The sequence below is a fragment of the Ptychodera flava genome, chromosome 2 (genome assembly GCF_041260155.1).
Source record: "Ptychodera flava strain L36383 chromosome 2, AS_Pfla_20210202, whole genome shotgun sequence".
Classification (NCBI taxonomy): domain Eukaryota; kingdom Metazoa; phylum Hemichordata; class Enteropneusta; family Ptychoderidae; genus Ptychodera; species Ptychodera flava.
Genome location: NC_091929.1, coordinates 20,614,196 through 20,902,553, shown reverse-complemented (window position 1 = coordinate 20,902,553; position 288,358 = coordinate 20,614,196). Strand labels below are relative to the sequence as shown.

General features: G+C 37.4%; 8 protein-coding genes across 14 annotated transcripts in view; 7 read left to right on the top strand and 1 right to left on the bottom strand.

The window, feature by feature from the left end:
* The first annotated feature begins 2,116 nt into the window (after positions 1 to 2,116).
* LOC139116720 (tyrosine kinase receptor Cad96Ca-like) lies at positions 2,117 to 20,403 on the top strand. The gene is made up of 12 exons (XM_070679330.1): positions 2,117 to 2,162; positions 4,828 to 5,629; positions 8,179 to 8,351; positions 12,284 to 12,340; positions 13,352 to 13,523; positions 14,558 to 14,671; positions 15,699 to 15,877; positions 16,332 to 16,451; positions 16,829 to 16,937; positions 17,460 to 17,559; positions 18,190 to 18,289; positions 19,307 to 20,403. Exons 2-12 carry the CDS (start codon positions 5,233 to 5,235, stop codon positions 19,382 to 19,384), a joined length of 1,599 nt encoding a protein of 532 aa, XP_070535431.1. The 5' UTR covers positions 2,117 to 2,162; positions 4,828 to 5,232; the 3' UTR covers positions 19,385 to 20,403.
* Positions 20,404 to 46,822: 26,419 nt separating this feature from the next.
* LOC139116648 (receptor-type tyrosine-protein phosphatase beta-like) lies at positions 46,823 to 89,558 on the top strand. The gene is made up of 9 exons (XM_070679246.1): positions 46,823 to 47,347; positions 69,285 to 69,531; positions 72,517 to 72,789; positions 79,539 to 79,808; positions 80,085 to 80,354; positions 85,443 to 85,712; positions 85,823 to 86,092; positions 88,533 to 88,801; positions 89,294 to 89,558. The coding sequence occupies exons 1-8, from the start codon at positions 47,285 to 47,287 to the stop codon at positions 88,745 to 88,747; spliced, it is 1,878 nt and encodes a 625-aa protein (XP_070535347.1). The 5' UTR covers positions 46,823 to 47,284; the 3' UTR covers positions 88,748 to 88,801; positions 89,294 to 89,558.
* Positions 89,559 to 93,973: 4,415 nt separating this feature from the next.
* On the top strand, positions 93,974 to 98,599 carry LOC139149356 (uncharacterized). The gene is made up of 4 exons (XM_070721081.1): positions 93,974 to 94,007; positions 95,463 to 95,732; positions 95,844 to 96,113; positions 98,547 to 98,599. Exons 1-4 carry the CDS (start codon positions 93,974 to 93,976, stop codon positions 98,597 to 98,599), a joined length of 627 nt encoding a protein of 208 aa, XP_070577182.1.
* A 7,621-nt stretch (positions 98,600 to 106,220) lies between these two features.
* Positions 106,221 to 153,986, top strand: LOC139149346 (receptor-type tyrosine-protein phosphatase beta-like). Its single transcript, XM_070721068.1, has 13 exons — positions 106,221 to 106,287; positions 108,554 to 108,823; positions 108,935 to 109,204; positions 111,638 to 111,907; positions 112,019 to 112,288; positions 112,400 to 112,459; positions 115,098 to 115,367; positions 115,478 to 115,747; positions 115,859 to 116,128; positions 117,098 to 117,367; positions 117,620 to 117,889; positions 147,270 to 147,545; positions 153,793 to 153,986. The coding sequence occupies exons 1-13, from the start codon at positions 106,221 to 106,223 to the stop codon at positions 153,984 to 153,986; spliced, it is 3,027 nt and encodes a 1,008-aa protein (XP_070577169.1).
* On the top strand, positions 153,927 to 199,292 carry LOC139116695 (receptor-type tyrosine-protein phosphatase beta-like). Of its 2 annotated transcripts, XM_070679290.1 has the most exons (6): positions 153,927 to 154,091; positions 170,239 to 170,539; positions 170,979 to 171,278; positions 197,502 to 197,800; positions 198,387 to 198,686; positions 199,114 to 199,292. In XM_070679290.1, the coding sequence occupies exons 1-4, from the start codon at positions 154,065 to 154,067 to the stop codon at positions 197,693 to 197,695; spliced, it is 822 nt and encodes a 273-aa protein (XP_070535391.1). In that variant the 5' UTR covers positions 153,927 to 154,064; the 3' UTR covers positions 197,696 to 197,800; positions 198,387 to 198,686; positions 199,114 to 199,292. The 2 variants fall into 2 exon arrangements, with proteins under 2 accessions (XP_070535391.1, XP_070535399.1); XM_070679298.1 differs by lacking the exons at positions 153,927 to 154,091; positions 198,387 to 198,686; positions 199,114 to 199,292 and adding exons at positions 164,824 to 165,002; positions 171,719 to 172,017 and having other exon boundaries at positions 197,502 to 197,679.
* Positions 155,097 to 162,202, bottom strand: LOC139116709 (uncharacterized). 2 transcript variants are annotated; one of them, XM_070679319.1, is made up of 7 exons: positions 161,659 to 161,793; positions 158,825 to 158,922; positions 158,263 to 158,410; positions 158,015 to 158,140; positions 157,464 to 157,583; positions 157,207 to 157,290; positions 155,097 to 155,647 (listed from the first exon to the last, which is right to left on the bottom strand). In XM_070679319.1, the coding sequence occupies exons 2-7, from the start codon at positions 158,850 to 158,852 to the stop codon at positions 155,455 to 155,457; spliced, it is 699 nt and encodes a 232-aa protein (XP_070535420.1). In that variant the 5' UTR covers positions 158,853 to 158,922; positions 161,659 to 161,793; the 3' UTR covers positions 155,097 to 155,454. The 2 variants fall into 2 exon arrangements, with proteins under 2 accessions (XP_070535420.1, XP_070535410.1); XM_070679309.1 differs by lacking the exon at positions 158,825 to 158,922 and having other exon boundaries at positions 161,659 to 162,202.
* A 22,388-nt stretch (positions 199,293 to 221,680) lies between the features above and the next one.
* On the top strand, positions 221,681 to 262,015 carry LOC139116662 (receptor-type tyrosine-protein phosphatase beta-like). Of its 5 annotated transcripts, XM_070679269.1 has the most exons (20): positions 221,681 to 221,967; positions 226,642 to 226,928; positions 233,837 to 234,106; positions 234,868 to 235,138; positions 235,883 to 236,182; positions 236,877 to 237,029; positions 238,526 to 238,657; positions 239,093 to 239,213; positions 239,933 to 240,000; positions 240,590 to 240,716; positions 241,088 to 241,182; positions 241,655 to 241,736; positions 241,973 to 242,063; positions 242,893 to 242,969; positions 243,544 to 243,678; positions 244,248 to 244,370; positions 246,095 to 246,243; positions 250,235 to 250,370; positions 254,090 to 254,249; positions 257,811 to 262,015. In XM_070679269.1, exons 11-20 carry the CDS (start codon positions 241,100 to 241,102, stop codon positions 257,834 to 257,836), a joined length of 1,062 nt encoding a protein of 353 aa, XP_070535370.1. In that variant the 5' UTR covers positions 221,681 to 221,967; positions 226,642 to 226,928; positions 233,837 to 234,106; positions 234,868 to 235,138; positions 235,883 to 236,182; positions 236,877 to 237,029; positions 238,526 to 238,657; positions 239,093 to 239,213; positions 239,933 to 240,000; positions 240,590 to 240,716; positions 241,088 to 241,099; the 3' UTR covers positions 257,837 to 262,015. The 5 variants fall into 5 exon arrangements, with proteins under 5 accessions (XP_070535370.1, XP_070535364.1, XP_070535349.1 ...); XM_070679263.1 differs by lacking the exons at positions 221,681 to 221,967; positions 226,642 to 226,928; positions 233,837 to 234,106; ... (1 more) ...; positions 235,883 to 236,182; positions 236,877 to 237,029 and adding an exon at positions 256,251 to 256,312; XM_070679248.1 differs by lacking the exons at positions 221,681 to 221,967; positions 226,642 to 226,928; positions 233,837 to 234,106; ... (4 more) ...; positions 239,093 to 239,213; positions 239,933 to 240,000 and adding exons at positions 255,497 to 255,631; positions 256,251 to 256,312 and having other exon boundaries at positions 240,591 to 240,716.
* A 22,632-nt stretch (positions 262,016 to 284,647) lies between these two features.
* The window catches only part of LOC139147430 (tyrosine-protein phosphatase 10D-like), a 20,832-nt gene continuing 17,121 nt past the window's right edge, over positions 284,648 to 288,358 (top strand). Inside the window, exons 1-2 of the mRNA XM_070718539.1 lie at positions 284,648 to 284,961; positions 285,556 to 285,673. The gene's annotated coding sequence lies outside the window, so the exon portion shown is untranslated. The remainder of the gene's footprint in view (positions 284,962 to 285,555; positions 285,674 to 288,358) is intronic.

Below are 288,358 nucleotides of genomic sequence, written 5' to 3'. Positions count from 1 at the left end.
AAACATTCATTTTTCCGGGACGCTTACTTATCGACTCAAACAGAAGGATGTCCTTTCATCGCCCAATGACGGGGGAAAGAAGAGAAAAATCCCAAACTACATGTGATAGTCACGTGACAAAACCTGTTAATGTCATAAAAACCTCACATTTCCGGACAATAAAAAAAATCCAGATATGAACTCCCAAAAGAGATTTCGTTTTGAAATACCAGTACTCCATTTCTTATGTCACCGGATAATAAATAATAATTATTGTACAATTGGAAAAGAGAAGCAGGCATTGTGCGCAAGCGCACATCTGTCCTAACTGCATCGTCATAATCGATTTTAAAAATCGATACGTCAGAACCAAAGAATTTATTGTTACTGTAAATTATGCAAGTCATATATAGACAGCAACAAGAAAAATATTAATACTTAGCATTTATGGGGCAACTGCTGTGAGAGAACGGTGGAGCAAATTATGGTTGCTTCAGAAAACAAACAAACAAACAAAGCCAAACTATGAAAAGGTTGCAGACTGTTTAACTGACCACATCGATGGCTTTTTGCGATATTTTCGTCAATAATGTTTGATTTCAGAAGAAGTTTGAACTTCGTAATACGTTGAAAAAGTGGTCGACACAAAACGTGAATCTCAAACCCGCCTCCACTAATAAGATAACGAATAAACAAGACATTACTCTTGATAATTCCCTGAAAGATATGCTAATGAGCCTCACAACTTGCCAATCAGGGTGAGCGTTACTGCGAGGTGTTATTTGCCGCTGTACTGCAACGTGAAGCGAGTCGGTGATCAAAAATGAGATGTCATGCAATTTTTTCGTGGTCCATAACTTGACGTATTTTATCCTCGAATCAACATGCTTCATCTCCCCTCACTTTTTCAGTTTTAAGTCTGGCGAACTTGCCGTCAGCAGCAAAGCCAGGAATTTTCAAAGAGCCACTTTTCGTATTTTGACCATCCTCTCCCAAGATCTTGATCTCTGGAAGTCCTGCATTCCTAATATCATATTATATATCCATCGAAAATTTTGTTTTCGTTGTCGTCGATATTTTCAAAAGTATTTTGAGACATTGAAAGCACAAAAAACAAGCGACTTTGTTATGTCCACACACAGACAAAAACTTTGTCTGTGGTCTACAAATTTAAAGTGGTCTATAGTTTGTCACTTTGTGATTGGTTTCTGCAACAGTTTATTGGTGAATACAACTCACTAAGCGATCTCGGTAAAACCGATAAACGTGACGAGAGTAAGATTACACTGTGGCCCGTCCCTTTATTTCCTTCTTTTACATTTGGATATATAATTATATAGGCATCTACAGTTACAAAACATAGGTACTTTAAAGGTCAGGATCTTTTTATAGCAATATGTAGCTGACGCTCGGGGCAATGAATAGATCTCGTCGACAAGGAAGTAAGTTACATAATTAAATAATAACACACGCCAGCAAGGGCAAGACACGATTTGTTGCCCGCCAAGGGATGGTGCTCATGACGGTAATATTGATGATGCCCGAGCCGAAGGCGAGGGTATCATCAATATTACCGTCATGAGCACCAGCCCGAGGGCAGGCAACAAATCGTGATCTTGCCCTTGCTGGCGTGTGTTATTAATTTTATTACACCGAACAAACACTGTTGTTTTCGAAACTTTGCTTAGAATGCAGTCGATCGAGACTCTCCACAGTGAAGCGTTCTATTTGTTGCTCGATCGTAATGCTACATGAAGTTGAAGGTCAACTTAAATTAACATCTATAAAAACAAAGACAGTGTTGTTAAAGCTTTTCTCGTTTAATCATTAATGTACTAAATGTCCTCTACTTCAGGTCCAGCTAATTTCTTGTACCTTTTCAAAAGCCATTGCTTTCAGAAAACCAAGCAAAGTACGCGATGATGTGGTACGCGCAGAAAGGACGCGCGGTATTCCAGAACGTGGTAGCGGGCTATATCACTGCACGCGACAGGGCTATATCAGCGCACGCGACAGGGCTATATCACCTAAGCCATGTTCTATCACTTTTTGTTCTATTTCACGTGAGTGAGGCTCAGCCAATCATAGTAGCTGAATAATAAGTGAGGTGTAATAATAGAGTTTCATATCCTCCCCGGGCTCACAAACCAGGTGAATCGAGTTCTGTGCTTTTCACTTCCAAGGTGAGTTTTTCACACTTTTATGTCATTTTAGTCTCGATTCGCGAATGTTTGTCGTTCAGTATTGTTCAACTCCGTCGCCATAAATGTGATAATTTCAAACAAATCATCTTTCGCTGCCCTGCTTTCATTGGAGCGGTGGTACGTCTCGAGCAAGCTTCGTGGTTCGCACAAATTTTTGACTTCACAGCGTAAGGTCCGGGGCCTTCTATCAGAGTATATCTATAGTAAGACACTGTACTAATAATGACGTAATACAAGAATATATTTCCTAACACAAATGTTACTTCAGCATAGACGCCTCATGGGTCACCACAGTAAGATTCATGAACTCAGAAGCCGTTGGCTGAACCCTGAACGCTGTTTACGGAAGGAAATATGCACCATATATAAGCTACATATTTATTTCTGAAGAATAATAAAATTAAGGTCATGTTTGAAACTAGAAATAGTGTGATTATATATCAGTGGTGTTGATAGTAGACCTGGAAGCGAATATTGCTCTGTACTTCCTGATAAAATGGACACTAGATTCATTGAAACAGAACGAATGACCATACCCTATAATAACGCCAACCTTTAATAGCAAAGTACAGCGATTTACTACCGTCAGGGACGGTGACCAGACCATATTTTGTTCTGGGCGAAAGGCGCAGTATTGTCCCAGAGTTCTCAATGGTCAACCGAGTCATGGTGTGTATGTATGTGAGCGTACAGCCTGACGGTAGCATTCCAACCACCCAGTCTACTTTGTGTTGTACCGGGGTATATGTTAGATTGAAAGATCCAAGGACGCTCTCTATGCTCCCACCTAAGAGGGGTAGGGGTAGGGTGGGGGCGAGAGAGCGTACTCGAGCAACGCATCTTTCAGTCTAGGTATATGTACAAGACGTGGATTCATATTGTTTCTATTGTCACTCCTTCGTCATCGAGATATGCTGCTGCCTGCAAGAACATAGACTTTGTACTAGTCTACCAATAAAACTCTATTTGAATGCGATGTAGTGGCGTTATAGCAAGATTTACAGCTGAAAATTATCCCACCTGCCGCGTTCACTCCACGCATGCGCAGATTGCACGCTTCTATACAACTCCGTGATGACACTATACAACCATATTGCGGTCACATAGGTCAAAACGTGTCACAGAAAAAGTAGCACTAATGCGTCATAAATTGCTAAGCTTGCTTTATTTTGTGACTTTATTTTACAAAAGCGCCGACTTGAACCAAGTCTAGGAGGAACATAAACATAAAACAAACGAAAAAACGAATGTACTACTATCAAATTCCTAAAATATTGTTGATAACCGCATCATGATATTCTCATAGAAAACTTTTCTTTTAGGAATATTCTTCATCTTTTTCCTCGGTCGATAGAAGGTGAAATCATGCTAATTTTTCAGACGTCATGATAGTCATGGCAAAGGATAGACTATTGATCCTTTGGACGGCACCGTGGTGAGGATGCTTGCGTGCATTTCGTTCTATTTCAAAAAATTGACACGAAGTATGATGTCCGGATTCTGCGCGATATGCTCACTACTCCCCGAAATGAATTTGCACACTTTTCTGTGAGACGAACCTTATGTGCAACATACCTATAAAAAGGAAGCCATTAGAAAGGTTAATTCGAGATATTTTGTATAACAATAACCATGCACTGAACATACTACTCAAGAAGTCCAAGGACCACATCTTGCTCCTCAAAATTTCAACTCACATGCCATCCCGTATCTTGTACCGGTTTAGTACACAGAAACACGATTGAACTAATTTTGGGATAATTGAATAGTGAAGTAATGTCGACTTAATCTGCAAATGTAAGCTCATCTGCTTTTCTTTTTAAGTTACACATTTGTGTTTTGTGAGTAATTTGTAATATTGCAACATTTGCACTAACTCATAAGAGAACTTTGAACAATGTAAAGATCCAGTTCTCCCAAATTAGATTCAACCGTGTTACATTAAATGTGACGATATGCATTATTGGACACTGGAAGACTTTTGACAAATCAGTAACCTTGGAAACATATGGTGAAAACATGGCGATTTCTTTTCATAATCATGTGTATGAAAGGGGACAAAATCAGTGTTTCCTCGCGGAGCGTTTTTTTGTCTGACCGATTTGAATAGATGTATTCTTTAGACTCTTGAACCTGAACTCCCATCAGACAAACCTCTGTTTCAATGTCATCGACCAATGAAAAGGGTAAACGGAAAAAGTCGCATTTATTTGAAAAAAAAAATGACCGTTAATCAAAGTTTCAATTTTAATGTATTTCTACTTTCTGCGTAAGAAATATTAAATTGCGGAAACCTCTCCAAGTTTCAGCTGAAGACGCCAGGATAGCGAGACAAACAATCAACAGGTTTGTTACTGATTACTGAGATGAACTAGTTGTCTGAGGTGTTCAATACATTTGCGCATGTCATTGAGCGGTATACCATCGCTCATCGTAAGTGTGCAAAGTGTAAAAACAAGTTGTCCGCTGTATGCAGACTATGCGTGTGGGTCGGCACGCAAGCAGTATCGTGAAATTTGGCATCGTTGCTTTGTTAATTTAGGGGCAGGTCTCTTCGCCAATAACAATTTCCGTCATCTTTTCTCAAGAGGCGGAAACACTGATTACTCATGACCAAATATAAATATCGATTTTTATCTTGCAGGATAAGGTAGTCCATACGACTGAAACGCCTGGGGTGGAGCCGGTGAGCTCGACGCACGAAACAACCTCGCAGTTTGAAACTACCTCCGATATACTAAGAACCTCTGCGGGACAGACCGATATACCAAGCACCTCTACGGGACAGGTAGTAACACTGCCTCCCTCGTCAACAAGAAGAGAGGGTTTGGAATCAACGCCTCATCAAACGACAACGTTCATAGCTAGCAGTTCGCAAAGTGTTCCGGTTTCCGAAAGAACTTCGCGTGCACAGACGACAGGGTCATCCACTGTCGGGGCCACGACGACCGCAACGCCCACAACACCAGACATAACCACCGTGCCGTCGACTGAACTCAAAACACACCAACCGTCGACTACTTTGAGTACAACTTCACCAACGACGAAAATGACGACTGAAGAAAGCGCATCAACAACAGAACATGAAACAACGGAAACACTTGAAAGATCGACCACTGAAGGACATATTTTAACTTCCTTGTTGATAAAGACGACACAAGACAGGACTACTCAACGGGAAACCACAACTCAACCTGCCATCCGAACATCGCCGAGTCCAACCACTTCAAAACTCGCTGAAACAACAGGTGCAGAGTCGACAACCCGAAAGATTACGACACCAACCGACAAGTTGCAGACGACGAGAGGGCGGACTACAACGGATGAGCAGAGGAGCACTGCACTGCCGACGAAACTGAATACGAATACCTCGACGCAATACTACACGACAATAGACAGAACACAACAAAGCTCAACTACTTCTTCTTTAGGCGGACCTGGCCCAGGTACTGTTCTCAATTTTTGTCTGTCGAAGCGTGAAATGGCATGCACATGATTACGTGTAGGACGTTCTAATTGCTCGGTTAAGCTGTATTTTTTGGTTGCGAGCGTTAGTACTGGTACGTGACACCACGGTTGTGGAGTGACCGTGGTGACACGTACACGAGTACTTACGTATAATTCTTGTGGGTTTTATGATGCCTTGTATCATGTTGTTGTTTATTGTTGCTTTATCGTAATATGCGCGTATTCTCTCAAGGCGGTTGGCTGCGTATATATATTATCAAAATTAGTCGTTGCACCTGTTTCCAAAACGCCGAACCTGCTTGAAGATCAATTATTTATTTATATATTTTGCATCGAAAAATATTTTGCATTGAGAAACAATTATTAATAATTATCAATTATACCTAGTGACATCTATTAGAATTCAAGGGGGGACATTAGCTATCTTTTTATACTTTTTTCGTCTTTTAGTATGTGTAATTTTTTTATTCATATTCCTAAACGATGTGGAAATACAAAGTATTGCAATGTAATGTATTGCAGTATCGCAATAATATTATTTTGACAATTGAATTCTGGTCCGGACTAGAATACATTATCAACAATAAGACCGGGCATTGTACACCTAAAGACTGCATTTACAAGGAGAACATTACACATTAAGGAGTAAAACGAGAAACTTATTTTACAAAGGAACCAAAGTACAAATTGAACTCGCCGGTCATATGACAACTCTACATAAAAAGAAACAAGATTAATTTGATTTTAGTACTTACAATGCGACAAAGTAAACAAGATTTAGAGTAAATTCAAGATTTGCTTTCGGTTGTACTCAATATGCCATTATATCACTTCCCCATATTGATTCTGTTAAATGCAAAGTACATTGGAATCTCATTAACAGCTTTGGCTGTCATGATACGTGCTTTAAACGTCAACTTTTAATTTACTTTCTACTTTTACCTTAGAGTTCTGTTAGCTACTACTTTCAATACTTTTTTTAATATTTTGTCCTGTTTCGTTAAAACGGGGATTTCAGCCATTTTGAATGTCAAATATCGGTAAACCTAGGGTAATTTGTTTCTCTAGTACCAAAATTTGCGTGGTGACCCCCGATTTTTATTCTTGATTTTGAAAGAGTGCGGTTGAAAGATTCCTTGAGTCGGAAAGTCTGAACAAAAGTTTAAATCTTTCACTTTTGAGGCGCATAATACATTAAAACATGTCAAAATGCCCAGTGTTCAACTTCTCGATGCAAAATTCATATATGTATTTAATCTCAAAAGTTGTCTAGAATGCATTTCTCAACGATGATGTCGTACTCTGATATATATTGGATTGCGTTGGCAAGGCTTACACTTATCGCTATACTGTTCAATTCTTCGGAGAAAGAATGAGAAATACCATTTGAATTAAAAAAAATGAAAGTTATGAAAAGGTAAAGCGTTTGTCCTTGCAATACAATCGATTGTAGCCTTGGTGATTTCTGGTCATGTTGCTAAATTCGCGCGGATGCCGCTAAGTACTCAGAAACGTTCATGCATTGAAAACTTGTACCCACAAGCAATGGTGTACAGCTTTTTCCCTGGGTTGTAAGGAATGCATTGGTTTGAACGTCCACATTTCGCTTCCCGAGAATGAAGGAGCAGTTTCATGCTTATAAAACGTTTTTATGATTATTCGCTGAGAATAGGCCAATGAAAACCAGTAAATAAGGTCTGAAACTGTAGATACTGGAGGTCAACTTTAGCAACATACACAGCAGAAGAATGTTTCAACACAGTTCTTCATGGTTTCAGCAGGTCTGCCAATATGTATCAGTTCATGAACAATGACAGCAAATGACCCCATAAGCTGTTTCAGCTACTGCCACCACTCCTACACATAATAGGTACACTGCATACAAATAGGTTAGAGATCATAGAAGCTCTGCACACAGATGTGTAGACTGTTTCAGTTAAAACCACCACTCCCGTACATTTGCAGGATTTCCACTTTTTCTTACCTCATTTGCATATTTTTTACACTGACATGTTCATTTGAACAACGTCACATCTCAACCCCTGGGTCTACCTGTACACCAAATACTAAGATGGTAGGTGTGGCGGTTTGGGAGCTTTTGCGTGGGACGGACATACATACATACATACATACATACATACATACATACATACATACATACATACATACATACATACATACATACATACATACATACATACATACATACAGACAGACAGACATACAGACAGACAGATAGACAGACAGAAAGACAGACAGACAGACAGACAGACAGACAGACAGACAGACACGCCACCGACTCATCATATAAGCTCTTTTTGGTATTTATATACATACCAAATATGAGCTAAAAATACTTGAGTTTCTGGAAACACGCGTCAAAAAATCAGGTATTAGGTATATGGGTTTTAAATATCTACTTTGTGACCAATACAGTTAAATTTAGAGAATTTAATAGAAAGTTTTAGAAAATGTAAAAAAATATAATCGATAATCACATCTATATTAATATTGTATTCAAATACAGAGTCGGATTCGAACATTGCGCTGATTGTGACTGTCTCCCTGCTCGGTGTCGCCGTGGTTGTTATTATAATTCTTGGAGTGCTGTACTTCCGTCGACGTCACACGGACGCTGGGGGCGTTGTTGATGCTGAAGTTGGCAGCAACGAGGTATTAACCATCGAGAATCTTGGACTGGTTAGTGTACAGAAGGGATGAAACCCGACATCTCAAGTTTTGCTCAAAAGTTAAAAAAAATATATGTGCATAATTCAATGTATTAAACGCATAGCTTTGCCTCTGAGAGAAAGCATCATCGGCCCAAGTTCTCATTCACCAAAATGTCAACACAAAATGGAGACACTTCCGGTCATGGCAGAACATACTAAGTAAATTGAAATCTGACATCTCAAGTTTTGCTCAATAGTTCAGAAATTAGATATGCATAATTCGATGTATTAAACCCAAAGCTTTACCTTTAGGAGAAAGCATCATCGGCCCAAGTTCCTATCCACCACAGAAACAAAACAAAATGGCGACACTTCTGGTCAGGACAAAATATACTAAGCATAATATATAAAATAATAAAGAAACCCGACATCTGAAGCTTTGCTCAAAAGTTAAAAAATTAAAATATGCAGCATTCGATGTATTTAAGACACAGCTTTACCTTTAATGTAAAGCGTCATTAGCCCAAGTTCCCATTGACAACAAAGACAAGACAAAATGGCGGCACTTCCGGTCATGGCAAAGCATACCAAGCTCAGAGAAGAAGTCCTTGTACGTTTTGCAGACAATCATGACGCTCCCTCTGGAATTTTCTGAAATTTACATTTTCAAAAAGTAATATTTTATCAATTTAGATCAACCAGCAAGATAGACCTTGCAATATGCTTCTTGATGGCCGAAGCTCAAATGTGTGTTGTGTTGACAAATGAATTGGGCCAAAATACTTATTTATTTCACAGTCTTTCCACGTGTGTACAGGCACTATGTTTATGTGCACCATTTCAAAAGTTGGCCGAAAGGTGAAATCGTGTATGGTTACTCCGCCAACTCGAACTCTACAAATGCTTGAATACGAAATGCTATTTTCACGAAAATTCATATTCCTCATAGCTAAGTCAATACTGGCACTGAGTTAAATTGCATCATAAATTTGTACTGGCTCCTCTGTGTCAGGTAAACTTCAGTCCATTAAACCATCATTGGTAAAACTGCTGACTCAACATTTGTCTTTTTCCCACTAAGTTATGCTTGCTATGTTTTGGCATCAAGCACTGCGACCTCGATGTTTTATTGTGCTTTTGATCGCTTTTTCAAAATATAACGCAACTCCCCTCAAGCCAAAGTAATATAGCTAAAGTTTACTTGCGCATGCAGAACTAATTAACATACCATAAAAGGTGTGCAACCGCAATCTTGCCATTACGATGCAGCATGTTACATACATATTAATTAATAAAGTACTAAGAAATACCTGACTTGTCGATTTCCCTGTTAGCGTTTGGGTTTTCTTTGCACAACTTAACATTCCAAAAGAACTTTCGCGAATATATTTCAGCAAGCAAACGTACATACCTCTTCCTTTAAAATTAAATTTATTTCTATAATACAATAAGAGGACTCTTATCGCTGCGAAACGTGTTTTTAGTCAAATAGTCGTTTACATGCTAAAAAGACTGCGTCAAAGCACTTCGAGATGTCTCAAAAGATTTGAGTCTGCCATGAGTGACGAGGTGACCCACTTTGATTATGACAAAAGAAATTGCATACATAAACTTGCTTATGCCAAACATTAAGTAAATTTAACCCTTTTACCACCGTGGTTTGAACCAATCTCATTGTTTATGGTGAAGTTGGCCCTCTAAAGATGGAAATCACGGTTAAAGGGTTAAATATAATTTACTGTTTCTTATCGAGTTTCATGCCATCTCTATAACTATAAAGACACAAGATAGAAGATGCACATGCAGAATATTGTTATGTGCTTTCTAACTTGTACCAGTCGATACTTAAGCAATAAAGCACACCCAGCGACGGTATACCACGAAATTTTGACCAGTTGACGACATATATGCACGAGCGATAGCGAGTGCATATATGAAGTGAACTGGTCAAAATCTCGTGGTATACCGTCGCTGGGTGTGATTTATTGCTATTATATCATAACAGTATATTGAAATTCTGGCGTGGAGCATCATAAACGGATTTTTGCTCAAGCTGAGAGCTCTCGCGTATGCCAGCCGTGGTATATCGCCAATATACCACGGTTCTTTTCGCGTCTCGACCAATCAGATCGCTATATTAGCACCATCAATATACTGGTATGATATAATACTCGTTATTTCATACCAGTATATTGATGGAGCAAATACTGCGATCTGATTGGAAGATACGTGAAAATAACCGTGCCATAATCCTGACATAGCATGGTTGGAACACGCGTGAGCTCTCAGCTGGAGAAAATTCCTTTTTCAACGTTTCACGCCAGAATTTCAATATACTGTTGTGATATAATAGCAATAAACCATCCCAACAACGGGTATACCTCTCGCTTTTGACAAGTTCACGTCCCCATTATACACTCGCTATTGTTCGTACATATATGTCGTGAACTTGTCAAAATCTCGTGGTATACCGTCGCTCGGTATGGTTTATGTTTTAATTATTAGTTAATTATTATTAGTTCCAGTTGGTTAATTACTATTTATGTTTATGTATGTATGTTCTATGTATTAACTATGCTCTCGCGTGCACGCATACCGACCTACGGACCCCCTTTTCCTAGCTAGAAATTATGCGCACAGACAGCTAGATCTTGGTGGTTGGTCTTGACAAAATATATTCAATCAGCAATTTAGCAAATTGAATTTTTATGGGAATGTGCATGACTGTGAAACCATGGCAACAAGTTATATGTGCAAACCTATTCATGAAACGTGAATTTTTACAAGGAAAAAATGAATTTATTCGTTCTTATCACATTTAGGGCCTAACAAGACATAATTGCTTGTGCCTTACCTACCGGGCTATTTATCCACCTACGTATCCATACATACATATGTTGATACATATGTTGAAACGTAAATAGATACATAGGTAGATTACTACATAGATAGATAGATAGATAGATAAGATAGATAGATAGATAGATAGATACATAGATACATAGATACATAGATACATACATAGATACATAGATACATACATACATAGATACATACATACATACATACATACATACATACATACATACATACATACATACATACATACATACATACATACATACATACATACATACATACATACATACATACATACATACATAAAAATAAAAGAAGTATTGGTATATGATAACTTGTGATTATCATAATCTATAAATTTATTCAGATGTTCTAATACACTAGGTTATTCCTTGATCTTTCAGCGTGGATTACCCAGGGTGTCATCCATGCATGACAAATTCTCTACCAAACGGTAGAAATTATAATATGCGCACACAGACAGCTAGATCTTGGTGGTTGGTCTTGACAAAATATATTCAATCAGCAATTTAGAAAAATGAATTGTTATAGGAAAGTGCATGACTGTGAAACCATGGCAACAAGTTATAGTGCAAACCAATTCGTGAAACATGTGAATTTTTACAAGGAGAAAATGAATTTATTCGTTCTTATCACATTTAGGGCCTAACAAGCCATAATTGTGCCTTACCTACCAGGCCATTTATCCACCTACTTATCCATACATACATATGTTGATACATATGTTGAAACGTAAATAGATACATAGGTAGATTACTACATAGATAGATAGATAGATAGATAGATAGATAGATAGATAGATAGATAGATAGATAGATAGATAGATACATAGATACATAGATACATAGATACATACATACATACATACAGATACATTCATACATACATACATACATACATACATACATACATACATACATACATACATACATACATACATACATACATACATACATACATACATACATACATACACCACATAAAAATAAAGAAGTATTGGTATATGATAACTTGTGATTATCATAATCTACAAATTTATTCAGATGTTCTAATACACTAGGTTATTCCTTGATCTTTCAGCGTGGATTACCCAGGGTGTCATCCATGCATGACAAATTCTCTACCAAACGAGATGGGGTAAATAGATAAATCAATTCGAACCTAATCAGTGCGCATGCGTTTTGATAAAATGATTTACTAACCCTGTATACGAAATATTTACCTCGTGTGCAAAGTGTACCCTCTTTTTGTTTTGTGTGCTTGTGGAGTTCGGTCTTTTTGTATTTTCTACTTTATAAGTCTTGTGTTTGTGTTGTTTGTTTTAATTCGACAGTGCTGCTGCGTAACATAGTTTAAATTCCCACGTTAATGTTATGCACCTGTCAACAAGAAATACATAAATAATCAAAAGTAGTAAAATGTCTAAGTACCACTTATATTTTTATTTATCCTACATAATTCTGTAAGGTAGAATGCGCCTCTTGTACAGATATTCGGACCCTCAAACGTTTACAATACTCTTTTGGTCTACCACTTGAGGGGAGTCACTTTGAAGCCTAAACGATTAATAAAGTTTTCACAAGCATATTTTTGTGAAAATCGGGAATTGCCTTTCCCCCATAGAGTTAACACAGGATGGCGGCCATTTTGAATTTCACGTGTCGATAGATTTTGGGTAATTTGTTTATCTAGACCCCAGATTTTTATTCCTTATTTCGAAAGGAACGGGTTAAAGTTCCCTCACTGCAAATTTGAGCAAAAATAAAAGTCTTTAAATTAAGAGGCGCTAACTACCTTAAAATATAATCATAATAGCCTTTACTAATCGATAACAATAGGCGAGGTAAGTCTATAACCCTCCACTAATCATTTAACGTCCTCGATAACACCCTTGCTTTTACAGTGTAATTCTTTATCTAATTTTATAATATAAAGAACTTTTCGAATTAATGGCTAGATTGAGCACGAGGCATGCTTGTTTATACTGATAATAATAACTACTAAAGGTAAATAATGCATTTGACAGTTAATAATATCCCAAGATATATATATATAACTCTTCACCAACAACCTGAGATATGCATAATTATAGTTTAATAACTCGTTTAAAACACAGAGATACAAGTCTGATCACTCAATATTTTACAGACTGTGAAACAAGTTGATGATCTGAAGAGACGGAGTATGCACTTCAACAGAGGAAATCTTGCTCTGGGAGATGTGATTGGCAAAGGCAGCTACACCCAGGTGATGTCGGGACAGGCCTGGAAAGTGATCGATGATCAATCGATATCTAAAGTAGCCATCAAGATGCTTCGAGGTAACGTAAATTAATTTTTGCCATTATTTACCCGCCACACTGTACGCTGTTTCCTATTAGGCTCTGTCAGTACAGTGCCTCAAAAAGGTTGACACCATATGTTTGTTATGTTTCAAAATGGACATAGGCTCGGAAATACAGCATTGTAGTGCTGCTTATTGGAGAGAGAGAGAGAGAGAGAGAGAGAGAGAGAGAGAGAGAGAGAGAGAGAGAGAGAGAGAGAGAGAGAGAGAGAGAGAGAGCATTATATTGATATTTAACGGCGGCAAGTATATATTGTAGCATATGATAAAAACTGTACCTGTATATTATTTCCGAAATCGAATCGATTGTTCAAAGATATAACATGAATGCGATAGCTAATTGAGCGCTAGTGGTGTGCACTGCCGAATCATTTTACCGATTTTGAGAAATTCGGGAAAAATTCTAAACAAGTAACGGTAAAAGTTGCGATTTAGACGACAAACTCTTGACTTTTCCTTTCACAAGCTTAGCTAGCAGGCCTAACGTAAACTCACCCGTTTCCAGTAATGTTAACCCTCTTCAGATATACAGTCAAATTAATGCAGTTGCCATCGTGTGCATATATACCATAAAGATATTATTAACTCCTTAGTTTGCCAATCGCAGGATATGTTCAACAATTTATTGACCTCAGTGCCAAAGAACCACGTGTATTGTGAAAGGGGTTTGTTTTTTTTTAACAAAAGAGGAAGTTTCAGTTACACATAAAAGCAATTCGTCTCCGAGATTTATTGTTCAAACGGTTCAAAAATAACATGTGGTTGTAATAGTCTATAGAGTATTTCACGAGCTTTAAGTAAACACTGTAAGACACTCTTTGTACTTTGAAAGGCATAAAAGTAACTGGTGATAAAAGAGGTATGTATCGGCAGTCAAACAACAGCACTGCGTTTTTACATCTGGGGTAGTCGGATCTGATTTTGGAATAGCGCCCTCCCATGTTTACAGCTTGTACTGGTGAATTTTATGTTTATTTATTTATTTCTTTGTTTTAACTTTGTCACATGCAGACGACGCCAGAGAGGTTGATAAAGCAAGGCTTCTATCGGAGCTGGAAACCATGCGCAAACTGTTAGATCCACCCTGTAATATCATATCGTTACTTGGTCACTGTCAGGACGAAGGTAGGTACCAATAACTTTTGATGATTCTTTTACATTTTTTTGTTTAATATGTCAATTCTTGTTCTATTCCGCAAAGCATGTTGAGATACAAAGTATTTAACTTGTAGCTTGTGGACTGCATAGGCTGCATTGAGATTGTTGACAAGTGAATTCTGATCTGGACCATTATTCAAATGTAAACAGTAATAGTGCAGTTTACACGTACACACGCTGTGTTGACAAGCTAAATAATGGGTAAGGCGAGTAGAACCAATACTTGCTGTTCACATGTGAACCAAAAATAGTGAAAAAAATCATCAATCTTTAATGATTTAGATTTAATGCCGCCAAACCTGTCTCCGTAAAGTTTCAGCAGAAAGAGGGAACATAAAATTGTTAGTATTGCAGATTTATGACCTGTGCATAGTGAAATACTTGGTATTGCTTCCTTATTGCTTCACGCGTTGAATACTGGACGTTCAGTAGAAACAAGGTTACTCTCGATGCGACTTTTCGAGTAGAAATTGCACAGTATACGCAGAAAATACCCTAGCAACCACATTACTCTCATATATGCTGAGTCTTACACCTGCCCTGCACCTGTTTGATGTTGATCAAGGGGGCCAGGAACTTGATTGAAAAAAACTGAAATATGATAAAAATATTCTATGACCCTATTAAATCTTAAGTGTATCTCTACCACGAAGTGACAAAAACATCAATGTTCAACTGATACAATTCATACATGCATATTCCTATGCTCTTATAATTGTCAAGATCGACCCCCATTTCGAGATAAAAACGACGAAACGCAATCATCATGATACATTTGAACAAAGATATTTAAGTTCGATAGACCCCCGTGAAGTGCGCAAAGTATTTTTCTCCATCATTAATTGGTAGCTAAAAGTAAAGATACTTTACATTTCCTTTCAAAAAGATTGCTTTTTCGACTCCTCTTCTTGTGTAAAATATGTAAAAATGTTAGAAATGCCGTTTCCTATTTAAATTCCACGTTATTCATTTTTGTTTTCTTCATCGGCGAAAGATCCCATCTATATCATTTACGAGTTTGCCGAACAGGGAAACCTCCAATCGTATCTGCGGGAAGTAAAAGAGGAGTATTTCGGCGACGACACGCAGGGCGACAGTTCCAAATATTCTGAAATTTTACTCAGGTTTTGTGAAGAAATAGGTCAAGGACTTGCCTACCTACACTCCATGAATGTAAGTAGACATAATCCATGTTATGAACATAGTCAGACAGGGAAATGTTCTTGTTGCAATCTGCATACCTGCAAAAGAATATAAAGAAACCGGCAAAGCATTACAACACAATTGCCGCTAAACATGCACTGACATGTTAGTGTGTACTGCATTGAAGCTAAGCCCTGAACGAATACATACATACATACATACATACATACATACATACATACATACATACATACATACATACATACATACATACATACGTACGTACGTACGTACATACATACATACATACATACATACATACATACATACGTACATACATACATACATACATACATACATACATACATACATACATACATACATACATACAACAAAAATACAGAATAAATACAATAAATGCATTACACCTATTAGTAATCTTTCGCAATTGTCTATTTGCTTCATTTCAACTTGACCTTGACAGGTAGTTCACGGTGACCTTTGCAGTCTTAGTATTCACGTAACTGATGATTTAGTCATAAAATTATCAGATATAGGAAAACAACCAACAAATAGGTCTGGAAAATCTAGCACTTTTGGCAAGGTAAGCAGCCGTTCAATATTCTCATTATTTTTGTTAAAATTCATATTTTTTCATCACGTCTCTCCAAATGCACTGCAATGTACATTGTTGCTGTTGACAAATTAATTCTGGTCAGTACTGAAGTTGACTTGTCACTTGTCAGTTGTGACGCTGGACACGAACAGACTGTGTTGAAACGATAGACATTGGTATTTCGACGAGATTTTATGGAAAGGAACAAAAACAAGAAAATGCATTTTACAAACAAAACAAAACAAAACAAAGGAGGCAATTTCATACAAGATACAGCTAATGAGGCATTAATATAAACATTGTTACAGTTTATACCAGGATTGCAGTGACAATCTAAACACTTTCCCTATAATCGTGTTCCACAGAGGAGTTTAGCAATTCGCTGGATGGCACCCGAAGCCCACAGAGGAGAAGGAAATTATAAATCAGACATCTGGGCATATGCAGTGGTCATGTGGGAGTTGGTCACACTGGGTAAGTCGGTTAAAATTATACTGGTCTTTTATGGACAAATGTTATTAAGGTAGAACGCGCCTCGGGGACAGATATTCGGACTCTCAAACTTTTACAATTCATTTCTGATATACCACTTGTGGGGGTTCATTTTAAAGCTCTTGGTGTAAGAAAACGTTTCACTTGCTTAATTTTTCGAAAATCGAAAATTTTATTTTTCTCCATAGAGGTAACACATGAATGGCGGCCAGTTTGAAATTTAAATATCGATAAATCTTGGGTTATTTGTTTCCCTAGTGCCAAAATTTGCACGGTGACCCCCCTATTTTTATTCTTGATTTTGAAAGAGAATGGTTGAAAGATTCCTTGAGGAAAGATTGAGCAAAAGTTTAAAGTCTCGTACTTTCGAGGCGCCTACTACCTTAACATGTTATCAGCTAACTTACCTATAAATATTTGGTACCAATATAACCTCTTTGGCCATCCTTGTGACACCATGTTGACCTAAGTTTACAACTAACTGTTTGCCTGTTCCGCTTTCAGGGGCTACTCCGTATTTCCAGATGGCCTGGGGCGAAGAAGTCAAAAACTACGTGAAAGAAGGCGGAAGATTAGAAAAACCGGAACATTGCAGTCAAGAATTGTAAGTCAACGGTGCAAATATCCGACCATAGATTTTCTTGGCGCCATTTTGTCGTTTGCAGCACAACTTAATGATGGAATATAGGTCACTTCCTGTGTTGCTTTCTGAGATGAATTTAGTGATGCCGTTATCATGTCGAAAGATTATTTTTCTGGTATATTTCAAGATTTCTCTATTTATCAAATACTCAATGACATATATATGTAATTCGGTGCCCTAACAACTTGCATGGTATCCAGACTTCCTGAAAATAAAATCTGACATTTGATAAAATTGTTGATGACAAAATAAGATAACATATCTTGCGTCACTGAATCTACATAAATGCAATAAATCAAGAGAAAACGTAGGTTATACGCACGTTCACACATATCAACACACTGTATGTTGTTTCCTATTTGCTGTATTTGGTTTTTGTTTAAATACCAGTGCCCCAAAAGGTTGATACGATATGTTTGTTTTATCTCAAATGAAATGTAGGCTCGACAATACGGTATTGTAGTACTGCTCATTGTTAGGAAATAGCGGAGAGAGAGAGAGAGAGAGAGAGAGAGAGAGAGAGAGAGAGAGAGAGAGAGCTCAATTCACTTTTTAACCAATAACAAACACTTTCTCTTGTGATTACCGCAGTTACAATACGATGTCAAAATGCTGGGCTGACGATTTCAAACAGAGGCCGATAGCAAAGGCAGTTGTCAAAAAGATACAGCAGTTTAATGGAAGCGAATTGGTAAGTCTTGTTGTGTTTGTATTGTAACGATTTATTTACCCAACCGTGAATATGTCATTATAACCCATCTTGAAATGAAAAACTGGGGAGAATATGTAAAATAATTGATTGACGATCCATTGATGGACTAAGTCCCGTAGAATTTCACTTCAGATTACACAAGGTCAATGCTTCTTTTCTTCATAATGGATGTTACACTGTTTAAGAAAGTCACCTCAGTAATTCGGCATCCTTGGAGCCGACATAAAATCTTGTCATATGGGGGCGTCCTTTGCGTCTGCGTTTCTACATCTTTTCTCTTTCCTCCATTCATGTAAAGGGAGTTGAAGTCGTCACATTACCGGATTATTTCCCTTCAAATCAAGATTTTTGTTTAAACCTGAAGTTTATCGATAACATCCGCTCAAAGAACTTCCTTTTACAATTAATCCGCGAGGCGGATAGTCCAAGCACGTTTTTGAAAGTAAAATTCGTTCCTCCTGAACGCGAAATGTAATGTCTGGATAATTGTAAATGCGTATATAAACTGTAAGAACGAAGAAGTGTTCTGAAAAAGCAACCATTGAGTGTCAAACATAAAAAGAAAAAAAATATCAATAATATAATATTATGACAAGAATTCCTTCAAGGCGCACCCTTTCCCTTCAAGTCTTACAAGGCTTGAAGACTTAGCACCATACATTTCCATCATGATTATAATTGTATGAAGTACAATGTATTCATCCATAAAGACAATAATCATTTCAGTTGTATTACATAGCAATGAAATGTGACCTAAATAATCCCACCTATAGAACTGAATTCTCTCCGTTCCTAACTGGTTATGTCACATGGGATTAGATACAGTAAATAACATCTTTTGTCGCATAATTTGTAAATAATTGTAAAATTATGTATAGGCTCCTGACAAAGTTGATGTCCAGGACGCCCTCTACGTCCAGTATTGAACCCACTGTCTCTTCTTGCTGACAGATAAAATCCACATCCAACACGTATTTTTGCCCTTTGACCTTGCAGGATCACATCAATATGGCTGAATTCGATGCAAACCGTTACCAGGTTTTAAAATCACCGTCGAAGGAAGAGAAATTTTAAATTTGAGTGGTCGACGCGACGCCACCAGTCATTTTGAGGAAACTTAGCTTCAGCTAAATGGAACCACCCCTGGATGCAAATCACCATGGAAACTTACGAAGCGCTGTTGCCATGCGGTAATGATGCAAGAAGGAGAGCATGCGTTTCTACAGGGGAATGTTGATCCATGGGAACTTGTACTGTCAATCAATATTTCAGGAATTTGAATTGCAAATAACCCACTGACGTCAAATTCTTTATTTAATACTTCAATGTTTAAATAAGTTATCCTGAGAAATCTGACTAATAAGGCAATACTCCGAATACTACATTTCGAAAATAACATTTCACCTCAAAACACTGTGTTATAAACTGTTTTTCGTCGAATTTTCGAGAACTCTGTATATATAAATATATATGATATATATCCATTTTAAGGAATACAACTTTCAGCATTACGAATGTGAAATAAGTATTTTACCACAAATACGCCATGTTCACGTTTTAATCGGATATTGGACGTCGTGCTCCAAATGCAAATATATAAACCTAAGTAATAGTGCCAAAGTGAGTTCATGAGGCTTAAGTTACGAAATATCAATGACATTGAACGTGATTATTTATTCCTGATTTGCTTGATAAATGGAATAGAAATATCCTCATTATTTTATGTGAATATCTCCAGCAATCGTGTGTTGTCAGCGAAACGTCGGGAATCTACTCCATGTATTTTATGTTTTGAACTTTGTGCCATTTGTCGCCATTTATCAGGATGCGCGGTCCAAGCAATGATATCTTATCATCGGAATATTACATTCCCACGATTATACGTGTATGCACAGACAGTTAACAATCTTGATATCTGTCTGAGTTCCCTCATACTCCAGGAAGTTGCATATTGGTATTGTGCAAAAATTATCAGAAATTATCAAAATTTACAGCTTTAACTCTTTCAGAATGTGACACACCCTTTGCTATTAAGGCAACCAAGAGACTTTAAGGGCTGACTTGGTCAATAAATCATATTATTTGAGATAACATTATTGCTCGAATGCATATCATCTATGTTAACCTGTAACCTCGACTGCGACGGGCCTTTACATACATACATACATACATACATACATACATACATACATACATACATACATACATACATACATACATACATACATACATACATACATACATACATACATACATACATACATACATACATACATACATACATACATACATACATACTACATACATACATACATACATACATAACACACACACATACATACATACATACATACATACACATACATACATACACAGATACATACATAGATACATAGATACATAGATACATACATAGATACACACATACATACATACATACATACATACATACATACATACATACATACATACATACATACATACATACATACATACATACATACATACATGCAACAACAAACTCAACAGGGCTGCAAGAGTATCAAAGGAACAATAGCTGACACTTGTAACGATATTTTCATCAGTCTCTTTTCCCTGTAAATCAATTTCATGTTTTCGATTGTGTCCCTATGTGCATTTATAAACCGTGTTGACAATTTGAACACGAGACATTTTATGATCATTCCCTTTGTAGGAGAACCTGACATTGCATTGTACAAGCAATAGTCACTGCAAATGAAGCTCCACACATATTTCCTTTTGAGATTAGTTACAATTTTGACGTGCACCCTTAACTACAATCTAATGGTCGGGCCCTAAATGTGTGCAGACGTATAAGTATTATGAGACACAGTAGTGAACAGACCATGATATTGTTTTGTGACAGATTGTCAAATCTCTTCTGTTTATTTAACCTTTTTCAACCGGGAAATGAATAAATGTTTCCCATTGTTCATCGGTTGAAGAAATGGACTCATAATTGTCCACAAGAACGCGGAAATAAGGTCATCACATGATAAACTTTAAACAAATAGACAAAATTCGCACGTATTTCCCCATAGATTAAATATAGCGGAATATTATATGTTTGAACTCTTGCTCAGGAAAATGAAGAGTTTTAGAATGACTAAAAACACATTATATACACACTTATGTGTACATGTGTATGTTCGCGTGTATGTGTGTATGTATGTATGTATGTATGTATGTATGTATGTATGTATGTATGTATGTATGTATGTACGTATGTATGTATGCATGTATTTTTGTATGTATGTATGTATGTATGTATGTATGTGTGTGTGTGTATGTATGTATGTATGTATGTATGTATGTGTGTATGTGTGTATGTGTGTATGTATGTATGTGTGTATGTATGTATGTATGTATGTATGTATGTATGTATGTATGTATGTATGTATGTATGTATGTATGTGTGTATGTATGTATGTATGTATGTATGTATGTATGTATGTATGTATGTATGTATGTATGTATGTATGTCCTACAGTTCTACAAAACATAGAGCCTCACGCAGACGAACCTTCATGATCGCTCTCGTTGTGCGAAAATCAGAGCTATACTTCAACTATATACTTAACAGTATATCACCTTATATGCACGTATTTTGGATCCAAAGTGGGCACTTTTGTATCAGACACTTTCTTCCCGTGAAAACACACCTGCGATTTTGTGTGCCTTCCAAGCTCTATAATGCCCTTAAGGCCTGGTTTGTAAAAGGAAAGCTTTCCTATACTTGAAAGGGCCGACTCTCTAGAGCGCTGTTAACTTGGGCTCAATTGCGGCGCCAGGGGGACACTGAAAGGCAAAGTCTTGTGTTTGCCTCACCTACAAAATGAATTGTTCGCATTCATAATTGGGTTAGTGTAGGCTACAGTTTTAACAACGGGAGTATAGTTCGTTTGTTGCTTTTCAAGTCTTTACAGGTTTTTTTTTCCAGACAGTGCGTTAATTTATATGGCTCCTCTCACCTGCAAAATGTTTTAGGAACCAGATTCATCCGAAAATAGTGGACATATGCTGTATAAATACATGAAATACACAAACTGGGTCGTTTGTCATCAGAATGTAGCATGATGGTACAACAGTACAGCATTTTACGTATTTTAATTTGATATCACTACGGAGTGCAAACCATTTAGGTCATCAGGATTGACGTCAACTGGATTCTGAACTCGGACATCTGACAATATTGGATAGTAGCCATGGCAATGAATGACAGATATCACCATGCCCATGCAGTACAAGTGTTATGCACACAACTCGTCCGCACAGTTTAAAGTTCAGATGTTGACCTTGGGTCTCCGCCTTCATCTACAAATTCTCTCCACACGCAGACTTTATTTCTGACAAAATGTCTGAGATACTTTGTGAGAATTCCGCTCCAAAATCACTGCGAGGGGCCACGACAATCTTATGACGTCAACGGACTTTTGTGCCGTTGTGGCCTCCTAATTTCGCTTCGAAGGGGCTCGAGCTCGGCTCTTCGGAGGGAATGGTCAATTAAAAAAAACACGGAGGGGGGGGGGAACCTGCTAAGGAAAAACTGTTATATTTTACCGCCGTGATTCTTTCCCAAAATGTAAAGGAATGAACAATTGTTTACGTTCTTGATATTTCAAAGCTTGCGATGTCATAACTTATAATCGCCATAACATCAGCAGAAACGATGCAGTACCCTGTAATACATGTTGTTGTAAATATGCCTTACGGGAAAATTATTGTAATTTTGATAATAGTTTCGTTATTTTTCTTCTATAAAACTGGTCAATTTTCTGCTTCATCTTCCCCTCCGTTTCCCCTAAGGTATGTTGAAATACAGAGTATTTGCCTTACAAATACAATGCTGTACTGTGTACCGTAAGCAGTGTCATTGTTGACAAATAATTACAAGTCCGGACTAACATTTAGTCATCAACAATAATATCAGACTTTTCACACGTACAGGCTGTCATGGAAAGTTGAACAGACGTCAGCATGATACGATTTTTAGAGTAGGACAAGAAGCTGTAATTTTACAAACATAGCAAAATAATGGGAAATAAATCAAAAGCTACCGCTTATTCAGCTGTAACAACATTCCCAGGCGCCCAGACGATTAGTTACCTGCAGGGAACCACATACCACGTACAACATCACAACCAGTGCCTGCGTTACAATTTGGCGGAATTCTCAACCTGTTGAAAACAAAACAATATCCGCTACTGTCACAGTTAAAATGTGAATTTTTACCGACATTAGCACGATAGTCATTGATTAAGGAGATAGTTGTGTTGTACGAGGGGATATTAATTTCACACTATGAACGTCCGAAACGTCCGTTGCCTTGGTATGGCGCTGTTTTGAAAGGTAAAAACACGTTCTTTTGTGATTGTAGTGTTAAGGGAGCGTTCAGTTTTTACGGCCTGGGGGGGGGGCGGCAAAATCTTGTCGCCGGTGTTCAAAAAAATATAGACCCCCCCTGCATTTTTTGTGAAAAAATGATGACCCCCCTTTGTCAGAAGAAAAAAATTGATGACCCCCCCCCCCCTGATAAATAACCACAACCCATATGTCAAATTTACCCGCATGGTTTGGATTTGAACTCTGGTACGCGGCGCACTTTATTCGATGCCAGTGCACAAACTTCTCAGCCACATCCATTGAAATGTCTGTTAATTAGGACGACTGTAAGGCAATTTTTAACTTCATTTCCATAGACAACTCATGTCCATGGACATTGTATAAAGTAAACTTTATGGGAGTGGTTCGCCAAAGGCAGCCCTCCGGTTAAGAGGGTCATGGGCCATTATGTAAAGTCAACTTTATTCTAGTGGGCCACCAAAGGTGGCACGCCGGTAAAGAGGGTCGATCATGGCTATTGCATAAAGTAGACTTTACTGGACAGGGCCGCTGAAGGCGCGCGGCCATTACCATTATTCAGTGCGTGATCCCAGGGGTCCCTCAAAAATGTTTCTAATACAAGCCGCGGCTTCAATTGGGAATTTTACGGTAAGATTGCCGTGGGTATTACATAAAGTCAATTTATTGTAGTGGGCCGCCGGAGGCGGCCCGCCGGTAAAGAGGGTCAATCATGGCCATTGCATGAAGTAAACCTAATTGGAGTGGGCCCCAAGGCGTCTGCCCGTTAAGAGGGTCATGGGTAATACATAATGTATATTTATTGTAGTGGGCCGCCGAAGGCGGCCCGCCGGTAAAGAGGGTCGATCATGGCCATGGCATAAAGTGAACTTTATGTTGGTATTATGTTTTTGAAAATGTGGTGACCCCCCCTTTCCTACCAGTGAAAAAGCGATGACCCCCCCCCCCTTTGCGGATTCCAAAATTATGATGACCCCCCCCCCTGGATTTTGCCGCCCCCCCCGTAAAAACTGAACGGACTTAATTAAGTATATTTTCAAACAAGAATTGAAAAATCACGGCAAGCTGTTTGTGTAAGTAGTCCCAACGGATGAATCACACACCATGAGTCCACCTGTCCTATATTTAGATCAATGACGTCATGTTGTCAGACTTATTTTGGTTGATATTTGCTATTCGAGGGCATCATGCAGACAGCGAGTATATCAAAACAATTCCTACATTGCTAGATCACTGTAAACAACACCGATAACTGCATTTCCGCAAATTATTTCTTACTTACGGTATCAAGCTGTGACATATTTTGCTAGGACCGATGAAACGATAAATTGCCAAACAGGAATCAGAAGCGTCCTCGAGTTTCGGGCAATCATGGATGGTGCCGTATACATGAATATTGACAATGAGTTCCCCAAAGCCCTTATGTCTGTTACGATTAGTCCAAGGGCAGTTCTTAAGTTTCAGCTTCAATATAGTGACAATTATCCATATTAAAATCCTGTGCTAACCAAACCACACCACAAATGAAGTTGTGATTTTGGAATGTCGGCTGTTGCCAATATTCGTAGCCACAAAGCCTTGCGCCGTAAATAGTTGGTTAAATACCTAGGGACGGTCTTAGCTACTTCAGGAAGTAGGCGACAAACATCTACTGTCTGTCACACCTTTGACCTAGTGTCAGATGTTATCAGATAGCTAGATGTATGTAACCAACAATGACAATACAGTATTAACTCGGGCCGAAAATCTAAACTGCGCACCTATACAGGTTTCAAGAGCTTATTAAAACCGGAAAATATCTCTCATTAAAATTTTAATCTATCAGAAAATATACTCAGGCCTTCGCTCAGTTTCGACGTTAAACAACGCCAATTGGCAATAGAAAGGAAGACATCGCAATGCTGGTTTACAGTAATAGTTAGCGTTTGTACATTCTGTATTTTAAGAGAAGTGGAAGAGGAATATCATTTTCTTATAATCTCTCCTTTTAAAAGAGTTAAGACAAGAATACCTTTCATCCTACTTCCAGGCTGAGGGGGGGGGGGGGGGGGGGTCATGTAAAGTTTTACAGTTGATCTAAACAACCTGATGTATTAATTAACGTAAATTTTCACGATGCATTTTTCCAAAAGAAGTCACCGTTTGTAGAATAACATGCCTTCCGCGCAATGTCTAACTTAAAACACTTTTCTATTGAGAATTGCCTTGTGTATAGGCCGGAGGCATTGCAACGCAGTACATATAACCCGGTCATTGGCTGGTCTATCTAATTTATATTCATATCATTCGAAGGAGACATAAGCAAACAAACACAACTTCTGTTTATCAACTCTCCCAACTTGCAAATCAAACACGTTACCAAACGCATATTATTTATAATTAAATTATAGCTTTGTCAATACCAGTGAATTTTGTGACTTCATGCACTCAGATTATATATATTACTGATGATGTATCCAATTATCCAGCATTGTGGCCCAGATGTTTTCTACATCTATAAATTCACTGGCCTCGCCAAAACTATAAAATAATAGCAATAATGTACTCCCTCCCGGCCAATAATGGACTCAAGCAAACTTTGCACTCCATAATTTACTCTGCTTTGCCTCGTACATTATGTCACGGAAAGTTTGTTTCAGTGGTCCAGTATTACAAAATAAGATATGTAAAAGCGCCATTTACTGAATGGTTGTCGAGACAACTGTCTGTCCAAAATGAAATTGAAAGAAATAGATAAAAGACTCTATAAAAGAATTTTAAGTGACTGAATTTTGTACGGACTAGCATTCATTCTTATCAGATCACAAATGTTTCCCCTAAATAGTTTTGTGTTGTTTGTTTTTACAAATACAATCTGTGTCTTCCTCTATTGGCGATTAAATACCAATTAGCACAGAAGTAAAATCTAAAAATGCCTCTCATAAACCAATCGGCCATTTGCATATCAACAACTCGTCGCTCGGTGGCATTGTTGCAAAGTGTGACATAACAACGAAGTATATGATGACGTCACGAAGCACTATGCATCTGTGTATTTTCAACGACTTTTTCACGCCTTTTTCTTGCACTCAGATACAGACATCTTCACGGCTTAAATATGATATCGCCATTTGCATGCAAGTCTGACAGTCTTAATATTTCAGTCTCATCACGACTGGATACGATTGGAACTAATTTGGGATAATTGTATTTTCATATTTTTTTAAATTTCTCAAAAGTGTTCAGTGCAAGATGGTTGAATGTTGCAATGATACAAATTACTCAAAAAACAAGTGTGCAACGTAAAAACAAAAGCATATGAGATTACATTTGTAGATTAAATCGGCATTACTTCACCATCCAATTATCCCAACTTAGTTCCAATCGTGTTCGAGCGTCATTCCGAGCAGTGGCCTCAGTTCCACTGGTAAGGAGTCGTCGATCATACAAGCTGACGTAGTTCCTTAATTTTGGTGTCGCCCCTCCCTTCTCCCCCTCAAAACGAAACCCCTTAATGCGAAATTGTCATCAGGAAAACTGTGTTGTATCACAGTCCCTCTATCCAGAGGGACTGTGTTGTATATAATATATGGAGAATATCAACCTGTCTTCAACCCTCACATTGTGCAAAATCTTCACATAAACGTTTACATTTTGTCAACGTTCGAAGTTCTCTATAGCGCTCTATCAGAGTTAAAAATTTGCTGGCGAAATTTGTGTCCCGCATTTTTCTCGACGAACGCGAAGTTACTGCGTCGGAGCCGTATATATAGTCACACTTAGTTGACACGAAATTATTTTCAGTACGTCATCTTTTATGATCCAGGTCCTCTGAAGCAAGTCAATATTCTTTGTATTCAACGCACTTTCAGAAACAGGACAAATGAAAAAATGAAATTGTTTCATGGTTCATAAACATCGGAAAATATTATTAAAAAATCACAGCTATTGTCCCCATGACTTAAGTACTTGTCGTTTCTCATGTTCATGTCTGTGAACATTTTGTCAAGACAAGTAGATGTGAACACGCGTGTAATACACGCGTGCAGTCATCCGTCCGTTCGCACATTTGAAACCCGTAATTGCTGAACGTGTTGTGTGTGCCGAGGAGTGGAACGACGCTGCCGTCTGCAGTGCTCTCAAAATTAAACATATACTTTACAGCATGAATACTCAGCGCACTTAAAACCCATTCAAGGTTCAATTTACTAAAACCGCAGTGCCGTTTATGGTTAAATTACCCCTGCCAATTTCTGTGACTGGTGTAACATTACAGACGTCGCGTCCACCACACCACATTCCCGACGTGAACACGCAGACCATGTTGACCTTTGACCTTCAACGCCGCTGAGTTGATGATAGCCTTCTCATCGGCGTGACTTTCTCAGAAGGTCGGTGTAAGATTACAGTAGAGCGCCGTCGTCGTTCAAAGGAATTTCGTTCAGCTTGAGTAACCTACACAAACATTGTATACATGCAAAAACATAGATACATAGATTCATAGATATATAGATAAGTACATACATACGTACATGCATGCATATGTATAGGATAAAGCCCGAGTACGAGGGCTCTTCTGGTATATAAAGACCAACCCAACGATAAAATGTCGAGGCCGCAGGCCGAGACATTTATCGTAGGGTTGGACTTTATATACCAGAAGAGCCCGAGTATGAGGGTTTTATCCGACTTAAAAACTATCGCCCCTAACTGATATATTTTCGTTTTCAATGTGTTTACGTCAACCGTCCTCTTTGTCAATGTAACATGTTTAGGATATGAATAAAACTTTTATTTGTGAAATAGCCTTCCAATGTAATAGAACATCCTATAAATGCCCTAGGGCACATTATATAAATGCCCTAGGGTACAGATTTTGTATTGCAGCTGGTTTCCGCTGTGTTACCAATATTTGAATATTAAAACGTACCAGATGTCTACAGAATATGACATGTTCACTTTTGATTGGACAGTACTTTACTACCGCGCTGTCATTCGTTTCTGGAATTTGGTGACCAAGGCTTTACGAGTAGATAAAACACCCTGAATTGAGCACTCTGATTGGTCAATCAACAGTAGATAGTTACATACATATATACATACATACATACATACATACATACATACATACATACATAAGCTTTACAATACAATCGCTCAGTTTAAGATCATGTCAAATTTGCCTTTCCTTAAACTGCATCACCTCTCTGATAATCTTTAGGCCCTATAGCTTTAATCGAGTAATTTATTTTTCCGGGACTTGTTGATTGAAATCGCTTGCTTTTAATATTTAAATCTGTAGACAGCAATACAGAATATTATTGCCGCCTGTTGCCCGGAAAAATATAATATAACCGAAAAAAGTATAATATAATAGAAATAAGATATACTAATCACAGACTCAGTCATTACATTTTATTGGGCTAGCAATTGGAACATGGCTGTCTTTGTTGACTACAGTACAATTCAGTTATTGTGGCACGTATTCATTGGAAAGGGCAAAAGTGAAGCTGTTCTCTTTTCATTAAGTGAGAATGAAAAGGGATGTGAAAAGCAGAAGTCGATTTGATGATGTGTCATTTGTTCTGGGTACATTGTTGACAGTGATTGATCCAAGCTGCCATCAAATGCAATATTTGAATTACGTCAGTTTGCACTTACACACAATACCGCCTATAATATCGAATTCACGATCCAGGCCATCGTACCATCATCCACTGAGTAATCTGGGAGTGCGTCACGACTCCCATCACCCATCAGTAAACCCTCCCTCTATTGACGGTTGACCACCGCGAACGGAGTAATCCGGTTATATGATGTTGTTGTTTATGTTGTTATTTATGTCGTTATCGGGTAATACAATTTAAGAACACAAATATTTTCTTTTCAGTTGTTGATTCATTCGTATAACTTAATCATGCCAATGTCTATACGAATCCGTTGTGTGTATACAGGAAAGAATGGCCATCGACGCAGTTCTCTAACTTCCAGGCACCTCAAAGCCTTGCAAGCTAGCTCTATAATTATTATTTTCTTTTACAATTATTTACAAAGTTAACGGTACAAATGAATCAACAAAAAGGGAACACTTTTGTTCTTCAATTTTATTACCCAACAACAACAACAACAACAACAGCAACAACAACAACAACAGCGACAACAACAACAACAAAACAACAACAACAACAACAACAACAACAACAACAATCTGCAATGTCCAATGTTATTATTCTAGCCTGGTCGGGTCTAGAATTCATTTTGTCAACTCATTTTGTCAACGATAGCGTTGTATTGACCAATGTATACTGTGTATTTCAACACAACGTATGGAGAAGTACTCAATCCAATGCAAATATCATCAAAGTTATAGCCATTACTCCTCTAACCACCCTTCCAGAGTTCAAGTGAAGATCTTTCATACACGCTATCGCTGACGGAGTCCATTTCCAGCTCCACGGGATTGTCACCAGCGACAACCTTACATACATAGCTTCGAATGTATTACACGTATGAAATGAGAGTCCGTGACTGGAATGAGTTTATCTGAGCGTTCAGAGGCCTTAGGGCGACTATGTAGGGTCACGCACGAAAATATTTAGGGCTCGAACAATAGTTACATTGGCTTTTTTATGACTGTGAGTATCTGGTGCGTGGAAAGGGCCCATAATTTACAGATGTATTTAACTGTTTAAAGTGAATTGATGTGTTTGAGGTCAAGGGTCACTGCTCTGAGTGCGACCAACCAAGGAATTCTCCGCAATGGAAGATATCTATTTCACAGTGTATGAAGTGTCTTGACGTTAGAACTTAAAAGCATGAATCGGATTCTATGGACTGCAATCGCCAAAGAAAGTGTGATCATGTTTAGTGAATCGCGAAGGAATAGACTGTAATAATTACTTTGGCAAAGGTAATGTTTTGTTCCGAATGAAAAGAAAAATCACTGAACGATGATTTTGATGAACTGCCCATTGTTGCTGACTCAAGCATCTGTAAGCTTCGATCTCGCATGTGATAATTATACGCGGATCGGGAACACTGTCTCCCAATCGAATGGTCCAGTACTACGATCGAAAGACCATAGCCATTGGAAAGTCCCAACTTAATTTGGATCTTTTGTTCTTTCCGGGTGTGGACCGTTTGACCTTCAGCGACGACTGACCTCAAACCAGCGGCAGACAGGTCATGAATACAATTATACGTGTGGTTATTATTACACTACACTACACTATAGTATCAAGTCTCCTCGCAACATAAACTTACAAGCCCCAGTTACAAGCGTTCTGGATCGATCTATCTATCTATCTATCTATCTATCTATCTATCTATCTATCTATCTATCTATCTATCTATCTATCTATCTATCTATCTATCTATCTATCTCTGTTTGTCTGTCTATCACACTCTCTGCGAACATCTATTGCCGAGTGAACGCTCTCGAAAAACATTAAATCATTATATATGGATACCGTCCACAGGCTGTTTTAATTTATGTCTACAGCGGTCAAGATCACTTCACCGAGCTGGCAAAAGTCTCCTAAACTGTGTTTTATCACTTTTTTCGACATTCCATGTGACTTAGTCAATTGACAGAAATGTGAGGTGTACAATACTATACTATACTATACTATACTATACTATACTATACTATACTATACTATACTATACTATACTATACTATACTATACTATACTATACTATACTATATCATTACACCCTCAATTTCATTTGATTGTCGTGATTAGCTTATATTTAGTCACGTGGCACACTCAGGCTAGCGCTCATATCGGTAATATTGATGATACTCTCACAATCGGCTCAACTCAACCAACATGAACACCATTTCTGGGCAGGCCGGCAACAAATCGTTATCTTGCCCTTGTTATTTTGTGTTAGACTAACAAAACCTAAGCGATATATGCTGGAACGCAAAGTGATATCACAACCCTTGACGGAACATAACACTGATGTATTACGATAATGACACCTTCAAGGAGTGTGATATTTGTAAATGACACTTGTATATGACCATGCTCTATACTGACAAAATACACCCCCTACAGCTCCTATATGAAACTAATGCTTGAAGTAACATCTATCTGTGAAATTGAGGCCATCGTACAAAATCAACTTTCATCCAATGCAATTCCTTTCTCAGTTACGCGACCAAATTGTGTAACATCCTTCGAATTAGAATCAAAAGAAACATTCGCGAGTTCCTTTGACAAAGTTTTCAAGATAATCTTAGCATAGACAACATGAGTACCTGTTAATGGATCGTACTGAAAGATAGCAATTCATATGTGAACGATTGAAATTGTACCAAAACCAAGTCGCATCACACCAACTCTTCCTACACCGATTCGCACTAAAACCAACTTATACCAAAACAACCTCGTGTGAAAACCTCTTCGCCCAAAAATCACCCCTCCAAAAAGGTCACTTTGCCCAAAGCTGTCGTCAAAAACCAGTAGAGCTGAAAATAATCCGCTAAGCTCGCAAATATTTCATCAAGTATCTATCCCACGACCAAAGCCTTGAAAGTAAACACATTCTGAGAATCTGGCGTCAAGAAAGGCAGCGCTTCAGCTTCTATTGCAGCTTCCACAGTGTCAAGACGGCGTTATGAACGTCGACACTGTCGCCACTCCTTGGGTTACGATTGCACATGTACATTCGGTTTCGCTGGCTGCCGTTTATGTTTTCTAGGGGAGCTTCGAGGTAGCCAATATGTCTTGACACAGTAAGACGTCTGAACTATTACACGGTGACCCATGGTGATTTTTATACGAGGCGGTACTTTGAACGAGTAGGTTTTGTTGTGAAGTGGTTTTGGGGCGACATTGCGTGGGGCGACCTGGTTTTGGTGCGAAGTGTCTTGACCCACACTATTGTTGGTCAAGTCTACCTGCCCCCGTAGGCTGACTCCACCTGATTGTCTCCTAATAATCGATTTTGGGAGACAGGAACGCGGAAACCTCGACTCACATTTTTATAATTCAGTAACGCGCTTGTCTCCGCTGGTATATACACTTCCAACCTATTTCGCTGTGTATGTGCGTGTTACAATGTGACATGGCTAATTTCCTGCTCGGAGGACTAAAGAAATGTTATTTTAGCTAAAATCCTTTTTTGTCGAATTAAATTACATCTGTCGTTTCGCTGATTTTAAGATGCCGTTAATTTATACCATTCCCTCTATTTACCATTGTTCCATGTCTTTTTAGGCAAATAAAATCCTGGGGAAGTTGCAATGAAGAAATGAAAAGCTAAAAAATCCCGCAGGTTATTCTCACTGTACAGGAAGTTATATTGTTCATTTCTAGTGCTCCAAAATTTTGTGAAAATCCCCATAACTATATTTACATTTTTTTACATTGTACAAACCTGGAGTTGACAGATCCTTTCACGGCTTCGCTTAGCAACCGTATTTCAAAGTTAAGCGGTTTTCCCGAAATTGTAAACCTTTGTGGCTTTTTATTGAGTTTTTGATCACAACTTCCCGCATACCACTGAAATTTTCGTTCGGTTTAATTCATATAACAAACTTAACAGCACGACGTGCAACTGAACTTTTTCATCAGTATCAAAAATTATTTTTTCACTTCGCCTTCTTGGTGTCTTCTAAAAGAAAGGTATGGAGGAACCATGCGAAAAGTAAATGTATAGAAGAGCAACTGACATGAAGTCCTTTGCACATGACTTGTCTGTAAATATTGAACCACGCACCTCTGCGCGCTTGCAACCTTTCCTGTTCTCTGATTACCTTTGACATTTTGTCTTCTGCTTGTCAAACCGCCCTTTCACTACTCCCCTCAACTTTATGCCTTACTTCCTCATTTTATCCAACACCTGGAGCGCAGTAAGGCCACAGTCGCCAGTTTTCTAAAACTACACTGTGCGCCTGCGCGCCTGAGAAGGCGTATGTACGCACGTCTGGGCGCATAGGCGTACAGCGGAATTTTAAAAAACTGGCGACTGTGGTAAGGGACTGGTCAGTTTCTTCGGCGGGGGGGGGGGCGGTGGATTCATGGGGGGGGGGGTCACCCTGTTTTTGACTTTGGTGATAGGGGGGTCACCATGTTTTTGAAATGCCCAATAGGGGGGGTCAGTGTGTTTTTGAATTTCGACACAGGCTCATCATTGCCTAAAATGCATCGTGTCAGCCACAAATTTCATCCATCCAGTTGCATTTTTCGGCGCGCCCTTCGGGCGCATAACTTTAATAATCAGACATATTTTTCAGCACGCCCAACTTTAACATATCAGGCATACATATATCAGAGATATATGTATGTTCAATATTTTTCAGCGTGCTCTTCAAGCGCATTACTTTAATATATCAGACATTTTTCAGCACACCCTTCCTTATATCAGAGATATCAGGATGTTTCATATTTTTCTCCGCGCCCTTCGGGCGCCATACTTTAATAAATCAGAGATATATGCCAGAGATACGCTAAGTGAAAGTGTACTATTATGAAATCTGCATTTCATATGAAAAGCACGACAAATTCCTGATACTTTTCTGTTCTCTCTATGAGAATTCAGTATGAGAAAGCAACATGCACAAATATCAATGTTACAAGAAAAGGTCATCTCAGACTCTGCACACATCAGATTTGGCTAAAATGCCTCTCTATTGTTCCTCAGGAGATTTAATTGGATGGCTGGCAAGTCTTAACACCCATCAAAGTTTTTGATTTACTGCTTTTTCCTGTTTGATATTAATGATTGACATCCATTTCTGTACAACAGTTCAGGACATGTGGTTAAGCATAGAAAGTGTGAAATACATTCACAGCTCATTCAAAATGTACTGTATTCAAACTTTAAGATTGACACTTTGAAATTCCTATCTTACAACTGACATGCCAACAATTTCATTAAACACAGATTGACTTAAAATATAAATGTATGTAAAATATAACATATATATTTACATACATATATATATGTATATATATATATATATATATATATATATATATATATATATATATATATATATATATATATATATATTACAGTATTATTACATATTACAGTTGTCGCGTGCAGGGGGGGGGGTCACCCTGTTTTCAATATTTGGAATAGGGGGGTCACCCTGTTTTCAAAATTTGAATAGGGGGGTCAGCCACTTTTTGACGTCGGCAAAAAATAATCCACCGCGCCCCCCCAGGCCGAAAAACTGACCAGTCCCTAAGACCCACGGTTACGTGTGGTTCGCTACATAGCTGCCGCCACATACCACGCTGCGGCCGCTATGTATCGAAGCACACGTAACCGTGCTTTGAGACATTGCTGTTGCCAGAAGACAGCTATGATAAATTACAGTTCAAATTCTGACAAAACCTACATAGCAATCCTTCATTTTAGAATATGTATTATCCTATTGTCCGAATCATACGTCTTTCCTTCATAGTCAAATGATTCCATGGGTTAACTTTAATGACTGAATTACTTCCTTGACGTCGTTAGTTTCTTTACAGTATGTCTAATTTGTTGTCATATCTTTGTTCAATTTCCTATGTATGAGCAATTCAATGGAATGATAGCGAGGGCTTCATTACGTAACCATGTCCTGCTCAGCTCATGCGCAATATCAGCATATCCTGTTCTTAGATTTGTCTGATAAATGACGAAGACGAGACGCAAGGCCACCATTGTCAAATATAAACAGCGATAAATAAACAATAAATGAATGAACAAACCAACAAACAAACAAATAAACAAATGAATAACTAGATACATGTATATAAATAAATAGATACATAAATGAATGTGTTACATTTCGGGGAAAATGTGTTGAATGTACATGTGAAAGTATGTTACAGTTTTCTTAAAGTAAATGGCTGATATTTTCAGCTGTTGTTAGATGTCTTGTTTTCTTTCAGTTGATATTTTTAGAAAGGGGAAAGATCAGCACAAAACAGAAGAGGAAGTGTGGAAACCACAGTGTAGTTTTGAACGTGCAATATTTCAGTGTAATGACCTTTGACCTTCCATTTCGTCATCGTCTGCTCAGTATTGAAAAAAGTGTGCAGGACGTCGCAGGTGGTGTAGGTGAGTAGTGGCTAAGTATACGTAGATAATTTCTGCACTTTTAAACTACATATATTTACTTAATTGTATCCCCAAATAGCTGAAATGAACCCATGGGTAAGAAAGTACTTGCTTCTTATTCAGATAAAGCCTGAATTTTTATTTTTGTTACACCATCGACCAGGATACACAAGCGTGTGTATCGATGAGTGATCGTCACACAAGATTATCATGAATTATATCTGTACGCTTAGACAAGACATGCGCGTATACATTTAAAGTAAGGCGCGACAAATACAAAGTAATAAGGGAGACAGCTAAAGTTACAATTACTAGTAAATTGAAAGAGCAGTCCACTAGTACTCGAACCTGTTCTTAAAGCTCTCTTTTGAAGTACCTTACTGAATTTATGTAGTGGAATGTGCAGTGTTGTATTAACATTGTTTCCTTTCATTCAATATGATCCTTAGGAGTAGCCATTTATTGCATAATTAAATCAAAGTATATCCTGAAATCGTCAATGCGAAGGGCTATATCCATGGGCCATAAACCTAGGAGTTTGTGCTAAAGGAATGATTCCGTGGAATATATTTTCACATGTTCATTTTAATTTTTTAATTTTTTTCAAACTCAACTCTGAGAAATAGGTACCTAGTGATATTCTATGGCATAATAAACATATGCTTGGAAACACAGGTTGAGCGTCTGACAAATAAACGCTGTGAATCAAACACTGGGAAAATTTCCATTTAAAAATGATTTTTTCGTGGAAAGAGGCAGGCCATAGAAATGCGACTCAGATTCAATTTTAAAAAGTCCCGGCTGTCACTCACTGATTCGTTATACCCCGTAGTAATTTGCTTGTTCCAATATCTATTTAGTGACGTATGTTGTATTAAGGTAGTATGCACCTCGAAAGTGAAAGACTTAAACTTTTACTCTAACTTTCCTCAAGGGATCTTTCAATCATTCTCTATCAAAATCAAGAATAAAATAGGGGTCACCGTGCAAATTTTGGTACTAGAGAAACAAATTACCCAAGATTTACCGATATTAGAAATTCAAAATGGCCGCCATCCCTGTGTTAACTCTATGGAGAAAAATAAAAATTTTTGAATTTCGAAAAACTAAGCCGGTGAAAAGTTTTCTTTCATCAAGAGCTTTAAAATGAACCCCCACATGTGGTATATCAGAAGAGAATTGTAAAAGTTTGAGAGTCCGAATGTCTGTCCCCGAGGTGCGTTCTACCTTAAGTAATAATCAATGGTTTGGTTATGATGTGGTTAGTGAAGGATTTTTTTTTACAATAGCTCTGCAAAAAGCTTCCTCGATAACATATGTTATACTTGCTTTTATCATGAAGGTAGGTTAGGAGAGACTACCTCCTTGCTTTTATAGATAATATGCTATATTCTAACTTCAGAAATAGGGCACCTAACACTTTTGATAAATTTGAACTATTAAAAGATCAAATTCTCCAAAATTAGTTCCAATCCTGTTTATATATATATATATATATATATATATATATATATATATATATATATATATATATATATATATATATATATATATATATATATATATATTATATATCAGTGTTCGCGGTGACTTTTTTCTCCTCGCGTACGGCATACGCATTAGTCTGCTAAAATTGCGTAATGGCTGTATTTGAGTGCGTAATTTCACTTCCGCACTCGATTGATGGAAAAAAAACTGACTACAAAATACAATGTGCCAATCAATAAACCTAAACTACATATTCGGATTGTACGATGTAAGATTATTTTCATGAAAACAGTTTAACGAACAACTTGAACAACTGGGCATTGTTTCAAACATGCTGAAACGTAACAGCACAGGGTATTTTTTGGTAACCGGTGCATCATCATCACGGCTCACGGCTTCACTGTGGCACTGATCCCCTGTTGTTGTATCGGGACAATATGTCATGGATTCTGACACAATATGTCATGGATTCCGACATGGGTTCAACTTCACTGCACTTCTCCGTGTTCTCCATGTTGGGTTGCCCGGTAGTGTCTTTCGAATGACCCTCTGAATCATTTTTTTCACGGACTCGTAGAGCAAAGTTGAAAGAAAATAGAGTTGTCTGCTTCGACGCCATGCGGCATGTGTGCTTTGATCAAATTTGGGGACAGAAAGAGGCGATGAGAGTGCACAGTTGGCATTTAATTTGTTGCAACATTTCTGTCAATCACTCACTTTGTGTCAAAAGTTTCAGAACTATCGTTCGCTTGAAAATTAGCAACGTATTTACAGGCACAGCTGACATGATAACGTGCCTTTGAACTACGATGCCGATTTTTCAGACCACGCCCAGAGAATCCGAAACTTTCCACACAAAATGAGTGATTGACAGAAATGTGTTGCAACAAATTTAATGTCAAGCGGGCACTCTTCTCGTCTGGTTGTCGCCTAAGCTCAGTCGTGGGGAAACATTTTACTGTTATCCTTTGCGTATAGAAAACGCATAACAATGGAAAAAATGCGTACAGGGTCAATTTCAATGCGTAAATACGCATGATTTTTGCGTAAACGCGAACTCTGTATATATATATATATATATATATATATATATATATATATATATATATATATATATATATATATATATATATATACACGAAAATGGTTTGCTTGTCAATGCAGGCAAAGTATAGGGCTCAATGCATTTCTGCAGGGTGGTAATACTGAGAATCTACAAGTTCCTAGATTCTCAGTATATATATATATATATATATATATATATATATATATATTATATATATATATATATATATATATATATATATATATATATAATGCATTATAATATACATATAAATATTAGTGTTTCGGGGCGGTTTTGAGTACAGGGAAGTAAAACGACTGTCCATTTTCGAATTCCACGAAAATTATTGAAGGGCGTGCAGGTATCCACTTGTCACGTAACATGTTTTGTAATACAGAAAACTAGAGAATCACAACATTTTTTAATGTTTTCGTTCCCTACTGTTAGTTCCCGTTGCTTTGTTAATCAATTGTGGTATGTTACGTCACAATTCATTGAAAGGGTTACACGGAACTTCTTACGCTGCTTTTCCCAGAATTTCAGAATTTTTCCTGCGCAATTTACCAGCCATTCTACTATATGGTGTAACATATGAATTGTAGTTTCATTATATCTTTTCACACCAGGTTCTCTCTCTCTCTCTCTCTCTCTCTCTCTCTCTCTCTCTCTCTCCCCCCGAATGGTCTTGTTGAAAACCTCCCTACGTTCCTTCGTGCACTTATTCCCTCCCTTAATACAATCGACATCGTGTCTGGAAGTTTAGATTTCGCATCGTCGACATTTACAAAGACAAAATCGCTCTTTTCAATTTATTGTGGTTATTTTGGTAATTTTTCCTTCTTGTGCATAAACTTTCCCTTAGCAAACTTTCAACCTTTTTGCTTTCGAAAAAAAAAAAATCGGAGGTCACCGTGCAAAGTTAGGTTCCAGATAGACTAATTCCTTATTTCTTGATATTAGCCAATCAAAATGATCGCCATCCCTGTGTTACCTCTATGGGGAAAAAGAAATTAATTTCAAAAGACTAAGACGATGAAAATGTTTCTTACTCTAAGAGCTTGTAAAGCGGTAGACTAGGAAAGTATTGAAGGAAATTAGAGTCCGAATATCTGTGCCTGACAATTTAACCATGATTCAGTCACGTCAGTGGAATAGCATGAGTATATTTGTTCATATGGAACAAAATAGCCGAACTAATGATGACTTTGCTCCTTTTGTAGGTCGAGATCAAATTTCGATCATCTGAGCGTGAAAGTACTTGTAGATATTTTCAAAGGTTTCTGCTATACTTCTCGAAATCCTCAGCGGATCTGATTAACTGTAGCACTTTGGCTTCTGGTAGAGAGGATGAAATATAATAATGACATTCACTTTCAATGTTTTGTTCTCCTTCATAAGGCCAAAGTAATTAAATTCTTTGTTTTGCGTCCACTCTAAATGGGAAAAGGTATGCGTCTAAGCGGCTGAAAAACACACACAAGAAAATTAACACAATGTAATTTGATTGCAGCAAATAAAAAATTGTAACAAAATTTTAGTTCAGAAAAGCAAAGCGGTTATGTCCTAAAATTTCCTATTCAAATACACTGTGTGTGTTTTTCATGAAAACCTTAAAACCTAGGCGGGTAGGGACGCACAAAGAATTTACTTACTTTGGCCTAATTAGCTCCAATGTCATAGGTCAGGGGTCACAGTTTTAATTTAGCATGTCGACATTGTAATGTGACGTGTGATGTTGATGTATGTCAGTGATTTTACTACCGCGACGCCATGTATGGTCTCCTAGTCTATATTCAATCCTTGCAACCAAACAGAGACACATATGCATATGGCACCGTGACCAGCTGACTGTAATCTAAATTTAGAAGATGCGCGGGAAGTAAGAAGGCATGATATTCCTTTCCAGTCTGGTACTGAAGTCTCCGATTATCCTTAATAGGTATTTACAGATCAGATACGTGATGGATATTAGAAGGAATTCTATTTTTACGGCCTATAGATAAGCAGATTCCCATATGCTTTCCATATGCACTGGAAATTTGCACAGCTGGTCTTTGTAGCTGAACGCAATGCACAGTCATATTTTCCAAAAAAAGCAGACGTAAATTTAAACTTTAGCATTTAATAATAATTTTATGTTATGTCATGTTATGTTATGTCATATTTATTTATTGAAGTGTCATATGTGGACTTGGCAGCTTGGTTGCCACACCCAGCCCCAAGGGATTACAGAATACCAAAACAGTAAATAAAGTACATAGTTACAAATAGCTCGAATGCAATTTAAGTATATGAAGCTTCTCATCTCATTAAAAAGCATGATAGACATATGGGATGCCTATTGGGATGGCATCTTTCTCATATGAAATTTCAGTTATTCCTCAATAGACAAGGGGTCTCAGCCCATATCTTTATTTATAGTGTATAGGGGAAAATTTTGGACGCCAAGGAAATATCTAATCGCTGTTTTGAATTGACTCACATTTTGAAGAAAACGGTAGCCCCAAATTGCAGAACAGTAATCTCAAATTGGAGTAATACAAGAGTGAAACAGAGTTGTATAAATTTACATGTTATATCTAAAATCCTTAAACTTGTGTATCGTAGAAATAACTGATCCCAAAGCTCTACCTGCAGCATTTGCTAGCGTTTCCAGCAGTCACTTCAAAATTTAAAAACTGATCCAAAACTAAACCCAAATATTTATACTGAGAAACTACATCAAGATTTGTGCCTTCAGATTGAAAAAAACGAAGTCTGTTTTCATTTGTTCCATATTTACGTTCTTTTTTCCTGTAAATCTTTCCAGAGACTGGAAAGTTCACTCGACCAAAATGGTTTAGACATTTTACGTTTTCTAGAACAAGTAGGATATCTCGGTAATCAAGTTTCAAGTCCATTTCATGAAAGATACGCTGACAGAGAAAATTATACATATTATCAACGACATAATTATTGGTTTTGTTGCATCCATGATTTTAATTATGGCATTCCTACACAAATCAGAATCCAGAAAATTTGGTGGGATGCTTGGAATATTGTACTTTCTTTGTCTTGCTTCACTAGTAGAATCAGACATATTTGAAGACGATTTATACATGCAAGTCTCACATGTTGAAAACACAATATAAAGAATAGAATGATCTGGGGCAGCACGATCACTTAAAAGTTCATGCAAATTAAAACAGTCAATTAACTGAGATACTGGTAGCACTTTAAATTCCTTACAATACTAAATATTGTTGTGCGGTAGAATAAAATAGTCAACTACCGCTTTACCTCCATGAGAAATTGAAGTAAAATTATCATTGGCAGGAGTAATCCTACCATTCACAATACAAATTTTGATGTCTTTCAAAAACTCAATAAGGCTTTCTCCATGTTTGTTGACAGTATTGTCGATACAACATCTTTCACCAATATTATCAATACCTTGTATATAATCATAATGAACCAACTCTCAGACTGGCCAGTTAGATCACCACAAAGAGTAACATTATCAACATCGGAATTTATGTAGAGCTGACAAATTAAATGACTAGAGAAAGAAGTTGAATCTCTACCCCAAGTAGAATTCTCAGGCGACAAATAACAAGTAAACACCAAAAAAGCTATAATCTGTAAACTTGTTGACAAATTTGAGACTGAGTATACAATCGGTATATATAATAATGGGTTCTTATATAGCGCACACATATCCGCAAGCTGTACTCAAGGCCCTTTACAACCCCTAGTCACTGGACCTAATATGATACCACTCAACTCCCTGGGGAGCAACAATAGCTCACATGCTGACATGTGAAGCCAATCAGCACAGCAGAGCTAAACGCACACATTACTGCCACTGTCCTACCAGGTACCCATCACTCCTGGATGAGGAATAAAGTGCCTTGCTCAAGGACACAACACCATAGTCATGCCGGGGCTCGAACTAACCATCCTGTGACCGTGCATCCACTGCTCTAGCCACTGGCCTATGATGCCTCCCCATTTCGTGATTGCCAGGTCAATTCAGCAACATTAACATGAGTTTTTAGTGTTGCATTGCTTAATTATGCTTTAAAAATGCTCTCACAGTCCACCTCGACACCTACAAAAGTGGAAAAGATCAACATGACATATTTAGGTGACTTTTAAGCGTTATCTCGTCTCGAAACAAAATCTGGTGAACCCAGAAAGGCTCTTATTCGAATTCCATTTCACGCTGACTAAAGTTCCCGGTGAACAGCTTTGATAATCGATGCGAGATAAGGAAATGTACGTCCTGAAATGACTTTAACATGCAACATACTGCCCGCCTAGATAATGGAGAGAGCATCGTACAGAGATTAAGTTCCGCACACTGTGTCATTCAAAGTGACTCAAATTACTGAAGGATCCTGTTGGAAGTGACGATCAAATAATGCGCCTCGGAAACATATTTTCGGACAGTAACTCTAGACTAAATTTCTCTAAACAATTTGTTTCTGGTCTACCCCTAATGGGGACTCATTTTGAAGTCCTTGGAATAAGTAAAGTTTTCATCTACTTAGTTTGTGAAAGTACAAAATTCCCCATAGAAACATAGGGATGGCGGCCATTTTTAATTCCAAGTATCGGTATATGTTAAGTGATCGATTTGTTTCTCTAGTAGTGGTACCAAAATTTTCACAGTGACCCCTAATTTTTATTCTTGATTTGTTTAGAGAATGGTTGAACGGTTCATTGAGGGAAGATTGAGTAAAAGTTTAAGTCTTTCACTTTCGAAGCCCGTACTGCCTTAACGTCGGTTGTCTGTGTGAGACTTAACTATAACTCTGACCTTAAACCTTAACCTAACTTAGGGTAGAGGAAATAAATGACAAAGATTGCCATTTTTCCTGCAATACTATTTATTGTAGATACATGTAGCTGGAAGCAGGTAAAGCAATGTCTTCTCTTTGAGATACATCGCATAGGAAATACATCTCACACTTTGATTTTATGTGACTATAATTCGATACTGACAAATTTACATCTTCAAAGAAGTGGCGAGTCAATTAAGAGTAGGACAGTATCATTTTCATGAAGCGTCTTTCTGAAATATTTCCAACACAAATGGTTTTCAGAATTGATGTTTGAAGACACGAGTGGTATGCTGATTGGTGAAGAAGACGCACAATGATATATTTCTGAAAAGACAGTCACAGAAACTGCTGAGTCAGCATTTTGCATTTTTTTTTTGCAAAGAAATGAATAATCTTGACATTTTACGTTGAAACCATGGAGCCCCATGTTGAAACCAAGCATGAAACCACCATAGTTTGAATGTACTTCCAATATGGCCTCTCTGACCGAAATTTCAAGTATTATGGCGACATTTTTATGGCATGTTTTTGTTGTACTTCTGCCTGTAAGTTGATGGGATTTAAGCTGATCTTACAAGACCCATTGGTAACGTCTGATAACAACCTGATCAATACAAAATACAGACCTACCAAAAAAAGTCGCATAGTTTGGACTGATGTGCAGTGTCTCGAAAGCTGTTATCCGATTGGGTGGCTGAATCTTACCGTTATAATTGAATGATACAAAATAGACTCCCTAAGCTGCTGTGAATAGTGACAATCGACCAATCAGATATAACCTTCCGAGCACGCTGCACATGAGCAGTATAGTTTACAAAGTGCAATATAGTTTTTTTGCGAATGGATTCTAGTTCAGACTGACTTAGTGAGTAGAACAAGAAGGTGTAGTTTACAAACAGAACGGAATTACAGGAAAACATTTCAAATTTACTGCTTGTGAAGCTAAATCAAAATTCTGCAATGAATCAATCGGAATACCGCTAAAACTTAGGATGTATATGGAAAGGGTTTTGGCGGAAGACCATGATTGAGATCCTTTCTTTCTGTATTCTTTCATTGGCATTTTAAACTCTGTCTGTCAGTTTGTCTGGCATGTCCAAGGACTTCCTTTCAAAACAGTTTCCGTGGACTCGTGGACCCATTTGATATGCCGGAAGAACCAGATAGAGAGGAAAATAGATATTTCCTTGTTCGAATTTCTCTGTGATCAGTTTTCACGTTAAGTTTGACCCATAAGGCCATAATGTATTCTAATTTCCATGGTGAATAAAACATTCCCCAGGCTGATGACACTAAACAATGCTAAAGGTTTTCACACGCATAACGTGTTTATCAATTCTGGCAGTACAATTAAGGATAATTCACTGTGAGTCAGCAAAGACATTAACTTAACGTCTACCAAAAATAACCTAAAACATATTAAACATAGAGATCTAGATCTCTCAGAGGAAAACTTAGAATAGCAAGTGATATAAAAGGGGTGGGGGCAGTCGTCGGAACTCTACTGATAAGGTTGCGAGGGACCCCTACGACCGATGTAAACACTGTATCTAGGGTACGTTGGCGACTGATGAAAGTTAAAACATGTTGACTGACAATGAATATCGTAAAATTTAATGTTGCAGCTATATTTACGTATGCATCTAGATATCATGCATTTAATACATTATTTGTAAACAAGAAAGTCGCACATGCGCCGTTCCGAAGACTTTCTCCCTTTAAAATAAGCAGTTTCGATCAAGTATTCAAGGCGCGTAAATAGTATCAAACGGATGTTTAGTTTAAAACACCTTGGCCTATCGAAGGTTCTTGTGATAGGCACACTGTACACTGACTGTATACAGAATTCTGAAAGGAGGGATTCTGTCACAGGCATTAAAACTTTCCCAATTGGTTTGAAATTGTTTTTCTGTTGTATTATTAGGCCCCACCGCCAAATATTTCATTAGCGTTTGGTTTTTGCGCGCTCATGTGACATTTTAGGAACAAGTGAACGAAATTACTCAATACCGGAGAGAGAGAGAGAGAGAGAGAGAGAGAGAGAGAGAGAGAGAGAGAGAGAGAGAGAGAGAGAGAGAGAGAGAGAGAGAGAGAGAGAGAGAGCAAGCACCTGGATAAGATATGGTCATTAAGGGAGTTCGCGCTTCGAAAATGGAAGATTTAAACTATTGCTCAAACTATCCTCCAGCAAACTTTCAACTATCGGCTTTTGAAATAAAAAAAAAAGAAAATCAGGGGTCATCGTGCAAATGTTGGTATCAGAAAAAACAAATTATCAATATTTGAATTCAAAATAGCCGCCATCCCTGTGACATCTGTATGGGATAGAATAAATTTCCCGAATTTCACAAACAATTATTCACTTCATAAGTTATTAAGTCATAATTAATTACTTACTTCATAAGTTTCAAAATCAGCCAGAAGTGGTAGGCCAAAGTAATATTTTAAATGTTTGAGTCCAAATTTCTGTCCCCGAGGCCCATTCTAATGTACAACCTGTATGAAATACTAAAACGTTTTATGTCAGCGCCAATTTTCAATAGAATTATATAACAATACTTGACTGAGTAAATAAATCAGTGTCAGTAAAAAGGAATCGCCTGCCCGCCTCCCGGGGACAGGAAAAATTGTTGGCCGGGCAGATAACAAGTTAACTGTCAATTACTTGCCTGACAACTTGACGGGTGGAAATAATTGCCGATTTTTGTGCTATTGGAGAGACCAAGTTATTATCAACAAGGCAGGCACTATTATTTCTCAGACAGTCAAATCGTCAAAGTTACCTGCCTGGATGTCAGTTTGTTTGTTTGTACCTTCTTTCCTACACTGGTTTTCGTGTATGCGACCATGCAATTTGCTATCTTTGAGCCTGTCGGCAATAAAATCGAATTTATAGATTATCCCCCGTTAATTGTGTAATCTGGTCGCTTATCAAAAACGGGCAGAACAGAACTCTGGTTAAAAAAACACAACCACAGTGAAACAAACTATTATACAAAGAAAAGGTTGGGAAGTACAGTATTAAATATTCATTGTTCCAAAATAAAATGGCGAAAAGTCATTAAATAACTGTTTAGAGAAGTGCATGTTACGAATTTGTTTGTTTTGACGGTCTGCTAATATATATGTCTAAATTTGAACTATTAAGTGCAAACGTTAAACAGACCTATTCGTTCACAAATTAGCTTTTATCTACTGAAAATCGTTATTTCACGATATGTTGATTCACTGAAGCATAGAGTAATGGCTCGTTTGTTCATGACTCGAGTGCAATGATCGGTGATGTAGGCCTATGCTCATCGAAAGTAAGGTCATAGACGAATTTATGCTTTTTTTATCTCGAATCGAAAACGTGTTTTTGTCTGCACCCGTATCACCTCCAACCTGTTTCTCCCTATTTTTGAGTGGCCGCGCGCTGAGATAATTTAACATCCAGCGGGGCTAAATTACCTTATAAAGTTTGCCAAACGTCTTGATAATAACTTCAATAATTCTGGAGGCCTACAATGTGTTGCACAAGCTAAGTTTGAACATAGATGCCTGGCAAAACAGCTTTCGTATTTTCGATTTCTGGTTCCAGTAGGTTAGAAGGGATAAGTGAATACATAGCCATACTGTCGATCGTTCGTGATAGCTAATCTTCTTATGTAATTATATCCGTGGTACCAATTTTAATTTTTTACTATTAAACTCATCTCATGTTACAGGGCCTCTGATTGGTTCATCGTTATCTTCAGGTCACAGGATTACAGGTGTGTAAGACGTTGTCATTGTGCCCGCCTAGCTTGAGACAGAAATAACTTGTCACGTGACTACCAGGAAGTACTCTCCCAAAATTACATTGAAGAGAGTGAGCTTGCGGGCAACGCTTGTTTCGTCGGCCACCCTGTTTTTGCCCGAAGTTGTTTATTTTTCCGTTCGCTTTTGGACCAAGATGAGCGTTCTCTGACGTGAAGACGATCCGGAATAGATAGAAGTAGCTGTCACGTCAAACATTTACGCGTAGTTTTGATTTCTGCAGATTACAAGTTTGCCAAGCCGAGACCAACGTTGCGGAGCCCCAGCGTACTGCACGCCGCCGCTGCAGCACTGTACACAGTGCGGAAACCAACGCTAGCTACCGTTCTACGCTCCAAACGTCCTTCTTTGACATTGACATCAACAGCCATGTATTTCTCTCAGAAATACAGAACCATGTCCACTCACCATGTCCTGCTGATCCTTACAGTGGTAAGTACGTTCAATTGTCAAGCCGACGCCCTAGTAATAGCACCACTGCTTGTCATGTATCAAACAATGTAGTGCTGGGCAGCGCCATCTTGAACTTTGAACCGAATTTATTACAATACGTTTTGTCGTCTGTCTCAAGACTAAGAGCTCAGGCGTCATTAGACTACCTTTAAGACCGGCAAATTTCAGGGGATGCGAAAGAGTAGCATCTTTGCATAAAAACAAAATGAGCTATATTCCGTAAAGGGTTACGATCTCGCTTCTACCTCCATGCGATTTACTGTGTGATTCAATCAATGTTTACATTTTCGACGCTGTCACAGCCTACTCACTTCCAGTTCTTAACCGGAGCTATGACCGTGTCGCTTTGCTGTTCCGTGGAACTGTCCTCGGCAAAGCGGATGGCCCCGGTCAACCACGCTGAATTAGGTTTTATGTCTGGTCCGTTTGTAAAGACAATATTTCATATGTTTGCGCACATTCTCCGTACAACACAGCGATCCAGTCTTGGGTACACTCCAAGCGGAACCATATTTTGCTGGGATTTTGCTTTAGGGATGGACCATTAGACCTTGGGAGGGGGGGTGGTCACAATGAAATTGTGAAAATTTTTTTTTTACTATTGTAAATTTCTGAAATTTTTTTTTTCCAATTGAGATTAGCTGTGCAATTTTTTTTTTTCAGAGTAAATTTTCAGATTTATAATTTTTTTTTAGTTTGTCGCTGTCTGAAGATAAAGAGGGCAAAGATGTGGTGCCAAGCACCATAAGCGGCCATGCAAGCGGTCAAGGGGGGGATCAGGAGAGGGGTGTCCCCCTGCTGCTATTGGAGCTTTTGAAAAATAGAGATTAAAATGGTGTTATTTGGTGGCACTTGGGGAGTATTTTTGCGGGGGGAGGTCAGGAGGGGGTGTCCCCCTCCTGCTGTTGGAGCTTTTGAAAAATGGAGATTAAAATGGTGTTATTTGGTGGCACTTGGGGAGTATTTTTGTGGGGGGTGGTGTCCCCCTCCTGCCGTTGGAGCTTTTGAAAAATAGAGATTAAAATGGTGTTATTTGGTGGCACTTGGGGAGTATTTTTGCAGGGGGAGGTCAGGAGGGGGGTGTCCCCCCTCCTGCTGTTGGAGCTTTTGAAAAATAGAGATAAAAATGGTGTTATTTGGTGGCACTATGGGAGCATTTTTTTCGGATTACACATCTTCCTCTGAAACATGGTCTTCTTGCTCCTCAGTAGCTTCCTATAGTTTTGAAAATTGACTATTTTGGCTTCCTGGCTTCCCTTTCTACTGAGTGGTGAAATGCCTACATTCACCCCACCAAACATGCATATCTCATGATTTACAATTGATTTTGACAAGCTGAGAAGCTAAAATAAGCTAAATAATATAGTTAAATTTGCATATTTGTGTTTTAGAGCAATTGTTGCCCTTTTTTGATCAAAACATCTATTTCTCTGTAGCAGCATGTCCAAATTGATTGGATGTGTATAGATGTGTTGAAATTTCAATATTTGTCTTTTTAGGGCAATTTATGCCAAAAAATGGTCAAAAAATCTGTATTCTCTGAAAGGGCTTGTCCAATTTCTTTGAAATTTGCTACACAAAAACGATTATTCATGCAGATTTATTCAGTATTTGCTATCGAGAAACTTTCAAAGTTCAACCCTTTTGTGTGTTTTTGTGTTGGAATTTGTTGGATAGATGGCATTCTACGTAGTGTATTGTTGAATGTTAAAACGTATGTTGCTGTTGTTTTTTGATGCTGTCTTTTGAGAAAAAAGAATTGAAAATGCCTTTTTAAAGCAAAATAATACATAATGACTTGATATGTTGTTTTATCATTATTGACGTGTTTCTACTTGTTCACCCATTCTTGCATTCATCATTGCAATAAAATGCTGTGAAAAAAATGAAACTGATGTGGCCTGCATCTGTTTACCTTGATCTTAAAAGGCAAATACAACTATCGTCTTGACAACCATACCATAGTTTCAATGTTTTACCTTGTGTACCTGCTTGGTTTGTACGCAGGAAACAAGTAGAAAACAGGCTCTATAATTTCATAATTTTCAAGTGATCAGAATACAAAAGTCCTGAAAAGATAAGATAATCACAACTTCCAGTATAAGGGATACAGTCACTCTAAATGTATAAATTAAAATTAAAAATGTGCCTGGAGGATGTACTAAAAAATACAGAAAGTTGCTTCCTGTCGGTAAAATCTAAAAAAAATTCAAAATTTTAGAGACTTTTGCAGATTTTTTTTTTTACGCCTTTGTCTTCTTGTTTATTTTTTTTTATTTTGCAAACTAGTTTGAAGATTTTTTTTTTCCTAACTTTTTGCTCTGAAAATTTTTTTTTTCTGTTTTTGACCACCCCCCCTCCCAAGATCTAATGGTCCGTCCCTTACACTACAGAACATCAGTCACTGTCATATTACTGTTTTTAATGTTGACATTTTCAATTTATCACTGTCATCAGCAAATATGATCTATTACACCACTTGTTTTTATTGGGAACTTCTTGCTCTATTTTTTAGTCATTTTGCCAAAAAGTGTGCTGGGAACGGTTATTCGTTACACTGCGATACAAGCTTTGTCCCTCCAATCCTACGCTCCACCGACTATGATTTTATACCGAAAGGTTGTTGTGATCTGTAGGCAATGGAGGTACAAACGATGTGCGTAGCCCAACCCAAACCATGGTCACTCCTTTAGTCACATTATAGCGGAGTGACCGTGACCCAATACAACACGGCCAGGTCGTGAGTGCTGCGGTTCAAGCATTGTACTTTATGTGTGTGCGTACATGAATGTACCTCCTCCATGGTTCAAACTTCTGTGAATATTAAACTGTCCATGGTCGCAGGCACAAGTGAGCTGTATCTGTATTCACTGTCCACAGTGTTTAGGACGTACTTGTAGTGAACACAGATATAGTTCTTGTGTTCTGCCAGTTTCTTTGCGTCTCAATGAGTACATGTATAAACTGAGAAAGTTCAGTACACCCTGTCATAACAACAGAGCCAGCTAAGTATTCATGTACAAGTCCTGTCCATTGAATTTAGTGCATTCAATGAAGAGAAGCCATTCTATATTTCCTTATATGATCCGCGTCTTGTTGGAAAACATATTTAGCATTGCTCAGCAATTTCACAGGTGTGACAATGCAATTTATATCTGTGGGCAGAAACTCAGACAGCTTTGCACAAAACATGCAGTCCGCTACAATCTTTGACCAGTTCCTGTTTTGTGAAAAATATGACTGGATATTTGTAAAGGAGAACCATTTTTTCTAAAATTCAAGTATTCATGAAGTTTAAGTGGTTGCCCACATATGCAATAGGAATTTGATCATTTTATGAAATTATGGTGGTTCACGTTAAGACTGGTCAATGAATTACTCTGATAATGTATATTTAGTTTGATATTAAAAGACTGGTACACATATTGTGTAGGAAAAGTGATGAGTGCTATTTCAAGTCCAATGGACCTTAAGATGGTAAATGTACACTATGCCACTTTAGGGGGGGGGGGGTGTCGGAACTGTGCGTGTGCGACTTTCCTGTGTACAAACAATGTACATGTATTTCATGCACGATAATCAATGTGCATCGTGTCAACATAGCTGCAAAATTTAAATTTCCAGGTGTACATTATGACAAACATGGACACACACCCATTTATTTTTCCATCAATCGCAAACATTGTTGGTATGGGTCCCATATGACCTTTGAGTGCACTTCCCCCTCCTTTTAAGTTCTGTGTGTCAATTGACTTACTTTCAGTGAAAGAAGGAATTACCTCCATGTTTCAACTAAATGGGCAACTTAACAGGTGTGACTTGTAAAGTATTAGAAGTGAAAACAGCATTAAATTTAAAAGAACAATAACCACTAGTGTTTTGACAATATTTTAATAAGTTTTTGTTCTATAAAACAAGAACGAGTTTTGATTCTTTTTCCTGCCGTATGCATGGAATACAGAGGCAAGCTTTGCCCCAAACACATTTGTACAGTACAGCACTGTATCTTGTACATGTATTGTCAACAAACATATTCTAACCCAGGGTAAAAATTCAGTTATCAACATATAACATTGGACACACACCCATAGTTGTGGGCACACAGTCCATGTAGCCGACAATGAGATGCAAATGATATGCGGTCAAGGTCTCCTCAACTAACTTTCAGCTGGTTCTTCACTTTCTACTATTTTTTTAGTATTTTTTACAAAGGCACAGACTTATTCTACCTGCAACTTAAAACTGATAGTGATTTTGTACGCATTCTTTACTATTTTTCATAGTTTTTGGTAGCCGGTAACACACACTTCGTGTTCGTGTCGGCTACATGGACGATCTGCTTGTTGTTAGTTCAAACACAACATTTCGGCATAATTCTGGGAGTAGAACAAGAAACCAGAATCTTCAAACAAAATGTAAAAATAATGAAAAGATGCATGAAAGGTGCAGTAACGGCTAATGGAGATGACCAGTGTTCCTCACTGCTACGGTGAAAATACAATGGGAAATGTTCGGCCAATTTCCTGGTTCCTTTCATGTTACTATTGTTAGGGAACAATGTGTCTAGGGGACGGATATTTGGACAAACTTTTCGAGTAGTTTGCTGGTCTCCTGCTAGTGTAAAGTCATTTTGAAGCTGGCAGAGCTACATGTATTCAACTTGAAGCTTTTATCTTTTTTGAAATTCAAATTTTCTTTTTCCTCGTATCTACATGTAGTCTACACAGGGAATACATGTAGTGGCCATTTTGAATTTACAACATGTGGCAAAAATTTTGGTAATCTTTCTCTAGTACTAAAATTTGCATGGTGACTCTTGATTTGTATTCTTGAATCTACAAAAAAGAATGGGTTGAAGATAACTTTGGAAATTTTGATCAAACATTTTGGACGTTCAACATTGAGGTGAATACCACCTGTACAGTGAAAGAATGTCATGTTCTGTAGCTACTACTCTGAAGTGTGTAAAACAAAATTTATTAGACTGTAGATTAGCTTGGGACGCTGTCCCATAAAAAGTATTTCTTGTGTTTAATAAAGTAATCTGAACTTCCGTTTCGGTCTACTAAAGTGAATCGGCTTTGTACTAATTATCAACTTCTGTTCAAGCTTTATAGTTAGTTAGATAGACTTGAGTCTTCACACCATTGCCTGATCATTGCGTGTAGGCTTGCCTTACAATGGGTAACAGAGTTATTAAGTTGGAATTGATTTCATCTGAAAATGAATTAGCGTTCAATTATTTTCCAACAACTTGTTGTATTTCCTACATATTGTCATGTACTGCTGAAAATGCACACATGTGTTCACAATAGCAATTTACTTTAATCAGCTGCTTCCTGCCAGACAGTATCACTTCTGTGTCTGCTAATTCAGTAAAAAGTTGTATTGAGCCAAAACCATGCATTTTCACCCACTTGGCTTAGTATGACATAGCAGCTTTAGTCTGTAACAGTTATGTTTTCAGTGTCCATGTTTTCAGGGGCCTTCAGCTGTTCAATTTTTTGTTAAAATGCACCATATGCTATATGTTATGTTTCATTAGTTTTAACCAACATGACCTGATGGGTGACATATGAACTTGGCAGGATAAGAGTTAAAATACTTCAACAGTGAAACTGATAGAAATATTTTGATTGGTTGTTACCTGTAAAATAAAAGTGTACCTGATGTTCATTGGTAGTTTTTGGTTGCCTGTTGCTAGCTACATTCTGAGTGTGAGTGATTCGTAATTGCAATTTGAAAAAAAAAATAATTACCGTATGGCTTACAATTTTTGAGTCACCATGAGCATACCGGTACATGTAAATATATTTTTACAGTTGCCTCAGCCTGTATGCATTCAATCAAATATTAATTAATTGGGTATTTTTCCAGGTCTTCCATTACACTAATTAAAGCACATGAAATAATTACAGTGAATTTCAAAATAGCTTGGAATTACAACGTACTTGGGTGATATGAAAAATCTTTCTGATGAAGAAAATAACACCACCTGCATTCACTGTAAACATTCTCATTTGATAGAGTTTGCAACAATTTATCCCAATACGACATTCACTGTGCCACAGTCAACATGATCGTCAACATGATCGTCAGTGTTGCCATGCTCACACTGAAAAAATTCACCAGTACACTGACTGCTTCACATTCTTACATTTCCTTTATTACATTTAACGTCTGTGAAACTGTACAGAATGCTGACGATAGGTTTTTTCGGTGCAGTGTGTACGGGTTGGTACAACAATTGGTGTTTCCTACACTGAACGATTTCTGTGAGTTAGAACAGTGGACGTTGTATTGGGTTAAATTGTTGCAATATCTGTGAAAGGAGAACTTACATTATGAATACAGTCGGCTTTATTTTCTATCACCAGAAATGTTTTTCAAATCACCCAAGGGCGTTGTAATTCCAAGCTATTTTGAAATTCACTGTAAGCCCGTGAAATGCCATTTTTGCCGAGTCACACGGTAAAATCATGCTCTAGACACAACTTATTTTTTCAAAGGTGTACTTCCTGGTGATATTTAAATAATGAATTCACTGTCTTCTTTTGAAGTCCAGTGATTCAGGTGAAAAGACTGTTGCATGGTTCAGTAGCATTGGCTTTTCCACCATTTGTGTGAGTTCTATCATTGTGTAGTGTCAGTTTCCAAAACTTGAACCTGTGAAAGGAAATGGAGATATCAATGTTATGTTAAATTTTTGCTGATCTACATGTGCTCACGCACACACAGAAAGAAGACACACCTTATAGTTAGAATTTGCTTATTACGTCATTCTCTACAAACAGTGCTGAGAGATACACCATAGGTGAAGTCCAAAGATCAATTTCATGCACTTGTGAAATAGATAAAAACCTTGGTATAGGAATGAATGTCTCAAAATATTTAGTGACCCCTGAAAGGTGTGCCTGCTAAATTTAAATTTGAATTCTATCTGCCAATTCAGGATTTTCTTGTCGTTTCTGGGAGTCAGCCCTCCATCAACACACACTGGTAGATATAAAATGATTACAATTTCCCTGGTTCAGAAAGAACAGTACTGAGTTAAGCAGTGTGTCAAATTTCCACAGATGACACTTCGACATACATTGCAACTTTTGTCTTCTCAGTACTTTTCTTCCATTAATAATGGGATCATTACAAATTTCTCTCAATATTTTATATGTTATTCAACTAATCAAGTATAATCTTCTCAGCTATAGTGTTGAAATATTTGATCGATGGTTGTTTTGTCAACTTGCAGTGGCAGTCTCAATAAATACCTGTCTGAGTAAGAGTAGCCGACACATGTAATTTATTTCCTTTCCATGCAAGCGGCTGAAGCTCACAATTACAATACTTAATGTAGTGTGAACTGATGCCTAAAGTGTGATAAACTTTCTGATAAAACTAGTGGATTTGAGAAGTCTCAAGTTCAATTCCTTACTGGTATATTTTGTTAATATCTGAATATTTATAATATTTTTGACATATCAAAATCACTTACTATTTATAGTTGTTATAGACTTTGATCCCATATTTCTGGAGATGTCATCGGAAGAAAAAGATGTGTGATAAATTTTCACAACTGAGTAAAAGCAAGCTAGGATATGTATTTACAGTTTATACTATTTTGTCACGCCATAAATGACATTTTCGGTCAGGGTTTCCTGTTATGTACATGTACCATGTAGTTTGACCACACCTACTATATCCACATGTACAATTGCCTGTACTGGGAAACAGAGAAATCCACATGTTTTCTTGATTTAAATTATCAATATTGATGTCTGAACTCTGAGCTCAGTGATCTTCTCTAAAAAGTATCTTTTTAAACTTTAATGTCATTGGGAAATGCTTTGTCATCCATCAAGATTACATTGGTATGCATAATCACTGATACTCTATACATTTTTATCTCTGGGATTTTGATCCAGAAGTTCTGAATTTACAAAGGTTTTATTAATTTACTTAATGGTTAACCCAATACCTACATGTATTATACGAGTATAACGTTTAGATACATGGACAGTATTATAGACTTTATTTAAACTCGATAGGCTGTTTAGGCAAAGGCTCTTCTCACACAGTGTTGAAATGCAACAAAAGATATTTGGTTCCTCTGTGAGTACAAGTAAACACTTTATTCTATTCCCAAAGCATGTTGAAATACACAGTATTCAGCTTGTCAATTAGCCTGTACATGTTTGCATTGTTATTGTTGGCAAGAGAATTCTGGTCTTGACTTTAGTTCAAATGTCAACAAAAACAACTTGACATGTAGCAATGTGGTCTTGACTTACTAATAGTGGTTGTTTCAACATGCTTTGGGGAGTAGAGCAAGAACCTGCTAGAAAAAATTATCAAAAGTTACAGCCACTCTGACCGGAGTCTACCGTCTGCCAGTGCCGTAAGAAATCTGGAGTTAACTCTTTGAGTAGCAAAGTCAATTTTTGTCACCCTTATGAAATATACTCTTGTAAAGTTTTTTTCCCAGATTTTTGCCAAAATTTTGATAAAAAACTGTACCAAATGAAATATGTCTATTTGGTCCAAAATTATCAAGAAAAGTTCAGAAAAATTCGCAAAAACTGGTAAAATGTTGTACTAAAATTTTGGTGGGAAAAAATTATTACTGCACTCAAGGAGTTACCACCTGTATGTACAGAGCATCATCACAAACTATTGGCATCTTTACTGATAGCTCAGCTGTTATATTGAAAAAAGTACATGTAGCTCTGCCCAAGGGAACTGTGCTTTGCTGTACTGTAGCTTGTTTTTTGCCAAGCACTGTAAATCATGGGACAAAATGTAGGGCTTGCTCACAAACTAGAATGGTACACTTGGGTGCCTGTTGTTAAGATTTGGGCCCACCCTGGTTACCTGGACAAATCTTCAGTGAGTCATATTAAAGGTTGAATAACTACATACATGTATGTGTCTATGTGTGGACACTGTGGTGTCATGTTCTTCTGCTTTGTATTTACATTATATGAACACTTCATTTCTGAAAGGCGTCGAGTGCAATGAAACTTGAAGGCTTAGACCAGCATAGGTCAAACGTCATGGAATGCCACTTCTGTCTTCCTTTGTGTATAAGGATCAGGGCAGCTGTAAATCAAGATAAGAAATAGAGGTTCATGTACATCAATAGACCACACTGTAATCTGTATGAGGTAATACAATATTGTGAAAATTAACCCTTTTCCTGCCAGACAGTAATAACTGTATTCCTTCCCCATCTGCCAAGTCAGTAAAAAGCGGTATTGAGCCAAAACATGACGTACTTTCACCCACTTGGCTTGGTATGTTATAGCATCTTTTGTCCCAAAAAAATCAACTTTACAGTATTATGTTTTCAACAGCCTTAAAATGTACAGTATTATGTTAAAATACATCATATGGAATACGTTGTGTTTCATTAATTTTAACCATCTTGACCTGGTGGTGAAATATGGACTTGGCAGGAAAAGGGTTAAGTTGCCGTGTATAAATACATGTAGATAAATTATTGAGGGAGATAATTTTGTACATAAACATATTTGTAGTTTGTATGGACAAAAAAATCAGAAAGAGTGCTGGTACAATATTGTAGTTTTCAAAAGAATAGAAAAAAATTATGGATACATGTATTATGTAGCTGAGTGTCATCATATATTTGTACATTATGTTTTAGTGTACCTGGCCCTACCAATGCCACTACATGTACGTATTTTGTACAGTTTACCTTATTTTAGAGGGCCATAGCTTCAATTTTTGATGATTGTTTAAAATCTATTTTTGTTTTATTATTCATCAGTTGCAAGTGCTTGTGTTACTCCTCAAAGCATGTTGAAATAACTGCAATTTAGCTTGTCAACACGGCGTCTATGTGTGAAATACACTGTTATTGTGTATGTTTGAATTCTAGTCTTGACCAGAATTAATTTGTTAACAATAATCTTTGGTGTCTACAAATACAAAGTAGAACAAAAAAGTTCAGTTGACATTAAAAATAGTGAAAAAATCATCAAAAGTTATAGCTACAGTACTGGCCCTTTTATGCTCAACATAATTTTATTTTAAGAAGCAGAAAACTGAGGAAGAATATATGTTGGAATAGGATTAGATCCAGTCCTGAGGTATTTCAAGTTGAAATAATCCACAGATTTACATGTAATTGCTCAGAACTCCTATAAATGTGCAATTTGGATTGTTAATATGAAATTGGGAGATTTTTTGAAAGAGCAGAAGTGAACTGCACAGTAAAGGGAGAGAGGAACAATATCTACAGTAAAATTACCTCTTTAGTCTTTATTGTGTTAATGGCATATCGCTTAAAGCTGTTTCCTCATTTCAAATATCAGTTTAGTGACCCGGTACAGAATGACCACGACAGTTTTTGTAAGGTACTATTAATGAAATAGATGTTGGCTGTCACAAAATGAATTTCAAAGCCATTATCTGCCTATACTGATAAAACTTGTCAACTTCACAATACTGCTGATTTATTACGCACTGAGTGAATTGTAGAATTTACTTGTGAATTCAACCTGCAATCAACCAGAGAAAAGACTGCTGTCAGTGTCAGACTTACCGCTTGACAGATTTTTAGCTCAATCATAGTGATTGAAAGACTTGGGCCAATCTATTTAAGGTACAAAATAGTATTGCGCTTAGAAAGTGAAAGACTTAAGGGATAGAGCTGTCGAAACAGTGCTCAAAGGTCGTATGGGATCCATCCATGTATCACTGTACGCGGTATGCAAGGTACATGTTACATTGGTGATTGAGCATGTCTGTCATAATCTATATCTGTAATAATTTAAATGTTGCAGCTACAATGATGATGAGATGCATAGTAGAATCGTGCAATGAAGTACATTGTTTGTAAATAAAAAAACTTGCACAGGCGCAGTTCCGACGACTGTGCCCCTTTAAACTTTGCTTTTGCCAAAACTTCGGTCAGTGAAGCTATCAACAATTTGCTTATCAACAAAGTGTAGAAACAGAAACAAATTACCTGACATTTACATGTACTGACACTTGAAATTCAAAATGGCCACCATCCCTGTGTTAGCTCTATGGGGACAATTAAAATGTTTAAATTTTGAAAAACAGAGATTATGGAAGTGTTTCTCACACCAAGAGCTGTAAAATGAGCCCTCACAAGTGGTAGATCAGAAAAGAATTGTAAAAATTTGAGAGTCCAAATAAGGCTGTCAACATCAATAACAACAAATGTGCCAGCTTCTAATTTGGATTTGGCAGTGAAAGCCCCAATAGCTGTGAATTTTATGCATTATTTCCATGATTTCACTACTCGCTGATTTAGACCATGCCTACACTTTTTTACAGGCTGTGAATAATGTATGGGTTGCCGCACTCATAAAATGGTGCCCCCATGGAAAAGTACAAAATACACAGTATTTCCTACACACACATATTGTGATCAAACCAGAAACAAGCATAATGCCATTTACTAGAACGCACAACACACGATGGCCAACATTTTGTTGCTGTAATCTTTATTTTCTCTGTCTGATGATTAGTTTTTGAAAATGGTGGGAAATCTAAAATGATATTCAAGCATGTGAATTTACATGCCACTTTTGACACTTATGACACTTTACTTTAATGGGTCTTATTCAAAGAAGACTCTTGGAAAGCTGAGGATGTCTTGAGATCGGATTATTACATATTCGCAGCTATTGGGGCTTGAACCGAAAAATGAAAATCTGATGGTGTTTGGACTAAAAAATTTTCATAGCGATGACAAATTCATGCAAATACAGCTGTATTATGATCTCAGCTCTTTAAATGGGTATTTTTGTACTCTACTGTTTTAAGTTTCACTTCTTTCTCAAAATTGACCTGTATTACTTCCGAATGAAGAAAACATTTCATGTGTTCATATAAGATAATCTATAGCTAATATACATGTACATGTATTTGCTTCAAAATGCCTCCACCCATATCAAATTACTTGGTAAAAATTAAACGTACATCTAGTCTTTCACAACAAAAACATGTTGTATGTTCCTGTTTTTCTTTATTCATGGTACTGTATCACTATCACATTATTTAAATACCCAGAAGTTCCTGGTTAAAAATACGTCAATGTCCTATTTACACATGTAAGTGAAACTATAGCATTTGTACTTGCGCATCCACCAATAGAATTTTTACCCGTTTCTGACCATGCTTTTACCATTTTAGTATATCAGTGTTCTCCACAGCTTGGGAAAACAGAGGAACAGCCAATTTACATATTAATGCATAATTTGCATATTTTTTATTGTGAAAATTGATTCTTTTGTACAGTTATAAACACATGAACAGATTGCTCCAAAAACAGAGAGATGGCCCACCCCAAAAAATCTCCTTGGGGAGAACTCTGGTATTGTATATGTGCAAAATTTTAACTTTTCAACAACTGAACGCACAATACAAATCAAAATCCATGGTAGACTGATTGAGATTCAATATATGAGTGTAGCCTATTCTTTAACTGTTACCTGCACTAGTAACACATGTTTCTTCCCACTTTATCACTGTGTGAATTACCTGTGCCACCCCTAATGTGGGGATGACATAATATTTTCCTGCTTCTGTAAAGATAAAAACTTCAAACATGCATTTCATACTGTCACATGATGTTGTATACATTTCAAAGTCACAAACTCAACCAATGCAGAAGCCCTGTCTGGTCTAGACCTTTACAGAGCTTTTGTTTAAATATGTAGAAGAAACTTGTATTTGAGTGGCTTTGTTTTTGCAATGCTATCAAAAGTAATAACATATATAAAAACTAATGATGGTTCAAAATTGAAATTTGAATGGTGTGTTCCACACAGACTACGACTCGAGAGGGTTTTATGAGATCAATGAAGAAAATGGTGGCCATTATAAAATTCATTTCAACACTCCAACCTTGTGAACTTTGAAATGTTGTTGATTTATTAACATATCAAGTAGTTTGTTGGGTAAAATACAAGGATATAAATTATGAATTCAACTAAATCTGTAAAGATAGCGGTGTGTCCACCTTTGTACTGGTACATGTATGTTGTGTGTAGTATTCACCTTTGACTCCTTCACATAGAAAAATGACATTTTTAAATTTCCTTTCTTACACTCTGTCTGCTTTCAGACCATTTATTGGTGAGTTGCTGTCTTTGTATATTTAGTTGTGTTGACAAATAAGATTTATCCGTGAAAAAATGATTGGTCTTGCCAGCTGGTAGTTATATACTATGGTATCTACAAAGCTTACTTCAAATATATAGGAATTCCACTCAAAATCTCTCTGTAACCATGCAGTCAGAAAACTGACTGCTTCCTGAAACCTCAGGGTGAAAATGTGTGTAGCTCAATTGTTATCTGATTGAAGAGCTTGCACAAACTATTTCAAGTGGCTGTCAATATTTATGCAATATTTCCAGGGTATTGATGGTTAGGGTCCAATTTAGCCATAAACAATTAGATTTTCTTGTTCAGAATAAAAACAATAGTCTCGAGACTAAAAAACAAATTTATTGAAACCTGAAATAAATATCAGAGCCAGGAATTTGGAGAATCTTTTCTACTCATAGTTATTCATAGCAAAAGCCTAGTTTTAAGTTTTCCTTGACAATACATGTATATAATTGAAATTTTAAACTTTTCTTGTTTTTTGTGTGAATTATATTATTTTGAATTATATCATTTTGGTGTGAATTAGTCATTTTATGTAAATTTACTGTATTTGGTATGTTAAGTAAGCATCCATTAAAATACATGCATAAGTTTGGTATGTTAAACATTTTTTTCAGTGTCAAATAAATAAAGTAAAATCTACCTCACGTTAGAAATACCTTGTAGGCTTTTTTTAAATTCTATGGAATCTTGTTTTTCTATAGAATTCTATAGAAAATGGTGCCAAAACTATATAAATTTCTGTAGAACTTTACAGATGTCTACATTATATCTATAAGCTATAGAAGTCTATAGAATTCTGTAGTCTTTTTTATAATGGTTATACTAGTCAGAGAGAATGCGTGTGTGTACTCAGTGTTGAAGAAAAAACTATACAGTTACTAAGTCATAAGTAGAAAAGAAATGTCATCTCCATGAAGGTGGGGCTTGACATGTACCATACTGACCCCCCATGTGCAGAGCAGTGTGCATGATAAATAAGTCAACTTGTAAATCAATGAAAACGAATGAGGAGCATGTATATGTACATGTAGGTATGTGAAATTGTGCAAGGATGAGATTTGTTACGGGACTGTCTCTTTTGTTATATCTTTAAGGTAAAACACGCCTCAGGGGCAGAAATTCAGCTTCTTCTACATATTTAAACAAAATTCAGGCCTTCAGATTTTATCAATTCTTTTCTGATCTACCACTTTAAAGCTCTTGGTGAAGAAAAGTTTTCACCATCTTAGTTTTTTAAAAAGGAAAATTTTATTTTTCCCCATAGAGTTAACACAGGGATAGCAGCCATTTTGAATTTCAAATATCAGTAAATCTTGGATAATTTGTCTCTCTAGTACCAAATTTTGCATGGTGATCCCTGATTTTTATTCTTGATTTGGTTAGAGAATGGTTGAAAGTTTCATTGAGGAAAGTTTGAGCAAAAGTTTTAAGTCTTTCACTCTTGAGGCACATAACCTTATTAGGTGTACTTGTACCTTTTGAAGTTGTAGCATGGTTCATAGTGCAGCTGTTTTTACGATCTTCTAAGTGCTCAATGCAAATTTAGGCAAACTCTTTGAACTTGTACATGATCCGTGATGTTGTATACACTATGTATGGTATGGTGACCTTTGACATAAAATGACTGGACTTTCAGATTGAACTGTTTCTCAGTCGTAGTGTTTGTGTGGACATAATACAAACAAAAATATAACTCAATTAACATACACAGCTACATTGCATTTTTATGGAAACCTGTAACCTTACAGTACTATATTTTGATGGTGACCTTCATGTTATGTGTAATACTGTATTAGGAGCACATAGGATGTTGTGCACAAATATATGTAATTCAATTAAATTGTATTATACAAGTAATACTTCCACAATACATGCTGTGCCTTCATGTAAACTGCATATCCTGCTACATTTTAATAAATACAATATGGTCTCACCTAATTTGCATTCAAATTTGCATAATATTGAAATAATTTGCTTAAAATGACTAAAAAGATTAGAGCTTATCATTATATAATTACATATATAATGTACTGTACTGGATGATTGCTGTTTGTACATGAACATTTCATTGACACTGTTCAAGGGTAATACATACAACGTTAAATTGCACACTAAATTTAAGCCATTGAAAACCATGATGTAATTGAAATGTATGTTATCACATGTACCGGTCATACAATGTAGTAGATTTTATTTACCAAAATTCAGCTTCCTGTCATAAGGATTCTTTCACAATAAATATACAAAAATAATGTACATGTACTGAGTATCGGTATACTGGTATTCCTGACTAGTTAATTGACAGAAAATATAAATTTACATGTAAATGTAGGGTACATTGGAAGACAGGCATTTACTGTTTAATAAAAACAATTTAAGAGTGGTAGGTTGATGTTACCTGTAGTTTTGAGCTTACATGATACATGTATTTACACATATATTGTGCATGGACAGACTAAAATTTACAACAATACAGTACTCTGCACACAGACATTTCCTGTATATGTTCAACTTTGATGAAAGTATCAGCACTTGCATGTACATTCATGTATTCTGAAGTTTGGTCTGCGAGTTTATTTTGCATATATCAGTGATGAAAGGACTGTCATTGTGGTTGCATCACTGTACACATTAGGGTGATCTCTTTCCCTTGGAATTTATAAATGGATTGTTACTCAGCAATTTAGCTCAGCCAAAACAATGCAACATGTACAACGTATGTGGATATATACATGTACAGACCTCCGCATGTACCTTTCATGTCTATGTACAAAATGTAGGTGCATCAGGGCAACAAGTTCATAAATGACATTTTTATTGAAATCACTTTTGAAAATTTATCATTAAAATTTAACTGTTTTCTTTGAGTAAAATTCACATGATATAAACTTACTTCATGTAAGACCATTCTTTAATATTCATCGGAACACACATTCTAAAAATATTCAATTTCTGTAACCTCTTTACTGCATATCCCACAATATAGTTGCTGTACCAAACATACTGTACCGTGAACACAGGATAGGGGGCACTCAAGATATATGTATACATGTACATGTACATATGTTTATAATGATTCATTGTGAAGCCAGAAATTTCTGGAATTCAAGGTAGTCTAAATGTTAATCCTCTGAGTGCCCAAAGTTAATTTTTGTACATGTAGCCTTTATAAAATATAGCCCAAGCAAATTTTTTTCAGATTTTTACCGAAATTTTGATAAAAACCTGTAGCCAATGAAATATGATGTCCATTTTCTCCAAAATTATTAAAAGACTTATAGAAAAATTCATAAAATTGGTAAAAATGTTGGTGAGAAAAAGTATGGCACTCTAAAGGGTTAATGCATCTGCCAAATATGGAAAGTTGGAGATACGACCTCTGTACAAAGTAAATGTCTCTACGGTAGCGTCATGCCTACAGGAGTTTTCCCATCAAATTTATATTTGTGACTGGTTTAGCATGATTGCACAATTGTTTTGTTTAGCTAGTATGCGACATTAGAATTACAAATGAGTTGTTTTTTGCTTGAGTAATAATTTATGAATTGATAATACCAGCTGATTGTTGGCACAGTCCTTGATATGCAACTTGTTTTAATTGTTAATACATTACCTTCAATGATAACTACATGTACAATGTTGTTCATACATGTTCAACCCTGATCACTGTGAACAGGTCCAATACCTTTGAAATCAATGATTTTCGGCCAAACCATGGTGGTGAATGGTTTAACCCATGACCTGCATCTTTTGTGCATTTTTTAGATTTTACTTTCAAACTAAAGTGGATACATGTGAACATTCATGGAAATATGGATACTGAATTGTTTTTACATAAATACATGTATTGTTAAATATATACTTGAACTGCATACAAGTTTGATCAAGATTAATGATAAATGGGTACCCCACTCTAATTGCAACCTTCATTTGCTGGTAAATAAAATGTGGATATGTACCGATTATATCATTTCCACATAGCCATGTCAGCCTCACATCAACGTGCTGTCATTGGAACATTTGAACACACGGAATGGAATGACGCCTGTTTTTATGTTTTTAGTGAAAGGGCCATATGTCCATATAAAGGTATAAGATCATGGTAACTGTATCTTTTTAGCTCCGCTGTCAGCAAGGCAGAGCTTATCAAATAAGTTGATTTTCCGTCGTCGTCGTCCGTCGTCCGTCGTCGTCCGTCAACAATTGCCCTCTCCTCTGAAACCGCACGTCCAATTGCTTTGAAATTTTATATGCAGTTCACTTGGGGCGACCTTACTTCAGTTTATTCAAATGGTGGTGAAATTTGCATATTTGTATTTTTAAGGCAATTTTTGTCGTTTTTGGTAAAAAATCTTCTTCTCTGAAACCGCTCGTTCGATTGCTTTGAAATTTGATATGCAGTTTGCTTAGGGTGACTTCAGTCAGATTTATTCAAATCGTGGTGAAATTTGCATATTTGTATTTTTAAGGCAATTTTTGTCGTTTTTGGTAAAAAATCTTCTTCTCTGAAACCGCTCGTTCTATTGCTTTGAAATTTGATATGCAGTTTGCTTAGGGTGACTTCAGTCAGATTTATTCAAATCGTGGTGAAATTTGCATATTTGTATTTTTAAGGCAATTTTTGTCGTTTTTGGTAAAAAATCTTCTTCTCTGAAACCGCTCGTTCGATTGCTTTGAAATTTGATATGCAGTTTGCTTAGGGTGACTTCAGTCAGATTTATTCAAATCGTGGTGAAATTTGCATATTTTTAAGGCAATTTTTGTCATTTTTGGTAAAAAAATCTTTAAAAATCTTCTTCAAAACAACCAGTCAGATAGCTTTGATATTTGGTACATATGTCCCTAGGGATGATCTATATCAGATTTGTTCAAATTGTGCAGAAATATGCAAATTTGCATTTTTAAGGCAATTTTTGCCATTTTTGGTCAAAAATGTATTTCTCAAAAAGTACTGGTCTGATAGTTTTGAAATTTGGTATACAGGTTTCTATAGATGTATAAAGTAATATATTGAATTTCTGTGAAATCTGTAATTTTGTATTTTTGGGGCAATTTTTTCCATTTTTGGTCAAAAAATGTGTATTTCCAAAATTACTCATCTGATAGCTTTGAAATTTGGTATACAGGTTTCCATAGATGAACTAAATGATATTTATTGAAATAATGATGAAATCTGCAATTTTGAATTTTTGGGGCAATTTTTCCCATTTTTGGTCGAAAAATGCGTTTCTCAAAAAGTATTGGTCTAACAGCTTTGAAATTTGGTATACAGGTTTCTATAGATGAAATAAATTTGATCTTTTGAAATTATGATGAAATCTGCAATTTTTATTTTTGGGGGCAATTGTTGCCATTTTTGGTCAGAAAATTTTATTCTCAAAAAATACTCATCAGATAGCTTTGGTTGACATGTTCTTACTAGGGAAGATCCGATGTGATATACTCAAAGTATGATGAAATCTTCAATTGTGTATTTTTGCAGCTTATTTTAGCCACTTTTTTTCTGGCCACTGCATTGAGCTATCAATGATTTCCACCTTCTTCATCAACATGTGTCAAAATATTTATTCTCTACATAAAAATAGCGGAGCTATATCGGCGCTAGGTCGCTTGTTAATTTTACAAATCTGGCAAGAATGCTGTATTTGCTTTTCATAAAGTCACCATTCCTATTGTTCCCCATAAAAAAGTCTGAAACTAGTCAGAAGTACTGATGTAATGTGAAATTTTAAAAAATGCCAAAAAGAGGCCAGTGTTGCACTAAGATTGAAAACACATTTACATGTAAGTCGTAAGGAGTGATTGACTGGTAAGATACATGTAACTGTACCTGTAATGTATACTTCTAGCTTTTTTTTGAAAAAGAGAAATTAATTCCAACAATTTGCAAATAGAATAAATCTACATACATGTAACTGTGAATGTGTCAAGCGATTGAACAAAATTACAAAGCAACTTGTCTGAAAAAAAAAATCAGTTATTTAACCAAAAAGAAGAGAAAGAGCATACTCCTAGCTTCATGGGGAGAATGTATAGAGCGCCCTCTAGTGACAGACGTACACTCCTGTTCGTTTAATTTTATAGGATGAAACAAAAACTGTTTTCAAATGTCAGCTACTGTACATACAAGACGAGAGATCTAAACAATCAACATTACTGGTATTACTGATAAGTGCAATTTTTATATTTCAAGAATGATCACCAATTCTCAGGCTCTTACAGTATTGGGACATGTAAGCATTGAGTGGGTTGCTCTGATATGTTCATGAATCAAATTTATTGAAATTTATGGTGTTGTCCTTCCATTCAACTGCATTTAGTGGTGTTATTATAAACTTTTATCCCTTTGAGAAAAATTATGATATTCAGGGATAGAAATACTTTTTTATTTCTTGGATAGTTTGCCACCGGAAATGAAATCTGGTGGCAATTATGAAAAATCTGGTGGCAGTTTAACACATTATGTGATCGGTATAATACAACATTTTGTCATTGCCCCATACTCATTCTAATTTATAAATTCTTGAAAATATGGTGAGTACACGTCACAAAAAGTCAACCCATACTGCATGCCTCGAAAAAAAATTTCAAACTTACTAACCGTGGGACACGTGAATTTCATTTTTACTTGCCCGAGAGGAAAAAGTACTTGCCCTAAATTTCTAATAACTGTACCAGTAATTTGTAACAGAGAGCAAGAGTTTGGCCATATGAAGTGAATTCAAAGAGGGAAAAAACAGATTCAAACAAGAACTACATCTTGTTAAAATGAAGGACTATTACCAAATCTGAAATGTCCCAGAAGAAATGTGAGAATACTTTAGTCTTTTCTGTAGATTTTGGCCATTTAGAAAACATCTTTGAATTTGGAATTTTTCCACAACCTAGTCCAAATTAAAATCTTTGCATAAGAGTAATAAGATTGTGTGATTTACAATGTGCATGGCTGGCTGCTGCTCTTTATTATCAAGCTGAGATCACAAACAACTGCTCTGCTAGTGTTTATCTGCCAATGCATATGCACATGTACATCTGCAACTCTTTTACCTGTTTACATGTTTGCTCACTGAGCACAGCAGTCTTTCAAAGTTTATTGATGAATGTATTCGTCAAGAGAGCAGATTCAAGTTTCGTTTTCGTTACTCTTCAGTGCAGATTTGTTTTCTGTAAGTGAGAGCCGATCCCTAAAAACCAAGGTCACGTAATTTGAAACTGTCTGCATCTCACGCACTACGTAGCTGCAATATGTGGCCTCCTTGGTCGACTTAGCTGTGGGTCCATAGCTGTGGTGTTTTCGGACGGTATTCCTGCCTTTTACGGGCTGGTTTTGACTTTTGTGGTGGCGGGCTTAAAATCTTAAAAAGTCAAAACCAGCCCGTAAAAGGCAGGAATCCCGTCCGAAAACACCACAGCTATGGACCCACAGCTATGGTCGACTGAGCCTGTCTCGACTACGATGTAAACTTGTACTTTTTCATCTGGGTGTTGATTTACGTTGAACAGTAAGCATTGCCGAGATCTATGGCTTTGAATAAGTTTACATCCATTTACAAAGCACATGGTGCAATTACACTATCGCGTGAAGCCGATCGACTGTCATTCAACTCATACGCTTGCACAAAGAGAATGGCAACCACTGTCAAGAGCATACCACTTTACGGCACACATACAAAACAGTGAGTTCACTCCGTGTCGTCGGAGAGAACATGTCGCAAACTCTATTTTTACGACTTTTTGTGTTTTACGCGAACGATTATTTTGCGATGTCGGGCGGATTTTCAAGGGTTTTCAGAAAACACTTCTGAGAGTTGAAGTACTTACAATGATTGTAGACGTGTACAGACCTAATGAAATACGTTTCAAGCTTGAATTGTCCAGAGCTTAGTTAATTCAACCGCTGGTGGACTTGCCCGTCGGACGGGAAGCATATTGATTTTAATTGCCCGACCGCAAAATTCACTAGCAACGGGCGTCGGGCGATAGGAATTTTTGAGCCTGTACTGGCTAATGAATTGCAAGTATTTATTATTATTTAATTCACGCATGCTACACTTTGGCTTTGTTTTCAAAATGTCACAACATGCTTTTATCTTGTGCCCTATGACTGCATTATGCGGCTATCACAGAGAACAACAACATGTCAAGTGTACAAAAGCTGCTGTCATCGATATGGAGATTAGCCAATCACAAGTTTCGATTCACGCTATGTTTTCATTCATGCCAAAATGTCGCAATTAGTTTGGGTTTTTTTTACTAATGAGTTTTTTTCCGCCGTCCGACAACGCGTGTTCCTTCAGTGTTCCTTCATTCAAGCCGTAGGATCGATGACATGATGACCCAAAATTAGTGGCAGAAAATACCACCAGAAAAAAATTTTGGTGGCAGATTGACAGTTTTTGGTGGCAAATGCCACCATTGCCACCGATTATTTCGAACACTGATATTAATAGACAGGACAGTAGAATGAGAATGAAACTTTGACAATTCTGCAAGTTTTAAATAGAAGTAATGTACGTGTAATTTATGAAATTTATTAAATACAAATGTAGTTTTTGTATTAAAAACACTCAAGTCCTCACGCATGGTAGAAAGGGATGTTTATTGCTAAAAACCTGATGTTTTGGCTGTTCACAGACTAACTTCTACATACTACAAATGTACTCTGTAAAATTAACAGTATGTACATGTATGGTACATGTATGTGCTTTGTTAATTTACTTTATGTCTGCATCTTTTTTTGCTGCTCAAACAGGCTGCATTGCTTTGTGGACAAAGTTCAGCAAGTTCAACAGGAACACCAGCTTCGCCTTCAGAGGCCGCGACATCTGATGTCATGACAACAACTGATGAAGCAACAACGGATGCCACAACACCAGTAGACACAACACCAGTAGACACAACACCTGTAGACACAACACCAGTAGACACAACAACTGATTTACCAACCACTGCTGCCCCCACGGAAGCCGGAAGTACTTTACCTCCATTTGAAGCACCAAGTAGGTCATATACATGTACATTATGTAGCACACAGAGTCATTTCATTTTCATATCAATTTGTCGCCGAATTTCCAGTTTATGTACTTCAGTGTAGTACAGTACTGTACCAGTGTGTTTCTGTTTTGGTACTTAAAGGTTGCAGCTGGTAAGTGGTAGTTCTTCCGTTTGTATACTGATACTACATGTGTATGTACTTGTACTGCCATACAGTATAACTCAGACAGAACGTGTATATTGCCATATGTCTGATCATCTGACCATGTGCTAATTACTTTCTTTTTGTCATAACGTTGATTCTCTCTCACGGAAATTTCTAGTAGTTGAGTGCATAGTATTTGGTATTGTATTGTGCATGGTTGTATCAGTGGCAGTAATCCTGGCAACTCTTGTTAGGGGCCGTGGATAATTAAAACACGTGCACGGCAAATGCAACTTCTGTGTTTAGGGGGAGGGGGTTTGGCTGTACCGTATTTCGATTACCGTGCGCAAAAAATTGCACAACAAGTTTTCCTATTGCAACATCTTGCCACACATTTTCTGTATCGCAAAATATCGCTCTACATTGTCTTGCATGTACCAGGCCAGTACGACAAAGGTGCTATGCCAGCATTCTTATTTGACATACATGTGAATCAGTGCACGAGTAAAATAACGAAACAATCATTTTGGACACACTGTTTCATTTCATTCTATTGGTTGCATCATTGTTGAGTTGGCACTGAACAGAGATTGATTTTAGAGGGGGTATGTTTGGGGGAAGGTCGGTCGGTAGCGTATGTGTGATTTCATAGCGACGTAATCACCGATTGTTGGATGCAGATACAGAATGAGGCTTGGTTGAATTTTCGCACTTCCAAACTTTCGTTTAGAGGAGGGGTGGGGGGGAGGGGGTTGAAGACAAACGCGCTTAGTTTTGTTTACCGTGCGCATGTGTTAATTATCCACGGCCCCTTACCATATACTCGTTACATATGTACAGAACCAAATGGCAAGGCCAAATAAAAAATCTTGTTTTTGGTAACCCAATTTACTGTAGAAAAACCCACTGACCCTGGACATTTTTTTCACATTTCAACAAAATTTTTAGTAAATTCTCTAATATTTACAATATTTTATGGGTCTCAGTCAACAAAAATAAAAAGAATAAAGTTCCTCCAACCTATCCCAAATTTTGGCTTGCATGTACCGGAAAACACATAATATTTTTAATTCTACCCAATCAAAAGAGCACTTTTAAATCATTCTAAAAACAGTGCTCCTGGAAGAGTGTGAACATTGGCTAACATTACAGCTAAATATCATATTGCATAATTTGCATGAAATTAATATGTATGCATGTGTCTTCAAAGAGAAATTTGAAAGTGGTCTTTGCAGTCACACCACACACGTGTATTACAAGTTCGTCATCTAAAGTCTGTTTCATAATATTGGCTTGATCTGCTGACAACCAAAAACCCACATTCACAGTCTAAAATAGGAAGTACCCATAAAAGTGGAATGACCACTGACAGATTCAAATGATATCCTGTTTTGTTAGTGCATTTTCATTTAAATCAAAGAACCAATAATGCAAACTTTTTATGGTTTTTTCATTATTTTTATTTTGTATATTAATTGCAACTGTTTAGCTTGTCAACTTAGCATATGTGTAAAATGCGTGGTTATTGTCTACATTTGAATTCTAGTCCGGACCAGAAATCAAATGTAAACAATGAGACACATATTGGCTTAGTTGACAAGCTGAACACTGAGTACATGTATATCAACATGCTTTGGGGAGTAACACAATGAGTTGTGGTTGACATTCAAAACAAAATAGCTGAAAATTAAAAGAAGTTAGCATTACTAGCCCTTTAATGATTTACAACTTGTAAATTGAACATGTTTATCTTTAGATTATTGAAAAGTACCCTTATTTTGTTGATATATTAAAGTTTGTAGTATGGATTGACTCATCAACTCTTGAAATAAACAGTTTCTTGGCTATTTTGACCTTGTTTCAGGTTAGGAAACATAGCATTTACAGTCTCTAGAGGTTGGCGATAGGCAGGACCATTGTAGTTGTGCCGATGCATGACAGCATATTCACACATACAAATGCTGCTGATCATAGTCTGTATAAAGACAACATGAAAGGACAACTCAGCAATATCAAATTTTCTGGATACTGTGAATGCAAACAATTTTAGTGTTCAAATCTTTGATGCAGAGAAAAAGACAACCTGCAACATGTAGATAATCTTACTAGTTGTTTCTGTAAAATGACTGATTCATAATGTAAAAAAATTATTAGATGTACGGTACATCTACTGTATCTAGTGCCTTTTATGATCAAGCTTGATATTGTTGAATGGGTGCGATTGATCAAAGATACAACGTACCTTCCAATATATTGAATGGCTGAAATGAATCACAGTTTCTCAAATAAGCATTTGTGATATTTAGAGTGTTGATAGAAACTGAATGGATAAAAAATTTAAAATAGCATAAAACTTGTAAAAGACAGTTTGAACTTCAGATTTATTGGATGTTATGTTAGTCAAACTATGGTACCGTATACCACATTCAATCTAGTACTTGTGAACTGCAGCTCTTGGGTTAAGTTGGATTAATTTATTAAGATGGTAATTCTAATACAAGTGGTGTTTATAAAGTTTAAGAAATTTGTCAGTATAGTCTTTTGATTGGAAAGAGTATGTGGCTGAACATGTATAATTATTGAATTTTGTGATATCATGTCGAAACAGTGGGACATTTTGCCTCCCGTGTATCATGATCTTCTACCACTTTGTCATCTTGATTCACAATTCTACATGTATACTGTGTGGTTTCTGATTGTATTCTCTGCTGTATGTGTCTGTACCTGCTGACTACATTGTACCTGTTTTTGTTCATTCTTCTTGGAAACCATGCATATGTAGAGTATATCTTGTACCACTTTCGTTTCAATGATTTTCGTGATGTCTTGTGCTCTTTTTTTGCAGCAAATGTGACGATTGATGACTACGACACAACAACTATTACAGTTGGTTGGGAACATGATCATGTCAGTACTAGCCACTATACGATTAATGCCACGTGTAATGCAGCTAATCCTGGTTCTACATGTGTGGATGGTGCAGAAAGAGTGGACAACACAGAGTCTTCAGGGACAGTTGGTGATCTTACACCCGGAGCTCTGTATGACATTGTTGTGGTAGCATATACTGGTCCTGATGATCCTGGAAGTGCTTCAGATTCCGAAACACAGAGAACAAGTAAGAAGCAATATTAATTGGTATCAATTTGTATCAGTTGCTTTCTTGTTTCTTTTTATTTGCAGCATAAGGTACATGTAACTTATGTTCACATGCATCATTAAATGAAACAATACCTTATGAATTGCTCTGTGATGGGATCATAACTTTTATCAAACACCAACTCATGTGTGCAGTGTAATTGTCTACATAGACATAGATATTTGAACCCATAGGGATCGATGTACATGTACATAAGTAGACACATCTGGTACATGTACTTGGGTGACCTAAACAGTAAAGATACAGTGAATATGTTCCTTCACACATATATTTTGAGTGTAGGAAATAGGACAACTACTGTACCTATTTACATCCATGTGGGACTTATTTGCATGTATTTTGGGTGTTAATAGTACTATTTTTAACTTAACCATGCACAGATATGTATATATTGTAAGCAGGTATCTCATAACAGTTTCTCATCATCCACTCAGGAGAAGTGTTATGTGCTTGTAGTTTAGATATGCCACGTTCAGAGTAATTTTAGAAGAAGTAAATTGTATTTCTTGTCCATATCAAGAGGGGGCGCTCTTTAACATGCTGAATAGAGGGCGCTCTTGGACATTTTTTACCCACTGGGATGTATATGTACATGTACATGTATACATGATGTGATATCAATAAACCAGAATTTTTTCACACAGTGATAATGCAGGTCATATGTGTGTGCTCATGTACATTTTCAAGTCTTGAAGAAATCATGAACTAACAATTCATAATCACTGTCAAGTGTACATTTGCTTTGTACTTGTTATGTATCTAGTTACAGGTGGACTCAAAATGGAAGGGTTCGCTGTTGTCCAAGATACTTAATAACTCTGTGTTTTCCTTTGGAAGGCAGCAACAGAAACACATTATCATGTAATCAGTAATGTTCTTGTTGTTGTTGCTATTAATGCCGCTTATATTTTATTTCCAGCTGCAGTTTCCATATACCGTATATCACAACATGTTACATGCAATGTTAACGTCCAAAAGTGTCAATTCTGATATACAATTTTGTGTTTCATATTCATGGAAACAAAAGTGTACAACATTACTGTTTTGTAGTAATCTCTGTATACCTGTGTGTAAGTAGTGTTGGCAGATGATTGTTACAATGTTTAAATGTCACTAACAATATTATTTTTGTACTGTTTACATGCGAATGTAACCAGGTGTCAGTGTACTGGATGTCAACATAGATGTCAACAACTGTGGATGTCAATAGTTATTTACCAGATTAACAAACGTTTCTGTGTATCTGTATGATGTTTTATCTTTAACTAAACTTAACAGTACCACACTAATTTTTTGTGATTTTGTTATTGTTACTAATCTTTACTCTAACACGATGTGTCTATTACAGGTATGCATGCACATGTTGTTTTGTTTTGTTTTGTCAGTCAGGTACAGGTATTGTTGTCCTGAGTGTTACTAACAAATAACTGTAACAAGTGTACCTGTGATTAACAACATGCTCAGTAACCAAATCTTCACATGTGGATCATATGTGCCCTTGTCTCGCTGCTGCATATATCCCGGTATGTATTGTCAAACATTTTCCATATTGTGTTATATTTTTCAAGCGTTTGTATCATTTGTTTTGATTTTATCTCTGGCAAATGTTAACAGTGTGTGGTGTATGTTGGGTACAATATGTATTACCATCAGTTGCAAGAGGTGTTTATTAAAGAGGCACTCCCATTTGGTAACATTTTTAAAACACATTTTTTTAATGCCAACGGTCGATATTTGACGTGGCAACTGCGCGCAGATTGCGAGATATCGATAAAAACATGTCATTTCCCGAGCGTATTTTTCACATCCCGAAGTTTTACGATCGTTTCTGATTATGACGCGAAATCCACCGAAGGTTTGTTGTTGTGCTGATTGACGATATTCTAGGGAGTCAATAATAAGTTCGAACGACGCAATTTTACCTCCCACTGCGAAGACATATACAGCATTATGCCTTTACCACAGGTCAGTTTTTGAAAACTTCTTCTTAGCTTTGTCGTTGTCATTATTCTAAATCAGTTGTATTATATTTTTAAGCAATACCACATAAACATAAGTTTTTACGTGTTAAATATTAGCCGCCTCCGATGACTACATTTTGTCGTCTGCCACACAGTACGTGTGGTTCGCCGCGCGCGTGGTATGCGTCTATGCATACCACGCGGTGGCCGCTATGTATCAACTGCACGTAACTGGGCTAGTCACCTATGCGAATTCTGGTGGAATCAGCAAAAATTGTTTTTTGTTTTATCACCAAGTCAGTAAGACTCAGCTTTCTCCCACGGGGCATGACCGATCACCGAGGCAAGTGGTACTGTGGCGTACAGCAGCGTCAGTGTAGACTTGTACTCCATAGCTTAGTTGACAATGGCCCCAGTGCCGAACGTTCGATGTTCGGAAGCTGAATTTAGGTGGGCCACCGGAATTCAAACTTTTACTTTTTTGAAGACATGTTTTTATCGATATCTTGCGATCCGCGCGCAGTCGCCACGTCAAATATCGACCGTTGGCACTAAAAAATTGTGTTTTAAAAATGTTACCAAATGGGAGTGCCACTTTAAGGTGACAAAAATTGATTTTGGCGCTAAAAATTAGTAAAAGGATAAAAAACCAAGGACTGTACATGTATCGGTATAAATAATTGTTTATGATACATGGCAAACATGCAAAACTGAAATTGAATCATGTCAAACTCTACATTAGATAACATGCACAAGTGGAATAGATTCAGTCATCTGAAATACAATGTTATTAAGATTAAAGCAGTATCTAGTGAACTTATTCACTTTCTGAATTTGAAGTTTCAGTGGGGAAACCAAATTATTTACCTTTGGACTTACGGTACTAAACATTGGCATATACTGGTGCTTGTAGGTGGGCCTGCAGTTTTGAAATCATAACACAAAACTTTGAAGTTACAAGCAACACTTTGAAAAATCTGTTACATTTGTCAGGGATTTGTCTTGTAAACAAGACACATTTTGCTCCAAAAAAATCTTAAAAATCATCACAAAAAGATACCGAGTGAGCACTTCAAAACATTACATAGAAGATATTTGTACTCAAGAAATGACTTCTCTGTTGTATTGAGCATGCACTATAATATTTTGTTTATTAGGATAGGTCAAAGGCTTGCACAAAGTTAAAATCATGAGTTATAAAGAGTTAGGTTATGGAATGTATGCTTTGTTTTTACATTATCCCTTTCATCCATACCCTGTATAGAGTTATTGTGTCGGTATGGAGTAAAGTATGATGGTGACAGGGTTAAAAACTGCATGCCATCAAACTGTTAGAAGTTCAAGGCCACTAGAATGTCATGCTTGTAAATTTTCAATGTAGAGCAAGAGTACAATAAAAAGTAATGTATTTTGTAAACTAAACTAAAGTTCACTAAAATTAAAGTTTACTAGTATTAACAGTGAATGTTGATTTTGTACAATGTAGATGAGCTTGGCTCACATATATGCAGTTAAGTATGGTATATATAGTAATGGCATTTAACATTCAAAAAGAATAATCACAAATTGAAAGTGTATAGATGCTTTTAGTGGCAAGCTGTTAACCTACAAGTGGTATTAATGAATCAGCGTATATTTTAGGTAGTACTGTAGAATAGTGGGGCATGCGAAGTCATATTGCAATTTACCTCTTCCAGGGGTATACTTCTTTCTTGTTCATTAAAACCACCCTTAGGCAAGCAGATCATTGTACTACAAAAAGAAGATTTCACCCATTATTCCAAAGCTGCATACGTTGTTAGCTATTAAAGGCATTTGAAAGGTAATGGTGTACATGTTATGACATCATATGCTATTGTACTTGTGGATATTTGTTTGGTTGTACCGGTAGTACTAGTAATTAATTGGATTTTGTTTTACTCGGTTGCTTAATAATGATTAGTTAATTGGATCGGTTAAGCTATTAATATTTAGTTAATTGGAGTGGTGTTTTGCTTGATTCAATTAATAATGATTAGTTAATGGATGTTATTTTGCCTGATTCAGTTAACAATGTATTTCGTTAATTATGATAGTGTTTTGCTTTGTTCAATTAATAATGATTAGTTAATGGGGTGTTATTTTGCTTGATTCAGTTAACAATGTATTTAGTTAATTGGGATAGTGTTTTGCTTGGGTCAATTGATAATGACAAGTTAATGGGATCATAGGCCCTAGAGAAGCAGGGTAGGAAACAGTTCTTTTACTGGAGAGGATTGAATAAATTAAATTGTTTGCCCAGCTGTCCCCAACAAGATAACTTCCGACATGCTTTTACTGTGATAAATAATCAAACTGATGTAACATTTTGGTGTCGTGCCTGGAAACGTTCACAGTTTTCAAACAACAACATTGAAGAAGTAAGCATGCATACTTTACAGAACAAAATTGTGCATCTCATACAATTCATATTCAGATAGTTAAAGAACTGCATTGAAAAGCAGGGGAAAATTTGGAGATACACAGACTATCCCAGGATGAAAATTTCATGATACCAACTGCTGTGAAGTCAGGAACTACAGTGATTTCTGTTTTGGTGTTGTACTCAAAAAGTTTATCACTTTAGAGCAAGATACTGAATCCCTTGAAACTTTTATTTGCATCTTGTCTTGTTACTAAAAAGAGAAATACTTTAAAACCATTTGAGCTCTTCTTCCAAAAATGTTTTGTTAAAGTTTTTCTTTCAGAAACAGACTTTAGGGTTATCCCAACTATCATATTATATGAAAATGTTAATACCAACACCGCATGTAGTGTTGTCTTTAGAGATGAAGTGAATGTTATCCAGCTTTACTTAATCCCCAAGCCATTAACATCATTATTATTCCAACTTGGTTCATACTCTGCTTGTCCAAACCTCCTTTGATCCTCACCTACTGTTTCCCGTCCCATTTTCTGCAGGGTCTATGATGGCATGTTTTATAGCTTGGTTCAATTAATGATTAGTTAATGGGATGTTGTTTTGCCTGCTTCAGTAACAATAATTAAGTGGGATGTAGTTTTGCTTGGTTCAATTAATAATAGATTAGAACATCCATTGTCCTTTGGGACAATTCTCTCCTTGCCCATTGACATGGTTGACTGGGCAAGGAAGGGACAGGACGGATTGGTTGCACTACTGTGGGTGTTCAAATCTAATTTTAAGGGACACCAGCTGTAACTTTTGATAAGATAAGATTGATAAGATTTGATGAGATTTGCCTTTTCAATATCAATCATCATTTTTATTGATCCAGTAGAGTAGTACATCTCCTAAAAATCTACAAACTATAGTCTGTAAAACATGTTATTTCAGCTAGCAGATCCTTTCAGCAAATTTGGCTAAATCTGTCAATTCACAAATTTAAAGTGCAAACCTGCTGATTGCAATGAAAATTAGAAAACGCTAAAAGTATGCAGCTAATTCAAAGTGTTATACAGATTAATTGTAAGTATCATCAGTACATGTATGTACAGTGTGCAATGTCATTGTTTACCTGATTCTAGTCCTGTCTAAAATTCAGTCGTCAACAGCAATATTTGACATTATACCCATATGTTAGCTGCGTTTACAAGTTGTTAACTTGGCACTCTGACATTAGTGTTGGAGGAGAACAAAAAACTCTTGTAGAGACAGAACTAAAACAATATAAAGATATGTCAAAAGTTGCAGCTGGTGGAGCTTCAGTGAGGAAATGGAAAATTTGCCCAGAGCATCCTTAGTGACTCTGACCTCCATGTACACAACTATGCCATTTGGATATTTATTTAAGCTTACATTGATCTCCAAATTCAAGCTTATTCTTACGATTTTATCCAGTTTCTTTACCTAACTGCTACTGTTGATCCATCAGACCAACTTCATTTCAGTCCTCTCACTTGGCATTTATTGTTAATAAAGTAGTTGATAAAGTAGTAACCATTTTTGCACTGTGCAAAATTGCATAGTCTATGACTTATTTGCAATAATTTCTTAAAAAATGTATTCAGATGCTCAACCACTTCATGTCTGTCCATTGTGAATCAATATGAAGACTTTTTAACATGGATGGGTCTTGGTTACTAAGGTTGCAGCTGGGCATTTTATTTGCACCATTCAAGCTAAGAACAATCATCATTAAGTTTCTAGTCCTTCTTGACTGAAATGCACATAGAGTGTGTAATTATTGTCACTTATGGGTTCATAATCTTCATGTTATTTAGCTGATTGTTATTTTTGTTATGTTGAATGGTACATAACGGTATGTGTCATAAATACTTGTAGGCTTTTTGTTTTCATTCCATTTAAATCTTGCCAATGGTTTGAATGGAATGGAGACATAGAAGATTGAAAAAATGCTAGAGACCACATGATTTTGGAAAGAAACTTAAGTATGGATCCTTAACAATAGTATCTTTGCAAATTTCAAGACATGATTTTTCAACTGGGTGTTTGTATGACAACTTGTTGATGTACAATACTTACTTGTACAACACTAAACCTACCCTTGCTCTGTACAGCACACATTTCGTGCCTCCTGTACACTTTTCAGCATGATCCAGGGGCAACTACATTACTGGAAAATGTTTGCTTGTAGTTCTATATTTCATGATGATGTCTTTCATAATGGGTATTGTGCATTTGTCTTAAAATCCATGTGTGGTTGGTCAAACTCACTACATGTAACATATACACAATTACTTTCCTTGAAAAAGCAGTTGATAAAGTTTTTTTAAATTTTCTATCAGGACCTGAACAAGTGACAGGCCTGACCAAGGTCGCAGAAACAACAAATTCAATTAACATCTCATGGACACCTCCAAGTGACAATGTGTGGGATTCATATGAAATAATTGTGAGCCCAGAAGATGGCAGTAACAGTCCAATCCGTGTCAGTAACAGTTCAGTAACGTCCTACTCTGTCACTGGTCTAACTGCTGGAAGGTTGTACAATATTAGTGTGGTTGTTCTCAGTGGTAGTGAACGAAGTGATGAAAGCAGTGAACAAATGCGATCAAGTAAGCACCTTTTCTGAGTTTCATCTTCACCAATTATTATGATACAGGACAAAATAATATGAAGCAAATAGTTGCAACCAAGACATATATTTTGACTATACATTGAAAAGGTATTCAAAACAACCTTGTTATGAACCAGGCTCTGTACAAGTGTATATAATTGGTATTATCATTTTGAAATGACTATATAATGGTATGATGGTATGACATTTCAGCATCACAAGTGAAAAGAAAATTCATTGAGAAAAATCATGTACATTTGGAATTATCTTGCAGGACCAAATGCAGCAGTTCTTGAAATAGATGATAGCAACGTTGATAGTAGTAGTATTGCTGTTACATGGTCTGCAGTAGATGGGGACTTAGATTACTATGCTGTGTCCTGCTCTGATGGTGGTACTGCTATTCCTGCCATAATACCAAAGGGTGGAAGCCTTGCAGCCAAATGTGAAGGGTACAGTACAGCAGGAAGTGAACAAATGATTACAGTGGTTACTGTGAGTGGAACTACAAACAGCAGTGATGCAGAAAAGACAATAAATACAAGTATGTGTAATTCAAACTATCATTTTGAAATAACAAAAATGGTTTGAAATTTTAGAAGTGTTCTCATCAAAAAGATAATTTCATTTTGTACATGTGGAATTTGTCTTGTAGGACCAAATGCAGCAGTTCTTGAAATAGATGATATCAACATTGATGGTAGTAGTATTGCTGTTACATGGTCTGTAGTAGGTGGGGACTTAGATTACTATGCTGTGTCCTGCTCTGATGGTGGTACTCCTAACCCTGCCAAAGTACCAAAGAATGGAACCCTTGCAGCCAAATGTGAAGGGTACAGTACACCAGGAAGTGCACAGACTATTACAGTAGTTACTGTGAGTGGAACCTCAAACAGCACTGATGCAGAAATAACAATAAATACAAGTATGTGTACTTGGTACTATCATTTTGAAATAAATTAAAAATAATGGTGTGAAACTTTAGAAATAATATAAGGTTATTCCCAAAATACCGGGATTTATGTCCGAGTACATCATGCAGCTGAGGTATTGTCCTCAAGGCTACGCGTCTCGGACAATACCAAAGCGTACAATGTAGTGGGACATAAATCCCGTTATTTTGGGAATAACCTTATTATTATACAACTTTTTAGTCCAACTTCAAAGGGACAAAGTCGGCCATTTTTCATGAATTTTGTTTGATGCAAGATACTTCTTATATTGTTTGACATGTTGGAAGATACTTAATGAATGATTGACCATGCATATATTCACCCCAGGTTTTAGACACGATACTTGAAACTATCGTGAAAATGAATTAATGGTCATGTCTATTAATTCATTTTTGTGATGGTTTCATTTAATTTGCCTAAAACTGGGGTCAAATATACGGTATGCTTGGTCACCCATTCATTAAGTATCTTTCAACATGTCAAGCAATGTAAGAAGCATCTTGGATCAAACAAAATTCATGAAAAAATGGCCGACTTTGTCCCTTTAAAAGAAAAAAAGTTGAAATTCAGGCGGCTTTTAGATTCCTGTTGTGCACTGTACTGAGCAATTGCGAACAGACTGGGAACGGGTTGAGCATGTCCACTAAGTGTACAGAACAAAATTTCAACCCGCACTGCGCAGTGCACATGGTAGAAATTGTACGTCAGCAGCATAATTTCACTCGAATTTACGTGGTTTGGACTGACCATGATATGATTTGTGAAGTGCTGAATGCTCAAAAGTATAAATTTTTGTAAAAATGTAAAATTTTCTCTTCTTTTTCCTTTGTTGCTGTAAAGGTGTTTTGAGGTCAAAGGTCAAATAGCGTCCAATAACACCTAAAGTTATTGTACTTTGCATCAAAATTATTGTACTCTGTGTCCTCTGATACCGAAACTTCCTGTATGAAGAAACTCCATAGGTTACAGACGCAGGTGTATAATAATATCATATAAAGTATGATCTCATTTTTAGCTCCCATAGCCATATGTATATATGGCAATGGAAGCTATTCTATAGGCTAGGAAAATGTATGTATGTATGTATGTCTGTATGTCTGTATGTCTGTATGTCTGTCCGTCAACATCAAAAACTCCAAAACCGCTGTACATTTCATCTTAATATTTGGTGTGTACATGGATGATGGGCTGTAGATGAGATTTTGTTCAAATGAAGTTGTCATTGCCAAAAATATGCAAATTAAGTGAAAAAAAAAAATGTAAAACAGTCAAAATTGAAAAAACTCAATAACCACTGAGCAGATTACATGAAAAATTAGCATGTAAGTACTTTGGGCTGACATGAAATGATTGTGCGCATCTTGGGTCAGTATCTTGTACTTGCTATTTTTCATGAATTTTTTTGCAATTTTCTCCCATTTTTGGTCAAAAAATCTCCTGCTCTGAAACCACAAGTCCGATTGATTTAAAACTTGGTATGGAAGTGCATAGGAGTGACCTTTCCCAAATTTGGGCAAATCGTGGTGAAATTTGCATATTTTTAGTTTACACGTCCATATTAGTTTACACGTCCATAGACTCCCATGTATAAGGCAGATCTCCATAGACTCCCATGTATAAGGCCACAAAAATAAAAAATAAAATTAGTTTCTCATCGTATTCATATTGCAAAAAGGATGCAGTGACACAATTTTTAGTCCCCACGGATGAAGTCCAGTGAGCTTATAGATTGGGTCATGTCCGTCTGTTCGTCGATCCGTGAGTCCATCCGTTCACGCAGATATCTCGGATATTTTGACAAAATGTCATGTGACCTTGATGACCTTTGATCTCAAATATACATATTTGTCCATAACTCAGTAACCACAAGTGCTACCACCCTTCATATATGGTATGATGGGACAGCTTATGACGCCACATATTGTACCTCATTAATTATGCACATATCTAATTTTGAGCGAGCCAATAGAGCTAGAGGTCTGATTTTTGGTATATAGGGATAACTTAGCAATACAATTTTTTTGACAAAATGTCACGTGACCTTGGTGACCTTTGACCTCAAATATACATATTTGTCCATAACTCAGTAACCACAAGTGCTACACCCTTCATATATGGTATGATGGGACACCTTATGACGCCACATATTGTACCTCATTAATTATGCACATATCTAATTTTGAGCGAGCCAATAGAGCTAGAGGTCTGATTTTTGGTATATAGGGATAACTTAGCAATACAATTTTTTGACAAAACGTCACGTGACCTTGGTGACCTTTGACCTCAAATATACATATTTGTCCATAACTCAGTAACCACAAGTGCTACAGCCTTCATGTATGGTATGATGGGACACCTTATGACCCCACATATTGTACCTCATTAATTATGCGCATATCTAATTTTGAGCGAGCCAATAGAGCTAGAGGTCTGATTTTTGGTATATAGGGATACTTAGCAATACAATTTTTTTGACAAAATGTCACGTGACCTCGGTGACCTTTGACCTCAAATATACATATTTGTCCATAACTCAGTAACCATAAGTGCTACAGCCTTCATGTATGGTATGATGGGACACCTTATGACGCCACATATTGTACCTCATTACTTATGCGCATATCATAATTTTGAGCGAGCCAATAGAGCTAGAGGTCTGATTTTAATATATAGGGATAACTTAGCAATACAATTTTTTGACAAAATGTCACGTGACCTTGGTGACCTTTGACCTCAAATATACATATTTGTCCATAACTCAGTAACCACAAGTGCTACAGCCTTCATGTATGGTATGATGGGACACCTTATGACGCCACATATTGTACCTCATTAATTATGCGCATATCTAATTTTGAGCAAGCCAATAGAGCTAGAGGTCTGATTTTTGGTGTATAGGGATAACTTAGCAATACAATTTTTTTGACAAAATGTCACGTGACCTTGGTGACCTTTGACCTCAAATATACATATTTGTCCATAACTCAGTAACCACAAGTGCTACAGCCTTCATGTATGGTATGATGGGACACCTTATGACGCCACATATTGTACCTCATTACTTATGCGCATATATAATTTTGAGCGAGCCAAAAGAGCTAGAGGTCTGATTTTTGGCATATAGGCATAACTTAGCAATACAATTTTTTTGACAAAATGTCACGTGACCTCGGTGACCTTTGACCTCAAATATACATATTTGTCCATAACTCAGTAACCACAAGTGCTACAGCCTTCATGTATGGTATGATGGGACACCTTATGACGCCACATATTGTACCTCATTAATTATGCGCATATCTAATTTTGAGCGAGCCAATAGAGCTAGAGGTCTGATTTTTGGTATATAGGGATAACTTAGCAATACAATTTTTTTGACAAAATGTCACGTGACCTCGGTGACCTTTGACCTCAAATATACATATTTGTCCATAACTCAGTAACCACAAGTGCTACACCCTTCATGTATGGTATGATGGGACAGCTTATGACGCCACATATTGTACCTCATTAATTATGCGCATATCTAATGTTGAGCGAGCCAATAGAGCTAGAGGTCTGATTTTGGTATAAAGGGATAACTTAGCAAACAATTTTTTGACAAAATGTCACGTGACCTCGGTGACCTTTGACCGCAAATATACATATTTTCCATTACTCGGTAACCACAAGTGCTACACCCTTCATGTTTGGTATGATTGGACACCTTATGACGCCACATACTGTACCTCAATAATTATACGCATATCTCATTCTGAGCGAGCCAATAGAGCTGGATGTCTGGATTTTTGGTATATAGGGATAACTATAGGAGAGAAATTTTTTGACCAAATGTCATGTGACCTCGATGACCTTTTACCTAAAATATATGTTTATGTCAATAAATAAGTAACCACAAGTGCTATGTCCTTTGTATTTAGAAGGATGGGAGACCTTATGACAACACACGCTTTACCTCATTAATTATGTACACATCTAATTCTGGGCAAGCGAATAGAGCTAGAGATCTGATTTTTTGGCATATAGGGATTAATTAGCAATATAATTTTTTTTTCAAAATGTCATGTGACTTCGATGACCTTTGACCTTGATTATACATATATATGCATATTTCAGTAACCACAAGTTCTATACCCTCCAATTTTGATAGGATATTAGACCTTAAGATGTCACATCTTGTACCTCATTTATAATGCGCATATGTATTTCTTGGCTGGCCAATACTGCTAGAGGTCTGATCTTTTTTCCCGATTTAGAACCATAACTTAGACATGCCTCATGTGTTTCAAATTGGGAACAATGACATAGACCTATGTGCCCATAGATCTCAACATATACACTCCAGTGATACTTCTTAATGACCACATTTTCCTGCCCCATCAAGACTAATACTCCTATTACAAGTGGGGACTATGTCATTGTAAATGACTTGTTGAGTGAATGGTTGTATCACAGTATTAGATATATCTAATTCTGTATTTTTTCCATTTTATATTCTGAATAATTACATTAAACATATTTCACTGTCTCCAGTACATTTCATTTAAGTATTTTCACTTCATGCACTTTATCCCTTTCACACATGTTCAAATATCTGACCAGAGAACAAACACTAGAAGTCCAGGATGGGAGCTACAGTGTCATTGACGCTATTTTTACATGTCTAATTTGTCTTGCAGGACCAAATGCAGCAGTTCTTGAAATAGATGATAGCAACATTGATGGTGGTAGTATTGCTGTTACATGGTCTGAAGTAGGTGGGGAGTTAGATTATTATGCTGTGTCCTGCTCTGATGGTGGTACTGCTAACCCTGCCAAAGTACCAGAGGGTGGAACCCTTGCAGCCAAATGTGAAGGGTACAGTATAGCAGGAAGTGCACAGACTATTACAGTAGTTACTGTGAGTGGAACTACAAACAGCAGTGATGCAGAAATGACAATAAATACAAGTATGTGTAATTGGTACTATCATTTTGAAATAAAAATAATGGTATGAAATTTCAGAAGTATTATCATCAAAAATATTGTCTCATTTGTACATGTCTAATTTGTCTTGCAGGACCAAATGCTGCAGTTCTTGAAATAGATGACAGCAACGTTGATGGTACTAGTATTGCTGTTAGATGGTCTGAAGTAGATGGGGACTTAGATTATTATGCTGTGTCCTGCTCTGATGGTGGTACTGTTAACCCTGCCATAGTACAAGAGGGTGGAACCCTTGCAGCCAAATGTGAAGGGTACAGTACACCAGGAAGTGCACAGACTATTACAGTAGTTACTGTGAGTGGAACCTCAAACAGCACTGATGCAGAAATAACAATAAATACAAGTATGTGTACTTGGTACTATCATTTTGAAATAAAATTAAAAATAATGGTGTGAAACTTTAGAAATAATATAAGGTTATTCCCAAAATACCGGGATTTATGTCCGAGTACATCATGCAGCTGAGGTATTGTCCTCAAGGCTACGCGTCTCGGACAATACCAAAGCGTACAATGTAGTGGGACATAAATCCCGTTATTTTGGGAATAACCTTATTATTATACAACTTTTAGTCCAACTTCAAAGGGACAAAGTCGGCCATTTTTCATGAATTTTGTTTGATGCAAGATACTTCTTATATTGTTTGACATGTTGAAAGATACTTAATGAATGATTGACCATGCATATATTCAACCCAGGTTTTAGACACGATACATGAAACTATCGTGAAAATGAATTAATGGTCATGTCTATTAATTCATTTTCGTGATGGTTTCATTTAATTTGCCTAAAACTGGGGTCAAATATATGGTATGCTTGGTCACCCATTCATTAAGTATCTTTCAACATGTCAAGCAATGTAAGAAGCATCTTGGATCAAACAAAATTCATGAAAAAATGGCCGACTTTGTCCCTTTAAAAGAAAAAAAGTTGAAATTCAGGCGTCTTTTAGATTCCTGTTGTGCACTGTACTGAGCAATCGCGAGCAGACTGGGAACGTGTTGAGCGCGTCTGCTAAGCGCACAGAACAAAATTTCAACCCGCACTGCGCAGTGCACATGGTAGAAATTGTACGACAGCAGCATAATTTCACTCAAATTCACAGGGTTTGGACTGATCATGAATTGATTTGTGAAGTACTGAATGCTGAAAAGTATTAATTTTTGTAAAAAATCATAGACTCTCGAGAAAAATGGGACTGGCAACTGCGATAGAGAACAAAGGGTCTATGGGATTAGCAGCCTGCGATCTATCTTTGAATAATTAAGAGGTGTTAATGGGTCGGGGACGGAATGAAGCTGGACCTGATCGACTGCACAACGTCCGGTTAATAGACATGTGCATGCGGGTATACGGTAATAATGTTTTCGGATTACAAGTTATTTCGGATTACCCGCGAGTCCATTTTTAGAAATAAAAGTGTTACAACTATGTTGAGAAGAATTCGTCAAAATGGTTTTAAAGTACTTTTTACATATTGGTAGCGAGATTCGATGCAACTAGAAGTCTGCAGGGAGTCAGTATGTTGCTGTATAGTGACAAAGTTTCGAATAGAAATCCGAAACACATACCGCTGCAGTTCCAGACTTAACAGCAGTTGACATCACAGAGTTATTTACATTCCGCAATCGTCCGTGTATCTCCGAATTTTCCCTCGTTTTTACAGTTTTTTAACCGTCTGAATATTTTCTGTGCGAGGAATGCTCCATGATTCGGTAAAGTATGTATGTTAACTACTGAAATGTTGTTGTTTGAAAACTGTGAACGGCCACATTTACGAGGACAGCGTTCAGCTTTGTGTAAATGCATGTCTACCTTACCGCTTCGGACTCCATCAACCGATGGATAGTCCCGATTTATCGCGAAGTTTCTCCTGACAGCGAAAGTCAGTGTTACAAATGTATTTTTAGTACTTTGCGGATGTAACGTGTACACGATGTGTAGCTTATCCGAACTTTGGTGTTTCTTCAGGCTAAAACAGTACCAAAATGTTAGAGGTCGTGTATTTGAGCTCCGATGGAGTAGTCATTTTTTGTGTTCCCTGATTTTCGTCAAATGTTGCGTGACAGATGAAATAAAGGTCAGGTTTTCGTTTCGCAGGACTGGGGAAGTGTAAACCTGTCTAACTTGTAAATGTTTGTGTTATCGGAGATTTTTATGGTAGGGAATGTAAACTTATATTGTCGATATCTAGCAAGAGTTTTCTCTAGCGTCTATGGCTAAATGTACACTGTTTTTATCGTCTGGTTTTTTCCCGTTGGCTTCGGCTTGAATCCAAAATGTGATCTTCATCGTTACCAGAACATTCACCATGACTAGTATCAAAAAACCCTCAAAATTCTCTGTGTCATTACTCGGAACGTGCCATGCAAGAGCAAAGTGTACATATTCAGAACGTCAGTTTGATCGTTAATGAGATTCAGTGTTAAGTACGAAGTATTGTTGTCGGGGACCGCTTGGCAAATAAACTTTAATGTATTCCAAGATAGATCGCACAAAGAAACCTCAGCAGTTGCCTGTCCCGTTTTTCTCGAGAGTCTATGAAAAAATGTAAAATTTCTCTTCTTTTTCCTGTGTTGCCGTAAAGGTGTTTTTGAGGTCAAAGGTCAAATAGCGTCCAATAACACCTAAAGTTATTGTACTCTGCGTCAAAGTTATTGGACTTTGCATCTTCTGATACCGAAACTTCCTGTATGAAGAAACTCCATAGGTTACAGACGCAGGTGTATAATAATATCATATAAAGTATGATCTCATTTTTACATGTCTAATTTGTCTTGCAGGACCAAATGCTGCAGTTCTTGAAATAGATGACAGCAACATTGATGGTGGTAGTATTGCTGTTAGATGGTCTGAAGTAGATGGGGAGTTAGATTATTATGCTGTGTCCTGCTCTGATGGTGGTACTGCTAACCCTGCCAAAGTACAAGAGGGTGGAACCCTGCAGCCAAATGTGAAGGGTACAATACAGCAGGAAGTGCACAGACTATTACAGTAGTTACTGTGAGTGGAACTACAAACAGCAGTGATGCAGAAATGAATATAAATACAAGTATGTGTACTTGGTACTATCATTTTGAAATAAAAATAATGGTATGAAATTTCAGAAGTATTATCATCAAAAATATTGTCTCATTTTGTACATGTCTAATTTGTCTTGCAGGACCAAATGCTGCAGTTCTTGAAATAGATGATAGCAACATTGATGGTGGTAGTATTGCTGTTACATGGTCTGAAGTAATGGGGGACTTAGATTACTATGCTGTGTCCTGCTCTGACGGTGGTACTGCTGACCTGACCATAGTACCAAAGAATGGAACCCTTGCAGCCAAATGTGAAGGGTACAGTACAGCAGGAAGTGAACAGACTATTACAGTAGTTACTGTGAGTGGAACTACAAACAGCAGTGATGCAGAAATGACAATAAATACAAGTATGTGTAATTGGTACTATCATTTTGAAATAAAAATAACGGTATGAAATTTCAGAAGTATTATCTTCAAAAATATTGTCTCATTTTGTACATGTCTAATTTGTCTTGCAGGACCAAATGCTGCAGTTCTTGAAATAGATGACAGCAACGTTGATGGTACTAGTATTGCTGTTAGATGGTCTGAAGTAGATGGGGACTTAGATTATTATGCTGTGTCCTGCTCTGATGGTGGTACTGTTAACCCTGCCATAGTACAAGAGGGTGGAACCCTTGCAGCCAAATGTGAAGGGTACAGTACACCAGGAAGTGCACAGACTATTACAGTAGTTACTGTGAGTGGAACCTCAAACAGCACTGATGCAGAAATAACAATAAATACAAGTATGTGTACTTGGTACTATCATTTTGAAATAAAATTAAAAATAATGGTGTGAAACTTTAGAAATAATATAAGGTTATTCCAAAATACCGGGATTTATGTCCGAGTACATCATGCAGCTGAGGTATTGTCCTCAAGGCTACGCGTCTCGGACAATACCAAAGCGTACAATGTAGTGGGACATAAATCCCGTTATTTTGGGAATAACCTTATTATTATACAACTTTTAGTCCAACTTCAAAGGGACAAAGTCGGCCATTTTTCATGAATTTTGTTTGATGCAAGATACTTCTTATATTGTTTGACATGTTGAAAGATACTTAATGAATGATTGACCATGCATATATTCAACCCAGGTTTTAGACACGATACATGAAACTATCGTGAAAATGAATTAATGGTCATGTCTATTAATTCATTTTCGTGATGGTTTCATTTAATTTGCCTAAAACTGGGGTCAAATATATGGTATGCTTGGTCACCCATTCATTAAGTATCTTTCAACATGTCAAGCAATGTAAGAAGCATCTTGGATCAAACAAAATTCATGAAAAAATGGCCGACTTTGTCCCTTTAAAAGAAAAAAAGTTGAAATTCAGGCGTCTTTTAGATTCCTGTTGTGCACTGTACTGAGCAATCGCGAGCAGACTGGGAACGTGTTGAGCGCGTCTGCTAAGCGCACAGAACAAAATTTCAACCCGCACTGCGCAGTGCACATGGTAGAAATTGTACGACAGCAGCATAATTTCACTCAAATTCACAGGGTTTGGACTGATCATGAATTGATTTGTGAAGTACTGAATGCTGAAAAGTATTAATTTTTGTAAAAAATCATAGACTCTCGAGAAAAATGGGACTGGCAACTGCGATAGAGAACAAAGGGTCTATGGGATTAGCAGCCTGCGATCTATCTTTGAATAATTAAGAGGTGTTAATGGGTCGGGGACGGAATGAAGCTGGACCTGATCGACTGCACAACGTCGGTTAATAGACATGTGCATGCGGGTATACGGTAATAATGTTTTCGGATTACAAGTTATTTCGGATTACCCGCGAGTCCATTTTTAGAAATAAAAGTGTTACAACTATGTTGAGAAGAATTCGTCAAAATGGTTTTAAAGTACTTTTTACATATTGGTAGCGAGATTCGATGCAACTAGAAGTCTGCAGGGAGTCAGTATGTTGCTGTATAGTGACAAAGTTTCGAATAGAAATCCGAAACACATACCGCTGCAGTTCCAGACTTAACAGCAGTTGACATCACAGAGTTGTTTACATTCCGCAATCGTCCGTGTATCTCCGAATTTTCCCTCGTTTTTACAGTTTTTTAACCGTCTGAATATTTTCTGTGCGAGGAGTGCTCCATGATTCTGTAAAGTATGTATGTTAACTACTGAAATGTTGTTGTTTGAAAACTGTGAACGGCCACATTTACGAGGACAGCGTTCAGCTTTGTGTAAATGCATGTCTACCTTACCGCTTCTGACTCCATCAACCGATGGATAGTCCCGATTTATCGCGAAGTTTCTCCTGACAGCGAAAGTCAGTGTTACAAATGTATTTTCTAGTACTTTGCGGATGTAAACATGTGTAGCTTATCCGAACTTTGGTGTTTCTTCAGGCTAAAACAGTACCAAAATGTTAGAGGTCGTGTATTTGAGCTCCGATGGAGTAGTCATTTTTGTGTTCCCTGATTTTCGTCAAATGTTGCGTGACAGATGAAATAAAGGTCAGGTTTTCGTTTCGCAGGACTGGGGAAGTGTAAACCTGTCTAACTTGTAAATGTTTGTTGTTATCGGAGATTTTTATGGTAGGGAATGTAAACTTATATTGTCGATATCTAGCAAGAGTTTTCTGTAGCGTCTATGGCTAAATGTACACTGTTTTTATCGTCTGGTTTTTTCCCGTTGGCTTCGGCTTGAATCCAAAATGTGATCTTCATCGTTACCAGAACATTCACCATGACTAGTATCAAAAACCCTCAAAATTCTCTGTGTCATTACTCGGAACGTGCCATGCAAGAGCAAAGTGTACATATTAGAACGTCAGTTTGATCGTTAATGAGATTCAGTGTTAAGTACGAAGTATTGTTGTCGGGGACCGCTTGGCAAATAAACTTTAATGTATTCCAAGATAGATCGCACAAAGAAACCTCAGCAGTTGCCTGTCCCGTTTTTCTCGAGAGTCTATGAAAAAATGTAAAATTTTCTCTCTTTTTCCTGTGTTGCCGTAAAGGTGTTTTTGAGGTCAAAGGTCAAATAGCGTCCAATAACACCTAAAGTTATTGTACTCTGCGTCAAAGTTATTGGACTTTGCATCTTCTGATACCGAAACTTCCTGTATGAAGAAACTCCATAGGTTACAGACGCAGGTGTATAATAATATCATATAAAGTATGATCTCATTTTTACATGTCTAATTTGTCTTGCAGGACCAAATGCAGCAGTTCTTCAAATAGATGATAGCAACATTGATGGTGGTAGTATTGCTGTTACATGGTCTGAAGTAGGTGGGGAGTTAGATTATTATGCTGTGTCCTGCTCTGATGGTGGTACTGCTAACCCTGCCAAAGTACAAGAGGGTGGAACCCTTGCAGCCAAATGTGAAGGGTACAGTACAGCAGGAAGTGCACAGAATATTACAGTAGTTACTGTGAGTGGAACTACAAACAGCAGTGATGTAGATATGACTATAAATACAAGTAAGTGTACTTGTGACAATCATTTTGAAATAAAAATAATGGTATGAAATTTCAGAAGTATTATCATCAAAAATATTGTCTCATTTTGTACATGTCTAATTTGTCTTGCAGGACCAAATGCTGCAGTTCTTGAAATAGATGACAGCAACGTTGATGGTACTAGTATTGCTGTTAGATGGTCTGAAGTAGATGGGGACTTAGATTATTATGCTGTGTCCTGCTCTGATGGTGGTACTGTAACCCTGCCATAGTACAAGAGGGTGGAACCCTTGCAGCCAAATGTGAAGGGTACAATACAGCAGGAAGTGCACAGACTATTACAGTAGTTACTGTGAGTGGAACTACAAACAGCAGTGATGCAGAAATGACAATAAATACAAGTATGTGTAATTGGTACTATCATTTTGAAATAAAAATAACGGTATGAAATTTCAGAAGTATTATCTTCAAAAATATTGTCTCATTTTGTACATGTCTAATTTGTCTTGCAGGACCAAATGCTGCAGTTCTTGAAATAGATGACAGCAACGTTGATGGTACTAGTATTGCTGTTAGATGGTCTGAAGTAGATGGGGACTTAGATTATTATGCTGTGTCCTGCTCTGTTGGTGGTACTGCTAACCCTGCCATAGTACAAGAGGGTGGAACCCTTGCAGCCAAATGTGAAGGGTACAGTACACCAGGAAGTGCACAGACTATTACAGTAGTTACTGTGAGTGGAACCTCAAACAGCACTGATGCAGAAATAACAATAAATACAAGTATGTGTACTTGGTACTATCATTTTGAAATAAAATTAAAAATAATGGTGTGAAACTTTAGAAATAATATAAGGTTATTCCCAAAATACCGGGATTTATGTCCGAGTACATCATGCAGCTGAGGTATTGTCCTCAAGGCTACGCGTCTCGGACAATACCAAAGCGTACAATGTAGTGGGACATAAATCCCGTTATTTTGGGAATAACCTTATTATTATACAACTTTTTAGTCCAACTTCAAAGGGACAAAGTCGGCCATTTTTCATGAATTTTGTTTGATGCAAGATACTTCTTATATTGTTTGACATGTTGAAAGATACTTAATGAATGATTGACCATGCATATATTCAACCCAGGTTTTAGACACGATACATGAAACTATCGTGAAAATGAATTAATGGTCATGTCTATTAATTCATTTTCGTGATGGTTTCATTTAATTTGCCTAAAACTGGGGTCAAATATATGGTATGCTTGGTCACCCATTCATTAAGTATCTTTCAACATGTCAAGCAATGTAAGAAGCATCTTGGATCAAACAAAATTCATGAAAAAATGGCCGACTTTGTCCCTTTAAAAGAAAAAAAGTTGAAATTCAGGCGTCTTTTAGATTCCTGTTGTGCACTGTACTGAGCAATCGCGAGCAGACTGGGAACGTGTTGAGCGCGTCTGCTAAGCGCACAGAACAAAATTTCAACCCGCACTGCGCAGTGCACATGGTAGAAATTGTACGACAGCAGCATAATTTCACTCAAATTCACAGGGTTTGGACTGATCATGAATTGATTTGTGAAGTACTGAATGCTGAAAAGTATTAATTTTTGTAAAAAATCATAGACTCTCGAGAAAAATGGGACTGGCAACTGCGATAGAGAACAAAGGGTCTATGGGATTAGCAGCCTGCGATCTATCTTTGAATAATTAAGAGGTGTTAATGGGTCGGGGACGGAATGAAGCTGGACCTGATCGACTGCACAACGTCCGGTTAATAGACATGTGCATGCGGGTATACGGTAATAATGTTTTCGGATTACAAGTTATTTCGGATTACCCGCGAGTCCATTTTTAGAAATAAAAGTGTTACAACTATGTTGAGAAGAATTCGTCAAAATGGTTTTAAAGTACTTTTTACATATTGGTAGCGAGATTCGATGCAACTAGAAGTCTGCAGGGAGTCAGTATGTTGCTGTATAGTGACAAAGTTTCGAATAGAAATCCGAAACACATACCGCTGCAGTTCCAGACTTAACAGCAGTTGACATCACAGAGTTATTTACATTCCGCAATCGTCCGTGTATCTCCGAATTTTCCCTCGTTTTTACAGTTTTTTAAACCGTCTGAATATTTTCTGTGCGAGGAATGCTCCATGATTCGGTAAAGTATGTATGTTAACTACTGAAATGTTGTTGTTTGAAAACTGTGAACGGCCACATTTACGAGGACAGCGTTCAGCTTTGTGTAAATGCATGTCTACCTTACCGCTTCGGACTCCATCAACCGATGGATAGTCCCGATTTATCGCGAAGTTTCTCCTGACAGCGAAAGTCAGTGTTACAAATGTATTTTCTAGTACTTTGCGGATGTAAACATGTGTAGCTTATCCGAACTTTGGTGTTTCTTTAGGCTAAAACAGTACCAAAATGTTAGAGGTCGTGTATTTGAGCTCCGATGGAGTAGTCATTTTTTGTGTTCCCTGATTTTCGTCAAATGTTGCGTGACAGATGAAATAAAGGTCAGGTTTTCGTTTCGCAGGACTGGGGAAGTGTAAACCTGTCTAACTTGTAAATGTTTGTTTGTTTATCGGAGATTTTTATGGTAGGGAATGTAAACTTATATTGTCGATATCTAGCAAGAGTTTTCTGTAGCGTCTATGGCTAAATGTACACTGTTTTTATCGTCTGGTTTTTTCCCGTTGGCTTCGGCTTGAATCCAAAATGTGATCTTCATCGTTACCAGAACATTCACCATGACTAGTATCAAAAAACCCTCAAAATTCTCTGTGTCATTACTCGGAACGTGCCATGCAAGAGCAAAGTGTACATATTCAGAACGTCAGTTTGATCGTTAATGAGATTCAGTGTTAAGTACGAAGTATTGTTGTCGGGGACCGCTTGGCAAATAAACTTTAATGTATTCCAAGATAGATCGCACAAAGAAACCTCAGCAGTTGCCTGTCCCGTTTTTCTCGAGAGTCTATGAAAAAATGTAAAATTTTCTCTTCTTTTTCCTGTGTTGCCGTAAAGGTGTTTTTGAGGTCAAAGGTCAAATAGCGTCCAATAACACCTAAAGTTATTGTACTCTGCGTCAAAGTTATTGGACTTTGCATCTTCTGATACCGAAACTTCCTGTATGAAGAAACTCCATAGGTTACAGACGCAGGTGTATAATAATATCATATAAAGTATGATCTCATTTTTACATGTCTAATTTGTCTTGCAGGACCAAATGCAGCAGTTCTTGAAATAGATGATAGCAACATTGATGGTGGTAGTATTGCTGTTACATGGTCTGAAGTAGATGGGGAGTTAGATTACTATGCTGTGTCCTGCTCTGATGGTGGTACTGCTAACCCTGCCAAAGTACAAGAGGGTGGAACCCTTGCAGCCAAATGTGAAGGGTACAATACAGCAGGAAGTGCACAGACTATTACAGTAGTTACTGTGAGTGGAACTACAAACAGCAGTGATGCAGAAATGAATATAAATACAAGTATGTGTACTTGGTACTATCATTTTGAAATAAAAATAATGGTATGAAATTTCAGAAGTATTATCATCAAAAATATTGTCTCATTTTGTACATGTCTAATTTGTCTTGCAGGACCAAATGCTGCAGTTCTTGAAATAGATGACAGCAACGTTGATGGTACTAGTATTGCTGTTAGATGGTCTGAAGTAGATGGGGACTTAGATTATTATGCTGTGTCCTGCTCTGATGGTGGTACTGTTAACCCTGCCATAGTACAAGAGGGTGGAACCCTTGCAGCCAAATGTGAAGGGTACAGTACACCAGGAAGTGCACAGACTATTACAGTAGTTACTGTGAGTGGAACCTCAAACAGCACTGATGCAGAAATAACAATAAATACAAGTATGTGTACTTGGTACTATCATTTTGAAATAAAATTAAAAATAATGGTGTGAAACTTTAGAAATAATATAAGGTTATTCCCAAAATACCGGGATTTATGTCCGAGTACATCATGCAGCTGAGGTATTGTCCTCAAGGCTACGCGTCTCGGACAATACCAAAGCGTACAATGTAGTGGGACATAAATCCCGTTATTTTGGGAATAACCTTATTATTATACAACTTTTTAGTCCAACTTCAAAGGACAAAGTCGGCCATTTTTCATGAATTTTGTTTGATGCAAGATACTTCTTATATTGTTTGACATGTTGAAAGATACTTAATGAATGATTGACCATGCATATATTCAACCCAGGTTTTAGACACGATACATGAAACTATCGTGAAAATGAATTAATGGTCATGTCTATTAATTCATTTTCGTGATGGTTTCATTTAATTTGCCTAAAACTGGGGTCAAATATATGGTATGCTTGGTCACCATTCATTAAGTATCTTTCAACATGTCAAGCAATGTAAGAAGCATCTTGGATCAAACAAAATTCATGAAAAAATGGCCGACTTTGTCCCTTTAAAAGAAAAAAAGTTGAAATTCAGGCGTCTTTTAGATTCCTGTTGTGCACTGTACTGAGCAATCGCGAGCAGACTGGGAACGTGTTGAGCGCGTCTGCTAAGCGCACAGAACAAAATTTCAACCCGCACTGCGCAGTGCACATGGTAGAAATTGTACGACAGCAGCATAATTTCACTCAAATTCACAGGGTTTGGACTGATCATGAATTGATTTGTGAAGTACTGAATGCTGAAAAGTATTAATTTTGTAAAAAATCATAGACTCTCGAGAAAAAATGGGACTGGCAACTGCGATAGAGAACAAAGGGTCTATGGGATTAGCAGCCTGCGATCTATCTTTGAATAATTAAGAGGTGTTAATGGGTCGGGGACGGAATGAAGCTGGACCTGATCGACTGCACAACGTCCGGTTAATAGACATGTGCATGCGGGTATACGGTAATAATGTTTTCGGATTACAAGTTATTTCGGATTACCCGCGAGTCCATTTTTAGAAATAAAAGTGTTACAACTATGTTGAGAAGAATTCGTCAAAATGGTTTTAAAGTACTTTTTACATATTGGTAGCGAGATTCGATGCAACTAGAAGTCTGCAGGGAGTCAGTATGTTGCTGTATAGTGACAAAGTTTCGAATAGAAATCCGAAACACATACCGCTGCAGTTCCAGACTTAACAGCAGTTGACATCACAGAGTTATTTACATTCCGCAATCGTCCGTGTATCTCCGAATTTTCCCTCGTTTTTACAGTTTTTTAACCGTCTGAATATTTTCTGTGCGAGGAATGCTCCATGATTCGGTAAAGTATGTATGTTAACTACTGAAATGTTGTTGTTTGAAAACTGTGAACGGCCACATTTACGAGGACAGCGTTCAGCTTTGTGTAAATGCATGTCTACCTTACCGCTTCGGACTCCATCAACCGATGGATAGTCCCGATTTATCGCGAAGTTTCTCCTGACAGCGAAAGTCAGTGTTACAAATGTATTTTCTAGTACTTTGCGGATGTAAACATGTGTAGCTTATCTGAACTTTGGTGTTTCTTCAGGCTAAACAGTACCAAAATGTTAGAGGTCGTGTATTTGAGCTCCGATGGAGTAGTCATTTTTTGTGTTCCCTGATTTTCGTCAAATGTTGCGTGACAGATGAAATAAAGGTCAGGTTTTCGTTTCGCAGGACTGGGGAAGTGTAAACCTGTCTAACTTGTAAATGTTTGTTGTTATCGGAGATTTTTATGGTAGGGAATGTAAACTTATATTGTCGATATCTAGCAAGAGTTTTCTGTAGCGTCTATGGCTAAATGTACACTGTTTTTATCGTCTGGTTTTTTCCCGTTGGCTTCGGCTTGAATCCAAAATGTGATCTTCATCGTTACCAGAACATTCACCATGACTAGTATCAAAAAACCCTCAAAATTCTCTGTGTCATTACTCGGAACGTGCCATGCAAGAGCAAAGTGTACATATTCAGAACGTCAGTTTGATCGTTAATGAGATTCAGTGTTAAGTACGAAGTATTGTTGTCGGGGACCGCTTGGCAAATAAACTTTAATGTATTCCAAGATAGATCGCACAAAGAAACCTCAGCAGTTGCCTGTCCCGTTTTTCTCGAGAGTCTATGAAAAAATGTAAAATTTTCTCTTCTTTTTCCTGTGTTGCCGTAAAGGTGTTTTTGAGGTCAAAGGTCAAATAGCGTCCAATAACACCTAAAGTTATTGTACTCTGCGTCAAAGTTATTGGACTTTGCATCTTCTGATACCGAAACTTCCTGTATGAAGAAACTCCATAGGTTACAGACGCAGGTGTATAATAATATCATATAAAGTATGATCTCATTTTTACATGTCTAATTTGTCTTGCAGGACCAAATGCTGCAGTTCTTGAAATAGATGACAGCAACATTGAGTGGTGGTAGTATTGCTGTTACATGGTCTGCAGTAGATGGGGAGTTAGATTACTATGCTGTGTCCTGCTCTGATGGTGGTACTCCTAACCCTGCCAAAGTACAAGAGGGTGGAACCCTTGCAGCCAAATGTGAAGGGTACAATACAGCAGGAAGTGCACAGAATATTACAGTAGTTACTGTGAGTGGAACTACAAACAGCAGTGATGTAGATATGACTATAAATACAAGTAAGTGTACTTCTGACAATCATTTTGAAATAAAAATAATGGTATGAAATTTCAGAAGTATTATCATCAAAAATATTGTCTCATTTTGTACATGTCTAATTTGTCTTGCAGGACCAAATGCTGCAGTTCTTGAAATAGATGATAGCAACATTGATGGTAGTAGTATTGCTGTTACATGGTCTGAAGTAGATGGGGACTTAGATTACTATGCTGTGTCCTGCTCTGATGGTGGTACTGCTATCCCTGCCATAGTACAAGAGGGTGAACCCCGTGCAGCCAAATGTGAAGGGTACAGTACACCAGGAAGTGAACAAATGATTACAGTAGTTACTGTGAGTGGAACTACAAACAGCAGTGATGCAGAAATGACAATAAATACAAGTATGTGTAATTGGTACTATCATTTTGAAATAAAAATAACGGTATGAAATTTCAGAAGTATTATCTTCAAAAATATTGTCTCATTTTGTACATGTCTAATTTGTCTTGCAGGACCAAATGCTGCAGTTCTTGAAATAGATGACAGCAACGTTGATGGTACTAGTATTGCTGTTAGATGGTCTGAAGTAGATGGGGACTTAGATTATTATGCTGTGTCCTGCTCTGTTGGTGGTACTGCTAACCCTGCCATAGTACAAGAGGGTGGAACCCTTGCAGCCAAATGTGAAGGGTACAGTACACCAGGAAGTGCACAGACTATTACAGTAGTTACTGTGAGTGGAACCTCAAACAGCACTGATGCAGAAATAACAATAAATACAAGTATGTGTACTTGGTACTATCATTTTGAAATAAAATTAAAATAATGGTGTGAAACTTTAGAAATAATATAAGGTTATTCCCAAAATACCGGGATTTATGTCCGAGTACATCATGCAGCTGAGGTATTGTCCTCAAGGCTACGCGTCTCGGACAATACCAAAGCGTACAATGTAGTGGGACATAAATCCCGTTATTTTGGGAATAACCTTATTATTATACAACTTTTTAGTCCAACTTCAAAGGGACAAAGTCGGCCATTTTTCATGAATTTTGTTTGATGCAAGATACTTCTTATATTGTTTGACATGTTGAAAGATACTTAATGAATGATTGACCATGCATATATTCAACCCAGGTTTTAGACACGATACATGAAACTATCGTGAAAATGAATAATGGTCATGTCTATTAATTCATTTTCGTGATGGTTTCATTTAATTTGCCTAAAACTGGGGTCAAATATATGGTATGCTTGGTCACCCATTCATTAAGTATCTTTCAACATGTCAAGCAATGTAAGAAGCATCTTGGATCAAACAAAATTCATGAAAAAATGGCCGACTTTGTCCCTTTAAAAGAAAAAAAGTTGAAATTCAGGCGTCTTTTAGATTCCTGTTGTGCACTGTACTGAGCAATCGCGAGCAGACTGGGAACGTGTTGAGCGCGTCTGCTAAGCGCACAGAACAAAATTTCAACCCGCACTGCGCAGTGCACATGGTAGAAATTGTACGACAGCAGCATAATTTCACTCAAATTCACAGGGTTTGGACTGATCATGAATTGATTTGTGAAGTACTGAATGCTGAAAAGTATTAATTTTTGTAAAAAATCATAGACTCTCGAGAAAAATGGGACTGGCAACTGCGATAGAGAACAAAGGGTCTATGGGATTAGCAGCCTGCGATCTATCTTTGAATAATTAAGAGGTGTTAATGGGTCGGGGACGGAATGAAGCTGGACCTGATCGACTGCACAACGTCCGGTTAATAGACATGTGCATGCGGGTATACGGTAATAATGTTTTCGGATTACAAGTTATTTCGGATTACCCGCGAGTCCATTTTTAGAAATAAAAGTGTTACAACTATGTTGAGAAGAATTCGTCAAAATGGTTTTAAAGTACTTTTTACATATTGGTAGCGAGATTCGATGCAACTAGAAGTCTGCAGGGAGTCAGTATGTTGCTGTATAGTGACAAAGTTTCGAATAGAAATCCGAAACACATACCGCTGCAGTTCCAGACTTAACAGCAGTTGACATCACAGAGTTATTTACATTCCGCAATCGTCCGTGTATCTCCGAATTTTCCCTCGTTTTTACAGTTTTTTAACCGTCTGAATATTTTCTGTGCGAGGAATGCTCCATGATTCGGTAAAGTATGTATGTTAACTACTGAAATGTTGTTGTTTGAAAACTGTGAACGGCCACATTTACGAGGACAGCGTTCAGCTTTGTGTAAATGCATGTCTACCTTACCGCTTCGGACTCCATCAACCGATGGATAGTCCCGATTTATCGCGAAGTTTCTCCTGACAGCGAAAGTCAGTGTTACAAATGTATTTTCTAGTACTTTGCGGATGTAAACATGTGTAGCTTATCCGAACTTTGGTGTTTCTTCAGGCTAAAACAGTACCAAAATGTTAGAGGTCGTGTATTTGAGCTCCGATGGAGTAGTCATTTTTTGTGTTCCCTGATTTTCGTCAAATGTTGCGTGACAGATGAAATAAAGGTCAGGTTTTCGTTTCGCAGGACTGGGGAAGTGTAAACCTGTCTAACTTGTAAATGTTTGTTGTTATCGGAGATTTTTATGGTAGGGAATGTAAACTTATATTGTCGATATCTAGCAAGAGTTTTCTGTAGCGTCTATGGCTAAATGTACACTGTTTTTATCGTCTGGTTTTTTCCCGTTGGCTTCGGCTTGAATCCAAAATGTGATCTTCATCGTTACCAGAACATTCACCATGACTAGTATCAAAAAACCCTCAAAATTCTCTGTGTCATTACTCGGAACGTGCCATGCAAGAGCAAAGTGTACATATTCAGAACGTCAGTTTGATCGTTAATGAGATTCAGTGTTAAGTACGAAGTATTGTTGTCGGGGACCGCTTGGCAAATAAACTTTAATGTATTCCAAGATAGATCGCACAAAGAAACCTCAGGAGTTGCCTGTCCGTTTTTCTCGAGAGTCTATGAAAAAATGTAAAATTTTCTCTTCTTTTTCCTGTGTTGCCGTAAAGGTGTTTTTGAGGTCAAAGGTCAAATAGCGTCCAATAACACCTAAAGTTATTGTACTCTGCGTCAAAGTTATTGGACTTTGCATCTTCTGATACCGAAACTTCCTGTATGAAGAAACTCCATAGGTTACAGACGCAGGTGTATAATAATATCATATAAAGTATGATCTCATTTTTACATGTCTAATTTGTCTTGCAGGACCAAATGCAGCAGATCTTGAAATAGATGATAGCAACATTGATGGTGGTAGTATTGCTGTTACATGGTCTGAAGTAGGTGGGGACTTAGATTACTATGCTGTGTCCTGCTCTGATGGTGGTACTGCTAACCCTGCCAAAGTACAAGAGGGTGAAAGCCTTGCAGCTAAATGTGAAGGGTACAATACAGCAGGAAGTGCACAGAATATTACAGTAGTTACTGTGAGTGGAACTACAAACAGCAGTGACGTTGTTGAGGTGATAAATACAAGTAAGTGTACTTGTGACAATCATTTTGAAATAAAAATAATGGTATGAAATTTCAGAAGTATTATCATCAAAAATATTGTCTCATTTTGTACATTTACTATTTGTGTTGCAGGACCGAAGGCAGCAGTTCTTGAAATAGATGATGTCAATGTCACCAGTAGTAGTATTGCTGTTACATGGTCTGCAGTAGATGGAGACTTAGATTATTATGCTGTGTCCTGCTCTGATGGTGGTACTGCTAACCCTGCCAAAGTACTAGAGGGTGAAAGCCTTGCAGCCAAATGTGAAGGGTACAGTACACCAGGAAGTGCACAAATGATTACAGTAGTTACTGTGAGTGGAACTACAAACAGCACTGATGCAGAAATAACAATAAATACAAGTATGTGTACTTGGTACTATCATTTTGAAATAAAATTAAAAATAATGGTGTGAAACTTTAGAAATAATATAAGGTTATTCCCAAAATACCGGGATTTATGTCCGAGTACATCATGCAGCTGAGGTATTGTCCTCAAGGCTACGCGTCTCGGACAATACCAAAGCGTACAATGTAGTGGGACATAAATCCCGTTATTTTGGGAATAACCTTATTATTATACAACTTTTAGTCCAACTTCAAAGGACAAAGTCGGCCATTTTTCATGAATTTTGTTTGATGCAAGATACTTCTTATATTGTTTGACATGTTGAAAGATACTTAATGAATGATTGACCATGCATATATTCAACCCAGGTTTTAGACACGATACATGAAACTATCGTGAAAATGAATTAATGGTCATGTCTATTAATTCATTTTCGTGATGGTTTCATTTAATTTGCCTAAAACTGGGGTCAAATATATGGTATGCTTGGTCACCCATTCATTAAGTATCTTTCAACATGTCAAGCAATGTAAGAAGCATCTTGGATCAAACAAAATTCATGAAAAAATGGCCGACTTTGTCCCTTTAAAAGAAAAAAAGTTGAAATTCAGGCGTCTTTAGATTCCTGTTGTGCACTGTACTGAGCAATCGCGAGCAGACTGGGAACGTGTTGAGCGCGTCTGCTAAGCGCACAGAACAAAATTTCAACCCGCACTGCGCAGTGCACATGGTAGAAATTGTACGACAGCAGCATAATTTCACTCAAATTCACAGGGTTTGGACTGATCATGAATTGATTTGTGAAGTACTGAATGCTGAAAAGTATTAATTTTTGTAAAAAATCATAGACTCTCGAGAAAAATGGGACTGGCAACTGCGATAGAGAACAAAGGGTCTATGGGATTAGCAGCCTGCGATCTATCTTTGAATAATTAAGAGGTGTTAATGGGTCGGGGACGGAATGAAGCTGGACCTGATCGACTGCACAACGTCCGGTTAATAGACATGTGCATGCGGGTATACGGTAATAATGTTTTCGGATTACAAGTTATTTCGGATTACCCGCGAGTCCATTTTTAGAAATAAAAGTGTTACAACTATGTTGAGAAGAATTCGTCAAAATGGTTTTAAAGTACTTTTTACATATTGGTAGCGAGATTCGATGCAACTAGAAGTCTGCAGGGAGTCAGTATGTTGCTGTATAGTGACAAAGTTTCGAATAGAAATCCGAAACACATACCGCTGCAGTTCCAGACTTAACAGCAGTTGACATCACAGAGTTATTTACATTCCGCAATCGTCCGTGTATCTCCGAATTTTCCCTCGTTTTTACAGTTTTTTAACCGTCTGAATATTTTCTGTGCGAGGAATGCTCCATGATTCGGTAAAGTATGTATGTTAACTACTGAAATGTTGTTGTTTGAAAACTGTGAACGGCCACATTTACGAGGACAGCGTTCAGCTTTGTGTAAATGCATGTCTACCTTACCGCTTCGGACTCCATCAACCGATGGATAGTCCCGATTTATCGCGAAGTTTCTCCTGACAGCGAAAGTCAGTGTTACAAATGTATTTTCTAGTACTTTGCGGATGTAAACATGTGTAGCTTATCTGAACTTTGGTGTTTCTTCAGGCTAAACAGTACCAAAATGTTAGAGGTCGTGTATTTGAGCTCCGATGGAGTAGTCATTTTTTGTGTTCCCTGATTTTCGTCAAATGTTGCGTGACAGATGAAATAAAGGTCAGGTTTTCGTTTCGCAGGACTGGGGAAGTGTAAACCTGTCTAACTTGTAAATGTTTGTTGTTATCGGAGATTTTTATGGTAGGGAATGTAAACTTATATTGTCGATATCTAGCAAGAGTTTTCTCTAGCGTCTATGGCTAAATGTACACTGTTTTTATCGTCTGGTTTTTTCCGTTGGCTTCGGCTTGAATCCAAAATGTGATCTTCATCGTTACCAGAACATTCACCATGACTAGTATCAAAAAACCCTCAAAATTCTCTGTGTCATTACTCGGAACGTGCCATGCAAGAGCAAAGTGTACATATTAGAACGTCAGTTTGATCGTTAATGAGATTCAGTGTTAAGTACGAAGTATTGTTGTCGGGGACCGCTTGGCAAATAAACTTTAATGTATTCCAAGATAGATCGCACAAAGAAACCTCAGGAGTTGCCTGTCCCGTTTTTCTCGAGAGTCTATGAAAAAATGTAAAATTTTCTCTTCTTTTTCCTGTGTTGCCGTAAAGGTGTTTTTGAGGTCAAAGGTCAAATAGCGTCCAATAACACCTAAAGTTATTGTACTCTGCGTCAAAGTTATTGGACTTTGCATCTTCTGATACCGAAACTTCCTGTATGAAGAAACTCCATAGGTTACAGACGCAGGTGTATAATAATATCATATAAAGTATGATCTCATTTTTACATGTCTAATTTGTCTTGCAGGACCAAATGCAGCAGTTCTTGAAATAGATGATAGCAACATTGATGGTGGTAGTATTGCTGTTACATGGTCTGAAGTAGATGGGGAGTTAGATTATTATGCTGTGTCCTGCTCTGATGGTGGTACTGCTAACCCTGCCAAAGTACAAGAGGGTGGAACCCTTGCAGCCAAATGTGAAGGGTACAATACAGCAGGAAGTGCACAGAATATTACAGTAGTTACTGTGAGTGGAACTACAAACAGCAGTGATGTTGAAGTGAATATAAATACAAGTAAGTGTACTTGTGACAATCATTTTGAAATAAAAATAATGGTATGAAATTTCAGAAGTATTATCATCAAAAATATTGTCTCATTTTGTACATGTCTAATTTGTCTTGCAGGACCAAATGCTGCAGTTCTTGAAATAGATGACAGCAACGTTGATGGTACTAGATTGCTGTTAGATGGTCTGAAGTAGATGGGGACTTAGATTATTATGCTGTGTCCTGCTCTGATGGTGGTACTGTTAACCCTGCCATAGTACAAGAGGGTGGAACCCTTGCAGCCAAATGTGAAGGGTACAATACAGCAGGAAGTGCACAGACTATTACAGTAGTTACTGTGAGTGGAACTACAAACAGCAGTGATGCAGAAATGACAATAAATACAAGTATGTGTAATTGGTACTATCATTTTGAAATAAAAATAACGGTATGAAATTTCAGAAGTATTATCTTCAAAAATATTGTCTCATTTTGTACATGTCTAATTGTCTTGCAGGACCAAATGCTGCAGTTCTTGAAATAGATGACAGCAACGTTGATGGTACTAGTATTGCTGTTAGATGGTCTGAAGTAGATGGGGACTTAGATTATTATGCTGTGTCCTGCTCTGTTGGTGGTACTGCTAACCCTGCCATAGTACAAGAGGGTGGAACCCTTGCAGCCAAATGTGAAGGGTACAGTACACCAGGAAGTGCACAGACTATTACAGTAGTTACTGTGAGTGGAACCTCAAACAGCACTGATGCAGAAATAACAATAAATACAAGTATGTGTACTTGGTACTATCATTTTGAAATAAAATTAAAAATAATGGTGTGAAACTTTAGAAATAATATAAGGTTATTCCCAAAATACCGGGATTTATGTCCGAGTACATCATGCAGCTGAGGTATTGTCCTCAAGGCTACGCGTCTCGGACAATACCAAAGCGTACAATGTAGTGGGACATAAATCCCGTTATTTGGGAATAACCTTATTATTATACAACTTTTTAGTCCAACTTCAAAGGGACAAAGTCGGCCATTTTTCATGAATTTTGTTTGATGCAAGATACTTCTTATATTGTTTGACATGTTGGAAGATACTTAATGAATGATTGACCATGCATATATTCAACCCAGGTTTTAGACACGATACATGAAACTATCGTGAAAATGAATTAATGGTCATGTCTATTAATTCATTTTCGTGATGGTTTCATTTAATTTGCCTAAAACTGGGGTCAAATATATGGTATGGTTGGTCACCCATTCATTAAGTATCTTTCAACATGTCAAGCAATGTAAGAAGCATCTTGGATCAAACAAAATTCATGAAAAAATGGCCGACTTTGTCCCTTTAAAAGAAAAAAAGTTGAAATTCAGGCGTCTTTTAGATTCCTGTTGTGCACTGTACTGAGCAATCGCGAGCAGACTGGGAACGTGTTGAGCGCGTCTGCTAAGCGCACAGAACAAAATTTCAACCCGCACTGCGCAGTGCACATGGTAGAAATTGTACGACAGCAGCATAATTTCACTCAAATTCACAGGGTTTGGACTGATCATGAATTGATTTGTGAAGTACTGAATGCTGAAAAGTATTAATTTTTGTAAAAAATCATAGACTCTCGAGAAAAATGGGACTGGCAACTGCGATAGAGAACAAAGGGTGTATGGGATTAGCAGCGTGCGATCCTATCAGGAATAATTAAGAGGTGTTAATGGGTCGGGTACGGAATGAAGCTGGACCCGATTGACTGTACAACGTCCGGTTCATAGACACTGCATGCGGGTATACGGTAATAATGTTTTCGGTTCACAAGTTATTTCGGATTACCCGCGAGTCCATTTTTAGAAAGAAAAGTGGTACCACTATTTTGAGAAGAATTCGTCAAAATGATTTTAAGGTACTTTTAACATATTTGTGGCGGGATTCGATGTAACTAGAAGTCTGCAGGGAGTCAGTATGTTGCTGTAAAGTGACAAAGTTTCGAATAGAAATCCGAAACACATATCACTGCAGTTCCAGACTTGACAGCAGTTGACATCACATAGTTGTTATCATTCCGCAATCGCCCGTCTTTCTCCGAATATTCCCTCGTTTTTGCAGTTTTTTAACCGTCGGAATATTTTCTTAACGAGGAGTGCTCCATGATTCGGTAAAGTATGTATGTTAACTACTGAAATGTTGTTGTTTGAAAACTGTGAACGGCCAAATTTACGAGGACAGCGTTCAGCTTTGTGTAAATGCATGTCTACCTTACCGCTTCGGACTCCATCAACGATGGATAGTCCCGATTTATCGCGAAGTTTCTCCTGACAGCGAAAGTCAGTGTTACAAATGTATTTTCTAGTACTTTACGGATGTAAACATGTGTAGCTTATCCGAACTTTGGTGTTTCTTTAGGCTAAAACAGTACCAAAATGTTAGAGGTCGTGTATTTGAGCTCCGATGGAGTAGTCATTTTTTGTGTTCCCTGATTTTCGTCAAATGTTGCGTGACAGATGAAATAAAGGTCAGGTTTTCGTTTCGCAGGACTGGGGAAGTGTAAACCTGTCTAACTTGTAAATGTTTGTTGTTATCGGAGATTTTTATGGTAGGGAATGTAAACTTATATTGTCGATATCTAGCAAGAGTTTTCTCTAGCGTCTATGGCTAAATGTACACTGTTTTTATCGTCTGGTTTTTTCCCGTTGGCTTCGGCTTGAATCCAAAATGTGATCTTCATCGTTACCAGAACATTCACCATGACTAGTATCAAAAAACCCTCAAAATTCTCTGTGTCATTACTCGGAACGTGCCATGCAAGAGCAAAGTGTACATATTCAGAACGTCAGTTTGATCGTTAATGAGATTCAGTGTTAAGTACGAAGTATTGTTGTCGGGGACCGCTTGGCAAATAAACTTTAATGTATTCCAAGATAGATCGCACAAAGAAACCTCAGCAGTTGCCTGTCCCGTTTTTCTCGAGAGTCTATGAAAAAATGTAAAATTTTCTCTTCTTTTCCTGTGTTGCCGTAAAGGTGTTTTGAGGTCAAAGGTCAAATAGCGTCCAATAACACCTAAAGTTATTGTACTCTGCGTCAAAGTTATTGGACTTTGCATCTTCTGATACCGAAACTTCCTGTATGAAGAAACTCCATAGTTACAGACGCAGGTGTATAATAATATCATATAAAGTATGATCTCATTTTTACATGTCTAATTTGTCTTGTAGGACCAAATGCAGCAGTTCTTGAAATAGATGATAGCAACATTGATGGTGGTAGTATTGCTGTTACATGGTCTGAAGTAGGTGGGGAGTTAGATTACTATGCTGTGTCCTGCTCTGATGGTGGTACTGCTAACCCTGCCAAAGTACAAGAGGGTGAAACCCTTGCAGCCAAATGTGAAGGGTACAGTACAGCAGGAAGTGCACAGAATATTACAGTAGTTACTGTGAGTGGAACTACAAACAGCAGTGAAGTTATTGAGACTATCAATACAAGTAAGTATACTTCTGACAATCATTTTGAAATGAAAATAATGGTATGAAATTTCAGAAGTATTATCATCAAAAATATTGTCTCATTTTGTACATGTCTAATTTGTCTTGCAGGACCAAATGCTGCAGTTCTTGAAATAGATGATAGCAACATTGATGGTAGTAGTATTGCTGTTACATGGTCTGAAGTAGTTGGGGACTTAGATTACTATGCTGTGTCCTGCTCTGATGGTGGTACTGCTGACCTTGCCATAGTACCAAAGAATGGAACCCTTGCAGCTAAATGTGAAGGGTACAGTACACCAGGAAGTGCACAGACTATTACAGTAGTTACTGTGAGTGGAACCTCAAACAGCACTGATGCAGAAATAACAATAAATACAAGTATGTGTACTTGGTACTATCATTTTGAAATAAAATTAAAAATAATGGTGTGAAACTTTAGAAATAATATAAGGTTATTCCAAAATACCGGGATTTATGTCCGAGTACATCATGCAGCTGAGGTATTGTCCTCAAGGCTACGCGTCTCGGACAATACCAAAGCGTACAATGTAGTGGGACATAAATCCCGTTATTTTGGGAATAACCTTATTATTATACAACTTTTTAGTCCAACTTCAAAGGACAAAGTCGGCCATTTTTCATGAATTTTGTTTGATGCAAGATACTTCTTATATTGTTTGACATGTTGAAAGATACTTAATGAATGATTGACCATGCATATATTCAACCCAGGTTTTAGACACGATACATGAAACTATCGTGAAAATGAATTAATGGTCATGTCTATTAATTCATTTTCGTGATGGTTTCATTTAATTTGCCTAAAACTGGGGTCAAATATATGGTATGCTTGGTCACCCATTCATTAAGTATCTTTCAACATGTCAAGCAATGTAAGAAGCATCTTGGATCAAACAAAATTCATGAAAAAATGGCCGACTTTGTCCCTTTAAAAGAAAAAAAGTTGAAATTCAGGCGTCTTTTAGATTCCTGTTGTGCACTGTACTGAGCAATCGCGAGCAGACTGGGAACGTGTTGAGCGCGTCTGCTAAGCGCACAGAACAAAATTTCAACCCGCACTGCGCAGTGCACATGGTAGAAATTGTACGACAGCAGCATAATTTCACTCAAATTCACAGGGTTTGGACTGATCATGAATTGATTTGTGAAGTACTGAATGCTGAAAAGTATTAATTTTTGTAAAAAATCATAGACTCTCGAGAAAAATGGGACTGGCAACTGCGATAGAGAACAAAGGGTCTATGGGATTAGCAGCCTGCGATCTATCTTTGAATAATTAAGAGGTGTTAATGGGTCGGGGACGGAATGAAGCTGGACCTGATCGACTGCACAACGTCCGGTTAATAGACATGTGCATGCGGGTATACGGTAATAATGTTTTCGGATTACAAGTTATTTCGGATTACCCGCGAGTCCATTTTTAGAAATAAAAGTGTTACAACTATGTTGAGAAGAATTCGTCAAAATGGTTTTAAAGTACTTTTTACATATTGGTAGCGAGATTCGATGCAACTAGAAGTCTGCAGGGAGTCAGTATGTTGCTGTATAGTGACAAAGTTTCGAATAGAAATCCGAAACACATACCGCTGCAGTTCCAGACTTAACAGCAGTTGACATCACAGAGTTATTTACATTCCGCAATCGTCCGTGTATCTCCGAATTTTCCCTCGTTTTTACAGTTTTTTAACCGTCTGAATATTTTCTGTGCGAGGAATGCTCCATGATTCGGTAAAGTATGTATGTTAACTACTGAAATGTTGTTGTTTGAAAACTGTGAACGGCCACATTTACGAGGACAGCGTTCAGCTTTGTGTAAATGCATGTCTACCTTACCGCTTCGGACTCCATCAACCGATGGATAGTCCCGATTTATCGCGAAGTTTCTCCTGACAGCGAAAGTCAGTGTTACAAAGTTATTTTCTAGTACTTTGCGGATGTAAACATGTGTAGCTTATCTGAACTTTGGTGTTTCTTCAGGCTAAAACAGTACCAAAATGTTAGAGGTCGTGTATTTGAGCTCCGATGGAGTAGTCATTTTTTGTGTTCCCTGATTTTCGTCAAATGTTGCGTGACAGATGAAATAAAGGTCAGATTTTCGTTTCGCAGGACTGGGGAAGTGTAAACCTGTCTAACTTGTAAATGTTTGTTGTTATCGGAGATTTTTATGGTAGGGAATGTAAACTTATATTGTCGATATCTAGCAAGAGTTTTCTGTAGCGTCTATGGCTAAATGTACACTGTTTTTATCGTCTGGTTTTTTCCCGTTGGCTTCGGCTTGAATCCAAAATGTGATCTTCATCGTTACCAGAACATTCACCATGACTAGTATCAAAAAACCCTCAAAATTCTCTGTGTCATTACTCGGAACGTGCCATGCAAGAGCAAAGTGTACATATTAGAACGTCAGTTTGATCGTTAATGAGATTCAGTGTTAAGTACGAAGTATTGTTGTCGGGGACCGCTTGGCAAATAAACTTTAATGTATTCCAAGATAGATCGCACAAAGAAACCTCAGGAGTTGCCTGTCCCGTTTTTCTCGAGAGTCTATGAAAAAATGTAAAATTTTCTCTTCTTTTTCCTGTGTTGCCGTAAAGGTGTTTTTGAGGTCAAAGGTCAAATAGCGTCCAATAACACCTAAAGTTATTGTACTCTGCGTCAAAGTTATTGGACTTTGCATCTTCTGATACCGAAACTTCCTGTATGAAGAAACTCCATAGGTTACAGACGCAGGTGTATAATAATATCATATAAAGTATGATCTCATTTTTACATGTTGAATTTGTCTTGCAGGACCAAATGCTGCAGTTCTTGAAATAGATGATAGCAACATTGATGGTGGTAGTATTGCTGTTACATGGTCTGAAGTAGATGGGGAGTTAGATTATTATGCTGTGTCCTGCTCTGATGGTGGTACTGCTAACCCTGCCAAAGTACAAGAGGGTGGAACCCTTGCAGCCAAATGTGAAGGGTACAGTACAGCAGGAAGTGCACAGACTATTACAGTAGTTACTGTGAGTGGAACTACAAACAGCAGTGATGCAGTAATGAGTATCAATACAAGTAAGTGTACTTGGTACTATCATTTTGAAATAAAAATAATGGTATGAAATTTCAGAAGTATTATCATCAAAAATATTGTCTCATTTTGTACATGTCTAATTTGTCTTGCAGGACCAAATGCTGCAGTTCTTGAAATAGATGACAGCAACGTTGATGGTACTAGTATTGCTGTTAGATGGTCTGAAGTAGATGGGGACTTAGATTATTATGCTGTGTCCTGCTCTGATGGTGGTACTGCTAACCCTGCCATAGTACAAGAGGGTGGAACCCTTGCAGCCAAATGTGAAGGGTACATTACAGCAGGAAGTGCACAGATTATTACAGTAGTTACTGTGAGTGGAACTACAAACAGCAGTGATGCAGAAATGACAATAAATACAAGTATGTGTAATTGGTACTATCATTTTGAAATAAAAATAACGGTATGAAATTTCAGAAGTATTATCTTCAAAAATATTGTCTCATTTTGTACATGTCTAATTTGTCTTGCAGGACCAAATGCTGCAGTTCTTGAAATAGATGACAGCAACGTTGATGGTACTAGTATTGCTGGTTAGATGGTCTGAAGTAGATGGGGACTTAGATTATTATGCTGTGTCCTGCTCTGTTGGTGGTACTGCTAACCCTGCCATAGTACAAGAGGGTGGAACCCTTGCAGCCAAATGTGAAGGGTACAGTACACCAGGAAGTGCACAGACTATTACAGTAGTTACTGTGAGTGGAACCTCAAACAGCACTGATGCAGAAATAACAATAAATACAAGTATGTGTACTTGGTACTATCATTTTGAAATAAAATTAAAATAATGGTGTGAAACTTTAGAAATAATATAAGGTTATTCCCAAAATACCGGGATTATGTCCGAGTACATCATGCAGCTGAGGTATTGTCCTCAAGGCTACGCGTCTCGGACAATACCAAAGCGTACAATGTAGTGGGACATAAATCCCGTTATTTTGGGAATAACCTTATTATTATACAACTTTTTAGTCCAACTTCAAAGGGACAAAGTCGGCCATTTTTCATGAATTTTGTTTGATGCAAGATACTTCTTATATTGTTTGACATGTTGGAAGATACTTAATGAATGATTGACCATGCATATATTCAACCCAGGTTTTAGACACGATACATGAAACTATCGTGAAAATGAATTAATGGTCATGTCTATTAATTCATTTTCGTGATGGTTTCATTTAATTTGCCTAAAACTGGGGTCAAATATACGGTATGGTTGGTCACCCATTCATTAAGTATCTTTCAACATGTCAAGCAATGTAAGAAGCATCTTGGATCAAACAAAATTCATGAAAAAATGGCCGACTTTGTCCCTTTAAAAGAAAAAAAGTTGAAATTCAGGCGTCTTTTAGATTCCTGTTGTGCACTGTACTGAGCAATCGCGAGCAGACTGGGAACGTGTTGAGCGCGTCTGCTAAGCGCACAGAACAAAATTTCAACCCGCACTGCGCAGTGCACATGGTAGAAATTGTACGACAGCAGCATAATTTCACTCAAATTCACAGGGTTTGGACTGATCATGAATTGATTTGTGAAGTACTGAATGCTGAAAAGTATTAATTTTTGTAAAAAATCATAGACTCTCGAGAAAAATGGGACTGGCAACTGCGATAGAGAACAAAGGGTCTATGGGATTAGCAGCCTGCGATCTATCTTTGAATAATTAAGAGGTGTTAATGGGTCGGGGACGGAATGAAGCTGGACCTGATCGACTGCACAACGTCCGTTAATAGACATGTGCATGCGGGTATACGGTAATAATGTTTTCGGATTACAAGTTATTTCGGATTACCCGCGAGTCCATTTTAGAAATAAAAGTGTTACAACTATGTTGAGAAGAATTCGTCAAAATGGTTTTAAAGTACTTTTTACATATTGGTAGCGAGATTCGATGCAACTAGAAGTCTGCAGGGAGTCAGTATGTTGCTGTATAGTGACAAAGTTTCGAATAGAAATCCGAAACACATACCGCTGCAGTTCCAGACTTAACAGCAGTTGACATCACAGAGTTATTTACATTCCGCAATCGTCCGTGTATCTCCGAATTTTCCCTCGTTTTTACAGTTTTTTAACCGTCTGAATATTTTCTGTGCGAGGAATGCTCCATGATTCGGTAAAGTATGTATGTTAACTACTGAAATGTTGTTGTTTGAAAACTGTGAACGGCCACATTTACGAGGACAGCGTTCAGCTTTGTGTAAATGCATGTCTACCTTACCGCTTCGGACTCCATCAACCGATGGATAGTCCCGATTTATCGCGAAGTTTCTCCTGACAGCGAAAGTCAGTGTTACAAATGTATTTTCTAGTACTTTGCGGATGTAAACATGTGTAGCTTATCCGAACTTTGGTGTTTCTTCAGGCTAAAACAGTACCAAAATGTTAGAGGTCGTGTATTTGAGCTCCGATGGAGTAGTCATTTTTTGTGTTCCCTGATTTTCGTCAAATGTTGCGTGACAGATGAAATAAAGGTCAGGTTTTCGTTTCGCAGGACTGGGGAAGTGTAAACCTGTCTAACTTGTAAATGTTTGTTGTTATCGGAGATTTTTATGGTAGGGAATGTAAACTTATATTGTCGATATCTAGCAAGAGTTTTCTGTAGCGTCTATGGCTAAATGTACACTGTTTTTATCGTCTGGTTTTTTCCCGTTGGCTTCGGCTTGAATCCAAAATGTGATCTTCATCGTTACCAGAACATTCACCATGACTAGTATCAAAAACCCTCAAAATTCTCTGTGTCATTACTCGGAACGTGCCATGCAAGAGCAAAGTGTACATATTAGAACGTCAGTTTGATCGTTAATGAGATTCAGTGTTAAGTACGAAGTATTGTTGTCGGGGACCGCTTGGCAAATAAACTTTAATGTATTCCAAGATAGATCGCACAAAGAAACCTCAGGAGTTGCCTGTCCCGTTTTTCTCGAGAGTCTATGAAAAAATGTAAAATTTGCTCTTCTTTTTCTGTGTTGACGTAAGGTGTTTTGAGGTCAAAGGTCAAATAGCGTCCAATAACACCTAAAGTTATTGTACTCTGCATCAAAGTTATTGGACTCCGCATCTTCTGATACCGAAAGTTACTGTACGAAAAAACTCCATAGGTTACAGACGCAGGTGTATAATAATATCATATAAAGTATGATCTCATTTTTACATGTCTAATTTGTCTTGCAGGACCAAATGCAGCAGTTCTTCAAATAGATGATAGCAACATTGATGGTGGTAGTATTGCTGTTACATGGTCTGAAGTAGATGGGGACTTAGATTATTATGCTGTGTCCTGCTCTGATGGTGGTACTGCTAACCCTGCCAAAGTACAAGAGGGTGGAACCCTTGCAGCCAAATGTGAAGGGTACAATACTGCAGGAAGTGCACAGAATATTACAGTAGTTACTGTGAGTGGAACTACAAACAGCAGTGATGCAGTAATGATTATCAATACAAGTAAGTGTACTTGGTACTATCATTTTGAAATACAAATACTGCTATGAAATTTCAGAAGTATTATCATCAAAAATATTGTCTCATTTGTACATGTCTAATTTGTCTTGCAGGACCAAATGCTGCAGTTCTTGAAATAGATGACAGCAACGTTGATGGTACTAGTATTGCTGTTAGATGGTCTGAAGTAGATGGGGACTTAGATTATTATGCTGTGTCCTGCTCTGATGGTGGTACTGTTAACCCTGCCATAGTACAAGAGGGTGGAACCCTTGCAGCCAAATGTGAAGGGTACAGTACAGCAGGAAGTGCACAGACTATTACAGTAGTTACTGTGAGTGGAACTACAAACAGCAGTGATGCAGAAATGACAATAAATACAAGTATGTGTAATTGGTACTATCATTTTGAAATAAAAATAACGGTATGAAATTTCAGAAGTATTATCATCAAAAATATTGTCTCATTTTGTACATGTCTAATTTGTCTTGCAGGACCAAATGCTGCAGTTCTTGAAATAGATGACAGCAACGTTGATGGTACTAGTATTGCTGTTAGATGGTCTGAAGTAGATGGGGACTTAGATTATTATGCTGTGTCCTGCTCTGTTGGTGGTACTGCTAACCCTGCCATAGTACAAGAGGGTGGAACCCTTGCAGCCAAATGTGAAGGGTACAGTACACCAGGAAGTGCACAGACTATTACAGTAGTTACTGTGAGTGGAACCTCAAACAGCACTGATGCAGAAATAACAATAAATACAAGTATGTGTACTTGGTACTATCATTTTGAAATAAAATTAAAAATAATGGTGTGAAACTTTAGAAATAATATAAGGTTATTCCCAAATACCGGGATTTATGTCCGAGTACATCATGCAGCTGAGGTATTGTCCTCAAGGCTACGCGTCTCGGACAATACCAAAGCGTACAATGTAGTGGGACATAAATCCCGTTATTTGGGAATAACCTTATTATTATACAACTTTTTAGTCCAACTTCAAAGGGACAAAGTCGGCCATTTTTCATGAATTTTGTTTGATGCAAGATACTTCTTATATTGTTTGACATGTTGAAAGATACTTAATGAATGATTGACCATGCATATATTCAACCCAGGTTTTAGACACGATACATGAAACTATCGTGAAAATGAATTAATGGTCATGTCTATTAATTCATTTTCGTGATGGTTTCATTTAATTTGCCTAAAACTGGGGTCAAATATACGGTATGGTTGGTCACCCATTCATTAAGTATCTTTCAACATGTCAAGCAATGTAAGAAGCATCTTGGATCAAACAAAATTCATGAAAAAATGGCCGACTTTGTCCCTTTAAAAGAAAAAAGTTGAAATTCAGGCGTCTTTTAGATTCCTGTTGTGCACTGTACTGAGCATCGCGAGCAGACTGGGAACGTGTTGAGCGCGTCTGCTAAGCGCACAGAACAAAATTTCAACCCGCACTGCACAGTGCACATGGTAGAAGCAGTGAAGCTGTTAAGATGATCAATACAAGTAAGTGTACTTCTGATGATACTGTCCTTCGTTTTAATCTGGTAACCTCATGGGCTAGTGCCATGGTTTTCATTCTTGTCAAGAATGGTATAATGACATAGCAGCCAGCTGAGCCATATTAAAGAAATCTAGGCCAGAATAATCAGACCATTAGAGTACAAAATATATGTAAATATTGTGCCAGTTCAAAATGCTTTATTTTTGATGTTAATTCACAGAGCCAGTAGCACCTATGATTGATGGCATCGCAACATACAATTCTACATCTATCGTAGTCACTTGGTCAATGAATGACAGCACAGTATTTGATAGGTTTGAGGTCATATGCAGTGCTGGATCAACTGGAATGACAGTTCAAGTGAATGATTCAGATGCAAGGACTACCACTCTGACAGGTTTAGTTCCAGGAGAGTTGTATGTCATCTACATGATAAGTTACAGTGGAAATCAATTCAGTAAACAAAGTAACAATGTAACACAGAGGACAAGTAAGTGCCATTAACATTACAGGTTCTATTCAAAAATGTAAATTTGAGATTTGTAGGTATTGATATATGATTGCTTTTTTGAATGAATTTAGTTCAAAGTTAGGTGACTATCCCATGATTTGATTATACTGGCATAATAACCAGCTGAGCCATGTAGGGTAAAATACATCTATGCCAGCACATTCAGACCAGTAGATTAAAAATAAAAGCTGTGTATGCTTCTAACATTGTATTTTTCATGTTGATTCACAGATCCAGTAGCACCTGTGGTTGATGACATCACAACATACAATTCCACATCTATCTATGTATCTTGGACAATGGATGTTAACACTACATTTGATAGGTTTGAGATTGTATACACAGAGGGATCAACTAAAATAAAAGTACAAGTGAATGAGACACAGACAAGAAATGCTATTCTGACAGATTTAGGTCCTGGAGAGTTGTATGTGATCTACATGCTAAGTTACAGTGAAGATCAAGTCAGTGAACAAAGTAACAATGTAACACAGAGGACAAGTAAGTGTCACAATATCTTGCTTGCTCTTTTGAAGAAATCCCATCTTCAGTCCAAAATGTATCAACAAACTGAAGATCATACTGTTGCAAGCAGCGGCTCAGATTTACCAGACAGACAAACAAGCAAACAGATGACTGGCATGAATTACACAAATATTTTCATTGCTGCATTATATGAATTGTTATTTGCAGGAATTAAGGTACTATGCACCTCAGGGACAGATATGTGGACTGTCAAATTGTTTTCTGATCTACCACTTGTGGAGGCTCAATTTAAAGCTCCTAGTGTCACAAAATTTCACCGTCTGAATAGTTTTTTGAAAATCAAAGGTTTAATTTTTTTCCATTTAGTCAGCACAGAAATTACAGTCATTTGGAATATCAAATATAGGTAAAAATGTGGTAGTTTGCTTTTCTAGTACAAAAATTTGCATTGTGACCTTTAATTTTTATTGGCTGACATTTGGTATAGCAATATTAGGTCATCGTAGAGGCTTAAGTCGGTGGTGTATGTATGTATGTATGTATGTACATGTATGTGCATATAGTATGTCCGGCAACATCAAAAACTTAAAAAAACCACTGCACTTTTAGCTTGTATTTGGTGTGTTGATGCATCATGGGCTATACGTGTAGATGGGATTTTGTTCAAATGAAGTTTGCATTGCCCAAATTATGCAAATGAGCTTAAAATGTGAAAATGGTAAAAAATAAATAACTCAAGAACTGCTGTTTTGATTGCTTTGAAAATTAGTGTGCAAGTACCTTAGGTGGACTTTATACAGTTTTATGTATATTGTGAAGATATCTTGAATTTTGTATTTTTGCTGAACTGTTGGTCATCTTCTTCATTTTAAGTAAAAATTCTTCTTCTCTGAAACCGCCAGCCCAATCGCTCTCAAATTTGGGTTGTCTCTTTGCAAGGGTGTTACTCTTCTAATTTGTTGAAATTATGACAAAATTGGCAAAATTACCGTTTTGGGGCAATTTTTTTAATTTTTGATCAATAAATCTTAAAAAATCTTTTTCTTTAAAACTGCTGGATGGACAGCTTTTATGTATTGTATACAGATGCCCCGGGATGACAATAGTTGGATATATGGAAATTGTCCTGAAATATACAAATTTGTATTTTTAAGACAATTTTGACATTTTTGGTCAGGAAAACTTGTATGTGTAAGACAATTTTATAGTCATTTTTGGTTTTTAGGTCAAGAAAACTTGTTCGGCTCAAAATACTACTTGTCTAACAGCATTGCAGTTTGGTATAAAAGTCTTGAAGGATGTTTTTAGATAAATTTTCTGCTGAAAGTTTTGGGAAACCCCCAAATTTGTATATTTTTGGTAATTTTCTCAGTCTGTCACCTTAAATGACCTTGTGAGACAGTGTTGAAGGCTGTGAATACAATTTTCTCATATTTTGTATCAATTTGTAGTGAAATTTGATACAGAAAACAAAGCCGAGGTTATTCTTCATTGTGGACCAATTTTTGCAACTTTTCTATGTGAGACACACAAGACATGATAAGAAATTTGGATCCAGGATAATTCCAGATTTTCATAATCTGCCCCACAGTGGGAGGCATTTCACTATCTGTTACTAACTTAAAACAGGAACTTACAGGACCGTGGGCGCACAATAGAGCGATTATTCATGACGCTCACAATTTACATACACTGGGCGGGATTTTTCGAAGTCACGCGTGGACGATGGTTAATGGAGGGGTAAACACTATCTGTTACCGATTAAGAGGGATTTCAATTATCACCTTCTGTCTAAATGTAATGGAAACCTGAACAAGGAATTTGTCTCCACGGGTAAAATAAACTGAACGCGATCATTTTATGGCCGCAGTAAACCCCGTCCATGGATGCCATGCCCCGTCTAACTTGAGGTCCCGGGCTTGAGGTCTGCCTAACTGCAGTCAGAGTGAACGTCGACTAAAACTTCGTTGTATACTACAGCATGATGACATCTTACGTATAACTAATTCAGTTGTTATAAGGAATGAATCAAAGGCAACATTTTCGCCTTCTATTTGAAAACATAAACAGCGCTGGCAGCGTCCGACAACGTCCGCAAATTCACAAACAATGGAACACAACACCGACCATAACGAAGTGAAGCGTGAATGTCACTGGCAGGATTTTGACCCCGGGGTGACGTAATTGAGATGAAATGTACGTTGAGGTAACGTAAACTTTGACTGCACACGATACGATATGCCTACAGGAATTCGCACGATGCATAAATTTTGTGACAAACAGAACTTAAAGTTTTCCATTGACATTGAAACTCAGACTTGTAATACTGTAAATCCGAGCGTTGATATTTCAATTTTCATGACGCTGTGGTGTAGTTCGCCGCGATCGCGCGAGTAAGCTTGTTCAGATCGGATACATCGCCGTCAAGAGTTGTCTATACTCGCGAATGACGCTTGTCTGTCCATGCAGTTTTTGCATTTTCGTTTATCTGGTGACTTAAGTTCCGAAGCCTGATAACGTTTCGACACTGTCGAAAATGAAAAGACAGATGCGTCTTTGCCCGCTTTTCGTCTATCACTAGTAACAAAATTTGTCGACACGGATCGACTGGCATTGGTATCAAGTTTGATAAACGGTACAAAGAAGCACGGTCCCTCCAAGTTGGCAATCTATAGACGCAAGCTGAATGTGTGAATCGTTTCTGGAACATGTCCTGTGTCACGAGTAGGGTATCCAAAGCTCACATGTTTATATCTGTGTCTTGATTAGGGTACACAGGTGTAATTTGTTGTCTCAGACTAATAGACCGTAAGAAAATTGGACGTGAACGGAAAAGCCGAATGCCCAATAGCATCAGCTGGCAATGTCCTCCATAATTTCAAGTTATGGTACGAGAATACAGTGAAGTAGCACTTATATATTGTTTTTCTTTTTTCTAATTTTCTAGGCCTTACGTTTTTGTCATGCTATACCTCTATAACTTTTATCTAGTAACGACATGGTAAGACTTGCTGTCACATCTTGCAATAAAACGTGTGCAATCTAAACGCTGATGAACAGCGAGCATGGAGCAACAAAGACTGATGTGGAGCCATGATTTCTCATTTTCCGCTAGCCGGACAATTTTTCCTGAATGTTTATTCTGATGAATGAACGACAACTGGAGTAAACTGAGGCGACTCCAACCAATTTGAAAAGATGGTCTACATTTTACTGCCACTGGCGTTTTCTACAGACAAAACACACAGACAAATGTCATGATGATACTGCAGTATGATGACGTTACCGGGACTGACTTTTTTTAACGTGTTGATTTCATCATGGACGTGTAAGACAAAGATATCCAGATATTATTTGATTACAATGTCGGATCATCGGATGTATACCTGACTGAGACCTAAATAGGGTCATAACTTTGACCCTGAGATCAATTTATCGACCATTTAGGGTGATTTCGGTGACATCCTCTAAGACTCGAGACTTGCAACTTTTAGGTCAAGCCCTGACGTCACATACTCTCAAATAGGCAATTTTGTTCATTTCGATATTATCTACGCTATCATCAAGCTTACACTGTCAAACTCCGTGTGACAAGAAGCCGTGACACGACCTCTGCTAGGATAATGTCCTATCATTTTGAACATATGATCTTAGATAGAACTGAGACTGTACACTTGTTTCGCACTTGCCATTGGTGGATGGAAATGACGACGAGTGATATCAGAACACATTTCAAGCCTTTGAGCACCCAAATGTCTTGTCACAAGAAGAAGCATAGAAAGTTGCGCAGTACATTATCTCCCTTTGATGTCCGTTAGTGTGAAAAAAAAACGGACGACATTCTGGTGGGGTCCTGGGACCGTCGTCCAAGGACGAAAATTTTCCGCATTGTTCGCGAAAAAAAAACCCGGCCCTTCTCAGGACCAAATGCCAAACGGTCCTTTTCAGACCACTACATGCTCCAAAAAGAGAAAACCGTGTATCGTTGACTCCTTCCCTGGATGTATGTATGCGTGTTAGTATTTGTTGTTTGTAATCTTTATCTAATTGCATGCTCTGATAAGTCGGTGCGTTATATTTGTCTCGGCCAGTGGGGTAAACATCGCTCTGACCACGTGATAAATTTGAATACTCATGATTGACAGTGTCGTGACATTTGCAAATAGGGGTCAAATGCTCGTTCCGGAACACGCTGTTGAAAATATATGCCGGCGCTGACAAAAATTACGACATTTTCAAAGTTTATTTTCGACCTGACTGCATTTGCTGTATATTCATAGACAATATATGCGACATTTGGTGACATCAAACAGCTTGAACACGGTAAAATGACACGATTCTTGGACCAAACACGGCACGTCCGATCAGTAGCGTGGCTTTTTGACATTTGCATAGAATTACTGTAATCCGGCATTTATAGGGGAAGTTCCTGTTTAAGTGCTGTTTACTTTCGAATGATGGCACTGATAGCATCAATTAAAAATCCCAGTGTGGGGAAAGTGCAAGGATCATGTTTAACCCTTTCACCCCCAGTTCCCTGTGTACAGGTCCAACTTTACCATAGAAAACAATGGATTTGGGACAAACCATGGTGGTGAAAGGGTTAAGAGTATCAAGGTTGTAAATAGTTCACATATTTTACATTTCCTGTCATCTGACTATTGTAGCCCTTTATCTAAACATGGTCAATACCAAGGGTGGACCATTTGATATGGGGGGGGTCTGGAAGATTGATGAGGCGGTATTGTTTTTTTTACCCGATCCATTGCGCATTACTTTTTTCCAACTCTCCCATATTTTCTTTTTGTCAAGCCTTCTCTTGCTGATTTTTTTTAGTTACATTAATTAAATTAATGTATGTAGGATCTTCTGTCCCATTGCTACAGAAGTTGATATGCATGTTCCTAAAGTTGACGTCCAGTACCTAAGTTGCAGACCTTATTTGCTTTTGTCATTCTTATTTTTCTTGTTGAAATATTTCTTGCAAGAGATTAAGCCTTTCACTTTTGAGGCACATACTACCTAAAAGAATGCCCTTAATACCATTGAAGAGGGATGTAATATCTGTCATAAGATTTTGTCTCTCCCTTTATCCACAGTTCCAGTATCTCCTGTCCTTAATGATATCACAATATACAGTTCCACATCTATCTTTGTCTCTTGGGAAATGGATGAAGAATTTGCAGTAGATAGGTTTGAAATTGTGTACAGCTATGGATCAACAAATAGAACATTGCAAGTGAATGACACAGATGCAGGAATGCCACTCTGACAGGTTTATTTCCAGGAGAGTTATATGATATCTACATGATAAGTTTTACTGGGGATGAAGTCAGTGCAAAGAGTAACAATGTAAGCCAGAGAACAAGTAAGTGTCACAATATCATTTGAAGAGGTTTTCAGTTTTCACTCTGAAAGAGACAGTCCTATTTAGTTTGTCTGGTAAGTGCCCATTGCCTGTTTGTAATTCATTGTGATATAGTTGGTATTGCACAATTTTTGAAAGAAGTTTTCAATTCTCTGTACTTTGTAGTAAAGTTGTCACTCTCACTAGTGTAAAAGAATGAAAAAAGGGACATTTTTATTTCACATGTTGGTATTATCTGTAAAGCCAAAACTACATCATTAATCTGTTTTCTGAAAAGTGTAGAGTTCCCAGGATCATGTTCAAGGAAAGATAAAAATCATTTCTACTCACACAGTGACATGTATAAGTCAACTGAATGATACAGGATATAGTTAGAATTGTCAAGTTCTGACAAAAGGAAGATTTTTAAGAACAATGCATAAAAGGAATTAATACGAAAAGACCATAGTTTTGAAGATTCTATCATCGTTATTACCCAAGTTTCCAAAGGATGGCCAATATGTCTTTGTGATGATAAAATTAAACACCTTGGTAGTAGGCTATTGTAGTTGTTTTGGTAAAATTCTTGTAAATGTTGAATAATACGTTCACATTAGCCTATCCCAAATTAACATAAGTATTTTAAGATTACTTTCTGTCTTTGTCTTTTGAGATGGTACAAAGCCATTGCTTATTTTGAACACATTGAAAATTTATCTTACAAACACTTCTGTAATGATTACAACAGTATATCACTCATCATGCTGAAATGGAAAACTGTAGCCATTTTTCTGACATTTTTCATGTTAAAGGGCGAGACACCCTTTGAAAATCATCTATGAACTCAAATATAAAATCACCACACTGTACTCTGCATCTTGCTGGCATTTCTGGTTTCCACTGTAATTGTATCATAGTTTTCTTAACTGTAATGATTGTTGGTGTAACTTAAAATGGCTGTTGATGTTATTAGGTATTCAAATGGCACAAAATTCACAAAAAAAGATGTGCAAGAGAATAGTCTTGTCCCTTTAAGCATATAGCCAGCCTAAAAATTTATTTAGTGATAGAGTGCTGCCAAGGACATAAATTGCTTTGCAGAGTTTACAACCCTGCTAACTCAAGAGTATCCCTAATGTAGAATTTGTGGATGTAATTATTTACCGAGTGTTCATTATTCTTTCATTTAACTTTCATTCAATTTAGATTCTTAACTTAATGCCTGTCATTTGCAATTCGTATTGATGACCATCATATGATATCTAATGATTTCATTTGCAGTGCAAGCTTCAATCAGTTGCTGAGTGGCTGACAATCATCTGCAAATGTTTGATTGTCTTATTCATCTATTGGTATCACCATGATTCATCCTGCATCATTTTTTTTCATCAGCACTTTTCTTATAATGATTTGAACCATTCGAGTACAGCCAGGTTTTCTTTACTTGCCTGTGAAAACTTTGCAGTTAGCATATTGTTGACAATTATAACCATAACTGCTGAGGATGTTAACTCAACTGCTGGAGGCCCTTGTACTGGTAGCTGCACAAGCTAACATTAACAATCAGGTTTGTATTTCATAACTTGTTTACCAACTCCTCAAATACCATATAGAAACATACACCTGCAAAAGCTGCTACATGTATCATACAATTTATGCAAGATGTCAGATTAGTATTTATTAGGTCACATTTGGTATATGTATATATTCTAAAGAGAGCTGATATGGTAGGTCTGTATGCCTGTATGTATATATGTCTGTATGTCTGTATGTCTGTATGTATGTATGTATGTTTACTATGTATGTATGTATGTATGTATGTATGTATGTATGTATGTATGTATGTATGTATGTATGTATGTATGTGTGTGTATTGATTGTATTGCATGCAATGCAATGCATGCATTGCGTGTATGCATGCACATGCATGCATGTATGTGTGTGCATTGTATTGCATTGCATTGTATCACATCTAAAACTCCAAAATTGCAACACCTACCATCTAAGTATTTGGTGTACAGGTACTCCCAGGAATGGAGATATGAAGTTGTTCAAATGAACATGTCAGTGTCAAAAATATGTGAATTAGGTAAAAAAGGGAAAACCCAGCAAATTGCTAAAACTCTGTAACCACAGGCCAAATTTGGTTGAAACTTGGTATGCAGGTTCTTTATGGTGACTTAAGATAGATTTGTTCACATTGTAGTGGAATTTTCACAGCTTTATTTTGGGGCAATTTTTCCAATTGTTGGTCAAAAATCTTCTCTGAAAGCAATGGTCCCATTACCTTAAAAACTTGATGCTCTTTATCCTAGGGTTGTTTTCTGTCAGATTGGTTAAATTGTGGTGAAATTTTCATACTTTGTATTTTGGGGCAATGTTTTCATGTTTTGGGTCAAAAAATTATTTTCTCTGAATTAAATATTCTGATTGCTTTGAAACTTGGTATGCACTTAGAGGCAACCTCAGTTGAATGTCTTCAAATTCTTGTGAAATTTTATAATTGAAGTTTTTGGGCAATTTTCGCCATTTTGGTCAAAAATCATTGCATTGAAACTTGGTATGCATGTTCCCAGGGGTAAACTTACTAAAGTATACTCATTCTGGCCTGCCACATCGAACCAAACGTGAACCAAGTGTCATTGATACTATGGTTTATAACCAAATTTTGTTAAATAGCATTGTTTTGGTGTTAAATGTTTATGCCTATGATTCATTATAAATTTGAAATTTTCATCTACCTTTCATCCTGCCCTGTAGATAACTTTGTATCTTCAATTTGTTTTTCAAAAATTTTATTCTTCGTATTACTAGGCCTTTTGTAGCTCACATGTTCACACATGTGAGCTATCATCATACTGATGCCTAGCCTAGACCCTATTTCTTCGCTTTGGCCTATGTGCCTCTGACCACACTCCATCTAGCCTAGTGAGCAGTGATCAAGCTGCAGTTGTAAGTACTGCTCATTTTAATGTGAATGGTCGCCAACAGAGACCGTAACGTCACTGGTATCCCTTTCAAAGTCAATCACTCAAAATGATCCTCTCATGATTGGCCTATGATTAAATGGGTGTTGCTCATGAACTAGCCAGAGAACATGTGCCATTATATGGCATAATGAGTATTTTTTGGTCAAAAAAATCATTATCTCTGAATTAAATATTCTGATTGCTTTAAAACTTGGTAGGTATGTACCTAGAAGCAATCTTACATAATTGTTTTCAAATTGTAGTGAAATATTCATATTTGAATTTTTAGGACAGTTTGGTCAAAAAAAATAATTTTCTCTGAATCACTTGTCCAATTGCTTTGAAACTTGGTATGCATGTTCCCAGGGGTAAACTTAGGTAAGTATACACACTCTGGCCTGCCGCATCAAACCAAATGTTCCCCGTGTCTTACAGAATTCAGTTCAAAATCCTACTTCTCACATATAAATCAATACATGGACTCGCTCCTTCATACCTGGCTGAACTCATTGAAGTCAACACCCCTAGCAGATCTCTCCGATCAAGTCTACAAACCACACTTAAAGTTCCACGAACTCGTTAAAATCATACGGTAACAGATCCTTCTCCTATTCCTCATCAATTCTATGTAACAAACTACGAGCTCCTCTTCGATCAGCCCCGGACATTCGCACCTTCAGATCTCTGCTTAAGACTCATTTCTTCAAGAGAGCTTACCTGTGACCTAGTGTAAAGCGCCAGTGAACATTACTGATGGATACTAGGCGCTATATAAATTATTTCTCCTTTGTCCTTTATCCTTTAAATGTGAGCAAAGTGTCATTGATGCTATGTTTTTAATGTTGCATCATGTTTTCACCCTTATCTTATAGCTTGATCATCAGATCTTTGCACAGACACTTGTCGCTCATTCTCATAGTTGTGATGAGGTTATGTTTTGGATTGTCAAATTGTAATAGTAGTTCAGTTCACTGAACATTCATTGTTCAGCAAGTATCTCTTGGAATAATACTGAATATATGAGTACATATAATTTTGCTCTACAAAGTGTAAATCTAACATGATTTTTGGTTTCTTTCCCCCTGCAGATGATCCTGTATATGAAAAGAACTTTTTTGAAGCTGCAAATCATCATCTGTAAAAGAAGTCTGATGTTTGTTTATCCAATGCTGCCTCTTTTACAGTTGATTGAAACAAACTGCAATTGTTATTTTCTAATGCAGATGGTGTGACATAGTTATGTATAGTACCAAACTATTTATTGTCTTAAGTCTAGAAAGATATTGATAACTTAATTGAAAGACAGAATGATCACACTGAAATATGAAAGGGTTTAAAAAAAAAATAACAACGTATGGAAGTCTAAAATTTATCAATGAATGGACAAGAGTATATAATGCTTGAATGTAATAGGTGATACTCTTCTGTATGCATAATACTAACATTCTGAGGTCTTAAATGTCACAGTTATGATTCCATACTTCATCCCGTTCATTACAGATGCAAGTAGTAAAGAAAAAGGTGGGCAACTGAGATAAATAAGAATTTTTACACCCATTTTATTCATTTATCTAAAGGGAGCGAAGGAAAAATTAACCATCCATGTAACTAAAGTGTGACCCTGACCTATATACGAACTCACGCACGCGCAGCAGTGCATTGTCCTGAACTAAGCGGGGAAATTCCCTGCTGAGCATGTTATACATGTACGGGAAATTCCGTGTGAGTCATCACCATCAAACTAGCCTATATAAAGGAGCCCCGTTGTCAGTCGGCCGGTCGCGGAGTCTAGCTGATGTGAACACGAAGTTCCTATCGGTACGAACTAACTTTCATATCCATTCAATCCATAATATCGTAGATATCGCTCCAGCGGTGGACTAAATCCTTCTTGTTTTTGTATTTCTAGCGCCTGATGAAATATGTCCTGAATAAGTTCTGACCCCGGAGCCTCTGTTGTTGCACCTTTTTCTTGTATTTGTGTAAGCAGCTGCTTATATTGCACATAATAATGTTTATATTTCTCTCGTCTCTTTGCTACACCCGTTTTCCCTTGTATTACATCAATAACAACACCTGGTATAGGAGTTAAGGCTAACAGTACCGGAACTGTCGGAATTGCCGCTATGACAGCAGAGCTTACAAGAATTCCCTTAGTAATATTGAGAGCCATATCAATTCGACCCATTAATTTGTAACTTCGTCGATATGCAGCACTTGTTCTTTCTATGTAATCAGCCAATTGTTCAACGCTTTCAACAACTGAGATGTGCATTTTTTTTTACTGTATATGTAAGGGGGGATAAAAAATAATTGTAGTAATATAGAAATACAATATGGCAGAAGGAGGAGAAGATATACCATTCCAGGATTTCGTTAATACAAATTGAATGACGATGATGCTACTGCTGAAACATCTTTATCGGCAATAATACCCTTGCAGAAGCCGAGCCTTTCCAGGCCGGCTCAAGCGACAGACCCGCAGGTGAGTCGTTGTTTAGACAGAGAGAAGAACTTACAGATATAACGGCTAACCAATACTTAGATAGTAATAGGATTACTGATGCGCATAAACGAGAATTAATGCATACGAATACTAGTATTAGGGATGGAGAGCTGTATTATCGAGAAGCCAGGCTGACATCAAATAAAGGCACGAAGTCTTTAATGCCCTCCTCAATAAAAGGTAAGGGAGCTGCAGAATTTAAAAAAGATATATTAGGAATAGATCCAGATTTTGTATCAGAATTGACTGATAATGAAGCAAAAATGTTATTGAAAAGGCCGGCCGATAAACTCAAACCCTACGACATTGGACGACTCAGAGATAGAATAACAGATTTACGAGAAAATTTTAGCGATAATGCCGATGAAATACGTACTATCGAAAATAAAATCGAAAAAATGGAATAATGAAAACCCTGAGTATAGAGCTATTAATGATGAATTAAGGATTGCGAATATGCGTCTTGGCGAGCTTAACAACGAAAAAGTTAAAATAAGGCTATTGAAAAGAGAAGCTGAAAAACAGTTAAAGGAAATTCCTGAAGATCACACCCAAGGAAAAGAAAAAGCCGAGAAAACTACTAGCTGAACTCATAACAAGAGAAGCTAAAATTGACAATCGAATTGAATACGAAAATGGTAAGATTAGCGGGGCACGTGAAAGTCTGGCTACGACTAGGTCTCTTCGTGATGTAATTTCTGATCCAGAATTATCACTGAGACTGAAGCTGACAGAATTATTTAAACGAAATGGTATAACAATCGCTGCAATACTGACTGCCCTTGGAATGACAATATCAACAATTGCCCTGGCTGTGACTAAAGGAGGAGGAGGAGGAGGAGCGGGAGCAGGGGAGGAGGAACAAACACAGGTGGTTCAGGTCCGCCCAAAGTATATACAAAAGCGAAAGAAATTGTAAAGCAATTTGGCGAATGGTTAAAAACATTGGCCGCAAAAAGTGCTGCTGCAATACCAGGTTTAATCGGCTCCCTTGTCAGTTTTCTATTAAAAACAGCAGGATCGGTGGTTGGATTTGTTGGAGAACAGCTATGGATATTTTTAACTGGATTAACATTAGTCATTATAAATAAAATTATGTATTAATATATCACACTCCCTACGGCATCAACATGTTTGGTGAAAAGAATATTGCAAAGTTTCTTTCTAAAATAAAGACTGTTTGGTTTCTCTGTCGAATTGGAATGGTGCAAACTCCGACGAGTAAATCGACATATACTTCGAGCAAATCCAGGTGTCCGACTCAAAGATGATAATCTTTATCATAACATATTAGCTTTCGTGAAGGAATGTCAAAAGACTAACTTCTTTAAGCGACTAGAATTCATAGCTGTATTCCAGGATACTGAGGATGACCAAGAGGCTCATCATCTCCAAGAATATTGGGTTCTTCGATTGATTCGCGACACAGGCAATCGATTTATCTTTCAGTCAGACGGAAATATTTACGTAAGATGTGATTTTTTTCTTCTAAGTTATTATATACACAAAGTGAAACTTAATTTTCTTTATAACATGTAATTTCTTTTTTTCTTCTACTATATACATTACACGAAAAATGGGGTACGATAGAACATTATCACCGACTTTCACCAACCGAATACCGAATGGAACGAAGTCAGAAAGAACTCATCACGTGATTGCTCATAATCCAAGTGAGGCAGATCCAGGCCAGACACTTATCATACGATGTCCGAAGTTAGAAAGCGGAGTACTCTTAGTTCCAGATACTTTCGACCTGGTTTTTGATCTCGAAGTAATGGGAGATGAATATAACCGAGTAGTACAAAATGTTGCAAAAAATTTGGTGGAGCGTATGAAACTCACATTTGAGGGTCAGACACTTTTCGATTTGAATAAATATAACCTTATTGAATGTTATCGCGATCTCTTCAAACATAAAAAGGAGAGAACGAACATGACACTGTACGGAATTCAGAACGAAAATCTAAGAAAATTAAGAAGCGGTTCGACCGATGGAGATCAAAACGTCGTGGGCGATAAGTTACTTTTCGACACATATAAAACAAAATATGCTATTCGTCTCACTCATCCCTAATAACAGGTCATGGAGTTGCATATCCAAAAGCGTTAGGGAGTCATATTGAATGGGAAATTACGTTGGCACCCGCCCCCCAATTACTTGTCAGTAATCAGGTTGTTACAACCAATTATAAATTAAAAAACATTCAAATGGAATACGAGACAATTTCTGACCTCGATCTCGCGAGGTCAACTGCTGGTTATTACAACGGTGGAAAAAGTTACCTTTACGAGCATATACATTATTTTAGAACAATCCCATTCAAAGAATCGGACACGGTTATCAATGAAAATATAAATGTACCACGACGTAGCATTAGAGGTATCGCTATACTCTTCACTAAAAATCAGAATCAGACAGAACTGAACAGTGAACTTTTCTTTAACCATCCATTGAATCTGTGTCTGTATCAATCGAAGGCATTGCAAATAAAGTGTACGCTCAGAAGATGATACCAAGACAATTTTGGCGAGAGGTGCGACGGTATTTTGCTGAAGATAAAGATTGGTGTGAAATTGATATAGATGAGGCCGATTATTTGAAGAATAAATTCTGTCTGTTTATCGATCTGCGTAGTTTTAAAGATATTGAGTTTCATGGAAATGGTTTAAAAGTAATGAACACAAAGGACGGAATTCAACTTGAAATTCTGAAGAAAGACACCTCAATTAAGGTTGGCGATGTCGCTCGCGATGACAATATATTTGCCCACATTTATGTTATCAGTGATGCCCTGGTCTCTATTGAAAATAGTAGATTAATGTCTTTACAATATTAACCATGACCCGTCGTCCGTCCTATCGGCCATGTTTCTGCCAACCATTCGCCCGTGTCTGGATTGTATAACTGCACACGTTTTATATCATTTGGCGCCATCATGATTTTACTACGCTTTTCACTACGGATTTCTCCAGCCTTTTTCCGTACAAACTGTACAAACTGTGCCGGCTCCGGCTTCTTCCCAGTTTCAAACAGATCTTTATAATCTTCAAAGTTCAAATGTTTTCTAACACAAACATCTTTCACCCCTTTATTTTTTTCGTCTCCGAAGTTGGAGTTCGAAAAGCATACACTTCGAGCGTATGCCACAAAATCAAGAATAGGTTCACCATTCAACTCATCTTTAAATTTACCTATCACTTTTTTATTAATCTTCGGAAAGTTGGGGGCTACCATGGGTCCACTCATCCCACTAGTATCATATATAGACTTCTCACCATTCTTTTCAACATCTTCTCGGACTATATCATTGAAAGTTACGTCCGGGTCCGGGATCGGCACACTGTAAACAAAACTATCAGTATCCATGTAGGCTAATCGTATTCCAGGGAACTGGGCCCGAAAGTAATTGTAATGCGTCTCATACATAAGCAGCTTAGAAAGTTCCAGTACTGCGGCGCCGATGAAAACTGGTTTTACATATCTATGCTCATCCGTTTTCAGTTCCAGTAGGGCACTGTCGCAGGAATCGCCATCCTCTTCGGAAGTTATGAAAGTTATATGTTTCATCTTTGGATTATACTTCTGAATCTTTTTACGTCCACTATCCGTGCCGTTCCAGTCCGAAACAAATTTAAAGTCTCTGTACTTTCGAACATCTTCTATTGTCTTACCGAACATTGCATTATTCATCAGCTTATAGAAATTCTTTTCGAAATCTGTCCTCCCCTTTGCCCTCATTTTAGTGTTAAAGTCAATATATTTCGCGAGACATGGAGCTTCATCGAAAGCAAGCACCCGATAAATCTTTTTCAATCTCATTCCCATCCGAAGATAGAATTCCAGCAACTTGTAGTGTAAGACGTATCTCTCTCTATCCATCACACTTGTAATCAGTCGACCGCCCTGCCTCGGAAATTCATAGTGATGCGGTGCTAATGGCAAATCGCTGTGTTCTTCATGTAATTCGGGGGTATTCTAAGTCTACTTCTAGAAAACTTGGTGGAAAGGTGGAACCAGGTCCCCACGCTCCGCCAGCTCGGCCCCCCGCTCCGCCGGCGGCCCATTCCTCCCACTCTTCCATCGTCATCCAATGAAGTCCGCCCGTAGGCATTGCCTGACTCATTGCCCAGCCGTAGAGATTGTTTGCATCGAGATATTTTATTTCGGTCACCGGCTTCTCTGGATCGTAATTCCCGTAAGCAGGATGATTTGTCTGTAAATAATGAATATTACACTGGCTGATGCCGCCTCGAATTCCCCGTTGTACGAAAGTCATCTGCTCAGCATCTTGAATGAGTTTAAATTATTACCCGTGTAAAGTAACATAGCATCCCATGTCAAGCCAGGCGCTGACATATAGTGGGCTGGATCTAACTTGTACGCTTCTAAACATGTGTCACGGAAATTTTCAAATATATTTGCAAGAAGTAGAACGTCAGTCTCACAATAGAATTCCATATAATCACGAATCGTCTTACATCCAACTTCGTCCCATACTCTTAATGCATGTTCGTAATCAGACTCCGAAATCCCCTCTTCCGTCAATTCGCTATAAAATTCCCCCCTCTCCGGGAGCTCACCCTCTTCTAATCTGTCAACCGAGTCTAAATATTCGTAGGGAAGAAACCTTTCGCCCTTTGAATGTCCGGGTATGAAAGTGGGGCCGCCGTCCACCCATCCTCCGGAACAGTTTTTGCCAACTTCGCCAATGACCCCATCATCAACTGAGCACTGTCCATAAACTTTATAGAAAAGAAACGTCTCTTTATCTCCCTCTTCCCTCCGGCAACAACAATTGAGGCGTGAAAAATAAATGTTTTCGAGAGACCCATATTCCTCCATTGCTCGTCTTAGCTATGATTTTAGGCTCTGGTCCGGAACCCCATCATCTCCTTCGGTAACGATTTCATGTAATTCTTTCAAAATAAAAGAACCATCGTATCCCTTGAGGTTGTGAAAGTAGATAGGAATGGTTCTCGACGGCCGGCATCCTTCGCAATAGAAGGTCGCCTCCTCCTTCACTACTCGGTATCCTGCCGGCTCTCCACATGCAATACAGACTGGATCACATCCGTCGCGCCGGTAATTAGAAGGATCCCTCATCGGTATTATTTTCCAATAATACGATTTAGAATAATACTCGGCCTGTTCTTTCATATCCTTTAGAAAGTCTGTAACACAGGAGAGACCTGTGAATGTTCTTTTACCATAAACAGTGGGTCGGCCCGGGCCTCGTTCCGAAGGTCCCCACCCCCGTTCCACCATAACATACGAAAGACAAATTGGAATGTGCCGGCCGGTCCCCTTCTCAATAATTGCCTCAGTATCTGCATAAACGACGTAGGGAGAAGGAACCTTCTTCCGATGTCCTTCAAATTGACACACTTCCTTAGGAAAATCTGGCTGGGCAGTGTCTGTTCCACAGTATACCTGATGTTTTTCTAATTCTTCTGTTGACTTAAAACCTCTTTTACAAACCATACAAATACACTTCCGTCTGCGCTCATTCTTTCGATTAGTACGAGAATTACGAAGGCGATTTTCCGCAGTAATTGGTACGAAGTGAGAACGGCCGCCGTCTTCGCCAACTATCAGTAAGATATTTGCTATTTGATTCCTATCGACTTCACCTTCGGAATGGGCACTATATAACACAGTTATGTCGGACGGGGGAGCGGGATCATTTTCGTAGATCTGAAATACTTGAAGTTTGATGCCTGGATTTTGCTGCTCGAGCGCCTGAATACAGTCAGATCGGCGGGCGTAGGAAAGGGAATACCTTCCCAACAGTAGTCAGCCATAAATGGGGCGTACGTATTCCATTTTCTCCTTACCTGACCACATTTCTTTTCACGAAACTCGGGGTCGGCCAACTTTAAACTTGCTACGATGGGTATTGAAAACAGTTCTCGCTGCCCGAAGGTAGCACCAGATCGCTAACACAATGCTTATTTTTTAACCATCTGGGAAGTTGGACTGCGCCAGCCCCCGGCCAGCCCCGAGTAAAACTTCTACTAGAATTACTTCAAAATTAAGTATCTCCTCGAGAACGAGACCAGAACCCTCAACATTTTCAATTGTATCAAGCATACGATCGTAGCGATCTATTAATTGTTGCCCCACATCCGCCCCTCTTACATCTTTTGTGTATGTATCATTTAATTTAACATACAATGAACGCGGTTGTGTATTACCAGTTTTCGGATCCGATAATTTGACTTCCATTTCGGTATAAACAGAGTACATCTTTCGTTCCGAATGGACCATACCTTCAATATCCACCAGCTCCCCGATATCCTTGACTCGCTTGACTTCAGGAAATTTTTTTTGTAAAACTGCTCCCTTGAATGCTGTATGTAAACTGGCCATCTTTATGATATATACTATCCTAAAATTTTTTAAAATGAAAAATAATTATTCTATGATAGGTCATCAAAATCCACTATAATATTTTTGTCAGCATTTATTGTTTATATATCTCACCTAATCTTTCTAAGTCGACTAGTTCTTCCACATCTTGAATTTCTGGTTTATTAGGCGCAGCACAAAATATTAATCTCTCAACAGTGAAAGAAAGAGCACGCTTACTTAAGCGCGGTTTAAATGCTAAGAATTCTATCTTACTACCTTTTCGGATATTACGAGGTACAATAGCAGGATTTTCTCGGACTGGCAATGGACTCACTGTTTTAAAACCGCAGTCAATTTCTTGAACCATATCAATACATGTAGCGAAATCGTGATTTCTCCCTCTCCCTCTCCCTCTTTTAAACTGAAATTTAAAATACGCCACTGGCTGAGGCCCCTCGCTCCCTCGCTTCTGATACACTTTAGATGGATTGTAAAATCCGCAGGAATTATTCTTGGAGTGAGCGGCCAGGCTTGCAGCATAACTTTTAGCAGTAGATGCATCGAAACTTTCACCTAGGGTACGGAATATTATTAAATCAGTAAACTTTTGAAGACTCGGTTGCCAACGGACACACACCCCATCGCATGTAGCAGGATCTCTAGAACCGTACTTAGGTCCGATGGGGAAAACCACTTCTAGCTCACTGTCTACGTATATGAAAGGATCTACATATTCACCAAATACTAATTTGCCTCCATCATCAATTTTGATGTTTTCTCCGGTTTCAAGTATTTTTATTGCATCTGAAATAGAAAGGATTGTCATTGTCTTATCGTATATATCTTAATAAAAAAAAATTTTAAAAAAATTTCTATGATATAGTATCCCAAAAATGTCATACATATTCATAAATGGACCAACTGGAAGTGGTAAGAGTTACGATGCAGTAAATTTGGATCCGTATCACGTACCAGAATTTGACACTAGTTTTTCCAGCAACATTGCCGACTTTTATAATGGGCGCCACGTTCGATTGCCGATTTTCAGAACCAGTTTATAGAACATACGCTTAGTTTACAATGTCAGGTGGGAGGAGGAGGGAGGTTTCCCTCCCTTCAGAACAATACATTATTTGTGACTCTTCCATAATTCAACATCTGACTTTTTCTCGAATCCGGGGCGTGGCAACGGAAGAAAAAAAGATTGTTTCTAGAGCATTTGACCATTTACCCAGTTTCATTATCATATTCAAAGATATGCCTTGGGATTATTGCAGGCGGAATGTGTTGACTCGAGCCAGGTCGTACGAAATAGCCGCCTTAGAAGAACTAGAAGAGATTCACAACAAGTTCAAACAGACTTTCTTAGAAATTTGCCACGACTACAGACTTCCATGTTTGGTAATTCGGAACGCTCTTACCCCCCTCGTTCTCAAGAATATACTTAATCCAACAATTGATACCGAGACAGTCGGACCAGTAGAATATCCACGAGCTTTTGACTTTGGAATTGCATGGAGCGGCGGCAGCCAGGGATTTTTAATAGACGGTTTCAAGGAGGAGGAACTTGAAAAAGCGTACTTCCCACCTGGTCAAGAACAACTAGAACAACCTCGAGTCTCACTCAAGAACCTACACAAACTTCTTAACGCTTGTGAATCTGTGTGTGCTTATAATGCTTCGTTTGACCTACGAGCACTTGACATTATGAAAAGGGGGGACTTTGAAGTTACTTGTCTATGGCTTATGTCAGTTGTGTACATTATACTTCAACCAGAACTTATCGATAAAGCTGAACAAGGGGGACTCGAAAGAACGGACTGTGGTAACATGAGAAGTCGTTTTGAAGATCTTGCAAACTTAATATGTTCAGGAACTGAGGGGGTACCACCTCATCCACATACGGCCGAAAAAGATGCAGTAAGTGAACATTACTTACGACAGTACATGATAAATACTTGGCCAGGTGGGGGGTGGAAGTGGGGTGGTAAACTGACACTTTCGGCTTTCAAGAAATTAAGACTTTTTCCATGGTTCTTATTGAATAACTTTCGTAAATACTTACGTTAGTACTTACGTAGTACTTGACAAGTACCATGGACAGGAACTTACGAAGTACTACGTAAGTACCAGCACAGGAACTTACGAAGTTCTAATAACATTTTCCTCCGGCTCCCAACTATTGAAACTTTCTGGATAACCTTTCCATTTTATCAGATAATATTTCTTTCCTCTAATTTTTTTCGTCTTCAAAATTCGTTCTACTCTGTACAGCTCGTCGCGTTCTGAAGGTGCGCTCTGAAGTTCATCAGAATAGAAAGTGCCGAGTATTTCCTCTCCATTCAGATCTTTTATTTTGTAAACTGGTGGCGTTCCCAGTCCAGCTGCATACACCACTTTTGAAACTACGAAATCTCCTCTGTCCAATTTGGTAAATATCCTTTCTTAAAAGTGGTCTTGTATTTTGTAATTCGGACCCGTTCTCCCGGCTTGAATTCAGGGTTGGCTCCCCCGGCTGCCAACTCAGGACCGAATAGTGTATAAAATGCCTGCCAATCGTTCTCCTCTGTTACGTCCCTGGGTTTCATTTTGATACTTCCGTGAACGGTGTTATTGTAATTCTCAAGAAGGTGGGGTAGAATGGGGAGCCAGGAACGTGTCTGTTTATATGTAAAGTATTTCCACATCATCGTCTTGAGGGTTCGATTAAAACGTTCAACGACGCTAGCTTTTTTGTCACTGTAGGTGTGAAACCAGTGAATTCCCACCTCCTGGAGCCACCCCTGCATTTTTCGGTTAGTAAATTCCCGCCCCTCATCTGTCTGAAGTTTGTCGGGCCTTCTCCCGGATTTCTTAATCACATCTTGTAGCGCCTGCAACGTGTGTTCAGCCGTTTTTGACTGTATCGGCCTGGCCCATGCATATTTGCTTAGCACATCGATTACTGTTAGCATGTATCGAATGTTATGATTCTCTTTTGCGAATGGGGGAGGGAATTCCACGAGATCCGCTTGCCATTGAGAGTCTATCGATGTTACGAAAACGCGCCGGCCCGTAGCACGAGTACGAGGTACCGGTTTATGTAGATTATAAGTTAGCTGAGTTTTTAACCACTCCTGCACCTCTTTCTTGGTCACTTTCAGTCCGCTGGAGCGTGCTGCGTCATACAATTTTTGTACACCTCCAAAACAGTTTTTGGGTTGTAATATAATTCTCTAAGAGTACCTTCGGGGGAGCCTTCGGCTTCAGCTTCCATAATTGCTATATTATACGAATAATTTTATGTCGTACGGATTCCGTAAACGAAATACTAGTTTACTGAATGGTCTCTACTTTTCAATTGCTTGATTAGGCCCACGGCTTCCCGTTCTGACACCTCCATTCCATATTCTTTTATAATAGTTTTGTTGTCTATCTTGTTCGGTGTGTAAAATAGTACTAACATCTGTATGTTTTCCCTAAATGGTTTACTAATACTAGTATATTGTTGAGTCAGAACCCAGACAGATAATCCGTCATGTCTTGCGCTGAAACCAAGTTGGACTAAAACGTTACTGCGCTTCTTCATATCTTTGGACGAGGCGCAGTCATCGAGGATTATTAAAGTGTTCGTTCCAGCCCATTCTTTATGCACGTAGGTAATGTATCATCCACTGCATCGAGTCCGACTGGAAATATAAACACATTATCATCGGTGAAAATGAATCTTCTATTATACGCTTTATTATTCATGAATGTTGGCAAATGAATATCACATATTCGAATTTCCTTAAGTACGGACCGGTGAGGAGGTCCAACATAAATTCTGTTTTGCCAGAATATGTCGGTCCAGTTATAATCATGTTGAATGGTGGGGTTACGTATATTGACATTTCCTCTGGATCTATATACTGTAAATTAATGAATCTCTTCTAGTTCTTTTAAGTTACTGGTTCGAGTTAGATGAAACCCAGTCACATCGACAGCATCTGAATGAACTATATAGTTAGTGACTTTATTCCAGTACCTACAATAGTAATGAATATTGCTAAAGATAACAAACCAATTTTGCCGAATTCGTGAATAGGGTCTGCAGATGCTGCCCGTTCCGGGGAGGGGAGGGGGTCCCCGAGTCGTGTCATTGTGAGGTGACTCTCCGGGCTCGTCCTGCCACTTCACGGGATCCCCCCCCTCCTCCCCTCCTTCCATCTCATGTACAGCACTTTCTCGAACTTCCGTGTTTATATCACCATTCACTCCGAACACCATAGATTCTGTTGCGTATTGCAATTCATTATTATAACCCGAGATTGCCGGGCCCGAAAGAATGACCATCTCAGACGGTAAGAGAAGTAAATTGGGTGAGACTGCCATATCAAGTTTGACACCAGTATTCATTATTGTGTCTTGATATCGCCGATAACTGATTACTTTGTCGGTATTACGAATTTCATCTTCGAGGAGAACACCGAATTCTTTTCGGACTTGCTGTGCACTGCCAGTATTGCCCACTATGGTACTGCGAATATTTGCTTGTGCGCCAAGTATGCAATATACGTAGGCTTCAAGGCTTTCATTGAGGCGAGCGAGACCGGCCTTTGTTAGTCCCGAGTCTCCTGTCAGAGGAATGAAACTATTGTATTGTCCCTCCGATCCATCATTTCGGAAGAAATAGTAGTGCGGTCGTTCTTTGGCGGGCAGTACATGTTTTTTCTTTCCAAAAATGGTATGTGTATAGAAAACGCCTCCGTCGGAGGAGAGGAAAAAGTCCCGACGTTGTATATCGCTTTTGGCTGTCGAACAGGCCCACGATTAGTGTAATATTCATATCCATAACCAAGACCTTTATTTGGCCTTTTCGATATCGAAAGTCGGACTTCGTTGGGCTTATATTTCCAAATTCTGTACAGAGAAGTTCATATTGGACGAGATTGTACGGATTGTCGCCCGCTTTGAAGGTGGGGGTATCGTCTGGAAGTGCAACGCCCATTTCGTGAAGGATACGACGTATTGTAAAGTATACATGGAAACGGCAGAATGATCGTATTTGGGGCGGAAATTTCTTATCAAAGAGATGGGCGAATGATATACCGCAACCAGTAGTGCTACACCATACAGCGAAATTCAGTTGCTGGTCCCAGTATTTCATCTTTGGGCTGCCCAGCCAGACATTACTTTCTTTCGCTGATCGATGAGTGATTACGTTATCTTTGAACACATCCCGAGGATGGAAAGTAAATTTATCTGTCGGCGTTACATATATTTCTAAGTCCATGAGAATAGGTTTTATTCCTCCGTCCGGTTTGGAAGGAATATCAGCATGCTGTACTGTCGGTACGCTCGTCTTATTCAATTGAAAAGCAACTGGGAATAAGTCTGTACTCATTATTCGTGTTTCTATATACATATAGATTTAAATGGAGGAGAATTTTCCCGGAATCCCTGTCGGAATCCCTGTCGGTACGGTTCTGTTAGGGGTACTAACATTCCAGACTATGTTAATACTTTATTTCGGATTCAGGTTTAAACGAATTTTTATTTTTTACTAAGAATAGATAACATACTGCAAACAATGGAGAATTTAATAAAGTCATCGGCAGCGGCAAATATGACAGCGCATTCCGAAGGGGCTTCGGCACCTTCGGCGCCTTCGGACAATAATCAATCCATAATAGAGACAAAACGTGAAAAAATACTCTGTGTCATCGCAAGTGGTCAAAGTAAGTTATTTTTGGTAAGGAGATTTCAGTTGCTGACGTAGAAAAATGGAAAGATGAAACGGTGGTTAAAGCCTTCAAAATGTACGAAGCGAAATACAGTTCTCTTATAAGTGATACCATCACTCAAAGTTTCATAGATCTAGGAGCCCGTGCAATCAGTCAGGTAGTTCCAATCGATGATCGAGATAACTATGCCACTGATCTTAAAAGGATTTTATTCTAAACAGTGAAATAAAACGATTATCAGGACGGATAGGGTACACGTGGGGGCCCCTGATTGCTCTAATTTCCACCGGTTTAATTACGGGTAAACATTTAAATTTTAAAAAAATCGGGTTTAATATAGTACCTGAAATAAATGGATTCAACTTCGACTACTCAGCAAACGGCTCCGCCAGGGACTCCGTCAGGGACGATCCTAACACCTACACCGGCACCTCCGACACAGCGCAACATAGAGAAATGACGTTACCGACGAAGCATCCAGGGAGAGTTGCTGCGGGCAAGAAATTAGCGGAATGGAACAGGCAAAACAGGGAGAAGAAACTAAAAGCAATGGAGAGGGAGGGGGGGGATAGCGATGCGGTAGCGACTGAAGCAGACCTACCGCCTACAATGAAAGAACAGTGTGATAATAATTCACGCTGGTATAATAAATGTTATCTTGTTTTAGGAATTGTGGGAGTTTCATTGACTGCATTAGGGCTATATTGGGGGCGTGCTCGGCATATTTGTCCCGTTAATCGATCGAGTCCAGATCGGAAAGATCCTCCCCAGAAAGCGGAAAAAACAGAGCCAGTAGCGGCTCCCTCCAGAACAGTTCCGACGGGAGGGGAGGGGGAGGGGAGGGAGGACCCAGCTCCTCTACATTGTATGAGATGGATTAACTCCCCATATTTTTATTTTTATTTTTTATTTTATATACTAGTCAGCAATCATGGATATTAAAACAGTTGTAAACACAATGTACGATGGTATTGTAATCGCAGGACTTGCGATGGGATATCTAATGATCTCCAGCAAATTTCTGAAAATAGAGGTTGGCGATCCAAGTCGTCCAAATTTGACTCGATTGGCAAAATTAGGCGGTGCGACTGCTGCCGCGGTAGCAACCAAAGATCTCCTTGAACAGAAAAATATTATTCCTGCAGAACCTTATACTTCGTAATGGGCACCTTCGGAATATTATTCATCGAACATTTATACTTAGTAATATATACAGCGCACAACAATGATCATTGGATTGAAAGCCAAACAGGTGAACCAGTCACTGTTAATTTTACCCTTGCATTGACACGACACAGTTTACGAAGATAAGACTGCTAGAGTGCGGACTATATAATTCATGGCATAACATAACATCGACGAATAATGTAATAAAATATCAAGAAGGTGACCAACCGAAGAAGACTAAATCAATACGTCCAGGTAACTACAATATCGATACGTTAAACAAAGCAATCGGGTTGAAGCAAAAAATTAATTTTGAAAAACATCTGCCGACAAACCATGTTTATCTAACTTTGGCTAAAGATATTAAAGTCTATTTCAATGCCACAGGTAGCTTCGCCAACGTCGTCGGCTTTTCAGATAAACCTGAGAACAACCCAGTTATAAAAAGTACTATGAGTCCGAAGAAAGTGGATTTCTTAACAGTCACTAAATATATAGTTCATTCAGATGTAGTCGATGTTACTGGAAATTATGTTTCATTTGGTTCGGGTGCCTCCGGAGGATACATACAGGGAAAGTATCGAACTGTTTACAAATACTTCCCATCCGGGATACGAGAGAAATAAGTGAAAAGGTTACTTACGATTTTAAAAACGGAGCAATTTCTATGCCATTGAGAAAAGGGGGAGATTACATGAATTCAATGCGTATCTGGATAACAGATCAGGATGGGAACATGATCGATTTCAATAACTGGCCAATTAGCTTTTGTATTGAATTGCTGTAGTCGTTCTGAAGCGTTCCGAAGGAGCCCCCTACCGGTGTAACATAAACCATCCCACGACTAATCCTCCAGCAATATAGATCATCTCATATTTCTTTTGCTCAGGGCTGGGTTGATAATAATCTGAGAATTGAACTGGACTTGACGTAGAGTTGCTTTGCACCGCTTCTGCTTCTTCCAGGATTTCTGCATCTGTATCTCTTAATTCTGCCGCAGCATGCGCATCCTTTGCTTGATTTTCTCTTTCCCAGTCAGCCTGTAGTAATCTTTTTCTGACCAGACGTTGCGATCATGTTCAAATTTTTCTAATGCTTTATCATGTCGAACTTTCTCTTCAATAAGAGCCTCACCATTCCCAGAAAGCTTTTGTCCGATAATATTTCTCCTGTGAATGCCGTTGCATTTAATACAGCACCGAGAACTGTCATTCCTATTGCTGAAGCCATGGTTGTGTATATTACAAGGTATTATTTTAATTTCACTGTATATAGGTCCCTACGGAGTATGTCTGATCCAAGTGGCTTCGGTCTAGGTACAATTCGTATGCAAAATCTTGAGCTTGAAGATCTGAGTGATGTTAAAGTTAACAATAATACTAAGATGGCTGCTAATCATAATAAGGATTACGTCCTTCGTTATAAAGACCGCGAAAAATATTTCGTTTTAGCCAATGCCGCGGCGCCACCCCACGAACATGCTGTAGAATTTTCCGAACTTAAAGACATTGATGAAACTGTAATTGACGCCACAAAGGCTTCGAATGATCCTACTCCTTTTGCTCTGACATGGGATTCGGCTAGTCAGAAATTCATGCCTTATAATGTGCCGCGTAACATCTTAGATATATTGGATAGTGAAATTGCAGGAGGTGTTGCTGAACCACCAGGAACTCCGAATGTGATTTATTTGATAGCAATGTTAACAAGTATAAGTTGTTAGATTTTCGTAGTTGGCTTACTCCTACGAATCCATACATTGCACTTCTTGGTATACCGATTCACCTTAAATTAGTCCTCTTAATACAATAATGAAGGCAGATAATACACTAAGAAGGTGGATAAACGAGGGGGAGAATTATTGCTCGTATACAGCTAGCGGAGTTCCAGTTAGATTATTTTGGGACACAACTTTAAAGAAACTGGGCTTGAAAAGTGACGGTGATGAGGCATCTGAATTAACTTTACAGACTGTAAATCAACAGATGACTGATAATATGAAAATACTTGAACATGGTACAGTTCTCATTAGATGTGTAAAGTTAGCTACTGGAGATGAATTTGACGATTTGGTGGATATTATGCTATGAAAACAGATAACAGAACAACTTGTGATATTATCATAAGTATCGATAAAGATCGGGGAGGGGAAATGAGTATTGAATGTTTTGTTGGTGGGAATAGAATAGAGAACGACTTAGGAACTACATTTGTACGTAGAGATAAAAGAGTGAACACTTTAGATATCAGTACCATTCATCTGAAACGTCTCATATTATTTGAAGTAATGGTCTTCCGTCACATTTTAAGTTCAGAGGAAATTACTAAAATTTTATCTATCAGGTGAACAAGTTCGCACCGATAGGAACTCCGAGTTCAGAAAAAACCTACCGGAAATTCAGACCTCAGTCATGCAGTAGAAAAAATTCACATCAGCTAGACTCCGCGACTGACTGACAACGGGGGGTAAAAAAAAGCTCCTTTATATAGGCTAGTTTGATGGTGATGACTCACACGGAATTTCCCGTACATGTTTAAACATGTTGTGTATTTAGGTCAGACAGAACAAGTTTCTACATGTCCCAGCTACTGTATTGCGCAAGTCCAGGATCTGACTCAGCAGGGAATTTCCCCGCTTAGTTCAGGACAATGCACTGCTGCGCGTGAGTTCGTATATAGGTCAGGGTCACACTTTAGTTACATGGATGGTTAATTTTTCCTTCGCTCCCTTTAGATAAATGAATAAAATGGGTGTAAAAATTCTTATTTATCTCAGTTGCCCACCTTTCTTTACTACTGATGCAATCTGCATAAAAGGTATCTTATGATTCTCATTGGAAGGTTTCTCAACCTGCGTGGCTATGTTCTGTGAGAACATATGTAAATTTTCAATTGCATTGATGTGTGTATTCTGCTTTAACTGCTCTTTTTTCTCAACAGGGAACTATTTATATCCTCTATTAATCTGTTGAAATGACTTCACTTTCAGTTTGATCATGGTTCCTTAACTTTTGCAGGCATTCTTCTGTAGAAGTACTTTCTAGTTTTATAAGCTTGTAGTCATCATTTTGAAAGGCACAGATGTACATGTAGTTTACACTTTCAGAATGTTGAACAATTTTTTTGGTAAAACGTCCACAAATTCAGAGAGATCTGTCATGAGAAGTGATATTTCTATAACATTGAAAGACAGTATATTGTCATTATTCTGATGTACCAAACCTGTTGAAGAGGACATTGTTGATGCATTTTCTGACACATATTACTATTCCAAAAACCGATAATGCTGTGTGTTACGACTTATAATAAGCAACCCACACTCTGTGTTTTTTTGAAAGGTAACATCAAAGTTATTCCTGCAGCACTGTCATCTCTCAGCTGTAAAAATTGATTATAGCATTTCAATTAATTTTAACATGCGGTAATGCTAGGTTCTTAAACTCCTGAATTTTAGGGTTGCCGTTTTTGAGCTTAAGTCTGCTTGGATCGGAATCATTCTTCATTGTGTGAAGAGCACCGTGAAGAAAAATTGACCATATACATTTTTGTCTATCCATAGTAAACAGACTTTCTCAATGCGCAGGTTGATGACTATTACATCTTACAACAGCAGGAACGGACAACCTAACTGTTTTCTTACTGATTTTAACTTTCTTTCACAGTTTTTAGGATGCAAATGTAGAAATTCGTGCCATTAGCAGTCCACATCTAGTAACATTCTTGCACATAGCCTGATCAAGAAATTTTATTACAAAAAGATACCTTTTAGTTTAAAGTTATGATGGAAGTATTTGATGCAAGTATTAATGAGAACATTCTTTCTCACTTGTCTTGCAGGTCTGGCACAAAATAATTTAAACGTGTCTTTCAGTTTATTTAAATGGAATTTGCATTTTTAAGGCAATTTTTTCCATTTTTGGTCAAAAAATGTGTTTCTCAAAAGTACTGGTCTAACAGCTTTGAAATTTGGTATACAGGTTTCAATAGATGAACTACATTAATTTGATCTTTTGAAATTATGATGAAATCTGCAAATTTTTATTTTTGGGGGCAATTGTTGCCATTTTTGGTCAGAAAATTTTATTCTCAAAAAACTACTCATCAGATAGCTTTGGTTGACATGTTCTTAGGGATGATCCGATGTGATATATTCAAAGTATGATGAAATCTTCAATTGTGTATTTTTGCAGCTTGTTTTAGCCACTTTTTTCTGGCCACTGCATTGAGCTATCAAAGATTTCCACCTTCTTTATCAACATGTGTCAAAAATAGTTATTCTCTACATAAACACAGTGGAGCTATATCGGCCGCTAGGTCGCTTGTTTTATGTTAACCTTTTTTGCATCATGAGCAGTAAATTTTGCCTAACTCTCATAAATTTATTCATAAAAATGTATGCATACTGTAGGATGTGTCTTATGTATTACAGGCACAAACTGGAACTGTATGCAGTAGTTTTGACAAGATAGTTATTTTGAACGTCAATCCCATCCAAACATGCATGGCTACCTCCACCATACAAATATTGTTTACATGGTGCATACACTCATTGGAATCTCACAAATAATATGTCACCCATTGGAACACATAGCACTGAATATCTTCCACTTTGATATTGTATGACCAATGTTGAAAAGTGGTAGCAAATTTGAAAAACGTGAAACTTGCAATTTCACTTTTCCATTCTCCCCAAGTAATATTGTTGTAATACTGATCTTTTCCATCCCATTTGCCTGCAAATAGGTTCAGTCTAACCATTGAAAGCAATACTTTAAGATCATACCATGGTTATGATGGGAGAATTTAAAGAATATGTGTAAAAATTGCAAATGAATATGGTTTGTTGTTTGCAAATTACAAAGACATGCAGTTGTCTGGCATAAAAAATTTGAAATCAGTCAAAGACATTCATCAAATATAGATGCAGAGCTTTAATGGTTATGACTATCAACAGTTTTTGTTCAAATACCAAGATCTGTGTCTTGAGTCTAATGTCTCAGTACATAATACTCAAGTTACTGACATACATATGCATTCACACTTTAAACAAACGGTCATTTGCTAGTTATCTTGATGTGTTTATCTATGTATGTTGTCCACATATTTTCTGGAATAATCAAAAAGTGACCGTATCATCAGAGATTATTATTTCATTGTAGATTACCAACTGAATGAGCTCTCATGTTTTGTGGTAAACACTAGTTTATTACTGTCGTATTATGTGTTATACATTTGGTATAATAAAGATCTGTAGTCTGACTGTGCAAAGTTGATCATACTAAGGAGATGTACCAAATATAATGACAGTAATTGTAGCATTTCAATTGATTTTTACCTTTATGACAGAACCTTTACCTGTCCAAGCAGTCAATGAAGTCGAAAAATCAACAACTTGGATTTATATAGAGTGGACAGCTCCAAATGCGTTAGATTGTGTATTTGATTCATTTAAAATATTGGTGGAACCATCTGGTGACAGTGAGAGTCCTATCATAGTTGATGATACTTCTACATCAACATACAATGTCACTGGTTTAACAGCAGGAAGGCTCTACAATATTACTGTGCTTGTCATAAGTGATCAGGAGCAAAGTGAAGCAGAGAGTTTACTGACAAGGTCAAGTAAGTGTTGTTTCTTAATCTCCTCTTTTCCTTCTACTTTTACCAAATGTACCTCTTCTGTTTCATAAGTCGACTTATGTGTAAATGGGTGCATGTTTGTATTGCAGACAGTTCAGATTATTTCTCTAGTTGAAGCAAAAAGTGCTCTGAAATGAACATTGGCAAAGAAAACACAAATTTAGGTTACCACAATATTCAGGTACAATGTAGAACGCTCCTCGGGAACAGATATTCAGAATCTCAAACTTTCACAATTCTTTTCTGATATACCACTTGTGGGGGTCCATTTTAAAACTCTTGGAATATGAAAACTTTTCTCTGGCCTAGTTTATTAGCTACTGTAGACTATAGTCTATAAAAGCTATTGGGATGGGTATCTGTCCGGTGTCCGTCATCAGTCTCTATGTATGTCTTTTCTGAGTAAATTTTCAGATTTATAATTTTTTTTAGTTCGATGGTGTCTGAAGATACAATGTACATCCATATCACTAGCGCAAATAAGATTGCGTGCTGTAACTACAACATACATATGGCCTAGTGATTTATATTGCTGATATATTTCACAAAATGTTGCAGATCATCTTTTGACAAGCTGAGAAGCTGTTTGTAAAAAATGTGGTGAAATTTCATATTTGTGTTTTTAGGACAATTTTTGCCCATTTTTGGTCAAAACATCTATTTCTCTGTAGCAGCATGTCCAACTGTTGTCATTCTTGTTTTTCTGGTTTAAATATTTCTTGTTGTTTTTCTGGTTTGTAACATCAACATAGAATTTTCCTGCACTGAACAGATAGAAACAACATTTATTGTTGATCTTTGGTACTTATACTGGTATGTACCAATTCTGATCAAATGTGAGCGACACCTTATAATTGCGGTATTTTTTATTTTTGATATTGTTAATAAAAATGCAAATTAGCGCAAAAAAGGCATTGTTCTGTACAAAATCTTCTTCATAACTGCTGGTCAGACAGCTTTGATATTTGGTATTCAGGTCCCTAGGGATGACCCAACTTAGATTTGTTCAAATTGTGATGAAATATGCAAATTTGTATTTTTAAGGAATTTTTTTGTCATTTTTGGTCAAAAATTTATTTCATCAAAACCGCTTGTCTGACAGCTTTGATATTTGGTATACAGGTTCATAGGAATTATCAAAATATGATATATTCAAATAATGATGAAATCTACAATTTGTATTTTGGGGGCAATTTTTGCAATTTATGGTCAAAAAAATTATTTCTCGAAAAGTACTCGTCTGATAGCTTTATTTGGTATACAGGTTCCTACAGATGAACTAAATATGATATATATTGAAATTATGATGAAATCTGCAATTTTGTATTTTTGGCACGATTTTGCCATTTTTGGTCAAAAAATTTGTTTCTCAAAAACTACTTGTCTGATACCTTTGATATTTGGTATACACATCCTTATTGTTAGCTTACATGTTTGATTCAGCGATTCTGAAGAAACCATGAGATTTGTACTGCATTTTCTTACCTTTCTGAAGACAAAATCAAATATGGGGTTACTGTAATTTATCGCAACTATATTTAAGTACTTGTTCTTCAAAGTTGACATTGATCACAAATATTGATATGTAGGCACTTACAATCTTTAAACAACACTCTTTGTGAGGTATCAGACTGAGTGCATTTTACTCAGTTGTATGTCATTACTTTTAGGCTTTCATTACACTCTTCAGCATCTTTGAATTATGGTGTCCTAGGATCCCAGACTAAGGACTAGTCATTCTCTTCGAAGGTCCAAGGACCACTACTATAGGTAGTTTGATGTGCTTCTATAAACCCTAAGTTGAAGGAACTGTAGTTGCTACTGTTCGATGATGAGATACTGGGGTAGTTCAATTTACTTGTGCCGTAAAATGGCCAGCACCAAGTTGTACAGTTATTTTCAAGCTGAATTTGTGAACATGGAGCTATTTGGTACCCAAAGAACAGGACACATAATGGTAAATTTGGTCCTTGATTTTAGCAAAATGCTGATATTGATAACCACTTATTGTTCAATTTTGTATGTTGCAAGTCCTTTGTGAAGTGCAAAATTACTAATGTCTCTGGGATAACAACAACATACCGTACCTTTTGAATCCAGATAGCTACACCTGCACCTTTATGAACCTGTCACTTTACGAACAGTATTAATCTTGATGGCCCTGATATGTTTTTTGCAGACTGAGGTTGTACCGTGGAAGGGTCCGAGTGTGTGATGGCCTGCATGCATCACGACTTTAGTCGGCAAAACCCCTATCAGGGCCATAAAGGTTTTATCGTATACTTTATTGAATGACAACGTAGTGAAAAATATGATGTAAGATTTGGAGAAAGAAATACATTCTATATCAAACAGTTTTCACCATTTTAAAAATGTTTTTGAAAAGAGATGGTTGCATCCTGTTGTGTAATGATATACATAATGACTTCAATTGTTTACCTATTGATCTTGTAACGCAGTGTACATGTACCAACAAAGAATGAGGCATAAATCGAGGTGTTAAAAGAACAACAGCATGATTTAAATTATCACAAATTATGTTACAAAGGCAGGGAGATGCAATCATCAGAAAAAAGTTCGATTGAAAGAAATATACCTTCAGGTTAACTTTTTGAGGATTTCGTGATGAAATGACAGAGTACTTGAAAGTGGGTGATGGATGACAGCTTGGCTAATCTATCACATGATTGCACTCAATCTGGTTTACATTCAGTTCACTTTAAATCTCTCATGAATGCAGACATCATCGTAACATGTTTAGTCAACACTTGATTTCAGTAGAAAACCCTGAGAAATAACACATTCTCTAACTTCACTGTTGCTCATATAATCAGAATGAGATGTTCACATGTTTCGCTGGCTGTGTTTATGGATTGAACATTTGCTGATATCAACATAGGTAGTAACCAAAATGAAGCTAGTTCTGAAATGCTTGCCCATGTTTGGACAAAGTGGACCTGGGCATGATATGGCAGTTACACAAATATTAGGGCATATTTTCCAATAGGGTTGCACAGGAATATGGCTCAATGTATGATAAGATGATATAAAAAACTGAACTGAGTCTTTCCACAGTAAAGCGCAACATTTGACATTCCCAATTTTGGAGCTCTAGCTTTTCAATGATAACAGCATTCACACAGAATGATATTATTTTTAGTAAGTACTACATACGAACATATATAAAAAATAATATTAAAGCTGTATGTCCAGCTCAACAAAAATTATAGATTTTTATCTTTGTAAATATGGCCTCTATTTGCTCACCATTTTGTGACATTTGTACCCCTGTAACATTAGGAAGGGATATTTACAATATTTATACTATTTGAATTGATTTCAAATGCAAAGTAGTAATGTATTATAAGCAATTACGAACTAAATTTATTCTTAGAAAAAAAGCACTAGGGAAAGGGCCAAATATTATGCCCAAAAATATTGCTAACGCGTGTAACAATGTCTGTCCAACTCTATGCGAATTGATAATATGAGAACAATAAATATAGTGAAGGCTGTAAGCTGCAACAAACCACTCATACATTTGACTAACAATGAAATCTTCCACTATGTAACATTCTTTATTCTGTCTTTATTGAAGCTTGGGTTCTCTTGCAGTTAAAAATATTTCTGGAAGGAGTGTGTCCACATGTTACACGTGTTAACTCATTTCCAAAATCAAGATTTAAAAAAAATCTTTTGGTATACATTGCTGAAATTTTGTCATTTGAGGGTGCCCTAAAGTTCATGTTTTATGGCGCAATTGAATATAAACCGATGGCCACCATTACAGAGAGCACCTGATGGCAGGATGTGTGTCCTCTTTGTTACACGCGTTACCGTGTTACACGCGTGGAAGTAATTGTAGTTTAATTAAATACTGGATAGAATAATGTTAATTTGTTTTTTAGTGTGACAATTCTATCTGTATCAGAAAGTTACTGAAAGCTTTCTTTACAACTATTTATGCACCTTAGATGCCCATATTGTTTATGAACGAATTGGACAGAACTGATGATGTGTGTCCAATGTTACATACGTTATCCCATAGACAATACAGGGGTCTTCCCTCTGTTGTCTATATGGTTATCCACAGAGCCAATTTATAACAATTCACATCATAATTCTGAGGTATTTAACTTCGTCATGACATATACATATATAAATCAATCAAGTACATTATTCAGAATGGAACACACACACTTTGTGTATAAAGCCAATCCAGTGTCTGTATATGTTACATACGTTGCCAGTTGCCATAACGTTGCATCAGATATCCTCCTCTTCTGATAATATTAAGATTAAAACATCTTCTGAAGTGTGTTTCTAGTTCTTGTAGACTAATGGGTTTCTTTCAAACTTGGCACAGGGATGATAATGGGATACATGTGATCAAATACAATACAATGTCATGTCTGTCCATGTTACACGCGTTACTGTTGCCGTGACAATTTGCCCTCCTTCTTAAACAAAGAAATTATTTATCTTAAAAAAAATATTTTTAGATGACACACTTGTAGTACTGTCCACCCACTCAACTTTTAGATTCAGATTAATAAATTTAATTTTTGACCTTATTGTCACAAAGTGGTTGCACTTTACTGTGGAATGACTCATCTATTAGCCAGAATTCATGCAACTTCAATGGCACTGTGATCAGTTTTGATCTTTCTGTAGTTTGATCAATCTAGAGAAGATTACCGTTTTCTCATCAGCCATTATTGTGATATAGGTTACTAATAGATGACTTGTTCCAGTGTCACAATGTCATGACACTGAAGTTGTTGCTGACATGTTTACACATCCAAGCATCTACATGGTACAAAACAGTAGGTTTGTCACACTTCACCCAGGTCCACAAAAGCCTATTGTAAGCAGGTGCTTACATGCTTCAATAAAAGCTATCAAGATAGCTTTGGAAATAAATATCTTCACATTTGTTCAATAGGACATATCCTATAATTCCAAAGACAAGCAAGGAACGTGGCACATCGTGCTTAAAGGCAGAAGTGCTTTCTTGAGAAAACTAACAACACTTAATTGAATTAAGCAAAAAAAGGAAATATTTGGTATGAGGAAACCACAGAGAAATAAGAGAGAGAAATAACAAATGAAGAACAAAGCTCCCTTGAATGAGTAACAAGCTACAATGTTTGGAAGGTGCCCCATACCCACAAAACAACACTCCTTGGGAAATCCACAAAATTTACTTGGGAAATTTTATACAGTGCCCAATTATAGGAACTCATTGCAAGAAGGCTCAAAAGGTTTTCACAGGTATTTGAATAGTGTGTTTAGTCCACTCTTTCAACAAACAAATTTTCCTTTGAAAAGTTAATTAAGCTATTCAATTGTCACCATAAAACAAAGCACTGTATTTTACAAAATTGAAGTTTTTCTTTATCTCCTCATGTGAACTTCTTTGAAATTTAACAAACAAAGACTAACGGAAAAGATGTTCAGTGGAGCAATTATCATGCACATCTTTGAATCTTCCACAATCTAAATCCTCTTAAAACCCATACAGATTGTTATCATTTCAAAGAATTGTTCCCAAGTTAAGTCCATTAATTGTAGATAGTCACTTATTGGTACTACCGGTACATGTCTTTCAGGTATTTCCATATTTGATTTAAGTTGTGCTCTTATTAATTTTTAGCTCACATTTGGTATACCAATTTAAGGTTATCATTTAAGCTGGTGTTGGTGGCGTCTGTATACCGGTATATGTGTGTATGTATATATGTGTGTGTTTACACAAAGTATATCCGTCAACATCAAAAACTCGCAAACCGTTGCACTTTTCAGCTTGGTATTTTGTGTGCTGATGCATCCTGGTCTATAGATGGGATGTTGTTCAAATGAAGTTTGCGTTCAATATGCCAAAATTATGCAAATGAGCTTAAAATGTGAAAATGGTCAATAATTAATAACTCAAGAACCGCTCTTTTGATTGCTCTGAAAATTTGTGTTCAAGTACCTTAGGTAATACCAACTAAGTGCTCAGAGCCCAATGATGTTTGCAGTCTTACAGTTGAAAGGTCGAATGCTACTCCTAGCATTTCACGTGATGTTACATGGACTTCAGCAAAATCATTTCACAACAGCTTCATCTTAAAGTAATGCTTCTTGGATAGGAAAGCACACAATAATACAAGAAGTGAAAGTAATGTTACCTGAAATTTGTTAAGAAAATATGTTTTGAATAAACCTGGTTCAATTCACATTTCAGCACCCAATGATGTTAGCAGTGTAACAGTTGAAAGGTCAACTGCTTCTCCTAATACCTCACTTGATGTTAGCTGGACTGCAGCAACAGGTGATGTTGATGGCTACAGAGTGGTATGTTCAAGTGGTATGTCTGGTGAAAATGATCATGAATTCAATGTCACTCATCCAACTACAAGCCAGACATTGATAACTTAGTACCAGGTCGTTTGTATACTGTCAGTGTGTACACTTACAGTGGAGTTGATGGTGCTGAGGATGAAAGAGTAGAGAGTAATGCCGTTTCTGAAATCAGAAGAACAAGTAAGTAACATTACATTTATCATACCAGTACATGCTATGACTGTATTGCCATTCTTCTATTGTCATATGGTACTGATATGAACCCATATTTTAACTTGTGAAAATATGAATTATATTTTCACTGTAACCAAACTACTTACAGCTATGAGTATCCCCGCTTTCTGTATCATGGTTCAAACATGGTTAAACATGGTTGAAACATGTTTAGACATGGTCAATAACCATGTTTGAACATGGTCTTGACCATGGTTAAACATGGTTGACCATAGTTTGGCTATGGCACCACGGCCAGACCATGGTCAAACATTGGTCACGTCTGTGACCATGGTCAAGCTAAAACATGATGACCATGGTTGATATTGGCAATGTTAGACCATGTCAACCATGGTTAAAGACAGGCCTAAGGTAGGGCATGATCATGTTAGACCATGGTCAAACATGGTTGAAAGCAGCAGCATGATCATGTTAGAACATTGTCAAACATGGTTGAAGATTAGAAAGTGGGCATGATCATGGTAGACCATGATCAAACATGGTCGAAAACGGATCAGAAAGGGGACACGACCATGATAGACCATGGTCAATCATGTTCTCAGCTGGGTGGTGACCATGGTCAAACATGATTTGATATGGTTACAACCATGGTTAACCATGGCCAAACATGGCCAGAAAAAATCCTAAAAATCCTTCAAAACAGGGATGTTCGACCATTTTAAGCATGGCTGGGCAGTTACATACCTGATGGTTTTCAGTTAAATTAATTTCATTTGTAAGCACCGAAGCCTTTAAACAGCTGTCACCTTTAAAATTGTCAGGTTAATTTTTAGCTCTTTGTAACATACCGGTATTCTTCTGTATATCACTCCTTAAATCTCATCAAAATAGCTCTAGTTTACACCTTTTGCAGTTGCATGTTGAACGATCAACAGTATCTCTAAAGAGAATGTTTCATGGACAGATAATTCCTTGTATTTTTTAAAACACAACACAGACATCATCATCATCAACTATGAATTATAACTTTTTATTGCAGATCATGTTAATCATACAGATACAATAGCAACAAGAACAACACTTCTATGAATTTACAAAGCCTGTTTGCCTTTCTCGACGAACCGTTTAGAAATTTTTTTTTGAACTGCATGAATTCGATGGGTAATTTCAGAGAGTGACACTGGCTTTGGAGATGTCTTTTGGACTACATGCAAGAGCATACCATACCTTGACTGATCAAATTTTGGCTTTGCTCCTGTTTTGCTGTTAGGGGCTTTACCTGATACAGAGTGCTTTAGTATCTCATCATCCGTAAACAACATGGTCATCAATTTGAATACACGATCAAAAAGAGAGGAAGAGTGTTCGCCTATATCCATGAGTCTGGCTTTAGAGTGGCCATTGTAAAGGGTGATTTCCTCTTCACTTGCACTGTCTCCGGGACTTGTTGGCAAAGATGGCCCTTTCTCATCCTTTTCTTAATCTTCATTAACTCACTCTCTATCATCTGCATCTTCTCGTCAAACTCTGCCTTTGATACACAATCTTTGTGCTCCACATCCCTGAAAGTAAATATCACAAGAAAACATGTATTACAAAATCTTTGATTGAACATTGAAATATTGCTATAGTTTTGTTTATTTATGTGGCAAGTACAGGCCTAGGTAAGAAATATTAGCAAAGCGTACGGTCCATATCGTCAGGATGGAATTCTAGATAGCTAAGCTATGAAGTCCCACCTATGAGATGTAAAACACAGATAGTTGATGACAAAAGCTAGGTTGTCAAGACGCAATTTTGACGATTTTTCCCGTCATACATGGCGTATCAACATGGCGGCCAAGGATAACGTCGATGCGAAGGCAGCAGTCGTGGTAAGTTTTTACTGTTATTTTTAGTTTTTGAAGTGAGAAATCGTGAAAAAATGTATCGCCTTCCGGGTCAAATATCATGGAAAATGCCCTCGTGAAGTATTTTTGTCGAACGTTTGGTATTTTTAGAGAAGATAGATGTTAATTGCGGACTGCTGTGGGTCTGCTAAGCAGATCTGTGCGATATCCATAGAAAACCACGTGCGTATCAGTACAAGTATGGTACACGGTATGGTACAAGGCTTTATACCAACTCATTAGTCTCGTTGACTTGGTCGTATACAACATGCGACTTCTACCATCTGATCTTTGAGATTACCGAATGTGCAGGGTCTACCTTATTAAATGGTACTCATGCAAAGTTTGCTCTATTTCCTATTAGTATTTGCAAAATCGCACAGATCTGCTGGTAGACCCACAGCAGTCCGCAATTAACATCTATCTTCTCTAAAAATACCAAACGTTCGACAAAAATACTTCACGAGGGCATTTTCCATGATATTTGACCCGGAAGGCGATACATTTTTTCACGATTTCTCACTTCAAAACATAAAAATAACGGTAAAAACTTACCACGACTGCTGCCTTCGCATCGACGTTATCCTAGGCCGCCATGTTGAAACGCCATGTATGACGGGAAAAATCGTCAAAATTGCGTCTTGACAACTAGCTTTTGTCATCAACTATCTGTGTTTTACATCTCATAGGTGGGACTTCGTAGCTTAGCTATCTAGAATTCCATCCTGACGATATGGACCGTACGCTTTGCTAATATTTCTTACCTAGGCCTGAAGTATACCTTATTAACATCAATCTAATCAGTTTCATTGAAAATCATTAGCTGTTTTCAGGAAACATAGACTATGTGATGAAACTTTGGGAGCACACTATATTTTTTACAGGCCTTATAATAAGGCAATAATGTACCCCTGCCAGCATTATTGCTGTTATTTTATAGTTTTGGCAATGTCAGTGAAATTGTAGAAGTCAGAAAACAACTAGGACTGCAACGTTGGAAAGAAAACGTCAGAAATAATCTGAGGGTAAGAAATGACAAAATTTACTTGTATTGACAAAGCTATCATATAGAAGCTGATATTTGACCCAAGAGTCCTATTGATAGAAAACAGTTTTTAGTGTAACCAAGGCAAAGACGGAAAAGCAGATTGTGGCAAAGTAAAATTGGTTTTCTTTGTGATTGAATTTATTTATGATAGGAAGTCTGACAGTCACATTTTATGAAACTTTACCTGTATGTTCCAGGCAGGCTTGTGTTGTCGATAGCATCTTCCTGATTGATGGACTCATCACTTGATAATTCCATTAGGTCAATACTGTAAGAAAGTAACGAGGAAATAGAAGGTAAAACACAGTCTGATGCGCTATGAGTGAGTGAACGTTTATCCACTTGTGAAAAATTCAGAAGATTAGCTAAATACAATCTAGTTCCAGAAAGTATGTTAATGCGCGGTCATATAAATCTTAGATAAGATAATTGTAAACTTACCTGTTATTTAGACTGGATGAAAAAGACTGTTTCTGCCCTGCAGTTTTTTCCCCTGGAGTATCATTTGGTACACTTTGGTTATTTTCGTCCCGAGTATCAGCTTGTGGCACAGCAGTAGAGCTACATAGACAGAGAGAAAGCTGGCATTTATAAATGTTCCAACATTTCATGAGCACAATGCTATACCTCTGCAGTACCATAGCTGACAAAAGAAAACATTGTACAACATAATGCACAAGGCGAAGGGAAGTACAAGCACAAAGTTTACTTGAGTCAAATGTCACCGGCCAGAGGGAGGTACATTATTGCTATTAGTTATGGCAATGCCAATGCCAGGGAAGTTGGAGACGTAGAAAACATCTGAGGTCATAATGCTGGATAATTAGATACATTATCAGTAATAATCTGAGTAATGACATCACAAAATTACCTGGTATTGACAAAGCTATAATATCTATGTAATGCAGAAAACCACACCAATAAAAACAATCTGCATCCCTTTTCTGTAAGAAAGACGTCAGTGTGTTAGATAAGGTTATTTGCAAGCTTACCTTTCCTTTTTCCTGGACAATAAAGGCTGACTCTGCCCTGCAGTTTTTTTGCTTGCCATAGTATTTGGTACTTGTACACCTTGGTTATTTCGCTCCTCAGTATCTCCTTGTTCCACTGCAACAGAGCTACAAAGGAGTGAAAGTTGACATATATGAATGAACTAATATTTTTATCAGAAAAATTTTAAGGCTTGAAAAATAAAATTTAACAAATTGTCTCCTTATAAATAAGAAAATAAGCAACTCACTTTGAGCCATTAGTATTACTTGAACGTGGGCTTAGCATTGCTCTGGCCTTTTTCAGAAGTGGCTCTGGTGATTGGTGGCTGCTTTTAGAATAAGCACTGCTGGTATGTGGGCGCTTCACCAAGTTTCTGCACAACTGTTGTCTCTCTTCTGCAGCAAACAAAAGTTATAGACATTGTTAAATGTTATCTTCAACATGGTGAACTATTTACTGAAAATCCCTAGTGTCAGGCATTTTCTGATAGTCCATGGGTGAAAAAGCATGATAGAGAAGAATTTCACATTACACTTGACACCATGTACAGCGCTTGTCATTCAAGTTTTGTTTCATCATTCAACACACACATTTCTTCTTTAATACATTCTAAGGTTTACAGATCAACACAAACACCCGACCGAAATACAACAAATCCAAAGATGCATGACATGTGTTCATTTTTTTTTTTTGCAAACAAAGTGCTGCACAGTGCCATTGTATGCCAATTAATGGTGCATAATATTACACACTAGCAGTCATGAATGTCATCTGAACAGAATTAATAAACCAATGGTTCATTGTCATACCTTCATATATTGCCTTGGAGTAATCCATCGAAAGAACACGCAATACTCTGGGGAGAACAACTTCTGTCCGTCGAAAGGCAACCAAAAGTAATCACCGTCTATTGATAGTTCCCGGAAAACAACGAAATTGGTGGTGATACAGCAACTGGTTTTGTGGATCATATGTACAAAGGGAGTTTCAATCGGCAGCAACAGTAGGATTCACGACGGGACATTTGCATGTAGTTTTTTGCAAAACCAGTTCATCAACTCCCCCTACAAACTAATTTGCAATGGGCGACAGTGAATGTTACTGGATGTTGACCTTGAGTTAATGAGAAGCAGGTAAAACTAATAAGCCATCCGTGACAACTAAAAAGCAATCCTTCAGCAACACTCCGGTTCAATACACATGTAGTTTTTGTCATTTCCATAAAGACTAGCCTCAGTATTTCCAATAAAAATTACATCCATACAAGCCTCAAACTCAAATGACAAGCACTGTACATATGAATAGGAAAGCCCACCATCATCCCCAGGGACATTGTATTGCCCTCTACACCTGTGGGTGGGGATTTCAAGCTTGCATATTTGGTATTGCGATTGACGAAGGCAGCTGCCCCAGGTTTGTTACGAACAAGCGTGTAAGTTAATATTAATACACAGCATGATTATTATTCTTCTCAAACAGATGATAAGGCCAAAAAAAAATTGTGCTGTTCCGATTACATGGTTTTCAAAAATAGGGTAGGTAAGTAGGGAAATTTTTTTTTTCATTTTTTTTTTATTTCTCAATGTGCATTTTGTATGCTTTCAAACAAACTACCAGTGAACAATTTCCTCATGAAATGCACTCAAATTGAATACCAATTCATTAAAGTAAAATATTCGTCATTAGAATTGAAGTGTGTGGTTTATTAGACTGCCAATTACAATTCTTTGACAGGAAAGGAAAGTGAACTGTTTATCCACAGGTAAGTCTGACTTGTAAGACCTGACACAACACAATATTTACTGTCATCAATGCAGTGTTTCATCTAGGATACTATACAAAGGGGGATTGCTCCCCGCTCCTGGAATTTTCAGGGGGATTTAAAAATTTTGGGGGGATTTAACTGAAACATTTAAGGACATCTTATGTAAGTTTTAATGTTGCAGTGATGTCACTTGTGATATACATACTACAAGCCATAAATCACTTGCTTACACAATCCAAGCTGCTGGCTCCAAACACCATCCTCTATAAGATTTTTTCAAAAGTCAACAAATTTGGGTGTCACTGTTGTGAATGTATAGGGCTTCCAAAAGTGGCGGATGGCTCATTAATATTCATAAGCTTTAATATCCCTAAAAATTGTAGCATATTCCCTCATGCTTAAATATTCTGTATGTTTGTTTGCACATATTCTGTAAGTTTGCTTTCATAGGGCTTAATGTACATTCAAACATCAAAATTAACAACAGCCAGCCATTCCCATTGTACCTTCAAGGGATTTTTTCATTTTTTACTGAACTGTCTGCACTACACAAGCCAAGAAAAAAATCTATTGTAGCTATAAAAAAATTGTTTTGTAGCTTCTGAAAAAAAATAATGTGCTTGTTTGTCACGTTTTTACTGTGCGTATATTATCCCTCACCACTGTAAGTATGGATCAACATTGCCCTTTGCAAACCAGTGAGCTGTGTTTTTGTAGTGACCTAGCTGGTCTTGTAGTTTTGTGCGCAGACTCAGTAGAGCTAAAACGAACAACTTAGAGGGTCAGATCCCTTGTTTTGACTTGAATGCGGAGTTGAGTTTTTCTCGATGTCATATTTGCTCCAGTTGCTTTTTCAGTCATTTTAGAACAGGGAAAATAACAAACAGAAAGGTTGGTTGTCACCGACAGTTAATTTTAGGGTTTATTTGCTCTGAAAAAATGAGTCAGTGTCTGTTCACTTAATTCAAAAACCGGGGCCCATTGACACCAAAGCTTGCTTCAATGCTTATGCAGTCTGCACTGGGCACGTTTCTGTACAGTAAAGTCCAATATTAAGTCCAATTTTTCGTGTCAATTTTGCTATCGGAATTATTTTCAGTGTTATGGACATTCATATGATGCACAAAACCTTCAGTTTGTCTCCTTTTCTCGATCGTGCAGAGATGATGTGACACAGAAACCTTATCGGGCTAGGGCAATGAACTTTGTGAACGTAAATCTCAACTGACTGATAGGCTTTCATATGCAAAATCAGCGTACGGAAATGTACATGTGGTATTGTTTCAACAACATTTTATGTAGATCAAAAAGTATCAAAATCGAACTAAATTAGTTTCATGCGTTTCGCGCTTTTTCATATAATTATTTATACTTGCGGGTTTAAGAAGCTCTAAAAAGTCTAGGGTCGGGGGGATAAAATTGGGGTAGGTCGGGTAATCGGAACAGCACATATTTTTATTTGGCCTAAAACTGAAGCTAGAAGTAGATCAAGCAACTTCACTTAACCCCCCCCCCCCCCCCCTGAAAAGGGACTGCCCGCATAACGGTCGCACCTTCCTTTTGTAACATTTTTGCGCTCAACTACCATGAGAGTAGCTGGAAAACATTTTCGAAAGATGAAACGAATTTTTTCACCTGTCGATACATTATGTAATGGCATTAGGATTATTCGTTATCTATTACTACTAGCGTGTTCATTAACTTGTCCGAGCAATTTCAACATCTTTGTGAAAACTGCACAGTTCACCACAGGACTCTTTCTTGAAAAACAGTTTTGACATACACCTGAATTCTGTTCTTGAAAACTGCGATGTCAACTTGATCTAATACTTCACAACTGCAAACTTCATCGACTTATAACAATTCTTTATAACTTACCACCAAGCTCTAAGATAACGCCCGAATACAATCCAGGAAAGCCTCGACATCTTGCCTTGTCGACCTTGTCGCCGATGGAATACTGTGAGTGAGGTTTCCGAGGTTCCTTAATGTCGTCTAAAGAAACGACAGAGCACTCTTCTTCCTCATCCCATGAAATTGTTGCATATTTCATCATCGCCGGGTACAGTTACAAACTGCAAAACGTTCACGATTTCAAGTGCGAAGCAAGGACAATTTTTTTCTTCCAGTAATCTTGCCGTATCACTGTGATTTGCTACTGTTACCTACACTTGTTGCACAAAATAGTTCAAGGATAAGAGAGCTTAGGTCGGTCTGTGTCATGACCATATTGAATTTCAAATAAAAGTCCAGTGTGGAGGAAATTTTCCGCGATATTAAAAACATCAAACACTTCATCAGATCTTATTAAAATCGCTATTTTACGTTTCAAATAAATAATAAATAAAACTGATATGTGACCTCTTTACTAATTACTTTTATAGTCTTGCGCTCGAAGGCGGAAAGGTCCGCGACCTTTGACTTATTAGGTATACGTGAACGGCCTCACCCCTGTAGACAACAATTAATGTTATCTACGCGGTACCGCACACTGTCCATATCTTCTCTGTAGGAAAGGTTTGTGCCAAACGTGCAAAGTTTAAAAGTACCTGCCCTACATATATTTTGTATGGGTAATACGATTGACAACCTCATTCATGTGCCGTTTTTACCTGATGAACCGAAGAGGATACAAGTTTGTGAATTCGCGTAGGCCTACTACTGGCAGCCTGCTCGGCCGAATATTCTGCTGATCTAACAGCGCTACACATTGTCCGCAGTGATACACACTGGCTGGGTCGCGGTCGAAGACGTTTGATTGTGAAGGTAAGTCTCTCACCGTAAGTATTCGATCAACAATGGGTCATAATACTTTATACCCTTGACTTTGTTGAATGTTATGTGCAAGGAACTCGTGTATTCAGCGTTATGTATTATAATTACGTACGTGTTTACGTCGGAACATTTTCCACTTTGTTCGTCAAATGAACCTCGCGATCTGACAGTGGAATACTAGTTTAGGAATTTTCAGAAAGCTATGACGATGCATAAATAATTGAACTGAGAAGGCAACACAAGTTAGGTCAGTCATAGACTCCAAAAAACGAGCGCGGTAAAATTTGGGAGCAACGTTTTTCTTTTGAGACGCACTCTGAGTTGTGCACATTCTTGATCGTAGTGAGACGCACTCAGAGTTGTGCACATCATTCTTGATCGTAGCATACCCAATTAGTCATGGAATATCCTTTTACCAGCCGAAAGTTTGGCATTGTCCGACTGGTAGGGGTGTAGTTCAAGGCTACTCCATTTGTTGTGTGGGGGAGGTGGCATTCAACATACGCGATGACGTTGCACGGCGGAAGACACCTACAATGTATGTACTATCACTCAGCGGACTTGCGTTTCCCAGTTAAAGTTAGCGATTCGAAGCCATGTTTCATTCACGTTTCCAAGCCATTCTCTTTTCGGAGGTGCTTCAATTGTTCACACTTGATACTAAATGTCAGGAGAAAACAATAATTACCCGAGGACAAAACGCTTTTATCTTTCTTATGTCGCGGCTTCGGAATCAAAATGGCGGACGCCAGTGGTTCATGCGTGTGTATGCCGTATACATCTGCGGTGTTGTTTTGAATCAGGCCGAATTCGAAAAGACAGTTGTTATGGTAGGGCAAATATTATCATGTAGCAATTACTAACGCGTTAAACGCTACTCGGGGTAAAACAATTCATCAGAGTTTCCAAACATTGCAAAATATGCTTTGTTCCGAATAGCTGCAGTACATGCAGTAGCCCGGACTTTGCCTGAGTATTTGGGCTATGTTGTGAACTGTCCGCAGCCTGGATATCGTTTTACGTTGGCGGTACTAGTGCCTTTGGGGGTGAAAAAAATGATTGTATTAATTTTTTTTCAAAATGTTATTGTTAAAAAAAAGACCATTCTGGATATTATTTAATTTTGTTAAAGAAAAATTTTAGTGTAATTCGCCTTCAGTCTATTAATGCCATGAATGACATGGTCACCCACTGGATTTTTACTGGAAAAAATATATGCAGCAGAGACAGTCAGACTTCCACATTTTGTGGTATTATTTTTTTATTTTTCGTGAGAACTGATGACTCTTCATGAGATACAAGCACTTAAATATGATTCTGTACCTGTTCTATTTCTTGACAAAAGGAAACCAGCAAAATTCTATGTTATAGCTTTCATTTTTGCTGGATGTAGGGGCCTACTACTGTTTTGGCTGACCAATCTTTCACTTTTAATTTCAAGTATAATCATTGTATCTTGAGTTCACTAATTGGTAAGCTCAACCGTAAAATTTGAGTAACTTGATTTTATTTGTTGGTATGCTATTAAAAATTTCTTTGCTCGGAACAATTGCAAGGCAACCTTTTACATAATTGACAAACACTTTCAATAATGATGTGAACATTTTTTTGTTTTGCACTTTCACATGCTTGTGTCTCACTCCATATGATTTTTTTACAGATAAAATGGAACACAAAGAGTCATGCTATGAAATACTTGATAGAGGGCAAAAAAGGGAATACCTGTGCAAGATTTGTGGGCGGACACTGTCACGGAGAGAAAGGATTTTGTCTCATCTTGTCAGTGCTCATGGAAAAGTAAGTCATTTCTGTTTCTATCTTGAAAACAACAGGAAATGAAATCAGTCTGTTTTGCAATATTCACACTAGAATGTTTGCTTTTTCATTGCCAGTCTGCTAAAGGGTTTTTTTATCTCCTGCAGTTCAGTCAAAACAAACTGAAGTACCTTGAAACAATCAAAACCCTACACACATCAAGTAATGTTAGGTTTGCTCTGAATGCAACCTCCTTAAATTGCTAATGCTTTATTTCATATTATTTACATATCCTTGATATGTTGTTATCAATTTTAAGTAAGGTTTTATCTAACTCAAGCTGTCACGGGCAAGCACATTTTGTTTTGCAACAAGGAAACCAACCATGGCACACATATGCAATCACTTATCAAGTTGATGGATATAACAACCAGTCTTAGGATATAATATATCTTTTATTCGCAGCAGGGATGTGGGAAATTAACAGGCCAAGATCAATACTATACTATTATCATCTTACCCTTTTGACAGGTCCAGTAAAACCAGTGAGGAAATTGTACTTGACAGACCCAACCATTCCCATTCCAAAACGCACCCTTATGAGAAGACGAGCAGCCTTAGCGAAAAATTCAGATAAACATCCTCACGGAAGCTGTGAACAACGTGTTGGCCCACTCTTTGATGGTGAAATGGTGAGAAATGAACATGAATAGATAATGTTGGCAGCCCTATTTTAAGCACATGTGCAAACAATGAAATGGATACTACCTCTGATGATACTGAGCAATCTTTGCAGGTAAATTGTATCACAGAAGACCACACTACTGCTTCTGACATTCATGAAAATTTTCTGTTATCTAATGATGAGCCCACTGACAGTACATGTGCATCATCTGATATTTCATCTGACAATTCCTGGAGTGACATTGAGACAGAATCTGATGATGATACTGAAGATTCAAATGACAGTTCTGGAGATGAATCATTGACATGTGATGCACCTGAACTGACTGACACAGAAGTACAACTTACTTGTATTCTCAGTTATATTTTCCGCCATACTTTGTCTGGTTCTGCATCCAAGGACCTACTGAAGCTTTTGGACATGATTTGTCCAGAATCACCAGTTTTGAAAAACATTAAGTATGACAACCTATGGGAAATGGCAAGTAAAACAAACTACACAGTTCAACACTACTGTGTACTTTGCAACCATCTGTATCCGAGTGATCCTGATATTTTCCAGTGTAATGAAAATGACTGTGAAGGGCTGCGTTACAAAGGCCCATATTCTAGCCAAATGAAAGCAAATCGTCAACCAAGATGTTACTTTATTATAGCTGATATTGGTGCTCAGTTAAAGAACATATTGGAAAGAAAAGGTGTGTGGAGCCTGATTGAAAAGTCTAAACTTCATACAAGAAGTAATCAGCAACAAAACAAAATAGCTGACATTACAGATGGAGAGTTCTATCGCAAACTTTCACAACCTGGTCAATTTTTGTTTGGAGAAAATAATATAAGCACCATTTTCAACACTGATGGGGTGCCGCTGTATACATCCACAGGTGTGAAGCTGTGGCCAGTTTTTCTTGCGATAAATGAACTACCCCCAGGACACAGGTTTTCTCGTGATAATATGATATTGGCTGGTATTTGGCAGGGAAAAAATGCGCCACCTTTCAGAGAGTACATGAATGCCATTGGTGTGGAAATAGGAAACTTATATAACAATGGACTAGTGGTTGATCCACATGATGTAAAGGGCCAAAAGAATGTTAAGGTTGCCATTATTCTCGGTTCTATGGACCTACAAGCAAAAGCGTATGTGATGAACATGACCATGCATAATGGAGAATCTGGATGCATAACCTGTAAGGAAAAAGGTCTCGTTGTAAAGCAAGGAAAAGGACATGCTCGATGCTATCCATATCGTCCACCAGGTCAAAGGGAAGACATGCGTACAACGGAAGGGCTGATTTGTGCAGCAGCTGTAGCAACTCGGTCCAACAGAGTTGATGGAATATGTGGACAAAATGGTTTAGCCTTGTATCCAGAATTGGATCTTGTAACTGGATTAGTCCCTGATTACATGCATGGTGTCTTGCTTGGTGTCACTAAAAACCTCATGTATAAATGGTTTTCCGCAACACAATCTAAACAGCCATTTTTCGTAGGAAAACGCATTAAAGAAATATCAAAGAGACTTCAGCATATTCAACCCCCCGACTATATTGAAAGACTTCCGAGAGATCTAGAAAAACACTACAACCATTTTAAGCCACCGAACTTCAATCGTGGCTTTTATTTTATAGCCTGCCATGTTTGAATGGCATTCTACCACAACAGTATCTCAAACACTTTGCTTGTCTTTCTGAAGCTATCCATATTCTTTTGCGAGATAATATGAGTTTAGATGATTTACATCTTGCTGAAAAACATCTTGATGTTTTCTATAGAGATTTTGAAAATCTTTATGGTCGTGGATCATGTGGCTTAAATGTGCATAACATCGGATATCACCTTGTTTATTATGTACGTCAGTGGGGTCCTCTCTTCGATGGAGTTGTTTTGGTTTTGAGGATTGGAATGCTAGTTTACTCCAGTCTGTTCATGGATCAGGAGATGTAACAAGACAACTGTTGGTAAAAAAGGATGCACAAGCCCAAATCAATGCAGTTGACTGTGGTAATTGGTCTAATATACAATCACAGTTTTATTTCAGGACCCTGCAGAATAAGGGCAAGGCTTGGAAATCTCTGAAAAATGCTGAAAACTGTTTAGTTGCTGGTGGAATACTCAATTCAAAATTCCTACAGAATGACCAAAAACTGCAGTTTATTTTGACTAAAACGAATGCATCTTCTATCACAGTCTTGAAGAAGGTCCATAGAGTACAGCTAGGATCTCAGAAATTCTATTGTAAGATTACAGTAGAATGAAAAGGCGTACAAACCATATTATCCTCAAAACAAATGGTGACATAGCCAGCATAGAATATTTCCTGTTAAATAGTGACACCAACATGGTTTATGCAATTGGACAAAGCTTGGAAATTAATCCAGACTGCTTTATATTGAGTGATGTAGGCCATCATATCATAAAGGTTGATCATACCATAGACACTCTTGTATTTCCAGTTGAGGAAATGAGTGAAAAACTGTTCTTCATTAATGTAATATATGACATATGTCACAAGGCTACCAAATTCTCTGGTCATGGGGTTTTTAAGTAATATTGTGATACTCTTCATTGCAAATCAGCCTTACAGTAATAGCTAACAATTCAATTAATACTAATAAAAGTAACGTCAGTGTAGTTGACGAACTTTCACATTACATCTTCTGCCTTTAGTCACAAGTGGCTTCTTTTCTGGAAAATTTCGCTTATCCTATGGATTTGAAGCAAATAAATTGTTAATTACAATACTGAACATCTATTAAGTTCTCCAAGAAATGGTGTCATTATGAAGCAATTTTTTCTCTGGTAATCTTATCATCCATGTATAACTTTAGCTATAAAGTGTCTAATGTATAAAAATTTTGTTGAAAAAGCTATGTCAAACAACAAATATGATGAATATGGAAAATTCCGGTAACATCATGGTAACCTTAGTCTAAGGGTCACAGAAGGTTGTTATTACAATGATTAAACTTTATAATGACTATAATACAGTTATCATGACAATGATGAAACATGGTCACCGTTGTCATAATTCTGCCCTGAGCATGGTCGAGCATGGTCACCATTGTCAAGTTATCACTCACAGAAATTTTAAAAATCTGCTATGACCATGGTCATAGCAGATTACCATGGTCAATTTTGGCAATGGGTGGCACAAAATTTAGCTGTGAACATGGTCAAACATGGTCAACATGGTCTATTTTGGCAATGGTGGCACACAATTTAGCTGTGAACATGGTCAAACATGGTCACCATGGTCAATTTTTGGCAATGGTCATGCCATGACCATGGTCACCATGGTCCATTTGGCAATGGTTTCTCAAGTTTTACAGACCATTGTCAATCACCATTGTCACATCATCGACAACCATGGTTAACCATGGTTGTCGATGAAAAACCATGGTACCATGGTTAACACGACAGCGGGTATGTGTGACCTTCACTGGTATGCATGACCTTCGTTGGTATATATATATATATATAAAACAGCTGAGCGCATAAGACAAATGACAATTCGAAACGTCATTATGATTATGGTCAAAATTTTGTTGTTTGCAGTCAGTTCATGGGATTGCACTTAGGCACAAGTACAGTTGTATCAAAAACATACAAACAAACGCATTGAAAATTTGTATCATTTGCTGACACCTGTCATCGTTCATGGCTGGTCCCATAGGGTGCAGTGTTTTCATGTCATCTATGGTGCTGAAGATTACATGTAACATACTGGTTGACACTGCATCATGATAGAACTGCTTTACGACAAGTTTCCTGTTGATGAGCTTAAGTATCTGGGTGGTGCATTACATCATTTACAGCCGTAAACGGCACTGAAATCACTCGCGACAGACAAGGTTGAAGATGCACATAATATTTACAATTTGTTAGTGAGATTCACAGTTCATGATTGTGTCTGGTGGCACCGGTGTGGTGCGGGTTTCAGATACAATGTATTAAAGATCTAGGGAAAGTCAAACTTTCGTTTAGGTTGTTAAAGGAAGTTTAGTTCTATTTAGGCAAGCCAGGAACAAAAATAAATGAGCAGACGACGGAAATACCTTTGAAATGTTTTATTCGTACAGCAACAAAATCACGAACGAGTTACGACACTACAGCTTACAGTGTACTCACTTCATGTTTTCCCTAATTTGCTTACCAAGATGGTAAATTCGGCATATTTGATGTCTTTCTTCAAGATAAGCTGACTGGTACGGATATTATATTCACTGTGCATTCATTGATGTCGCAGAGCTGCTTGCTCTAACTCTATGCTTTCAGCTGTTCATACTCGATCGAGTTTGAAATCAAACGCTGGCGTGGTGTGAGTATTTCAACCCGATTTTGGTGGCTGCATAACTTTCACGCAGGGATGGGGTTATGTATCAAAACACAAAACAACACCCATTTTACTCTAAAAATAAAACTAAAAATAAATCTTCTTCAAACTGTGAAAAACCTGTGTCGACATCATAATATAAATTTAAATTGTTCGCTTTAAAAGTGTTCCATAAACCCTCCTTTGAAGTGGAATGGTCCAAGAGTGAAATAATGTCAAGAAGTGATATGGTTGTCATCACTCCTAGGCAACCAACTTTTTATAAGTACAGCCAGGAGGAAGCAAGGTCAATTTCATTTGATTTTGTCGCTAATTTCGGCGGGTCCATAGGAAAACAGTCATAACCAAAGCAAGCATATATTATAAAGGGGTTATTACACAAAGTTAGGGCAATACCGCATCATATTCTTATGATGTGTCCGTATTTTGACTCGTTGCTGTGCAACTCGTCAAAATATGGACACATCACTCGAATATGACGCGGTATTGCCCAAATTTCGTGTAATAACCCCTAATTCTTTTTAAATACAAGACTGCTTATTGTAATTTTAAATATATTGGCCTTGAAATAATATGTATGAGCATCTGTACACCTGGACTTCATATTTTGATTTGCTCCTAAATTTAATAAAAAAATTATGTTCTATCTTTGGCTGTACCAAAGTCCTTGAATGTAAAATATCTACGAAATGCAATATATGTGATTATGTGGAGCACAACTTACCTATAAATGAAAAATGCAAGCTACCGGTAGATTGCTTTTGCAAGATCACTTTCGAACAGCTTTGTCTTAAAGTAATGCTTCTCGAATAGGATAGCACACAATTATACAAGAAGTGAAAGTAATGTTACCTGAAATTTGTTAAGAAAATATGTTTTGAATAAACCTGGTTCAATTCACATTTCAGCACCCAATGATGTTAGCAGTGTTACAGTTGAAAGGTCAAATTCTTCTCCTAATGCCTCACTTGATGTTAGCTGGACTGCAGCAACAGGTGATGTTAGATGGCTACAGAGTGGTATGTTCAAGTGGTATGTCTGGTGAAAATGATCATGAATTCAATGTCACTCATCCAACTACAAGCCAGACATTTGATAACTTAGTACCAGGTCGCTTGTATACTGTCAGTGTGTACACTTACAGTGGAGTTGATGGTGCTGAGGATGAAAGAGTAGAGAGTAATGCCGTTTCTGAAACCAGAAGAACAAGTAAATACCATTATCTTTCTTTTTAATTACAAGAATTTGATAACTGTAATTTTAAATGTATTGGACTTCAGAATAATTTATGAGCATCTGAATCAAATGAGTCATAAAAAGTGAATTGTGAATTTTTTCATTTACTCATAATTTTCTATCTTAGGCTGTACCCAGTTTCTTCTTGAATTTCAATATCTATAAAATTGAATGTTTGTGATGGTATGGAGCACAGCTTATCTATAAATGAAAATGCAAGCTAGCAAAGCACAGCTTTTGGATTATGCCATGTTTTCAGATTGCTTTGACAAGATCACTTTCCAACAGCTTTGTCTTAAAGTAGTGCTTCTTGAATAGGATAGCACACAATTATACAAGAAGTGAAAGTAATGTTACCTGAAATTTGTTAAGAAAATATGTTTTGAATAACCTGGTTCAATTTACATTTCAGAACCCAACGATGTTGGCAGTGTTACAGTTGAAAGGTCAAATTCTTCTCCTAATACCTCACTTGATGTTAGCTGGACTGCAGCAACAGGTGATGTAGATGGCTACAGAGTGGTATGTTCAAGTGGTATGTCTGGTGAAAATGATCATGAATTCAATGTCACTCATCCAACTACAAGCCAGACATTTGATAATTTAGTACCAGGTCGCTTGTATACTGTCAGTGTGTACACTTACAGTGGAGTTGATGGTGCTGAGGATGAAAGAGTAGAGAGTAATGCCGTTTCTGAAACCAGAAGAACAAGTAAATACCATTATCTTTCTTTTTAATTACAAGAATTTGATAACTGTAATTTTAAATGTATTGGACTTCAGAATAATTTATGAGCATCTGAATCAAATGAGTCATAAAAGTGAATTGTGAATTTTTTCATTTACTCATAATTTTCTATCTTAGGCTGTACCCAGTTTCTTCTTGAATTTCAATTATCTATAAAATTGAATGTTTGTGATGGTATGGAGCACAGCTTATCCATAAATGAAAAATGCAAGCTAGCAAAGCACAGCTTTTTGGATTATGCCATGTTTCAGATTGCTTTGACAAGATCACTTTCCAACAGCTTTGTCTTAAAGTAGTGCTTCTTGAATAGGATAGCACACAATTATACAAGAAGTGAAAGTAATGTTACCTGAAATTTGTTAAGAAAATATGTTTGAATAAACCTGGTTCAATTTACATTTCAGAACCCAATGATGTTAGCAGTGTTACAGTTGAAAGGTCAAATTCTTCTCCTAATACCTCACTTGATGTTAGCTGACTGCAGCAACAGGTGATGTAGATGGCTACAGAGTGGTATGTTCAAGTGGTATGTCTGGTGAAAATGATCATGAATTCAATGTCACTCACCCAACTACAAGCCAGACATTTGATAACTTAGTACCAGGTCGCTTGTATACTGTCAGTGTGTACACTTACAGTGGAGTTGATGGTGCTGAGGATGAAAGAGTAGAGAGCGATGGTGTTGCTGAAATCAGAAGAACAAGTAAGTAATATTAATTCTTTGTGAATCCCCTCTGACGCTTTCCAGCAGGGACTTCTAGATTGTGTCCCATCCTACTGTCCGTCAGCAGCAGTTTTTTATCACAACTGGAAGTTGTGATATAGAGGTGGTTTCAACCGGTGTTTGATGTCGTCCATTTCCGTAAACGACAAAAAGTCAAAAACTGCTGAACAGACTGCGTTGATATTTGGTACTGATACATAGACTGGTTCCAAGGTTCCGATTCCGAAAAATGGAGCCAAACGGAGCGGAGGTATATAGTTTTGGGAAATTTCTAACCCCCCTTTTTAACTAATTGATTTTAGGGGTCTTTCATATATGATTTTTGGAATGTACACCAATCCGGCATTGTGGACTGTTTTATGAGTAATGGAACAGAAATGAGGTTTTGATGAATGTTAGAAATATGCAGGATGGCTGATTCAAAGTATAAGAGATTTCTATGCTCTTTTGGGTATCAAAAGCAAATAAAAAAAACATATTTCATAGTTTAGATTCTCACTTTTGAGATGACCCTAAGCATTTGTTATGTAAACATCCTTGAGTCAATATACAGACTTTGACATTCCTGAGATTAAGTATCCACGACCTCACATGTTACAGTCTTTCACTACCATGGTATGGCCCAAAGCATTGTTATCAATGGTGAGTGTGGACCTGTCTACAGGAAATTGGGGTGAACAGGTTAGACAATGCCATGACAAGTTGTAGGTTCGTTATCAAGGTAGCACCAGCATAGAGTCCTACGCATGTCCATGTGCTCTCACAGGAAATTACAGGAAAAAAATTATTTGAGAAGTTGCTCTCCTTTAAATAGAAGTATATTACAATTTAAACCTGTCATGGATGGATTGCTCTCAAATGATCTGAAACACAGTTATTGCCCATTAGCAACAAATCTATAGCAAGATTTATGTAAAGTTCATGAACTTACACAAGGTATTAGACAAAAGATGACCATGACTTTGCCACTTTTCAACATTTATTTCAATCAGATTTCCTCAGCTTAGTGTATTAATTTTGTAATCTTAATTACTGTCAACTTAGCTTTACTAACTTATTCTAACCTCATTATTCTTACACTACTGTTATACCTTATAACCACAAAATTTCAAGAGATGCATATATGATTGTCACTTAACAGACAATTTACAAATATGTCTTCTGCTTTTTTCTCCATATACATATACATGTCCCTTTTCTCATAAAAATGGGCTTAAAATCGCAATGTGAAAAATAGTCTTTCAGCTGTATGTTGCTCATTGACTTCGTGGTCTGTCTAATTAGTCCCCACGGACACCGTCCGGGGGGGGGGGACTTATAGGTTTGGTCATGTCCGTGTGTGCGTGCCTGCGTCCGTGTGTGCATCCGTCTGTCTGTTCACGCAGATATCTCAGACATGCCCTGGTCAATTTCTTTCAAACTTTGCACAAGGATAGTACCCTACCCCATACAGATGCACGTCGATTTGGCCATGTTAGAGGACTTTTTAGTTTACACCACCATAGACTACCATGTATAAGTCAGCTGTCTATAGAATCCCATGTAGTGAAATAAAAATTTAGTTTCTCATCATATTCATATTGCAAAAGGATTCAGTGACACGTTTATAGTCCCCATGGATGAAGTCCAGGGCCTTATAGATTGGGTCATGTCCCTCCGTTCGTGCAGATATATCAAATATTTTGACAAAATCTCCCGTGACCTCGGTGACCTTTGACCTCAAATATACATATTTGTCCATAACTCAGTAACCACAAGTGCTACACCCTTCATATATGGTATGATGGGACACCTTATGACGCCACATATTGTACCTCATTAATTATGTGCATATCTAATTTTGAGCGAGCCAATAGAGCTAGGTCTGATTTTTGGTATATAGGGATGACTTAGCAATTCAATTTTTTTGACAAAATGTCACATGACCTCAGTGACATTTGACCTGAAATAACATATTTGTCCATAACTCAGTAACCACAAGTCATTTTGTAATTAGGCTGATATGTTGAGAAACAGTTCATCCAATTTCATGAACCTTGGTACAGATGTTGAGCTCACATTGCTTTAACATTTGAAAAATTGTTAATTTACATATTTACTGAACTTTCCTAATTAGAGTGATATGTCCAGAAACGCCTCATCAAAGTTGATGAAACTTTGTACAGACATTGATCTCACAGTGCTGTAATCCAATTCATTGACACTTTGCAGTATTGTGTATGAAATGTGGTACACGTGATAATCTGTCAGTGTCATAATAGAATGCAAAAATGTTTGGCAACATCAAGTCGATTTATTATTAGTTGACTTATTTAATGACCTTTTGTAAATAGGATGGCAGCCCACATTGTTTTAACGTTTTCACCACCATGGAATTCATCTTTAATCACAGACCCAATTAATGAACAGGACTCTATCCTCTCCAAGGACTAGTAATCAAAGTACCCATTAAACAAGTGGGGACTGCGTCATCAACGATGACTTGTTGACTTAACTATTCCTGAACAGATTTTGTTCAATGTTGGTACACAAATAAAGTGCTATTACATACGGTATATATGCACGTCAATTAATTTTGCGATACGATCCAATATGGCCATCTGGCTGCCATTTTATTAGCTCCGCTGTCAGCGACACTGGCTTATCAAATAGGTTGATTTTCCGTCGTCGTCGTCCGTCATCGTCGTCGTCCGTCAACAATTGCCTTCTCCTCTGAAACTGCAAGTCCAATTGTTTTGAAATTTTATATGCAGTTCACTTGGGGTGACCTCACTTAAGTTTGTTCAAATCTTGGTGAAATATGTATTTGTATTTTTGGAGCATTTTTTGGTGTTTTTGGTAAAAAAATCTTCTTCTCTGAAACCGCTTGTCCGATTGCTTTGAAATTTGATATGCTGTTTATTTAGGGTGACTTCAGTCAGATTTGTTCAAATCGTGGTGAAATTTGCATATTTGTATTTTTAAGGCAATTTTTTTCATTTTTGGTAAAAAAATCTTTAAAGGTTTTCTTCTTCAAACTACCAGTCAGATAGCTTTGATACTTGGTGCATATATCCGTAGGGATGATCTACTTCGTATTTCTTCAAATTGTGCAGAAATATGCAAATTTGCATTTTTAAAGGGAAACCTAAGTCCAGCGACATTGACCGTTTATCCCTTCCAAAGTCACCCTTGAATAAAATGCAGCTCAAATTTGCAACATAATTGCACGCGCCGACGACTACGGAGCGACGAAAAGGGACATTGAAGTAGACGACATTTATGGAAATGAGCTCGGAATTCCATGGGCGCGAAAGGGCTCATGGAGGAGCGTGCGTGACGTCATCGGCGATACACGAACGTGTGTAACAGCTTACCAAAGCATTGGAGTCTATGACTGCAGCAGTGCAGTTCTACACGTTACGACTCTTTTATGCTCAGTAGCATAAAAAATGATTAACTGTTGTTCACTTGAGTGCAAAAATCACTCAAGGAAGAACAAACTGAGTCAGCTTTTATCGTCGTCCCACAGAACAGCTTTTTCGAAGACAGTGGCTTAAAAGAAAGTCGGGCGAGTTTTAAAATCTTTAAAAGATAAAAAGTTATGTTCTACTTCTTTCATGATGATTGTTTTATAAGGGATTTCGAGATTCGAGATTCAGAGATAACAGTTTGAGGATAAGCGCAATAAAGTTTCGACGGATATGGTAATAAGATTTCGCAGTGCTCGTCATTTATGAAACGGCTTTGAGCGAAATTCACTACCCTGTCCGAAAACTGTCACTAGATTTACTTGCACTGTGTGGTGTCGGCACGCCGGGTCTGCGAAATAAGATATTTATCCGATAAATATCGGCGACTTAGGACTTTAACTCTGATACTAGACGATACATTGTCAAATTGAGGGTAAATGTCCGATGTATATCGGAGATTTCACCACCTAACAGATCCGACTACCTCTGTCCGACTCTAAGTTCAAAAGTAGCATCCATGGCCGGTAGTCAAGAATACTGTATGTTTTACATTATTAGATTTATTCATGCACGAAATACATGTTTTACATGCAAAGCATTTGTTCATTAAATGTCCAAGATTTATTCATGCACGAAATACATGTTTTACATGCAAAGCATTTGTTCATTAAATGTCCCCACGAACTTTCATACACTACTATCGGGACTTCGTCGAGAGGGCCGATCGGATATCACCGTGAGTTTGGGAGGGCCTTGCACGAATTACATTCTGTACAGGTGTTACATTTTACTTGGCGATCGATCGGGACTTGAACAGAGGACATATCGGACATCATCGGGAGTTTTGGCTGGTCTTGTATGAAATACATTCTTTACAACAATAGACGATACTGTCTTTTTTAAATAGCGGGCAAATATCCACTATATCGGAGATTTCATCACTTTGTAGATCTGAGTAAGCCCGACTTCCTAAGTTCGAAACGAACTTCGAAAAATAGACGACATTCTAGATTTGTCGAATCGCGAATAAATATTTTCCGTTATATATAGGAGATTTCGCAACCTTAAAGATCTGGCCAAGCTCGACTTCCATGGTAACACCATAGACCCTCGAGGGTCTATGGTAACACATACAATCAGTCAATCCTTCCGTATCATTCACGAACCAAAATTAATTTTAAGCGACTGGTAAAGAAAACTGTTTTAGAAACGTAGCGTTGAAGGATCGCAGGGTCACTCAGTGTCTCCAATTCAGTTCGGGTCTGTACAAGCACAGTGGAATCATACACAAAACGCAAACAACCAAATATGAACGATGTGTGGAGATGCTTTCATGATATCTTGGTTCAAATTAGTATGGTTTGATTTCAGTCGGGGAAAATTAATACTCGATGTCAGAAATATCGCTGTCCGAACTCTCCATAGTCGTCTTACAAACGCGCTGAACTGTTTACAGAACTCCTTCAGCTGCAAGCTACAATCGTCTGTATCGCCGATGACGTCACGCACGCTCCTCCCATGAGCCCTTTCGCGCCCATGGAATTCCGAGCTCATTTCCATAAATGTCGTCTACTTCAATGTCTCTTTTCGTCGCTCCGTAGTCGTCGGCGCGTGCAATTATGTTGCAAATTTGAGCTGCATTTTATTCAAGGGTGATTTTGGAAGGGATAAACGGTCAATGTCGCTGGACTTAGGTTTCCCTTTAAGGCAATTTTTGCCATTTTTGGTCAAAAAATGTATTTCTCAAAAAGTACTGGTCTGATAGCTTTGAAATTGGTATACAAGTTTCTAAAGATAAACTAAGTAATATGTATCGAATATCTGATGAAATCTGACTTAATTAGTCCCCACGGACACCGTCCGGGGGGACTTATAGGTTTGGTCATGTCCGTGCGTGCGTGCGTGCGTCCGTGTGTGCGTCCGTCCGTGCGTCCGTCCGTTCACGCAGATATCTCAGAGATGCCTGGAGCGATTTCATTCAAACTTGGTACAAGGATTACTTCATATGTCATACAGATGCACGTCGATTTGTTTCGTGATACGATCCAATATGGCTGCCAGGCGGCCATTTTATTACGATTTTTTCATGTACAGAGCAACAACTCAGGCATGTTTCAACTGATTTTATTCACAGTTGATACAAGGACATTGACCAATGTCATAGATATGCACTTCAATTTTTTGGTGATACAATCCAATATGGCCGCCGTGCGGCCATTTTGTTACGATTTTTTCATGTACAGAGCCATAACTCAGGCGTATCTCAATCGATTTTATTCAAAGTTGGTACAAGGACATTGACCTATGTCATACATATGCACGTCAATTTGTTTTGCGATTCGATCCAATATGGTCGCCAGGCGGCCATTTTATTATGATTTTTTCATGTACAGAGCCATTACTCAGGCATGTCTCAAAGTGGTACAAGGACATTGACCAATGTCATAGCTATGCACATTAATTTGTTTTGTGATACGATCCAATATGGCCGCTGTGTGGCCATTTTGTTACGATTTTTTCATGTACAGAGCCATAACTCAGGCATATCTCAACCGATTTTATTCAAACTTGGTACAAGGACATTGACCTATGTCATACACATGCACATTGATTTGTTTTGTAATACGATCCAATATGGCCGCCGTGTGGCCATTTTATTGCGTTTTTTCATGTCCAGAACCATAACTCAGACATGTATCAAGCGATTTTATTCAAAGTTGGTAAAAGGAGATTGACCAATGTCATACATATGCACGTTAATTTGTTTTGTGATACGATTGGTCATACATTTGCACGTTAATTTGTTTTGTGATACAATTCAATATAGCTGCTGTGCGGCCATTTTGTTATGATTTTTTCATGTCCTGAACTCAGACATGTATCAAGCGAATTTATTCAAAAGTATTTTTATCACAGTATTTTTATCACAGACCTAATGAAGAGGACTCTATCCTCTCTGAGGACCTGTAATCAAAGTACCCATTAACAAGTGGGGACTGTGTCATCAACGATGACTTGTTTTATATTTTTGGGGCAATTGTTGCCATTTTAGTCAAAAAATGTATTTCTCAAAAAGTACTGTTCCATAGCTTTGAAATTTGGTATACAAGTTTCTATAGATAAACTAAGTAATATGTATTGAATATCTGATGAAATCTGTAATTTTGTATTTTTGGGGCAATTTTTGCCATTTTTAGTCAAAAAATGTGTATTTCCAAAACTACTCATCTGATAGCTTTGAAATTTGGTATACAGGTTCCTACAGATGAACTTAATGATATTTATTGAAATTATGATGAAATCTGCAATTTTGTATTTTTGGGGCAATTTTTGCCATTTTTGGTCAAAAAATGTGTATTTCCAAAACTACTCATCTGATAGCTTTGCAATTTGGTATACAGGTTCCTATAGATCACCTTAATGATATTTATTGAAATTATGATGAAATCTGCAATTTTGTAATTTTGGGCCAATTTTTGCCATTTTTGGTCAAAAATGTGTTTCTCAAAAAGTACTGGTCTGATAGCTTTGAAATTTGATATACAGGTTTCTACAGATGAGCTAAGTAATATATATTGAATTTCTGATGAAATCTGTAATTTTGTATTTTTGGGGCAATTTTTGCCATTTTTGGTCAAATTGCGTATTTCCAAAACTACTCATCTGATAGCTTTGAAATTTTGTATACAGGTTTCTGTAGATGAACTTAATGATATTTATTGAAATTATGATGAAATCTGCAATTTTGAATTTTGGGGGCAATTTTTGCCATTTTTGGTCAAAAAATGTGTTTCTCAAAAAGTACTGGTCTGATAGCTTTGAAATTCGATTTGCAGGTTCGTATCGATCAACTGATTTTGATCTTTTGAAATTATGATGAAATCTGCATTTTAATTTTTGGGGGCAATTGTTGCCATTTTTGGTCAGAAAATTTTATTCTCAAAAATCTACTCATCAGATAACTATGGTTGACATGTTCCTAGGGATGATCTGATGTGATGTTTTCAAAGTATGATGAAATCTTCAATTGTGTATTTTTGCAGCTATTTTAGCCACTTTTTTCTGGCCACTGCATTGAGCTATCAAAGATTTCCACCTTCTTCATCAACATGTGTCAAAAATAGTTATTCTCTACATAAACACATCGGAGCTATATCAGTCGCTAGGTCGCTTGTTTCTATTTTTTAATGTTTTTGAACCATACTTCAGCTATCCCTGAATAGATTTTGTTCAAACTTGGCACACAGACCTTGGCACACAGACATGCAGAAACAACATCCAAAGCTTTGAGGCAGTATCTAAGCTTTGAATTAAGAAACACACGCTATGAATAGATTTCAGGAAAGGAAATTTAATGTGAAATTCTTTAAAATGTAACACACACAGCAAGCATGATTGTTTGTAGTTTTTCAAAAGCAGAAGATCAATGACACTATGATTACTTCAATATAACTATTGTAATATTAAACCAAATGGAATGTATGTAGGCGTTTCAACTGTATTTCACAATGGAAAAGCTCAACTTTCACACTAGTCAAAACATCAACGCTATTTGAAGAAACATATATGTAGCGTAAGCGTTTGCTAGCAAAAACTGTCCATTCGATGGTACTGTAGAAGGTATCATGGAAAACGAAGTTGGTGTAGGATCAAATGCAGTGTGCGAAATTAAGAGAAAATAGCTTCAGGTCATAAGGACCTGCACCAAGGCAAAGCTTCAGGTCCTTACAGAAAACTGCCGGTCCTCAATAATGGCAGTTGTTAACGACCATTAAAGTCAACTTTTCCACCAATAATATGCTTTTGAATGTTGTAATATTTAATTTTTCATGTCCTTTTATCAATAGAGTCAGTATGTATTCACTCCAAAGGTCTATTGTTCACATAGATTGCAGAATAGTGTAAGTGAATGATCATGAATCATTCATCTACATGATCTGGAATCTGAAAAAGATCACAGCCCTCATCTTCCTCACTGTCATGTGCACACATTTATCATGTTTTCCACCACAGGAGAATTTGACATTTTTTCTAGCCATGTCAAATCCCCTCCACTCTCGGACTATAAAATGATGTCAAACACCCAGGGGCCGGGGAATACAGGCTCATGCACTGGCTACATGTGGCTGATGAAAGCGAGAAATTTTGTCTATCGTAACTTTCTATGGGGAATGGTGTTCTCTACATTGCTGTGTACAATAGCGCTGTTCACGGTTACACGTTTGTTACTAAATATAGCTGTACGCGCGCGACATCGGACACGCAGCTTGAAATGCGGACAAATTTTATCAATGTTGCATACATGGCCGTTTTTGCAGCTTGTACTCTGAGTCGTGAATATGCCTTTTAGTATTCATTGTTACACTGACAGTCGCCTACTAACATTTGTTTTCGTCGATTTTGCATGCGCAATTTCAAAGCGTAATCTTAAAAATGCGGACAAATATTTATTTTTGCATATTGATGAGAACAGTGACGTAAACTGTCACGGTGAACAGTCCTATTGTACTACACTACAGCAGAGCATGTGATATTGTGATTTGAAAATGGTTGGCGAGCTGAAAAGCACTTCGGAATAAGCCAACGCAAGTGGTAGAAGAGTGAGTGAACAACTTAGTACCCTGAAAACAGTCGTGAGTAAGGGGAGTGTATGAATAATTTTTTTATGCAAACATTGATTACTACGATTTTTTTATTGTAATCTAAAACAGAAGGGAAAAAATACTTGGTGTGTATTTCGATATGACGTATGGACTACTTTCAAAATTTTTCAAAAAATAAATATGCTTAAATGTGGCCTCTGTTGCATTCATGAAGAAACAGATGAAGTTATACTTTTAATTAAAAGGATAAGTATCGTAACTTTTTCTCGATTATAGAAATTGCAGACAACATGAATGGCACACGTCGCCACTCGCGGAAATGAATGGATATTTTCTGATCGAAAAGTTTGCTGGGTCTCATCGCCCTTTGAAAGCTTAAAGTTATTAAAATGACTCTGAAAAGTTTGACAGACTCGATACTGCTGAAAACCATCGACACAATCAGTTAATGATGTGATGACGCTGAGTTTTGCCTGCCAGTCGTAAAACGGTATACATCGAAACAATTTGCAGCCCTACTCTCGGCCTCTGAGAGTATACACGACGGATCATGCAACTCGAAACAACTGTTTCAAAACTATTATGATAAGGCTGCTCTGTTTTATAAAATGTACACTTGTTATCACGATATATCGTGTGTAAGAGTCGGCCTTGTGAACTTTGGTTAAAAGACTAACGAGCAAGCAAGATGTTGTAGCGGTCCACAAACAAACGCAGCGAAACTTGAACTTGACTGTCGACTGCAGGTAGTGCAATTGGGCTGTCGTGTAACATCTAGACCTTGTTCAAAACTTGAGGTAAAAAATACCTCCATGTTCAAAACCAAATATGTTTAGTCAACAGCACTGTTCTCGTAGTAGGTTTTGTCCTAAACTCTTCTGTGAACCGTTTATGTTTTGAACGCTTCAATGGAAAATCAAAGCAAAGAAACGGAGTCAGTTTGATAAAATGAAGGGTTGTATTATGTACATTTGTGTACAAGTAAATTCCAAACACTTAAGTATGGAACTTGTGAAGTGATACTGGGTGTTGTTATCATATGACACAGATATGTTAACATTACCAGGGTTACACTCTCTAGACGAGTATTATTTTAATATGTGTCACATTGTTGCACCAAAATCAATCCATTCCATCATTGCTAGAATATGCATGCACGGACGTATTCATACTGATCTGAATGTAATCGGTGCTATGCGCGTCGATCGGAGGGGTTAGACTTTTCTTCAATGTAAAAAGTCGCAAGACAAAAATTACTGTGTTGCGACATTGTCAACTCCCACCATCCCGGTCTGGTGTACCATAGAGATCAAATTCCCCTCTACAAGGACATGAAGTGCGATCAATATCCCCTGTTGCCCCGCACTCCCATAGGTGGAAAACATTGATAGGTGCATGACATTTAAGTCTGAATTGCATGATTCAGAGTTAGTCATCATCTGCATCTGTTGCAGGTCTTAAAGGAGAAATTTTCATCATTTATTCCAAATTTCAGTCGGTCATAAGGACCGACATGTTGCTAAAAACTTTCGGCCCGACGAGAAATCTGTCGGTCTCGGACCGTCAGACCGACGTTAATTTCGCACACTGATCAAATGGCACAGCAAAAGAAGGCTACATTTTGCAAATATGTTGCCACTGGCAAGGTGGATGGAGCTGGACTTCGCACAGACAACAAACTGGTGAGAAGTGACTTGCATTTTCTTATGTCAGCATTGTTGGTATGTGGGTAGATATTGGCAGTCATTGAATGCACTGATATCTCTGTGAATTATTAGAGGTGTCATTGTGTATTTGTTCCTTCATTGGAAATGTCACGCTCTACTTGTCGTTAGTTTCTACCACTTCCCTGATTGGATTTTTGATAGCTGTGGATCTATCTTTACGACCATGACATTCATCAAATGAATCAATGATTTCCTGGACTATTCCTTTGCTACATTGATTTTGGCTGGGCTTTACCTTTGTAGTATTTCTGAAGTATTGCAATATCACTTTTAATTACTTGGGTCTTGGACACAAATCCACACATTGTCCAAATCGTATATTTCTTCTTGTTTGTATTAACAAGCGCAGAGCACACCTTGAAATGAAATAAATTGGAGGCGGACTTGAATGCCTTTCCTGTATTTCATGTGTTCTTTGATTTTTTAGCTCATATACGGTATAAATACCAAAAAGAGCTTATATGTGAGTCGGTGGTGTCTTTACGGTATGAATGTATGTGTATGTATGTATGTATGTATGTATGTATGTTTGTATGTATGTATGTATGTATGTATGTATGTATGTATGTATGTGCGGATGTATGTCTGTCACATGCAAAAGCTCCTAAACCGCCACACCTACCATCTCAGTTTTTGGTTGCAGGTAGACCAAGGGGTTGAGATGTGACGTTGTTCAAATGAACATGTCAACGTAAGAAACATGCAAATGAGATAAGAAAAAATAGAAATCCTGCCAATGTACGGGGTGGTGGCATTAACTGAAACAGATTATGAGAGTCATTACCTGTCATTGTTCATTAATTGTTACATATTAACAGACCTGCTCAAACTAAGAGGGACTGTGTTGAAACATTCCTCTGCTATGCCATCGTCCGCTCGCACGGCTCGTTAGCCAGACAGGAGTCTTCAGCTAACCACGCCGTGCGGGATACCCCCACTATATTGCGTTAAGGGAGTTGGACGGAATTAGAAAATCAGGCGGACCAATCAGAGCACACGTTACAATCAAAGATAAAACCAAGCCCACCCTCCAAATGCCGACCACAGCACACTTTAACTGTGTTTGAAGCGTGTTTGTGCACAGCTTTTCTCTCGATTTAATTACTGGTTTACTAGACTTGGTTCAAGTGCGTGATTTGTGAACGTGTGAGTTGGGTGAACGTTTGGAGTGCAATGATTTGTTCTGTCTTCATGTGAAATGTGTGAGTAGCATTATATGAACGCGTTGAGTGGGAGTTGAGACTAAATAAAAACGCGTTCGATCGCTACCAAATTTTACACGAGGAAGTTTTACAAATCATTTTGTTTGTTGAAAATTGGCCAACCTGAACCAAGTCTCTGTATAACCCTCGTCCTGTGACACCCTAATGGCTCAAACGGAGATTTAGGAGTGGGAAGGCAATCTTGCCCGAGTTACAGGATTTGATTTTCATGCATGGAAATCTTACTACGTGGTTGGGATAAAGTTACGGGCAATTTTCTCGTTATTCAGAGAGGTGGCGAAAAGTTCTGTTTCCGTTATCATGGGTTACGAAATGTATGGAATGCTTTGTATCGTGTGAAGCGTTAGATATCTCTCAAAGAAAACAAATCGACGAATATGGCGTAGTGCTGAAGATGTCTCAACCAGTGCCGTCGCACGAGGAGTGAGAAGCCAAAGGTCAGTTGAGGAATGGACTTTCGAAAAACCTGACGCTTGTAGTCTATGAAAAATTCACCGATGAGAATATTGCTTAATGTGATGAATATGTGATTTTTTTTTCTGAACAACGCCCAAACAAAATCCGGTTCTTTGGTTACCAGTTCTTGCATATTTCACGAAGTCCTAGTCCATGTTTTCGAGCCATGCTTCCAGTTGTTTCTCCCGCGGCGTGTCGGTGTTCTGTTCGGGGTAAATCCTATTCATCGTCTCACAATTTTCCAATTTTCTAAAGATATGAACAACAGAATAGCCGCCGGCCGTGCCAGTTGACTGGACCATTCGTAATGTCTGAACAACGTCTGAGAAATGGGTTGATCGTGAATTTTGAGGTCAAAATTGGAGGCATGTTTTAACAGATTTGCTTTGGTTGGTAGAACTTTTCTATTTCGCGCCACGATCTTTTGAGTTTGGTGGGTTGATGTTTTCACCGGACAAGTTGAGCGACAGCTGGGAATATCTTGTGGTAAGGCGCGCACATCAGTGATTTCAGCGGTAGATTTCAGTAGCATGAAATGTAAACAGCGACCACGAATACTTGTAAATGTAACACCAAGAAAAAAGTGGGAAAAGACCTATACTACTACATTCGTATAACAGATTATCTTATTGGCTCTTTACTGGTCACATACAGTTGTGTGGTGGCGCTTTAAAAAGCAGGGTCTAGGGGGTCTATCAGCCAAGGTCTGATTTCGGGAAGCATCCAGCTGCCTGGAGCGGAGACCTTGGCAAGTGAAGATGCTGGTATGCATGTTGCTAAAGTTGACCTCCAGTACCTAAAGTTTCAGACCTTATTTACTTTTGTCTTCTTGTTTTTCTGGTTTAAATATGTCTTGAATGGACCAATTCAAACCAAATATGAGCACACTGTCCTTGACTGTATTTTTTATACCTAGTTTTAGTTTACATGTGAGTGCACTGGCATCTAAGAATTCTTTTTTCTGTGTGTGGTGTGATTGTTTATCAAGCCACATTCTCTGCTGACACGGACTCATCAAAGGGACATCGAAATTTGTCATGGTTATGGTAAGTGTGATACTTACCACACTTCTTAGCATGGTCCTTTTAAAGCTTTCTCTTGTACTGGTGGCAAAATTCAATTCTCACAGACTCTAGTTCGATTTCATGAGGTGACTGATACTGAAAATCGTCTTGGGCAGTGTCCAAAGATACACTTTCCTCCAGGCTTCCTTCCAAACATGCTACTTATTTTTAGCTACTATAGACTATAGTCTATAGAAGCTATTGGGATGGGTATCCGTCCGGCGTCCGTCGTCAGTCTGTATGTATGTATGTATGTATGTATGTATGTATGTATGTATGTATGTCCGTTTGTGAGGCGTCCGTCCACTCAAATATCTTGAGAACCGCAGTACTTGCTGATTTGATATTTGTTGTGTAGATGAAAAATAGGATTTTGAGAAACTATTTTTTTTAATTTTTTGATATTGTTGAAAATAGGCAAATTAATGCCAAAAAAGGTGTTTTTGGTAAAAAATCTTCTTCTTCATAACCGCTGATCAGACAGCTTTGTTATTTGGTATACAGGTCCCTAGGGATAACTCAACTTAGATTTGTTCAAATTGTGATGAAATATGCAAATGTGTATTTTTAAGGATTTTTTTTGTCATTTTTGGTCAAAATTTGACTTACATTGTATGTAATTCTTGTACTGTATAAACCCTATCAATTCACCCAGAAAAAAATAATTAATATGATTTTAAATAATTGAATTAACTAGGAAATCATCAAAGCCAAAATAATTTTAGTGTGGAATTATCAGAAAGTTCAACTTTTTTGACAGTTCGTAGTGAAATGCGTACCATCTTGGAGGATTAAAACATGTAAAGGCAACTTTCCTGAATCCCAACTTTGATATATTCTGAACCACCATTTATGTTATCTAAAAGAAATTGCTCATAATAGTTTGTCATTATAGGGTGGTCAAATAAATAGAGATAGAGAAAGTTCTAATTTCCATTTACGGTTGACTTGGTAAGGATAAAATAAGATTACTTTTTGAGGTCAATTAAAAGAGTGGTCAAAGTGATAGGGTTTTTATGGTAAAGCTGGGCTGTAAGATTCCTCATGTGCTATTTATAGCAATTATGCAATCTGTGTAAACAGTGCAATGAAAGTGTAACATGATTCCTTATAATGCTTTTGATGACCTTGAACTTCTTAAGTTTCAAACATTTGTCTCTTCAGTGTGCTTTCTCTGAGTACGTACAGTCTCAACTTATTCAACAGAACTTTTTTTACGGAATTTTTTTCCATTTTTGGTCAGGCCATCCTGAAATGATCTATCAAAGATATCCACCTTCTTCATCAATATATGTGTCACAAAAGGTTATTCTCTACATAACACAGCAGAGCTCTGTCAACTGTTGAGTCACTTGTTTTTTCAAAACGGCTGGTCAGACAGCTTTAATATTTGGTTTACATGTCCCTAGGATGACCTTAGTGAGATAATTTCATACAGTCAGGAAATACTTAATTTTGTATCCATGTCTATAGTAGCTTCAGGGACTTTGGCCCTATGTTTTGATGGAGGAAAACTGTTTGTTGAGAACAGTTGATGTTGTTGAAATCATTGGTGACTCTATTCATTTGCTAAAAATGCTTTGGGACATCCTTCAGTAATCTGAGATGTGACTTTGGTGACTGTAATTTAGCCACCATGTGAAGGATCATGCATTTCTTTTTACCGTGCTGACACTCATGGCAAACTTGTCAAAATCTTTTGCTTTGAAGAACTTCAGAGTGGTCACATTGCAGAATTCCAGCCCCTTGAAATCAGCTACATATTACTGTAGTGACACATCTATTGCAAGGAGGAAGTCTTTGACATCTTTAGGTTTTTGTCGGCCATATTGGATTTTCCCAAGCCTATCGGCTAGGCCCCTATTGGTTTTATTTCCTTTAGGTTTTTCTCCTTCTTCTTCTTATTTCTTCTTCTTCCGTCAAATTCTTTGCCAGCCTAGATGTGGAAAACCAATTCATGTGCACTTCTCAAAGTTGACACAGTGATCAGGCCAATAAGAGGTGGTGCATCTACCCCTTGAATTTCTAATTAGTCATGTGACCTGTCGGCCATATTGGATTTTCCCAAACCTGAAAGTAGCTTCTCCTGGTGATCTAAGGGTTGGTCAGTTTGAAATTTTATGTGTAGCAAGCATGTTCCCTGTTCTTTTAAATTTGCAATAAAATCTTAAGTGGTCACGTTACCTTGGCCGCCATATTTGTCTTTAATCAATACATTATTATTATTGGATTTTCAAAATATCAGATTTAATCTATAAAAATCTTAAACTCCAGAACCAACAGACCATTTGAATTGAAATTTTACACATGTCATCACATAAGTGAGTACTATCAAGTTTACGAAAGGCATTTGGATTGGTCACATGGTTTGGCCACCATATTGGATTTTTTTTGTAAATTCGAATTTAATCTATAAAAATCTTAAACTCCAGAACCAACACACCATTTGAACTGAAATTTTGCTCATGTCATTACATAAGTGAGTTCTAGCATGATTGTGAAAAGCATTTGGATAGGTCACATGGTTTGGCCGCCATATTGCTTTTTTCAGAAAATCCAATGTAATCTACAAAAATCTTAAACTGCAGAACCAACACAACATTTGAACTGAAATTTTACTCATGTCATCACTTGTGTGAGTACTATCAAGTTTGCAAAAGGCATATGGATCAGTCATGTTTGTTGGCGGCCATATTGGTTTTTGCAAAAACCTATGATAACCACCGAATAATTTTCAAAAATCTTCTTCTCCAGAATCAATGCACCATTTGAACTGAAACTTTGCTCGTATCATCCTTAGGGTGAGCACTTTCCAGTTTGTGAAAGGCATATGGATGGGTCATGTGGTTTGGCGGCCATATTGGTTTTCATAAAAATCAACAATAACCTCAAGATGATATTCAAAATTCTTCTTCAATTGTGCACATAGTGTCATTGGTGCAATCACTGTCAATAATGGCAACAGCTTTGGGCCCGCCAACGCTGCTTGCAGCTTTAATTAAGTTTTTATTTGTGAGAGATTGAAGTATGTCATATAGTTTCTTACTGAACTGAACTTCGTGTGCAATGATGTGGTACACAAGATGTGAAATATGACCTTTTCATAATTCCATGGGCAATGTTGCAAGAATGTTCGGCCCAACTAAAATGAAATAAATACTCGGTAAAGGATCTTGAGATTGGTGACCGGATGCAGATGATATTGAAATTGACAAAGGCCAGTCCTATAAAATCGCAATGGGCTTACTTTCCTTGTGCCAATTGTTAAATCGTGGGTACCATGTAAACATGGGCTCATACTGTAAGAGTCCTACACTGGTTGATGCTTTGAATAGTAAGAATACTGTTGCGTTAGGAACAGTTCGCATCAACCGCAAGAAAATGCCCTAAAAGCTTTACAACAAACCAGCTGAAGAAGGTTGAGGCAATCTGGAGAAGACATGGTGATCTCTTGGCTGTCAAGTGGCGTGATAAACGTGATATCACTGTGTTGTCAAATGCCCACATCGCTGAATGGAGTTTTGACGGAAAGTCTCTTGATGTAGATAGACACCCAGTATTTAAACCCACAGCTGTCCTTTACTAAAATAAGTACATGGGTGGTACTGATTTGTCAGATCAGATATGTAAATAATACCCATGACTGTGTAGACGAAATAAGTGGTACCACAAAGTGTTCTTCAGCCTGCTAGGTCTACTGATAACCAGTGCTTATTGCCTTTGGAGAAAGCACTGCCGATGAACCACAATGGAAGATGAATCATTCAACATTCTGGATTCAAGCTGTCCAGCTGTTAGTCGAAAGTGGTCATGATTCCAATTCCAGTTCCAGATCCATGTGCAAGAATATCTGTTGCGTTCAACATGAGAAGACTAACAGAGCGTCACTTTCTAAGCAGAATCAGGCCAAAGGATGGTGCAGTGAAATCTAATCCACGTAGGGAGTGCTTTTGTTAGTCCCCACGGACACCGTCCGGGGGGACTTAAAGGTTTGGTCATGTCCGTGCGTCCGTGCGTGCGTGCGTGCGTGTGTGCGTGCGTCTGTTCACGCAGATATCTCAGAGATGCCTGGAGTGATTTCATTCAAACTTGGTATAAGGATTACTTCATATGTCATACAGATGCACGTCAATTTGTTTTCTGATATGATCCAATATGGCCGCGAGGCGGCCATTTCATTACGATTTTTCATGTACAGAGCCATAACTCAGACATGTTTCAACTGATTTTATTCAAAGTTGGTACAAGGACATTGACCAATGTCATAGATATGCACGTCAATTTGTCTTTGTGATTCGATCCAATATAGTCGCCAGGCAGCCATTTTGTTACGATTTTCTCATGTACTGAGCCATAACTCAGACATATTCATTCAGTATCATTCAAAGTTGGTACAAGGACATTGACCTATTTCATACATGCTCGTCAATTTGTTTCACGTCATGTACCGGTAGCAGTATTATGTCAATTATTGAAGTTTCATATTTAGGCGGATATGTCAAGAAATACTACATTAAATTTCATGAAACTTTGTACAGATGTTAAGCTCACATTGCTTTAACAGTGAAAAAGACATTTAGCAGTGTCATTTTAATTAATTTGTAATTGCATCTGTGATGAACTTTCCTAATTAGAGTGATATATCCACAATACAATGTCAATTTGATGAAATTTGATACAGATGTTGATCTCATAGTGTTGTAAATACTGCATTAAACTTTATGAAATATGGTACCGGTGATAATCTTTTAGTGTTAGGATAGTATGAAAAAATGTTTTGCAACATCCTATCAACTCATTCCCAGTTGACTCATTGAATGGCCTTTAGGATGGTGGCCTACATTGTTTTTATGTTTTCATCACCATGGAACTCATTCTTGGCCATTGATTAGCATCTGTATCAAAGTATTTTTATCACAGACCTAATGAAGAGGACTCTATCCTCTCTGAGGACTTGTAATCAAAGTACCCATTAACAAGTGGGAAAGTGTCATCAACGATGACTTGTTCCAAAGATAGGCTGAAGAATGACCATCAATACCAACTTGAGTATGCACATCAACATCCTGGTGTTCGAGTGAGGTACCCAACCACCCATAACGAATGCAGAGTTTGTGCTGTTCCTCTCTGTATTGATGACTGCTTTGAAATATACCACACCTTCACGCTCTATGCCAACATTGATCCAGCCACATGGTCAGCAAATACCAGAAGCTTGTAATTCCAGTTAGTACAGTACTCAGTACTGTACACATGCAAAACGACCATTTTCAGGGCCATCTCATCCTCCAAAAAGAGAACTACCGTACAAGTATATGACTAAAAATCACTGAATAAATAAAACAAATAAAAGAACTAAACTCACCGTTGACACACACATGAGGTATTTAGAAATTGATAAAAATACCTACCTCTATGCCCCTCCACACCTATTTATACTCACAGATATTTTCAACTGTGGGGGTTCTGTTTAAATTGTTTATTTGTTCATATTTATTTCTTACTGAAAGACTTGTGTTATTTATTCTGTCTTGAGAAACAATCATCTTGTATCGTGTCTTGAAATAATGACATCTGAGAAGCAAAAATGTTTGCAATGCAGTTTATCTTTTGCTTCTGCTGTGCATGAACTACTATGTGTAATAAGCCAATGTGTATAAAAAGTGACAAGTTCAAAGCATTTCCGACAAAAATTTTATTTTTCCTCTGGATTGCATTTCTCATATACCACCGCTGTTTCATTTGACCCATTTTTAGCTCCCATAGCCATATGTATATATGGCAATGGAAGCTATTCTTATAGGCTAGGGAAATGTCTGTATGTATGTATGTATGTCTGTATGTCTGTATGTCTGTATGTCTGTATGTCTGTATGTCTGTATGTCTGTATGTCTGTCCGTCAACATCAAAAACTCCAAAACCGCTGTACATTTCATCTTGATATTTGGTGTGTACATGGATGATGGGCTGTAGATGAGATTTTGTTCAAATGAAGTTGTCATTGCCAAAATATGCAAATTAAGTGAAAAAATGTAAAAACAGTAAAAATTGAAAAACTCAATAACCACTGAGCAGATTACATGAAAAATTAGCATGTAAGTACTTTGGGCTGACATGAAATGATTGTGCACATCTTGGGTCAGTATCTTGGACTTGCTATTTTTCATGAATTTTTTTGTAATTTTCTCCCATTTTTGGTCAAAAAATCTCCTGCTCTGAAACCACAAGTCCGATTGATTTGAAACTTGGTATGGAAGTGCATAGGAGTGACCTTTCCCAAATTTGGGCAAATCGTGGTGAAATTTGCATATTTTTAGTTTTTACACGTCCATAGACTCCCATGTATAAGGCAGATCTCCATAGACTCCCATGTATAAGGCCACGAAAAATAAAATTTAGTTTCTCATCGTATTCATATTGCAAAAAGGATGCAGTGACACAATTTTTAGTCCCAACGGATGAAGTCCAGTGAGCTTATAGATTGGGTCATGTCCGTCTGTTCGTCAATCCGTGAGTCCATCCGTTAACGCAGATATCTTGGATATTTTGACAAAATGTCATGTGACCTTGATGACCTTTGATCTCAAATATACATATTTGTCCATAACTCAGTAACCACAAGTGCTACCACCCTTCATATATGGTATGATGGGACAGCTTATGTCGCCTTATATTGTACCTCATTAATTATGCACATATCTAATTTTGAGCGAGCCAATAGAGCTAGAGGTCTGATTTTTGGTATATAGGGATAACTTAGCAAAACAATTTTTTTGACAAAATGTCACGTGACCTCGGTGACCTTTGACCTCAAATATACATATTTGTCCATAACTCAGTAACCACAAGTGCTACAGCCTTCATGTATGGTATGATTGGACAGCTTATGACGCCTTATATTGTACCTCATTAATTATGCGCATATCTAATTTTGAGCGAGCCAATAGAGCTAGAGGTCTGTTTTTTGGTATATAGGGATAAATTAGCAAAACAATATTTTTGACAAATGTCACGTGACGTCAGTGACCTTTGACCTCAAATATACATATTTGTCCATAACTCAGTAACCACAAGTGCTACAGCCTTCATGTATGGTATGATGGGACACCTTATGACGCCACATATTGTACCTCATTAATTATGCACATATCTAATTTTGAGCGAGCCAATAGAGCTAGAGGTCTGATTTTTGGTATATAGGGATAACTTAGCAATACAATTTTTTTGACAAAATGTCACGTGACCTCGGTGACCTTTGACCTCAAATATACATATTTGTCCATAACTCAGTAACCACAAGTACTACACCCTTCATGTATGGTATGATGGGACACCTTATGACGCCACATATTGTACCTCATTAATTATGCGCATATCTAATTTTGAGCGAACCAATAGAGCTAGAGGTCTGATTTTTGGTATATAGGGATAACTTAGCAAAACAATTTTTTTGACAAAATGTCACGTGACCTCAGTGACCTTTGACCTCAATATACATATTTGTCCATAACTCAGTAACCCAAGTACTACACCCTTCATGTATGGTATGATGGGACACCTTATGACGCCACATATTGTACCTCATTAATTATGTGCATATCTAATTTGAGCAAGCCAATAGAGCCAGAGGTCTGATTTTTGATATTAGGGATAACTTAGCAAAACAATTTTTTTGACAAAATGTCACGTGACCTCGGTGACCTTTGACCTCAAATATACATATTTGTCCATAACTCAGTAACCATAAGTGCTATGTCCTTTGTATTTAGTAGGATGGGAGACCTTATGACAACACACGCTTTACCTCATTAATTATGTACACATCTAATTCTGGGCAAGCGAATAGAGCTAGAGATCTGATTTTTTGGCATATAGGGATTAATTAGCAATATAATTTTTTTTTTCAAAATGTCATGTGACCTCGATGACCTTTGACCTTGATTATACATATATATATGCATATTTCAGTAACCACAAGTTCTATACCCTCCAATTTTGATAGGATATTAGACCTTAAGATGTCACATCTTGTACCTCATTTATAATGCGCATATGTATTTCTTGGCTGGCCAATACTGCTAGAGGTCTGATCTTTTTTCCCGATTTAGAACCATAACTTAAACATGCCTCATGTGTTTCAAATTGGGAACAACGACATAGACCTATGTGCCCATAGATCTCAACATATACACTCCAGTGATACTTCTTAATGACCACATTTTCCTGCCCCATCAAGACTAATAATACTCCTATTACAAGTGGGGACTATGTCATTGTAAATGACTTGTTGAGTTAATGGTTGTATCACAGTATTCGATATATCTAATTCTGTATTTTTTCCATTTTATATTCTCAATAATTACATTAAACATATTTCACTGTCTCCACTACATTTCATTTAAGTATTTTCACTTCATGCACTTTATCCCTTTCACACATGTTCAAATATCTGACCAGAGAACAAACACTAAATAGTCCAGGATGGGAGCTACAGTGTCATTGACGCTATTTTTGTTTGTTGCAATAATTCTGATGCTTTAAAAGAAAAGAACAAATTATGGTAAAGTTGGATTGCAAAGGGTATTCCTGCCATGATGTATTGACAGAATATAATATTTAATTTGCTGTTATTATTAAAAAATACTCAATTTGAAGTCCAACTCACCATAACTTTCATAAAGTTTATTGCAGAGCATAATTATGCTCTAATATATCTCAACAAAATATACAAAAATTCTGAAAAATAGACAAAGAAAATTTTTACCAAAATCATCACAAATTTTGTGGCCTTTCATAGCAAATACATTTGTATATCTCAAAATACCATTGCTGTGGGTTTTGGTTTTATTTGTGGAAAGTTAGAGCAAAAAAGTTGAGGACGGCCAAGTTGCCTTTTTAGTCCCCACGGACACTGTCCGGGGAGACTTATAGGTTTGGTCATGTCCGTGCGTCCGTCCGTCCGTGCGTGCGTGCGTGCGTGCGTCCGTCCGTTCACGCAGATATCTCAAAGACGCCTGGAGCGATTTCGTTCAAACTTGGTACAAGGATAGTACCCTACCCCATACAGATGCACGTCGATTTGTTTCACAATGCGATCAAATTTGGCCGTGTTAGAGGACTTTTTAGTTTACACCTCCATAGACTCCCATGTATAAGGCAGTTCTCCATAGACTTCCATGTATAAGGCAGTTCTGCATAGACTCCCATGTATAAGTCAGTTCTCCATAGACTCCCATGTATAAGGCCAAGAAAAATAAAAATTTAGTTTCTCATCGTATTCATATTGCAAAAAGGATGCAGTGACTCAGTTTTTAGTCCCCATGGATGAAGTCCAGGGGGCTTATAGATTGGGTCATGTCCGTCCGTCCGTCCATCCGTGAGTCCATCCGTTCACGCAGATATCTCAGACATTTTGACAAAATGTCATGTGACCTTGGTGACCTTTGACCTCAAATATACATATTTGTCCATAACTCAGTAACCACAAGTGGTACACCCTTCATATTTGGTATGATGGGAGACCTTATGATGCCACATACTGTACCTCATTAATTATGTGCATATCTAATTCTGAGCAAGCCAATAGAGCTGGATGTCTGATTTTTGGTACATAGGGATAACTATAGGATAGAATTTTTTTGACAAAATGTCATGTGACCTCGGTGACCTTTGACCTCAAATATACATATTTGTCCATAACTCAGTAACCACAAGTGCTACACCCTTCATATTTGGTATGATGGGAGACCTTATGACGCCACATACTGTACCTCATTAATTATGTGCATATCTAATTATGAGCAAGCCAATAGAGCTGGATGTCTGATTTTTGGTATATAGGGATAACTATAGGATAGAAATTTTTTGACAAAATGTCATGTGACCTCGATGACCTTTTACCTAAAATATACGTTTATGTCAATAAATAAGTAACCACAAGTGCTATGTCCTTTATATTTAATAGGATGGGAGACCTTGTGACAACACACGCTTTACCTCATTAATTATGGACATATCTAATTCTGAGCAAGCGAATAGAGCTAGAGGTCTGATTTTTGGCATATAGGGATTAATTAGCAACACAATTTTTTTTTCAAAATGTCACGTGACCTTGGTGACCTTTGACCTTGATTATACATATATATGCATAACTCAGTAACCACAAGTTCTATACCCTTCAATTTTGATAGGATATTAGACCTTAAGATGTCACATCTTGTACCTCAATTATTGTACGCATATGTATTTCTTGGCTGGCCAATACAGCTAGAGGTCTGATCTTTTTTCCCGATTTAGAACCATAACTTAGACATGCCTCATGTGTTTCAAATTGGGAACAACAACATAGACCTATGTGCCCATAGATCTCAACATATAAAACTAGCCGTATACTGTATAGTATATACACTCCAGTGATACTTCTTATGACCACATTTCCCTGCCCAATCAAGACTTATACTCCTATTGCAAGCGGGGACTGTGTCATTTTCAATGACTTGTTACTGGCAAAAGTCCTTGCCCTGGGGGGGGGGGGGTCTGCTACCATAGATTTCTATGGCACCCCAAAGGTTAATGTGATATGTTCAAATTGTGATAAAATCTTCAATTTATTGCAGCTATTTTTGCAATTTTTAACATAATGACCGTAGGTCATTATGTTATTGTGATGGGGTTAGGTTGAGTTGACGTCAGACAGTGAAAATTTTCTGTAAACAACAAAATGTCAAAAACTGCTGAACAGACTGCGTTGATATTTGGTACAGATGTTTAGATCATGTTCAAGGTTCTAATTTGTTAAAATGGTGCCAAACAGATCAGCGGTTAGATAGATATGGGAAATTGTTGACCCCTTTTTTTAACTAATTGATTTTAGAGGCCTTCCTTATATGAATTTTTGGAAGGTACACCAATCCTGCATTTTGGACTGTTTTATGAGTTTTGGAACAGAAATGTGTTAGATGAATGATAGAAACATGGAGGATTGCACTAAATGGAAGTATTAGAGATTTCCATACTCTTTTGGGCATTAAAAGCAATAAAAAAACCATATTTCATATTTTAGATTCTCACATTTGAGATAACCCCAGGCATTTGTCATATGACTTAGTCACATGACTAACTACTGGACCTATTTATGCATGCATTGATTTCAAGACAAGATTGTCCATGTACACGATATAGTGACAGAGATTTTTAGTGTGGTTCAAACATGGGTCTGTTAGCATGGAAATACGATTTATGAAATATAATTTGTTTATGACTTCAGTTCACTTCTCACTGATAATGGTGATGCTTTGAAAGTGGACTGACCAATGCTACACAGGAACATTTTTTGTGTCCTGGGACTGTGATAACAGTTGAGACACAAAAGACTTCCTGAAATTTTTTATTGATGTTGTGTCCAACATTATCTCACATCTGCCCACTTCAATCATTGACAAGTAAACATACTTGAGTCAATATACAGACTTTGACATTCACATTCCAGAGAATAAGTATCCATGTCACATGTTACAGTCTTCACTCATAGACTATGAAGTTACATGATTTAGGTTAGTCATCAATCTAGCACCAGTGTCTGTCCCTGTGTTCACAGAAAATTACCGGGAACAAAAAATTATTTCAGAAGTTTCTCTCCTTTAAATAGAAGATATATTACAACTAAAACCTGTCATGGATGGATTGCTCTCAACTGATCTGAAACACAGTTATTGTCCATTAGCAACAAATCTATAGCAAGATTTATGTAAAGTTCATGAACTTATACAAGGTATTAGACAAAAAGATGACCATGACTTTGCTGCCCTACTTGATCATCTTGCCAAAGGCATTCACACCAAGCTAACCATGTAACACTGTGCAAAGCACCAGGGAACATTTTGACGGATACAAGGTGCTATATATAAATTCCTTATCACATATTGTTGTCATATTTCAGCACCCAATGATGTTGGCAGTGTTACAGTTGAAAGGTCAACTGCTTCTCCTAATACCTCACTTGATGTTAGCTGGACTGTAGCAACAGGTGATCTTGATGGCTACAGAGTGGTATGTTCAAGTGGTATGTCTGGTGAAATTGATCATGATTCAATGTCACTCATCCGACTACAAGCCAGACATTTGATAACTTAGTACCAGGTCGCTTGTATACTGTTAGTGTGTACACTTACAGTGGAGTTGATGGTGCTGAGGATGAAAGAGTAGAGAGTAATGCCGTTTCTGAAATCAGAAGAACAAGTAAGTAATTACAATGGCCTTGTTAAATTCAAGAGTTTGCTAATTGTAGTTTTAAATGGGCACCATTTTACAAGTGGTATAGCCACAAATTGATGACGTCAAATCGCCGTACACAAAACACAGACGCCTTGTAATTATGGCACTGTGTATTGTGTACGGTGATTTGACGTCATCAGTTTGTGGCTATACCACTTGTAAAATGGTGCCTTTAAATGTATTAACTCAAAAATAATTGTATGAGTATCTGTACACCTGGAGTTCGTATTTTCATGTACTCCTATATCGGGCCAAAAATTTTATGTTCTATCATTGGCTGTACCAAAGTTCTTGAATTTAAAATATCAATGAAAAGCAATGTTTGTGGCATGTAGATTGACTCCTATGAGAAATGCATTACACTGAGCACAGCTTGTTTGATTATACAGTGTTTTCAGACTGCTATAGCATGATCATTTTTAATAGCTTCATCTTAAAGAAATACTTCTTGAATAGGAAAGCACACAATTATACAAGAAATGAAAGTCACTTTACTGAAATTTTGTTAAGAAAATTGTTTTGAATAAACCTGGTTCAATTCACATTTCAGCACCCAATGATGTTAGCAGTGTTACAGTTGAAAGGTCAGATGCTTCTCCTAATACCTCACTTGATGTTAGCTGGACTGTAGCAACAGGTGATGTTGATGGCTACAGAGTGGTATGTTCAAGTGGTGTGTCTGGTGAAATTGATCGTGAATTCAATGTCACTCATCCAACTACAAGCCAGACATTTGATAACTTAGTACCAGGTCGCTTGTATACTGTTAGTGTGTACACTTACAGTGGAGTTGATGGTGCTGAGGATGAAAGAGTAGAGAGTGATGGTGTTTCTGAAATCAGAAGAACAAGTAAGTAATTACAATGTCCTTGTTAAATTCAAGAGTTTGCTAATTGTAGTTTTAAACGTATTAACTCAAAATAATTGTCTGAGTATCTGTACACCTGGAGTTCGTATTTTCATGTACTCCTATATCTGGCAAAAATTTTATGTTCTATCATTGGCTGTACCAAAGTTCTTGAATTAAAAATATCCATGAAATGCAATGTTTGTGGCATGTAGATTGACTCCTATGAGAAGTGCATTACACTGAGCACAGCTTGTTTGATTATACAGTGTTTTCAGACTGCTATAGCATGATCATTTTTAATAGCTTCATCTTAAAGAAATACTTCTTGAATAGGAAAGCACACAATTATACAAGAAGTGAAAGTAATGTTACCTGAAATTTGTTAAGAAATATGTTTTGAATAAACCTGGTTCAATTCACATTTCAGCACCCAATGATGTTAGCAGTGTTACAGTTGAAAGGTCAACTGCTTCTCCTAATACCTCACTTGATGTTAGCTGGACTGTAGCAACAGGTGATGTTGATGGCTACAGAGTGGTATGTTCAAGTGGTATGTCTGGTGAAAATGATCATGAATTCAATGTTACTCATCCAACTACAAGCCAGAGATTTGATAACTTAGTACCAGGTCGCTTGTATACTGTCAGTGTGTACACTTACAGTGGAGTTGATGGTGCTGAGGATGAAGAGTAGAGAGCGATGGTGTTTCTGAAATCAGAAGAACAAGTAAGTAATATTATATCAATAAATAATATTATGTCCTTGTTAAATACAAGACTTTTATTCTTGTATGTACTTCACATATTTCTACTAGAAATTATTGTATGAACTTCTATAATCTGCAAAAATGAAATTTGAGTTAATATTTTTCATGTACACATGAATTCAGTCAAAATTATATTTTCTACTTTTGCGGTAACAAAGTTCTTAATTTAAAATATCAATGTAATGCAATGATTGTAATATGCAAAGTGTAGTATTTTTTGTAATTGATAAATGCAATTCTAATTGAGCACAGCTTTTTGGCGAATGCCTTGTTTCCAGAATGTTGTTGCACAATAATTTATCAATAGCTTTGTCTTAAAGGGCCTACGGCATGAAAATTAAAACGTTTTTTGACCCTTTTGTGCTGTAGCACAATCCATCTAATATCAATTTGTCAAATTTCTTTGCCATTTGTGCATTGCTTGTGCATTAAATTCGCATTTTAATATGCGCTATCGGCTGGCAACTTTTACTGCTTCCGCAATAATGCTGCCGCCATGTTGTTACGTCATCAAAGGTACACAGTTCACCCGCAGGCTGGGGTACCGCCATACACAGCAATGGCGTTTGCTCCCACCTGATGCAGATTTCGATCGTGTCAGCGAGCAGAGCGTTGGCATGAGTGACGTTTCCGAACCAATTGAGAAAAAAAATAGGCGACAGTAATAACTTCCAAGTAGATATTAGGAATTGACAGCAAATTACGCCGTATAAGCCTGCCACACACGAGAGAAAGTAGCTATGTACGCTGAGTAAAATTTCATTCGAAGCTGTTTGCTCAGCCATTCTCTTAACGGGAGATTTTTCGTGACTTTTTCCTTTTGTGCCGTTGTGCAAAATATTCAACATGTTTGGTATTTTTTGCCTCGCTAGGGAAATTTCTCACCATGTGCACCGGATCGGAGAAAGTATTTTCCTCACGCCCTTTTCACTGAAGCATGCGTGTGGCAATCATATTGACAGTACAGTGCATCGCCCGTGTGTTAGCCCAAAGCAATGAAACACAGTGGCGTGACACACAATGAAGGATGGCAGACAAGATAGATTTGTCTCCATGTTGCCACTGGTTCGAAAATAAATATTTGTGGAATCTTGGGTTGTTATTTTGTGGTTTCCATAACTAGCAGTGGTCTTTGGTATTGAGATATCGACTTGTTCAAGTAAATCATAATGAGGGGCCCGTTTCGTGAGTGACGGACAGACGTGGTGAGCAGTGTACACCCGGAGTGTACAATCACACGATCGACATTACTGCTTGTTCGAAATCAACATTTAAGAGACTGGGACTATTAATTTGGCCCTATGTTTATAAAGAGTAGTTGGCTGTTTACAGTGATTAGTAGGCGAATTTTCTGACGGGCACCAGTAGGAGCCGACAGCGACGGGCAGTGAAATTATATTGACCAGCTCTTCACCCTCTGTGTTTGGCTTAAGGGCTCAGTGTTGACCTTTTCTTATTCTATTCATATGCAAATATGGTTGTCACTACTTCCAGTGGCTGGGGAATAAAGTTTGTTATAATTTTATAAATCAAAATATCTTTAATCAAAACAGTCGCTCTCATAAATAAAGCCAAATAAAATGTGTACGATTACGCTGTTGTAATATAATTTTTTACTATAACCCCAACAGGATTCGAACCACCCACACACTCACGGCAACATCGCCTAGCTGCTAGGCCTCACACAAAACCAGTCGACCACTGCTTCCAACCCAAAAGAGTTGGTCACAGTGACCGACTTAGATGTTGCAATTCTGTGCGCGACCGAGCAACACAGTGTGCGTGGAGCAGACGACACACAGACACAGTACACACACATATAGTAATCGGAAAAGCACGAAGCTTTTTACTGAGCTATCAGACAGACTCGGGGACATGTAAATATCCACCAGCAGAACTGTCCACTCAGGTTAAAGAAATATAATTTTTTACTATAACCCAAACGGGATTCGAACCACCACACACACACTCACGGCAACATCGCCTAGCTGCTAGGCCTCACACAAAACCAGTCGGCCACTGCTTCCAACCCAAAAGAGTTGGTCACAGTAACCGACTTAGATGTTACAATTCTGTGCGCGACCGAACAACACAGTGTGCGTGGAGCAGACGACACACAGACACAGTACACACACATATAGTAATCGGAAAAGCACGAAGCTTTTTACTGAGCTATCAGACAGACTCGGGGACAAGTAAATATCCACCAGCAGAACTGTCCACTCAGGTTAAAGAAATATAATTTTTTACTATAACCCCAAACGGGATTCGAACCACACACACACACTCACGGCAACATCGCCTAGCTGCTAGGCCTCACAAGTCATTCATGTGGACAGTTTGCGCTTTTGTATTTTTGCTGAATTTTAGCTTTGTTATTTGGTATACAGGTCCCTAGGGATAACTCATTTACGTAAAAATTCTTCTTTGAAACTGCAGGCCAAATTGCTCTCAAATCTAGGTTGGATATTTGCAAGGATGTTACCCTTCTGACTTGTTGAAAGTACAACAGAATTGGCAAAATTACCAATTTGGGCAATTTTTAGCTACTATTGACTATAGTCTATAGAAGCTCTTGGGATGGGTATCCATCCGGCGTACGGCGTCAGTCTGTATGTATGTATGTATGTATGTATGTATGTATGTATGTCCGTTTGTGAGGCGTCCGTCCACTCAAATATCTTGAGAACCGCAGTACTTACTGATTTGATATTTGTTGTGTGTAGATGAAAAATATGATTTTGAGAAACTGTTTTGTTTAATTTTTTGATATTGTTGAAAAGTGTAAGTTAGTGCCAAAAAGGTGTTTTTGGTAAAAAATCTTCTTCATAACCACTGGTCAGACAGCTTTGTTATTTGGCATACAGGTCCCTAGGGATAACCCATCTTAGATTTGTTCAAATTGTGATGAAATATGCAAATCTGTATTTTAAGGAATTTTTTTGTCATTTTTGGTCAAAACTTTATTTCATCAAAACCACTCGTCTGACAGCTTTGATATTTGGTATACAGGTTCCTACAGATAAACTAAATGGTCAGAAATGTTCAAATTGTGGTGATGTATGCCTTTATACTTTTACCCATTTTTAGTACTTTGTGCCCTGTGGGCACAAGGTACTAATGTGATGGCGCGGCCCAATACGGCCAACATAGTGGGCCGTATGCTGTGGACGCAGATATCTCAGAACGCTTCAGTAACTTTTTCTGAAATTTGGTCTGGTGGTCACTTGGGCATGTATCTCAAACGGTCTTTTTTCTTTTTTTGATTGAATCATTGTAAAGTCACTTTTTTAGCTTTTTCTGAAAACCACTATTTTCACTTTTTCCTCAAAACCACTGATTTGATTATTGTGATGTTTGGCATGGGTGTTCGTATAGTTGAACTACCGTCAGAAATGTTCAAATTTGGTGATACATGCCTTACATTATTTTTAAAAATATTTTTATCCATTTTATTTTATATTTACTTGATTTTGCCTCACTTTCGCCAAAGCTACCGTCTGCGCATGCGCACAACTGTAGGACAAAATCTGAGTTGAAGAATCGAAATGGACGCCATCTTGTTTCTCGGTATGGACACAATTTTTACATTGTGAACGTTTCACTGTGTATTTCAACATGTTCTATAGTTATGAAGTTGACAGTGATGCACTTTTGCAGCTGTCGTGTATTTTTTGGTACGAAAGGCGCCTTTGATCGACTGAAGAATGATGGCCTCCATAGGCGTTAAACACCGGTACTGGCAGGCATATCAGTTCTACTGAGGAAGTAATCCACTGGCCCGTATAGGTCAGGGGCTCACTTAGGGGAGAACCACTTGATTTCTGGGGGTATGGAGGATTTCGAGGAAAAAAATTGTCACCAGGTAAAATAAAAGACAAAAATTAAGCCCGTAATGGCTTGAGAAAAAAATATTCTCATAACAGACAGAAATAAAAAGGAATTGTCGCAATGCTGTTGAAATGAGCAAAATTTTGAAACTTCATTCTCATGTATTCTTTGCTGGCATGCTGCCAAAGGCACGCAAATGTTTTTACCACAAGTAATTCTTATGTGTTTTTTTTCCAGCACTTATGATATAAGCATTCACTACTGTACACCTCGGTGCACTTGATGTTTTCCTTCCCTTTTCTGACCCAAGAAATCATGTTTCAGGATTTCTGTTGCAATATCTCAATGGTATAGGCAATATCTAGATGGGACTATTTGACTTCTCTAAATCGTGAAAATTTAAAACACAAGATAGGAGTCAATAAACTAGTGTTAAAACCAATACATTATTCTCTCAATATAAATATGTTTGAAAGATTACAAGTTGACAATGAAAATTGAGGAACAACAAATATAATTAAATACAATGTGTGAGCCTTGTTTCTCTGACCACAAAAGATAACATCTCCCCTGAGAACTTAAAAGGAATTGACTGTTTTAAAGAAAAGCAGGTATAGTACTGATCACAGTTGATTTGCCAAGAAAGTGTTCTATAATTTAAAGTTGTATATATAATAGACTTTCCATTTTGTTTGTCATTTGTTGGAATGTAAAATGAATAAATAAAAACATCCTGTGATATGTGAAACACTGGCTTAAATTTGAAAAATTGCACTGCTACTCCATTTGAAAAAAAAAATTGATGCAGGTCTGACTGTAGAAATAAAAAAATGCTGTCTCTCTAACAAAAAAAGTTCCCATACCCACTTCCTGCATACCCCCCCCCCCGAAATCAAATGGGTCTCCCCTTAATATGCGCATGCGCACATAACAAGTTATGTTTCTCGGTCAGTTGCGAATTTGACGTTTTACAGGTTTTAGCGTATATTTGATTGCTGTCATGTACTTTTTGGCACGAACTGCTCCTTCGATAGACTGAAGAATGATGGCCTCCGTACTCCCCAGTACCGGCGAATCCATTGCTTTTAATAGCGAGGCAATCCCACCGGCGGCCCGTACTAATAGCTGGGTGAGAGCGAGGGAATGCTCTGTCCTTCTAGTCTACCTCCGGCCTCCATGTCATAACAGACTAGCGTCTTTTTATGTTGATATACTGTCCTTTCGACACAGCGATAACTTTTAGTTTTCTGTTGCTTATTTTGGGTAATTTCGACAGTTGTGCATTGATTTTGACATCATCTTTTACTTAATAACCGTCGATGTCGGCAACTCTCTCGCTAGCCCTGCGTACGATGCTGTGTGTTAGGAACGCACACAGGGAATGCACTGCGTACACTGCGTACGTACGCAGGGCTAGCGAGAGAGTTGCCGACATCGACGGTTATTTACGAAAAGTGAATAAAAGACTGGCATTTTTGGAAGCGATCGAGTAGCTGAGGCGGGCAGGGATACGACTTGGGCCCAAGAACGCTGAATTTCGGCAGTAATTTGGCTTTTTACGTCAAGTCCCAAAATGGATTTGAAGTCACCGACCCTACGTACGGGTCTTTGCAGGGCTGTGGTGAGCGGGCGAATAGCTGTAGCGGAACACACAGCATCGTACGCAGGGCTAAATCCGACATGGTAATTTGGCATGATCATCAGATCATACATGATCCGAGATTGCACTTTAGCAAGGTCACGATAACTAATGTTGTTTGTTTCACTGTCGTTTAATACCTATTTTCCACTAAAAGACCATTAGAATTTCCTCCTGGCTACTTTGAAATCGTGCACTGGCATGCATGTAGTTGTCAACATCACTATGCTTTAATGTACAGTAGACTCTCATACTATGAATATATCGACTGTCACTGCATGTGTGCAAATCACTCCATATCATATCAAAAAATGTAGTATTGCGACGTTTGAGCTGCCAGAAGCCAGAATTTACAGTTTACGAGAAAGTTATCTTACATGTAAAACTCAGTTCAACTGTGAACAAAATGCAAGCTATGTTGTATAACTATCGTGAATAGCATAATATTTTGTACCTATCACCGTGTCAGAAAATCAGAAGGAAACAACCAGTCAGACAAACTGTGGTCAGGATGATACTGTCCAATTTTAATATTTGTCTCTCGGCACACACCAGATACTCATGACTGTAAAACAACATTTCCATATAATTGTATATTCAGTTTTTATATTTAGTTTGCTTTTCACCATATTGTATGTCCTTCCCTGCACTACATAATTCAAAATTAAATATTGTTTTTGGCCTATACATACTTGAGGGGTAAGCTTATTTAGTCTCATACATTAAAGATGCACTGTTGACCTACAGAGTCCAAACTTTTTATCATTGTATTGTAGATAGGTGTACACTCCAAATACTAAGTACAAGTGTGGTGAGTGTAACAAGCAAATGTTTTTTAGTCAATGGTTCATATCAAGGTTGTTGATACTTAGAATCCACACTTGAACTTATGCTGGAGCGGTAACCAACCAGTTCAAATAACTTTCATTTATGTCAAAACAATTTGACTTTTTGCCAAATTTCACATTTATGGCAATTAATAAACAGTAAGGAGGTACAAAGGACGTCGGTGTCCCGGGCCCCATGTTACTTTATATTCAGTTGATTTTTAGTCGATTTTGCTAAAGCTACCATCTGCGCATTTCTCAAATGTTACTCATCTGATAGCTTTGATATTAGGTATACAGGTTCCCATATATACCAGTATATATATTGAAATTATGATGAAATCTTCAATTTCGTACTTTTGCAGCTAATTTTGCCATTTTTGGTGAGGCTATCCTGAAATAAGCTATCAAAGATATCCACCTTCTTCATCAATACATGTGTCACAAAAGGTTATTCTCTACATAACACAGCAGAGCTCTGTCAACTGTTGAGTCGCTCGTTTTTTAGCTACTATAGACTATAGTCTATAGAAGCTATTGGGATGGGTATCCGTCCGGCGTCCGTCGTCAGTCTGTATGTATGTATGTATGTATGTATGTATGTCCGTTTGTGAGGCGTCCGTCCACTCAAATATCTTGAGAACCGCAGTACTTACTGATTCGATATTTGTTGTGTAGATTAAAAATATGATTTTGAGAAACTATTTTTTTTAATTTTTTGATATTGTTGAAAATAGGCAAATTAATGCCAAAAAAGGTGTTTTTGATAAAAAATCTTCTTCTTCATAACCGCTGGTCAGACAGCTTTGTTATTTGGTATACAGGTCCCTAGGGTAACCCAACTTAGATTTGTTCAAATTGTGATGAAATATGCAAATGTGTATTTTTAAGGAATTTTTTTGTCATTTTTGGTCAAAATTTGACTTGCATTGTATGTAATTCTTGTACTGTATAAACCCTATCAATTCACCCAGAAAAAAATAATTAATATGATTTTAAATAATTGAATTAATTAGGAAATCATCAAAGCTAAAATAATTTTTATGTAGAATTATCAGAAAGTTCAACCTTTTTTGACAGTTCATAGTGAAATGCTTACCATCTTGGAGGATTAAAACATGTAAAGGCAACTTTCCTGAATCCCAACTTTGACATATTCTGAACCGTCATTTATTGTGCCCTGTATGTTATCTAAAAGAAATTGCTCAAAATAGTCAATAGAGATAGAGATAGAGAAAGTTCTAATTTCCATTTATGGTTGACTTGGTAAGGATAAAATAAAATTACTTTTTGAGGAAAAAAATAGAGTGGTCAATTAAAAGAGTGGTCAAAGTGATAGGGTTTTTATGGTAAAGCTTGGCTGTAAGATTCCTCATGTGCTATTTATAGCAATTGTGCAATCTGTGTAAACAGTGCAATGAAAGTTACATGATTCCTTATAATGCTTTTGATGACCTTGAACTTCTTAAGTTTCAAACATTTGTCTCTTCAGTGTGCTTTCTCTGAGTACGTACAGTCTCAACTTATTCAACAGAACTCACTTACAATGTTAATGAAAGATATCCACCTTCTTCATCAATACATGTGTCACAAAAGGTTATTCTCTACATAACACAGCAGAGCTCTGTCAACTGTTGAGTTGCTTGTTTTTTCAAAACCGCTGGTCAGACAGCTTTAATATTTGGTTTACAAGTCCCTAGGATGACCTAAGTGAGATAATTTCATACAGTCAGGAAATACTTAATTTTGTATCCATGTCTATTGTAGCTTCAGGGACTTTGGCCCTATGTTTTCAAAACCATTGGTCAGACAGCTTTGATATTTGGTACACAGGTCCCTGTGATGACCTTAGTGAGATAATTTCATACAGTCAGGAAATACTTAATTTTGTATCCATGTCTATAGTAGCTTCAGGGACATTGGCCCTATGTTTGTCATTTTTGGTCCAAAAATCGTAAAATATATTTTTCTTTAAAACTTGGACAGACAGACAGTTTATATATTGGTGTATAGTTGCCCAGGGATGACAATAGTTAGATATGTTCAAATTGTTTAGAAATGTGCAATTTTGTATTTTAAAGACAATTTTGTCATTTTGGTCAAGAAAACTTGTTCTCAAAAACTACTCATCTGATAGCTTTGTAATTTAGTATAAAAGTCCTGAAGGGTGTTATCTTCTTCTTAAAGTGTTGGGAAACCCCAAATTTGTATAATTTAGGTAATTTTCTAAGTCTTTGACCTTAAATGACCTATACCAACCCACGATATGTTGTGAGACAGTAGTTAAGGCCGTGAACATAATTTTGTCATATTTGGTATCAATTCGTAGGGGGGGGGGGGGGTTGGGTTGGTGAGGGCGCTTTCGAACGGTAAGGTTGTGAAGCGCTGAGCTCTTGGTGAAAGTTCGCTTTTTGCTCTGTATTAGCGTTCAAATCGGACGAAAGCCAGTAAGAACATTCCGTCAATGATGGGAGACGATATTGGAACTTGGAGGTGCAAAATTGGTTGCTTTATACACCCTAAAGGCTGGAAAAATGTTCATACCGAAACGTACTGCCCAGTGACTACGTGGACTCATGCAAATGAGCTATTGTATAGATTGGTGGCATGTTTTCTGGTATGTGGCAGCATCTTTAGTGTGACAAATCTGGTGCTTTGCATTGTGCAACACGGTTTTGCTTGGCTAGAAGACTCGGGAAGGCTCTGCATGAGAACTGAAGTAGACGTGATATAGTCCGAGCACACCGTGTGATAAATTGGTCAGGCTCCCCGCGACCAGTTATTGTAAAATTTCACCACTGGGACGATAAAATGACGGCGCTGGCGGCACGAGCTGATCTTAGAAAAGCAGACATCGGCATAGGTAATGACATAACGAAACGCCAACGTAAAACTCTATCTGAACTCAAAAAACAAGGAAAGACGGCATATTATAAAAATGGTAAATTAGTAGTTCTAGAGGGTAATACGGCTGAGCGTCAGTCCAAGAAAAGTGTCGGAGAACCTAGACCTAATGAACGACAGCAACAAACAGATACAATTGCACGGCCTTTTACGCGGAACCAGAGGCGAGCTGCATCCAACAGGGCACCAGAACCAAATCCTCCTACGTAGGAATTCGGCCATGGCCCAGACTCTGTATCGTTTTTGGTATGGAATATACAAGGTCTTAAAAGCAAACTATATTCTTTCGATTTTGTTAATTTCATTTCTGATCTTGATGTTGTTTCTTTTGTTGAAACCTGGGGTAGTGATATCTGTGAATTTGATAAAAGTTTTCCTAATCATAAAGTGTTTAATTCTGTGCGACAGAGGAGAGCCTGTCGAGGTAGATATCCGGGTGGAATTTGTACAATTGTTCACAAAAGGTTTGCTGACAAAGTGAAACGTATAAAGTGTAAATTACATGACAGTATTCTTCTTCTTTTTGATGGGACTGTTTTTGGTTTAGATAAAGATGTACTATTTTGGAGCGTATACATATCACCTATCTATTCAAATGTATATGAAGATCTTTCGTCTGGAAATGGTATTGAGTTGTTAGAATCTGAATTTATTGATATACTATCCAAATTACCAGAGGTTTATGTAATTATTGCAGGGGACATGAATGCTCGCACTGGTGAGCAATTAGACTACATTGTTGACGATGACACGACTTATGTTATAGATGACACTGTTTTGTATAACAAAGATTATTTTAACGAACGACGTGTATCTAAAGACAAAGAAGTAAATAGCTACGTTCGCTCACTGCTTTCATTTTGCTGTTCTTTCAATTTACATATTTTAAATGGTAGAACAGGTGTTGACAGAAACTGTGGGGAATTTACCTGTATTGCCAATGCTGGCACAAGTGTTGTAGATTATACGTTAGTTTCCTCTGATCTCTTTTCAAAAGTGACGTCTTTTTCGATTGAATTACGAACAGAATCTGATCATTTCCCAATGTGTTTTAGTCTTGGTATAACATGCAGAAGTACAATAAATGTATCAAATGGGGAATCTATATTAAAGTATGTTTGGGATTCAGAGAAAGAAAATGTATTCTTAAACCACTTGCAGTCGGATAACAATGTGAACAAATTAGATGATATTATTGCTGATGCAAATGCTGATGTTAGTGACTGCATTGCGACCGTTGGGAATTTATTCAAAGCAGCTGCGACAGCATGTGGTATGGCAAAACGTCTTACACCAAATTTCAAAAATCAACTGAAGCAACCTCAGTGGTACGATACTGAATGTTCGAAATTGAAAACAAAAAAGTATGCTTTATTGACGTTTTCGTAGAGTAAAAAATGTCGTTCCAAAAAATTTATTTTGAGGAAGAAAAATCTAAATTAGCCTCAAAACTGTGCGTCCAACTCGAAATTGTTTTGGTCGGCCATAAGAAAATTGACTATTAAACGACCACTAACAAACACCATTGGTCTAGATGAGTGGTTTGACTATTTTAGTAATTTGTTATCTCTTAAACCTGGGGCTAATTATGATTTTTCTTTATCTGATGAGTTGAAGGATCTTTTAGAAAATACGGATGTTATTCCATTTATGACAGAGGTGGATTATGACATATTAAATGGACCGATTTCAGGTCATGAGATCTTAAAAGCAATTCGTCATCTTAAAAATGGCAAGTCCCCTGGATTTGATGAACTATTAGGAGAATTTTTCAAAGTTTCTGAAACTTACTTGTTGCCATGTTTAATAGTTCTCTTTAACAAACTGTTTGATTCTGGACTGTTCCAGATGATTGGACCAAAGCAATAATTGTCCCTCTACATAAAAAAGGTCAAATAAATGTTGCAGGAAATTATAGAGGCATTTCATTGTTAAGTGTATTCAGTAAAATTTTTACCTCTGTTCTCAACAATCGTTTGACCTTTTGGGCCGAAACTCTTGGTAAAGTTGATGAAACACAAGCTGGCTTTAGGCGTGGTTATTCTACCGTTGATAATATTTTTATTCTCCAAAGTATTGTACAAAAATATCTGACACTTAAACGCGGCAAATTTTATTGTGTTTTCGTCGATTTCTCCAAGGCGTTCGACACAGTAGAAAGACAGAGATTATGGTATGTTTTGCTAAAAGGGGGAATAGGTGGTAAAATGTTTAATATGATTCATGCTATGTATAAAAAATGTAAAAGCATGCGTGAGATCCCGGGGTGGACTGTCCAATAGGAGTTCGTCAAGGGTGCATGTTAAGCCCCTTTTTGTTTTCTTTTTTTATAAATGAGTTGCCAAATGAGCTCCACAGAAATGAGTTACGTGGTGTACAACTTACTCCAGATTTAGTAGAAATCTTTTGCCTTTTATTTGCAGATGATGTCACACTTTTTTCTGACACGATTATTGGATTACAACGCCTTCTGAATAATTTAAGTTCTTACAGCAAAAAACAGGATGGTTGGACAGTCTCAGATACATTACGTTTACTTTTTGTACGTAGCATACAAGTTTTGTAGATAACATTGTAGATAAGAAGAGCCGACTCATTTGAGTGTCTGGATAGAACACACAAGGAATTGATAAATTACTTGTTGAGTTGATAGTAGAGACTGAAGTTAATTAGGACAGCACTCTGGCTAAACAAACCATAATACAATGTATACGTACTGATGCCAATCTGTTTTTATAGACACACAAGGATAAACAGTGGAGTGGAGTGTTACATGATTGGTATTTCACTCAAATGAGTCGGCTCTTTTATCTACAATGTTATCTATAGAACTTGTGTGGGACTTACAAAAAAGTAAACGTAATGTATATGAGACTGTTCAACCATCCTGTTTTTTGCTGTATTGTGATTCGTGGAAGTTAAATGTAAATTTAGATAAAACAAAAATTATTGTTTTCAAATCTGGGGGTCATCTGTCCAAATCAGAAAAGGGTATTTTAACGGAAAGCCTGTTGAAGTAGTTTCTTATTACAAATATCTTGGTATTCTACTCTCATGTCGATTGCAATGGTCCATGGCAACTAAACTATTGCTCAACAGGCAAAAAAATCATTTTTAAATATTGTCAAAACAACAAAAAAGATAGGTATGTTCCCTTATGATGTTTATTTTAAAGTGTTTGATACTATGATCCTACCTATATTAACCTACACGTCTGAGATTTGGGGTTATAAGAAATATGACTGTTTAGAAAGAGTACAGCAGTTTGCTTGTCATGTATTTTTGGGAGTCTCTAGCAAAGCTCCAAATGTCACTGTGTTGGGAGAATGTGGGAGATATTCTATACATTTATATACTGCTAAACGTTGTGTAAATACTGGGCAAAACTTGTAAATACAATGTATGCCAAAGTACAGGTATCCAAGGAAATGCTATGACATGTTGTACAATATTGAAATGTCTGGAACAAGGAAAAACGAACATGGGTGCATGAGGTGAAGGAAGTTCTGGTGGTATGTAACCTTCAAAATGTATGGGAAAATCAAAGTGTGAACAATATTAAGAGTTTTACTGAAACATTTGTTAAAAATTTTAAAAAAGTTTTGTTTGCAAGTTGGTATAGTGAAATCTGTACTTTGGATAAGTTAATATCATATCGTACTTTTAAGCTTTCTTTAGAGCCTGAGAAATATATTTTTGCTGTTAAAATTCCCATCCATATGCAAATGCTTGCACGGTTTCGCTGCTCTTCACATAACTTACGTATTGAAAGTGATAGACAACATGGGATTGAAAGAGATCAACGATTGTGCACTGTCTGTGATTCAAACGAAGTAGAGGACGAATATCATTTCCTGTTAGTTGCTCTCTTTTCCAGACCTTTGCGGGGAAAGTATTTACAAATGTATTATTTTGAATCGCCATCATCAGAAAAGTTCATTGAATTACTTTCCCAACAAAATGATCAAATCTTACAAAGTTTAGCTGCTTTTATATTTCATGCTATGAAATTACGTAACGAGTTAAATGATTTGAATAGTTAATTTATATACTTTAATTTATTAGACTTTATGACACAGATAACATATTTTTGAAATGTACATTCCTTTATTTTTTATTGTTGTATTATGGGCCAAAGGCCTTGGAATACAGAATAAACCAACCTACCTTACCATACATTCGTAGTGAAATTTGATCTAGAAAACTAAGCTGAGGTTAATTTTTAGTTCTTTGTGCCCTGTGGGCACAGGGTACTAATGTGATGGCACAGCCCAATATGCCCAACATAGTGGGCCGTATGCCGTGGACGCAGGTATCTCAGAAACGCTTCAGTAACTTTTTCTGAAATTTGGTCTGTGGTCACTTGGGCCTGTCTCAAACGGTCTTTTTTTCTGTTTTTGATTGAATCATTTTAAAGTCACTTTTTTAGCTTTTTTGTGAAAACCACTATTTTCAATTTTTCCTCAAAACCACTGATTTGATTATTGTGATGTTTGGCATGGGTGTTCGTATAATTGAAATACCGTCAGAAATGTTCAAAATTTGGTCATACATGCCTTGTATTATTTTTAAACAATATTTTTATCCATTTTTAGCTACTATAGACTATAGTCTATAGAAGCTATTGGGATGGGTATCCGTCCGGCGTCCGTCGTCAGTCTGTATGTATGTATGTATGTATGTATGTATGTATGTCCGTTTGTGAGGCGTCCGTCCACTCAAATATCTTGAGAACTGCAGTACTTACTGATTTGATATTTGTTGTGCGGATAAAATATATGATTTTGAGAAACTCTTTTTATTAATTTTTGATATTGTTGAAAATATGCAAATTAGCACCAAAAAGGCGTTTTTGGTAAAAAATCTTCTTCTTCATAACCACTGGTCAGACAGCTTTGTTATTTGGTATACAGGTCCCTAGGGATAACCCAACTTATATTTGTTAAAATTGTGATGAAATATGCAAATCTGTATTTTTACAGAATTTTTTTTTCCATTTTTGGTCAGGCCATATCAAAGATATGCACCTTCTTCATCAATACATGTGTCATGTTCTCTACATAACACAGCAGAGCTCTGTCAACTGTTGAGTCGCTTGTTTTTTCAAAACCGCTGGTCAGACAGTTTTAATATTTGGTTTACAGGTCCCTAGGATGACCTTAGTGAGATAATTTCATACAGTCAGGAAATACTTAATTTTGTATCCATGTCTATAGTAGCTTCAGGGACTTTGGCCCTATGTTTTAATAAACCTTGTATGTTCAATTTACATTTCAGAACCCAATGATGTTGGCAGTGTTACAGTCAAAAGGTCCATTGATTCTCCAATACCTCACTTGATGTTACATGGACTGCAGCAACAGATGATTTTGATGGCTACAGAGTGGTATGTTCAAGTGGTATGTCTGGTGAAAATGATCGTGAATTCAATGTCACTCATCCAACTACAAGCCAGAGATTTGATAACTTAGTACCAGGTCGCTTGTATACTGTTAGTGTGTACACTTACAGTGGAGTTGATGGTGCTGAGGATGAAAGAGTAGAGAGCGATGGTGTTTCTGAAATCAGAAGAACAAGTAAGTAATGTTCCATCCTTGTGGCACAAGAATTTGATTATTGTATATTTTACATGTTTGAACTTGAAATAATCGTATTTCGTAAGACAATCTACAAAAACGGTATTGGAGTTATATCTTTCATGTACATATAAATTAGGTCAAAATTAAATTTTCTTTCATTGGCTGTACCAAAGTTCTACTTGAATTTAGACTATCAATGTAATGCAATGATTATTAGTCCCCATGGACAGTCTTGGACACTTATAGCCGGTTTGGTCTGGTCATGTCCGTGCATGTATACGTGTATCTGTCCATGCATCCTTCTGTTCACGCAAATATCTCAGAGATGCCTGGAGTGATTTCATTCAAACTTGGTACAAGGATTACCGTTAAAGTCATTTTATAAGACGCATCTGCATTATAAGTCACACCCTCCTTTGATTGACTTGAGTAGGATGAAATCCTTACATTTCAAAAATGGAAAACGTATGCATTATAAGTCGCACCCTTTTCCAGCACAGCTGTCACACTACCAGCCACCATTTAGGTCAGCTCTATTCATCAAAAGTTGAAACTCTGTTGTTCCTTGGGGTTCAATAAAATTGTATCACTTCACATGTTTCTCAACCATGGGCAACCACATCCTCCAAAAGAGAACTACCATAAGCAAACTCTTCTTTTAATTATCTTTTAAAGTTATATATTCAATAAAGGCGAACTTCTATCAGTAGGCCCCCCCTTCTCCTCAAAAAAAAAATAATCTGAGAATTTCCATGTTATTAGTGGCACGCCCCTTTAAAAACGCAAAAAGTACATATTATAAGTCGCACCCCATCTCTTGAGAAATAATTCTGGTTCAAAATTTGCAACATCATAATAAAGACGTGTCTTATAAAATGACTTTAACGGTACTCCTTATGTCATACATATGCACATCCATTTTTCTCATGATCAGATCGAATATGGCTGGTGTGACGGCCATTTTATTAATAAAGCGGGGACTATGTCATTGACAATGACTTTATGTAAAAGAGCTGCCTGTCCGTGTTTCTACAGCCACTGCAATAAATTTGATGAAACTTTGTTAGGATGTTCGTCACACAGAGCTCTGATAGCACACAATGAGATATGTCAGTATTGCATCAATTGATTTCTTATTTGCATATTTAATAAATTTGTTGTTATGAGGGTGATATGTCTAAAAATGCAGCAAATTTGATCAAATTTGCTACAGATCTTTAGTACATAATCTCATATAAGTTTACAAAGACACTTAGCAGTGTCATGCGAATTAACTTTAAATTTGCATATTTAATGAACTTACCAAATTAATGGGCTATCTCCAGAACCACTGTATCAAATTTAATGAAACTTGGTACAGATGTTGATCTCTCAGTACAGTAATACTGTGGGAAGACATTATGCAGTATCATGCCAATTTATTGCAAATTTGCATATTTTACGAATTTTTGTAAATAGTGTGATATGTCTAGAAATGTTGCATCAAATTTGATGAAATGTCACACAGATGTTGATCTTTTGGTGGTGTAATGGTGTGCAAAGATGTAGCAGTGTTTCCCCTGGGTTCCAAAATCTTGTAGCAAATTTGGCTAGAAGCCCTAAAAAATTATTCGCCATACCAGATATTTAATTAGCCAAGCCGATATACCACTGATCACAAATGACGTCATTTCTCACTCATTAATATGCAAAATAAATATTTGTCTGCATTTGCCGCAAGAATGACGAAAATAAACCCAACGTTTCTGTTACAATTTCAAACCTTGCGTACGATTTTATGCAACTGTGTTTTTATTTGCGTAAAATGTATCAATATGCGTACTGTAGAAATCAGCATCTGAAATGAGTTGGGCAGTCTTTTCTGTAGAACTTGGTGGTTTCCCTTTCATGCGCAAGCTCTATTAACAAAGAACAGTAGCCTTGGGGGCTTCAATGTATATGTACCCGAACGCTTTCAATGTCGTGATGCATGTCTTGTGTATGATCGTTGAGCAGCCTAATGACTTCATGTTCAAAGAAAAAAAACTTTCTGACTACAAAATTAGTATTTTCAAAGGGCTAACACAAAGAAGATACTGGTCAAAATCCAGCGGGACTTCACGAATGCAACTCGACTGAGTTTAAATCGTCACCCATAACACTTTCCAAATAACATGCAACGTAATGACCATTAACTGTATTGTGTTACCACCAACAATAGACTCGATGGATTCTCGAATTTTTTGCATCTGCAGTGTCATTGTCTGTACAGAACTGATTGACATGACGCTTTGTGATAATAAAATACAATGTTGCATAAAAGAGTTGCGGTCCCCTAAAGTCTAAAATGTTGCAATATCATGATAAATGTCACTTGCAAGCCAGTGCATATGTTCTATTTTTTGTCCTGCATTGAACCACGTTCAGGCAATGTAGTATAGTACCGGCCAAGTACATCCGTGTCCATGGGGCGGCATTTCTCAATGCGTATTAGTTTACGCAGTCGTGATTTCTTTTGCGTATTTCAGAACAATAATGCATAAAATACACAGGATTTTGCGTTAAAGGAAACACTGGAAACCCTGTTAGTCCAACTATGGATACTAAAAGTCACACCAATTTATGGTTCAGATTACAAGGTGCCAACAACAGCCACGCATACAACATAAAATTTGTCCAAATCTCAAGCGATACTGTTCAGAGTTACACGTATGCAGTTATATTTAGTAACAGATCTGAAATCGCTATAAGTGCTATACTATACATATCGCACTATAGACAGCAGCGCAAAACCTGGTTCAGCTTACTAGGTTTTCAAACGATTCAGATATCCAATCTCGTAGCAGTTCAAAAGCAAAATGCTCTCAGACCTGAGAAATATGTGCATTTTAGACTTTCGATACATTTGCTTTACGCTTGAATTTAGCAAGCGATGCGATGCTTGGACAGCGCACAGCGTATCGATGGCGCTTGGGTCAGGGGTCATCACCAAAGACATCAGTGTGTATTCACAGCCAGCTTGAATCATGTTCTGGATCGCGGAAATCACGGATCATAAATCCAGATTCACGTCTATTATGTAAAAAGAACCATAAAATATCAAATATTTAACGTTTTGATATGGAGAAACATCTTTTTGTTTCATTGACGATCAAGTTAAATGCTCAAATATCACGACAAGAGTTGCACATTTGCAAGATATGAATGCGAAATATAATCGGAGGGGATAGCCTATGTGTCCGTCCCCAGGGGTGGGTAGGTGTTTTGTTGTATCGCTAATAAAGGTTTATTCTACCAAACTTTGGTGTTTTGGTCTTGCACTGCCCTTGACAATCTTGCGTAAACGTTTTATCAGCATGCTGCATCTATTATCTGACCAGTTTGATTGCATAATTCGCCAAAGCAAGCAAGGTGGTAATTTAGTCTATTATCTGATGAGTTTGAGTGCCTAATTTGCCAAAGTTAGCAAGGGTAAATTACTAATCTGTGGACGCTGTCACCAGATTATCACCGGATTAACTTTGACAAAGTCAACAACGAGCACACCAGCAAGGTATAACTGAAGAAAGGGGAGAAACTCTCAAAAGCTGTGTCCAGATGTGGTCCGTAAAACTAGTGGACACTTTATATTCATTTATTCAGAAACAATCAGGTGGCAAAACAAACTTGAATATTCATTTGTAAACGAACAGGTCGGAAAGGAGGACTTCCGAAGAATGTGTGGTTCGTGTTCAACCATCTCTGCTATGTCCATGGTTCAACACACCTTGCTAACGTATCGGAGGTGTGTTTATACTCTTCCGGCTGGCCCGGCAAAAACCACGTTGGTCAACATGCCTAACACCGCATCGAACTGAATCAGACTTCATGGGTATACTGAACAATTCCGTGTAAGTCAAGAACAAGAACGGAAAATGCTTTATTAACTCGACGTTCGCGTTCGCCTTCAACTTGTTCAGTTTATCAACTGCGTTCTTGCAATACGTACACTTTCATATCATTAAACATTTACATTTACATTAAATAACAAAACAAGACATGTTTTACATACGACCGGTTGTGTGCTCTACAATAAGGCAGGGTTGTCGGTTGGTGACTGCGACCCTGCCTGCAGATTTTATACTCCGCGGTATTTTGCTTTGAATTTTTCAATTGACCCCATGTGCTGACTAAAAACAAAAGCAAGAAGAGTCGAGTGTTCTCTCTGCAAATCAAGAAGCATTTCGAACACGAACGATTCGGATATCTTGACTTAAACATTACTAGCTATGCAGCTCGAAAGTTATTCTCGGAAACAGGACGGGAAGATTAGTCAAAACTGGATTTTGCATTGTAGCTAAGGAAACCGTCTTGTCTTTCTCAGAAAGCATGCACTGTACTGCGTACTGCTTTTACTCCCTTGGGTCTGAGACTTTCGCCCTCTCTGCCATAATCGTCAGTGAGCTACCAAGAACATGAGACTTCAGTCGCGTGAATCTGTATATATTTTGTTACATTAATTGATCAATCCTTATACTCAACTACCTAACGCATCAAACAAGGGTCACAGTCAGGTTCTTAGGACGTTCTCCAAAACATAATCGATTAGTGTCGTGGAATGATTTTCACCAGGTTTGAGAATAACTGGTCATCAATGTGTCTTCGCATATCAAATCTACAAGTGTATTTGTAACTTCGAAGGTTTACATTGTTCACTGTAAAGTTACATCCTTCACTGTCAAGTTGTTTTTATACATTATCAAAACACATTTTCGGGAAAGCTGACGTGCAAGGAAAAGACATAGCGACTGAGTCCGACGGAGGCGCAAAAAACAGTGCATCCGCATTTGTGTCCGATGTACACATCTCTGTGATTCCAGTTTCTCAATCGACGAACCCTACGTCAAATTGTAGTGAACTCCGAGCACAGTCCCGCATATGAAGGTGAGCCAGTGGCCAGATGATGTTGGATTGCATAAACTTCGAAGTCTAACATCCTTCACTGTAAAGCTGGGTTTTTATACAAAAAACCCCACATTTTTGGGAAAGCGAATGTGCGAGGGAAAGACCCCGCGATCGCGCGACTGAGTCCGACAGCGGCGCAAGAAGTGTTTCCCGACAGTCAGACATACAGTGTGCTATATCATGCATTTTAAAGCGTGTCAAAACATTAACATAAAATTAAAAGATATGTCCAAAAGTTTTTGTTTATATATAGTTATATATAGTTATGCAGGGTTTCACGCGAGATCAAAAACTGACATAAAAAACATATGATGTCCAAAAAAAAATTCGGTCAAGGTCAAAGGTTTCTAGTTCCGGCTTCCGGTCTGACGGACCACATCGGGACGCTGACTCCACGGCTTCTATTAGCGTTCTGCTGCTCAAAGAAGCAACCGACGAAGTCATAAATAGGCCTGTCCCCGTTTGAACATATCAGAAAACTGTTGGCGTTCGTAAAATTGGGAAGTGATTATTATAAAATAGGTTTCTGTGGACACGGCTTTTGAGAGTTTCTCCCCTTTCTTCAGTTATACCTTGCTGGTGCGCTCGTTGTTGACTTTGTCAAAGTTAATCCGGTGATAATCTGGTGACAGCGTCCACAGATTAGTAATTTACCCTTGCTTACTTTGGCAAATTAGGCACTCAAACTCATCAGATAATAGACTAAATTACTACCTTGCTTGCTTTGGCGAATTATGCAATCAAACTGGTCAGATAATAGATGCAGCATGCTGATAAAACATTTACGCAAGATTGTCAAGGGCAGTGCAAGACCAAAACACCAAAGTTTGATAGAATAAACGTTTATTAGCAATACAACAAAACACCAACCCACCCCTGGGGACGGACGCATAGGCTATCCCCTATGGTATATGCCCACTTGGACGGATGAGCGCTTCTCTGAAAGTCTGTTGACGATGTCACGTCACAAAAATTCTTGCGAATTTATCTTTAAGAAAGTTAATTCACACAAGTTTCTAACGCCATTAAAGATATTTTCTTGTTGGCAGCAATACACCATGAACATTTTTCGCTGTTCAGGAGTGCCTTACTCACTCTACGTTCTAAAAAAAGCCATGAATATGCTTTTGACCATGCCACTACCTTCCTTTCCAAATTCACGGTCGACTTTCCTACTCTGGTCATAATCTCTTTCAATTTCATAGCTTTACTTGCGCTTAGAACCTGCGTTGGGGATGGTTTCTTCTCCATATTGGTGGAGCAGCCGAAGTCAAAAAGGAAAGTGTGCTGTTTTTGCTAAGTTTCACCGTCACTACGGTCCTTCACTGTTGATGACATCATGGCTGTCACTGCATGGAGTAATCTGTAGGCACATTGCGCGTAGTCCAACCCAAAACTTCACAACATTTTAGTCAACTAGTCATGGTGTACATGCGGTACTTTTGGTTTGTGAGCTATTTCGTTACAATTTTATTCTTTACTGTGTGTTACAAATAGGATCTCCTGACGCATTAGGTCAGGGATGCACAGAGATAAAGCATTACGTCTCAAGTTGAATGCAGGACAGCATGCAGACAGACATACCGGTAGTGATGACGTCATAGTGCAATTTTCGATTCGCAAGTTTGGCTAATATTTTGCCAAAATCTTCTCGCCAAACACTACTTTTTTCTAGCATTTGCGATTTGGCGAGCGGGCAGCGGAAACACTATGTAGCAGTATCATGTCAATTAACTGCTGATTTGCATATTTAATTAATTTTTGTAAGTAGGCTGATATTTCAAGAAATTATTGATCAAATTTCATGAAACTTGGTACAGATGTTGTGCTTACATTGCTTACATTGAATAAAGACACTATGCAGTATAAGGTTAATTAATTTTTAATTTACATGTGTAATGAACTCCCTAATAAAGAGTGATATGTCCAGAAACACTTCATTTCATTTGATGAAACTTTGTACAGTTGTTGATCTCACAGTGTTTAATACAATTCATTGACACTTGGCGGTATTGTTTATGAAATGTGGAACATGTGATAATCAGTTAGTGTTATAATAGAATGTAAAAATATTTGGCCAGATCCTGTCGATTAAGTACTAATGACTTATTCAATGATCTTTTGTGTGGCAGGCCACATTGGTTTTACATTTTCACCAGTATGGAACTCATTTTTAATCACAGACCCACTTAATGAACAGGACTCTATTCTCTCCAAGGACTTGTAATCAACATACCCATTAACAAGTGGGAACTGTGTCATCAACGATGACTTGTTACATATAAAGTGCAGCTTACATAAAAATGATAAATGCAAGCTAACTGAGCACAGCATTTGGCAAATGCCATGCTTCTATTTTTGCCACACAATATTTTTTCAATAGCTTTGTCTTAAAGTTACGCTTCTTGAATAGGAAAGCACACAATTAAAGTGGAAGTGAAAAAAAAACTTTACCTGAAAGTTGTCAACAAAGTAGTTTTTGAATAAGCCTGCTCCAATTTACATATTTCAGAACCCAATGATGTTGGCAGTGTTACAGTTGAAAGGTCAAATTCTTCTCCTAATACCTCACTTGATGTTACATGGACTGCAGCAACGGATGATGTTGGTGGCTACAGAGTGGTATGTTCAAGTGGTGTGTCTGGTGAAATTGATCATGAATTTAATGTCGCTCATCCAACTGCAAGCCATACATTTGAGGACTTAGTACCAGGTCGCTTGTATACTGTCAGTGTGTACACTTACAGTGGAGTTGATGGTGCTGAGGATGAAAGAGTAGAGAGTGATGGTGTTTCTACAGCAAGAAGGACAGGTAAGTCCCATGTTATAGTCAACATATTTTTTCAAAAGTGACACCACCTTTTTATAACATCTTTAGAAATGTTTTTGAGGTCTTTGTATGAGGCCAAAAAAAAAATGTGCTGTTCCGATTACATGGTTGTCAAAAATAGGGTAGGTAGGTAGGGAAATTTTTTTTTTTTCATTTTGTTTTATTTCTCAATGTGCATTTTGTATGCGTTCAAACAAACTACCAGTGAACAATTTCCTCATGAAACGTACTCAAATTGAATACCAATTTATTAAAATAAAATATTCATCAGTAGAATTGAAGTGTGTGGTTTATTAGACTGCAACGGAAATGGATATTGCTGAATTACATTCTTTGACAGGAAAGTGAACTGTTTATCCACAGGTAAGTCTGACTTGTAAGAACTGACACAACACAATATTACTGTCATCAATGCAGTGTTTCATCTAGGATACTATACCAGGGGGGATTGGTCCCCCTCTACTGGAATTTTGAGGTGGATTTTAAAATTTTTTTTTGGAGGGGGATTTGACTAAAACATTAATGACATCTTATATATGTTTTAATGTTGCAGTGATGTCACTTGTGATATACATACTACAAGCCATAAATCACTTGCTTAAGCTGGCTCCAAACACCATCCTCAAGAAGATTTTTTCAAAAGTCAACAAATTTGGGTATCACTGTTGTGAATGTATGGGGCTTCCAGAGTGGCGGACGGCTCATTAATATTCATAAGCTTTAATATCCCTAAAAATTGTAGAATATTCTGTCATGCTTAAATATTCTGTATGTTTGTTTGCACATATTCTGTAAGTTTGCTTTTATAGGGCTTAATGTACATTCAAACATCAAAATAAACAACAGCCAGCCTTTCCCACTGTACCCAGTCCAGGTCATTTCCAAAATTGGCGACGCTATACCATAATATTTCCCCCTCCCATTAGCCAATCAGCGGCCAGCGTGCCATCAGTAAAAGTTGTATTTCCTGGCAACCTCCACATGCGTCCTTCGTTACGTACGCCATACTGTATTCTGTCATAATGTTGAACAGTTGTTTGGCCACTCTGTCAAACACATTTTCAAAATAGACAACCAAACCCCATATATCGCTGTGATTCCTGGACTTTGGCCTGAAGTCCTGCGAAATATAAATTGTGTACCTACACAGATCGTTCAGAAAACCCAATTTGTATCGGAGATGGCAGCGATCGCAAATTCTACCGTATGTCGAACAGTTGTGTGGCCACTCTGTCGACACATTTTCAAAATCACGTACCATTTTTAGTCTGCGTAGGAAACTACAAAACAGGTATCATTTTAAAGCTCTGACATTGCTCTTCCTTCTTGCAAAACGCCATACACGTACCTACTCAAATAACCATTATAACAGTATATTTCTAATAGAGATGACGAACATCCACAAAATGATTCTTGGTACTTGAGCGAAATTTATAAACTTGGGGTAGAAATGAATCGTCAATATTTCGAATATTTCTTCACTCATCGGACTCCTTGTTGGACATGACCTTCTGCAGAACACGTGCATTATGTTTACAGTCGAAATTTGTCGAAATTCACAAGACAGAGGCTTAATAAGCAGCCCAAAACTGCCGATCACACTTGGTGGGTAATTTGTGACCCAGCGTGCCTGTATTTTATTAATGATGTAATCAGGTCGATGATTGGCTAAAAGCCAGAATACATTATCATATTGAGTCGCCAATGTTGGAAATGACCCGGACTGGTACCTTCAAGGGATTTTTTCATTTTTCACTGAACTGTCTACACTACACAAACCAAGAAAAAAATCTATTGTAGTTATAAAGGAATGTTTTGTAGCTTCTGAAAAAAATAATGTGCTTGTTTGTCACGTTTTTACTGTGCGTATATCATCCCTCATTACTGTAAGTTTGGATCAACATTGCCCTATGCAAACCAGCTTGGTTCAAATAGTTCAATGCTTGTGCAGTCTGCACTGAACACGTTTCTGTGACAGTAAAGTCCAACTTTTCGTGTCAATTTTGCTATCAGAATTATTTTCAGTGTTATGGACATTCATATGATGCACAAAAGCTTCAGTTTGTCTGCTTTTCTCAATCGTACAGAGATGATGTGACACAGAAACCTTATCGGGCTAAGGCAATGAACTTTTGGAAACGTAACTCTCAACTGGCTTATAGGCTTTCATATGCAAAATCAGCGTAGAGAAATTTACGCGTGGTATTGTTTCAACAGCAATTTATTGAAGTAGTTCAAAAAGTATCAAAATCAAACTTAAATTAGTGTAATGCGTTTCACATTTTTTCATATCATTATTTTTACTTCTGAGTTTACGAAGCTCTAAAAAGTCTAGGGTTGGGGAAATAAATTGGGGTAGGTTGGGTAATCGGAACAGCACATATTTTTTTTGGCCTGAGAGTACTGATGAGGTTTTTCCAACCAGTCTGAGCCTTTTTCTATTTTAAGACTACTACAGTAACTGCTCTTTACATATCACAGGTTACATTGCATTATATTGCCTTTGTGCTTACTGCATCATGCACTGAGCTTCTGTCAATAATCTGACAGATGCTGTTAACTCTTAAGGTTAACCTCCAACGTTTTCACACACTGCATGATCTTTTTACGGCTTACGATGAACAACGAAATAGATGCTTTGTGAAATCGTGAAATAACGAAATGACAACATATCCACAACCCCCAAATTTTTTTTCAATGAAATCTAATATTTAAATAATGTCCGTGACCACAGCAGTTGGTTTACTTGGTTTAATGAACGGATTAGGTACGTAATGGAATATTTTGAAGTGACTTCAATCACGGTCAAACTACAAAGTGATACATGGCGAAATCATGGGCCGCCATGAAAATATCAGGATGAACACGTACAACCACAGTCACTACAGTACCTGTTCAGTCAGGGGAGTTGTGAAGCTTCACAAATCTCTCTCTAAATAAAGCCATAACATTTTGGAATTGAGGATTTTAATCTTCAAACACTAGCTGTCGAAACAGCTATATATCTGTTGGGGGTAGCATGCGTAGCGATGCGGTGGCCAGGTTGACCTTTGATCCGCAAAGCTCTGCATGGGGCTGGTTTTTGCCCGAGTGCTCATAGGTTGAATGAGATGAACAATGGCGGCGGATACGAAGGCTTCCCTGGCATAGAGAGAGAAAAGTAGGCTTTGCTGAAGTTTACAAGCGCTGCTGGGCACATCGTGTACCTAGGCGAGGTGGGTGTGCTTGAAAACGAAGATCAATGCCAGTTTTGGATTCAAAATCAGCTGTTTTCGGCGGAGAAAGTGCCTGCCTTATTTCTGAGGAGCCACCATCGCTTTTTTTCTATATCAGTCTGCAAGGCTGTGGTGGGAGGCTGTATAACGCTGCCATGCAGAGCTTTGTGGATCAAAAGTCAACCCGGCTACACACGCTACCCCCCAACAGATATATAGCTGTGTTTCGACAGCTAGTGTTTGAAGATTAAAAACCTCAATTCCAAAATGTTATGGCTTTATTTCGAGAGAGATTTGTGAAGCTTCACAACTCCCCTGACTAAACAGGTACTGTACAGTGACTGTGGGAGTATGTGTTCATACTGATATTTTCATGGCGGCCCATGATTTCGCCATGTATCACTTTGTAGTTCGACTGTGATTGAAGTCACTTCAAAATATTCCATTATGTACCTAATCTGTTCGTTAAACCCAGTAAAACAACTGCTGTGGTCACGGACATTATTTAAATATTTAAATTTAAAAAAAAAAAAAATGGGGGGGTTGTGGAAATGTTGTCATTTCGTTATTTCGCGATTTCGCAAAGCATCTATTTCGTTGTTCATCATAAGCCTCTTTTACAGTTATAGTAATGTTATATGTGTTGTAGTCAGAGGAAATCGGTCAATTTTTTTCCAATTGCTATGGAAATTTTCATAGTGCTATGGATAAGTAAAATATTTCAGAAACAACCAATTCAAATAAGTGCAATCCTGGTCAATTGATTGTTAATTGAATACTGCTTTTATCCTGATGATTGTAATAGGAATACATGTTATACAAACAGTCATGAACACAGATAAATCCTACATTTCTTGGATGATACTCTTGATTTGAATCATACATGTATCATTTCAAAATAACACAATTGGAACTAATTTGGGATAATTGGATGGTGAAGTAAGGTTGTTTTAACCTACAAATATAAGCTTATCTGCTTTTCTGTTAAAAGTTACACACTTGTTTTTATGAGTAATTTGTAATATTGCAACATTCACCTGTACGACACCTAACACTTTTGAGAAATTTTAAAAATATGAAGATCCAATTATCCCAAATTAGTTCCAATCGTGTTAAATAAAGATGAGCTCTTTTATACTGATATGATGGTGTTTAAAAACTTAACTGCAGACTTATAATTCACCAAACACACACACTCACACAAACACAAAAACACCAACCAAACTCAGAGATAAAGAAAGAATGTCCACCATGACATATATTAAAGTTGACAAAGGACTTGTTTTTAAAAAGAATTTTGCCTGAGAGTTACAAATATCCTTCTGAACATTGATAAATGCTATTAAGCGGTGTAAACATTGAATGGAAATGTGATTGAATTTCACAACCGTAATGCCATGCCAATTATTGAGGAAGAGGTATTTTATCTTTTTGCTTTAAGAACCAAATCCTGTTTCAAACTTGAAAGTAGAGCAGTCACAGTCTGCTCCCACTACTCAACTTAGAGTTACTTGGGATGAATCAACTGCAGACAAAGATGGCTACAGATTGGAGTGTAAAAGTGATGACACAGTAAACTTGTTGACGATGCTGAAGTAACTGGACACACCCACACTTTCATTGACCTTGTACCTGGTGCTCTCTATACTGTTACTGTCTACACATACAGTGGAAGCGATTCAGATGAGAGAGTTGAAAGTACACCACAAATGGATGACAAAAGAACAAGTAGGTACTATTCTGTATAAGGACACATTTTTTGAAAATTAGCTGTGAAAATGTCATTCAGTGTTTGACATATATGTACATGCTTTCCTGCTCTCTTATAGAGCTTTATGCACCTACCCTTTTGTCAGATCAGGTGTTCACACGTTAGCTATTGTCGTACTGCTGTCTGTATGTCTGTCTTTTTTACTGTCTGTCTGTAGGCACGATACCTCAAGAGCATGTTGTCAGACTGGAATCAAATCTGGTATTGTAACGTAGAATCTGTTTGGAATGGCAAAAACTGATTAAGTTTGTGGCCATGTCTTGAATAACTAATACTAATTTGCATAATACTTTTTTTATAAATCAGATATTCTCAGAATGATGCTACACTGTATCTATCATATGCTATGAATCCTGTTGCAGATGTCAATAAAGGAAACACATGGCTCATTTCAAAATCATTTAGATAATTCATATTCTGTCGCATCACTTTGTCTCATTCCTGTGACCAGATGCAAAGTCAAAGTTTCAATTGGCAAATTTGGCTGTCCTTCATCAAACCATCCTTGTTTGCTGGTAAAAATTCTATCAGATGCATAACTGCATTATTTGTTGCTTTTACTGTTATTGACTTCCGCTCTTTGGTGATCAACTTGTAAATTTTGCCCTGTGATATGGCCATATAACTCTTGGTTGACTAGACCACTTGCACTGCCTATAATTTTATGGTGCAGTTGATATTATTATAATTTTTGCACCATTGAAATACATGATTCAGACAGAAAACCGCCCATATTTGTACATGTTGTACATGTAGATCATTTCTCGATATTCTTGAAACTGCTTTTCACATGCTTAACTCACCCAATTTCAAGTCTATGGAGCTGAGAAGTAGTGAAAACTGTTTTGACCATAGTCCTCTTCCTCTGACATCAGAAGGAGAGAAATATGGAAATATGGAAATACTGTTGTGTATGTGATTTTTGACATGCCTCATGTACTGCATATGTCTATTGCACTGTAGATTTCACTGGTTTTTTGTTGGTGAAAGACAAAGTAAGCTGGAAAACCATGAATGCACATGATTTGACCAGAAATACCCTTATCATTTTCCCATTATGTGACACTGGAAAATCAAATCAAATTCACAGTTGGCATATAAATGAGAAATTGATTTTGAACATTTAAAAACAACACCTAAAATGTCACTTGAACATGAGCAATATTCAAAAGTGAGTTAAATTTTCAAAAGTGAAGACTGTATGCATTTGCTGTAAAATGATGCTTGCAACCACAGAGGGACCGTGTTGGAACACATGTTTGGGTCCATAGAAGCTAAAACCATAATCTGGTAGTCAAATAACTACCAAAACATATTTTGTACATTAAGAATGCTTAGTTCGCAAGGGAATTCATGTTGCTCAATGCTGAGATCAAAGATATTTAATAAAGATATTGTGAACCAACATGGGAATTCATTGGTCTAGGAGTATGAACACTTGCCTGAGTCATGAGGGCAGGTAGTCTACCTATCAGACAAATATATTCCCATGTTGGTTTCTCTCTCAGTCTGTCTATCTGTCTACATATCTATACTTATCTTACTTTCAAGTTTCATTTGTGTATCAGACTTTTGAGTGTCTTCCCAGAGAAATACCGGTACAGTGCTTGTTGCATCATACCAGAGCAGTACTAAAAATATCACATTGACATCACATTTCATACCGTCAAGAGATCTTCAACTGTTGCAGTTAAACTTTATTATGTGAAGTATTGTACAGCTTTGTTGTATGTTATCGACATCTTATAGCATACTACATACCGGTACGAAGTCAGTCAGGTTAAATCTGTGCTCTTCTGTTCACTTCGATTTCTGCATTCTTTACAAAACCTTACTTTTGGGGTGTCAGTAAAGCTTGAACTGAAAACGTTGCTAAAAAGTGCAAAATGGTTCCTCATACAACATATGCAAGTGATGATTGGTTGTGAGTGTTTTAATGATCTCAAACAAAATGATTGTCTGGGTTTGGATGATTTCTTGCTCCTGAAAAATAAACTTCTCTAAAACAACCACATTGTGAATGTGATCTTAAATTTGAATTTTGAATTACCTTGGATAATGTTTGATCTACTTTCACCTACATACCTCAACAACCACATGGTATATGTTGGATATTATTGATCATTATGAGACCACAGTTTTACCCCACATTTTTGGATGACCCTGAGGACCTTGACCTAGGATTTCATATATCAGAAACTGCAATGGCTACAGATTTTTGTTGTGGTGGTTTTTGATGACCTTTGACCTATTTTCATGTATCCCAGCATCGACATAGGCTAGACGTTATTTATATTGAATATTGATCAGTATGCGATAATATTATTCCAGAATTTTTGAGATGACCTTGGAGACTTTTGACCTTCCCGATGCAGACCTTGGCAGCTGCAACAACTGCAGTTTGGGTTTTAAGCGGCATGTGGTGCATTTTCCTTTAATTGATGTCAGGTATTTAAAGCCATCGCTCGCGATCCCAGGGTCCGGGAGTGGCAATGAATAATGAATGCAAATCAATGTTGACATCGTGTTGCAGCCAGTATCAGCTTAGATAAGAACCCACTTTTGCAGGAAATCCTAATCCAGACAGTTTTATTTGAATACAAATATATGTACTGCAAGCTAACATAACAGACGAAATTACAAAAAGATACAGTAGTTTTTACCGTCATGTTCGTGACGCTCAGAATTCGTTTTGTACAGTACAGTACCGAGCTGTCGAAGGCCAACATGGTACACTGCTGGCGTCGCTTGAAGACGTCAACTCAACAGTGCATTTCGGTTTCAGTCCCAGCAGTACTTCAAATTGACTTGAAAATAATGTTGTAAAAAACTGCTGTTTGAGACTGTTGCCTTGAAACGTTCGTATTAGAGCCTGTGGGTCACAGTCACGACTGTGCTGTGGATGAGATGAACAGTACGGTCAGTTTCGTTCCACCAGTCACAATCGATCATGCCGTGCTTCGTGTATATTATATTGAAGGCGATCACGTGTAGGAATCGTTCAGCGGACCTTGGATGAGTCACCATAACATTACTTGGATCAAAAAGAATAAGTATACTGACGAAGTTAGGGTTCTGCTTCTTTCGGATGGCGGCATTTCACTTATGAAATGGGCGATATTGTTGAGTTCCAGTGATCCCGCACACTACCGGGTTGAGAGAGCTCATGACATAGTGTAGGTATGGAGGTGAAACATGCTAAGGTTACTACCTTCGTTGCCGATTTTCGCGAAAAATAGAAGACGGAGGTGGGCTTTGCACACTGTGCGGACAGCGGGCGGCAAAGTGCCGTCACAGCAATGACTGTAGTGGCTTACGAGGAAGCCCACACACAGCCTTACTTGGAGGCAGGGGAGGAAGGCCAGTTGTAAAATTCTTGGTTTATTTTTAGAATTGATTGTCTCGTGAACCAGGTAGATCAACGTTTTTTGTATTCAGTAAAAAAATAAAAATCTGACATTTTTCGAAAAGAATGCGCATGAGATAATTTGGCATACTTTTAGAAGTGGAAGGGCTGTTTTCACAAATACATATATAAAGGTGTGTTGCAGCTCTACGGTCCGTGTACTCAAATCCTCCAAATCATTCGTACATGGGCCACCATTTGCAATAAGTAGTCTTTGATACAAACCAAACGGTCCTTTCAGGGCCGCCACATTTGCCTAAAAAGAGAACTGCTGTAAACAGTACACTTGCTTTTGGGCCTAAGTACACATACATACCTTGTACCCCATGCACATTGTCACGACCATAATCTCATAAAAATATGAAATCTTTCATTACTAAAGCGCAGTACTATGCATTCGCCTGTTTTCAGGTTTGTATCGATTGAATGTTGTTTATTTGAGGATTTTGTTGCATTGTGTATATCGTAGGTGATCTGGTGGTACATAGCAAATGTTTGATCATTAGTACCTTCTGCGTGTCACTTTGTGATTGACAGCAGTTTGAAATGGTCAACGGCTATGTTGTTGACGCCACTGACCGTGTACAGAAACGAAATTTCATGAAAGGTAATATGGTGGCACAGGGCTATATTTATCAGCGTGGAAAAGATTTATGTCAGTTTTTTGGAGCAGTTGCTCGCGTTGCTTCCATGTGACATGAACCCTCTGAAGTTAAGCTGCCTTCTATACCTAAGGAATGGCTTTAAGCAATTGCGACTTGCAGACCTTGTTTATTTCCTTTTCCTTTTTAAACAAAACATAATGCCACCTGTCAAGTAGTTACGCTGCAAATATTTCATTTTACTCCTTTGTACTTCTGCTGTCAATTGCTCTGGTCCCGTCAATGTGACCTGCCGCTTTCATTATGTCTGTAAATTGTACTTGGTGCAGTACAAGTGCAGCATAAAGTGCAAAAACTTCAATTGATTGTGACAGATGCTCAAAATTACAGCACTATGAAATAAACACCTGTAACAAATCAACACAGTTCTATTGCAAAACATTTCTAATACAATAACACCTGCTTTCATTCAATCAGTTGAATAAAAAAATTGAAACTACCTTAGCTAGATATTATCCATAAGAGATACAGTGTGAAAAGAAAATTGAAAATATGTCACTTATTACAGCCATTGCCATGAACATTCAAGGTCTTCTCATTTTTACCTTCTCGTGTCCATTTATAGACAGAGAAGGTATTAGAGTTGAAAAACCAGTATGCTGGTGTCAACTACTTCCGTCTGTCAATACTTCCGTCTGTCAAGATCCGTTGACGTCATGCCATTGTGATGGGTCATATCATAAACTGGTGGGGGTGTTCATGGTTCAGGTTGAGGTGCAGGAGAACGATTTTGAGCTGTGACAAAAATCAAAAGGGACTTAGCGGCATAGCCACAGTGTTAAGCCTTTCTCCAAGGTTCTTAGTTGACTACGATCTATTACAGACTACTGAGCTGACGTTAGGGGTACTCACTTTGTGTTTGCTCACTCTGTGTGCGCTAGTGTTTGGTACTGAGTTGCGTGGATATCCCCTCATGGCCTCACGTGATATGGGCCTGTTGCATAATCTGCAGATGATCATATGCCTCTGAGTCTGAAAACGGTCATTGTGTAAGCCTGTCGGCATTTTCCTTGCATTTTTTCTCATTAAATTTTGCAAAATATCGGCGAGTACCTCAGTATTTCAAGATAACTCTTTCTTCCCAATCGTTTCCTGGAGTTTCAGAGTCATATGAACGAAAATGAGTGAAAGTTTTAGACAGGAAAATCGGACGTCGGCCATGTTCAATGTTTACAGTACAATCAGAAGTTTATGTGGAGGAAATAACTAACAAACACTGTTCATGATGCCCGCCCTCTAGAGGCAGACCTTCCTATATGAAGTACCACATTTGATGCTTGTGGAAAGCTTGACCACACAAAGGAGCATTTTAACTTTTAGAAAATGACAAATTGAATAAGAAGGTATTCTGAAAATGTCAAATACTGAGAGAAAAATGCGCAAATATTCAAAATAAACAGGTTAACTGACTGGTCAGCTACAAAAAACAATGAAAATGTTTATGATCAAAAGTTTTTGAGATGCGCACATTTTAACAAATACAGAAATTATTAATATTATAAATATAAGACCAAACTATTTTTCAGGGATGGGACAGGTTGGAAATGAGGGGTGAGAGACAAAGGCACTCCTATTGCTGCATGTGGATGCAGCCACACCATTTCATTTACAGCATACTTATTCACTGTGTTGTGTTCAAGTTCCATATTGTACTGACTGTCATACAAGGATAACATAAGCAAAGCAAATCAAATTAGAAAAGGATCAATGCTGTTGTGTGGATTTTGCTGAACATGGCTGATTTTAATATTTCGCCCTATATATTTGGTATCCAGCAAAGGCATATTTTGATGTAAAGTCAAAATTAACACTACATTGCGGACAATATATGTTACCGTTTCTGCATGAACTTTTCTTTTTTAAATTATAGTATAGTAGTACTTTGAACAGATTAACAATTATCATGATGTCAACCCATAATTTTACATCACAAAGACTGTAATTCTGCCAATTTTTTTTATTTTTCAGTCATTTTATAAATTTTGCACTGAACAAGATGATTGAACAAATTGCAATGTTTGAATTTGTAAACTCAAAGAATAAAATCCTTTGGTCACAGATTAAATTATTTTTGAAAAGAAATTTACTCATAAACACTTTTAGCATATATTCTTTACATGGTCATGTATTTCAAGGGAAATATGCCTATTAAAAACAGTAATTTCTTCACTTTCAATTTTTTTCAATACTATGACAATTATCAGCCATGAGGTTTTACAAACACAAGACCAGATAAGCGTTTTCATCATTTCCACAGGACTCTTTGGAAAATCCATTAAAAACAGTTAAAAGTAACTTAAAATGATCACTTGGTATACATTTAATTTACAGATGCCAGGTTGTGTATTTCACATGCACTCAGGTCAGTAGGGAAGTGCGTCATTACTATTTTGGACTGTTAATTCTTATTTCTGAATTATTTAACTTTTTTTTCCACATTGAACTATCTTTAGGCAGTTTATACTGTAGCTTAGAATTTTTTTGATTGATGTATTTAATCATCTTTTGGGTTCTTTGGGTCCATATCCCACCTCATGCCCCTACATCATCAACTATTTACCAACAACTCCATGCCAACAACAATTACCTGACCTGGCCACACATTAGAGAAGGTACACCGTCATTGACGGTATTTTCTATAAAAGTTCACATTTGCAATGAAGCCCTCTATGGACTTTGATAAAAAAGTTGCATTGTTTCAAAATAATTGTCAATGCTGTTTAGGTCAGTGTAGCCACTGACGCAATATAGTGTTACTGTAATAGTGACAATTGCTCCTTAATTGTGATTATTTCAGAACCGTTTGCTGTTTCAAGTATTCGAACCATTGATGTTGACACATATACAATGACACTGAGCTGGACAATTGATGAAGCAAGCTTGTGGGATGGATTTGATGTACACTACAGAGGAAATGAAGAAGGAGTAGATAATCAAAGGAACAGCCCCTACAAAACAATAACGCTGGATAGACTAAGGGCTGGTGATACTACTTACACTATTTATATAGAAACTATAAAAGTTGATGAAAAAAGTGCACCTAGTGATTCGCATATAGATACAACAGGTAGGTCGACATAGAATCAAGCTAGTGTTCATCATAGCTATTATAATGACTTACAGAGAGCATTTTACTTTTTTCAAACATGTTACAATTCTATGTGATACAGATAAGACTACAAATAAGCATGTACAGTAGTTCATGCTTAAGAGGACAAAGACTGAGCAAGCAAGGTGTCCTCGGTGAATATTCAGCCTTCTACTGTATTTCAGTAATGAGGAGCAATCATTGTAATAACCCTATTTCACAAAATGCTCAGAACATAGTATGATACCGATTTTACTCCAAAATTTTAGCCTTTAAAAGAGAATTTTCCTCACTTGTCGCAAATACAAGTAACTGTAATCATAATATTTATGATTCTGAGCAATACGGTCAAGTTATTACACATCATGACTTGTTAATGATCTACTTATCATTCTTTCCTATACTTAAAACTGTGGGTACTTCTGGATAGAGGCCTAGACACAGCATTTGATGGTCAGAGTTTAACTAAAACACTTGCTAGTTAGAAAGTGACACTAAGCATTGATTGTTTCATGGTCATAAGAGGCCTGAAAAACAGTTATGGATATACTTTTTGGGAATGACTGGAGACTTAGTGCTGTTAGAGCTCGAGCGTAAACTGTGGATAGACAATGATGCCACTTAAATTTCAAGTTTTCCCCATAGTTATCTGCAACCTGTTACACTCATACATAGAAATAAATAGTTATTTCCTATTACAGAGAAATACAAGTGATTTTCCCATTCTTTCTGTCCCACAGTACCGTTAAGCCCAGGAGAAGTTTATGTCTATTCAAAGACTCATGACGTATTTAACATTCAGTGGGCAGCACCGGTTTGCAATGATACAGTTGGATGTTATCATGATAGCTATTTCATAAATCACACTGGCAGCGGACAAGTGTCAGACCAAACGACGATGCACAAAATGCCTTTCTCATAAATTGATACCGGGATCTTTGTATAACATCACTGTTCAGACAAACAGCAGTGGAGTTTTGAGTGATCCAGAACAAACAACAGACAGGACATGTAAGTGAAACCTTACCCATTTTATTACATTGTAAATTTTTACGTGAGTATATTAGCATAACAACCCCATGGCAAAATATTACAAGCGTGCTTACTCAGTGTACATTTGAAAAAGGTTTTCAATGTATCCACAGCAATCTCCAAATGGGTCTAGCAAGTGTGGAGACAGCAAAAACACTGCAAGCCCAAGTTTGGAGTAAATTTGGAAACAGAGAAGCTATTGAGTAAAATTAATAACACAGCATCAGCTGTATTGCTGGCTTTGACTTAACCATCACCAATATCACCACCTTGGGCAGCCAAAAAATCATTATCTTGTGCTGTTTAATCATTTACAGTAGTGTATGCCCTAAATGTGAAAGACTTAATTTTTTGTTCAAACTTTCCTCAAGGAATCTTTCAACCATTCTCTTTCAAAATCAAGAATAAAAATCAAGTTTCACCATGCAAATTTTGGTACTAGAGAAACAAATTACCCAGGATTTACAGATATTTGAAATTCAAAATGGCCACCATCCCTGTGTTGACTCTGTGGGAAAAAAGTTATCAAATTTGCAAATTTCAAATACAAATACAGACATTTCTCTTACACCAAGAGCTTTAAAATGAGCCCCCTACAAGTGATAGGTCAAAAGAGAATTTAATAAGTAAGATAGTCCAAACATCTGTCTCTGAGGCGCATTTTACCTTAACTCCCAATTTATAGGTATATCCAAATATATTGTTCTTATGCTTTTTTTTCAGTACCTGCAACACCAGAGAATTTTCGCGTGACAGAGACTACAGTGAACTCAATGCAAGTTGCATGGGACAAACCATCAGGGAGTTTTCAAGAATACAATGTTACCATCAAACTTGCTGATTCTGACAAGAATTTGAATGTTCCTATCACAATAAACACTGAAGATGAAAACAATCCTCATGCTGATATTGCAGAACTTAGTCCTTACACAAATTACCAAGTGAAACTTATAGCCATAAGTGAGAGACCTTTGCAAACAGAAAGTAATGTAACAGATCTGATGAACAGGACAGATATAGCACGTAAGTATTGGCATCTGTAATGATTGATATTCAATGCACGTGGATGCATATACCATGGTCAGCATAAAAAAAATTGAGGCTTTAATTTATTATTTTAGCATTTTGATTGCTTTGTTGTGCTTATATTGCATTTGGATATTTGAACTTTGGAAGTTTTGATTATGATTTTGAGCTGAGTAGATTTGATAATACTGGTTTGATCATTTTTAAAGAAAATCATTGTGTGTAAAATGTGTTATAATGTATTATGGTAAGAGCAAACCATTTTGGACTGGGACGTATGAGAGGATATGGGTGTTGACCTGACCAAGAAGAGCCAGCAGTGTTCAGCAATGATGTCACATAATTTAGTATTAATTTAGGCTGTGTTGTGACTAGCATACCTCTTGCATGGCTACCAAAATTTTAAATCTTTAAGGTATCATAGTTGTAGCTTTTGTTCCATAGTATGCTGGACACAGCCTCATTTCTCAATTCTATTAGAAATTGCGAAGTTAAGGCAATTGTAAAAAATAGGCAGTGTTGCTCCTATAGTCTTCACAAGTGTCATCAGGTTAATGGCCCCTTGAAACCATCCATGGTCAAATTCTGTAGAGATTCCCTGAATACTCATCAGCAATTGATATAATTACAGTTTTAAATGCATGCTGAGGCATATCTATACTAAAAATCAAATACATTTCTTTCTTTTCAGCTCCTCAACCAATGCAAAACAACACTCCTCCAGTCACATCTGAAACGATATCGTCATCTACGTCAACAATTTCAGTACTTTTCACTGATGAGTATTTTAGTCATGAAAATGGGCCTGTTGAATACTACAGTGTAATTGTTACAAGAGATGGAGGTAGGTCTTCAACACAAGCTTCCTAATCGTACATTTTTATGCTATTTTACTTCTACCTAATTTTACTTCTACCTAAGCCTTCATGCTTATTCGAGACAGATATACTTTTGCATAAACTCAAAAAAATGCTTACTCAAATAATTTATTTGTAGACAAAATAATTAGGTAGGATCTAAATAACATTGGTCCTAGTCTTGTTAAGAAAACAGCTCGTTTTCCTCAGGGCCCTTCGATAACTGTGAGACCAAAGCAGACCCAAGGATTATACACTGGCAATTTGCATAGTTTTTCAGTGTAGACCTGGCGTTTTTAAGTTTGCCAAAACAAGAATTGTATAAAATAAAAATTCTCTGCAAAACCTCAAGACACTTGCATCATATCTTTTCTTTCTTGCTGTAAGTGTTCATCAGAATCCTCACCACAGTATTTCTTAGCAAATGGACAAATGATTCATGTACCTTAGAGAAATTATAGGCTCAAATATGTGAGTCTGCCATCCATTCATAGCCATAAAATTGTCCAGAGGGAAAAGAGAGTATTAGTATATTGCAGTCAATAAAAAGAGAGAATAGCTATGGTGATCTCATTTTACAGTGGTTTTATGGAAAAGAAAAAAAAACCTGAAGATAGCACCTCAGCATCACTCTGCTAAATGTCAAGAAGCTATAACCTATATTTTCATGGTCTCAGAAGGTGCACTTTATGTTGATTGTAAAAATGCACTGTGCAAAAATCTTTAATCAGGAACTCCTTTATTTTCAAAACTCTAATTACTGCATGGTGCCGTTTGCAAATCAATGACACTTAGTAAAAAGGGAATACAACATGAAATAATGAATAGTGTTATTTAAAGAAAAGCTTGTACTACTCAAAAGCTCCTAATACTTTGCATCTAGAAAGGCCATAATATACACCTGAAATTTATCATCAACTCAATAGTTGATTAAGTTTTGAGAAAAGGATCAGTGTGCCCCAATTCTTTAATTAAAATTCTATAAAAGTTCTGGCATTTTAGAATATTTTTGTAAATATTTTGTAAAGCATTGTATTCATTGCTTCGCTTCGATATAGTTTGTGTGAGATGTATGATAGCGTGTGTGCTAGCGTGAGTGCTTCACGAACTCTACGGTGAGTGGAGAGGGCGCAGTCAGAATTGTAACATCCTTAGCTCGGTTATTGAACCAATCTTTTTTGAGATTGGGGATTTAGTCGAGCGGTTTGTCTGTTGTCCTCTGCGCTAGGTGATTGGGTGCCGTGCGTTGTGGGTTCGAGTCCCGGTTGATACCATCGTATTTGTTAGAGGAAACCCAATGTTGATTTTATGAATAAATAGTGAATATGAATACCCTGTTCGTAGACCTGATGTGCATCTTAATTTAACTTTAATACAGTATGCAATGCAAAGAATAATTGACTTTTATATATCCCTCCATGACCCATCTCATAGTTTGTTGTCCATCTATATTATAATATTACTTACTTTTGATTGTCTATAGATTATGATGAGGGTGATCCAGTTGGCACAGATCCTGACCCTCAAATGCCAACCTGGTATGATGCAGGAGAAGCCAGTATACCAAAGAGGTATCAGATAGAAGATAGGTACAAGTACCCTTGGCCATATTCTGGTATGCCATTGTCACATCTTATTATTACAGCATTCATAAATTGATATTTTGCTTTTAAAAGAAGTAAAAGTGATTGCTTGTACAGTATTGTCATATGTAATAACACTTCTCAACGAAATGCTAAGTACATGTACCTATAGGACATATTACGACTTACTTTTCATATACCAGGGTATTACAATTTTATGTGTTTTTTCTTTCTTTCTTATCAGCAGTTATTGCTGCTCATGATAGCTATTTTAGGACTGAACATTTGCATGGACAATTTTGAATTTTGACCATATCTCTTTTCAATATTAATACAATGAAATTATACTATGTATATCTTACAGTTGCTATAATTATGACATGTATTTGTCATGTTTCCTTGACCATGTAGTGTTATCTTTCTTAAGTCTTTAGTAAAAATAAAAATTTATTGTTTTTTTAAAACAGAAAACTCAAGGAGCAGAAGAGAGACTGGTATAACCGTGACAATTGGTAGCAATACCTCATGTGCTTCACTCGGTGACACAGGATATTGCAATGGTCCTTTACTGGATGGAACACCATACAGGTTAGAGTACAGTCACAACCACACATGTATCTTTTTTGATGCCACACCAAATGTAATCTTTAGTTCAGTCGCCTGCGTCTGATTTTCACCAGTTTAAATCTTAGACGTATCTATTTTAGCCAAAGCAATGGCATTGTGCATATTTTCAGTGTTTGAGCCACTGCCGCCAAAGATAAATGCATGGACTCTTGTCTCTTTTGCTCTATGAAAAAGGCAAATATTGATCAACCAAGCTGAGATGCTTAACGGCGACTATCAGTATCCAGTCCTGTTGTTAGCAAATTAATCTTCTCCAAATAAAGTTACGGAAGTCTACGTACTGTTATAGTTTTTTAACAATAAGAAAAAATACGTACCACTGTAGTTATATATAGACCTTCATCCTTGTAAAACTGCCCTGTTGCCAAACTTCTCAATGCATAAAGATTCATATTGCAAATCATTCTTGTCAAACTCGCATCTTAACCTTTTGTTATTTAATATTTCAACATGAGATCCCCCAATCTGCATTGCCTTACAATGTGTGCCCATTCTTTGAGGCATCTGACAATAGGAACATTCAACGCTTTGCCAAGTCTTCTGACCTGTGTACAACCATTCCTCATGAGGCAAATGCATGTTCACACACAAAATAAATACCTGAGTCACTGCTAATAGTTAGTCCGTAATACGTGACCTGTTGATAATATTTCACTATAAACATCTTTTTTTTTTCACAGATACCAATTCAGAGGATATACTGCTGGCGGCTACTCTGATACCCCTTTATCAGAGCCAATCACAACAGGTAATGGTTTTTACTGACCAACATATTACAGTAATCCCTTGCCCTAATGACCACCAGTAGTACTAATTATTGGTCATAACGTACGTACAATGTATCCCCTGAGAAGGCTAGTCTGGATTGGAATTCCCTCATTTGAATGAACACCTCATTCTAACGAACGTTTTCTCTGTCCCCAAGCATGGTCGTTAGAGCGAGGGTTTACAGCACGAGTACTTTTTTCAATGCCTCAAAACATCTGTGACATTTCAAAAATGAAATGTGAACAAATGGACAAGAATTTTATGAGCATCTAAAATATTCCCTTTAACCTTTTGTTGCTTCATATTTTATTGATCTGTTATAGAACTACTGAAATCCACATTGGATAAAAAGCAGTTCAGTTCAGTTCAGTATTTACATATTCTGAAGGCACATCAAAAAGTCTTTTTCATTAAGTCCTACTGTTTCTCCAAATATTCATCTGGGTCAACTTTAGTGTATTCTGACAACAAAAAACTCGTGACTTGCACTGACAAACGAATTACAGTATATAAATGTACAAGAGGGTTCACTACTTGCACTTGACATGATGTTATTAATCCTTACACAGTCGAGAAGCCCAGCATGATATGGCTATGGATCCTCCTAGGAGTAATTATGGGTATCTTACTGGCAGTTGTAATTGTGCTAGGAATTATATACTACAGAAGACGCCATCCTCCCACTGCGAAAAAAAGGTAGATAGTTTTTCAGTTCACTGGAACTTTCCATCTTGTCATCAGGTAGTCAAGTAAAACTGTCATGTTACCAAATTATTCAAGATCTTTTCCTACCTGATAGTGCCTTATAATGAAGTACAAATTACCTCATACATGTACCTCATTTGCTTGAGTTGAGTGACAATTATGCTTTAACTATCATCAATGACCAATATATTGTTCATTAATATTTTCCAATGATGGATAATAACAAATCCTTATTGGTGTTGAGGCTAACTCAGTCAATGGTAACTCAATGCATTTTGCATAAAACGAACACTCTGATGTGGCACCTTATTGTGTACTACATGATATACTACATATTAATTTATTATGCTTTGGGTTTCTAGTGATGAAACCCCATGACTGGTTTGGACAACCCTGTACCAGTAAAAGATGATGATCACCGCAAGTCATCAAAAAGAAAGAGACAAAAACACTCCAAGTATGTATGATTTATGTTTATGACCAGTGTTTCCATTAACGCAAAATCCTGCGTATTTTACGCAAAATTGTTCTGTAATATGCAAAATAAATCATGACTGCGTAAAGTAATATGCAGAGAGAAATGCCGACCCATTACACAGACGTACTTTGCGTGCACAACATTGTTTGAACGTGGTTCAATGCAGGACAAAAATAGAACATATATGCACCTGCTTGCAAGTGACTTTTATGATGATATTGCAACATTTTAGACTTTAGCGGACCGCAACTCTTTATGCAACATTGTATTACATCATCACAAAGTGTCATGTTGATCAGTTCTGTACAGACAGTGACACTATCAAAACCAATTTCTCAACAGGTCTTGCTATCATATATAGCAGATCAAAAGTTGGTCGTCTGAATAGATACTTTTGGTCATAATACTAAACTCTAAGCTTGTACATATAAACCCTGTCATACATTTGCAGACCAGTGAAGTTAGAGAAATATGATGAATATTTCAAGTCTATGAGTGCAGATATGGAATTCAGATTTTCTGAAGAGTATGAGGTAAGTTTGCGGGAGAGTAATTTAAAGTGGTCTACTGTAAGGCTTCCTCAGTGCATCACTCTCATGTTCAATGCACTTTCTAGAATTGCTCTGGAGTTAAGTACATGTCATAAGAAGGAATTGTAATCATAAAGAATTTTTCTGTGTCATTGCTTCGAACTGGATATTTATGTATAGGAATACTACCTTTCCCATTTGATATTGCAAGCTTACTTTGTCCTTTCTTATGTCTGAAGGAACTTCGCAATGTTGGTCGGGATCAGAGCTGGGAAGCTGCTGAGTTGGCTGATAACAGAGCCAAGAACAGATACACAAACATTCTGCCATGTAAGTTATATAAATGTTCAGGATTTTGAAATTTTGCCAAGTGAGTTAATATACAAATATACAGTATTTTGAAATTTTGCCATGTGAGATATACAAATATTCAGGATTTTGAAATATTCCAAATGAGTTATACAAATATACAGGATTTTGAAATTTTGCCTAGTGAGTTATACAAATATACAGGATTTTGAAATTTTGCCATTTGAGTTATACAAATATACAGGATTTTGAAATTTTGCCTTGTGAGTTATACAAATATACATGATTTGGAAATTTTACCATGTCAGTTACACAAATATACTGGATTTTGAAATTTTGCCGTGTACGTTATACAAATATATAATATACGGCTAGTTTTCAATCGGGTTCGAACACAACATACGGCATCAGTCGCCTAAGAGTTTGAAATTTTACCGTCTGAATTATACAAATATACAGCATTTTGAAATACTTTAAAGTCGAATTCTTACATCTCTTCAAAAGACATTGCTGTACGGTAGATATCACCATAGCATGGTCTAAGTATCTGAAGTTTTATTCTTGATTTTGAAAGAAAATGGTTGCAAGTTTCATTTAGGAAACTGTGAGCAAAAGTTTAAGTCTTTCAATTTCGATGTGCATGCTACCTTAAAGAAGAAAAGGGTGATTTACAAACAGAACAAAACAAATGACAACACTGTAAACAAAACGGCTAATAGAGCTTTAACCCTTTCACCACAGTGGTTTGAACCAATCCCATGTTTTCAGTAGGAATGTTGGACCTCCAGAGAGGAAAAAATGGGGGTTGGAAGGGCTATATTAAAACAATGATCTTTTCATTTATCTGTAGATGATAGGACTAGAGTCAAGCTTTCCAAAGTTGATGATGAGGATGACTCAGACTACATTAATGCCAACTGGATGCCTGTAAGTGCTGGAGTATTATGTATTACTTATAAGTATCAATGTCTTTGACAGTGGTGACTGTGTCACTCGTCAAATCATCACTAAGTTTTTTCTCTTCTCACAAAACACCAAATGATTAAAACAATATTGGGTGACTGTCATGGTTCATTCCATCAGAAATTATTATAATGATTATTTCCTACCAATGATATACAAAATGGTAAACATTACATTATACCAGTATATTGATGGTGCAAATACAGCAACCTGATTGGTTGAGATGTGAAAATTACTGTGCTATATTTGCAACGCAGCGAAGTTGGCACATTGCTTTAGTTCTCGGCAAGAGCAAAAATCCCTTTTGACTTTCCATGCCATAATTTCAATATACCGGTACTGTATGATATAATAGCGATAAACCATACCAGCGACAGTATACCACTTGGTTTTGAATAATTCACTTCGTATATGCACTTACTGTTGCTCATGCACATATGTAGTCAAAATCTACACCGTCACTGGGTGTAGTTAATTGCTTAATTATTAATTGTATTTATTAGTTTAAGAATAAATTGGTAATATCATTTCTATCCAGGGTTTCAATTCCCCTCGGGAGTTCATTGCTGCCCAGGGAGCCTTGCCTGGGACAAAGGATGACTTCTGGAGGATGATCTGGGAATATAACGTGAGGACCATTGTGATGGTTACACAGTGCCAGGAACGAGGAAGAGTGAGTTACAAATCTGTGCTTTAAGTTTAGGATCTGTCATATTATCATACATCGAGAACAATAGAATTTAGCGTGCGCTAAAAAAGCTGTACGGAACGCGCGCCCGTTCCGTAACACGTACGGTTTCAAGGCGCCCCATTCCCTGCGGCTGTATCTGCGCGTTCACTGTAGAACGGTTTCAAGGGACCCCTTGGACGAGTGCCAGAACAAGTCTCGCGCGTGCTCTGTACGTACGTGTGTGTGTAGTGCACACACTCCAAAGTTTGCAGAAGCGCGTCTGAGATAGCATTCCACACATGCGCGATAAAATCGGAAGAAAAATTGTTGACATTGCACGAAAACGGTCACTACTCTGACAATTTGATGCCCCAGTCAGGAATGTAAGATGTATAATAATAAGGTTATTACGAAAAGGAAATTACCTCCCCATGAGACATAATACATCAGTAGAAAACAGTCTTTCACACAAAAACAGACAGTAATGCACATCACTATTGTAAACTATACCACCAAAGGCTAGTTTTGAACAAACATTTTACTAATTAGACTTGACGTTCTCTCCTGCAAAGGTGAAATGTGACCATTACTGGCCATTTGATAATGAACCGGTGTACTATGGTGATATTCTTGTGAACATTGTGGATGAGAAAGTACTCCCAGAGTGGACGGTCAGGGACTTCAACATTCAAAATGTGAGTATAGACTTAAATTTCACAATCCGCAAATGAATGATATTGTGTGGTTTGTCCTGATTGTATCTTATGCCTGAGTATCATACTCAAATTTCAATGAAGGCACTGTTTGCAATATGTATTTACTGAAAATTATGTGTACATGTACATGTATATATTGAAACAAGGAAATTATTTTCCAATGAGAGGGCCTTTCATATCTATTGATTCAGCATCCATGTTTTCTGCTATACCATTTATCCTACAGTATGCCAATCTAGTTTGCTGCCAAAGTGATTTTTTTGCTCCAGCAGCCTATCGAGTTGAACATTCTTGTATCTCAGTGATTTCTTTATTAGTCCCCACGGACACCGTCCGGGGGGACTTATAGGTTTGGTCATGTCCGTGCGTGCGTGCGTGCGTGCGTGCGTCCGTCCGTGCGTCCGTCCGTCCGTTCACGCAGATATCTCTGAGATGCCTGGAGCGATTTCATTCAAACTTGGTACAAGGATTACTTCATATGTCATACAGATGCACGTCAATTTGTTTTGTGATACGATCCAATATGGCCGCCAGGCGGCCATTTTATTACGATTTTTTCATGTACAGAGCCATAACTCAGGCATGTTCCAACCGATTTTATTCAAAGTTGGTACAAGGACATTGACCAATGTCATAGATATGCACGTCAATTTGTTTTGTGATACGATCCAATATGGCCGCCAGGCGGCCATTTTATTCTGATTTTTCATGTACAGAGCCATAACTCAGGCATGTTTCAACCGATTTTATTCAGAGTTGGTACAAGGACATTGACCAATGTCATAGATATGCACATCAATTTGTTTTGTGATACGATCCAATATGGCCGCCAGGCGGCCATTTTATTACGATTTTTTCATGTACAGAGCCATTACTCAGGCATGTTTTGACCGATTTTATTCAAAGTTGGTACAAGGACATTGACCAATGTCATAGATATGCACGTCAATTTGTTTTGTGATACAATCCAATATGGCCGTCAGGCGGCCATTTTATTAAGATTTTTTCATGTACAGAGCTATTACTCAGGCACGTTTCAACCGATTTTATTCAAAGTTGGTACAAGCTTATTGACAAATGTCATAGCTGTGCACGGCAATTTGTTTTGTGATACGATCCAAATGGCCGTTGTGCGGCCATTTTATTACGATTTTTTCATGTACAGAGCCATAACTCAGGCATATCTCAACTGATTTTATTCAAAGTTGGTACAAGGACATTGACCTATGTCATACATATGCACGTCAATCTGTTTTGTGATACGATCCAATATGGCCGCCAGGCGGCCATTTTATTACGATTTTTTCATGTACAGAGCCATTTCTCAGGCATATCTGCATGTTTCGACCAATTTTATTCAACGTTGGTACAAGGACATCGACCAATGTCATAGCTATGCACATCAATTTGTTTTGTGATGCGATCCAATATGGCCACTGTGCGACCATTTTGTTACAATTTTTTCATGTCCTGAGCCATAACTCAGACAGGTATCAAGCGAATTCATTCAAAAGTATTTTTTATCAAGACCTAATGAAGAGGACTCTATCCTCTCTGAGGACCTGTAATCAAAATACCCATTAACAAGTGGGGACTGTGTCATCAACGATGACTTGTACAAAATATATACGGCCTCTGGATAAATATTGTGCGATGTAATATTCCAAAATAATGCTGACATACAAGTGATTTCTCTTCCACAGAATGCCCTTGTCAAACAAGTTCGTCACTACAATTTTACCGCCTGGCCAGATCACGGTGTCCCTGAGACAACTCAGTCCCTACTGAAGTTTGTCAGAAGTGTACGTAAGCACATCCCTAATGATAACACTCCAACTGTAGTTCATTGCAGGTAAGTCCGAACAAAGTAACGTTCTCCAGATGCACTGGTAATTGTATCCATAGAAGCCATCCAGACAACAAAAATATCAGACTCTGTCTTTATTTAGTATATCAGTGTTCAGGGTTCGAAATTTATTTTTTGTTTGGTGGTCAAGTTTGACCACCAGATTCAAATTTTGGTGGTCAATTGCAAAATTTGGTGGTCAAAAAAATTGATCATATCAGAGTGTAAATCTTGTGGAGGTTGGGGTCCGTGGGGTTGAATAGTGGGCTGTACATGCTGTTTTGAAACCATTTCACCATGCTGCTACACATGTTAAGTTGGTTTACATGTATGTTGGATGCCCAGTAAATCCACTGGAAATTTGTTTCATTTTTACCTTCTCGTGTCTATTTATAGACAGAGAAGGTATTAGAGTTGAAAACCTGTATGCTGGTGTCAACTACTTCCGTCTGTCAATACTTCCGTCTGTCAAGATCCGTTGACGTTATGCCATTGTGATGGGTCATATCATAAACTGGTGGGGGTGTTCATGGTTCAGGTTGAGGTGTAGGAGAACGATTTTGAGCTGTGACAAAAATCAAAGGGACTTTGGCATAGCCACAGTGTTACATGTAAGCCTTTCTCCAAGGTTCTTAGTTGACTACGATCTATTACAGACTACTGAGCTGACGTTAGGGGTACTCACTTTCTGTTTGCTCACCCTGTTTGCGCTAGTGTTTGGTACTGAGTTGCGTGGATATCCCCTCATGGCCTCACGTGATGTGGGCCTGTTACATAATCTGCAGATGATCATATGCTTCTGAGTCTGAAAACGGTCGTTCCCCTGACTCGTTGTGTAAGCCTGTCGGCATTTTCCTTGCATTTTTTCTCATTTAATTTTGCAAAATATCGGCGAGTACCTCAATATTTCAAGATAACTCTTTCTTCCCAATCGTTTCCTTGAGTTTCAGAGTCATATGAACGAAAATGAGTTAAAGTTTTTGACAGGAAAATCGGACGTCGGCCATGTTCAAGTTTACAGTACAATCAGAAGTTTCTGTGGAGGAAATAACTAACAAACACTATTCATGATGCCCGCCCTCTAGAGGCAGATCTTCCTATATGAAGTACAACATTTGATGCTTGTGGAAAGCTTGACCACACAAAGGAGCATTTTAACTTTTAGAAAATGACAAATTGAATAAGAAGCTATTCTGAAAATGTCAAATACTGAGAAAAAATGCGCAAATATTCAAAATAAACAGGTTAACTGACTGTTCAGCTATAAAAAACAATGAAAATGTTTATGATCAAAAGTTTTGAGATGCGCACATTTAACAAATACAGAAATTATTAACATTATAAATATAAGGCCAAACTATTTTTCAGGGATGGGACAGGTTGGAAATGAGGGGTGAGAGACAAAGGCACTCCTATTGCTGCATGTGGATGCAGCCACACCATTTCATTTACAGCATACTTATTCACTGTGTTGTGTTCAAGTTCCATATTGTACTGACTGTCATACAAGGATAACATAAGCAAATCAATCAAATTAGAAAAGGATCAATGCTGTTGTGTGAATTTTGCTGAACACGGCTGATTTTAATATTTTGCCCTACATATTTGGTATCCAACAAAGGCATATTTTGATGTAAAGTCAAAATTTACACTACATTGCTGACAATATATGTTACCGTTTCTGCATGAACTTTTCTTTTTTAAATTATAGAAAGTACTTCGAACAGATTAACAATTATCGTGATGTCAACCCATGATTTTACATCACAAAGACTGTAATTCTGCTAATTTTTTTTGTTTTTCAGTCATTTTATAAATTTTGCACTGCACAAGATGATTGAACAAATTACAATGTTTGAATTTCTAAACTCAAAGAATAAAAATCCTTTGGTCACAGATTAAATTATTTTTTTAAAAGAAATTTACTCTTAAACACTTTAAGCATATATTCTTTACACGGTCATGTATTTCAAGGAAAATATGCCTATTAAAAACAGTAATTTCTTCACTTTCAATTTCTTTGAATACTATGACAATTATCAGCCATGAGGTTTTACAAACACAAGACCAGATAAGCGTTTTTCATCATTTCCACAGGACTCTTTGGAATATCCTTAAAAACAGTTAAAAGTGACTTAAAATGATCACTTGGTATACATTTTATAAATTTACAGATGCCAGGTTGTGTATTTCACATGCACTCAGGTCAGTAGGGAAGTGCGTCATTACTATTTTGGACTGTTAATTCTTATTTCTGAATTATTTAACCTTTTTCCACACTGAACTATCTTTAGGCAGTTTATACTGTAGCTTAGAATTTTTTTTGATTGATGTATTTAATCATCTTTTGGGTTCTTTGGGTCCATATCTCACCTCATGCCCCTACATCATCAACTATTTACCAATAAATCCATGCCAACAACCAATTACCTGACCTGGCCACACATTAGAGAAGGTACAGCGTCATTGACGGTATTTTTAAATGATTATGAACTGTGTGCACTTACACAAAGCAAGAAAAAATCTTTAGTAGTTATAAAGGAATGTTTTCCTATCATCTGAAAAAATAACATATATTGTTTGTCACGTTTTTACTATGCTTATATCATCCCTAACCACCGTAGAGTTTGTATTGCCCTATATAAACCAGTTAGCTGCATTTTCTAGTGACCTAGCTGGTCTTGTAGTCTTGTGCGCAGACTCAGTAGAGTTGCAACGAACAACTTAGGAGGTCTCTGTCTGCCGTGTTCTGAATGTGGAGTTTCTCGATGTCAGATTCGCTCCAATTGCTTTTTGTCAGTCATTTTAAAGTACGAAATAACAAAGAGAAAGGTTGGTTGTCGCCAACAGTTAACTTTAGGGTTTATTTGCCCGAAAAGTAAGTCAATGTATGTTCACTGAATTCAAAAACCGGTCCCATTGACACTACAGCTTGCTTGTGACTCTTCCGAGTCTTATTGCATGCAATCCCACTGAACTGAAAACGTTTCTGTAACAGTAAAGTCCAATTTCCGAGTCAATTTTTGCTACCAGAACTATTTTCATAGTGTTACAGACATTCATACTATGCACAAAAACTTCAGTTTGTCTCCTGTTCTCGATCGTACTGAGGTAATGAGACAAGGGCAATGAACTTTTGTGAACGTAACTCTCCATGGGCTGAAAGGCTTTCATATGCAAAATCAGTATACGGAAGTACAAAAAGTATCAAAATCGAACTAAAATTAGTTCCTTTCATGTAAATGTTCTTGCTACACTATACAATGCCAAAGTATTAACAGGTGCTGATAATGGGTCAAAAGTATCGAAGTGTGACACCCATGATATTTCCATGCCATTCCAGCCAGCTCAGTGCAGTGCGCGATGGGTCGCCCTTCTACGTACAATTGGCGGCGCGCAGCACACGAAATGGGGGAATCGCGCAATCGCGCAGCCTAGATGAAATACTTAAACAGCTAAAATATCTATCTCTGGGGACAATATATTGTTTCTGGATACTCCTAGCAATAAACTGTGAGAGGCATGTAAGATTTACAGCTCTGCAGTGCACTATTGTGACCTCCAAAAACTTGGTGGTCAAGATTGACCATCCAAAATAGAAATCTGGTGGTCCAAATGAGATAATTGGTGGTCTTTTGACGCATGACCGCCGGGTATTTCGAACCCTGGTGTTTCATCTAGACAGGGGGAAGCGGGGATTCCCCCTCTTTTGACATGTTGGCACCCCCCTAGTAATTTGACAAGGGGGACCAGCCCCCATGAAATAGTGAAAGTCACACCTTACAGATACAAGTAGAACACATGAACTGGTGAAATCCCCCTAAATTTTCTAGTAAAGGGAGGAAATCCCCATGTTGATGCCATCATCATTTATAACATTTATGGTTTTGTAATGTTTATTAGCTCTAAAACTTGCAGTAACCATAAAAAAATCATTGAACATATTATTTATTTAGAACACATGATATATATTATGCTGTTAAATTTATCTTTTTAGTGCTGGAGTTGGCAGAACAGGTACCTTCATCACACTAGACAGACTGATTCAGCACATGCGTGACAATGACTATGTTGATATCTATGGTATTGCCTGTGAGATGAGAATGCACAGAGTTTACATGATTCAGACTGAGGTAGGCTGTTGTGTATTTAGTATTAACCCATTGACAGCCAAAGGTGATTTTCGTCGCCTTTATGAAATATAACCCAGACAATTTTTTCTAGGTCCAAACATTTTTTTTCAGTTTTTTCCAAGAATTTTGACCCAAAACTGGAGTCTATGAAAGTGCTATCCATTTGGTCCAACATTTTCACAGAGATTTACAGAAAAATACAAAAAAATCAGTAAAATGTTGCACTAAAATTTTGGCGGGAAAAATCACAGCACTGAAAGGGTTAAAACACATCTGTGTGAAATCTGAGAGGACACATTGTTTGAAAGTTGCATGAAAATTCAGAAATGAGTACTAAATTACAAGCAACCAATTAGCAGAAGTAATTTTTGAATTGGCGATGATTGTTGAAGGACAGGCATTACATTCCAAGCAAACTAATATTTTTGGAAGGAAGAGTGCCATCAGCAACAGTAACACTAATGCTGAAACACTGCAAGTTCATTATTGGTCTACAAGCTGGTATACAGATTTGCAATGATGAGACTGACTTTACCTGAAAATATACTCAGTATTTGGTAAATATTTGTATCAAATTATTGGCAAGAGTTCCTTAGGCCCCCAACCCCTAAAAAGCACTTTAATTGCAGATTTTCCTTGGTAGAAGCACATCAAATACAACTTTTGGAGGGGTTTAGAATTAGGGTTAGGATTAGTTTTTGGGTGAGCATACTTAAAAGTGGTGTATATCCTACCTACGAAAAAAAGAATGAGGTGGGGGCCTTAAGGAGCTCAACAAGTTTCATTTGATATGATATGTCCTATTTTTTAGCTCCCATAGCCATATGTATATATGGCAATGGAAGCTATTCTTATAGGCTAGGGAAATGTCTGTATGTCTGTATGTCTGTCCGTCAACATCAAAAACTCCAAAACCGCTGTACATTTCATCTTGATATTTGGTGTGTACATGGATGATGGGCTGCAGATGAGATTTTGTTCAAATGAAGTTGTCATTGCCAAAAATATGCAAATTAAGTGAAAAAATGTAGAAACAGTCAAAATTGAAAAAACTCCAAAACCGCTGTACATTTCATCTTGATATTTGGTGTGTACATGGATGATGGGCTATAGATGAGATTTTGTTCAAATGAAGTTGTCATTGCCAAAAATATGCAAATTAAGTGAAAAAATGTAAAAACAGTCAAAATTGAAAAAACTCAATAACCACTGAGCAGATTACATGAAAAATTAGCATGTAAGTACTTTGGGCTGACATGAAATGATTGTGCACATCTTGGGTCAGTATCTTGGACTTGCTATTTTTCATGAATTTTTTTGTAATTTTCTCCCATTTTTGGTCAAAAAATCTCCTGCTCTGAAACCACAAGTCCGATTGATTTGAAACTTGGTATGGAAGTGCATAGGAGTGACCTTTCCCAAATTTGGGCAAATCGTGGTGAAGTTTGCATATTTTTAGTTTACACGTCCATAGACTCCCATGTATAAGGCAGATCTCCATAGACTCCCATGTATAAGGCACGAAAAATAAAAATTTAGTTTCTCATCGTATTCATATTGCAAAAAGGATGCAGTGACACAATAGCTTATAGATTGGGTCATGTCCGTCTGTTCGTCCATCCGTGAGTCCATCCGTTCACGCAGATATCTCGGATATTTTGACAAAATGTCATGTGACCTTGATGACCTTTGATCTCAAATATACATATTTGTCCATAACTCAGTAACCACAAGTGCTACCACCCTTCATATATGGTATGATGGGACAGCTTATGACGCCACATATTGTACGTCATTAATTATGCACATATCTAATTTTGAGCGAGCCAATAGAGCTAGAGGTCTGATTTTTGTATATAGGGATAACTTAGCAAAGCAATTTTTTGACAAAATGTCACATGACCTCGGTGACCTTTGACGTCAAATATACATATTTGTCCATAACTCAGTAACCACAAGTGCTACAGCCTTCATGTATGGTATGATGGGACACCTGTGACGCCACATACTGTACCTCATTAATTATGCGCATATCTAATTGAGCGAGCCAATAGAGCTGGAGGTCTGATTTTTGGTAAATAGGGATAACTTAGCAATACAATTTTTTTGACAAAATGTCACGTGACCTCGGTGACCTTTGACCTCAAATATACATATTTGTCCATAACTTAGTAACCACAAGTGCTACAGCCTTCATGTATGGTATGATGGGACACCTTATGACGCCACATATTGTACCTCATTAATTGTGCGCATATCTAATTTTGAGCGAGCCAATAGAGCTAGAGGTCTGATTTTTGGTATATAGGGATAACTTAGCAATACAATTTTTTTTACAAAATGTCACGTGACCTCGGTGACCTTTGACCTCAAATATACATATTTGTCCATAACTCAGTAACCACAAGTGCTACACCCTTCATGTATGGTATGATGGGACAGCTTATGACGCCACATATTGTACCTCATTAATTATGCACATATCTAATTTTGAGCGAGCCAATAGAGCTAGAGGTCTGATTTTTGGTATATAGGGATAACTTAGCAAAACAATTTTTTTGACAAAATGTCACGTGACCTCGGTGACCTTTGACCTCAAATATACATATTTTTCCATAACTCTGTAACCACAAGTGCTACACCCTTCATGTTGGTATGATTGGACACCTTATGAGCCACATATTGTACCTCAATAATTATGTGCATATCTCATTCTGAGCGAGCCAATAGAGCTGGATGTCTGATTTTTGGTATATAGGGATAACTATAGGAGAGAAATTTTTGACCAAATGTCATGTGACCTCGATGACCTTTTACCTAAAATATATGTTTATGTCAATAAATAAGTAACCACAAGTGCTATGTCCTTGTATTTAGTAGGATGGGAGACCTTATGACAACACACGCTTTACCTCATTAATTATGTACACATCTAATTCTGGGAAGCGAATAGAGCTAGAGATCTGATTTTTTGGCATATAGGGATTAATTAGCAATATAATTTTTTTTTCAAAATGTCATGTGACCTCGATAACCTTTGACCTTGATTATACATATATATGCATATTTCAGTAACCACAAGTTCTATACCCTCCAATTTTGATAGGATATTAGACCTTAAGATGTCACATCTTGTACCTCATTTATAATGCGCATATGTATTTCTTGGCTGGCCAATACTGCTAGAGGTCTGATCTTTTTCCCGATTTAGAACCATAACTTAGACATGCCTCATGTGTTTCAAATTGGGAACAACGACATAGACCTATGTGCCCATAGATCTCAACATATACACTCCAGTGATACTTCTTAATGACCACATTTTCCTGCCCCATCAAGACTCATACTCCTATTACAAGTGGGGACTATGTCATTGTAAATGACTTGTTGAGTTAATGGTTGTATCACAGTATTCGATATATCTAATTCTGTATTTTTTCCATTTTATATTCTGAATAATTACATTAAACATATTTCACTGTCTCCAGTACATTTCATTTAAGTATTTTCACTTCATGCACTTTATCCCTTTCACACATGTTCAAATATCTGACCAGAGAACAAACACTAAATAGTCCAGGATGGGAGCTACAGTGTCATTGACGCTATTTTTATATTGCCTTGAAGTTCTCAAAATGCATTTGGTCAAAATGATTTAGAACAGCAACAAATTTTTTTTTATAGTAAATTAATATTGTGATAAATTTGACCCTATACAGTCACAGTACGTGTTCATCCATAATTGCGTGCATGACTTACTGCATGAAAAGCAAGAGGATGAAGAAGACGATATGCCCCCGCCACCATCCATGGATGATCACATCTATGGCAATGTTCCACACCCAAGTAATGGCCCACCTGATGTGGCTGCAAACCTTGGTAAGTTGGGCAACTCTGGTTCGAAATAGTGTTTAAATTACCTTCAGGCTTCTAGAGTGATTAAAAGAGCATTAACGAGATCACTGTGATATTTGCTTTCATATCATTTACATATCGTATATCAGAATTTGGAATAATGAAGTAAAGCCATGCTATCATGCAGCATGAAGTGATAATGGAATATTCGTAGGCCATTTATTTTATTAGAGCAATCAGTAGAAGAGGGGCAAATTTCAAATTTCTGGCCTGTTTTATCTGTACCACAGTTGGTCAATTCATGTACAGTCAAGCTTTTTGTGATAATGATTGTGCAAATTATTTTTGCACTGTGAAAGAAGCGAAGGCGGTGTTCTGTCTATGGTTTGCCTTTACCATGGCACATTTGACTTTTGTTATCATTAAATTTTCATTACAAATTTATTCTTGATGGACAAGATTGGCCTTCCTGGAGGTAAAAGCAACATTATTAAATTCAGTAGATTTTCAATCCAATTTAAACTCACAACATATGGCACCCTCTCACCTAGCAAAGACATGGCAGTCAAAACCACTCAGCTAAATGGCTATTTCAAATGGAAGATGATGGTGAAAACAGAAAAGTACACTTATTTGTAGGTCAAAGATTTGCCCTATGAACCCTTTTAAATGCCAAAGTCAATTTTTGTTGCTTTTATAAAATATATGTAACAATTCTTTTTCAGATCTAGACATTTTTTTCACATTGTTTTTCCAAAATTTTGGTTAAAACTGTAGCCAATGAATAAGTTATGACTTTTTAGTCCAAAATTATAAAAAAATTACAGAGAAGTTCAGAAAAATTGGTAAGATGTTGCCCTGATATTTTGGTTGGATAAATTACAATGCTCAAAGGGTTAAACTAAAACGCTCCCATGAAGGAAGAATGTTTTGAAAAAATATGGAAATATTCAAAGAATATTTAGTCTTGCCTGTGAAAAGTATCAAGTTTTATGTGGGTTCCCTTAATAGTAAGTAAAATGGGACCCACTGGGAACCATTCACTTTAAGCCCTATATGCATCTGCTTGTTAATCAACATATATAATGACATACTTAGAAATGCATACCAATGCAGCCACTGGTGTTTTTCCTCGACACGAAGACGATGATCAGTATCACGGCCACTGCTTACCCTATCGGTGTGTAGACTATGGTGCCTGCTTTCTGGAATGCTTAATACGGGTGTATTGATTTTTACAGCATAAGCGAATTCTGTTCATACTTTTTAAGGTTCTGAGCCTGAAGCTAATGATGACACTCCTGATCAAACTCCTGATCAAACTCCTGATCAGACACCTGATCAAAGTTCTGATCAAACTTCTGAAAAAACTTCTGAACAAAACTCTGAGCAAACTTCCAGTCCAGGTACCTACTAGTATTACTGCTATTTAAATGTGTTAAATATCGTACTCCGCTTTCCATTGTAAGAATCATGATCCATCTCCCATCCTTCACTTTCACGCACCAGTTTGTCCTTTTTACCTTCAATAGTTTGACAGCCACTAATAGTTTTACTCCAAATCAATTTTCATGTGAAAACAAACAAAGAGACGTGGTTTTGTATATGTCAGCAAATTTTACGTAGATTTCACAAAGATGAATTCAACATGGAATATGATGTTTGGTTATGGATGCAGGTCATGACAAACAGTCATAAACATCATCTGCATGTTTATAGATATATCCCAAAATAAATATTTATTGATCATCTTCAAATGCCTATAATTTCAAGATTATCTTGGTATCTATTTTCATGAACAGTTTGCTCATATCAATATTTTTATTACCTTATTACATATAATTGTGGCAATCATATTTCAAGCCAAGATGGTTTTGCAACCTTGATTTCATAGAAGTTGATTTTCTATACAAATTTTACAGTGGCTATATTAAATAAGAGGGGAAGAAGGCAAACCTTGGTGTACTTGGCCATGACTTTGTTTCTTCTATTCAGCTTTCCCTATGTCTTTTACCATCACTATAGGCAAAGCAAACAACATTCTCAATGCTGATGCTGATAGCCAAGCATAAGCTCTCATACCATTTGTAAGTACTTCTATGGTGGCTCTTGGTTTTACCAATTAGTTGGTTTGGGGCAGCATATGACTTTCCAGTATCATATTCATCAACATACCGTACTTTTAAAGCTATACATGGCTTCATTAGTGCGTAATCAATTCATTGCAGCTTTGTTCTCAGCAAAGTGGCCTATATAATAATATGTGAAGCCTGTGGAAGTATTAAACTTCAGTGGCACTGTTACTAACATAAAGATTGTGTATTTTTTGCTTATTGCTTACGGCATAGACTCAGCATACTTAGTATGGTGAGATATACAATATTGTTGGAATGTTTATACAAATCACTCGATTTTTATCACCTTTGTTTTGCATGACTGCATAAATTATTTGAACAATTCGTCAGCTTGAAAGCCATTTAAATTCTTCAGAATAACTTCAGAGCATGTCCATCACAAAGAATTTTGAACGCAGTACTCAATGATCTGTAATTCATTTTTGACTCAACATCACTAATCTTCAGTATACTGGGATTTTTAAAAGTTTCTATCAGTAGTGGAAAGGGTCTTGTTTTAACATATGGTGCACACATATCCTTTATGTTGTCAGCATGACCAGTCATAAAATATCAGTTTGTAGGTTGTCTTAGATGCACAATATCTGTCAGTGTTAATGCTTAGCAAATTTGCATGTCATTTCTTGTTCAAAAAAGGTTTTGGTACCCGTGTTTGTTGCTTTCCTTTCATAAGTATTTGTTTATTTTATGTGCTTGTTTTGGGAAATTAATGCTGCATTTGTGAACCTTTTAGATTTTGTAGTAACTTAATATGCTGGTTTTATTATTCTTTAGTCATGATAATAAATTTATACAGTGCATGAATTATCAACAGCTACATTGCTAATGTTGATAAAGGTATTTTCACATCAAAAAGGCTAACTTTAATCTTAAATTGTGTGGATTACACCCATTCATATAAGATTTAAAATACTGAAAAGATTGCTTTAATCTTTCTGAATGATTGAATGAACAAAGGTTACTTTCCAGACTGATTAAAGCATTTGGTGCCTCAAAATAATTTCTTCAACCATCTACCGGTGGACTCAGTTTGAGTATTACATAGAAATTTAAAATGCTCTTTTTTGAAAAATCAAAGTGTATTTTTTTCACACACTGTACCCACCCTTTTTAAACCAAATATTGGTATTGAAGAATTTGCTTCTTCAAATTTTGCCCGGATTAGTTTTACTGATTATTTTTTAGCATATTTCATATGTAAGAAAGTACTGAATATTTCCTTTATCATATGTAAGGTATAGTGCACTGATAAAACTAACTCCTAATTGGTTTAAACTGTGATGTTTTAAGGATTCTTTCTCTGTCAACATACCACTTCAAACGTTTTGTTTTTCTCCATTTTCTAAATTCCCTGGCATTTTGTCAGTCTTATCAATGTTTCAAGATAGTGTCACAAGTCTTGATTGCAACTCACTAATGCCTTTATGTTTTGCATTCCGTCCACAAACAGAGAACATTCCCAAGACTGAATTGTAAAGCCCCTTCCATGACGAAGAAGAGGATAGTGCCAGCGTATCCAACCAACATCTCCTCGCAAAATGCCTTTCAACAAAACAGAATCTGGCCATCTCACAGTACTATATCTGTGTCTGAGTCAAACTATGCAAGTCTATTTACTAAACTTCACATTTGTGAAAATCAGTTGTATGTTTCTGTCATAATTCTTCTCTTACTGTACAATGAGGTTCTTCATCTTAATGATTATTCTAATTTAATAATTGAGAAACATTTGTGCAAAGATATGAAGAACTCTTTCATTTACTAACCGCATTTACTAACCTTTTGTATAGTCAAGACTTTTTACATGAAATGTAACATTTGTAACGATTGAACCAGTATTACTCAGGATGGGAGCTTAATCTTCTAGTTAAGCTCGAAATGTTTTTATATTCCATTTCTTAGATTACGGAGAAAATACTGACTGGAATTCTTAATAATGATAATGAAATTATAGTGTATAATTAGAAAATGTTTGAAAATATGTCTGTATATATTACAAAGAAAATATTTTATCAGAAAAATTGTTAAATTTTCTAGTGTTTAAAGAATGAAAAGATATTTTCATATTTTGTAAAAGTAATGAAGCTTCAAATTTTGTAAAATTAATGACATGCTTTTTGAAAATTTAGCTGAATTCAGTGTATGCAGCGGATGCAATGAAGACGTTGTTCCTGTTATCAGTACTGAGTTTAAGCCGTATACATGTAGGTGTAATATCAAGTTTTAGCCATGTAGGATAAAGTATGAGAAGTACAACATCTGTAGGAATTAATTTGCCCCCTTATTAGGTGATTTTGTTTATGTCTTCATGACTTACCTACAGTACTGTGTAAAAGCTGTGTGTAGACCATATCATAAATTAAATGATAGCTTTGTCAATACCAGTGAATTTTGTGATGTCATACCCTCAAATTAATACTGATACTGTATCCGATTATCCATCATTGTGGCCCCAGATGTTTTCTACATCTATAAATTCACTGGCATGGCCAAAACTATAAATTAATAGCAATAATGTATCCCCTTCTGGCAAATAATGAACTCAAGCAAACTTTGCACTCCATAATGTACTCGGCTTTGCCTCATACATTATATAGTGCAAATTTTGCTTTTGTCCATTATGGGCCGGGAGAGGGTACATTATTGCTTAAATACAGTAAATGTGTCAATTTCCAGATAGGTAAATTCTAATGACAGTGACAGTGTCTGAAGCTCCAATGTACAAGGCTTGCACTTAATTTTAATCATATTTATAATCACATGAATAATCATAAGTGTGATATAAGTGTGAATTTGAAATCATACAATAACACAGTCATACATATTAATTGTTTGGCTTAACTAATTTTACACTTGTTGAGCTTAAACATTGCAAGTGTAACATTTTATGATGGGGAATTCGGAATTGTCAAACACTTTCAGTTTCGTGGTTACATACATACACCAACACTTGCTAAACCAGTGTAAATGCAAATTAGGGGTTCAGTAATCAGTATAAGGAAGAAATAGTTTACCTTTCAATAATGATCATATGATGTAAGCCATTCAAATTAGTGTAATTATAGTGTTCAGGCATATATGTGAATGATTGAGGTAACGTTTTCAAGGCATCAAAGATTAGTTAATAGCTTCATGGCGAAAACATGCACACTCATGGCTTCAACAGAAAATAGACCATACTTATTTCATAATATTGGTATCATCTTTTAGGTACTGACAATAGCATTGGAAGTACCATTGACTGTATGGAAAGAACAATAACATCCAAAAAACAGACATGTTGAGAACTTCAACATTGGTTTAGGCACAGGACTTCTCACAGGTTACGAAGTCTAACATACATGTACATAGCGTGCTGTGGTAATGGTAGACGTCACTGACAATTTTCAAGAAACCCGGGAAAACTAACAAAGATGGCTAACAGCATGCTGACCTGCATGGTCTGTGTGATACAAAGACTCACTTTCAAAAATGGCATTTAGGTGGGGACTATGTCCTGCTTCACCATAAGGCCATTTAACGTAGCTCACTCAGTTTGTGTGTAAATCATGAGTTTAAAAAATAGCACTGTGATACTGAAGATGTAAACCTGTTACTAATGTGAACATTTCCTTGATGCAGCTTGTAATAACTTCACGCCATTGTAGGTCAGCATCAACCAATCACTGCATAAATAATGGATGATATATAAATTATACATAGTCATCCCAGTACATTTTTAGTGCATTATTTCATTCATTGGCAAAAGTTATCAATGTTGAATATTTTCAATTTTACCAGGTACGTCTACAGGTTCTATTTCAAACCTATGAAAGTCACTGACCAACTCAGAAATTAATATCATTGTATATGCAATAAATTTGAATTTGCAATACAGACCTGAATACATTTATATAGCATTCAATACATTTTTTGGGCTGATGTGCAGCATCTTGGAAGCTGACATCCAATTGGGTGGCTGAATCTTACCGTTATAATAAAATAATACAAAAAGACTCCCTAAGTTGCTGTGAATAGTGACAATCGACCAATTAGATATAACCTTCCAAGCACGCTGCACATCAGCAGAGCATTTTTTTGTGGTAATTACCAATATTTTTACTCTGGAATAAAGAAGACGAATCAATGGTGTTCTACGGACTCTGTACTGAGCCCAAGAGGTAATGTGATTGTGGTATAAACTAACCAAACACGCACAAATACATAAGAAGAGGCGATATTTTGTATGTGTTAGTGATCCTGGTTTTGTTTATACCATGGTTCAGTTTAATTCCGGGTGTAACCCATTCAGAAATACTTCTTTATATAACCAATATGACAACAACAGTAACTTTGAAGACATTTAAGTGTTTTGGTGTTTGGGAACAAGCAATTACCTTGAAGAATAATTGTACACATTCATCTTATTATGGTTGACAGATTCAAATTGAAAGTATATTTAGATAGAATAGAGAAACTTTTAGAGGAAAACTTGTGATTTGAAGAAAGTTATGATATATATTTTGCTATGAATGTGATGAAGGTGCCAGTGAGATGTGTAATTTTTATCCTTAATCAGTTTTTACTTTGGGAAAGCTTTTTCACATTTACTAATGTTATTGATGTTTTTTTTTAATTTTATAGCAATATTTATCAATTTCTTATCTGACAGTATTTGTGTATTGGACACAAATATCTTTGAGGTTGTGGGGGAATTTATACTGTCGTGTTTTCTATCTTTCCTTTACTGTACTTTTGATAATTTGTCAATTTTCAGCAAAATATGTAAAAAAATCTCTGTTTTAGCTGAGGCCCCATCAGCATTTCAGTTTTTCAACCAGATTTTTCTATTTACACATGATATACATTTTTCTCCTGACTTCAGTTATCATAAATCAACTTTACATGTGAAATTCACTACTGAGTACATTTCATGTACCATTAGTTTGAGAAGTATGGTTAGTGTATGCACATGATGTACTCTCTCCAGTTACAAACACTCAGAAAGTGACAGGGTAGAATGTGCATACAATAAACTTTTTTGGCCTTTCTGAACCCTGCAACCAATTTCCCTGAATTTAGGTCCTTTCACCTTTTAAAAGCAAGTGTATCACAGTCTGGTGGTGGAAGCGATCAGGAGATTCTAACTTTGTTAGCACACCAGATAAGCACTGGGTCCAACTTTCATTATGAGAACAATGGTGTTTTCTTCAGGAAGACTCCCATAGCCTTTTGAAGCAACTGGACCCCCTAGGGTCATGTTGATTTGTGCCTTTTGAAGCAACTGGACCTCCTAGGATCATGATGATTTGTAAAACAGTACAGTGTTGGTCCAGTCTTCTATTTTACTAATTTGTCTCACAACAATTTTATATTAAAACATTTATTGAGAAATTACATTTGATTGTCAAGCACAAATTTATGTAAATTTCCAATCATCAACTGGCCTAAAACTGTACTAAGATAAAAGTTTAATTACTTGTTAATTTCTAATGGAAGTGCAGTGTATTCCACTGTACTTATTTCCAATGCTTTCTTGAAAAGCAAGTACTCAATATTTGTATATATCCAAGAGCTGCCCAGCTAATTAAGTGCCATGCATTTCGAATTCTGTATATTTTGGATAGCAAAAAATAATTAAATAAAATAAACAAGTGGAATTATTCATTTACGAAAGTTGTAGTCTCTTTTTGTCAGCTTGTCAGTGACATCAAACTTATGAAAACATTGGATTTCCCTCACCATCCGTCATCCATTGTCTATTATTATTCATCATTTTACACATTCCAAGCCTCTCCAAGGGGGCTTGTTCGTTTGCTTGTGGCAGGGTGACCTCATTCAAATTCATTAAAATTTCAAAGAAATGTGCACATCCTGTATTTTGGAAATTTATTTTAGTCACAAAATCTTCAAAACAGCTGATCATGTCACGTGATATTCAGTATCAAGATACTGAAATGTGTAATACTTGGGTCGAAAGGCCCCTTCCAAACCACTGATCTGCTTGGTTTAAATTTAATATTTGCACAGTCCCTCAAACACTACTCAATCATATTACAGGATAAAGCTTGCCAATGACAGCCATTAACAGATGAGTCCGTATATCATACCAAACCCTTTACGTGAGCACAGTGCTGCCAGTGACAGTAATGGGGCAGGAAACCAGACTCACAGTGCAGAAGGCACACAGAAAGCGCCCTCGTATCCTGAAGCTCCTGTGGAATCACCCAGGAGTTCCAATGTCCAATCCCTTCCCATTTGCGTAATCATCTTAATGATCTAATGCAATCCTGGAGGGAAATATATTTCTTACCTTTACTGCGCGAGGCTTGAGTTTTTGACTGTAAAGTTGCTTCATGGAAAACAATGGGTAAATGTACTTGCCAAACGTCTCTCTCACACACAAATCATCGACCATAGTAAGCTGGGATGTCAGTTTTGGGTTGGAGGCATATAATAGCACTGACGGCTTCCATATTCGAGCACTGCCAAGTTCAATAACAAAATAATGCAACAGTGTATAAATAACGAAAATTGAATTGTTTGTTCGAAAGAGCGGACAGAAATTAATGACTTTTCAATTAGCTGTGCCAACAAGTTTACGTTCATAGACAAATGATTCAGCTTGCTGTCAGTACTAGAACCATTTTTCCTCCCGAAATCAGCAGATCAATCATTTTAGGATAGGTCACGTTTTCAAAGGTTTGATAATTTCCGAGCAGTGGTGACACTTTAACAACTAACATTAATGCATTACGCCACAAATGATGATGATGATGATGATGATGATGGAGCTGCAAAATGTCAAAAATAAACATGTTATTTCACTCACGGAGGGATGTGTGTGCTTGAAACTTCACAGTTCACTTATGCACAAAATGTGTGTTAAAAAGGTGGGAACACGCCCTCTCAGTCCCTGTGTTGCTCGTTTGCCCGCCGCCGCCGCTCATCACGCTCTGAATATGCTTACCCACATTAAACTCAGCGACCCAGAGGCTTCAGACTCTGCAGAGTCTCTCTCGGAGGGATTTCGTTCACATCAACAGTCTGTAAGTGCATTGAAGTGAAGGTGACAGACTCCCCCTCTCTGCTTGGACGACGCAGTTCCTAACCTGTTATTAAGATGGCCGCTGACAAGAAAATTAAGTGTTCTGATTGGCTAAAACTTTTTATGACCTCAATCGTCACCAGGCTATGCCCACTTCTACGCCCCAGGGTACTCTTGATATTTTCATACGGGGGTCTCCCGCCCAAGTTGAAAACATCTGCCCATGTATATTCCAAAAATATGACCCCTTATTAGGGATATGCTATACAAATTTGGGGAATTTTCACCCTTATTCTGTTGCATGTGAAGGTTTTCCTAAAGCATTTGATATTTGCTTTGTTTTCAACCTAGGTTTAGGGTTTGTTCGGATGAAAAATCGACCCATGCTTAGGAATTTTTTGTGAAAAAGTAACCCATTCGGGCGGTATATACCTTTTCTATAGGAGTACCCCGGGCTTCAACGATGCCGAATAACTGTCCAGTACATTCATACATTCGGTTATCAGAATCTTTGAAGACTTTCCGTCTGTCCTATCATTTACAATACTTTCAATTCGAAGTGAATGTAACTTTCTCAAGAATTGTTTTTTCGCCTTAAAATTTACTAACCGCATAAACTGTTGACAGAAAAGACGTCATCAGAAGTCAAGCGGTTCAAAGTAAAAAATGCTGCACACTACGCCGTGTGCCGAACGCAGACGAAGATAAAAAGTATAGCAACCGATAATGAACATTAGATAATTCTGCAAGAATCAGGGAACAGAGGGAATACCGACAATTACTGAGGCACCCTGACTGGGAAGGCTCTCTGTGCACTATGGTCTGTAAAGAAACTAACGATTGGCAAGCATTGATTGGAAAGCGCCACCATTTTTGGAGTTTGAAACATTTGACTTCAATGACGTCTTGTTGTCCTCAGCAATACTCCGATGGGATATTTTGATTGGAATGTGTGGGATTGCTTATGAAGCAGGATCTTTTGAGTTCAAGTGATGGAGACAGAGGCGGCGGCTTTATTTCTTCAAACTTTGTCGCTACAGCTACGATGAACTACTGCTACAATAATATAATGTATCAGTGGGTGGATAAGTGACGACCAGTTCCAGTGGTGAGCGATGCGCTCTGAGTATACGCATACACATACACTATGCTGTACATAAACATATACTAAAGTAAAGTGGCTAATTCAGGCTGTGATATAGCCGGTTTTTGCGGGAAAGTAAGAAGTGTCTTTGACCTTGATTGGTTAGAGATGAGTCACACGTCAGAAAGAATTAAAACTATGTGTAAACACATATTGGAAGGAACTGAAGAGATGACAATCTGTCTTCATTGTCAAGGAATTAGAAGTAGCTATCTTTGTATAACGTTTCTCAACATGGAATTTTAGTTAAGTTTTCCATTGAAATTTTGCAACCACTCTTTGCCAAAATCGTTTAAGTTTTGCGAATGCTCACTATAGAAATAGTGATCAAAATTTGACGAAAGTTTACACATGATTCTGAATTAATCGCTTTCTCGGCCGTGTCCACGACTGATAAACGCCCTCTGGCGAGTAGTTTTAGAAATTCATGTTTTTGCCAGTGAAAGCGATAGATTCACACTAACAAAATATAGAAGGTCATACAGCGGTCATCAGAGTGGTCTATTTTTCACACGATTGGAACTAGTTTGGGAGAATTGGATCTTTATATTTTTCAAAATTCTCAAAAGTGTTGGGTTCCCTATAGCTGAATGTTGCAATATGACAAATTACTCATAAAAACAAGTGCACTGCAAAAGAGAAAAGCAGATGAGCTTACATTTGCATATTAAAACCGACATTAGTTCACTATCTAATTATCCCAAATTAGTTGCAATCAATTTTTTTTTTTACTTTTGATCTCCACATCTGTTCATGTTTGTGTTTTATCCCTAACATTATGACTGTATAGCTTCTAGCCTTTACACCTCGGGGATCTTATAGACTGACATGAACATGAACATGAACGCTGCAGTATTTTTGTACATTGAATCTATATTTACAAATAAGTTACAATCTTTTTATACCTATGAAGTACAGTATTTGTATCGAGTGTGTCGAAATAAAAAAATATTCAAGTTATCAAAAAGTTATTTTTATCGTAAGTGATGTTTAAAATGCTTATCAGTGGCAGGCATATTGTTGAGAGTTAAACAGGTCCGTTTCTATGATGCTATTTTAGTGTATATTTGATGTTTTTTCTCGATCGGCACTTGTGACGACCGGGTAAGTTGCAAACAGTTATTTATATTTGCAGGAAGTCATAATAGCGACGGAGAATTGATTCAAAGCGGAAATGAAATTTTCATTGCACGTAAAGAAACCAACATTAAGTAGGATCAAAGATTAATGTTTTGCTATCGACCAATCAAAAACCTCCATTCCGAAGCTTTATCCAGTGATAAGGGACTGGTCAGTTTCTTCAGCCTGGGGGAGGGGGGGGGCGGTGGATTATTTTTTGCCGACGTCAAAAACTGGTTGACCCCCCTATTCCAAATTTTGAAAACAGGGTGACCCCCCCTATTCCAAATTTCGAAAACAGGGTGACCCCCCCCCCCAGCGCGCGACATAGGTAAAACAAAAGGTGGACATAAATTATATATATATATATATATATATATATATATATATATATATATATATATATATATATATATATATATATATATATTATATTTTACATTTTACATATATTTTTATAATTTAAATAGTCATTCTATGTTTTAGTGAAATTGTTGACATGTCAGTTGTAAGATAGGAATTTCAAAATGTAAATCTTAAAGTTTGAATACAGTACATTTTGAATGAGCTGTGAATGTATTTCACACTTTCTATGCTTAACCAGATGTCCTGAACTGTTGTACAGAAATGGATGTCAATCATTAATATCAAAGAGGAAAAAGCAGTGAATCAAAAACTTTTATAGGTGTTAAGACTTGCCAACCATCCAATTAAATCTCCTGAGGAGCCATAGAGAGCTTTTTCAGCCAAATCTGATGTGTACAGTGTCTGAGAGGACCTTTTCTTGTAACATTGAAACCATAAAAGCACAGGTAATAATGACAAAAACTGCCTTTTTTAACTGTTATTTTGTTCATAAAAAGCATCTTTCTACAGAAAACAGTGACACAAAGGAAAATAATTGCATCAATGAGAAGGAAGATATCTTGTCATTTTTCTATTTCTAAAATAAGTCACTGTATCAAATATATATTGTGAAATATTTGTGCATGTTGCTTTCTCATACTGAATTCTCATAGAGAGAACAGAAAAGTATCAGGAATTTGTCATCCTTTTCATATGAAATGCAGATATCATAATGGTACACTTTCACTTAGCAAACATCAAGATATCTTTGATATATTAAAGTATGGCGCCCGAAGGGCGCGCCGAAAAATATGAAACATCCTGATATATCCGATATATATGCCTTGTATATTAAAGTCATGCACCTGAAGGGCATGCTGAAAAATGTCTGATATATAAAAGTAATGAGCTTGAAGAGCACGCTGAAGAATATTGAACATACAGATATCTCTGATGTATGTATGCTTGATATGTTAAAGTTGGGCGTGCTGAAAAATATGACTGATTATTAAAGTTACGCGCCCGAAGGGCGCGCCGAAAAATACAACTGAATGATGAAATTTGTGGCTGACACTAGCATTTTAGGCAATGATGAGCCTGTGTCAAAATTCAAAAACACACTGACCCCCCTATTGGGCATTTCAAAAACATGGTGACCCCCCCTATCACCAAAGTCAAAAACAGGGTGACCCCCCCATGAATCCACCGCCCCCCCCCCAGGCTGAAGAAACTGACCACTCCCTAAGGGCATTTTGTTGCGATAACAATGCTACACGGAATTTGATGTGGTATCCTGCAGATATTGTTTAACTTTTAATATTCAATGTTTGCGAATAAGATAGCCTTGGTGCGAGTTTACACTAAGGTTTCCTTCAGCGCAGTTTAGGGATTCAATGCAGAAAGTGTAGGGAAACCACAAAACAAAAGTTCTGAAAAAATATCCAAAAGATACAGCTTATGGAGCTTTAATAAAAGAGTAGTTCTTAATTAAAATTGTTGATCACTTCCAGCATACATAGGCCTAACTCGCTGACAGTTATTTATCAATGCCTATACATGTAAAATTAAACGTCAACTTCCCACTCAATTTTGTTTATATTCCGCTCCAAATAAATCTTTGATCAAAGCTTGTAGATTTGTATCCGCAAAGCCCTATTGAATTCCATGACTTCCCGTTGTTATTTCGTTTCAAAGTTGTTCATTGAGCGAAAAATGTTATCTTCCCGGCCAATTCCTTTAGGCCAAGAGCTTTTGTCGGCCGTCCAAAGTGTAATATTATCATTTGTACTGAACCGGATCTAGTAACTGGGCGATAATCAAATGAGATCCCTGGATAGCAGGAAGAAACGATTTACCACGGCGGAATGGCAGGGTATCATGGTACGCAATTTTGTACCTGGGCGTGTAATCTTTGGAACAAAAGAGTAAAGTACCAGCATATCACAGTTGAGCGGTTATCGTAAACAGCGCAGTTTATCAGCTTGTCTGTGCTGACTTATTTTGTCATTAAAAAAATACCAGTTACTGCCAACAGAGAATGTATATACTGCTAGTCAGACATAGCTTAAAAGTTATATTCGTGTGGAAATATATGGGCCTCAGTTTTATCATTTTAGGACACTAACTGTGAATATATGGTATGATTTTCATACTGAAAATCTCTCATATTCATATAAGGTCACCTGCAATATCCTTTCTGCACATACATAAACATAACAGTCACAACCACCGCTAAATCGCAGTACCGAAATTGTGGCCACAGACAGGACATAAGGAACATGAAGGCATTATCGAATCACTTGACAGGATTTTTCTTCCGGGTGATAGGTGCTCACCATATGTCAAAGTGTTCCAGGCTGGTGCCAAATTTCAAGGATTGTGAAAAACAACATCGTACTCTCTGATAAATTGTTACCTTTACCCAGTTTCTTGTTGACATGAATGTCTTTTTCGAGTATAAATTGTATTTTTAGGTTTTTGTTCCAGCAAACAGAGTCCGATTTTTTCAATTGAGTCCACTGTTTATCTTTCCCTTAACGTCATAGATTCTATCAGAGGCTGTCACATCACATTCCGAACTCGCCCGGCATAACAGTTACCACGGTTGCCAAGGTATTTTTATCCGGTTGTGCTTGAGTATATAGGCTGACATAAGGGAGCATTCGTTATTTACGGGGAGGGGGGTTGGTGGAATTTGAGCGACAAATGAAACGTAAAAAGCGACCCCCCCTCCAAATCAAATTTCTAAAATTTGACCCCCCCCCCTCAATTCATCAATTGTAAAATGTGACCCCCCCCCATGAAAAAAAAAAAATCATCAGATTTGATTCATTAACCCTTCGCACCCTGTGGCCCGGGCTGAAAAAGTTTCCTCACAACAATTTTGGTGTAATCGCTCTAGTCTAATCAAGTACACTAATATCAATAATCAAGAGTACATAAATACACAGATTTACCTAGTTTTATATTGGAAAAAATTATTCATAGTTTCCATATAGACAAGATAGTGAATCAACATTTCAGTGACATTCCAAAATCAAATTTCTTGCACATACATCCACTTGTTACCACCCTAGTCCAATCAAGTAAATTAATATCAATAATCAAGCGTACATACATATACAGATTTAACTAGTTTTTTAATGGAAAAAAATTATTCATAGTTGCCTCTGACAAGATAGTGCATTAACAATTCGGTGAAATTCCAAAATCAAATTTCTTGCTCACACATGCACTGGTAACTACCCTAGTCTTATCAAGTACATTAATATCAATAATCAAGAGTCTATAAATACACAGATTTAGCTAGTTTTGTATTTAAAAGAAATTATTCATAGCTTCTCATAGATTATGTATGGAGGACCTGTGTATTTTTTATTTTGCCTGGGAGTTCTTGTGTGTTATCACTGTATACCTAGGGAGTCCAAGACGGGAACTTTCCAGAGAGTGTTTTACGTTGCATGCTGCACTGGCACTGGAAGGTTTGAGTGTCAGCGTGTGCTTTTTAAGTCAGATATTTCTCTATTTTGAGTCTTACTCAAGTCAGCAGATATGTAAAGAAACTGGTGAGTGGCAGAGATCGAATTTTATGCGGATCGGACTGTTTATTTAAACCCTATGCCATCCTCTACTTTAGTTGATGGAACGAACATTGCTCACACAAGTGAAAGCCGTGCCGTATATTTGCAATATACGCACTGGCACGCTAAGATGATAATATCACCACAAGTTGAAAGCTGATCTTTCTGCAGCAAATTGTGTGTTAACTGTGAACTTTATTCCGTTTATGAATTCAGTCAGATGTCTGAGATTGTCATGAGAACATTATTTATGATTGTTCCACTGAACTTTTGTCGATGCGCGGAGTTAGCAGAGGAAGACTTCAGATTAGTTCGGCATGTCCCGACCGGAAGTAAACAAAAGATCTAAGATGGCTGCTCCCGTGGTAGCTTAGCAGTGAATTGCGTGTGTTGTAGCCGACTTTCATGTGCAGACATTACACGGGACTTACAATTGTGCTCATCATCGAACATTAGTTAAAGTCGCTTGTGAACTATTTGTGTTTCCCAGCCGCGTGGTCAAGTCTGAGGTACCTCTGCGGTAACGTTAAGTTTTCCATAGAAATTGTTAAGCATTTAGAAAGGGTTTGAACAGAGTTTTGTTGTGAAAGTGTGTTCGACTCCTGCCGTCGGGAAGTCGATCAGTACGGTTACTGTTACCATGGAGTAATATTTATAGTTTTGAATTACGGTTTTACTATTTATATGTAGACCCCGATATTTGACACAATATAGTAATATACAGAAGTTGTTTGTTACATTATATGACTGTGTGTTGGTTCCTCATTCATGCCCCATGCTGTGTATGCAGCCCTGCGTACAGGTGTGTGCACGTGTGTTCCCAGCATTATATGGCCTCTACCAAAGCCCTGCAATGGTCTTTGAACAGACTTGAGGTCTCTGCGGCCTGGATCTGGACCGCAATGAAGACTAAAGGGTCTTTTTGGCCGAAATTCTGCTCTATTGGGGCAAAATCCTTTCCCTGCCTACCTTTACCTCCTAACCAATCCCAGAAAAGATGCAATTGACTTCTCCTAACGTCCAAAACCGCTCATTTTCTGAAACATAACATACTCGACAAGTTGTTTACCCATGGAGATCCCCATTTTGAATCTCGCTGCAGAGACCCCAGTTATCTCCACAGACCGTTGCAGGGCTGTGGTGGAGGCCGTATACGCCAGGAACACACAGACCTGTACTCAGGGCTACATGCTTTGTTGCTGCTCTAGAGAGGTTACGCCAGTCTCGGACTTGTTGGCCCTGCTAGTGAAATAAATTTGGCTGAGCTTCGGTCGGTTATTATTCTGCCATCTCGAAATATCGGTTAGACAAGCAACATTTCGGTGAAATTCCAAAGTCAATTTTGTTTTCCCTAACTCAATACAAACCTTTGTAAAATTTGACCCCCCCCCCTTCAATCATTGATTGTAAAATTTGACCCCCCTAAAAAGCGGTTTTGTAAAAGTCAAAACCCCCCTCCCCGTAAATAACGAATGCTCCCTAACAGCAGAAATGTCACCGCCGATACAAAATATTTGAACTATGAGTTCCAACATGAGTAGCTAAGGTGAAAGCGCTTGGCAGTATGCCTTTGGTAAGACAAGGAATCTGATGGTGTAGAAGTTTCACTTTCTCAGGCGATCTGCTTCCCTTCTTGTCATGTCCTTCAGCTTAATGTGAACTCATGCTTCTAAATACTATTCAGAAGTCACATGACAAAAATATCAACTCATCCTCGATCAATATCGGCCAGTACTTGACTGAGGTAAACGAAAACGTTGCCCATTTTCAATATGTGCTTCTATAAATGGGAGTGGCACACTTAAAACGAAGTAAGTTATTGCCTTGCAGGCACTAACTGACCTTAGTATTTGTTCAGCTTCGATGTTGTTCGATCTTGCGTTTGATTATGTGTACAGTCGGTACGTGGGATTGGGTTCTGCTGATATGCGCATGGCCGATGCTCCTGTCGTAGACGCTATCGCCGTCCTGGCCACCTCCATGTCAATTTAATCCGTTGGTTACTTATTATCCAATACAAAAGACGAAGCAGTCAAGGATCGAGATAAGCGTATATATTGCGGCTTGAACACAGGTGCCGCCAAATGGTAAATTCCGTCAATTTTACAAAATCACCACAAAACATGTTTTGAAGACTGATATACTGATTTGACATATTTTTGACCTTGACCTAAAATTTGGAGGGGAAAGTAGAGTTGTTCGTAACTGCCCTCCCACTGGCATATACGGTAAATATGCCCTCTGCATTATGATGCCCACTGCCCTCCAGTAGCTATGGTCTGCCCGCTTCCCACTCCTCAAAACGGTTCAAACTCCCCACTCAGGTGCAACTGACGGAACTATTCACCGGAAAAAGCTATACAGAGAGAAATTTTTGAGGACAGGGAAAATTTTCATTTAGCTTGGGCAGGGGACATATTTTTAGCTGGTAGGGAGCAGATTTTAGTTTTTGCCGGGCAGGGCAGATATCGATTGATTAGCCTGGGGACAGGGATAAGGGAAGAAACGGGGAGATGGGAAGTTACTTGTAAAACTGGGACAGGGGAAGTTGAGGCTTTTTATAAAATTAAATATGGGTATGGTGTTTCCGGGGATGGAGACGGATTATTTGATCACAAGGTAGGGGAACTTCATGTCTACAGGGGAATGATAAAATTTTGAGGGAAAATTGTTTTTCTAGGGTAGGCGAAATTGACAAGTTTTTTCACCACAGGGCAGGGAATCTTTAAAAATTCACAATGAGGAGGGGAAACAGGCGAAAATATGTGGGGAGTGGGTAAAAATGAAGTTATCGTGGGGGAGGGTAAATTGAAAAAATTTTCAGTTGCAGAGCAAATTATGAACAGCTAATTAATTACCCTCCGGACTTAAAATTAGCCAGTTCACATTACTTGTCCTTCATAATTTATCTTATAAGGACCCCGTTAATTTATCATTTCAAACTGTTGACATTGTTCCCCACTAAGTTAGGTGCAAAAACTTCCTAAAGTTCTATCAACCACAAAATCCCCCTCCCTCTACCGATTTTCTGGTTCCCGCTGCCAGAAATTTTCCCCACTATGAGAACTGAAATTTTCTCCCTGCCAACTGATTAGTTCCTAAATTTGCCCTCTCGCTGAAGAAACTGTGCACGAACGTTCACATCTTTTTACACGAACAGCTTCGTTGGCGTCACCAGTTGAACACCACTATAACTTGGTGTTGTCGAGCCGGCTTTTGTTCCAGTTATCGAGCTGAATTTTGCTTACTGAAATATCGGCCGAAGTAGGTTTTAGCCATTACAAGTCGAGTTAAGCTTTTTCAGGTAACTGGCCGAGTTGTATACTTAGATTGTTTGCTTTAGGCCAAAGTTAGTCTTTACCAGGTTTGATTGATGATGCCGATGTGTACTGACGTTGTCAATGGCAACGACAGAGTTGCAGCAAGGAATTTTAAACCACGGGACCCTCTGCCTCCCTACCGTCTATTTTTTGGGACATTTTGCAAATTTTTGAGACAACATGCTGCAGTTGTTAATCAAATTTTGTATTATTTTGTAACAAATTAATTTACAAAACAAAATTCAAGCTACCGGGATCGCTTCAACGTGCTTGAATTTCAGGCAAGTAATTGTAGCAGCTAGTAAACCGTATCTGTCGCCAATCCGAGTGCGAAGTCGGACTACAAGCAAGTTATAATATCAAGTGCAGCGTTTTAATTTCTTCTATTCACAGCTCTGAAAGTACGAAAATATAAACCTTAAAATAATCATACAAAACAGATGTTATCGTCAGTATCAGATATTACTTGCAGACTACACCTAACACAGTCGACTTGTGAGTGCGCCCGAGGTGACCCGCTGTATGCGAGAATGCGGGACAACGGTTCGATTTTGGGGACATTGTCGCAAGGGCGCGTCCTGGCTGCAATATTGCAACGATATTCCTGTTCTAACACCTTATATATGTTAATTCATAGGGGAAACTGAATAAATTCCCATCAATCAAAATTATGCAATACCAAATAGACCATTTTCCTTCAGAGTTTCCTCCTCAATACTTTGGCTAGGAAAGATCTAATTTACTTGCTCCGCTAAAACTTCCCTCAACTAAATCCCAGATTCACCAATAAGATGATGGTAAAACTGTAAGACATTCCTTTAAAGTTATAGCTCTATGTGAATGTGTACATATAAACTTCAAACTTTGCAAATCAGTATTTTAAATCGACTTTTATATTCATCAAATCTATTTGCTTTCTGTCTGATCTAATCAGGCATATGCCTTTTTAAAGTATTTCAAAGATTGGCCTTCAATGTTAGCTGTCATAATTGGTTGTTCCCGTGATCATTTTCGAAGACACTTCATTTCAGAATCGTTTTTGAAATATAGCTCATCGGTATCTCGGCAGAAGACGGACTCGGTGAGAATTCAATGAGTCAACATCGTTTGTATTCATTCATTCATTCATTCATTTTTGTCAATACCAGTAAATTTTGTCATACTCTAAGATTATTATTGATAATGTATCCGATTATCTAATTGTGTGGCCCAGATGTTTTCTCCATCTACAAATTCACCGGCATCGCCAAAACTATAAAATAATAGCAATAATGGACGAAAGCAAACTTTGCACGTGGCGAAGCCGAGTACACTATGGAGTGTAAAGTTTTCTTGAGGCCACTATGGACCGTGAGGGGGTACATTATTGCTTAAATAATATTGACATCATTATTTCACTAAGTTTGGACGAAGTTGTAATACGCTTGAGGAAATTTTTAGCTGGTTCGTCAGTGGGTATACTGAAATTTGGTACCGTCAACAGACTGATCCTGGGACAAAATAATGCCCTTGCGGACATCGGACTTTTAGTCTTATATTGCGTTCGGCGAGATGGCACAGAAAAGTATTGTTCCGTGATACTCGATAATTTATGAGAGTTTTCGCTGTGTTGTTGGCATAATATCCACCGACACTTGCAAAAAGTTACCTATTAAAGGTTAACTGTAGGAGAGATTGAATTGTTTCACGTACTTACTTGACAATGACAGATACATCAACTCCATACAGACTCCTGATCCACGTTCGGTGAGAATCGTTCTCAGCAAAAAATCACACCAGCGAGCCTAGCACAACTTAGCAATTACAGCTATGACTGCATCTGCACAAATATCCACTTATGATGCCTTGTAATCATGCCAGTCACCGCGCTCATAATCAACTGACGACGTAAAAATTATCAAATATAAAACACGACTGATTAGTTTCACATCTGTTCGGCATTGCAAAGGTTGTTTAAGGACGCTTCCCTTTTCGTAATAAAGGTCTCTGAGGTCTCCTTAGGGGCCGTGGATAATTAAAATACTCGCACGGTAAACGCAACTTCGCAAAAATCGCACTACAAGTTTTCCTATTGCAACATCTCGCTACACGTTTTTCTGTATCGCAAAATATCGCTACATTGTTTGGCGTGTACCAGGCAAGTACGGCACCGGCGCTACACCAGCATTCATTTGGCATACACGTGAATCAGGGCACGAGTAAAATAATGTAACAATCATTTTGGATACACTGTTTCATTTCATTCTATTTGTTGCGTCATTGTTGAGTTGGCGCTGAACAGAGATTAATTTTAGAGGGGGTATGTTGGAGGGGGGCGGGTCGGTAGCGTATGCGTAGCGTATGTAATTACCGATTGTTGGATACAGATACAGTATGAGGCTTGGTTGGATTTTCGCACTTCCAAACTTTCGCTTAGGGGAGAGGGGGTTGAGGACAAGCGCACTTAGTTTCGTTTACCGTGTCCATGTTTTAATTATCCACGGCCCCTTAAACAGGACAAGTGTTTGACAAAAGATGACTAAGTTAAAAGTTTGTGCAAAAGTTTGTGCAATCTTTGTATCATTGTATGTCTGTGTCTCGAGGAACATTCATCAATTAGTTGCACATATAGACTTATATTATTGTCATACCGTGGCGTACATAGAACCAAACGACTTTGCAGATGCTACTTGTGTGATTGACGTGATTGAGAAGTAATTTAGATTAACTTACTGTCATGGTTATCTGTAACTTACCTCTATTGTGATAGAATATAGAGTATGCAAGGTGATTACCGATTTCTTATCAAGATGAACCCGGATATGCTACGTGGAACAGAAGCTCGGCAGATAAGACAAGATATCATAGAGGATCACTGACTACCACATGAACATGTTGGAATGTCAGATTTTGGCTTATACTTCCCTATCGCAGAAAATGTTGTGAATGAGATTAATGTTTAAACTCTAAGAAGAAAGAACATCAAACGTAGAGCCTAACTGTCAAATTAAAAATTAAACAAGCATCCATGCAGATATCAAAACTTCAAGGTCTGCACTATTAATTAATCGATTAAGCCTAACTGTCACATTATTCATTGGGCTACGTCAAGGCCAGGAAGAACTATGTTCGTATTGGATCTTGGCAATGCAATATGTAACAGAAGATTCCAGCCTATTTATAACTTTTTGCAAAACTTGCATCTCCTTTAAATGTCCTGTAAAACTAGCAACTTCTTTAAATGTCCTGAAATTTAAAAACAAGGTTAATAAAAGCGCATATCTATCAGTTCACAAAAAGGTCAGGTACGAACGTTTTAGACGTGTAATCAATCGAGTAGGACACGATTTCTGATAAAGTATTGAAAAAAATACACCTAGCAAGTATTTCCTAGTGCCAGCTTTGGCACGGCCGGATAAGCAGAATCTGCACTGGATAAGGTGCATAGTGTGCAACCATGAAAATACTTTACGCTAATAAATAGCTTAGATTGTCCTCCACCCAACTCTCATAACCCGAAGGACCGCAAAACAGACACTTTCCGTAGTTATTCCATTTTCAACCCTGGCCCCAAGTGCAGACCAGAAAAAAGTGTAGTGGTAGCTACTTTAATATGATTAGTAAAAATATTTTCTAAAAGGAAAATTCAACGTAAGCCAAGGCATAAACGCCTATTCCAACGAATACTGTTGAAATTTACATATCTAAATATTAAACGTTTTTGTTGATATCAAATATTACATAACAGTTGTTACATGCGAATGAAAGATTTTGTGCTCACGTCTTGCCTGTGGAAGTCTATCTGTCAAAATCAAATGTAAGAAATACATATACTTTGAACATTCTGCATCAGTTTTAATTCCTCACAGTCGAAATGGAAGTAGAAATGAGACTGTGTTGCTATTCTTGGAAATGTAATTTTACACTACAACTAACAAAATAAATTTGGTATGTCAATAGTCTGATCCAAGGACAAATATTCTCTCGGAAATCGAACTTTTTGTCCCATGTAGCGTTTGGCGAGATGGAATTGAAAACACCGTTCTATGCTACTCGAGAATTCACGAGATCTTTCGCCATTGTGCTGTTGGCGTAATATCCCCTAAACGAAGTAAACGGCGTCAAATCTGTATAGCTGACATTTGCTAAAAGCCACTTAGATCATTTAAAGAAAATTCTTTGTTTGCCGTCTTTCGAATTTTGAAAAACCTACCATCCAGCCAGGGAAAAACAAACACGGACAAAAAACACAAGTGTATTAACATAAGCTAAATTTCTATTTGGTTTCTTTTGGAAAAATCATTATTTTTATTTATAATAGTGTTAACATTGTGTTTGTTCTCTTAATTTTCTGTGAAGACCTACCAGCATCTGGATGGCAAGAAAAGAATTTTAAAGCGCCGTATTAAAGGTGAACTGCAAGAGAGTTTAATTAGTTTCACATGCTTACTTGAAACTGACAGATACATCGACTCCACATCGACTCCACGTTCGGCAAGAATCGTCATGAGCAGGAAATGGTTTATTATTTGTATTTACAAGACTTCACATCAGCGAGCCTTGCACGACTTAGCAATTACAATTAACACGACTGAAACTAATTCGGAATAATTGATAGTGAAGTAATAATTGTTAATCTGCAAATGTTAGCTCATCTGCTTTTCTTTTCTTGCAACACACTTGTTCCTATGAGTAGATTGTAATATTGCAACTTTCAGCAATATATAGGGCACCTAACACGTGTGAGAAATTTTTACAATATAAAGATCCAATTCTCCAAAATTAGTTCCAATCGTGTTAGTTATGCCTGCGTCAGCACAAATATCCACTTGTGATGCCTTGTAATCATGCCAGTCACCGCGCTCATAATCAACTGACTACGTAAAAGTTATCAATACCATACCAGGATATTGATGGCGCAAATACAGCGATTTGATTGACGTGACGTGAAAGGAACAGTGGTATATTCGTGATATTCCACGGCTGGCATTCACGTGAGCTCTCAGCTTGAGCAAAATCCGTTTTTGACGTTCCACGTAAGAATTTCAATATATTGTTATGATATAATCGCAATTAATCACACCCAGCGACTGTATACCATTAGATTTTGACCAGTTCATTTCATACATGCTCGAGCGATAGCGAGTGCATTTATGAGGTGAACTGGTCAAAATCGACTTTTATACCATCGCTGGGTGTGCCTCATTGCTTAAATATAAACAACGACTGATTAGTTTCACATCTGTTCGGCATTGCAAAGGGTGTTTAAGGACGCTTCCCTTTTCGTAATAAAGGTCTCTAAGGTCTCCTTAAAAAAGCGTTTGACAAAAGACTAAAGCTTGTGACATAATTTATTAAGATAAGGTGTCCAGCAAACTTTGGTTTCGTGATAAAGAGTATAATGTATTTCTTGGTCTGGAGGAACATTCAGCAATTAGTTGCACATAGAGACTTGTATTATTGTCATACCGTGGCGTACACAGAATTACAACAACTTTGCAGATATTACTTGTGTGATTGACGTGACTGAGAAGTAATTTAAATCAACTTACCGTCATGGTTATCTCTAATTCACCTCTATTGTGACAGAATGTGGAGTATACCAGGTGATTACCGATTTCGTACCAATTCAGATATGCTACGTGGAACAGAAGCTCAGCAGACAGGACAAGATGTTATAAAGGAACACTGCCTATCGCATCGACGTGTTGGAATGTTATATTGTGGCTTATATGTACAAATCTAAGAAATGTACTTAATGAGCTCAATGTTTTGAACTCTACTAAGAAAATACATCAAACGAAGACAATCTTGTCAATACTCATTAGGCTAAGCCAAGGCCAGGGAGAATATGTTCTTACTCAATCTTGGTAATACGACATGTAACAGGAGATTCGAGCGTATTCGTAAATTTCTTAAAATTTTTAGTATCTCCTTGTAATTTTCTGACATCTAAAAGAAGTTAATGCAAGCGCATAATATTATCTTTCAGTAATTAAAAAAGTCTAGGTACAAATGTTTTAGACATGTAATTAATCGAGTAGAACACGATTTCTGATAAAGCATTGAAATAAAATACACCTAGCAAGTATTTCCTAGTGCCAGCGTTTGCACGGCCGGATAAGCAGAATGTGTACTGGGTAAGGTGCATGGGTGTGCAACCATGAAAATACTTGACACTAATGATAAATACCTTGATTAAAGTGAACTTCATAGCTAACTCTCATAACTTGATGGACAGCCAACCAGATGTTTGCCGTAGTTATTCGATTTTCAACCCCGCCCCTACGCGCAGGTCAGAAAGAAGTCTAGTTGTAGCTTTTTTAATATGATTAGTAAAACTATTTTCGACTCGGAAAATTGAACGTAAGCCAAGGCAACGAATCCCTTTAGAAAATTAATCATTTGTTGATTTCAAATAGGGATTGTACCAGATAACTAAAGTTGGTATAAATACTAATAGTCACATGCAAATGGCAGATTTTGTGCTCACCTCTTCCCCTTGGGAAATCCCTGTCAAAATTTGATAAGACAAATACATATACTATGAATTCTTTACATCAATTTAATGCCTCAAATCAGAAATGTAAGTTTAATGAGACTGTGTTGCATATTCCTATTGTTGGAAATGTAAATTTTACACTAAAATCTACGAAGACCCTTAATCTATCTTTGGAGTTTTTGTCCATGCAGACACATAGCTTAAGGAATACAAGGTCTTTGCACACTGATCTAACATTCGTGCGTTACGTTTTGTTGTGATGTTGGTACGAAATCTGCGGAAAGCTTCAAGTTTTTATGGATTTCTAATGAGATGTGATATTACAGGCAAAATAAATTTAGAGCCAACCATGTATTGATGTTGGCTTATGGTAAAGTCTGTTGACTGCACCTAACAACATCATGTGAAAGCAGAGCTGTCGCTTAGCTAAATTGGTGAATTTTACGAAATTCACCATGACATCATAGACTGATTTAACCCGGTCGGACATTTTGTCATCGCCATAGAAAGTCTGATATTATTACGCGCCGTTCATCAACAATGCATAATTTATCGTCAGGAAGGCAGGTGTGTCTGTCTATTCGGCAAGCTAAACTGTAGCAACAACACGTACTGAACGTATAAACTGGGCCTGAAAATCGACTCCACCTCTTTGTAAATAATACTTTGGGCGCATTTTGTTTTTTTAATGTGAAGATTACTTCCACAAATGTTTGAAGTGGTATAATATATGTTCATGGCAAACTCATAGGCCCGAAAAAATGTCACCGGCTCAGTCCTCAGCTGTAATTTAAAAAAAAACCTCACTGACTATCATTGCCAAACTCGTACGCTGCCTGAAAGATGACTATGTATATTTGTTAATTGACGTAAGGTGCATTATCTGGGTAGCTAAAGCGAACATTTGATTTGGTCTCTGGGCAATAAGAACTGGAAGATTAAATCCATAAGCTTGTTTATGGACAGGTTGGCCTGTCAGTGAGAAAAGTTTTGTTATGGTACTGCATTGATTTGATAATGTTACGGATAACACATAAAAGCTACTGTTTATAAGACCAGAAATTATTGTCAGGGTCATTGACCTACGAACACTTCAAAACCGTAGAGACCAGTATTAATCGCAGACAGGGAAGGTCCATGATAGTTACAATGAGGAAATTATAAATAAGTCGGTATGACTGCAACTTTATACCAAGATATGCATATAAAAATAATAAGACTGCACGGAAATCAAGTTCAACTGAAAACATAGGGACACCTTCGAGGTCAGGGACACCTTTGAGGTCTTCACAGTGGACAGTATGACTAGATTTAGAGAAATAGTGACCATAACGACCATACTTGGATATATCTTTGGATATTAACTTACAAGATTATAAAATAACTTTCGAAGTCTGATATCTCTTTTTGTATCCGTTCAAACTTACGCATCAAACCTAGCGAAGTTTTTGCTGCGGAAAACGCATGACGTTTGACATCTGTTTATGCAGCCAGTACCAATCGGATGTCGCCTGCCGTACATTTTCAGCATAGGAGCCTATTTAAAGATAAGTTAGCCGATTCCGTGGACAGTATCAGCAAATGCTGGCTAGATGAGAGTGTCGTAAATAAAATAAAAATCTTACGGCACAATATATAGTAAGACAATGCAATATTGTTCCTGTGGACATGTTTCTTTACGAACACAAGATTTAATGCATATTCACACAACTTTCACCATAGACAGTAGAAGTTACAACCTGTTTATGCTGTCACGTTTTCATTTGAATATGTAGCGATTGGTTCGAGAGCTGCGAAGCAACAAAACTTGTTGTGGTATCTATATCTTAAATGCCACATTTTCCTGGATACATGCTTTTTCAATATGTCAGGGGATATAAATTTATAGTCAAATACGTATTGACGTGCACTCACGATGAACTTTATTATTGTACCCGACGATTGCGCTTTTGCGAGACAAAGTCTGTGGCCTGAAACTTTTTGTGAAATTTCTATGAATTAACTACGACATCACAGAATATGTCACTTAGTCATACAGTGGTGTCGCTTGATCTGAAATGGTCATCATTAGCAGAAAGTGGAAGTCGGTATCGTCAAAGACTAATGGGACACATGTCCTCACAGAATTCGACCTTTCGTAGCAAATTGGGATTTGACGAGCGGGCAGCGGAGATACTGTTCTATGCTACACGAGAATTTACGAGACCTTTCATGTGATGTTGTTTGTCAGATATCTACTACGGCAATAATCGTCATGACCAGAAAATCGTGCATTGTTTAAACATGCTAGACACACTCGACATCATGAGCACGTCTGTATATTTTTCCACAAAAAATGCCTCGATAGCGAAGGGTTGGGAAAATCATGCTAATAAACACTCTCATAATTGACTGACAACACAAAAATTATTAAATATTTGCAACATGACAAATGAGTAGTTTTACTTTTCTACAGGGCTATAAAGATTATTTGAGGAGTCTTCCCTTTTCATAACAAAGTTCCACTTACACAGGACAAAATGAATGCAAAGTTAAGAAGTCGAAAAACTTTGGATTTGTGCTATTGTGCATTAGTGTGCTTTTCTGCCGATGACTTTAATAGAGTAACTGTAATCTCATAGCAGCAAAAACAGAATTGTTCGAGAGATAACATTAGATCACGAAAAAAGCAGAATTACCGCAAAATATTCAGGTGCAAGTGATGAGACTTGGGAATAATTAACATGATTAATTGTCATAGATCTCTAAAATTCATCTATATGCCGAACAAATATATGATGACTCAGATAAAAATCAGGGGTCACGGTGCAAATTTGGTACTAGTAATACAAATTATCTAAGATTTCTCGATATTTGAAATTCAAAATGGCCGCCGTCCCTGTGTAGACTATATACAATAAAATAAAATTTTTCTGACACCAAGAGCTTTAAAATGAGCCCACAACAAGTTGTAAATCAGAAAAGAATGGATTGAATCTGAAAGCCTGAATATCTGTCCCCGAGGCGCATTCTACCTTAGGCAACACATCCATTTTTCATTCAACTTACAGTCGATATTCATAGCTTAAGGTGTATCTAAGGCGCTGTACTCCTTGTTGTGCAAACACTAAGGTGAGAACCAACTACATGTGTCAAGAATTATTTAGAAGGATAGGTGCCTCAATGGGTGTTGATCTGTTGATGTTTAATCAAATTTGAGATTGTGCTGTACATCATCATCCACGCAAAAATTAAAACTTTGTAAAGTTCGTCAGTTTGTATTTTAAATTTCTTTGCTGCACATACATCGATTTACGAATACAGGGACTTTCCAGGGTAATATGCCTGTCACGTGTATACATTGCAATATTGTTCCAAAAGTTGCAAAGAGGAACTTGTTGATGATTTTCTGTCTCAAATGACAAATTTTCCCGGATTTCTGCTAATCAAATATATGAACAGGGAAGTAAATTTACACATGTTGATGGGGATTTACATTTATAGACTTCCAATTAAACCAACAACCATTATAATCAAATTTATTCTGTCGCTTGACAAAATTTGTTTATCTTGTATTTAGAATTCAAATGACTCCAAATACTTCTGTGTCACTCGATCTGGAATGGCCATCGTTGTGGAAAGTTTCATCTGATCATGCGTTCCGTCCATGAGGAATATAGCTGTTTTTGTCGACTCACTACGTGTGTGGGTGTGTCAAGTTTAGTAATATCAATATCACTGTTTCATGATAATGCGAAATTGAATCAATCTGTCTATGAACACCACTTCGTAACATGTGCCTGACCAGCTTCAGCGTTACTTCCCCAAATGTTTGAAATTGTAGATGCTCATGGCAACATCGTCGGTTCGAAAGAATACCGCTTATCCGTCAGCTGTATGTTTTAAAACTTAATATTTCGTCATTGCAGAACTCGTACGCTGCGCGGAAGATAACGGTTCCCTATTTACGTAGTGGTGGAAGTTACCTGGAAAACCTTCATAAATGGTGCAGAATCCGGGTAGCTACAGTGGACATTTTTGTGTGTATGTCTGACAAACTAGCGAATGGTGATTACACTTTCATGCTGAATCTAAATTTGCTCATCGATATGTTAGCCCACCAGTACATGGAGTTGTGCTGCCCATTTTGCGCAAAATGTACATTTCAACAGAAGCATCCGAAATTCAATATTACTTGCAAATGAACGTAATTTCATAACCTGTTACTTAGTCTGAGGCAATCGATTAGAATTCATAGTTTGCAGGTTCTTGTGAAAAACTGACCTACATACCGCTGAAAAACCACAAAGACTGATATTAATAGCTGATCATAGGTTCTCAAGTTTCACAAGATTTGTATGACCCAATATAGCATGATAAAACAGCATATTGGCCATTGGTTTCCATGACCTCACTCGAGCGTTATATCCAATCATTAGTATTTAATAACGGTAAAAATCTGTATAGTTTCACTCGCCGTATCCGGTACTAGTTCTTTGTGTGACTCGCGTCTTTTTATTTGACTTTTGAAATGGCCAGCTGAGCCGGCTCAGAAACGAAAGAAAAATACTGACCTGAACTTTGACACTGATGTTGGGTGAACGTGTACAGAGTTGATAAAGGAGAGTTTGCTGCGAAATATTATCTTTGGCATTTAATATAAGTCAATATTTGTACACTATATTTGTGATTTATGATTCAATTTATTCCTTTTATGTGGACGAGGTGGGACACAGGTGCTTTCTTGATGGTGGTCAAATTTTGAGAGTAAAAAGAGCAACTAAACCGTTACAATGCTTGACTAATAACATGTAATCGTTTTTCGTCTCTGCAGATAATTAATGACGGGTCCATATAAAGCCAGAGGTTTATCAACTTTGGAACACGACAAATCGCCCTGAAGTTACGGTGAATTGATGTAATCACCCCTTTGCAAACAGACTGCAGACCAGCTTTCGTCGCAATAACAAATATCAACTCTACGGGTTTACAACGACAGAGGTTATTTATTGATGGGCGTCACAATTATTTCATGGGGAGGTCGAGATAAATGCAGCCTTCCTGCCACTGTCTGTCATATCCCTCATAGTGCAGCCACCATGGTCAGTCAGTCAAGGATCAGTAAGGAGTCACCTGAAAGATGTTATGCCTCAGTCCTTCATTGTGATTGATCTTGAGGGTCCTTCATGGTCACTATGCTATCTGTCGTACACTGATCGTCTCTGTCTTCTTACAAGAGGAGATCCACTGACTTATTTGCATAATTGTAGCCAGTTTACTGGAAATTAATGTATAACCATGATTCAAGATTGCAATCAATAGCTCAAGTGTTTCCTAGCAACCAATCTAAAATAGTTCTACTTATCTCTGGATGTCTGTCGCGGACCACTACCATTCACATGTACCCCACCTGGGTATGGGTTGTCCGCATTACCTCAGTTGACCTTCCTGGTCGATCTAGAATTAGTCGCACTGTTTCTGTGATCGCTGCAATCCACTGGTTTCGGACATTTAACGTCAGCAGAAGTACACATATGAGGAAATGACTATGTCGGAAATTTACCCAAGACGTCGTCGTATACCCCTTCTTTTACTGATCTCGACGGTAAGTGTTAGTGCCAACATCGATGACCTATAATAACTGAGTATTTGTCATATCAACTTTGATAGACTGCAACTCGGTGGCGTTCCCAAACGTTACACAAATACGGGGTATCTTCTGGCATTCTTGCTAGGATTTTAGTAACAAAGACAATTGAAGGTAACAAGCTGACGAAACAAGCTATAAATGTCCGTGAATTACTGCAGTGGAAGTTACAATGCAAAGAAATGACGATTTTTGTCTATTGATATGACTAGTTAAAATAGGATTTTGAGTTTTAAGCTCAACAACTAGACTCCTAAACAATGACTGTGAACAAACAGCTTTTGAAATGACCTTTAGACTTAATTTAGCATCATACAGTGTCATTTTCACTGAAATAAATTGCTGTATTTGTTATTTTGAAGCCCATTTCTATTTATTAAGAATCTTTTACCCTTTCATTTTACTGTGTATGGATAAACTGTATTGTTTATCCAGCGAACTCGACGAACCAGTTCCCTCCTGTGTTCTGAATGTAAAACATGCCTCTGTTGGTTGAGAACGCAATTATTTATTTGTAAATAAATGGGACTCTCTGTTACCATGCTCTTCCAGACTTTTTTATATGGGACAACGTTGATCACGGCAGCTTCTATCGACGATGCAAACACAGCTGGAACGACTACAGCATATCTTCCTCCATTTATAGCATTGGATACTCTTCCAGCGCCAAGTAAGGAATTTTAACGTATTTTCTAATTTGCAAATATTTGTGAAAAATTTACTTGTTCCTTAAAATAATACTTCATCTATGAGACTTTAACTGGAAGAAGTGCATTGATTGCACACCCTATAATAACAAATTTCTTTCATACAGAAAAATTTTGGATTAAAAGTTCTGAAGGGTTAATAATTCGTTGGTGTATATCAATGCACAACGGGTGAAGTCAGGAACGGTCTTTGTTAGGTGAGGGTGGTAGACGTTTTTATTTAACATATCAGATCACGCAGACTCTGAGGTGAACGGACGGTCAATATTCTTATCGGACTTGATGTGATAAAGCTCTAAAATTATATGAGGCACGTCTGATATTTTATCACTGAGATATCGACATTAACAAAGTTTGTAGGCTATGCTATTTTGTCAACGATGACTGCATCATGATGGGATAAGCTTAATATGTTGCTCTTGCAATGGCAGGGTTAGAATGGCAGTAGGGTTACATGGTTTGACCTTTGATATGTTTTGATAACTGTACAATTCGTATCATGTGTCGCGAGCACAACACACCTGTTATCACTACAGTACAGCGCCACATCATATTGGACTGAGTCACATCCTGAATCGAGAACCATTTTGTACTAATTAATGGCCGATATGTGAACCCCAGTTCTAACAATTATAAAGTCAAATACTTTCTTCAAATTGAGAATGAACAAAATGACGACATATAAAACATGCTAAGATTGTAAAGTGCAGGATATAGGCCACTTATTTTATATATGCCGATGAGTAACACCAATGAATTTGAGTTTCCCTGCTTATGATGACATTATATTCCCTCTCTCCGGTCATGACGACATTCATGTCGGAAAAGTCTCATATGGCAGCACAGTTGACTAAATACAAGATAAAACTAGTCATAGACCCTCGATTGTATCAAATGGTTGGCGAACATTGCATAAATATCATAAATGACATAAAAACGCGCATATTGCCGAACTGTTTTTCTCTGGTAATCATCAAACATTTGGGGAAGTAAATAGCTATAAATGAATGGACAAATTTGAAATAAGCGCCAAATTTAATTATTTTGCTTCCTTAATAAGGTAACAGAGAGTAACAGTTTAAGCAAGAATTCTTGAACAACATGCTGTTTTCCAGAGGTTTTTCACTGAAAACACACATTTGTTGCAGACATAAACAGTTGTATAAATATCATAATGTTTTGCACATAACATCTTCAGAGTTATTTGCAGACATGATACGATTGAAATTTAGCGTCTCAGTCGCATATTTACAGAAGTTTGTTTTCAAAGTTCTTTTCAGGGGTTCAGGGGATTGGCGTTAACTTTGTAGCAATCCATTCAAGCCAATAGAAAATAAGAATGTGTAATATTCGAGACTTCCTAAGTTCCTGTGATTCTTCATGACGCTAAACTTTACAATGGTCTAAAATGTTAACGAATCCGTATTTTATTATTTGGCAATGATGTACGTGTCGGCATGACGATTAAGATCGGGTGTTCCCCTTTGATTTCCATGGCGGCAACTATCCATCTGCACTCCCAACACACGTGTGATTGGAGTCGAACAGTCAAAATACGAAAACAATATAATGTTAGACAAAGTAAATTCTTAGAAATTGTTCGTGTATAAAAATTATAAAATAAATTAAAGTAAAATGTACAAAAAGGAAAATAAACAATACAACCAGATGCCTAACTCTTTGGGAAGCTATTTAAAAAAGCAATACCCCTGTTGGTCATCACTTCCCTAAATCACACATCATCGGAATTTTTTTCGCCGAAGGCAATAAATTATAAGTGTTTCTGAAAGTCGCGAGTACAAGAATAGCTGAAATATGCAAAATGTATCTGTATTGATAATATCACATATCCTTTCTATATTCAGAAGGGAAAGTATGAAACTCAATAATAATATTCATTTCAAATTTAAGTATTCCTGCGTTCTCAACTGTTCGTGTCGGGACCACTCCATTTTGCATTTTGAAAGGTACATCAAAGGTGATATGATAATAACCACGGAATTTTTTACATCGGATGCTTTGCCTAAACGTACTCGAAAGTAGATAATTTGAGAGTTTTTACTCGTAATTGTTATTAAGAATTTTAACCCATAAGCAAGAATTTGTATGTGGATCAGTGAACAATATTTATTATCCACAAGTCTAATCAGACTTGATTACTTTTTAAAAATGATTTAGAAACCAAAAGGTGACGTAAGAATGAAAGCGAACATTAATATCCTCTATAACAGGACCTCACTGTCCTTATTGGGCCTTTTAATCGACCTATCACATGAGACTGGCTCTTTACTACCATTGGCCTTCGCAAACCATCCACTATCAGGTGCCACATCAACTTGACAAAGTTACGCCTCGGGCACTAATACTAAGACTCAGATGTTCACGTTGTTCAGTTTGCATCGTCAAATATCCTATGCGTAGATAACTTCAAAGTTACACTAAAACCTCGTCGACAGAAACTTAAATATATCTGGATTTTTACATCAAGTAAAAGTGGCTAGGCTGTAATTATGACCACAGAGTCGAATACACGTCATGACTTAGGAACTTGCTCACTATTTGTCGAATGCTCAGGAGTGTTTGTATTCCGTATCACAGAACATACAACACAAGTTACCGGATTTATTCGACCGATTGGTTGATATATC

What these genes read in the sequence shown, in the direction of transcription:
- LOC139116720 (XM_070679330.1), top strand. Translation starts at nt 5,233, where the DNA reads ATGACGACTGAAGAAAGCGCATCAACAACAGAACATGAAACAACGGAA. An exon ending in TTTAGGCGGACCTGGCCCAG is followed by an intron (nt 5,630 to 8,178) that starts GTACTGTTCTCA and finishes ATTCAAATACAG; the next exon opens with AGTCGGATTCGAACATTGCG. An exon ending in TCTCTACCAAACGAGATGGG is followed by an intron (nt 12,341 to 13,351) that starts GTAAATAGATAA and finishes AATATTTTACAG; the next exon opens with ACTGTGAAACAAGTTGATGA.
- LOC139116648 (XM_070679246.1), top strand. Translation starts at nt 47,285, where the DNA reads ATGTATTTCTCTCAGAAATACAGAACCATGTCCACTCACCATGTCCTG. An exon ending in CAGTGAACAAATGCGATCAA is followed by an intron (nt 79,809 to 80,084) that starts GTAAGCACCTTT and finishes ATTATCTTGCAG; the next exon opens with GACCAAATGCAGCAGTTCTT. An exon ending in AGAAAAGACAATAAATACAA is followed by an intron (nt 80,355 to 85,442) that starts GTATGTGTAATT and finishes TTTGTCTTGCAG; the next exon opens with GACCAAATGCAGCAGTTCTT.
- LOC139149356 (XM_070721081.1), top strand. Translation starts at nt 93,974, where the DNA reads ATGAAGCTGGACCTGATCGACTGCACAACGTCCG. An exon ending in GATCGACTGCACAACGTCCG is followed by an intron (nt 94,008 to 95,462) that starts GTTAATAGACAT and finishes TTTGTCTTGCAG; the next exon opens with GACCAAATGCAGCAGTTCTT. An exon ending in AGAAATAACAATAAATACAA is followed by an intron (nt 96,114 to 98,546) that starts GTATGTGTACTT and finishes TTTGTCTTGCAG; the next exon opens with GACCAAATGCTGCAGTTCTT.
- LOC139149346 (XM_070721068.1), top strand. Translation starts at nt 106,221, where the DNA reads ATGTCCGAGTACATCATGCAGCTGAGGTATTGTCCTCAAGGCTACGCG. An exon ending in AGAAATAACAATAAATACAA is followed by an intron (nt 116,129 to 117,097) that starts GTATGTGTACTT and finishes GTTAATTCACAG; the next exon opens with AGCCAGTAGCACCTATGATT. An exon ending in GAGTTTACTGACAAGGTCAA is followed by an intron (nt 147,546 to 153,792) that starts GTAAGTGTTGTT and finishes TTCACATTTCAG; the next exon opens with CACCCAATGATGTTAGCAGT.
- LOC139116695 (XM_070679290.1), top strand. Translation starts at nt 154,065, where the DNA reads ATGCCGTTTCTGAAATCAGAAGAACAA. An exon ending in TTCTGAAATCAGAAGAACAA is followed by an intron (nt 154,092 to 170,238) that starts GTAAGTAACATT and finishes TTCACATTTCAG; the next exon opens with CACCCAATGATGTTAGCAGT. An exon ending in TTCTGAAACCAGAAGAACAA is followed by an intron (nt 170,540 to 170,978) that starts GTAAATACCATT and finishes TTTACATTTCAG; the next exon opens with AACCCAACGATGTTGGCAGT.
- LOC139116709 (XM_070679309.1), bottom strand. Translation starts at nt 161,836, where the DNA reads ATGATGAAATATGCAACAATTTCATGGGATGAGGAAGAAGAGTGCTCT. An exon ending in AGTAATACTAATGGCTCAAA is followed by an intron (nt 158,141 to 158,262) that starts GTGAGTTGCTTA and finishes ACTCCTTTGTAG; the next exon opens with CTCTGTTGCAGTGGAACAAG. An exon ending in TCATCCAGTCTAAATAACAG is followed by an intron (nt 157,291 to 157,463) that starts GTAAGTTTACAA and finishes ACTTTCTTACAG; the next exon opens with TATTGACCTAATGGAATTAT.
- LOC139116662 (XM_070679248.1), top strand. Translation starts at nt 241,100, where the DNA reads ATGACTGGTTTGGACAACCCTGTACCAGTAAAAGATGATGATCACCGC. An exon ending in TTAATGCCAACTGGATGCCT is followed by an intron (nt 242,970 to 243,543) that starts GTAAGTGCTGGA and finishes ATTTCTATCCAG; the next exon opens with GGTTTCAATTCCCCTCGGGA. An exon ending in TTTACATGATTCAGACTGAG is followed by an intron (nt 250,371 to 254,089) that starts GTAGGCTGTTGT and finishes GACCCTATACAG; the next exon opens with TCACAGTACGTGTTCATCCA.